This window comes from Euprymna scolopes, chromosome 43 (genome assembly GCF_053919585.1).
Source record: "Euprymna scolopes isolate OS-2025 chromosome 43, ASM5391958v1, whole genome shotgun sequence".
Taxonomy (NCBI): domain Eukaryota; kingdom Metazoa; phylum Mollusca; class Cephalopoda; order Sepiida; family Sepiolidae; genus Euprymna; species Euprymna scolopes.
This window is the reverse complement of record NC_136524.1, coordinates 17,162,551-17,450,908: the sequence shown is the minus strand read 5'-3', so window position 1 is coordinate 17,450,908 and position 288,358 is coordinate 17,162,551. Positions and strand designations below refer to the sequence as shown.

Sequence of the window (288,358 nt, the reverse complement as noted above, 5' to 3'; positions counted from 1 at the left end):
CTTTGGGGAGTGTGAAGCCATCCTTTAATTGCCATTGCTCCCAAGTCCACTCTGACCCGGAGTGGTAGTACCTGTTAGGGTCCCAACTATGGATTAAATAGAAACTGACTTGAAAAAAAATATATATTCTATTAAAAAATTTTTCTTCAAAATAACTGGATTCGGCATTATATAACCTGAAAAGAGTTGATATGCCGTAAAACAAAACCAACCAACCAACATTCCCCCTCCCTCATTCAACTGATTGCAAACTCATAGATTATTATACATGTGAGACACAAAATACACTGCCTATATACAGCATAATCATGTTGACACACAGGTTCTCATTAGATCACCAAAGTTAAGTGACATTGAGTCTGGTCAATACCAGGTGGGAATATTAGGTGCTGCAGGTAAGAGGACATCAACACTTCCCTGCAAGAATTGCAAAAACCTAATGTTGCCATCTCCCTAAAACATGATATACATGCAACTCGGGTCTGCTTGTGAACTTAATTCCCATGAAACTTCCTCCTTCAGAGGAAGCCAGTTCAGCCCACCAAGGAATGCCATGTAACTGATGTGCACCAGATTGAAATACCAGCTGCAGGCCATGTTAGGGGATCGGGACATTTCTCCTTTTTAGTTTCATTCTTTTTCAAAATGTGTTAAATTTGTCTAGGATATTTTGCTATAGATATTTAAAAGTATAGATTCTGCTTGGCTCTACTTTTTTAAGCCACACTAATAATAATAATAATAATAATAATAATAATAAAGCAGTGGTTACAACATTACTCAAATATTGAAAAATTATTGTCTATAATATTTTCATTTTAAAAATTAAAGAAATTAAAATTAAGTTATTGATATTTGTATTTAGATTATTGTAAGAAATTTCAATAATTAAGAATTCTTGCACAATTTGTTAATAACAAAACCATGTATTTTTTTTTTCATTTATATTTAAAGATTACCGAAATTTTAAGAAGTTATAATACAGAAAATGAAATCATTGGAGTCTGTGCTCAAATTTCTGAAGATATTCCAGCCATTTTACTTGGGTGAGACATGTTTTAAAATGTTTTTTGTTAAAATTTACAATCTTTAAAAGAATATGACAGTAATACATATAATGTTTAGTGTAAAAGAAATGCTATGCTAAACATTATGCTTTACACCAAGTAGATTTTTGTGAATAACGTTCACCTTTTTTGTTCACATTTGTTGACAAGTGTTGACAGTTTATTATTTCTCACTAAAATATTGCATTTTTTTTATATATGTTACAGAATATAAGTCAAAACAGTATTATACTGTTAGTTTCAAGTTGATGAGCGTTCAAATTTCACTGATTGCCCTCATTTATAATGTTACATCGCATCATATCAATCCTTTACGATTTTACAAAACAACATGGGGTTATGCATGCATGCATGCATTTATTTGCTTTATAGTCATTGATAGTTACATCCCTCCCCTTCATACTAAAAACAGTCCTAAGATTTTTTTTCACACTGGGTGAAGAAAAGGTCAGACTACATCCACTATAATTTTTCAAATTTGGTCAATCCTTTATTTCATTCAAGTTGGAATTCCTCAATAGCCCTCTCATAGCATTACTCAGGGATGCGAGTCAAACTGTCGCAATTAATGGCAGCTGTTCCAGCCACTCGCTTGCCATTGACAATCAGAGGTAGTTTTTTCATTCAATCATACAATGTTATAAAATATTGTCTGTTATGGATGCCAACAAAGCATAAGCACACTTGTGCACATTTTTCCAAGCACATTGGTTCTACTGATCGCAATAAATCAGCCATTTTCTACATTAGGAGATCAACAGAAAATGCCAACCTATTTTGTCTGAAGTTGTTACACTTTACACAAGGCATCTGTTATAATATGCAGATTCGCTCAGACTCAAAACTCTGGATACTATAGCACTCTCGGCACAGATTCCAAGAAAAATCTACACACCTCTTCTAAACTGCTGAGGGTAGACAAGAATTTGATTAAGCATTGCACTTTTGAGCTCATACCAACAGCACTCCTACAGCTAAACCCTTAACTACAGTATCAATATTTAGAATCCAATCCAGAAAGCATCCCTTGATTACAAAGAGATATATAAATGGGCATATTTTTTTTTTACCCTGCTTCCTTCATGGTGGCCCTCAACTTGAAGACATTGAAATAAAAACCTTTTCAATGTCGATGCATGCGAAGTAACACCAAGAAAATTTCCTTATTTTAGTTTTATTTTTGGATGCATGTCAGGTTGAGTCATAAGCCTCTAGATAAATCTTTGAGGACTCAGTTCTATACATTCCCATTGATTACATTGTTGGAATGTCTCTCCCCTCCCAATTCTTACTCTTTAACTGCTCGATTATCATTACAATATCATTACAACAGCTTTCTTTATTTTTAAAACTTTGATCTCTTCTGAAACTAAACTTTGATGTTTGAAATGAGGCCAAGGTTTGTTATTGTCATTAACTGTTATTGTTTGTAAATTCTTTATCTGTCACATATTTTTCTATTTGTTTCAAAATTCTTTTATTCTAAAATTTCTCAAGTTTAGCTGTATAACTTGCATATTAACTAGTTAACCTACTCAATTCTTGCTACCATAAGGCCCCAATATGTTACAATAGTAGAGAAGTCATGTTTGAAATATTAGATCATGTGGTGTGATAAATGTACACATTATTTATTTTTCTCTTTTAAAGGTATTAGTTTAGCATGTTTTTCAGAAGGTTATGAAACATAGAAATTAAAATAATTTCTTGTAAAAATAAAATAGGAATAACACCAATAATAAAAAAGAATACTAATAATGATATAAAATAGGATAAAGCTCTTATTTTTCCTTTTAATCATGAGAATTAGAGTAATATATTAGATACATCCAAAGAAGGTCAGAGGTTACATCGGTCAAAACATTGTGAAAACAATACTAGATCAGTGCAGTAGTTTGTATGATTCAAATAATATGAATTTAATAATTATTTAATAATGTGTTATAAATTATTTAATAATGTGTTATAAATTATTTAATAATGTGTCATAAATTATTTAATATGTTATAAATTATTTAATATGTTATAAATTATTTAATAATAATTTACGGTGGTATGTGTTATAAATTATTTACGGTGTTATGTGTTATAAATTATTTACTGTGTTATGTGTCATAAATTATTTAATAGTGTGTCATAAATTATTTAATAATGTGTCATAAATTATTTAATAATGTGTCATAAATTATTTAATAATGTGTCATAAATTATTTAATAATGTGTTATAAATTATTTAATAATGTGTCATAAATTATTTAATAATGTGTCATAAATTATTTAATAATGTGTCATAAATTATTTAATGATGTGTCATAAATTATTTAATAATGTGTCATACATTATTTAATAATGTGTTATAAAGTATGTAATGTGTCATAAATTAATAATGTGTTATAAATTATTTAATGTGCCATAAATTAATAATGTGTTATAAATTATTTACGGTGTTATGTGTTATAAATTATTTACGGTGTTATGTGTTATAAATTATTTACTGTGTTATGTGTTATAAATTATTTAATAATGTGTCATAAATTATTTAATGATGTGTCATAAATTATTTAATAATGTGTTATAAAGTATTTAATGTGTCATAAATTAATAATATGTTATAAAGTATTTAATGTGTCATAAATTAATAATGTGTTATAAATTATTTAATAATGTGTCATAAATCATTTAATAATGTGTCATAAATTATTTAATAATGTGTCATAAATTATTTAATAATGTGTCATAAATTATTTAATAATGTGTCATAAATTATTTAATAATGTGTCATAAATTACTTAATAATGTGTCACAAATTAATAATGTGTTATAAATTATTTAATAATGTATCATAAATTAATAATGTGTTATGAATTATTTAATAATGTGTTATAAATTATTTAATGATGTGTCATAAATTATTTAATAATGTGTTATAAATTATTTAATAATGTGTCATAAATTATTTAATGTGTCATAAATTATTTAATGTGTTATAAAGTATTTAATGTGTCATACATTAATAATGTGTTATAAATTATTTAGTAATGTGTTATAAATTGTTTAATAATGTGTTATAAATTGTTTAATAATGTGTCATAAATTATTTAATAATGTGTCATAAATTATTTAATGTGTCATAAATTATTTAATAATTTGTCATAAATTATTTAATAATTTGTCATAAATTATTTATTAATTTGTCATAAATTATTTAATAATTTGTCAGAAATTATTATATAATATTTGTCATAAATTATTATATAATATTTGTCAGAAATTATTTAATAATGTTATATTATGTTTAATAATGTGTTATAAATTCAAAAACAGTGATCTAAATCGTTTGCATCTCTGAAAATTCTAAATTAAAATTAAGAAATTAAAAAATACAAAACAGAACTTATAGAAGCATGTTAAAAGTCCTCAAAATTACTTGAATGTTTTTAAGTCATCCTAAAAATGCTTTTAAGAAATTAAAAAAAAACTTTCCAAAAAGGTTCCTCTTCCATATCTTTATACATTGTTTTTTGTTATACGACTGGTGTCTAAGCATATCGATTACAAACAGCAGAAATTGAACTTAAGACCTGCCCAAGTACATGGATGAGCGTTTTAACTATTTGAATCTTCAAACCCTTTAATTGGGATGGTGGGGGCTTTCAGTCTGGGGAATCAGAATAGGAGGAAGAAAATGGAGAAAAAAAGAAAAACAAAGTCAGTGGAAGGATTAGGATAAGTGATGGTGATTGTCTTAAATTTATTCTATTAATCTTCATTTTATATCTTCATATTTATCTATTACTATTGGTGTTGCCCGGTCATAAGCAAACATTTTGACAATGAGGGTTGGATGGGTGTGGGGCGACATTGCCTGGTCGTAAAAAAATAAAACAGAACTTGGGTGGCATCAGCCAGAAGTAAAAGAAAAATTTTGTAAGCAAGAAAAAAAAATGGTCTGTGCTGAATGCGAACTTGCATAACTTAAGTTAGCAAGCGAATGCTTTTATCGATAGGCCTACGAGGACACAGATGTAATAACGTTGCAATGTTAGCTACTTAAAACAAAAGAACGCAATGGAATTTGTGCATGCATGATTTACAGATCGTGTCGAAAGCAAGGTTTTTATCTGACCCCCACTTCAAAGAAAACGAGAAAATTTTTTAGCGGAGATACAAACACACACACACACACACACACGCACACACACACACACACACACACACACACACACACACACACACACACACACACACACAAACATTTTCCCTTTATATAATAGAAGAAGAAAAAGAAGATAATCCTTAAATCCAGAATTTATATCCCTTTGTTCTTTTATATCAGTTGATTTGACCAATTTTATTAAGAGCCGTCACTTTTTATGAATACATACCTTGAAGACCTTCCTTCTGTTGTTGGTGCAGTTTCTGTTAGGGTCATTTATAGCAAAATTTCTCTGATCTATATGGAACCCAAAAGTTCAAACTTGGGGAATATGCTATTTGCCTATCTAGTAATCTATATTATAATGATGAATAAATTTTAATGTCATGATGTCATATTTAAATGAGCCTAAATATATCTGACTAAAGACGATATAAGCGATTTGTGTACATTATTTGAGAACATAGAGTGCTTGTGTAGATTGGTGATTTCAGGTGAAAACATTCTTACTTTCATGTTGAAAGCAAAATGTTACCTTTCTACTTATAAGTTTTTTTAATATATTTTAAAGTGATTTTTCTTACGTATAAAATTTGTTGCAGTTACCAACAGTAATATAAGTTACTCTTAAATAAGAAAATAAGGTACTTGTACAGAATTCTACCCATATAAAAAAACAAACAAAATCTTATTCATGGTGAAAGGAAAGGCTATACAACAAAAAAATCGTGTAAAATCATTCAGTAGTTTTATTTTTTAATAAGAAATAAGGCACTTGTCTATATTATAATAAAACTCTGTGTCACACCATTTGTTTGTTAGTGCCTCAAACTTTAACATTGTGATGTCATATTTAAATGAGCCTAAATATATCCAACTTAAGACTATATAGATGAGCTGTGTGTCTTATTAAAGGACATATTTCAATATATAATAAAACAAATATGAATCAGTTTTATTAGTGCTCTGGAGGCCTCCTTTTATTTAATGCTTTCAGTAGCCCTCTGGAGTTCCGAGTTTTATATTTTTTAATGTTCACTTAAAAAAATGTTTTTCCTTTTAGGTGGGGAGTAAAAACTTGGTTTTAGTAGTGCTCTGGAGGACTCCTAAGTTTTATTCTTTTTCACTGCTCATATAAAAAATATTCCCTCTTCTAGACACTTGGTTTTAGTAATGTTCTAGAAGACTCTTTACTTTTATTTAGTGCTTTCAATAGGACTCTGAAGGACTCCTGAATGTCACTTTTTTTCACTTCTCACTTATGAAATTGTTTTATCATTATATTTTGCTTTAAAACAAATGCGTTCCAAAATAATGAGAAATAAAGAAATAAGTTTTTAAATAAATATTTTAAGCACACTCTTTTAATAGTTTTATTATTTATAATAAATGGTCAATAATCTGAAACAAACTCTGGAGCAATAAATTATTGATACAGTGGGACACTCAGTAAATAGTATATATCTACTTGAGATAGTGCTCAATTTCCTAGATGTAGCAGGTGTGTGCACTAATGCAGTAGGCCACTTAGAATGTGGTAGATGCTAAATACAAATGTATTTAATAATCTAAATATGGTTGGTACGTGTTATTATATAATTTTACTCTTAAGTCTTATGTTGAATTGAACAGTGATCAATACCTCAGATAGAATATTTATGTAATTAGTAAATTGAAAACTGCTCAATATGTTAGATAGCAAACAAATTATTTGTACAATGATAAAATCAATGTCTGCTTTTGCAATCACGATTTAAAAATTACAAACATTAGATAATCTTTATCCTTCAATTGTCATACTTAGATCATTTGTATTGTATTAGATGTGTGCATATCGTCTTTGCTTAAAGGTACCTTGTGCCATGAATAATAAGTCCGAGAGTAAATGTTCTTTCGGCCAAAATAATGCTAAAATATTTTATAATTAAAATTGATTTTGTTACAAAATTATTTTATGAATTTCTAGCCCCATTAAGTGACATTAAATATTTCCATAACAAGGAAATAATCTACAGCAAATGGTCTTCACTTTTATTTGGATTTATCTTTTCAGTATTCTTCAGGTACCAGCAGCCTTTTATGTCTTTGAACCAAATCCGATTGAATTTCTTTCTCGTGCACTCAAAGAACTTCCAGTTGGTATTTTAATTGTAGATATACATTATATGAAGGTAATATTTGATTTTTAAAGGTTTTATTCGATTAAATAAAGTGAAATAAAATTATTTATAATTTCAAATTAAGTAATTCTGAGAAATCTGGTTTAATAAGTTTCATTACCAATGAACTACGTATTAGAGCTGCTTTTTTTTTATTGGCGTTTTTTTTTTCAGTTAAATAACTTATAAAACAATTAAAACCAATTAGTTATGCTTAAATTTTAGTCTAATTTATGTACAGAAATCCTAAATCATTTATAATTAACAGCACATTTAGTGACAATTTTAATTTTAAAGTGGCAGTTAATCAAGCATATTTAAAGTCTCTATTTACTAGCATCCTCACAAGGGCAGTTAGACACAAGGTCGAAAGAACAGAAAAGATGTAGCATCAGAACAGATACTATACTTTGATCTTAGCCAAAAGACTAATTTTCCCCTCTATTTAAGATGTGCTGTCCGGAATTGATGCTTTATACTGATGATTTATGCCTGTGAAACAAAAGAAGGTTTACTTGTTAATGATTTGAAAGAATACTATAGAAAATAAAGGTCTGAAAGCGATTGTTACCGAGATCAAAATGTGTCTTTAAGGCATGTTGTCAAACGACACTTTTTATGCAATCCTTTTTATTATTATTATTGTATTCTGCAAGATCTTTCAAGCTGCATTGGTCAGGCAAACAAGTCAGTGTTGCATTGTAGGGTGTTCCTCTCATTTGCACATGGTTAGGTCGGTTTTGTATCCCTGCTTATAGTAACTTTTGATTGCTCCATTCCTATTTTTAGGCAGTTGAATCTTTTCCACTAAAACCAGAGTGCTTCTGGGTCAGCAAGTAGAACCTCAAAAGGAGAGATTCTCATTTTAATAGGATGGGACATTTTCTAATCCTCTTGTTTATGGCTAATCTGATATCTTCCTGAGATGTTGATAGTGACTCGATATGCTGAAGAAGCTTCTCCTTGACTTCAGTCATTGAGCAGTTGTTCATCACTTAGCTAGTAATTTCCCATCTCACATCTGCAGAAGCAATACCAATGAGGAGATGCAGGATGTTCAGGCGTGTAAGCTTCAGGTAACCAATGATCAAATGGTAGACATTGTTAAATGCTGAGTCTAATTTACTAGCATGGGTACTTTTCTAAACCGGGCATGCATCTTCTGCAGAGGAATTACACAAGGTCAAAGCAGTACATCTTAGTGTGAGTGCTGTGGCTCCTCACAATTTGTCCCGAGAGCTGACTTTGGTGATTGTAGTGTTGGAAAGCCCTCAGAAAGAGAAAAGTAACCATTACTTCACTATAAATTCCTTGTTGTACAATTATATTTGGAGAGAATGTCCTTTGTTTTTAGAAAAAGAAGGCATCAAAAAAACTTTATAGTTTATTTTATTTCAACATTTATATTAATTTTTGTTTGCTCAGAGTCAAAATTAAAACCAATAGCCTGAAATAAGGTCATTTTATTAAATAAATAATTTCATTTTTTGATTGAAAAATATCTCTATTCATGAAAAAATGGTGAATTGTTTTAGTTTTTTTAAAATTTGTTTTGCATTTGTTCAATTTCTTTCTTTCTTTTTAATAATTTTACTTTTAAATTTCAGGATTTGAAATGTTTACTAGATTCATTAGGAGAAGAAAGATCTTATGAATTACAAGAACTTCAACTCATTATTATAAAATTAAGTAGAATAAATCGACAAAAAAATTCTTCAGAACTTGCTTACTGTATAACAACATCAGGTAGTACTGGAACTCCCAAAATGGTACAAGTCCCCCATAAATGTGTTCTCTCTAATATTACTTATCTCAGGTATGTATATACTATTTTTAGACACTGTGAAGCCATTTAATTTTCTTTTATTTTTTATGTAATTCTTTATGCTAATCTGAACTAAATTTTTATAGCATATTTTATTAGATTTTGACAAAAACAGATGCACACTGACATTGAAAATTTTAGCATTTTCTCTCAAGAATAAAATCTAACATTTATGAAATACCAAATGTATAAATCTAATTAATTGTAACATAGAAAATTTTCCTCTTAATTGTTTTCTTTTTAAGTTAATAACGGATTTGGCATCATTTTGTAATTCAAGAATAACTTCACAGGTTGCTCTTGGATTATATTGGCATTTGTAATTATTGACGTTATTATTTGAGTCTGTGTTTGGTCGTATTGGCATTATTGTTGGATTGTATCAGTGTTGCTACTGGGTTAATGCCAACTAACATTTTGATCCAAGTCAAAAGTTCTCTGGCTTTTATTGACATACAATATTGTCACAATTTACCATTTAAAAATTCAAATATAAAGAGTTAAAACTCAGAATATGATAAACTTCATTTTCAAAATTATAACATTATAACTGCCAAAAACGTTCCGTTTCATCACTTTACCATACTTAAAAATCACTTTCTTTGAATAATTTTAATTAAAGTAAATTAAAATAAATTTTTATTGTCAAAGTCTAGATTTTAAATTTAGTAATTGGATTTATCTCATTTTTGCATTCAAATTCTTTATATATAAAAGTAAGTATGGATATTTTTTCTCTAGAGAAATTCAAATATTTGAAGTTAGAAAAAAATCATAACCAGTTTAAGAAATTTAATGCTATCATTTAGTTTGCAGGTTAGGCAGGTTTTATTTGCAGATATTTATTTTATTAATATGAAATTAATATATATATATATATATATATATATATATATATATATATATATATATACCATCGAAATAGCAGAAGTACCCGTCGTTGACTGGGTTCAAAAACAGCCTACAGAAAATGGACTGTGATTGATGAAAGTATGATAGGTTATGAAAAGGAGGGGGTTGTAAAGAGATAGGTTTTGATACTCAAAAATTTTACCCTAAGCAAAATATGATGAAAGTAAAGATAATTTTTGCGAAAATATATTTTTTTTATATCAACTTTGTTCGTAGCCAAGAGTGACCTTGTTCGTAGCCAAGAGTGACCAACAAAATGATGTTTCCTTACAAAGAGAAAATGTTATATATATAATAATATAAATATACAAGAAATAAATGTTACCATAGTCAATAAAAGTTACTTTTATGGTAGAAAAGTTCATTGGTTTGTATTTTTAAGTAGTTTGTAAAAATTTTTTTTTTTTTAATTCACGAATCCGTTTTAAAAAAATCAAAATGGCAGCGACTTTGAAATGGAGAGCCCCGTTTTCAATTTGAAGGAGGGGCACCTGAGCATTCTGTGTTAACAATTTAAGAAAGTTCCGTCAGCGTAAGGAATATTTATAAACATATTTTAATGTTTTCCGTTATTTTGTGCTTGAGGAATATTCGATTATGGCATGTGTAGTTTATATAAAAATTCATTTAAGTAATTATCGCTTCAAATTTCGTTTTAATTTCGGTTTGCTGAAATTATTTCAATTAAAGAGCATTAAAAACTATTTCAAAACAAAAAAAAAACATGAACTGAACTTTTATTGACTATGGTAACATTTATTTCTTGTATATTTACTTTTTCAGGTAGCCGTTTGTTGGTTTTTCTGCTAAACGCTCTTACTAAATAATATCGATGAAATATCGAAAAACAAAGAAACAAAAACAGTTTTGAAAAATAATGAAGCTTTACTTACTTTAGTAAAATAATCTGAAACAACAAAATGGAATATTAAAAAAGTAAACACGTAATTACTTTAGTTTTTTAAAGCAAAGAATCAATATAAATATGAATAAGAAGAAAATGGCATCTTTTTCAAGCAGAACAGCTTTGTTTCAGTTTTACAGTATTGAACGGTGTAGTATTGTGCCGTCAGATTCAGGGTTGTGCTATTGTAATGTAAACAACATGCAGAAAGGGTTGTAATGAACTAAATTCCTTCTAGTACACTGACAAAAAAAAAGCTTAAACAGATATATAAATAAAAATAAAAAGGTTATGTAAATGTTTTTAAAAAGACACGTAATCATGTGAGCAGGATTTTTTCCTTCTTTGGACAAAATAACAAGTAACGTTCTTATTTTTTATTATTTATCTATTTTCGAAAGAATGCCACGTGCAAATGGAGAAGAAAAAAAACAGTTATGTAAAATTTGTGTTGAGAATTGTCTAAAGTTCCGACTTTTTTTTTTTTTGGCTTTCACTTTAATAAGAACATGAATTTATTAAGTGAATTTATTCGACAAAATATGATTCAACTCAAAAAAATAAATACAAGCTAACGTGAATTAAGATTAAAGTTAAGGTCTTATTGTGGACCCTCACCCATTTTAAAAAATCTTGTTAAACTTTGTGACATATTTACATTCTATCGAGGTCAGGCGCAAACGAACACCCAATAATTTTATTATACCATATTTCTTCAAACTGAAACATAATTATCAAAGTATACTTATGCAAATAGATATGAAAAGTCTTTGTTAAAGTTTGTGCCATATTTCCATGGAGTACAGGTGCAAACGCAGACCCCACAATTTTATTATACCATCCCTATTTAAGTTGAAACATACTTATCAATTATGTACATCTATATCAAAAACCCTTGTAAACGTTTTTTTCTTTTTTTCATTTTTTATTTCCATACTTTGGGGGCCAGGCGCGAACACAGACCCCCAACAATTTTTATGAACCACCGTTCTGTCAGATCAAACATACCCATTCCTGATCCCTGATACATCTATCATTATATGTAATCAGTTTTTTAAAATAGTCAACCATATAGGAGGCTATTCGTAACCACACACCCACACACACAGATGTTCAGCTTTATATTATAGATATATATGGTGGTCCATAAGCCACTTTACATTTTAAAAATTAAATAACTTTTTCTATTAATATATTTTAATTTCTGTTTTCAGAATCATAGAATAGAATTTTTGTATGAATATGTTTACAACAGAATGAGTGAAGATAAATGAATTTTACTTTGAAAATAGATGGTCAGTTGTTGCAACGTAAAGGTCTTATATGCGTCATTTCAATATTTGACATCCTCCTAGTAGGCCTGCAATAATGAACTTAGTGACATGTTTTCAAGAGCAGGGTTTTGTAAATGATTAATCTAGATGTGAACGAGGTTGCTCAGTACATACATTTGAAAATATTGAAGATGTGAGGCATAGCATTGAAGAGATCGGAATCACATCAACTCGAGGGCGTTCTCAAAAACTTGCCATGTCACGGAGTTCTCTATTGGCCTTTTGGTCAAGATCAAAGTGTAGTATCTGTTCTTCAGATGCTGCACTTCTATTTCTTGTTCTCTTTCGGTGGAGGAGAAATCCTTCACGACTGAGAATTTTTATTTTTGTACCTTTTCTCCACGTTAAAAAACGACCCTGGTGTCTAACTCTGTCCCGTGGGGAGGCATAGTAAATAGGTACAGCGTATTCAAAGAAACTTGCACATGTATCCTTACACGGTTCAATTAGTGCAATATTTTCAATCACCAGACTTTCAGAAACAACTAAATTAAGCTGTCAGGTTTCAGGAAACTGCAAGAAATGACAATGAGTTTATTCACGAGTTAATCATGGGAGATGAGGCTCATTTCTATTTAAATGGGTTTTTCAATAAACAGAATACCAGATTCTGGGACATTGAAAAGCCACACCAAGTTCATGTGAGTTCAATGCATCGAGTTAAAATCACAGTATTTCTGAAAGGGTTATTGGGCCCTTCTTCTTTGAAAATACAAATGAAAATGCTGTGACTATAACTGCTGGGAGATATAGAGATATGCTAGTGAATTTTGTCCAACCTCAGTTAGCAAACATGCCAGGCTATTAATGGCAACAATATGGAGTACTGCATATGCAGCTAGAGTCACAATGCAGTTGTTAACTGTGATGTTTCAAGGTCAGAAAATCTCTTGAAATTCCGATTTTGGATGGCCTCCACATTCACCTGATTTGATAGCACCAGACTTTTTGTATTAAAGATATCTTAAAGACAAAGTGTATGCAAATAAGCCTCAAGCCATCCAAGAACTTAAAGCAACCATATGACAGGAATTTTTTTTGCTAGAACCTCCGATGTTAAGAACTGTCTTGGAGAATAGCTTAGAAAGAGCACGACTTTGTGAAGCCCAGAATGGAGGCTACTAAAGAGATATTATGTTTTGTAAATAAGTCAGAATAAATTTTCACACTCTAAACTGTGTAAAAAAAAAAAAAAAAAAAAAAAAAGAATTAATTAAATACAGTATTTTAAGAAAAAGTTGTTTCAAATTGTAAAGTGGCATGGGCCACCCTGTATATATATAATAAATGACAAAAAACTATATTCAAAAATTCATTATGTTGACCATATTATGATTTATTCTTTTAATTCAGTTGACTTTTACAATTCTTGACAATATCTGTTTCGAAACGAGACAGATACTATATATTATTTAATTGGAATTCATTATGGAGATGAGTATTATTTATTAATTTTATTTATTGCGGACGATTATCTTCAATTTTTTTTATTAGTTGTTTCACAACGTTTCGGCCAACTATTCCTCTGGCCATCGTCAGGTGGTAACCGCGATGGCTGGGAACTCTGAATTTCCTGACTGCAATCACTGCCTTCCGTAGTTGTTGTCGTCTCACCACGTTTTTAGCCAAATAAGCCTCTGGCCGGCTTTGGGTAGGATTGGAACTGCTATCTTCAGACAATCATTACCTGGAACCGTAGAGATTCAACGTCTCTATCAACTGCACCACAGCCCCCAAAGGGCGATCAAGGTTGGATTCTTTGATCTTATAAATTCACGTTTTATTTATTATCTGATCTTCAATGGTCGGGTCCGTAACAAATGGTATATTATTATTTAATTGGAATTCATTATTGAGATGAGTATTATTTATATTAATTTTTATTTATTGCGGACGATTATCCTCATCTTTTTTTTATTAGTTGTTTCACGACGTTTCAGCCAACAACAACTATGGAAGGCAGTAATTGCTGAGAATGCAGTCAGGAGATTCAGATTTCCTATCCGTCGCGCTTACCACCTGATGAAGGCCAGAGGAATAGTTGGCCGTTAATAAATTGATTTAATTTATTAATTAATCGTCAGAGCATTCATTTTGATATTAAATGTAGCTTATGAAAGCATTCATAAGCTACATTTAACATCAAAATGAATGCTCTGACGATGATACTTACGATTTTTAAAAAGCGAACCATTATAAGATACATCTACCTTACTTAAAAAATGCTAGGTTTATTTATGGTGTCTTTATAAATAAAAAAAAAACACCCAATATTTTTGCTGATGAGACTTTGTTTCAAAAACTATATGTTAAAATTATTGTCCATGACTTAATGTCTATCTCAATAAAAACATCGTTTCCGAAACGATCATACAATTTATTAACTTTGTTGTATTCCTTCTTATGAAACCGATTTATAATTTTTAATTTTAATTATAAAGTATCAACCATCTTACTATATATATATATATATATATATATATATATATATATATATATATCAGTCCTGGTCAAAATCATAAGACCACTTAAGAAAGTAAGCGTTTACGCATAATATCGAATTTTTAATCAAACAAATAGTTGAAACCATTGCCAAAAGGGAAAATATGATGGAAAAAAATGAAGTCTACTTCATTCGAAACCTTAACCCTGATCTGATAATTATTTTTTAAAAAACAAACATTTTCACCTGATCAAAATGATAAGACCACTTTAATAAAATCGGCTAGTTTTGAAAAAATGAATACGAAAAGCTTTCTATGTTACTAAAAGCAACTTGCTAATGGATACAAAAAAAAACATCTTACTAAATTATAAATGGCAAAAGGGAAACCATTATCAGAGTTTGAAAGAGGAAGGATCTTTGAGCTTAATAGGAGTGGACTCTCCCATAGATCCATTGCAAATGAAGTGAATCATAGCAAAATGGTCATCACAAATATTTTAAGAAATCCAGATCAATATGGGCACAAAAAGTGTCCAGGTCGACCAAAAAAAATAACCCCATCACTGGATCACCGTATCAGAAGTTTAAAAAAAAACTCCAGTATGAGCTCAAGTCGATTGAAAAGCCAAACAGCAGCAGAATGTAGTCCTAAAACCATCAGAAGGCATCTGAAAATCAAGGGTTTCAGTCATTTAAAGCGACTGCAGAAACCACGTCTTCTTGAAAAGCACAAATCTAACTGACTTATTTAAGTCGGTTAGATTAGATGCTGCCAAATACCAGACTTGGAATGAAGAGAAGTGGGAAGATGTAATTTTCTCTGATGAGAAAAAGTTTAATCTAGATGGTCCAGATGGATTTCAACACTATTGGCATGATAAAAATTTGCCCAAAGAGACTTTTTCAACTCGTCATAGTGGAGGAGGGTCTTTAATGATCTGGGGTGCTTTCTCGTCAGCTGGGACCCTAAAGTTGAAAGTAGTGAAGGCCGGCAAACATCATTGAAGTACATTTCAATGCTTGAAAATGCTTCTATCAGGACTGAAGGTCCACGTCTGTGTGGAAGAAATTGGATTTTCCAGCAAGACAGCGCTGCGATACACACTTCTCGACAAGCACGAGAATACTTTTCTTCAAATAATATAGAATTGTTAGATCATCCAGCATGTTCTCCGGACCTCAATCCCATTGAAAATCTTTGGGGATAGATGGCAAAAGAAGTGTTCAAGGATGGAACCCAGTATGATTCGATAAAGGAACTTTCTAATTCAGTTTTCAGTACATGGGATAAAATTCCTTCACAACTGATAAAAACCTTAGTCGCAAGCATGCCGAAGAGAATTTTTGAAGTAATTTGTAATAATGGAGGCTATACTAAATACTGAGACCCTTTTTAGTAATTTATAATTGCCTTTTGTTAGATAAATTATCAGTGGTCTTATCATTTTGACCAGGTGAAAATGTTTGTTTTTTAAAAAATAATTATTAGATCAGGGTTAAGGTTTCGAATGAAGCAGATTTCATTTTTTTCCATCATATTCTCCCTTTTGGCAATGGTTTCAACAATTTGTTTCATTAAAAATTCGATAATATGCGTAAACGCTTACTTTCTTAAGTGGTCTTATGATTTTGACCAGGACTATATATATATATATATATATATATATATAGTGGAACCTCTGGATACGAAAAACCCAATTTATGAAATTTTCAGTTTACAAAATGTGATGTGAAAATTTTTGTATGTAGATGTATGTAGATATGAAAACATTTTCAGGTAATGAAAGAGATGTGAAAATTTTTGTATGTAGATATATGTAGATATGAAAACATTTTCAGGTAATGAAAGAGATGTGAAAATTTTTGTATGTAGATGTATGTAGATATGAAAACATTTTCAGGTAATGAAAGAGATGTGAAAAGTTTTGTATGTAGATATATGTAGATATGAAAACATTTTCAGGTAATGAAAGAGATGAGTGACAGAAAGATCTTGCTCTCCTAGGGTGGCTTACAATTATCGTTATTTCTTAGTCACATAATTCTTTGAAAATCTCTTTAAAATTAGGGTTTCATTCGATTTTTAAAATTTTCTTAATAATTTTGTGGAATTATTTTCTAGTACTTAGATTTATTTTTTCTACTTACTCCCCAATAAATTAAAATTATTTCAAAAATTGAAAAATTAATGTACAATTTACAATTTTTTTACCACATTAGAAGATGATTGAAGAAAGATTTTCTGTTTCAATTTTTATTCAACACTCTAAAACCGTTTTTAAAAGCGGGGAATTTGTTGCTATTTTTTTTTTTTAATTGTAAATTAGCTGTAGCAAAATAAATCAATTTCTGTTTGAATCTTTTTTTCTTCTGCCCTCCTACATACCCATAGATTTGATTGAGGTTGTGACCTTACAAGTAATCAGTTAAATAACAATTAAAAAATTTATGTCATATCTCTCTTGTTTTTTTATTAAATAGAATTTTATATTTGGATGTCACAGAAAATTTTTTAAATACAAGAACAAGTGATTTGAACAATTTTTTTTTTCCAAAATTAAATATAATGTAAATTTTAAAGCAGTTGTAATGATGATTTCCTCTGATCATTTATAAAAATAAAAATTTTCAAATCTGGACAGTTAAAACTATCACTTTTCATTTAATTTTTCTTTTTCCTCTTTGGCCGAATATATTTCCCATCATGCATTGTTTTATTCATCCTCAATTCGGCATTCATTAGTTGTTTCGAGAGAAAATACATAAGAAACGAGTCTTTTGATTAGATAGAATATGTTTAGTTTCAAAATGTTTCAATGAATAAAAACACATTATTGCTAATGCTTATAATAAATTCTATTTTGACTATAAGTAAAATGATTTTTTATTTAATTTTTCTTCCATTTTAAAAATTATTTTGGTTGTATGTTGTCATGTTTATCTCCATTTTGTTTTGTTTCACAGAGATCAATTTGCAGTGACTTCAGATGATGTGCTGTTTTTAGCTGCACCACTGACATTTGACCCAAGCATCATAGATATCTTTTTATCTTTAAGTTCTGCTGCAAAACTTATTATTGTACCACATAAACTCAAAATCCAACCCATGAAACTTTCAAAAATTTTACATGACTTTTATCATGTAACCATCTTGCAAGTAAGCACAAAATTTTCTAAGATTTATATCAAATTCATTAACGTTTTTTATATAATTTGTTTCATAATATTTCTTTTCTTTTCCAAATTTTTTATTATGTCAACCAGAATTTTCTTTGTTGCCGTATCATTTCTCATGAATAGTGATGCATAATATTTTAGTGTTTCTTGAAGTTGTTTCCAAGAAGTTTTCTACTTTATCATTATTTCTGTGGAAAATGCTTGGCTGATGTCTCATCTCTGTTTCTTCTTGCAAGACATTTACAGCAAGAACTCTATCGTCTAACAAGTTCTTGAAAATATTTTTTTCTTTCTTCCTCTATATGTCGGATTTTACATGAACAGAGTTTCTTTCCAAAAACTTTCCATCTGCAGAAAACATTTCCTACAGACTATGACATGGTCATCTTCAAATTTAATGTCAGAAAATTCTTGTTATAAATCCTCCCCATAAATAATGAAACTTCATTCATTTCATTTATCAATTTCAATCTTCTCATAATTCTATTCATCATTCAACTGACAACCCATCCTCAAGTGACTTTTGGTCTTATCATTAGCTATATCAAAAAAAAATAACTCATGATATGACTAATCATTATTTTACAGTTATTTTCGGATTTACTTTTCTGATGATGCTAACAAAACTGTGTCCTTCATTGTTCAAGTTGATGGTTGATCTTACATAGATAGGAGTCAAAATAAATATGTTTCAAAGATTGCAGTTGAGACCATAAATTCAGCTTTGAATCAAATGACAATCAAAATAGCTACCACACAAACTTTTTACCAAAAGTTAAGATAATTTGAAAGTTTAAAATTAAAATTCAAACTTTGTTTTCCCCTCAAACTTGGAATAATAATGATTAGCATAACATGTCTGTTCTAAATTAGATCATCATCATCATCATCATCATCATCATCATCATCATCATCATCAATATTAAATATTTTAGCAGTTCAAAAAGCATGTTTTTTATGTTGCTATTAATGAGTTACATCCTTTGAAAGCATTGTTTTATGTGGTTAAATTTGAAAACACTAGAAAACCAAGTAATGCTAAATAAACTGTCTTATTAAATGAATTTTCTTTTTCTCTTAATGCTTTCAAAGAACGTAGCTAACTTCTGTTCAAATTTATGCTCTAACCACGTGATGCACATCAACGAGATTTGACTTTGATTCAACCGTCAACAAAATCAGATGTTCAGTTTTCTCTTAAAGGCTTTATTACTCCTGAACAAACAGAATGAGAAAATAAAAAAAGAAGGAAAACAAAAAATTACTAACATGATGGTTGGTGAGAAAATATCTTTTTATACAAGACAATGTGGCTTGACTGAAGATGCAAAAGATGTGTTTTATGACAGCAGGTTGATGAGAAGGAAATACTTGTTGTGGCAGGAGATTTGAATGATCATGTTGGAAAGACTTTAATTTTAAGGTTATGCTTGGAGAAAATGAATATGGTGATAGGAATACAGAAGGAGTAGAATTTGGTTTTGCAATAAGCATGTTGGTGGCAAACCCCTTTTTAGGAAAAAGAAAAGCCATCTTGTTAGATATCGATCTGGTGCAATAAAGATTCAAGTAAATTATCTGTTGGTTAGAAGAAACAGAAAGTTTTTAAATGTGTTACAATGTCTTCGCCAAGTATTGCTTTCAAGTAATGGTGAAGACATTGTAGCACAAATACAAACCGGTTATTTGCAATTTTATGCTGATGAAAGCTCATGAGGTTAATAGAAAGTTTACCCACAGGAGAAAGGTGTTTGGGTTAGGGTGTGGAAGTTAAATAAAGAACATGTGGAACCAAGACCAAGTGATGGAGTGTTCAGGCAGAAGATCCATAGGAAGTTGAATAAAGAACGGTGGAAGATGCAAAAGCATGCACTGTTAAAGGTAACAAACCAAACTTGTGGGTGGATGGAAGGGCCTCCAAGGCATAGCATGACATGGTGGTGGAATGAGGAAGTTATGAAGTTTATCAAAGAAAGGCAAAAATAAAGATATAAGTGGATAAAAGGTTTAGTGAAGAAGTGTATCTGGAGGCAAAGAGTGAAACAAAACAAAAGCAAAGTTTCCAAATCTACTATGAAGAGATGACCAAATAAAGAATGAAGTATTCAGAATAGCTAAACAAATGGCAAAGATGAATATTATTAGAGAGAAATGCATTTGAAATGATAATGAAGTGTTAGCAACAAATGAACAGGACAAGAGAAATGCTTGAAAAATGCCACAATGAGAAATTGTTGATTAATAAATGGAAGACCTGTGCATACCTTATACAAAGGACCTTCTCCTCACTTTATATTCTAGAGTGGTATTAGTTTCATTTTAATACTACAATAAAACTATCTGCCAATAAAACCCATTTAATCCAATGTCATTCTCACAATTAATATCTCTTTTCAATACCATATAATTCCTTATTCAAAATGATCATAAATGCAAAAATGATAATTAAATTTTAAATGTTTGTAATTATGCTATTTCAATTTCTTTTCTTTCTTTCTTTTTTTTTTTTTTTTTAGGTGACTCCAAGTTTAATGTTTAGTTTTGGGGCCAAGTTATTAAAAGAAACAATTCTGAGTAATTCTTCCTGCTTGAAAATTCTAGCCATGGGCGGTGAACAATTTCCTCCCCTGAAAGTTATAAAATCATGGAGAGCAAATGAAAACAAAGCAACATTTTATAATTTGTATGGACTTACTGAAGTTTCTTGCTGGTCAAGTTGCTATAAAGTTACTGAAGAAGATTTTTGGTAATTGAACATCTCTAAATCTCTTTTCAACTTCTAAAATGAGTTTTTTTTTAACCTACATATATGCATACATACATTACTATTGTTTTTACTCTAAGTCAATATAAAACAGCCTCAGAAATATGCATGAGAACCTGCTTCAACTTATGGAGGAGTTCACTGAAAATTAATCTTAGAACTTTGCATTTGCTTTATGCCTTTGTTTTGAAGTCTACATAGACAATTATCAATGTACATATAATCTGACATAACATTATCATCAATTCCAGTGATGAATTTCAATATTTTGTTCTAAGGTCTGTCTTGACTTACATTATCATTTTTTTTTTGTGTTGGTAAATGCATGAAAACATGAGGAATAACGTTTTCGATAAACATTATAGTGGACATCAACATTACACTTCTCCCGACAACTTCAACTCACTATGTTCATTACAAAAAAAATTTTAATATAAAATAACAGGTTTATCAAAAGAAATATCAATTGACATCTTTGCAAGATAACTTTTACAACGTTAAACACCTTCAACTTATGGCCAAGATTGAATTATAAAATTGAAGTGGTACAGTATACAAATTACTGACAGATAGTCATGATAAATTCGATAATTTTTAATATTATTGATAGCTTGGGAGCTGAGCACGTAGATAGTACCAAAATATTGGAAGAGGATTCAATAATTCGGAAACATTAGCTGCAGCTCCTTGAATATCTTTTCTAGATCATGAGATCTAAGATGAAGAATCGCAAGAGAGATGTGGAAGCAGTGGCTAGCAGGAAGGATCATAGTAGGTGTACTGAATGTGTCCACACAACAAAATTAGTTGCAAAGCTGTAAATAATAGTGTAGTATGATCTAGGCAAAGGAATACATAACTTGGTGAGAGAGATAGGTCTCTGAGTGATGACTATGAATTAAGTGCTAAATGAGGATTTTTGCTACTCCTCATACAAGAGTATCGAGTATACATATACACTTTCTTTAATTTGAAGTATTTAATAACGGTAAAGTGCAAAATCTGTTTCTGTGTAATATTCTCAATACTGAGAGCTGGATATAGTGGATAAATGAATAGCACCAGAATATTAGGAAAGACTGATTTACATCATAATTTGCGCTGTTGAGTTCCATAAGATTGGAGTTGGAGGTTGTGATGGTGATGTGGAAGCAATGGCTAGCAAGAAGGATCATAGCAAGCTTTCTGAGTGAGTCTGCAGAATGAAATTCATTGTAAAACTCCAAAGTTATAGCGAGAAAGAGGCAATGTGAATCCTAGCTAAAAAATGAGACTCAGACTCAATTCAGATGTACTGAGTCGAGGTCTATCGTTCATAAGCACTGGTTGGAGAGAATAGCTGTTGGTAGACCTTACATATGGCAAAAGGAATGAACTCTGTATCATACTTATGAAGTAGTTGAGAAGTTTATTATGTGTGTGGCACAGTTAAAAAAGACATCAACACATCTGCTTGATTTTGAAATTTAGCGAGAAATCTTTTTTTTCACAGAAGAGACATTGCTAGTCTCTCTCTACTCTATCATTATTTCCATGGAAGTTGTATTACTAAGCATTGATCACTGTACGGTATTCACAGCAAGAACTCAATTTGCCCAGAAAACAGCAATTCTTCCCTATTTGTCAAACATCACTCATGGAATGTGAAGACTAAAGGACAAATTAAGGGAAACAAGAGTCATGGGCTGCCGAAAGTAAAACTATGGTCCAATTCTACTATCCTTGCTCCTACTGATTTCAAAACTGCTTCTCTTTGTTGTTAATGTAATAATAGTAGTAACTATTACGACATCAATTATTGGCCAATGTATGTTTTTTCCTTTCAAAAACCTGTCAAATTTATCTTGAACATTCTTTATCCCAAAGAAAATACAATATTAATATATAGATCAAATTAAAAAAATAACCTTATAATTTCAATATTTTTACATTATTGCTGAATTCATCCAGTTTTTCTTGCAATTATCTGTATTATATTTATTTTTAACCTTTTTAGATAATTTTTTTCTGCAAAATGTATTGCTCTATTAGAAAAAATTCACTTGTATAATGGATTTAATTTTTTATTTACCTTTCTTGTCAATAAATTTTTACTGCAAGAATATATATGTATATATCTATAAAAGTGAAAGTGTCTGTCTGTCTGTGTGTGTGTCTGTGTACATTTCTCTACACAATAACTCTGTCAATTTTCAGTTTACAGACTCGAAATTTGATATACAGGATATTGAGATTTGGGAAAATCTTTGTAATCTGTTTTCGGCCAGAAATTGGGCTATTAAGGGGTCAAAGTTCAACGATTTCACCTTTGAGAGCTCTATCAAACTCCTTCGCCAACTTTGGGTATAAACAATTGAAATTTTAGATATAGGTTCTTTGGACATGGATCTAACTTAATAACTTGATTTGAGCCCAAAATAATAAATTTTAAGGGGCCATAATAGGGGTCAAAGTTTTTTAAAAATTGAACTTTGCGGTCTCTACCAAATTACTCATACAATTTCTGGTCTAAACATTTGAAATTTTGTATAAAGGGTATTCAGAGATAGGGCAAGCTTTTTAATCAGTTTGGGTCGAAAATTTGAGCTACCAATATATAAATGTATGTATGTATGTTTGCATGTCTGCCTAAAACTTTCGACAGAGGCGACGAATTTTCACAAGATTAGTATCGTTTTGAAGCTCGACTCTTCAGACGACAAATACCGAAAAATTGGCTAAAAACATTAATTTCTTCACCTTTAACTGGGCACTTTTCTACAGGGAGTGGTCGCTTTTTTCGACGATATTTTCAAAAGTCATCTCCTCTTTTCAATTGTCTAGCCTTAATTTAAACCTACGTCACTTCCGGTTTGGCGGTGGTCATAAGAGCAAAGACGTCACGTTTCCCCCCCCCCATTCTTTTCCTCCTTTGCACTACGGGTTCGAGCCTGTCTTCCTACTACCACTTTTTTTTTTTTTTGCTCAACATACACCTCCAAACACCCGGGCAATGCCGGGCACGCATGCTAGTATATATATATATATATATATATATATATATATATATATATATATATATACACACTCCTGATAAAAAAATTTAAGTCCACTTGAAAATCTTTAGAAAGAATCCTTTTCTTAAAGATAGATTTTAAACTCCCTCCACAAGGTTACGAGAGGTTATGGGGAAAAAAGCTACATTTCAAACATTTAATTCAGAAATCTAGAAATTTCAATTTATTTATTTAGATATATAATTTAGAAATTTAACCTCAAAAATAAGTTTTTTTTTTTTTTTTTAAAGATTTTCAAGTGGTCTTAAATTTTGGATCAGGATTATATATATTATATATATAAACCTTGAATAAACAGATAAACTGTTTTGGAAACACACATTAAGATGCAAACATTTTCTTTTTTTTTACTTACAAGGAAAAAAAACTAAAAACACTTTAATTTTCTGGTAAAAGATCTGAAATCAATAAGAAATATTTCCATTTCAAAAAAAAAAAAAGAAAATGTTTGAACTTTAACGTGTTTTCCAAAATAGAGTGTTTATTATAAGGTTTTAAATTTTAATTTTAAATATGATTTAAAAGAGCTTACAAATTTCAATTATATATATTGTATATATATATACTTTATATTATATATATATATATACTTTATATTATATATATATATACTTTATATTATATATATATATTTTATATTATATATATATATATATCATATTATATATATATATTTTATATTATATATATATATTTTATATTATATATATATACTTTATATTATATATATATACTTTATATTATATATATATTTTATATTATATATATATATTTTATATTATATATATATACTTTATATTATATATATATACTTTATATTATATATATACTTTATATTATATATATATATATATATACTTTATATTATATATATATATACTTTATATTATATATATACTTTATATTATATATATACTTTATATTATATATATATACTTTATATATATATATACTTTATACTTTATATACTTTATACTTTATATTATATATACTTTATATTATATATATATACTTTATATTATATATATACGTTTATATTATATATATATACTTTATATTATATATATATATATTTTATATTATCTATATATCTATAAAAGTGAACGTGTCTGTCTGTCTGTCTGTCTGTCTACATTTCCCTACGCAATAACTCTGTCAATTTTTAGTCTATAGACTCGAAATTTGAAATACCGGGTACTGAGATTTGGGAAAATCGATGTGACGGGTGTCAGCCAGAAATTTGGCTGTTAAGGGGGTCAAATTTTAACGATTTGACCTTTAAGAACTCTACAAAACTCCTCCGACAATTTTGGGTCTAGACACTTGAAATTTTAGATATAGGTTCCTTGAACCTGGATCTAACTTAATAAAGTGATTTGAGCCCGAAACTATAAATTTTAAGGGGTCATAATAGGGGTCAAAGTTTTAAAAAATTAACCATTTTTTTTGTTTTTTTTGCTTTTTTTGCACAGCATACACCTCCAAACACCCGAGCAACGCCGGGCACCCCTGCTAGTATATATATATATTTTATATTATATATATATATACTTTATATTATATATATATACTTTATATTATATGTATATACTTTATATATATATATATATACTTTATATATATATACTTTATATTATATATATATATACTTTATATTATATATATATATATACTTTATATTATATATATGTATATACTTTATATTGTATATATATATATAGACTTTATATTATATATATACTTTATATTATATATATATACTTTATATTATATATATATACTTTATATTATATATATATACTTTATATTATATATATATACTTTATATTATATATATACTTTATACTTTATATTATATATATATACTTTATATTTTATTTATATATATATATACTTTATATTTTATTTATATATACTTTATATTTTATTTATATATATATACTTTATATTTTATTTATATATATATATACTTTATATTTTATTTATATATATATACTTTATATTTTATTTATATATATATATACTTTATATTTTATTCATATATATATATACTTTATATTTTATTTATATATATATACTTTATATTTTATTCATATATATATATATACTTTATATTTCATTTATATATATATACTTTATATTTTATATATATACTTTATATTTTATGTATATATATATACTTTATATTTTATGTATATATATATATATAATTTATATTTTATATATATATATATATATATATATATATACTTTAAATTTTTTTTACATAAGCAGTAATGTTGCTACACACTTCGGTTAGGTAGAGACTTCTTCAGGCAATACAACTTTACACAAAAGTAAAATTTACAATAAAAAATATCAGGCCATCCACATCACCAGGAGTCAATATGAGGAGGTTCCATAAAATGTTGTTAAAAACAGGAACAAGGAATAAAATTTGGTTGTATGTAAGGAAGATTAAACAGGGATGTGGATTAGCGTGTTGAGATATAGGAATAAAGAGGAAAGGATGGGAGGGGTTAAAAAAACAAGAATGCAAACTTTGCTTTTGTATAAGCTGTTATGCCTGAAGAGGTCTCTAGTTGCTAAAAACTAGCTCACTGAAACATGCTCATGACTGTAACAACATATTACTGCTTACGTAAAAACAAATAAAAAGTATACCTTGCCCTACCTCGGTATTGAGCACTCTTGTATTTATTAACCTCATTAAACTTCATTGGTTACTTTATCTCTGGAAAATAATAATCTAGGATTATATATGTATGTATCTACTGTATAATATTTTGATTGCAGAAATCCCACTCTAGATCAAAGTAGCGTAGGTTTTCAACAATACATACAAATTCAATATATCTATCCTGATACCCACTATCTTAAGTAGCTTACAACCACCATTTCTGCCACATTCAGTCGTACTAATAAAATGTTACATGATATCCACTGAGAATCACCATCACAATCACCATATCTACAGAAGAAGAAGTTCCAATTTTTCTCTCTCATTACTTACTGCTCTCACTGCTACTAGTTGATACAGGGGCCAATTATACACTATCTTACCCTGCTGAGCTTGGACCACTATTAACTGGTTCTTACATACATATGCATAACATAGTCTTTCCTTTACACACACTAGCTATTTAATGAATTCTCCCCAGCGTAATTCCACTTAGTTCGATTGGTTGAACTCTTACTATTCCTATATTCTAGATCAACAATTCTCCTCCTTTATAAATGAATGTTCTGTATAAATGTTAAATGGCATCAGTCTCACACTTAAATTGTTTATGGTATCATATCCAGCCATGGACACTTTCTTGGGGTTCATTGCCTTACTTTATGTAGGTTTGTACACTACTACGACTGCAGGGAAAAGTTCGTCAGATACATAAACAAACTTTGCTGATCGGGATTTTTGTAAGGCATGTGCCCAGTAAATACCTACGATACAAACAAGAAGGCTTTAATATTTGTTTTAGGCTCAAATCTAATTAAAAAGTTTAATCCATGTTCAAGGAACCTACATATAAAATTTCAAGTGTTTAGACCCAAAATTGGTGAAGGAGTTTGTAAAGTTTTCAAAGGGAAAATCGTTGAACTTTGACCCCTTGACAGCCAAATTTCTGTTCGAAAACTGATTAAAAAGATTTTCCCAATATCCCTTATGTAAAATCTCGAGACAATTAAGTCAATTAACAAAAATTGACAGAGTAGTTTGGTAGGGAAATGGACACACAAGCACACACATACACACACACACACACACAATTTCAATTTTATAGATGTATAGATGTCTGAAATAAAGGGCATTAATTAGTATTTCTACAATTACATAGTTCTTTTTCATCAGTATTCTAGCAGATATTCTCCCCAACTTTCTTAATACTTTATTATTAGAACATAACTAGCTAAATTCATAGAGGTTTAAAAAGACAATTTCACTGCGTTTTTGTTTATAAATTTTCCTATGTTTCTATCTGGAGGGAAGTTCTTTTCAAGTATCTGGTAAAATTGTTTCAGTATGCTGGTGTGCACTGTAAGACGGAGCGAACCATATTAAATTTCTATATTCGTTTATCTTCCCATCATTCCTAGTTCTAATATGTTGGCATGGGATCTTCTTACTATTTGGATTGGTTCTATTCGTACTTATTGTATTGCTTTTACCAATTTTTCCTTTAGGATTGCCCATAGCCATATGATATGACATAATGTCTCCATTTTTTAAGTCCTTCCTCTCATATTGTGTATTTTTTTGGAATCAGGTCATTAATGATATAAGTATTAAGTATTTGTCTTTTGGTGATTTTTTAATATGTTTTTTTTTTTTTTTTTTTGTTATTTGAGGATAAAGAACCTAATTTTTTGTATTTTTTATCGAATGCTTTTGATTAATTCATGGTAGATAGATTGCTATATATATGTCATGCTTTCCTCTCTTTTTCATTTTTTATATTTATTTAATTTGGGACGTTTGTTTTTTAGGAATAGCTTAATAAAATCTAGGAGTAGTAGGGTTAGTTATGAAAAATATTTAATATATTAGTATTGGTATTAAATCTAATATTATTACTAAGTATCACTGGCCTGTTTATGCTCCAAAAATAGATAAAAACTGAAATTTCTATAAATTTAAATTACAGTATTTTGGCTATATTCTATGAAATTAGTATGTAAATAAATTTAATCTTTCCTCTTTTTTTCATGTACAATGATTAGTTTGCAAGTTGATTTGAATTATGTAACAATTTGTTAAGTCGTTTTTAATATCTGCGTCATTTACGGTGTTAATTTATCTGTTTTGAAAAACCTTTCAATCTTAGCAAAATGGTGATTCTTCAATTTTGGTAGGTGAAGTATAGAAATTTAAGTTTAGAAGCAATGCAAAGTGTTTGTTATTTTTATCCCTCTCCTCCTCACTTTCTTTGTCTTTACTCTTACTCTTTCTCTCTCTTTTCTTTCACTTGTTTCACTAACTTCACTCTCTTTTTTGTTCTTTCTCTCTCCTGTTTTTCTCTCGGTTCTCTTTTTTGTCTCTTTCTGTCATCTTAATATTGTTCCTTTTCTCTATCCCCCCTCTCTCTCTCTCTCTTTGTACTCTTTCTTTTTCTCTGTTTCTCTCTCTCTCCCTACTCTTTCTTTCTCTATTTTTCCTCTCTGTCTCACTCTCTTCCTCTCTCTGCCCTCTCACTTTGTAAATAAATATTTACAATTTCATGCTAACTTTCTCTGTTTAAAAGAATTTTGTTTTGATTTTTATTTTGAAAAATATTTCTTTAATCGAGGTTCCTATTCTATATTTGATGACTAATAGTTCTTTGAGTCACAGGTCTTCTATGCTCTATTTTAATGGATGACATCATAAAGGATTGTCTCCGTATCTTCAACTAAGTGATGAAAGAATATGACATATCCCTCATATAGAAACATATAACCAAATTAGTTCTGCATAAGATTAAAATTGCCATTAAAATCTTCCATTGTATTATTCAACTAGCAGGACCTGTTAGTCGGCATTGCCCGGTGGAAGCATGACCACTCTTCATAAAAAAAATAAACTACAGTTGTTGTTGTTAGTGGCCAATCCCCAACGTCCTAACCTTATGAACAGGTTGTGGAATAGACACCCCTAATCTCATGTTAAGAACGTTGTATGGAATAGACATGACCAACCTCGCCATGGTAAGAATGGCTTTCGGAATAGACACCCCATTTTATGAGTAAGGAGGGGGACTGTCAAAGTTCAATCCTAATACATGTTGTAAAGAACAAAAAAAAAGTGGGGAAGGGTGTTAGTGTCATGCGGAGAGAAGTACACTTTTTCATTGCACGTGTGTAGAACAGTGAATAATGCATGTCATTATATTTCGAAAACTACTTGTCTCCGCCAAAGTTAAAATAGATTGTCTTATTCAGCATAGTTTAAAACCTATAGTAGTCGTCAGTTTAAAGGAAATGGTGTAGTTGGTGCTAAAGTAAAAAAGTACCTAAAAAAAAAAGTTAATGTCTGAACAGTGTGGGAAATGATTCCTGAAAAGAGAACCAAACAAAAACAACTAAATTAAAAAACAAAAACCAATATATAAATACTAAGTATATTCGTAGGCAATGTAATGAAGGGGAAATTTGTACTTGACATACAAAGAAAGTAAAAAAAAAAACTGGCATAAATGTAGTCAAATACAAACTGAATGAAAAGTAATTCAGACTTAGAGTGTGTAAATGTGTTTGTATAAAAAGAAATAGTTTTTATGATTTCGAAAGTGAAAAATAATTTTTAGTTATTTGCCTAATTACCCCAATGTAGGCTCGGTGCGACTTTGATGTAGGGGGCTACTACAACTCTCTTTTATTAAGAAAATCAACTGACGTTTATGAAGCTTCCCCCCATTCTCTAAATTCTACAATTTACAATTTTTCTTTTTTTACGTTAATCTTGAGTACAAACTTAAGTTTAAGACTAAAAAAAATAAAATTGAAAAAAAAAAAATTTTATGACTTATCGCTGGGGATCATTTTTCAATTATAGGGTTGAGCAAAATATTATCACAATATTTTTCTTGGTAATGGTCACAAAGTATGTGTTCAATTTAGTAGGATGTTATAATTGAAAACTGATCCCCGACAATAAAAGTAATAAGAAATTTTATAATCTGAAAGGTAAGTTTGTAATCAATGAGATTAATGTGAATAAAGTATGAATTGTGGAATTTAGGGGGGGGGGTCAATTTCCTAAATATCTGTCAGAGATTCGGTCATATTATCATCTCATAAGTTTTGACCATCGACCGAAAGATATTTTTTTATTAAATCAAATCATTAAAGGAAGAAAGCTAGGACGATTTTTTTTAAATGTAGAAGACAAATGTTTTAGAAACGTTACCATAACATGTAATGTTATAAAGAAAAAAATGTTTTAGAAACGTAACCATAACATATAATGTTATAAAGAAAAAAATGTTTTAGAAACGTTACCATAACATGTAATGTTATAAAGAAAAAAATGTTTTAGAAACGTTACCATAACATGTAATGTTATAAAGAAAAAAATGTTTTAGAAACGTTACCATAGCATATAATGTTATAAAGAAAAAAATGTTTTAGAAACGTTACCATAACATGTAATGTTATAAAGAAAAAAAAAAACGAAATAGTTGCCGTAGCTTCAATGCATTTTGCGTAAATGTTTTTATGTAATGTAAGTATCGATGGTTCGTTGGTTTTCTGTTAATACTCATTTACAGAGAACAGTTTCTAATCATTTACTAAGAGATCAGTTCATTTTAGCATTGGATAATTTAGGACACCGAAACCAAATATGATAAAAAGGCAGCTGGAACATAATTTTTTTAATGTAAATAATGTTAATCCAAAGCGAAATGGCATAATTTAAGATGTTGAACCAACAAAGACATAGTATTTGCAGCAGATGTAAACATCACCTGAGGTAACTGCACTAACTTTTTATATGAAATTATAACTATTTTGTTTGTGTAACTCTAAGCTAAATGTTATGGTTAATTTTTGTAAACAGTAGTTTGTAAAGTAGAGGAAAAGTGACAATAGTGTAAATAATTTAAAACTAATGCACGGCGACTGAGCAGCCAAAGTGATTAAGGGCTGACATGTTCGTTTTTTTGTATGATTGTGTATAATCCATAATAATAGAATGTCATGTTCACAGCCAATGAGAATAGGCGGAATATTAGTGGAGAGAAATTATTGTTTGCAAATAGTGAGGTATAATGGTAGTTGTATGAGCGTTTAATCCAGTTAATAAGGGTGTCAGGTCAATATAGTTATAATGGTTATATATTTACCCGGTCTTTACTGGGAGAGTGGGAGAACTTTTCAGGTAGGGGGGAAAATATGAACTACTTCATCTGTAGGTCTTGGCAATTATGATGATGTTGCTCATAGGAAATAAGATAAGATTTTATTATAACGAATAAATGTGTTTGTAAATGTGTTCAAAAGTTACATAAGATGATGGGTAAAAGTTTAGACAAAATAAATTTGTATGTGGCATCTGTTATTGCAAACCTGCCATAATTTGGTCCAGAGGGGAATTTCTGCAATCAAAATACAGGAAGGATAAATATATCAATTTTTCTACAATGTTTGATTGGAGTTAATAGTTAAAAGATAAATTAAAATATGTAATCAGTATTTAGTAAATCAATTAATATTATACTAAGAAAGAAGTAATGACATAAAAGCACAGTTCAAAATCTCCTATTTCAAGAAAAATAAGTCAAAAACTATATGGTGCCTCGAGTGATGCCTTACCAAACAAAATTCTGTAAAACTATTTTTATATCCTAGCAAGGATTAAACGTAGGTCTGCAGTCTCTGGTATCCTACTTTTTAATCTCACCGAGTTCAGTCATGTCAATAAGTTTGTATTTGTCTCTCTCTCTCTCTCTCTACATATATGCACATACACATATATATTAGTAATGGGACGATTTCGATATAATTAGCAATTCCAATTCTTTATAAATCTCTAAAAATTTAACTATAAAATTGTTATTTTGCCCCGATTACTGTAAAAACACATCTTAAATGTGCATATATTTTCTCAAATGTAAAAACACATTTGTGATGGGGGATCTAGAGATTTTAATCTGACTGGAAGTTTAAATCAATAAATATTTTATTTTTACTACAAGCAATGGAAGAGGTTTCTTAAATCAAAATCAAATAAAAAGGATAATTTAAGGAATCGGTTTTTGCATCGGAAAATAGTTTCCAATTTTTCTGATACTGATTCCGATATCCCAAAAAGCTCCGATTTTTCCGATTCCCAATTCCAATTAATCATCCCAACACTAATATATATATGTGTGTAAGTTTATATATATATATATATATAAACATAAAAAGTCAGTATCTAAAAATCGAAACCGATCCTATCTAAGACAGCATATCTTGCACGAAGTGTTTAATATGCTTTCTGCCAGATCTTTATAGCAACAATAAATATTTAAAACAGAATTTATGTTAACACTTATAATTATATATCTATGTATAGATGCATTAAATGAAGCTAAAAAAGAATATATCTTTAACAAAGCAAACTTATCAAGATACAAAAAGCTCAACACAGTTAAGAGGAGCTATCAAATATATTAAAATAAGATTACAATAAGAAAAAATAAGGAGAATTTTTCAATCTATTGGAAGTATTTACTGGATCTTCCTATTCATGAATTCTTACCTTGATCCTATTACCGACTCACATTACTCTTTGGACAATTACCTTTTCTCCAAAATATAATTTTAAAGAATTTTTCTGAACTTTTCATAATACTCTAATTAACCTAAACATACTTATATACGTTGAGGAGATCTGACTATCCATTGCAAATGTTTTGCGGATTTTTCTTTGTGGAATTTATTGAATTTCACTATTGACTTACACTTTAGACTTTTTTTTCCTCGAAATATCCTTGTTAAGGATTTTACTGTAGATTTTTTTTCCTAATTAATTTTTTTTTGACATTTTTATGTATCTTACTGTGGACTTTTCATAAAGTTTGGATTTTTCTATTTCTTTTAAAAGTTATTTCTCTCTTTTGTTTTTTATTATGCGTATAATTTTTTTCTTTTGTATGTATTTCCATATTCCTCATCTCCTCTTTCTATCCCCATCCCTATTTTTTTACCATCTCTTCTCTCTTTTTCCATCTTTTCCTTTTTCCATCTTTTCTTATCTAACGATCATCCATTTTATATTTTTGCACTATTATTTACATATTTTTACCTTCGCAGTCATCTATTCCTTTTTTAGATGTTTTTTTGTATCTTTATATTTTTATATCTTTTCTTTTAATACCTTCTTAATCTTTCATTTTTAATGTAAATATTATTAAGCATATTTTATTTATATTTTATATTGTGTAAATGCTGTCCCTTCTCTTCTAATGAGAAGCATTTAGCTTCAAAACGCCAAGGCCTAAAGAGGTTTTTCTCTTTTCATCTTATTTGCTTATTGATCTGATGAAATAGTTATTTGTAACTTTTATCCCTTATCACTTATTTTAATATATCTATTAGAGATGGGACGATTCCAATAGTTTTCCCGATTCTGATACAATTATCGATTCTTTATAAATCTCTAATTATGTAACTATAGAGTTGTTATTTCTCCGATTTCCGTAAAAAAAACACATACACACACACATATGTTAAATATACAGATATTTTCCTAAACGCCAAAATACACTTGTAGCGGATGATCTATCGATTTTAGCTTTACTGGTATTTTAAAATCAATAAATATTTATTATTTTATCATTATTACCAGCAATGGAAGATTTTGCTTTAAACAAAATCGAATAAAAAAAGACAAAAGAATCGTTTTGGCGTTGAAAAATAGGAATCAATTTTTCTGATACCTCCAAATCTTTCGATTTTTCCAATTCCTAATTTCGATTTCAATAATCGTCCCAACACTAATATCTATATATAGTGACAGTTCAAATCATTTCCCAAAGAAAAAGTATGCACAAAAGTATTAAAGTCTGTTTAAAGTTGTTTAACGTCAGATCAAAATATTTATAAGTACCTAAAAAACACGCTGCAAGACTTTGAGGTTGAGAAAAGAACTACTGCTGCTCATGCTACTACTAATGCATTGAAAATAAATTTGTATAAAAACTTTTTTTCAGCTTGGATGTTGATGTTCCAATTGGAAAAGCAATGAAAGATACATCTTTAGTTGTTATTGATGAAAATGGACAAAATATAAATAATGGTTTTGGATGGTTGTACACAGGTAAGTATTTCAAATTTATGATCTATATTTGTTAATTTGACCCATTAAATTAGCTATTTAAACCAAATTTCTATTTTCATTATCCCTAATAACTTTTAATGTAACCACATATATCTTTGTAAAATATGTACGATGATACCAAATTTATTTTGGTAGCTCAATTAACTATGGAATTATGATCGTTCAAATTTTGTCTTTATAAGTTTCTGGGACAATATGTCCAGAAGCCAAATTTAACGATATATGACTTAAAATGCAGGCTTTAAACGAGTGGAAAATCCTTATAAATATAATTTAATCTTGTGGAAAATGAAAATTATTCATAAGTAATGATTATTAGATCAAGTCAGCCTACACATGTGCCAAAATCCCATCATCCCTCAAAAACTTCATTCATATGAGATTCATTTCAACAGCTAACACATTGAATCTTCTTAATGATACATAGCACATTTGAAATCAAGCTTGACTTTTTTCTATTAATAGTGAATCAATAAAAATAACTCATCTTTGGATCATGTAAAAACAGAAACTCAATTTGATAATAGGATAAACATTTCTTTAGTGTTTCATTCATTAAACTTTTCAACTTTAACATTTTTTGTGAAACATAAATTAAACCCTTTTCTCTTCCCTGCAAGCTCTTTCCCACATAAGAAATGTTGCGAGTTTGTCTCTGCTTTATTGTTATTTTCATGGCAAGTGCTTGTCTGAGCTCCAATCTATGGTCCTCCCCCTTGCCTGACTTTCACTTGTCGAGCTGTAACCACTATCAATAATTTTCCCTACTCTTTATATGTGCTTAAACCTAAACATAGATTCCATGAACAAAGTTTCTTTCTTAGAATTATACACCTGTGGAACTCTCTTCCATTTCCCTACTTTAGAACTGACTACAATATGGTTGTCTTCAAGTCCAACGTAAACAGATTCTTGATAAGCCATTCCCTTAAGTAATCCAATTTACCAAATTTTCACTACTAACAATTTTTTTTTTTTACATGGTAGTCACCACTTATAAGGGCCCAGAAGCCACTGGGATAAGGGTTATTGCGTGTACAGTAATCAATGGGATAATATCGTAGTAATCATTAGTAATGGAGATTTGATAAAGTGTCTTACTTTAGGGGGCTGTTTATCAGGAATTTGTTTATGTGGGACTTGAAGACATCCAAGTTGTAGTCAGGTGGGAAACAGGCAAATTACTACGATATTGTCCCATTGACTACTGTACACTCATTAACCATTTTCCTCGAGTGGCTTCCGGGCCTTGATAAGTGGTGACTCTATTTTAAAAAGATTTTTGAAGTTAAACAAAAAAAACATGTTGGTGAATTATCCTTTGTCTTTAAAATGGGACTACATTTATTTAGACATAGATACACAATATCAGATACACCAAGTTTGAAAAACTGATAATGCTTAAAAAATAAATCACTTGTCATTAAAAATAGTAACATAACTAGAACTAGTATGAAAAAAAAATCTATTTATGACACAAGAGAAAGAATTATACATTTATAAAAAAAGATAAAATCTTGCTCACATCCAAATTTTATTAAAATAACATCAGTATAACAGAGATATTACAAGTTTAAATTTAAGGGAATTTTGCTATATTTACCCATTTTTTTTTTTTTTTTCACACCAAAGTAAGTTGGTTTGTGATATTTATTATGATTTAATACAGTTTGATTACTATCATGTATTTTTGATTGTATACAAACAGATCAAACTCTAATGGTGAAAAAATGCTTTAAATTCTGACTGATCATTAATGAGTCATCTCATATGTTTTGATTTGATGATTTTAATTGTGATGATTTTGATTATTTCATGATGTCTAATAAAATTAGAGATGTTGCAAATATATATATTTTTTTCCCCCCAGGTGGGCCTCAGCGTATTTGTAAAATTAATGGTTGTAAACCACTTGATTGCCTACGAAACACAGGTGACTGGGTAAGGGTTGATGACCTGGGACGAATATTTTATTTACATCGAAAAGATGATCAGATCAAAAGGTTTGGAAAAAGATTAAATCTGCAAGAAATTGATTCTGTAAGTAAAATGATTTTATTGAATTGTTTGATTTATGAATTTCATTTCAATCTCATAGTTGCCAAACTTTTGTAGCAATCTCTTTTTCATTTTTAATTTAAATGTGCAGCACAAACTTATACCCCATTTTAGTTTTTTAAAGTGTGGTAATAAGGACACAGGTATTTATATATTCAGTGAAACAAAATAAAATCCTTAATTTATCAACAAAGCATATTTTATTTCCCTATAAATGTTTCTTCTATCAAAATTGAAATTGTAATGTCAATTTACAAACTTGAACATTTGTTTAAGAAGCTTCATCTAGAGAAAAATTAATTCCATTCATTCGAAGATGAAGCATTTTAATAAAGTCACCGAGTCATCTTACAGGAAGTTATTAGTTAGATATGCAGTCTCTAATAATTATCTATCCTGTCACATATGACTAGTAAGCAAATTAAAATATTAAAGGCTATTTTAACGCTCCTCCCCAAACAAGCATGAGGAAAGAGCATGCCATCAAATCTATTTTTAGCTAACAGTGTGTGATAAAAATATTTCATCCGATATATTTTTATCAGACAGTGTGTGAGAAGGTAGTAGTTTTGAGGGGGATCGAAAGACATATCGGTTCCTATGAAGGTCCTTCCGTGACCATTTTTTATTTTACTTGATGAAAGTTGTTCAAGGGAACATGTCGCAAAGGCAAAAGAAGTTGATGAACACAAAGAAACTGTCCTTATTCACCAAAGACAACACTAAGTATAAATTCTGATCATCACAAATTTAGATCCCCCCTGAATAGATTTCTATCAATCACAAACAAACAAATTCATCATTACCCATTCACATGGAAAGAAAAATGTGTTGAGACCACACTAAGTCTGTACAGTGTTGACTCTTTTACTAGAACTCAGACATCACTCCTTATGGAACTGTATTATGGATTATTCCTTGTGCTTTCTTTTATACGCTGTTTTCAGAGATTGTTTTTCTTCCATTGCTCATTTCGATATAATAAGCTCGATCCCCTCCCTGGTTTGTATTTCACTTTACATTTTGTTCTGTATAATATTCCCTTTTAATTGTTTGCAGTAAAATAAATATCTGTATTTAAATTATCCTTCCGTGGTGTTGTGTTGTTTCTTGCATGCTTGTTATGTTTTCTCTTTCTGTACATGGTGTCTTAAACTGGAGAATCCACTTCCTTCATACTCTGTTATTAACATGGTAACCCACGAACCTACAAGCTGATCCTGGACTTTTGGTCAAGATCAAAGTGTAGTATCTGTTCCGGCAGATGCTGCACTTGGGATGATTTGTACCAGTCAATGGAGGGGAGACCCTCTATACTGGGACAATTATTATTTTTGGTAACCAGAGTGACCCCTTTTAGGGGAGCTGGTTTTTACCTCACATTAAAAACGGCCTTGTGCCTAATTTGCTCAGTGGGGGAGCAAATAAATACCATCTGTTCCATCAGATACTGCACTTAAGATAATTTGTACCAGTCAATGGAGGGGAAACCCTCTATACTGGGACAATTATTATTTTTGGTAACCAGAGTGCCCCCTTTTTGCCTACTTTTAGGGGAGCTGGTTTTAACCTCACATTAAAAACGGCCTTGTGCCTAATTTGCTTAGTGGGGGAGCAAAAAATTACCATCTGTTCCGGCAGATACTACACTTAAGATAATTTGTACCAGTCAATGGAGGGGAAACCCTCTATACTGGGACAATTATTATTTTTGGTAACCAGAGTGACCCCTTTTAGGGGAGCTGGTTTTTACCTCACATTAAAAACGGCCTTGTGCCTAATTTGCTCAGTGGGGGAGCAAATAAATACCATCTGTTCCATCAGATACTGCACTTAAGATAATTTGTACCAGTCAATGGAGGGGAAACCCTCTATACTGGGACAATTATTATTTTTGGTAACCAGAGTGACCCCTTTTAGGGGAGCTGGTTTTTACCTCACATTAAAAACGGCCTTGTGCCTAATTTGCTCAGTGGGGGAGCAAATAAATACCATCTGTTCCGGCAGATACTGCAAGCTATGACTAGCTATGACTAGCAAAGACCAGATGTGGGGGCAACCCCACATGCCTGACCTTTAACCAGCTCCCATTTCCCACCTCTCAGGAGCTGGTCCCCTTTTTCCCTTCCCCCTCCCTTCACTCCTCACATTAAAAATTGGCCTTGTGCCTAATTTGCTCGGTGGGGGAGCAAATAAATACCATCTGTTCCGGCAGATACTGCAAGCTATGACTAGCAAAGACCAGCTATGACTAGCAAAGACCAGAATGTGGGGGCAACCCCACATGCCTGACCTTTAACCAGCTCCCATTTCCCACCTCTCGGGAGCTGGTCCCCTTTTTCCCTTCCCCCTCCCTTCACTCCTCACATTAAAAATCGGCCTTGTGCCTAATTTGCTCGGTGGGGGAGCAAATAAATACCATCTGTTCCGGCAGATACTGCAAGCTATGACTAGCTATGACTAGCAAAGACCAGATGTGGGGGCAACCCCACATGCCTGACCTTTAACCAGCTCCCATTTCCCACCTCTCGGGAGCTGGTCCCCTTTTTCCCTTCCCCCTCCCTTCACTCCTCACATTAAAAATTGGCCTTGTGCCTAATTTGCTCGGTGGGGGAGCAAATAAATACCATCTGTTCCGGCAGATACTGCAAGCAAAGACCATATGTGGGGGCGACCCCACATATAAGACCTTGGTCAATGTAGGGGCAACTCTTCATACCAATTGTCACTATCCAGCTCCCCTACTCCCCGAGGAGTTGGTCCCCATTTCCCCTTCACTCCTCACTTTAAAAATCGGCCTTGTGCCTAATTTGCTCGGTGGGGGAGCAAATAAATACCATCTGTTCCGGCAGATACTGCAAGCAAAGACCATATGTGGGGGAAATCCCACATATAAGACCTTGGTCAATGAAGGGGCAACCCTTCATACCAATTGTCACTATCCAGCTCCCATTTCCCACCCATCGGGAGCTGGTCCCCTTTTCCCTCCCCCTCCCTCTCTCTCCACATTAAAAAACGGCCTTGTGCCTAATTTGCTCAGTGGGGAAGCAAATAAATACAATCTGTTCCGGCAGATGCTGCACTTAAGATAATTTGTACCAGTCAATGGAGGGGAAACCCTCTATACTGGGACAATTATTATTTTTGGTAACCAGAGTGCCCCCTTTTTGCCTACTTTTAGGGGAGCTGGTTTTTACCTCACATTAAAAACGGCCTTGTGCCTAATTTGCTCAGTGGGGGAGCAAATAAATACCATCTGTTCCGGCAGATACAGCACTTAAGATAATTTGTACCAGTCAATGGAGGGGAAACCCTCTATACTGGGACAATTATTATTTTTGGTAACCAGAGTGCCCCCTTTTTGCCTACTTTTAGGGGAGCTGGTTTTTACCTCACATTAAAAACGGCCTTGTGCCTAATTTGCTCAGTGGGGGAGCAAATGAATACCATCTGTTCCGGCAGATGCTGCACTTAAGATAATTTGTACCAGTCAATGGAGGGGAAACCCTCTATACTGGGACAATTATTATTTTTGGTAACCAGAGTGCCCCCTTTTTGGGGAGCTGGTTTTTACCTCACATTAAAAACGGCCTTGTGCCTAATTTGCTCAGTGGGGGAGCAAATAAATACCATCTGTTCCGGCAGATACTGCAAGCTATGACTAGCTAAGACTAGCTATGACTAGCAAAGACCAGATGTGGGGGCAACCCCACATGCCTGACCATTAACCAGCTCCCATTTCCCACCTCTCGGGAGCTGGTCCCCTTTTTCCCTTCCCCCTCCCTTCACTCCTCACATTAAAAATCGGCCTTGTGCCTAATTTGCTTGGTGGGGGAGCAAATAAATACCATCTGTTCCGGCAGATACTGCAAGCTATGACTAGCAAAGACCAGATGTGGGGGCAACCCCACATGCCTGACCATTAACCAGCTCCCATTTCCCACCTCTCGGGAGCTGGTCCCCTTTTTCCCTTCCCCCTCCCTTCACTCCTCACATTAAAAATCGGACTTGTGCCTAATTTGCTCAGTGGGGGAGCAAATAAATACCATCTGTTCCGACAGATACTGCAAGCTATGACTAGCTATGACTAGCAAAGACCAGATGTGGGGGCAACCCCACATGCCTGACCATTAACCAGCTCCCATTTCCCACCTCTCGGGAGCTGGTCCCCTTTTTCCCTTCCCCCTCCCTTCACTCCTTACATTAAAAATCGGCCTTGTGCCTAATTTGCTCGGTGGGGGAGCAAATAAACACCATCTGTTCTTCAGATGCTGCAAGCTATGACTAGCAAAGACCAGCTATGACTAGCAAAGACCAGATGTGGGGGCAACCACACATGCCTGACCTTTAACCAGCTCCCATTTCCAACCTCTCGGGAGCTGGTCCGCTTTTTCCCTTCCCCCTCCCTTCACTCCTCACATTAAAAATTGGCCTTGTGCCTAATTTGCTTGGTGGGGGAGCAAATAAATACCATCTGTTCCGGCAGATACTGCAAGCAAAGACCATATGTGGGGGCAACCCCACATATAAGACCTTGGTCAATGTAGGGGCAACCCTTCATACCAATTGTCACTATCCAGCTCCCCTACTCCCCGGGGAGTTGGTCCCCATTTCCCCTTCACCCCTCACATTAAAAATCGGCCTTGTGCCTAATTTGCTCGGTGGGGGAGCAAATAAATACCATCTATTCCGGCAGATACTGCAAGCTAGTACTAGCTAAGACTAGCTATGACTAGCAAAGACCAGATGTGGGGGCAACCCCACATGCCTGACCATTAACCAGCTCCCATTTCCCACCTCTCGGGAGCTGGTCCCCTTTTTCCCTTCCCCCTCCCTTCACTCTTCACATTAAAAATCGGCCTTGTGCCTAATTTGCTCGGTGGGGGAGCAAATAAATACCATCTGTTCCGACAGATACTGCAAGCTATGACTAGCAAAGACCAGATGTGGGGGCAACCCCACATGCCTGACCATTAACCAGCTCCCATTTCCCACCTCTCGGGAGCTGGTCCCCTTTTTCCCTTCCCCCTCCCTTCACTCCTTACATTAAAAATCGGCCTTGTGCCTAATTTGCTCGGTGGGGGAGCAAATAAACACCATCTGTTCTTCATATGCTGCAAGCTATGACTAGCAAAGACCAGCTATGACTAGCAAAGACCAGATGTGGGGGCAACCACACATGCCTGACCTTTAACCAGCTCCCATTTCCCACCTCTCGGGAGCTGGTCCGCTTTTTCCCTTCCCCCTCCCTTCACTCCTCACATTAAAAATTGGCCTTGTGCCTAATTTGCTTGGTGGGGGAGCAAATAAATACCATCTGTTCCGGCAGATACTGCAAGCAAAGACCATATGTGGGGGCAACCCCACATATAAGACCTTGGTCAATGTAGGGGCAACCCTTCATACCAATTGTCACTATCCAGCTCCCCTACTCCCCGGGGAGTTGGTCCCCATTTCCCCTTCACCCCTCACATTAAAAATCGGCCTTGTGCCTAATTTGCTCGGTGGGGGAGCAAATAAATACCATCTGTTCCGGCAGATACTGCAAGCTATGACTAGCTAAGACTAGCTATGACTAGCAAAGACCAGATGTGGGGGCAACCCCACATGCCTGACCATTAACCAGCTCCCATTTCCCACCTCTCGGGAGCTGGTCCCCTTTTTCCCTTCCCCCTCCCTTCACTCTTTACATTAAAAATCGGCCTTGTGCCTAATTTGCTCGGTGGGGGAGCAAATAAATACCATCTGTTCCGACAGATACTGCAAGCTATGACTAGCAAAGACCAGATGTGGGGGCAACCCCACATGCCTGACCATTAACCAGCTCCCATTTCCCACCTCTCGGGAGCTGGTCCCCTTTTTCCCTTCCCCCTCCCTTCACTCTTCACATTAAAAATCGGCCTTGTGCCTAATTTGCTCGGTGTGGGGAGCAAATAAATACTATCTGTTCCGACAGATGCTGCAAGCTATGACTAGCTATGACTAGCAAAGACCGGATGTGGGGGCAACCCCACATGCCTGACCATTAACCAGCTCCCATTTCCCACCTCTCGGGAGCTGGTCCCCTTTTTCCCTTCCCCCTCCCTTCACTCCTCACATTAAAAATCGGCCTTGTGCCTAATTGGCTCAGTGGGGGAGCAAATAAATACCATCTGTTCCGGCAGATACTGCAAGCAAAGACCATATGTGGGGGCAACCCCACATATAAGACCTTGGTCAATGTAGGGGCAACCCTTCATACCAATTGTCACTATCCAGCTTCCCTACTCCCCGGGGAGTTGGTCCCCATTTCCCCTTCACCCCTCACATTAAAAATCGGCCTTGTGCCTAATTTGCTCGGTGGGGGAGCAAATAAATACTATCTGTTCCGGCAGATACTGCAAGCTATGACTAGCAAAGACCAGATGTGGGGGCAGCCCCACATGCCTGACCATTAACCAGCTCCCATTTCCCACCTCTCGGGAGCTGGTCCCCTTTTTCCCTTCCCCCTCCCTTCACTCCTCACATTAAAAATCGGCCTTGTGCCTAATTTGCTCGGTGGGGGAGCAAATAAATACCATCTGTTCCGGCAGATGCTGCACTTAAGATAATTTGTACCAGTCAATGGAGGGGAAACCCTCTATACTGGGACAATTATTATTTTTGGTAACCAGAGTGCCCCCTTTTTGCCTACTTTTAGGGGAGCTGGTTTTTACCTCACATTAAAAACGGCCTTGTGCCTAATTTGCTCAGTGGGGGAGCAAATAAATACCATCTGTTCCGGCAGATGCTGCAGGCTATAACTAGCTATGACTAGCAAAGACCAGATGTGGGGGCAACCCCACATGCCTGACCATTAACCAGCTCCCATTTCCCACCTCTCGGGAGCTGGTCCCCTTTTTCCCTTCCCCCTCCCTTCACTCCTCACATTAAAAATCGGCCTTGTGCCTAATTTGCTCGGTGGGGGAGCAAATAAATACCATCTGTTCCGACAGATGCTGCAAGCTATGACTAGCTATGACTAGCAAAGACCGGATGTGGGGGCAACCCCACATGCCTGACCATTAACCAGCTCCCATTTCCCACCTCTCGGGAGCTGGTCCCCTTTTTCCCTTCCCCCTCCCTTCACTCCTTACATTAAAAATCGGCCTTGTGCCTAATTTGCTCGGTGGGGGAGCAAATAAACACCATCTGTTCTTCAGATGCTGCAAGCTATGACTAGCAAAGACCAGCTATGACTAGCAAAGAACAGATGTGGGGGCAACCTCACATGCCTGACCTTTAACCAGCTCCCATTTCCCACCTCTCGGGAGCTGGTCCCCTTTTTCCCTTCCCCCTCCCTTCACTCCTCACATTAAAAATTGGCCTTGTGCCTAATTTGCTCGGTGGGGGAGCAAATAAATACCATCTGTTCTTCAGATGCTGCATTTCTATTTCTTGTTCTCTTTCGGTGGAGGAGAAATCCTTCACGACTGAGACAATTTTTATTGTTGTACCTTTTCTCCACATTAAAAAACGACCCTGGTGTCTAACTCTGTCCCGTGGGGAGGCATAGTAAATAGGTACAAGCTGATCCTGGATTTTCTTTCTTTTTTTGTATTATCATCGCCACATGCACAGCATGAAAGGTAATAAAATAAAAATAAAAAGCTTATAATTACCTCTACTTTGTTTACTATTTAATGATTATCACATTGAAACATTTTATTGATTCTGACAAGAGGAGATAACTCAAGCAAAATAATCATAACTTTTTTATGTTTTATATATTTTTACTTTTATCTCAGGGTCAAGCTTATTCATATTATATAATTAAAAATCAATTTTATTTTGATTTGAATATATACAAATCTATATAATTGCTACTATTAAAACAATACTAATAATGGAATGTGCTCTGATGAATTCATTGTATTTATGCCACCTTAATATATATACACCCAACTAACCTGACAAATAGCAGAATCCCACCCTTTCACTATCGAGATCTCTAGATGCTAGAATGCCTTATACTCTAATAAATTCTTCTCTGTTTCCTGCTTTCCTGACTGTATTCACCCACTGAAGTTTAAATGTAATATGAACAGACATCTTGTTGCTCAACTTCCCACATTTTTCTGTTAGACACAATCTCAAATAGTAGCTCCTTACATCCAAGTGGCAATATGCCTTAATTGGAGTGAAAAAGAGTAAAAAAAAAAATTTGGCTTTTTTGTGTGTGCTTCATAAAATATGTAAAAATAAATAATAAACTGTTGTTTAATTCAAGCTGCATTTCATGAAGAAAACTCCCGCAAAATGTTTTCCAGTAAAGATATTCCATTTTCCCTTAAAAACATATAAATCCATATGCTTTTTAAAAGAGTTTATTAATGTGGTCGATTCTTCCATAGAAAGAGTATGTGAGAAAGTCTTCCACTGCCAGAACAATTAAAAGATAAACCCGGCAGGAAATATGAATAACTTTACAATCAAATTGTTTTAATTCAAGGTCAATAGATCATATGCAAAAGATTGAGTTGAAAACTCGACTGAAATTCTTTAAATACTAAAATATTTTATTTTAAATATGATCGTATCAATTTGTTAAAAATATTAAAAAAACTAGCAGACCGCCTGGCATTGCCCGGTCATAAAAAATGCATAAATATGATATTTTAATTCATGCAGATTTCGGATTTATTATTATAGAGCCAATTCTCTATTGATTATCATCCAATATATAATAAATAATTTCAAGTTTTTAAAAAAGATGTCTTGGGTATCATCCGCTGAAATTGAAACTAGAACATTTAAGACTCCAGCCTTAGTGGTTATTTATCTCTCCAATGTCGTTATCATCGCTACTGAGAGATGGATATGAAAGGTTAAAAATTAAGTGACTTTGAGCTATGAAAGTTTAATTTTACGCATGAGCAAAAGTAACAGCAGGAGTAATGTTTTATCTGACTTACCTTGCCATGGTCAATATGTTTTTTTTTGTTTTGTTTTCAATTTTGACCCCTTAGCAGCAATTTTTGCCAGCTTAAAATCAAATCAAAAGTGTGCTACAAATCCAAATACCCAATATATCAGATTTCAACTCTATACATCGAATATTTAGAGTTTGATAGAGACTTTTCTTACACACTGGTAAGGTCACTATTATAGATATAGATAAATAAAAAAAACATTTACATGTGATAGAACGTATCATCCTAAATTCTATTCAATTAAGCAGAATGTAGAAATCATGCATGAATGGATTTAATCATAAGAGTGACATGAAACCAATCATCTAATAAGAAGCCATAAAAATGAGTAATTAATGTGAGGTTTTCAAAGGAATATTGTAATTAACTTTTATGTAGTTGTTTACATATCCATGACTGAGTATATTAAGAACGATTTAGTAATTTTTAAATAAAAAAGAAGGCTTTTAATATCAATGTCAGAGTGAGAAAAAACTTAACTTTGTAATCCTTCAACTTTGGCTTAGAACAATAGTGGAGAAGAAAATGTCAAAGAGTGTTTGAGCAAGTATGCACCCCTGTTTCACTCAGCTCTTGATTGAGCAATGGTCTAAGGAAGAGCCGTTATACTGTATGGTGCCCTGCATGTCTTCATAGAAATACATGCTCGTCCTCAGGAGCCTGGTGGGAACTCAATCTATTGCAGCAGAGTGAAAATCCGCTTCCTGCTGTCAAAACCTTTAATTAGATCAACAAATGCAATATACAGTGGTTGCTTTTGTTCATGACACTCTTTTTTATTATGTTTCTCCAATCTTTCTTTTTTTTATTTTTATATTTTCATAAACATATGTATTATGTAAATTCAAATGAAAAACTTATTTTTTAAATTAAATAAACTTCTTTTTTTTATATATTTCATAAACATATATTTCTTATAAAATGAAAACTTTTATTTTTTTAATTTTGTTATTAGAAGTGCAAAAAGAAGGACTAATTGTGTTAATCTTAATTTTTATTGCATACTTTTCAATAATGTTCTTTCCGTATATTTTATTTCAATAAATCGCTTCACAATAAAAATACTGAAGAACAATAAAAGTGAAGGAACTCATTTGCGTTGTCACCACTTCTGGTAGCAGACACACTGGAAGTTAAGAAGTACATTAGTTGACTATAACTAGTGATCGCCTTCTTAGAAGTATTTCTATTGTGACCGTTAAGGACTGCTCATTTGGCATTGATTGCTTAGTTGCTTAGTCTGAGTTTTGATCCCTGCCTCTCTCTTTCCAAAGGTGTTCACTGCAGAGTTGTAGATAGCATCAAAAATGTGACTCAATCTCTCTTTAGCATTACCAGCAGAACAGTTTTGGAAGATGCATTCAATGTTGTTAGTGAAGCATTTGCACAGGTCTTGTCTTGCTGAACACTAGAAGAACCTTTCTTTTGCACAAAATATTAGATGCACCTTCATATTCTTATATTTTAAAATCCTTATTTTTGCTTATTTTTTTAAAATAAAATTGCAAAGTCGAAAGCAGACATTAAATGCAGAATGCGCTTGACAAAAACACATGCATCATTGTTCCATTATATATTCAACAATTTAAAAATGCTTATTTTTATAGAATTATATAACATTTAATATATAATGTGAAACTATCAAAAAGTATTTTTATTTCATACAAAAATAATTTTCATTTATGAAAGTTCAACTTATATAGTTTTTAATCAATAGTAATGTATCTGAAAAATATTGAGTTATCACATATTTTTGTGTATGTATGCATATGCAAAAGCATGCAGATGTGTATGTGTGTGTGTATATAGCTGCATTTCAGTTTATGAACTTTTTTAATTTATAAATTGAATTAACGTCTTTTATATGTGCAGATTATTCTAAAGAAATTGCCATTTATTGATAACTGTAAGGCATTGGTGTCAAATGGAAGACTGATAATTTTCTACAAAATATCAGAAGAGGAAATGTCAATAAACAAGACGTCGGCAGACGTAACAATCAAAGAAACTTTGAAGAGTTTCCTCCCTTCTTATTATCAACCAGATTATCTTGTCAGGGTAGACTTATTTCCATTGGATCATCACGGTAAGTTTAAATTTGTATTAATATGTTGTTGTACTCTCAGGTCAGTGACTAAAAGAAATCTTACTCTTTATATAGACAATATCGACAGTCAAAGAGTATGCTATTCGTATTTTTGTATTATTGCTAATGAGAGTTGGCAATTTGACTTTCTATGAGGGTCATTCCAAAAGTAAAGCCTCCTATTTTTTTTTTGTTTAAAAAGTTGAAGAGCTACAAAGACGCAAGTGGTACCATTAAAACAAGTGATCTTTTGTGCTCCAAAATTTATTTTTCTGCATAGTCCTCACCATCCTCAATGCACTTTTATTAGCAATGAACAATGGCTGTGCATGGGTGTCTGGAGTGTGCTTTGTCATATGAGGGTTGCTCCAAAAGTAAAGCCTCCTATTTTTTTTTTTTACTCAAAAAGTTGAAGAGCTATGAAGGTGGGAGTAATACCATTAAAATGCTCCAGAATTTATATTTCTACGTAGGCCTTGCTATTCTCAATGCACTTCTGTAATTCCAAGATGCAACTCTGCTTCCGATGCATGTCCACAACATAGGTTGGTTTCTTAGAACCTCACATCGTCAATATCTTTAACAGAAACTGTCAGGTCATGAATTCAATCATCATAGCAATGTGATTTGCAATCCCCTCTAATCCATTCAAGCTGAATAAAAAAAAATAGGAGGCATTCCTTTCTGCAATACACCAGCCATGTAGGAGTCATCATATTCGGCTTAATATCTGCTTCCTATGCATATTTATTCATCCCCTTTTTCTCAAATTCATCCTTATTACTTATGTTTTTTCTGACCTTCATTTGCTAACTGACCTTGCTACCTAAACTGTTCTACATCTACTATCCCAACAACTCTTCTCCGTGTGACCAAACCAATAAAGACTGTTCTGCATGCATTTCCCTATATTATGTAAATTTCATCTTCCGCTGAAGTCATCACTTGTCTTTAAAACTCACATTACATATTCATCATATTGTTCTCATATCATTTCTCTCCATGCAATACATATCCTCACTCCTCGTTGGCCAGGTTTAACTTGCATACATCATCACATTGCACATGCCTAATAGACTCTTTGCTTTGTCAACAATAGCAGTAATGCCTGTTAGTAATGGTAGAAGTTCCATGAACTTAATCTACTTCTATTTCTTACATCAACTCCTTCCTGTCTTCAAATGTCTTCACCAAAGTAATAAAAAATCTAGACAACGTTGATGGCCAAAGTATACTTTCCCACATCTGAGTTCTCATCAGTTTCTATTAGATGCAAATTGTTTATCATCTCTCAATCCACCTGTAATGTCAATGAACTTCTTGCACAGCCAATGCTTACAAGTAAACCCCCCCACAATTGAATTGCACTCAACTCTCTTCCCACAAACTAAGTAGAAGAACTTTCTCCATTTGCTTTACTACAATCAGATATAGAAAGTAAAAGTCTGAGAATGGATATTATCAAGTCTTAAATTTAATAAGTAGACGCTCTATTGTTTTTTACTCAATCATTAGCATCAAACATCTCTTCTTGAGAACATGTACAAACTCCTTAAACGCAATGATCACATTACAGATCACTAATGTACTCCTACTGTAACATGAAAGTTTTATTCTAACATGACTCTGAGCATTGCTGTACATTGCTTTCTTCAAATTCACAAAAGCAAAATGAAGGTTCTTCTTACCAAGATACTTCTCTTGCATTTGTCTGAGGATAAATATAGTATCAGTGACCAAGTATGAAAATTTATTTTTTGTTAAATTATTCTTTCAGCAACTTTTAGGACATGATTCATCTGTTCTAATCCTTTGTAATTAACTTTATCCAGAGATTCTCTTTCACCTTTGTAATGGTTTACAATTAAGTTCCCCATCTTTCAGAAAGACCTCTTCTTTTATGATCTGATTTATCGTATCAGTGATTATCTCGTCAGTGATTATCTCAATGCATACTTCACCTTAAACCTTCAACATCTCTGCAACAATGCCTGAGAGTGTTAGAACTTTCTACTTATTTTTCTAATAGATTCCCACATTTCTTCCTTTTTACGGTTGGCTCAGATACTGCTTCTGTAACTTTGAGATTTTCTCAGTTACTTAAGAACTTAGTATTCAATAATCTCTCATAATAACATTTCCTGTTGTCTTGTTCATTCAAACGCACTTCTTTCCAACAATATCTATTTTGGGATGGAGATATACAATCAAATATTGGTTGATAAATACACTTGAGAACAAAAGTTTTATACAAAATACAAACTAAATTTTAATTAGCAAACAAAGTAAATGGTAATAAAGTGCCAGTTACTGTGAGTTATTTCTTACCTTCCACCATTCGAACTCTGATCACCCAATATTAGTTCTTCAATTGATTTCATAGATAAATAGAAGTTGTGATAAATTTTAATTAAACAAAATTATTCTTAATTATAATTTATGAGTAGAAGGTTTGTTAACAGAGAGAAATTACTCCTCAATTTATTCTAAATAGTTTAGTGTTTAAACTTACATATTTTTTTATTTTTATTTTTTTCTTGTTGTTTTAGATGAAATATTTCAAGTAAACTTCCTACTTTGGTAACAACTTCTTTTTATATCTTTTGAAATGTATTTTTTTACAAAAATGTAATTCATCACAGGATTATTTATTTTTTAATCTTTCAAACTATGATTATTTTTACAACAATTGCTTATATGTTTAATATTTATTCATTTTTTTAATTTAATTTTAATATCCTTTTTTATTTTTACAAGGCAAACAGAACATTCCATCTCTTCTTGAAAAGTTAAAAGAAAATATGGTGAATGATCATTCACTAGAAGAAATTTTCAAGAAATCTTGGAAGGTAAGTTGTTTTGTGCTTGTTGCCATAGATTGTTTGTAGATTGCAGTGCCTTCGCAAAGTCTTAAACAACGTTATATACATTTAAAAAAAAAACTTTAAAAAAAAAGCATATAAATTTTTTTTTTAAACTTTGAAACAAAAGTATATATACTAGGGGCGTGCAATAAGTAATGCCCCTAACCCACTTCCCATAGCAGTAGAGCAATGAAACTTGGCACAGTTATTAGTCTTTCTCTGCATAGGAACCACCTAGAGTTATGCATTTCTCCCATCGTTTGATGCAGCTCTGGAGACCGTTTTTGTAGAACACCCCAGGTTGGTCCTCCAACCACGACGTGATTTCAGAAATCAAGGCTGCATCATCTGGGAAACGCTTTCCTTTCAAAAACAACTTCATGGCTGGGAAGAGGTGAAAGTCAGAGGGTGCAAGGTTAGGAGAGTAGGGAGGATGAGGGAGGATTTCATAACCACATGCCCATGCTTCTGATCTGGCGACATGCGAGTTGTGGACCAGAGCGTTGTCCTGCAGGAGGAGGGTACCTTTGCTGATCTTGCCCCGCCTCTTGATTTTGATAGCTTCCCTTAATTTCCTCAAAAGTGAAGCATAATAGGCTCCTGTAATTGTGGTACCCTTTGCCAGGAAATCTGTCATCACTACTCCGTCCTGGTCCCAGAAGACTGTGAGCATGACCTTGCCAGCAGAGGGCTGCATCCTTGCCTTCTTTGGAGGTGGTGAGTCCAAGTGCTTCCACTGCATTGACTGGGCTTTGGTCTCTGGATCATATAGTGATGGACCCAGGTTTCATCCTGTGTAATCAGTCTTTTGAAAAACTTTGACTCATCTTCTTGTCTTTTGAAAAACTTTGACTCATCAACTTGCTTCTGGAATGGTGTGAGCAACCTGGGAATCCATCTGGCAGACACCTTATGCAAATGGTCATGAATGATAGTTTCTACAGCTTGACATCTTGGGCTATTTAGTGAATAGTAATGTGCCGATCTTCCAAAATGGCAGCCTCAACTTGACGGACAGATGCCTCATCAATGGCAGAAGGTGGGGGGTGACTAAGTCTGGAAGCTGTTTCCACCGACTTTCGGCCATGTTTGAATTCACGATGCCAGCGTTTTACAAGGTCATATGATGGGACATTATCACCACAAGTTTCTTTCATTTCATCAAAAGTCTCATGTCCTGTGCTGTGCGTCCTTTCAAATACAAAAACTGGATCACTGCTCGACATTCAACAGGCTCCATTTCACACCTGACTCAGTTCAAATACCTGTAAAACAGAAACCACAATTAGTTCAGAGCTGTAATTTGCCACATAACCCTTAGAGATATAAATCATTGCACATGCAAAATCTCAGCTAGATCAGACAACTGGAAGTGGGTTAGGGGCATTACTTATTGGACGCCCCTCGTATTAAGAACTTAATAATTATTAATTAAAAAAGCGTAAGTGTTAAGAAAAACTTAAAACAAATGTATATACATTAATAAAACTTAAAATAAAAGCATCGATGTTTTAGGTGTGGCAGAGGAAGAAATGTAAATAATAGGTAAATAATAAGAGAAATGTGTTGAGAGGAATGGAATGATGTAAAAGAGAGGAGAAAGATTGGGAATAAAAATTGAGGTAGAGAAGAGAGAAGGGGGATGATTACGATACATTCTGACTTTGTGTAATCCTTTGATTTTGTAATCTTTGTAAAAAATGTGTGTCAATCAATGTCAAAATTGAGAAATTATGAATTTAATATACATATATTGATCTGACAGATCATTAGTTGTTTAATATATCCTGGGCCCAACTCTCTTCGATCTACATCAATGATCTCCCAAATCACATCCTAAGATCATTCGTAGAAATTTATGCTGACGATGGCAACACTTCAAAGGCCATAAACAACCAAGTTCTCTCTGATTCTCTGTCTTTTGATCTTGATCATGTGGGGTGCAATGGGGAAAGAGGTGACTGGTTAATTTTAATGCATCTAAAACCAAGCTTCTATCTTTACATCAACGCTTTGATATCCATCTGGCATCAATTGAAATCAATGGCTCTCATCTTGGAAGGTTCCATGTTTCAACAAGCTTCTGGGCTTGACCTTTACTCCTGATCTGAGATAGAACCTACATCAAATCTGTTGCCAAGGCTGCTGGAAAAATGGTGGGATCGTTTTACTGCTCCAGTAGATATCTCACTGCTGATTCAATTCTCTACCTATATAAGAGCCAGGTACTTCCAAGGATGGAGTACTGTTGCCACATCTGGGAAGGCGCTGCTAGAAAGACCTTATCCTACCTTGATAAAGTTCAAAATAGACTTCATAGCCTCGTAGGGGATGCCCTTTTCTCTTACCTGCAACCTCTTTCCCACAGAAGAGGCATTGCGAGCCTGTCTCTACTTTATTATTTTCATGGCAAGTGCTTGTCTAAGCTCCAATCTATGGTCCCCCCTCGCTAAACTTTCACAAAAAACACTCGTCTAGTTGAAACCACTCTCAATAATTTCACCCACTCTTTATCTGAGCCTAAACCTAAACATAGATTCCATGAACAAAGCTTCTTTCTTAGAACTGCACACCTATGAAACTCTGTTCTGCTTTCCAACTGACTACAATATGGTAATCTTCAAGTCCAATGTGAACAAGTTCTTAAGTAATCCAATTTATCAAATTTCCATTACTAATAATTACTACAACATTTTCCCATTGATTCCTGTATACTTATTAACCCTTATCCTCAAGTGACCTCCAGACCTTAATAAGTGGTGACTCCTTTGAAAAAAAAATTAATTTAATGTGAGAAAGAAATGAAAATAAAAAAAAGGACAAAATGTATGGATCAAATGAACTTGAGGCACCTCAGAATGTACAATTGGCAAAGGACATATTTTGCTTTAACACTGATTTTTAAAATACTTTTAGTTGTTTGAATTGTAAACAAACAATGCATACCTTTATAACTTTGCATTTGCAGATTTTTATTTAAAGATAGTGTTCATTTATAAAACTTTAAAAGGAGAGGATTATTTACAAAAAGTTTTAATAATAGTCTAAATTATTTACAAGCATGTTTGAATGCTTTTTGGAGTAGACTTACTCTTTTAGCCAACCCCAAAATAGCAAATAGTGGAGGTACCTTACTGTAATGTAATGAAGACGCAAATAGAAAGACCATTTTCCAAGGCTTTATTCAACTAAATTTTACAACAAATCCAGCAAGTGGTCAGGAATGCATGTTAATAAAAAACCAAAAAGTATTCAAATAAGAAAATAAAGAAAAAGCAAACGACAAGATCACATGAGAGGAGATATGCAAATAAAGAGAAAGTCACTTTAATAAGAAAGTTATTTTAAGAAAATTATAGCAAGAACATTAGGTTTAAGTGTTAACAATTTATTTGTCCACGTAAGGGACCGGATATATGTTTTCAGAAAAATAAATTCAAGGGTTTAACAACTGTTACATTATCAAATAAAGAGAAAGTCATTTAATAAGAAAGTTATTTTAAGAAAATTATAACACTGTCCCCACTTAAAACAAAGATTATTATTAGAAAGTTTATAAATCCAACTGCTGGACTGGTTTATGAGTATTGCTAGACCAGCGGAGAGGCAGCTCACCACCAGAAAAGTGAGAAGTCTCAGACCTTGAGGAAATATGAATTTTGGGACTTGCACCAGGTGAAGATGGCAGATTTTCGGGGTCTATGGCCCCAGCAGAATTTTGAGGTTGATCTGAGTATGGATTTTCACCAGGATCCCGAGATCGTGGAAAATGGGCCAAATGTCTCAATGCTACCAAATCCTCCCAACCATCACAATGCTGAATTCTCGTGTATGTAGGGTTGGCTTTGAGGAGTTCCACTACTTCAGTAATACTAGAGTCATACTTGCTCTTGCCACCATTCTAATAACACCTTTCCAGGTTTACAGAGCCAAACAGGTGATGCAGTGTCAGTGGAAGAGTGCCTTTCAAAATTGAACACACGATCGTGACGGGTTGCATTAGTGGTTATGCATAGTAGAGAACGAATAGCATGTAAAACATTCTGTAGAACGTCCTGCCAAGTGTTAATGGGTAATCGTTGACATTCCAAAGCTGATAAGATAGTGTTCCATATAATTCCATTATAGCGCTCACATTGGCTGTTAACTTTTGGGTTATAAACAGTAGTTTTACTAGATCCAATCCAAAGTCGTAGCAGAAATTGAAGGAACAATGCAAAACATGGTGTAAGAAATACTGTAGGAAGTTTTGCTTATTTTCCTATCTATATTACTTTGTAATATAGATAGAAGACATATTATTTCTATCTACTCAGCGCTCTCCGGGAGTCTTTGTGTTGCTATTTTTGCTTTGTAAATTTTTAACAACTATGATGTTGTTTGTTTGTTTTGTTTTTTGTTTATTTATCTTTTTTTTACCAAAGTAATTTTTAATTTTTTTTAAATAGGATATTTAGAATTAAATATAATTATCATGGTATTGTTTGACCATAAAAATATGAATTGAACCAAATTATTTTATAATGGAAATGTTTCAATCTAAATCTAATCTTTAAAATAATTTGATGTAACTTGCAATTCTATGATTAAATAATTAGGTTAAAACAACATTTCCATAATAGACTTGCAATATTTTTATCAATTGATGATTTTTTTAGAAGTTTACATTCTTTTAAAAGAAGCTACTTTTTGAGTAATCTTATTATCTCAACCCTATGTAATCACCCAAAGCTAGCCTGTTTTGCCATAACATGACTCTTCAGTGTGGCTAGATAAACAAGTGATGTTTTGTTTTTAGTTATCTACATGTAAAGGAAATATTTTAATATACATTTTTATTTATTTTTTTAGATTTCATTAAATTTACCTGAAGATATTTCCATTGACCCATCTACAACTTTTGTGTCTGCGGGTGGCAATTCTATTATGGCTATGCACTTTATTGGTCAACTTCAGTTGAGCTTAGAAATTGAGCTTACTCCACTTATACACTCAGTTTTTCATAGTTCATATGCTGAAACGTTGCATACACTGAAGAAACTGATTTACAAACAAAACAAAGAAAACCTAAAAGGTGAAATAACAAAAAAAGAAGAAGAATCTTCAACTATGGAGCAATGGAATGATGGAAGTTTAAAGGAAGATTCAATACAGAAAGAGAAATCACATTTTGACAATGAAATATTATTCAATTCTAGTCAGTCTGTAAAAGCAGATTCTTTGAAGAACTCTGAACAAATTCGATTGAACAATAGAAAAGAAGCATCTGTTTCTGGCAAAATGGTTTTCCCAAAATCTACTACACTATGTGACAAAAGAGATATGTTTGAAAATGAGGATCAAATACCTACAAAATTATTCAAAAAGGAAAAACTAAAAGATGAATCTGGAGTATTGGATGCTGATCAGGATTACCACTCGATAGATGACTCACAAGCAACTTGCAATCATAAAAAGAAAATGGTTGAGATTCTCTGGACTTTTAATACTGGAAAATGTGTTGATGCATCTCCAGTAATTAGTTTATCAGGGTAAGTCATATGGATATTTCTTTTTCTGACTTTCATTTAAAATAACAGAAGCTGGGTTTGTTCTTTCTTAGACAGTTGTCTCATTTATTACCATCATTGAATCTATGGTACTTAAAAAACGTCAGAAAACGGGTTCAAAGTACTGTATAATTCTGAGGACCTCATATTTGGTTTTATGTCAGTTGTACATAATGGCATATTTTCAATAGTTTTAAAAAATTGAATACCAAACTAAACTATGTCCAGGTCTTTATTCATCTCTCTTTCAAATCTATCCTTATCACTCCCCCTCATAATTTCTAAGGTTTTCCTTTACCAACTCTGCTATCTTGACTGTTTTATATCTGTTGACTTCAAAATTCTCATCCATCCTTTCAATATGACCTAACTAAAAGTTCTGCACATATCTTCATATACTGTTCACATTTAATCTTCCTCCAAGGTTATTAAACATAAGTCTGTCTTTAACACTCACATTACATACCCATCATATAATTTTGATATCATTTCTTTCCATAGAACGCATTTCCTTAACTCTCATGGGCCAGGTTTCACTTCCATGTATCATCACACTGCATACACATGTCTGCTAGACTATTTCCTTGGTTAATAATGGAATTTTTCTGGGCTTCATAATGTCATAAAAAACTCTAAACAGCATTAATAGTCTTTATCATCCAAATATACTTTCATTATATCTAATTTATAAATCCACAAAAAATTGAATTGCTCCCAACTTTCTTATTATAAACTAAATGAGGGAATTTTCTTTTTCGGGAGGGGAAGGGGATTTCCAATACTATAATCACTGATCATTTTCATCTTGGTAACATTCACTTTCAGACTTCTAATTTTCATAGCATTCCCTCAAGTCTTTAACTTAACAAAATCATCCATTGTTTGCAGGCAAGCACTAAATCATGAACATACAACATCACTTCAGCACAACCCATATGAAACTAATTGGACAATGCTTCTGAAACACAAATGGAAAATAATTAACTCTATACAGATCTGTGATGTACTCCCTCTTTAACATTAAAGCTGTCACTAAATGTGATGTTAATTTTAACATATGTCCACATTAATAACACTAAATGTGTTGCTACTCATAATTTCTTGAACAACGTTCACCAACCACTCAATTTATGCAAAGTCTACCAGACAGCATTATTTGGCACTTTATTAAAAACTGTCTTTAAATCCACAGAAGCAAAATACAGGATACTTCTCGTGCATTTGTCTAGCATCAGTGGTATTTTTCACAAACATAAAACCAAATTGCATTTCATCTATGCTTATCTGATTTTTTATTGATTTTTTATTGATTTTTTATTGATTTTTTATTGATTTTATTATTTATTACTCGATTATTCTCTTAATCACTCTCAGAATATGATCCATCAAATTTACGCGATTTTAGTTATTTCTATTTAGTGCTTCCTCTTTACTGCAGACTTACCATTCTTAATCTTTCTCACAGCTTCCTTATTTATCAGTTCTTGTGGATGATCCAGATACTGATTCTGTAACTTCTAGAGATTTTTTTATCCCATGAAAACTCTGTATTTAACAATCTCTCATTTTTCTGGTCATCCTTGTGTAGTATATTTGTAAACCTAACTTTCTCAGCCTTTTTATTGGCTTTGTAGATCACTCTTCTTGCTATACTCTTTGCCTCTAGATATACTTATCCACTAAACCTTTTCCCCATTCACACTTTTGTTTCCACTTTTATTTGATAACCCTCCTCAATCCACCATATGTCTCATATAAAAGAACAATATGCTCTTTTATATAATATCTCTTTCTCTCTCTTTCTCTCTGATCAGATCACTAAAGTTAAGCAATGTTGAGCCTTGTCAGTACTTAGATGGGTGACCATTTGTGAATACACAGGTGCTGTGAGCAAAAGTTTTACCAATGTTATTGAAAGGTATAATCTGTAACAGATTAGTCCTATTAAACTGGGGATAAGCACTAGATTTGTTCCAGACTGAAAATGGACTACTACTACTATGACTACTACAACCACCATCACCACTACTGCTACTATTATCACTATTATAAATATGTATTCATATTTGCAAATCTAAACATAAAATAATGACTGTAGTCGTTGACATGACAAAATTGCTGCACTCTTTTAAGACAAATTTAAAGACATGTTTAACCAAACTTTCACTTTCAAAGTTAGTTCACATGGAAAAGTCAAGTAAAATATGGAAGAAAGTGATAAGGATTGATTTGAAAGAAAGAAGGACATAGAAAAATTGATGCAATTCTATATCTTTATAAGAGCCAGGTACGTCCAAGGATGGAGTATTGTTGTTATATCTGGCCAGGAGCTGCTAGAAAGGACTTATCCTGCCTTGACAGAGTTAAAAATAGACTTCATAGTCTAGTCGGGGATGCCCTTTTCTTTTCACTGTAGCCTCTTTCTCACAGAAGAGACATTAAAAGCCTGTCTCATTTTTATTGTTATTTTCATAGCAAGTGCTCCTCTGAGCTCCAATCGATGGTCCTCTCTGGCTAAACTTTCATGAAAAACACTCGTCTAGCTGAAACCATATCAGTAATTTCACCCACTCTTTGTCTGTGCCTAAACCTAAACGTAAATTCCATGAACAAACCTTCTTTCTTAGAACTGCATGCTTGTGAAACTCTGTTCTGTTTTCCTACTTTCCAATTGACTACAATATAGTCGTCTTCAAGTCCAATGTAAACAAATTCCTGATAAGCCATTCCCCTTAAATAATCCAATTTACCAAATTTACATTACTAACGATATTGATGATATTGTTCCATTGACTACTGTAACCTCTTTAACCTTTATTTTCGAGTGGCTCTGGGCCTTGATAAGTGGTGACCCCTATACAAAAAAAAAAAAAAAAACTGCATTAAAAAATTATTCATTTAGAATGACATTTACTGGATATTTTTCAAATGTTCCCTATTTTTATATATTTTTAGTTGTGTAGATTTTAATTCTTGAAACTGCATATTAATATATATTATTATATCATAATGAATATTTTCATTATCTTCTGATTTGATTGTACTTTTATATTTTTTGTATAGAAAATTGCATCCTTATTTTTGAAATATCATCTGAAAATATCCCTAATTCATGATTAATGAATTGTTTTTATGCATTTAATTTGTCATAGGAGAGGTTAATTTTGTTCCTTTTTTGAACATTTGATCTGAATTAAATAAGTCAATACCTCTATCTCTTTCCCTACCATTATATGAAAGTAACTGTGTGTGTGCACGTGTGTGAGTTTATTCTTTATGGACTCAAAACAGCTGGCTCGATTTTTATGAAGTTTTGCACAAAGGCATTTTATTCACCTAGCAGTGTTCTTAGATAGGTGTTGCATTGGAATGTCTTCCATAAGTATCGATAATCAAAATAATCTGGTGAAAGAAGGAATAGGAAATTTTAACCAAAGTTAATACCTTACATCACAAATGCATTTGAGAAGTTTTATTACCGCACAAACAGAAAGGCCTAACATCAAAAATCAACCCTAGGTTCTTTTATATGACAGGGACACATTCATAATGAACGTTTCTGCTTAAAACTTGACTTTTTCATTTTAAACTTAAATTCAAGCTATTATCACCACACAAGCAGTAATGCCAGGCATATAAAATCAACAGCAGGTTCTTTGAGGGGCATGAATGCTTCTGTTTAGAGCACAATTCAAGCATGATACTTGACTTTTGCATTTTAAACTTTAATTCAAACCATTATATATACAAAATAATTTTATACAATCAATAGTAGGTTCTCTACAGTGCAATGTATTGTAGACTAAGTCATTGTGAGGAGGCATGTGTAGCTTCCTCCCAGTGCATAACGATGGATCTCCAACTAGAGCAATCAATCGATTTTATTGAAAATTGGCGATTTCACCAATTTTGATGACAATAAAAATATGGAAGTGTAAAACATTCGTTGATCATCATTGAATCCCAGGCAACATCGGATCTCCATAGTAGTTTATAATATGTATAATTGCTGAATATTGATAGATATCACGTTATAAATTAAATTTGCTTCAGTAATTATTTGCTACTAATAATTTTATTCTTCATGTGCCCACTTCAGGTCGTTGACCTCAGTCACATAGTTTCCAATGTACAAATATATAAAATATTCAGCAAGTTTAGTGTTTGGATTTATAGTGTCGCACAGCATGTTTAAAATGAAAACAAACATAAATGAGCACATACATACAGTAGCATGCATATGAAAAGTCCAGCAAGGATAGATACATACAAACATATATATATATATATATATATATATATATATATATATATATATATATATATATATATATATATATATATATATATATATAGCTGTACCTAAAAGATGTTACCTGAGATGCAGTAAAATTATTTTAGTTTTGAATTGTTACTTGTTTGCATATTTTAAAACTTATTATGTTTCAATTTAAAATGAGTTAGCCCTCTTTTTTTAAAATAATCACCTCAAATTTTAAATAAAATTTTAAAATAATCCCCTAAAAATTTTTTTTTTTTTTTTTTTTTTAATTTTAGGTGATTATTTAAAAATCTTTCATATTAGCAGTTGTCAGAGCCTGACAAAGTAATTTTTCTAAATAGTAGAGAAGTACATTATTATACTGCCAATAACATAGTATAACATTATCAAATAAAATTGGCTAGTCAAAAACAAAGTTTGTCAGGGGGTCATACATTTTTTTTTGTACTCTACAAACTCTCTCTACATGATTCAGCTGCTCAACTGTTTCCAAACTTCAATCTATATATTTTTGCCCAGTCAATCATTTACTGACTAACCTTTGTGCAACTCAAGACTGCCATACTTTTACAACCATTTATCCCAGAGCTTGAATGCTCTACATGACGAGCACAACTGATTCGTCTTTAGGATAAGTAAATCTAGTACTTTGAACATTTCCTCTGAGCTGATGTGTTGGCTTTGATCAGATTTCACATTTGTCAGCAGAAATTCAATTTGAGTTTAATTCTGAAACCTCAACAAGATAATTTTATGTTAGATTAATTAAGGCATGTCTATTTGATTTGTTGATCATTTTTACAAAATTCCAACAAATATGTGGAGATTTCTGAATTACATTTTTCCCTCAGTGAATAAACTTTATTCTTTTAGTAAGAATTATTTCCCTTAGCTGAGTTTCCTGTGAAGGTTACTATTAAAGAATTTTCATATATTACAACACTGCCAGACTGTATTAAGTATTCATTTTATCTTTTTATTTTTTATAACATGTAGCTAAGCATGTTGGTCTGTAGGAAATGGCATGATACAACAATAACAAATGAAACTTGGATAGTTGGAATGAAACATTGATTTGGCAGCTAAAATGCTATTTAGGCCCAACTTTCAAGTCTGGCTAGTATAATTTTATAAATTGGAATTAGAAGAAGATATCAGAAGAAAAGATGAGTTAACTCATGCCATGTATGAAAATAAAATTATTTTTACTTTTGTTTCAGAGATGATGAGGATGCTGTTATTTTTATTGGTTCTCATTCTCATCGATTCTATGCTCTTTTGTCAAAGAATGGTAAAATGTTATGGGAAGCAGTTCTTGGAGATCGTATTGAGTCCTCAGCCTGCATTAGTTTATGTCAGAAATATGTAACTGTTGGTGAGTATTTCTTTTTCTCATTAATTTTCTGAATTTGTTCTTAAACCATTTGAACTTATTAGAGAAAGGTGGCAGTGCAAAACTCTTTTCCTCTGCATTTATCACAGGTAAATATCAATTCTATTATTGCTATGGTTATTCATCCATACTTAGGATTTTGACAATTCATACAATAGAGTGAAATATTGGTCATTTATTTTTAGCACTCTTCCCTTGCCCACCCACCATCCACCCAAATTTTTTTTAATCAGATTAGATAAGTTCATAAAATGTTACACTTTTTGTTTGTTCCTGGTTTCAGTAGAAAGTTTTATTTATTGTTTCTAAAATAAACAGATAAGAAAAAAGTTCAATAAAATGCTTAAAAAATAAATTTAACAAAGTCAAAATATTGTTATTGAACTCAAACCAACAAAAATCTCCCTTTGATGATATTTTCACAAACATTTACAGTTCTTTCACAATTATGTGTAGGAAATGATAATCACTGCTGGTCGAGAGATCCAAACCCAATCATAATTTCTTTTAATTCCATTGGTGAGGACGTTACCTCTAGGCCATAAGTAATTTTCACAAGAATCAAGGAAACTTTGGTTAGCCTTTTCTCCTAGCATTTTCCACTAATTGTAAGATTTTGGATATTACCTTAAAGTAGTGAGACCTCAATTTGAGACTTTGAAGAATGTGAAGTCATAATTCCAATGGCATTACTCTTAGATCCAGAAATAGTGGAAGTACTTGTCAGAATCCGTTCTATTCTAGACACAACACTAACCTATCTTGAACATCCTTGAGCAAGGTGTTTGCCTTCAGTCACCTCACCAAAATGAAAATCATCTTTTCCAATTCTTTGTACTCTTTGTTTTTTTTTTGCCTATCCTATTTCTCAACACTAGCCAAACTCTTTCTACTTCCAACTGTCATTGGTATGATACAAAATTCTAACTAATTGTGAAATTCCAATTTAAAAACTTTGGAAAGTATTAAATCACCCCTTATTTACCACTATGCCTAGGTCTACTCTGACCTGGAGTAGTGGTACTAGCTGACAGACAGACAATCTATTATGTAAGGATTTTTTTCTTTTCTTTTTTTACAAATTATAGGCCTGCAGAACAAATAATTCAGCATATCAATTATATACAAAGTATACATTTACAACATCCCAGCAGACTACAACATAATTGTTTTCAAGCCTTATGTAAACAAATTCTTGTTGAGCTGCCCTCTTAAATCTTCAAATGTTACCCAATTTCCACCATCGTGCTGTTGTCTCGCCTGATACTTATTAATGCTTATCCTTGAATGGCCTCCAGGCCTTGATAAGTGATGACTGTAGTAAAAAAATATATGAAGAACTTAAAGCAGAAAAACTTTTACCGAAATTATTTGGCTTAGTATTAAATAATTAAGCAAAGGTCTAATTGTCTAATTTTAAATTGAAATATGTTTGTCAAATGTTTAAAAGCCAAATTACACTGTAAAGACTTTGTAAATTTGATTGTACACCAGCAGTGTCGATATGACAGTTATTTACATGAATTGATTAGTAGACAAACAAATCAATCTAATAATTAGAGCTATGACAACAGCATATTCTTATCATTGTTTTGACTCTCGAGTCTATATCTAACACAGAATCACATCACTCTATATAAAAGCATCAACGGATACACAATCGAGAGTCAAAACAATGAAAAGAATATTTTTTTTTTTTTTTTTTTACACAGAGATCACCACTTATCAAGGCCCGGAAGCCACTCAGGGATAAGGGTTATTGTAAGTACATCACGTTAGTGAGGAGATTTTATGAAGTGTTTAATTAGAGGGGCGGTTCATTAGGAATTTGTTAACATTAGACTTGAAGACATCCAAGTTGTAGTCCGGAGGGAAGCAGGCAGACGGAACAGAGTTCCACAGGCGTGCAGTTCTAAGAAAGAAGCTTTGCTCATGAAATCCGCGTTTTGATTTAGGCACAGATATAGAGTGGGGGAAATTTTTCACAGTGGATTCAGCTAGACGGGTGTTTTTCGTGAAAGATTGGCGAGGGGGGACCAGGGATTGGAGTTCAGACGAGCACCTGCCATGAAAATAAAACAAGGATAGGCTCGCAACGTCTCTTCTGTGGGAGAGGGGTTGCAGGGTAGAGAAAAGGGCATCCCCCACTAAACCACGAAGTCTATTTTGTACTCTGTCAAGGCATGATAGGCTGTTTTTGGCAGCTCCTGCCCAGATATGGCAACAGTATTCCATCTTTGGCCGTACTTGGCTTTTATATAGATAGAGAATTGCATCAGTAGTGAGATATCTTCTGGAGCGGTAGAAGGATCCCACCATCTTTCCTGCGACCTTGGCAACAGACTTGATGTACGTGTTCCATTTCAGATCAGGAGTAAAGGTCAAACCCAGAAGCTTGTCAAAACACGGGGCCTCACCCAGACGAGAGCCATCCATCACAATTGATGCCAGCTGGGGATCAGAGCGTTGATGATGTAAGGATAGGAGTTTGGTTTTAGATGCATTAAAGGTAACTAGCCACATCTTCCCCCACTGAACCACGCGCTCGAGATCAGAAGAGAGAGAATCCGAGAGAACTTCGTCATTTACAGCCTTTGATGTGTTGCCGTAGATGGTCGTGTCATCAGCATAGATGTCAACGAATGATTTAAGTATGTGTTTAGGGAGGTCATTGATGTAGATCAGGAAGAGAGTTGGGCCCAGGATTGACCCCTGAGGGACTCCAGCATTTATATTGCAGGCCTCCAATTTTTGTCCATCTACCACTACTCTTATGAGCCTATCATATGCTGTTGTCCTAGCCCTACTAATAACTATTCTATAAGATCATTTCTGTATTTATTTCTGTATGTATTCCTAAACATAATGAAATGAATATCTTTACAGGTTGCTATGACGCACATGTCTACACCTTGAAAGTAGAAACAGGTGAAATTTATTGGAAATTTAAAACTGGAGATACTGTTAAATCTTCACCCAGAGTTGATCCTTTAACATCTTTTATTTGGGTTGGATCACATGATGAATGTATTTACTGCTTAGATATAAAGGTAAGAATAATAATCTCAAGATTTCATCTTTCTTTAATACTTTTTGACTTTATTTTTGTTTCGTAAAAGTTAATTTTAACTGAAACATTATTTTTGTATCGTTCATGGTCTTGATTTATTTCGATTTTTCTAACTACTTTTCTCATTTTGTTTTTATTTTTATAATTTTTTCAACAATTCCTCAGGTACATTTTTTCCTCTGGAATCTTTGTTAAACTCAGAAATCTATTTGTAATTTTTCAATTTTGACCAAACAAAAAAAAAAAAAAAATAGCAATGGCAATAACCAATATTTTCAATTGAAAAACAAATTTTGTATATGTTATTCGGACTACTATTCTCATCTTAGCTGATGTAACCTACGACCTTCTTTAAGGCCATCTTTTTTAATTGTGGAATCGATACAGAAATTCTTTATTTAAAAAAGTTCTTGTTCCATCACCATGACCGAGAAGAAGAGGTAAGTAATTTTTAGTTTTAGTTATTATCACTACAAACTTGACTCGATCCATTACACAGCAGATATAATCAGTCAGTTTTTTGGGATTGAGGTTTGAATCCTCACTTCAGGAAATAATAATTCAAAATGAAATTAAAAATTGCTTAAGAATTCTACCTAGTTATAACTGATTCAACAATCTGTCCGCATAGATTAGATGAAAATCCTGTGCAGACTCTTAAGACTCGCGCATTTAAAAAATGATGCACCTAAGGAAGGTCAGATTTCATATCATCTGAAACGTTGTGAAAATAAATCTCAAGATGAGAACATTAATCCAATTAATCGAAATAATACAATCAATCATCCCTCATCTAAAAAAAAAAAAAACAATTCAGAAACACAAAAGTTACTCTTTGATTTGACTTATTCAAAAAGTTTCTGTGGCCTAATTGGTTCACCAGATATTCTTAAAACAAGCTATGGAATTCCAAATCTCACCAGAACGCTTCACCTCATTCTTGCTATTTACTAACTGCTGTATAAGTAATTAGCTGTATATACCCGGTATTGCCTGGGAATCATCATTTTGCTTTAAATATTTTTTTGTTTTTTAACTATGTTGTTTTCTTTTCTTTTTTTTAACCAAAATGTTGAGGTGGGGGTAATGAGATTTTTAAAGTTAAATTGAATTATGGTATTCGTTTGGTGATTAAATTATTAGTATAATCAAATTGTTATAAAACTATAACTAATTGTTGTTACAGTAATATTTTTTTAATCTCTATTCATAAGATACTTGGATGTAAATAACTTCCAAAACTTTCTCTTTTAATACCTAAGCATCTGAAGCCAGTTTAAATGACTTGCTATTTAACAGTTCCAAGTTCCTTTAAATTTAAAAGGGTCACAAAGTAATTTTGTTCTTTCAACAAAGATTAAATCGCTGACTTGTTTAAGAAGAATCATAAATGCATGTTGATAAATTTAATGTCATAATAAAATTATTTTTAATAGAATCTTTAAAAATTCCCTTTATGGCATGTTTTTCCATTAAATAATTGATCAATAATAAATGCAAAAATACTAGTTCATAAATAACATGGAGACAAAAACACATAGAGAAATCACATCAGGGACACCAGTATGTTGTTTGGCCTTGGTAGAGGCCATCTTGGAGTATTTTGTGTATAGCCAAGAATTGCACCAACGTTTAATATGAATTGCAGTAAAAAGTTATTGTTTTACCAAAGGAAGAAATTGAAGGATAAATATGGAGCATGCATGTGTTGCAGAAGGGTGAGAATGTAAAAGCGCCAATCAACCGTATGACTAAAGTAGACACAAAGCAAGAACATAATGGCAATAGCAAACACAGATGCTTAGTTAAAGACAATATGTATCGTGTTTTATTTCAACCAAGAAATAAATGGTAAAATGGATTAGGATTTAGGATCAACTGTAGCAAGAATAGACATTTTGCAAGATTGAGATTTTGGGTCCCTGAGGTAGGAACTGATAATTGGGTGTCAGTGGGCACTGAAGTGGGTAGCCAGATGTCGATGGGCATTGGTACAGATAGCTGGACGTCAGTGGGTGCTGATGTGGGTAGCTGGTCGTGAGTGGGCACTGATATTGGTAGCTGGACATCAGTGGGCACTGTTACAGGTAGCTGGATATCAGTGGGCATTACTATGGATAACTGGACACATCAGTAGGTGCTGGATGTCGATAGGCACTGGACGTTAGTGGGCACTGGTACAGATAGCTGGATGTCAGTGGGCACTGGTACGGATAGCTGGACGTCAGTGGGCACCGGTACAGATAGCTGGACGTCAGTGGGCACTGGTACAGATAGCTGGAGTTGCTGGAAGCTGCAGGTGTAAGCTGGAGGCACTGGAAGGTGCAGAAACTTATGTGGAAGACTGTAAGGGAGAGGTCCAGGAGGAAGGCAGCAGTAGAGAGTAGAGTGTGCATTGCATTCTACTACCTCTGGTCCCCGCAGCGATAATGCTGACTTGACAAAAGTTAAGTCAAGATAGGAGTCGTCCTAGCTCTCACTGGACTGGAGATTTGCTATGAAGAGCCCTTGGTGATACAGGCTCTATGAGTAGTGATGGTGTTGCTAACGTTTTGTGTTTTCTCTTGTTTGAAAACAGTCATAACATATTTCCGGGAATGTTGTGTTTCATGTAAAAACAAGTAAATGTTTTTTTCCTATACAAAGAATGCAGTCTTATAAGAGTTGCTAGCTCAAGCAAGCTGCCGGCAACATAACTTTTTCATTTTGTATCTTTTGTTTACTTACTCTTCTTTTCTGTTCTTAATACTTGTTAGGGATTTTTCTATTACTTTTTCTGATAGCCTTGATACTTGGCCTTCAACTGTATATTATACAAAAGTAGAAATATCCTATAATTTAATAAAAATATTTGTTGTGCTTTAATATATTAAATAAAATCTAAATAAATTTATTAAAACAAGTATACAAATTTGTTATTCACAATTTCTTAATCCCTGATTTGATTTTTAATTTTTTTTTTTTTTTAGTCAAAATCCAATAAAGTTAAGAAAAATCTTCAATCTGGAAGCATATTTTCTTCTCCAGCAATTTGCAACAGTCCCCATCAAGTTTATATATCCACATTGGGAGGATATTTATATAGCTTGAATCCTGTAAGTACAAGTTTTCATTGATTTTATGAATTCTTGAAATATTATAATCCCAATCATGCTTTTAAAGCCTTATTTCACCAAGAGACAGATATATCATACTATTGGATCAGAATGATGGTACTATTTGAACTTACCCTCCCAGGCATTACCTTTTTATCATTGGTTACCTGAAGAATGCTGGCGGGTCTAATCATAGCAAATTTTGCTCCTTATTTAGAGGAACTACAATTTTCAATCTCATTAAACTTTGTGCCTAATTTTGCTACTGTGTGAAATGGGTGAATTACCTTGACACATATCCTCATGATCAAGGTGTAGTATTTATTCCTGCCTAGTTCCCTGCTTATATCTCATTACCTAATCTTGTACGATACTGCATTATTGGTTCAACTGCTATCTGACAACAAGACAGTGTTACAGTGTGGCTAACTATACTAGCTAATGTGTCTAGCTGTTGACTTGTGACACTTGGTTCAGCTTTTGACTTGATTAGTTGCTCCTGCACATGTCCAACTGTTGGTCAATAGATCTCTTCTATTGAACTTTTGATTTGACTAGCTGCTCCTACTGAGGTTCTAGGCATTTTTCTATTCACTTTAATTTTTGTATTTGCTATCCTTTTCTGACAATTGCAGCATTGTCTTTGTGTCTCTCAAAAGTTGTAGGGCCAACCACTACAACAGATTAACTCCTCAACCAGTAGCGTGCAGAGGTCTAGTGACATCTAGGGTCAACTCTTTGATTGTATGCCTCAAAGACTAAAGTATAATTTCTAGTCCTGTACTCAGTTTGGTTGTTCTTTTCTGTTCTACACTGTTTGTTTTATTTATTTTAGTTTAACGGAAATACAAAGTGGAAACAAAATTTTGGCAAGCCATTATTTACTTCACCTTGTATAGCAAGTAACGGCGTTGTTGTTGGCTGTGTTGATGGTGGCTTATATTCTTTGAATCATGATGGAAGTCAGGTAAAACATCTTATATTACTGTTATAATAATTCTATAGAGATGGCCATAACTCTTATAAAAAATTAACTACAATTCATCTGTTGAAATAGCATTAATTTTGTCTTCAATGATAGCTCATGTTGATTATCAGGCTTGTTGTAATGAACACGAAATTTTGGGAGTCTTCTCAACCAATATTCTCAAGGATTTCCTCACAAGTTAATTTAAAGAAGTTAGGCAGTCTAACCATAGTTTTCAAGATTGTGATGCCACCTAAAGTTTTGTATTTATTGTCACAATGATGTATCCGATTTACAAGCTCACACTGGTGTACGAAAAAAGAAATCAATGTCATTACAAATGAATTTGCCAAGACTATTCAGGATCAAACTAAATTTGCTGAGTTGGTCTTGCAAAAAAGGTGGGAATATTCAAACATGTTTTGTTATTTTAACATAAATCACCATTTTTTACTATATGTTTAATAAAATTTGAAATTATTATTTTTTTTTAGTTAAGTAATTATTTTGATAAGGTATTCAATTTGCTTAGTTAAAATAAAATTTCAATTAGTCTCTAATAACAAAGTAAATATTTACTGGACTAAAACAAAGTCATAACATAGATTGTTTTGCTGTTAGGATAAAGACATAACATTTAGCAAAAACAAGATTGTTTTTTGATAAAAGATGACATTAAGCAAAGCCATAAAACTAATAAAGATTCATCTAGTTAGAAAGTTGAATGCCAAATCTTATTAAAAATATAAGGAAAATATTAAGATAAATTAAGTAGTTGATGCTAAATAAATAGTAAGAGTAATATTAATCTTTATTGGAAAAAATCAATTTATTCACTAAAATAATGAAGTAGACAGTTTCAGTATGTGCTGATTTTTTAAATCATCATCTGCATAAATATGTTTTAAGTTTACTAGTCTAAGATTAATCAAATATTTAAATTACATAGTTGTTTTTCTATTTTATGGAAAAGTTTATTTCATTCATGATATTTCTTTTGTGATTTAAGAATGAAAAACAAATCTCCCTCAAAAACTAAAGTTGTCTAAATTCAGTTGTACTCTTAATATTTTAATAAAAGTAAACAGCGAATAAATCGATCTTCAATGTCTACATGTAAAGTTAATGGCAAAGTTTATTGGAAACTAACATCTACATGTAAAATTCAAACTGAAGATCTCAAAATTTCAGTTTCGATTTCCGGTCATGACATCTGCTTTATTTGTTTGGAATTAATTATTTACAATTATTCAATATTCTTCATTTCTAAAAGTAGTTTCAAAATTCTGCAATGTATTTGCTAGGTTTAAAGAATTTTTCACTGACCAATGGATGGACAGATAAATAACGTATCTATTTATATAAGACTAGTGGGGGTGCCCAGCATTGCCTCGGTGTTTCAAGGTGTGTGCTGAGCCAAAAAAAAAAGTGTTAGTTGGTAGGTAGGCTCGAACCTGTGATGCAAAAGTGGAAAAGAAAGTGAAAGAAAACCTGACATCTTACTGCTATGCCGTGACGTGACAGGAAGTGAAAAGCGTTCAAATTTAGCGATATCAATCAGAAAGTTGACTTGCAGAAATGAGTCAAGCTTTCCACCATATTTGTTTCCTCATGATGTTGGGGAAAACCAACTCCCCCCAAAAAGGGGGAACTCTGGCGGCGTCTTACTGAATAGCAATTGTCTGATATGAAGGTTTCCCCCACATTGATCAAAGCTAATTGCCTTCAAGATATCCCAGCACGGAAGGCCAGGTGCTGTCCCTTCACTCCAATCAGTTTCGCTTTTATATAAAAAAGACAAACAAACTCTTGAAAGGACAGGAAGGAGGCAATTTTTTAAAAGTAGATCAAAATAAGATAGAGACGACGTCCGTTCGCAAAACCGTAGGTATTATAATCTAGGAAGTATAAGGAAAGTTCTCCATAAAAGTAACCGACGCAAGAAGCCTTTCACGGACATATTTTGCCTTTTATGTAATAGATGTAGCTTTTATTTCTCTTTTCTTAATTTTTCTTAATAAAATGTAAATATTTTAATATTTTTTTCATTTCTTTTTATTCTGTTTAAAATTCTAGGTTTGGAAGCTGGACACCAATGGTCAGATCTTTTCATCACCCATATCTTTATTCAGTAACCAAGACAACGAAATAATTGTCTGTGGTTCATTCAGTCACTTTGTTTTCTGTTGTTTCACTAATGGTTACGTTAAATGGAAGACAAATGTTCATTACAAAATTTATGCTTCACCTTGTAGTAACTTTAAATTCCAAGATAATTTCCAAACTTCGATTTCAAAAGATGAACACAAAAGAGAATTTTCTCATGAGGCAAACCAATCACAAAATAAATGTTATAACAAATTATTTATCGCAGTTTGTGCAACAGACGGAAACCTTCAGATATTGTGTGAAAATTGTGGTTTTGTATTAACAAATTATAAACTGCCTGGCGAGGTTTTTTCTTCTCCAATTCTCTGTGGAAAAAAAATATTTATTGGTTGCAGAGATGACAAGATTTATTGCTTAAAGTTTGAGGATTTATGAATGTATTTACTTGTGTTCTCATTTCTCTACCTTCAGATTGTTTTAAAAATGTTTTTATACTTTGAGTTACTTCTTAAAGGAGGAAAATAAAATTGATTTTGGATTTAAATAACCAAATTGGTTTATGATTTGTACCTTAAAATTAAAATTTTTGACCTCATTGTATGTCAAGAGTTGACTGATTAATTTAAATAAAGTCCACTTAAATTAATTATGCAAATACGTGTCGCAATAAATCACGCTTTTTGCTGTAAATTGTAAAAACAAAATTTCTAATTTTATTTACAATTTTATAATAAATTTGGAAATGTTTTTCCTTTTGATGAAAAATTGTAAATGTGATGATATTTGTAACTATTTTTCATAGAATGAGCAATATATAAGAGTTGTTCCAAAAGTATACCTTCTTAAGATTGCAGTTTCTTTTCATGTCGTACATAAGTCCTTAGTATTTTGTTATTCTCTCTCTCTCTCTCTCTCTCTCTCTCTCTCTCTCTCTCTCTCTCTCTCTCTCTCTCTCTCTTTCTCTCTCTCTCTCTAAGCCTATTTTTTTAACTAAAAAGTTGAAGTCTTACAAGGGCGGTAATGATACCATTAAAATAAGTGACATTTTAATCTCAAATATTTATCTTTCTACATAGGCAATACACTTCTCAATGCACTTGCCAGAAATTCAATGACCATCTCCACGCTTGATATCCGTCCATGACAGAGGTTGCTTATGATTGTTGTCTGCAACAGAGATGAAAATACATAAGTTCAGTCATCATAGCAATTCGCAACCCCCCTTCCCTCTGATCCATTCAGGTAGAATAAAAAAATTGGAGGCATTAGTTTGGAATGACCTCATATCTCCACTTGACAACATTGTGTGAATGTTGTTAATAAAGTATATTTTTTTAAAACATTGTTTTTGTTGTATATAAACATCTATTCCAGTTAGCCTCTCCACAGAACAAGTCAGACACAGCATCAAAGAAAAAGTGTACTCACAGATGAAGGCAACTTCAGTGCCATCTCAAACCATGAAACCAAATGTCCCAATAAATATGAAATTAAACAAAAAGTCAGTGATCTGGTCATATTTTGTTTGTGGCCAATCTTTACAGTCATATATGCTTACATTTGGTCCTATGAAGAATAAAAAGGTTACAAAAGGTGTTTAGAAATTGACGTCTTGATTCTTTACTTTTCGTTATGCAACAAGAATAGATAAGTTAAGAAGAGACCAAAGTTCTAAATGAATAAATTGTTATGTCTGTATGTACTTGAACTTGTTGAATGTTGTGAAACAGACAAGCTGTTGTTATATTCCATGCACACGACTGTGATATGCTATTATGCTGAAATGCTAGTAGAAATGGCCTGTTTGCCTACAAAGAATATATGTACCAGTTAGTAACATATTTTAGATAACATAGGTTCCTGTGACAAGTTGGGATTCTCACTGTATTCCTCTGAGCACACTACACTTTTATAGATAACCCAAACAAGTTCTCAGCTTCAACTACAAACTCTTTCTAGAAGTGTAAGCCATTTTGAGTTTCAGAAACAGTTTCAGATGGTTCGCTGTTACACACAAGTCCTGGGAGGTGACTTGTTTGTAGTAGACAGTTCCACAGAACAAAATATTCTTACCGTGTCGAAACCCGGGAAAAGAACATGTGAAATTGCTCCAGAAAGGGTTTAATATTTATGAAGCAATTCTGGTTTCTGATTGGTTGGTAGCAGAACGTGAATTTATTTGATTTGTCAGTTCTTAGCAGCATCTTTTATAAATAGAATCGTCCAACTGTGTGGGATCATGCCCTATTATAGGAACAAAATATTGCAACATCCTCCCTATTTTTTATAATGGGAAGTCCCTTGTGTTTGTTCTGCTTAAAAATAAATATATATTTTTATATTTACTTAGACATAACAAAAATTAGAAATCACTTGGGTCTTAGAATTTTAGCATTTAAAAAGATGCCAATTTTTAATTGTGTTCAAATGTCAAAAAGGAAAATTACAAAGATTTTTTTTTTTTTTTTTAAGCAAAAGTATTAGTTACGCATTAGTAGGTTAACGTGTTAATACAAATAAAATGGATACAGTTTAACGTCTTGTCCAGGACCATTTTTTTTTTTTTATATATAGAAATCTATATACTCTGAGCATTACCCCTAGGGGTTTCCACTGATATTCATGCAAAAAAGTAAGAGCCTTCTCATAACTGGAACTTCGCTGGTCTGTATTTTTAATATATAGAAATCTATATACATACAGGGCAGTGAAAGAAAAAAAAAAATTATTCAGTCGAATTCACCTACAAGTTTTGAGAAAAAACGTTGTAGCTTTATCCGTGTCGCCGGTTTCGTAAATACATCAGCGATATTTTGTTCTGATGTTATGTAATTCAAAATAATGGATTCCTTTTTTATCTCGTTTTCTATGAAATGGCATTTTATATCCATATGCCTAGATCTTTGGTTGATCACCGTGCTCTGTGCTAAGATTATACTGGCTTGATTATCACAATTAATTACCACGGGGCTTGTAATCAATTCTGGCTCTAAAATAGTCTTCAGGATATTTTTAAGGTAGAGTACTTCCTGGGTTGTGTGTGTGATCGCGATAAATTCTGCTTCACGCGTAGAGAGATACAATCTATTGCTTTTTAGATTTCCATGAAATAATAGGCCCATTTTCTGAGAGTCTGAAACAATATCCAGATACACTCTTGCGATCCTCGTCGCTTGCCCAGTCTGAATCCGAAAAACCTAATTTTAGGGGATTTCTTGATTTTCTAAATACTAACTTCTGTTTTTTAGTTCCTTTTAAATAACGTAGGACTTGTTTAGCTCTGTTTAAATCCTTCATTGTCGGTCGTGATAATTTTTGTGACAGTTTTGTTACTGTATAGCATATGTCGAGCCTGGTTGCAGTCATCAAATATATAAGACTACCTATAATTTTGCGATATTGTGTGTCATTTATTATTTCAGATTTTGTGTGTATATTTTTATTAATATCATTTTCAACCGGTGTAGAGCGTTTCTTGCACTCTCCCATTCCAAATTTTAATAGTATTTTGTCGATGTATCTCGATTGAGTCATCGTAACAAGTCCTTTGCTTTGAGTAAATTCTATCCCCAGAAACCAGGATATTTTGCCAAGATCGGTCATTTTGAATCTTTTACTTAATTTGTTCTTAACATCAGTTAACATTATGTCACAATTTGATGCGATTAAAATATCATCGACCCACAAAACTAAAATCAGTAGTTTATCGTCTTTGTGTTGGGTATATAAACAGAGGTCTACAGCGCATTGTCTAAATCATGGAATACTGTGTTCCAACACTGAGCACTCTGCTTTAGACCATATAATGACTTGTTAAGTCGCCACACGCTATTTTTATTTTTCATTATAAATCCCTCTGGAGGGGTAATATAAATTTCACAGTCTATTGGGGCATTCAAATAAGCATTTTTTACGTCCATTTGATGGATGTTTAGGTCATATTGTGATGCGACTTGCAGTAAAACTCTGATTGTCGTTAGGTTTGTGGTCGGCGAAAACGTAGAAAAGTATTCTTTACCGTAAATCTGAGCGCACCCCTTAGCAACAAATCTTGCTTTGTACTGTTCTACGCCTGATGCTGTACTCTTTTTTGTAAAGACCCATCTGGTAGAAATAACATGTTTATCTCTTGGGAGAGGCACTACCGTATAGGTATCATTTTCGGTTAAGGCATCTATTTCTTTTTTCATGGCAATTTTCCATTCATCACACTGTTCTGAATTAATTGCTTCGTTGAAGCTTTTTGGCGCATTTTCCATTGAACAGCAATAGTCGATTTGATAATCCTTTATATTGTCGACCACAAAAAAATCGGGTCTTCTTCTATTTCTTTCGGGATATCTCGACTTTATCATCATCATCATCATCATCATCATGGACACTCTCGTCTCCGTCATTTTTATTGTTTTTGTTTGTTCTAATTATTTGAGGTAATATAATTCCATCCTCTTCATATGACGGGTTTTCATCTTTACAATTAAATGTGTCTGTGAATTTTACACACCGGATTCTTTTTAATTTATTTTTTTTTCGGGAAAAAATATTAAATTGGCTGGACTGTTTTTATTGTATCCAAGAAATATACCTCTGTCAGCTTTAATATTCAATTTACTCTTTTTCTCTATATATGTGAAGCAAGTTGAACCAAATATATGCATTCTGCTTAAATTTGTTTTTTTTTACTGCAGAAACATTCATATGGAGTTTTAGATAGTGTTTTGTTAAAGCACCTGTTGCGTATATAGGCTGTCGCCATAAGTGCATACGTCCAGAGGTTTTTAGGGAGTTTTGATTCAATGAGTAGGCATCTTACCATTTCAAAAAGTGTCTGCCACGCACATTCAGCAGTCCCGTTTTGGTGTGGCGATCTAGAAGCTGATGTTTCATGCCTAATATGATGATTAATTAGTAAAAGTTCAAAGTCTTTATTGGTGAATTCCGTACCATTGTCAGAGCGAATACACTTGATTTCACTGTAGGGGGCCATGTCGGCTAGATATTTCTTAGTTGCTAGCAGGGTATCAGATTTGGTCTTTAAAAAGTAAACCATTATTAAACCTAAATGGTCATCTACGAAATTCAACACATATCTATAATGCTCTCTGGCCATCAGTTCTACAGGACCGTTCAAGTCACAATGCACCATTGATAGGATTTTTTTTTCTGGTATCTTGCTTTGATAGTTTGTCATTTTCCCTTGCATACAGACGTTGCAGTTGAAGGTTTTTGATGTTTGTATTTGCATTCCATCAACTACAGTCGACAACTTTTTGATATCAGGAATATTGCAGTGTCCAAGAATTTTATGCCATGTCTGTAGATCATGGCAGGCGGTTTTTGATGGGACTATGCTATTTAAATAATATAGTCTTCTATTTTCTTTAATGTCGAATACAGTTCCATTCGGGTATACCAGTTTTGATTTATTAGGGCTAAAGTTTATATTTGCACCTTGTTTTGTGGCAGCTTGTACAGAAAATATATTTTGTTTAAATTTTGGGATTAGAAGAGCGTTTTCTAGAATACAGAAACATAGTTCACCTTTATTGTTCTTTAGCAAGATTTTCGCATTGCCTCTTTTCAAAACGATATCATTGACTCGACTCCCGTCAGCTAGTTCTACAAAATGATTTTGTGGCTTAAAGTTGGGATCAAAATTGATAAAATCAGATTCCTTTGTAATCACATGTGCCGTGGCCCCACAATCGACAAGAAAATTATTATTGTTTGTTGAAGCATTAAACGTACACGAAAATAAAAATGTATGTTCGCTAACAGAGCCCTCTACATTTTTCATGTAGTCGCCATTTTGAGTCCTGTATCTACATTGGAAACTCTTGTGATTAGGTCGTCCACAATTATAACAAATAATTTTTGTACTTTTCTTAGGAAAAAAACCTGCTTTTGGCAAAGTTGCGTTTTTTTATTCCTAGCATGGGTATAATTCGATTTTGGTGTTTTTATGTGTGTATTTTTAAATTTCATGATATTTATGGATTCGTTTTTTTCTGTGATCATTTTTTCAGTTTCTTCATAACTTCTGAGTGCTACCTTGAATTGGCTAAAAGTCATGGGTTTTTCTTTCTGGGTTATCACGGTGGTAAATGGCTTGAAATCACTCGGTAATCCCTTAAGGACCATGGAAATTAACAGACTTCACTTATAACTTCGCCAGACATTTTTAAAGAATTTGCAGTTGTCTCGGCTCTTATAATATAATGAGTAATAGTTTCGGCTTCCATTCGTTTTAAAGAGGTCAGTTCAGTGTATAAAGAAATAATTTTGGGTTTTCGTTTCGATAAATAATGCTCTCTCAATATGTTTAATGCTTTGCAGCCGTCGTCCAGGGCTTCTCTCATTACCAGTGATAGACTTCGGTCATCTAAACACTGTATTAATTCCGCAAAGACAGTTGCGTTCTTTTGAATGAAGTCGGGGTCGTTTCTGTTTTTAGGTTGTGTTTGTAGTACTTTGTGTAGCTTTTGGATTCGTAGATATCCCAGAAATTTAACTTGCCACAATTCGAATTTTGATTCGGATCCATCGAAATAAAGACGCACGCTGGGCCCATAACCTCTAGAAGTGTAAGCCATTTTGAGTTTCAGAAACAGTTTCAGATGGTTCGCTGTTACACACAAGTCCTGGGAGGTGACTTGTTTGTAGTAGACAGTTCCACAGAACAAAATATTCTTACCGTGTCGAAACCCGGGAAAAGAACATGTGAAATTGCTCCAGAAAGGGTTTAATATTTATGAAGCAATTCTGGTTTCTGATTGGTTGGTAGCAGAACGTGAATTTATTTGATTCGTCAGTTCTTAGCAGCATCTTTTATAAATAGAATCGTTCGACTGTGTGGGATCATACCCCATTATAGGAACAAAATATTGCAACACTCTTTTTGACTGGTTGTCTATCTCGGACTTCAACCTGTCAATAGTTTTTGAGCCTACAAGGGCTTATTGCTAGAGTAGGCCAGCTGAGGTAGCATGATTGGTTGACAGAGGAAAGCCAAAGAAAACCTTGAAGGAAATGATATGGATGGATTTTAGAGGAAGGATAAATAAAGACCTGGCCAGAAATATACCAGATTGGAAATGAATTTATAAAAGCAATTTAATACATGCCAGCATGTAAAACAGATTTTAAACTGATGGTGATGGCAGCTAAAATGAGATCATTTTTGTCAAAATGTCTATGACAGTCAATCTTTGAAATTCCCTCCCTGTTTCCTGCTTCCCTGACTGTACTAACCTGCAAAAGTTTAAATGTAATGTGAGCAGACCTCTTGCTACTCAACCCATAATTCCATGTTAGGGTCTACTATTTGGGTGTTATACCATTAAAACGAATGACTTTTTGTGCTCCAGAATTTCTTTTTCTTTGTAGTCACCACCATTCTCAATGCACTTGTACCAGGGATTTAGTGATGCATCTCTGCTTCTGATGCACATCCATGACAGGAGTTGCTTTCTTAGTGTCATATGATTAATATCTGCAACAGAGAAATGAAACTTTCAGGTCAGAAATGTGTAAGTCCAGACATCATAAAAATGCAATCTGCAATCCCCTCTAATCCATTTGTGTAGAATGAAACACAGGAAGCATTGCTTTCAGAATGTTCCTCATAATTTAAAGATTTTAAAAAGACTATGTTATAGTCAGCTAGGAAACAGCTCTGTGGTACTGTATTCCACAGATAGTTCTTAGAAAGAAACTTTGCTCATGGGATTTTCATTAAGTCTTAGGCAAAGAGAGTAAGGGAAATTGTTGACAGTAGTTGTAATTAGTATTTTTTGTGAATGTTTTACAGAGGATGTTAGTTATTGATTAAAATTCAGTAAGTACCTGCCATGAAAATAACTGCATAGCAACTTACACACTCCAGATCTACACTAAGACAACATTTATCCAGAACTAACAATGACCACTCCACACTACCAAACTGTTTCATCAATAACATTAAAGCATGTACTCAGTGTACCAAATACAATGTGCAATAGGCAATGAATTCTACATCAACAGCACATACACATAAAAGAACACACCACAATCAAAGCATCCTCATTCAATAAACACCTATCCAACAATCACAACGGCACTAAAGACATACAAGTAAAAATACTAGCCATAGAAAAAGACCAACATAATCATTAAAGAATCATTACTAATAAAGAAATTCAACCCCAAAGTCAACCCTTGACTGCTTCTAGACGTTATACACAGTGATCATGCACGATTCCACTTAAATGTAGAGGTCCCTAGATGCAGGAAAGCCTTCTACTCTAATAGTTTCTTGCTTTAGACTTTGGAATTCCCTCCCTGCTTCCCTAACTCTACTAGCATCCAGAAGTTTAAACATAAACAAAAGAAAACATTAAAGGAAGTGATATAATGTTAAATCAAATATGTTGTTAAAATGTTAAAAAATAATTAAAAATATTTGAATAACCACATAAAATTTAAAAAAAAAGAAAAAAAATAACAAATAAACTCATAGCTAATATTCTGTCTTTATTTATCAAAATTCTCCTTGGAATAGAAACTGAGATTTAACTTTTATTGCAAAATATAAAACATGTGACATGAGGAGGAAAGTGAGAAATAAAGTTTGATTTGATTGTATTGTGCAGTTTTTCACTTTTTTCGCCTATGTTTTTCAGAATAATATATATATAATCAGCAGGCCCTATGTCCCACTGTTGCCCAAGAATGATTTAACTTCAAAAAAAAAAAAAAAAAATCTGCAACAAAAGGAATTTGATAAAAAATTTTTTTTTTTTTTCCTACAATAAAATAAATTACAGAAACCATATTTAATGTTCTATGATATATCTTTGTTGCCTCTCCGCCTTGAAAACTTAAAATAAAACTTAGTATAGGGTTAAGGTAAAAAAAGCAAACAGTTTAAAAAAAAAAATTTTAATTTTAGGTTTTTGTAAAAATTATCCTGTTTTGCAAACTAATAAAAATCAGCAATAAATAATGATAACACAAATACGTCAGCAATGGTTCTTGATCAATCATACAAAATAGTGGGCGTCATTTTCATAATCATCCCTTACTGAAAAGTATAAACAATATTGGAAAATTGCATACAGTACCTCCCGCCATATTTCTATTTGAATTAGAAAAGAAGATAACCGCGATTTTTTTCCTCAATTTCATTTAATGATTCATAAGTAACGACTTGAAAAAGTTTGTAATCATATAGAAGATTGGATACTAAAAAAAAATGCATTAATTTATTGCAATATTACAAGATTGGTAACTTTTAATTAAAAACAAAAATAGGCAATTATTTATTGAATACTGGAAGATTTATTTATTGCAATATTGTACACCCATACATTTCGGCCGTGAATAGACTGTCATTAAATTGAGAAATTTAAAAAATGTAAATCAAAGGTACAGTCTCTATTTTAAAACACAAGAAAAATAACTCTAATTTTCTAGTTCTAACATTGGTAAAGCCTCTGGTTAATTCATAAATAATGTCAAATTTGCAGAAATACTGACTTAAAAATAAATGTAGCTAATTTTCCATAATAGTTACATTAATTTACATTAAAAAAAAGAAAGTGTTTTTATGATACATTCTTTGGTCAGGAGATAATTTATAATCCTAATTGTATGGAAAACAATAATTGCAATAACATTTCATCTTATTATTTAAAAGTGTTTACGAATCTTTTGTAAAAATAAACTCAATGCTCAAGTACTTTTTCACAAGTATTTTCAAGTATTTTTTGCAACATATCTCAGCCCAACTGCTAGAGCTGGAACTATGTGAACTGAGCTCAACTTGCCTAAACTGTCAAATATATTTCAGATTAACAAGTGTCCCTGTAATTAGATTACAAGATTAGGAGTGTCTATTCTGAAACCTGTTCTTAACATGGGGAGGTTTGTGGTGGCTATTCCGAGACCTGTTTCATTGGAAAAATGATATATATATTCATCATCGTTTAAACTAAGCTGAGCGCCATTTGACAACGAAATAAAAGAATAAAAGCAACATTGGATTTTTAGAAAATAGTTTTTTGTTTTTTTTTTGTTTTGTTTTTCCAGACAAATAAATATTTGGAAACGTTAATTTGAATTAAAGCAACTTTGAAAGGTCAACAAATTAATTTAAATGATTGTTGTTTTCTTTTTTTAACGGGGAAGTGGGTTGTTTTTATTTATTTTTTGTTTTAACAGTAATCCTTCTACAGTTTACATTTAACCAGCATTTGCACAGAAGGTATGTCAAATAAAATGGCGTCTCCAATTTCGGCAATAAAGTGTAGAAGCACCATTATTCTTTGCATTGTACTCGTTGGGGGGGGGCAATTTTAAAAAAAACTTTCCTCTACTTTCACCTTACTATTTACAGTGTTCATATAAAGCATTCATCTTTTCTTTTTATAATAAAAATTCCGTTTGCAAAATTGAAATTTAAAGAAATTCATTTTCAAATTCTTCATTTGCTGGATTATGATTAAATATTAATAATCCTATTTATTCACAAATTTCAATTGATATAAATTTAAAAAAAAATTATTTCAACTAATATTCATTCCATGTAGCATGATTGAAATATAAAATAAGGAATTTTCACCGCATTTTAAAATCGTTTTTGCATCTGCTGGAATTAAAATTATAGAAACGAACTCTGATTATTCTTCCAGCTTGAACAATTTTTTTTTAACTATATATCCTAGCTGCCCCTACCTGGTGTTGCCTGGATGTTGGAATTTGTTATGAAAACGAAATTGCCCTATAACTTTTACTAAAAAGAGGAGAGTGAGGGATTTAATGCCTTGTCAGATTGGAACTGTTAATATTTGAGTGCCAAATGGTCTGAGTGGAAATGATTGAAAAGTGCTCTTGTTCCAAACATCCAAAATATTTCTACAGAATTCTGGGGATGCTCAATGCTTTTTAAGAGAATACATGTTAGTATGACAGAAGATAGATTTCAATCATATAACTGGTTTGTACCCTAAGAAGACATAGTTTATACTGAAATAATATATCGAAACAAATAATATATATAGTAGACTAGACCTTGTGGGCCTAAATGAATATAGACCCCACAATATTATTAGAATGAATAAATTGAAAGCAAAACCTATTTCTTTTTTTATAAATGTCAAGCGTAAACTCAGACCTCACAATATTATTGGTACAAATTTAAAATAAAACACATTTGTCTTTTTATAAAAGTCAAATATGAACATGGACCTCATGATATTATTGGTATGAATAAATTAAAATATATTCCCTTTTCAGTAAAGTTTCATGCTAAAACAATTTATTATTATCAAAACTATATACCTATATATATTATTTGTGGATGTTCTGATGTCGTGAAATATATTCCCTTTGCATAAATGTCAAGTGTGAACGAAGACCCCACAATATAATTGGTATAGATAAATTAAAAGTAAAATGCATTTCCTTTTTATTAATGTCAAAAACAAATGTAGATCCCACTATATTATTGATAATTATTTATTTAAAAAAAAATATATGTTGGTGCACTATATATATTTATAGAATTTTTTCATTCATTTAAAGTGAACATTTTGTAGTTCCATGGCCTTTTGACTAAGATCGAAGTATAGTATCTGTACTCCACAACATCAGCATTGTTTGATGCAGAGTTTTCATGAAAAAAAAAGAGAAAGTGTTGCTTATACACTTTATAAGTGAAAAGAAAATTAAATATTTCTCTCTAGATGTTTAAAAAAATAATTTTAATGTATATTTCTATATAAATAAATGTAAAATTGTCCAGATATTTGTACATCTATATTTTCGAAACAGGATAATGTTAACTAATACTCTATATATCCTAAATAGTATAAATACTATTATTGCCAAAGGAAGAGGAAATGCTATTTTGTATTTGCACAATTTTTGGAAAAATAAACTCAATGCTTAAGTACTCTTTCACAGAGTACTGCAACATATCTCAGCCCAACTGCTAGAGCTGGAACTATGTGAACTGAGCTGAACTTGCTCAAACTGTCAAATATATTTCAGATTAACAAGTGTCCCTATGATATTCATAATGCCTTCATGCTGAGAAATCTGATCAAATGAGATCCCACAGAATTAATGCCTGCTCCAAATAATAAACACTCTAGTAAGTTTTTATTTCCAATGATAAAACATTCCATAAATTTTCAAGTTACCCAAAATTACACCAGTACATATATATTACAGAAAAATAAGCAGAGGTTAGTTCAGTCTCTGTTGGTTAGAGAGACACACATGGAACGCTGGTGTCCAAACTGAAGGACTGTGTTTGATTGAGCTCTGAATACAATTAGGAATTTAAACAGATTGATCTGTTGTTTTGTGTTCAATTAGAAATGACTATCATTGTTACTTGCTTTACACCTTAAAGCTGTAATTTTATTTGGAAAGATAACTTGAGTAACACGATGGCCATTATTGAAATAAGCACCAAATTTGGATGAAAACAAGCAGACAATCATGACCTGTGCAGTAAACACACATGAACACTTTATCCACTACAGCACGGGTCCTTGTGGAAGGACCTGTTGCATAGTGGATAAAGTTGTAAGATACACTCTTCAGGAAGTTAAAGATTCAATCAATCAGTGAACAACACTCAAAATACATTTGCGAATTACTTTGGACTTCTACCTAGTAGATGATGGTACAAAAACATGCTACCCCCATTGATTAAATGAAGGGGTTGGTTTGAAATTCTGCGTAGATTCCTGCATTCCAGACAGATTCTCGAGTTTGGTGAGATACACCTGAAGAAGGTCAGAGGTTACATCAACTGGAAACATTGAGAACAGTAGTTTGAAGAATCCAAATTATACGAATAATCTATTCTTATCTCAAACTTCAGAAACATAAATATTTCTACCTGCATTAACGATGTATTCAATTTTATTTTTTACTTAAGGTGCTTTCTTAAACAACAATTTGATATTTGTGTTCAAAAGAATATTAGGCCTTTTATGCCTAAACAAACAGTTATGTGTATGTACTATGTGTATGTACTCAGTGTCTCAAATCAAAGATATTATCTACCACAATTTGATAAATTGACCATTACAATTTTTGCAAATTCAACTATAATTGATGAGCTGCAGGGTGTTCAGAATAAATTTTACAACTTTCTGATATTCATTTCAAGACCATTTGAAGCATTTAATAGCGCTAACATGCAATGGAGAAGCATTTGAATATTATTGGTTGGTTTCAGAGCTTGAGATTAATAGATGACCGTAAAGTACCAGAATATTGGAAGAGAATGAACTACATCATGATTTGCTCTGGATTAAAAAATTTAGAAATCTTTATAGCTTGGTGCTTCTTGAATATATTGAAGGTTGAGAGATGCAAACTGGAGAATTATAATAGATGTGGAAGTAGTTGACACAATAATCCATAACATGTTTTGACTGCATTAGCACAATTAGATTCATTGAAGCTGAAACAACAGATGCGACAAAATCCATGCAAGAAAGTAGGGACTTTGGTAATATGGAGATGGGTGTTAAAATGGTGATTATGAAAGTGCTGAATGAAGATCTTTGCTCTTCCTCATGACTTATAAGAGCAACTCACACTGCGAAAATCCAATAACACTATGTTGCGAAAACCAAGAATTCCTCTACAAAGTCAAACATTCAGCTGAACTAGGAATGCTCCAGTTATTCTTAGGCAAAGAATTACTTCCGCAAGCTACAACCTGTAGAAATTATGCATATGTTATAAAGACCGCATTCTCTCAAACAATGATAGACTTTAGGTGTTTCCAGTGAAAGCCACATCCTGCTGCCCCACATCTCCGAATCAGGACTACGACTTCATTTAGATGGATATAACGCAGGCCACAGTCATGTGTTGGGTGGAGAGGAAGGTCATACATGTGGCAGGAATCAATTCTGTGTCACACCTCTGAGAAAATATAAAAGTAGCTATTTGAAAACTTCCACAACTTCACCCAAATCTGTACCGCTCCTCTAACTTGCCTCATTGCAATCCCATAGATTATTATGTGTAGAGTATAATCGACAAATCCTAACTTTGCACCATCAAGGATGAGCTGATTTCCAGGATGCTCTCAACCACATTGAATAATTAACTGCTTTATCCCATGTCATTAAACAAAAGAAATAAAAAATCAACTTCTTAAATTCTGAACTGATTCACGACATCAGAACATCCACAAATAATATATATAGGTATATAGTTTTGATAATAATAAATTGTTTTAGCATGAAACTTTGCTGCAATTTCACAGTATATCCATTTCTATGTGTATTCAAATGTATAAAGACTGTATTATGTATTAGTAGACCTGATGATCGGATGTACCATGAATCTGCTGTAAGGTGTTAATATATGCCAAATTTATTACCTATTGCTTGCATATAAGAACAATGTTTTTATATGCTTTGATTTGTTACAAAGATATGCATGAGAACGTGATGAGTCATATATACATATATATAAAACAATTAATTAAATTTGATAGGCCATATATTTTTTAAAATACGGTATGTTTACTGAAAGTATTCTGAAAAGTCATAAAATTATTCGTAACAAACAGTGATGATTTTGACTAGTGAAGATAGATGATTATCCACTGAAAATTAGCAGGAGTTATGAAGTTTCTTTAACAAAGGATATAGCATGGAATCCATGAAATTGATTGGAACTCCTGTTAATTATGTACAGATTAAAAAGAACTCATAAAATTAACAGAAATTCAAATAAAGCCAATGATAGTAAGTACAAAAAAAAATCCATGAATATAATCAAACACTTATCATCATAATAATATTCAGTTTAAAATCAATTTTACATGTTGATATGTGCCGGATAACATTTAGAAATTGACTTCTAAACTAACCCACCTTTGAGCAGTTTATCTCTCATCCATCTTTATAAATTCTCTTTTATAAACCTCTTTTCTTTGGCCTTCATCGATAAGTTGACCTTGTTCTCTTGTTATAACTTATGAACTTCAGTCCATTCTTTCAACGTAGCCAACATTGAAAAACTGTTACCAATGAAGCTTCTTATTCTCAATGTATCTGTTTACACTTTCCAGATTCAATATTCCTCTGAGCTCATCAGATTTAAACCTATCTTTAAAACTTACATATAACACACACGCTATGTATCACTTCCATACATCATCACACTGTGTACACATGCCCCCACACACCCCTAATTGTTATCATACTAGCACCGGTCAACATTGTGCTCCAATGGTATTACCAAGGTAAAAAAAAAAATTCTGACCCTTTTGTCTCCACATCTAAGTCTTCATTGTCTTCTACTTCTGACACACAAACTGATTATCCTCTCTCAATCGTTCAGCAATTCAACTACACTTCTTATCTGCCCAATGACACAGAAAATAGAGTTGCATCTTGAACTTCTTTTGCCACAAACTAAGCTCAGGAGTTCACATCCTTCAAGGGGATTTCCAACAATACAACCATTGATAAACACTTCTTAGTGACATTTACATAAAACCTAATTACATTCCATCTATTTCCATAGCATTCCTCCAAATTTAATTTAACAAGTAGTACATCTGTTTTTTCACAGGCGAGTACTAATTCTTCCACATACAGCATTTCTTCCAGACAACCTGTATGGAATCCCAGTGACAATGTTTCCAAGATGCAAATTAAATACTGAGCCCTGATGTACTCTTATAACTTTCACTAAATGATTATTCTAATACAACTTCAAACTTTTCTATATCTTGCTTGAACAACATTCACTAACAACTCCTTTGCCTCTAGTTTATGCAAAGCCCAGCAGACAACCTCTCTTTACATTGTCAAAAGTTCTCAGTGATAATTTGCCTTGGCATAAAACTACATGCCTCTATGCTTTGGTGATTCTTTTTTTTTTTCTTTTTACATGAGCATCACAACTTATCAAGGCCTAAAGACCACTCGAGGATAAGGGTTAAGAGTGTACAGTAATCAATTGAACAATATAGTAATTGTTAGTGACGGAAATTCAGTAAATTTGTTAACTTATATGGAACGGCTCATCAAGAACGTTTTTACATTGGACTTAAAGACAATCAGATTGTAGTCAGCTGAAAAGCAGGAAAACGGAAGACAGTTCCACAGGCATGCAGTTCTAAGAAAGAAGATTTTTTTTTATGGAATCTACATTTAGGTTTAGGCACAGATAAAGAGTGGGGGGAATTATTGTGATAGTGTTTTCAGGTAGACAAGTGTTTCTTGTAAAAGTTTGGCGAGGGGGGACCATAGATTGAAGCTCAGTCAAGCACTTGCCATAAAAATAATGATAAAGCAGAGATAAACTCGCAACATCTCTTCTGGGAGATAGAGGTTGCAGAGAAAAGAAAAGGACATTCCTACGAGGTTACAAAGTCTATTTTGAACTCTATCAAGGCAGGATAAGTCCTTTCTAGCAGCTCCTGCCCAGATGTGGCAACAGTACTCCATCCTTGGACGTACCTGGCTCTTATATAGATAGAGAATTGCATCACCAGTGAGATATCTACTGGATCCCACCATTTTTCCAGCGGCTTTGGGAACAGATTTAATGTACGTGTTCCATTTAAGATCAGGAGTAAAGGTCAATCCCAGAACCTTGTCGAAACAGGAGGCCTCCCCAAGACGAGAGCCATTCATTTCAATTGATGTCAGATGTGGATCAGAATGTTGATGATGTAAAGATAGAAGCTTGGTTTTAGATGCATTAAAAGTAACCAGCTACCCCTTTCCCCATTGTACCACGTGCTCAATATAAGAGGAGAGAGAATCAGAGAGAACTTGGTCGCTTACTGTCTTAGATGTGCTACTATAGATGGTAGTGTCATCAGCATAAATATCTATAAGTGATGTAAGGATGTGATTTGGAAGATCATTAATGTAGATCAGGAAAAGAGTTGGGCCCAGGATGGAACCCTGAGGGACTCCAGCATTAATACTGTGAGCTTCTGATTTCTGCCCATCAACTACTACTCTTATGAACCTATCAGAAAGAAATGATTTAATAACTGAGAAGACATTTCCAGCTATACCATAGCTGGAGATCTTGTGAAGTAAATCTTTATGCCATACCCTCTCAAAGGCCTTTGATATGTCGAGCAATTGCCCTAGAAAGATTGCCTCTGTCGAGAGATTCGTTAATCCTATGAGATATAACTGTAAGCATATCTGCTGTAGATTTAGCAGAACGGAAACCATATTGTGTGTCACTAAGAAGGTTATTTTTACTGAGATGGTTGATTATTTCTCTATTTATCACAGATTCCAGCAACGTACTCATGACGCACAGGAGACTTATTGGCCTGTACTGAGAGGGAGATGAGCGATCACCTGAATTCTTAAATACAGGGCATACTGATGAGATTTTCCAGGGTGATGGGAAGCAATTCTCCTTAAGATAACGTTTAAACAGTTTTGTAAGTATGGTTGCTAGTTCTGGTTGAAGTTTTTTGAGTATTGTAATTGGAATACGGTCAGGGCTGGTTGCGTTACTGGAATCAACGTTTTTGATTAGCTGGATGTTTAATTATTGGATTTCAGGATTTGATCCATCAAGTCTCTGTAATTACCTCAATTTAGAGTTTTCCCATTAGCTTTATACCAATTGAGAATTGTACTAAGTTTGCAGTCCTTCAGAATAACGTCTTCTAATTTGTCATCACAAACCCACAATTTTCAACATTTCAGCAACAACAACACATGAGGATTCTAACATTTTTATGTAGATTAGGGAAATAAATAACTTTTAAGAATAAAATGGCTCAGATTAAGTTTATTCATGGTTAGATTTAATTGATAAATAACTAAAGTTTAAAAAATACATGGACCAATTTTTATTTGCTTTAGGCAGAAAAAAAGCAAAAACAAAAAACAACAAAAAAAAAATCAATATCAGTTTTTTCTTTTTAGAAATATTAATTTGTAAAAATTCAAAAGTTTATTTGTATTTCTTCTTTTCTATTTTAATTATTATTTTACAGGCCATCAGTAATTGTATGAATTATTCCAAACCAACAGGTTATATTTATTTCTGAAATAAAAAAAGGGGTAGATTATATGTATTGTCCATTAATTGATCAGTCTTATTGAGTGACCCGTGCACAGACACTTCTTGTTGATCAATAACTAGTCACTTAATTTGGCAAGAAAAGGCAAAAACCCACTTTCACTCTTTATATTATATATTATAAAAAAAATACTAGTCGTCTTTGTAATGTGAAAAAAAAAAAAACAAAAAAAAAACAGAACATCATATTTATTTTGTTAAGCCAGAAAACCTTTTTGTTAGCAAGACATTCATTTACGACTTAATTTTCAATACATATGATGTTCGCTTTGACTTTGTTTTTGGCATCTATATATAAATACGCTAAGGCATTTTATGTTTATACAAACGTTATCACTTTTCACGCACATTAAAAAAAAAAATTGATCAGCAAAGATGATGATCAGTGATTAATTAGATGTCGCCATAAGCAATTCCAACTTTACCCGTTTTACAATGAATTGTCTCAAAATCAAATTATGTTGTCCAACTGACTAAAACTGTAAAAAAAAAAAAAAAACTAAAAAAAAAACCCCAAAAAGACTGATATTTGTTTTGAAAAAGAATTTAATTCCTACAATTTTAAATAAAGTTTTTTTTTTTTAAATATTTAGCTAATAATGATAATTATTTTTATGAAAGAAATTTTTTTTTTTAAGTATTAACTCCGACAGACTTCATTTTAAAATAAATATTCAGTGTATTAATTGCTGTAGAAAGCGCTGTGAAATTTTAATTTCATAGTTATTTATAATTTTTATAATGTGCAATTGATTTTAATGTTTTAAATTTGTGAATAAGTTTTAGAAAGCTGCTGCTAATTCCAGCATCAGAGTTCAATTGGTCCAAACAAAAAAACAAAAACTTAATTGACCATTTAATCTTTTACTTTCATTAATTTTTAATCAATTAATTTTATCTCAAAACCTCAAATGCGTTTGGTGCGGATTCATACAAGACAGTGTGATGATAGAAACAACTTTTGCAAGTGGCTATGTTTGCGTTCATTTCTCTAGCTATCATCCAAAGCAACATCATGTCGATTTCAGCATCATCCCAAAAAGTATTGATATAAAAATAAATAAAGTAAGCATTTTTATGTAGATTGTGCTTCAAAATATTAAGGGCTTCTTCATATGTATTGTACGTTAATATATTAAAAAAATTCATTTCATGACCCGTTTCACTTTTATGGATATTTTATTTAAATCAGTTTTTGAAAAAGCCTTTCACGTCATTTGTTTGGTAATATTTTGGACAAGATTGTTTATAGTTGTTGCATGAGAATATGTTTTATATAAGTGGAATTATGATTTTGTAAAAGTTGTGTGTGAATAAAAGTGGGAAAGATGAGTACATTTAATCCTTTAATGCCAAATTGTACTTTCAAGTCGCATTAAAAAAAAAAAAAAACCTGTATAGGAAATATTTCTTGCTCTTATGGCTTGTCAGCTCAACTGATCTTCAAAGTACAGGTCAATGCATGGTTCAACAAGTGAATGAGGGGTTTGTTTATGTTCGTGCGTCACTCGCATGCTAACTTCTGTCACGTGTGGCTTTCGTGATTCAAAAAATTATTTATTGCATAAAAAAATTCTAGTGGTTAATGGCTCTGCCATTTTGTCCAGGATCAAATTGCAGATGCTTGAATAATATTTCAGCCATTTGTATATGCATATTCGTATTTCTATTTATAGGACTTGCGCCTCAACTAATTGATTAGGAATTTCTAACACAGCCATGGGTAATATGGGCTATATTTAGTTTTATATGAAGAGAGGGAAAAGGGACAATGTTTTTGTCAAATTCAAACAATAGATATATTAATCAATAAATATTCTATAAATTTTATTTTATTTTAAGTATTTTAAAATGTAGATATGGAGGAATATAAGAAAACTATAGCAATGCAGGAAACTGGCTGTTGTATTAGCGTGAGGTATGAACACAAATAGACAAACGAAAGAAGGTCGTATTTGTTTTGCTATTTTATTTAACTTTGTATATCCATTTATTTTTCAAGATAATCACAATACAAATCAGTAAATATGAAATTACTGTTTAAATAGAAATCATTAAAAATGAGCTTACTGTTTGATAAATATGAATTTACTGTTTGATAAATATGAATTTACTGTTTGATAAATATGAATTTACTGTTTGATAAATATGAATTTACTGTTTGATAAATATGAATTTACTGTTTGATAAATATGAGCTTACTGTTTGATAAATATGAATTTACTGTTTGATAAATATGAATTTACTGTTTGATAAATATGAATTTACTGTTTGACCTATACTGGCATTGTGGATGTCCTAATATTTCAAGATAACAGCTCTTTTTCAAAAGAAAAGGAACCAAAGAATGCTGCTAAAAAGGAAAAACATTGAAATATCGTAAGGCAGAAATGGATGTGAACGGAACAACTGTAAAGCAGAAAAGGGTTTTTTCTATATTTATATTTTTTATTTATTCATCTGTTTAATCTGATCTATCAAATAAATAATTTTGCTGATTTTTTTTTTTTTTTTTTTTTTAGCGAACGTGACATCGGTTATTTAAATTTTTACAGGAAATAAGTTATGCTGTGAATCCGTAATGGAGACAGCGTGAATGTTAAACCTATTAAGTTTTTGTATTAGGCTTTGTGCACCCTGATCTTATTTTTTAATTTTTATTATATATTCGTTTATTAATATCCTGCTTAAAAAAAATTATAAATAATTGTAATATGTTACTCAATGTTTATAGTATGTGCGTTGTCATGGCAATGCGTTAAGTTAATCTAATAAATTGTAAAGCAGAACGAGTTTACGTATAGGGTTTCTTAATATTGTCGCTGTTAATACAGACATTTTCATTTATATATTGATTTCTATTGTTATCATCTTGAAAAATAAATGGATATACGAAATTAAAAAAGATAACAAAAACAAATAAGACCTTCTTTCGTTTGTCCATTTTTGTTCATACGTCACACCAATACAAAAGCCGGTTTCCTGCATTGCTGTAGTTTTCTTATACTCTTCCATATCTATTTACCAACAATGCTTAAAGCAAACTACCTTTCTCTGTTTTAAAATTTATTTTTTTAGGGTCATGATAATGGTATAATTACTAATTTGAAAATTCAAATATTTTAGTTTTGCAATGAACTTTTTTCGTAGTCATTGGACACTAATGAAGCCCACATACTGAAATTCAATTTCTTAGTTTTTTTGTGTTGAATGCCTTTTTTTATTCTTTACAAACACAAATACAGGTTCTACTCACTTTGAATCCATTAAAAGACATTTGTTTTTACTTAGATATTTTTCAAAATTCAATTCTGTGCAAAGTTTACTGATAAAATTATAAAAAAAACATTATTTTATTACAATTCTTTATAGAATTTGAAGCAAATATTATTCAGCTGAAATCTTAGAATAAAATAAAAAAAGAAAACTCAATCGTGTTGAAATACAAAAGAAAAATATTGGTTTAGAGAAAGAAAATACAAAAATTGTTTATAATTTTGCAACAAGACCAAATACATGGATTTAGAATATGAAAGCTTGTTAGGATTTAAATGAAATAACAAAATAAAATCAAAACTTTGAAGTGGTAAGTCATCACTTATCAAAGTTAAAAGTCACTCAAGAATAACAGTTAGCAGGATGGATGGACTGTCAGTTGAATGATGAAGAATATTATGAGAGGATTGAAAATAAAGAAGCAGTCCAGTTCTACAGGCAGAAAGTTCTTGGAAAGAAACTCTGTTCATGAAAACGCCACTGAATGTTAGACACAGAGAAGATGAAGGAAAAGTTCTTTTTTGATTATGGTATAAAGATAAATTATTGCTAATGTTTTACAAAGAGGAATGAGAGATTGGAACTTCGTTGAACACTTCCCACGAAAATAATGATAGAGAAGAGAAAGGGTTAACAACATCTGTGCGTGAAAAAACCTGTAGAAAAGTTCACTTACTAGATTGTAAAGTCGATTTTTCGTCAAGGCAGGAAAGAATGCTCTAAGCGCCCTCCTCCCAAACGTGCCAGAAGTATTCTGATCACAAAAGGGAAGGATGTATCTGACTTTTATATATGGCATTGGGAATAAAAATACTTTTTATGTACAAATCAAAGTTTTTTTACGATTTGGGTATGCATATATCTTAAATCCATAAAATTTTACCTTGTTACAAATTATGTTAAAAATTGTAATAAAGTTAAGGAACACAAAATATCAAACTATTAAAAACAAGCATCTTATTTTATGAAAAATTGAAATTCTGATCTTGATGTTTTTTTTATTCCTTCGGGAGTACATTTTACAATCTCAGACATTTCAGATTGTCATGTGTTATTTTATTTTTAAAATGATATAAAATGATTTGAAAAAAAAAGTCTTTCAAAATTAAATGCATTGAAAAGTATCTTGCAAAAATTATGTAAAACCGATTACAGTTTCTGTTTAATGTTTGCATATATCTAAAAAAAAAAAAAAAAAAAAAAAAAAATTTTTTTTTTTTAAATATCATAAAAATAAATAAAATTTTACAAACTTGGCAATAAAAAAAAAATCTGTTTGGAGTGGAAAAAAAAATAAAATAAACACATCAGCACACTTGATAAAATTCTAGTCACAAAAAACCTCAAGAGTAAAAAAAGTCTTTTAGTAGTTCCACTCTGGTAACAAACACTAACTGTGGAATGTCTACAAGATACAAATAAAACATCATTTGTCAACCGTTCTATAAGGGTCCCAAATAAAAAAAGTAAAAACTCTTGGCATGCTTACTATTGAGAAACCCAAAATGTTGTAGAAATATAAACTGAACTATTCTGCTTACTTTTTTTGTATAAACATTTATAAATGTATATATCATTTTATTGGGTGAGATTTTATCCTTAAAAAATTTTACACTGAAATACAACAGAATGTTAGAATTAATGCTTTTAGAAGTAAGATCCTTAAAATAGATTTTTGAAATACTTGTTCACTAATTGTCTAAGTTAACATTCAAGTCAAGTTAAACCAAACAAGATTCAAACAAAATTAAATCAGAGAGAGAATAATCTGATATGACACAAGATGAGTTTACAATCTAAAAAACAAAGTTATTGTGTCAGAGTTTCAAAATTAGACTCAAATAAAGATTTAAGCTGATAAAAAAAGTTGCTTCCAACTAGCCAATTTTCATTAGTTATTGTTGTATTTAGCTACAATTTGTTTTAAAAATTATTTAACCTAATCCAGACAATTGTGTTACGAAATATTTTTTAAATAATCACCTAAAAATAAAAGTCAATAAATCTCTGACCAATTTTTTAGCTTAATCTCACACCAGAATTAGTCTTGATTGAAATTAAAATAATATCAGGTTACACTGAACATTAATTGTATAATTTTACTTTTAATTGACTGTTAAAAATAAAACATCAAAAAGTATAAGTAGTGATAGGTTATATGTTAAGCCTATCATTAATAGTAGTATTGTAATAATATTATCTATTTGCAATGTGCTGTCAGGCCAATACAGATCTAATACTACTGCAATAGCATGTCAATATAGAATCAGTAGAGATGTAATAAGTATTCATTAGAAATGTTCAGCTTAAAAGAAAACATTTAAAGAAAAACTACAAAAAAATTTCATGTTAAAATGTTTTCTACACAATTTGGACTCTTGCAACGTTGAAAAGCACCCGTTATCTAAACTAAAACACTGAACAGAAGTCTTAGTGAAAAAAAAAAAAAAATCACGCAACACACGCAAGCTCGTAATGCTTCTAACTTAGCAGTCATGATAATGTTTTTTTATACATGCACTTAATTCCAAATGTGTTTAACGCGCAATATAGAAAGTGGTGGTTTGTTGTAATATCTAATTATTTAGTATGGCTAAATCCATACACAACTTGTTTTTTAAAATTTTTTTTAGGTTGTACTATTTGCCATATAAGCATTTTCTTTTAGTACGAAAAAATGTATTATATATCTCATTAACCTGTTGACTGATGAGAGTACAACATCAAGATTTTTACCCTGTGTGTGTTGTGTTTGACAATGTTAGGCATTATATGGCTATTCACTTTGATTATGTATAATAAATAATTTAAATTAAAAAAAAAATATATACATATATATATATATATATATATATATATATATATAAACTAAAGTAATCGACTATTTTGCATTTTATTAACTACTGTTAGCAAAGCTATAGAAGAAATCATGGTACATAAAGTTAGGATTTTTGTATGCATATGTTGAAATAATACAGAACTATCTCAAGTGTTTGCCCTGTTAACTACTCACAAATTTAAAAGCAACTAAAATTAAACATTAAAATTCTTTTAAAAATATGTTTATTATGTAGATTTAACCTGTAAAAACAGCCAATTTTGTTAACAAAAAAGCATTAATCTATGCATAACAATTTTAAATGCAATGAAATTAATGTGAACAAAAAATCTGATACTAAAATAGATTAAAAGATGTTTTAGCAATAAATTTGGAAAAATAAGATTATTGAATAATCATAGTTTTAATTAAAATTTTTTTTAATTATTCAGTAAATGATCATTTTTTTCTCCACAAAATGGTTAAATAACCTGGACTTATGAAACTCTTGAATAAATGTGATATGTTAAATAAAAAGGAAAGTAAAAATGTGTTGTATGATAAGAATTTAGTTGTTGCATTTTCCTTTAGCAATCATAAACTTGCCCAATAATATGTACACTTTTGTTTAATGAGAAAAATTTCTGAAGATGTTAAAATAAGAACTAATATATATATATATATATATATATATATATATATATATATATATATAAAATAAAATCCAGGAAAACAAGTTTATGTAATCGTCAACAATTTTCTTTTGCTTTTAGTTGCATTATCATTACCCAAGCAAGTTTTCTCAAAAATACTGAATCTTTTTCATGGGACAAGTTAAAATCAAACCATCAAGTCCCTATCACAGTCAATCATAAAATAGTAATCTATATATAAAATATGATGGTTGTCTGTTTTTATATTTCCCTCCATGTTAGATCTTCTCAAAATCATAATTATGAGAAACTCCTCTGTTAAGAAAAACACCCATCATATTTAAGAGCATAAGCATGAATCCCTGACTATCTGTTCAGCATCAATTTGATGCCTATTCTCCGAAGTCATCATGGAACAAACTGACAATCCAAGAAAACTTACAAAGTTTAAGAGAAATAAACTTGCATTCGAGGAGGAAGCATGTTTTCTTTTGAGAACGGCTTGGCTCGCTGTTGCAGTGCAGACCTGGATCATAGCTGGTTATAATGACAACAGAATTCTTTATACTTATGGTGGATTGGTTAAGTGCTGTTTTTTTGTTTTAATCAAGCCATACAAAACTATTCCCAATATTTTTATCATAATTAAAGAATTTTCCTCATCACAGACGAGTGTATCAACTAAAAAAAGGTCTTTATTTTATTTATTGCATGTGAGAATTGTGTATATTTTTTAAGAATCAATACCAATAAATGTTACTTAACTTATACCAACAAAATACAAACCAATTTTTATATTCATTTTCTAAATTTGAATTCAGATATTTAACAAACTTTAAAGTATCCTTTTTTCAACTGTTACTCAAAATTAGGCAAAGAAACGTTAACAAAACTTAGTATTCACTGCTTAACACCAGCTTAAAAATGAATAAATATCTAAAAATTTTCATTAATCTAAAAAAAAATAAATAAATACAAATAAAAGCATCTCAGTTATCAGCACCATTTTCTGCAAAAAAAAAAATATATATATATATAAAATAAAAAATCAATAATAAAAAACAAATTAGTAATATTTTTTAACAAGTTTTAAACCGCCATCATCCAATATTGGCATTTCTGTATTTTTGGACACGAATATATATGGCAGATCATGACCCATAAACAGACCAATGTTTGCCTCCATCACATCAACTGGGAGAAACTTGGGATAAAAGAATAAGTGGAAGTAAGGATTTAAAAAAAAAAAAAAAAGAAAAAAAAAGAAAAAAAGAAAAAAAAGAAAAAAAAAAGAAAAAAAAAGAAAAAAAAAAAAGGTCAACGTTGACCAATTGATTTTTTTTTTTCTATATTTGATTATTTTGGTTTATTTTTCACGTCAAAATCTTTGTCAAAAGATTCTTGTATATTTTAGTTATTTAAAGAAGCTCTGCTCAACCCTCTTTTACGAGAACTTCTTTTGCTAAAAGAGCATGTTCTATATCTCCATTTGTAATATTAGTTGAATTGACATTGTCATTATTAACAATTGATGTGGCATTTTGTTCACCATCCTTTTTTTGAATTGTTGGTTCTGTATTGGTGGTCGTTTGGGTCTGCTGCCTTCGTAACATCTCCAAACGAAAACGTTCAATATCTTCTTGACTGAAAAAAACAAAACAAAAAAAATAAAACTTACTGCTGTTCTCCAATATGAAATTCAAAATATTCAAATATTGTCTATTCGTCTATGTGGAGGTTTATAATTCCTTTTTTAAAAATAAAGTTTAAAAAAATGATTTAGTACAAGATTAGTTTATTTTTTAAAACATGCTCTAATCAAAAATAACATTTATCCCAGCTTTACTATGTATTTCCTTGATATTCAATCAGAATTAATTCAGTAACTCAAGCAAAACCATCTTTAACTAGTAAATATATGCTTCCTCTGGAGAAACTTACTACCTCCCTTCAAAGGAGGAGGTAATGAATGGGAAGATAGTATGACAATAGAATAGCTACTACATTATCCGCCTTTCTGAAGTGATTATCAAAATTAGTACATTAATAGAAGTAATAGTACTGTTTTGGCTTCAGACAACTTTGAACAAATTTATTATTATTATTATTATTATTATTATTATTATTATTTCATTATTTATATCTGTAGGTTCTCCTTCTCAGATAGACAATTATGAACAATTGTGTTGCTTCATTATTTATATCTGTAGGTTCTCCTTGTAAGATAGACAACTATGAACAAATGTGCTGCTTCATTATTTATATCTGTAGGTTCTCCTTCTTAGATAGACAACTATGAACAAATGTGTTGCTTCATTATTTATATCTGTAGGTTCTCCTTCTCAGATAGACAACTATGAACAAATGTGTTGCTTCATTATTTATATCTGTAGGTTCTCCTTCTCAGATAGACAATTATGAACAATTGTGTTGCTTCATTATTTATATCTGTAGGTTCTCCTTCTCAGATAGACAATTATGAACAATTGTGTTGCTTCATTATTTATATCTGTAGGTTCTCCTTCTCAGATAGACAACTATGAACAAATGTGTTGCCTCATTATTTATATCTGTAGGTTCTCCTTCTCAGATAGACAACTATCAACAAATGTGTTGCCTCATTATTTATATCTGTAGGTTCTCCTTCTCAGATAGACAACTATGAACAAATGTGTTGCCTCATTATTTATATCTGTAGGTTCTCCTTCTCAGATAGACAAATATTAACCAATGTGTTGCTTCATTATTTATATCTGTAGGTTCTGCTTCTAAGATAGACAACTATGAACAAATGTGTTGCTTCATTATTTATATCTGTAGGTTCTTCTTCTCAGATAGACAAATATTAACCAATGTGTTGCTTCATTATTTATATCTGTAGGTTCTCCTTCTTAGATAGACAACTATGAACAAATGTGTTGCTTCATTATTTATATCTGTAGGTTCTGCTTCTAAGATAGACAACTATGAACAAATGTGTTGCTTCATTATTTATATCTGTAGGTTCTCCTTCTCAGATAGACAACTATGAACAAATGTGTTGCTTCATTATTTATATCTGTACGTTCTCCTTCTCAGATGGACAAATATGAACAAATGTGTTGCTTCATTATTTATATCTGTAGGTTCTCCTTGTAAGATAGACAACTATGAACAAATGTGCTGCTTCATTATTTATATTTGTAGGTTCTCCTTCTCAGATAGACAACTATGAACAAATGTGTTGCTTCATTATTTATATCTGTAGGTTCTGCTTCTCAGATAGACAAATATGAACAAATGTGTTGCTTCATTATTTATATCTGTAGGTTCTCCTTCTCAGATAGACAAATATGAACAAATGTGTTGCTTCATTATTTATATCTGTAGGATCTCCTTCTCAGATAGACAACTATGAACAAATGTGTTGCTTCATTATTTATATCTGTAGGTTCTCCTCCTCAGATAGACAACTATGAACAAATTTGTTGCTTCATTATTTATATCTGTAGGTTCTCCTTCTCAGATAGACAAATATTAACAAATGTGTTGCTTCATTATTTATATCTGTAGGTTCTCCTTCTTAGATAGACAACTATGAACAAATGTGTTGCTTCATTATTTATATCTGTAGGTTCTCCTTCTCAGATAGACAACTATGAACAAATGTGTTGATTCATTATTTATATCTGTAGGTTCTCCTTCTCAGATAGACAACTATGAACAAATGTGTTGCTTCATTATTTATATCTGTAGGTTCTCCTTCTCAGATAGACAACTATGAACAAATGTGTTGCTTCATTATTTATATCTGTAGGTTCTCCTTTATGCAGTGACAAGATAATCAGAGATCTACTCTCTGCTACATAATGTCTGGATAAGTGCTCTTGTTTTCCAAGACTGGAGACGCAATTCTGATCTCATAATACAAAGGGGAAAGAGTGCAAAGTGATGAGGTATGAACCTTCTCAAAGCAGTGTGAAAAGAGTTTTTAAAGTTTTTGCTTAACTGTTTCACTAGTGAGCACATTTTTCAGTTATGGTATAATAGCTATGCCTTTTTTCTTTTTATACATCTCGTTATGGCACAATATGGTATTATTTTTTACTAGACTACCCGTGACCTGCTGGATGAGTATACGTTATAGCTAGCTATGGAATAGTGAGCATATAGAATTAATGTACAAACGTGCCAGCGAGTAAACAGAATGGAGGTGTAAAAGCGCAAAAATTGAATGCAGGCTTGAAAACATGACCAGTGAAAACAACATGGAATATATTGGATAAGAAAGAAGTTAACATAATTGATGTATAAATTTATTTAAAAATAAATAAAATAAGACTTGTTGAGTAAAAAAGAAAAGTTTTCATGCCTTTGTTTTTATTGAACACGCAAATTGTGAACCGGAAGCAAATGGACGTTTTCAATGCTTAAGCAAGACGATTTGAGTTTTATAATATAACTAGCAGTTCAGCCTGGCTTTGCTCGGGCCCTATGTACTGTTCATAACTTTATGTGCATATGTATATATTAAAAAGTGTGCATATGTATGGTAATGCTTTTCTATATAATAGGCTTCCTTAACTGCCATAGAGAAAAGTTGGTAAGGACTGCAGAAGTCAAAGTTTCTTTTACTTTGACCCTAATTTTGACCCCTTAACATTTATTGTTTCAAGCTCAAATCAAATTATAAAGTTAGATCCATGTCCAAGTAATCCATATCTAAAATTTCAAGTGCTTAGACCCAAAATTAGCAGAGGAGTTTGGTAGAGTTCTCAAAGACCAAATCTTTAAACTTTGACCCCTTAAAAGCAAAATTTCTGGACGAAACCCGATTACAAAGATTTCCCCAAATCTCAATACCCCATATGTCAAATCCCGAGTCTCTAGACCGAAAATTGACAGAGTTATTTGGTAGGGAAATGTACACAGAGACACACACACACACACACACATTTTCACTTTTATAGATATATAGATAATAGATATACTGGATTAGTACCTTTAATTTTAACTGACACAATAAGTTATTTTCTATTGATACCTTGGATTTTCATGGAAACAGCAGAAACTCGGTCACATATTATGGTTAGACTAAAACTGTTTACATTCAAGTCTCACTGTGTAGCTAGTATTAATAGAGAGGTTAAAGAAACATTGGCTATGAAGGAAGCATATGAATAAAAAAAAGTAACATTGCATCATTGAATACTGTAATGATTTTGATTGGTTAGCAAACCAGAAGACAAATCTTATTTTGTATTATTTACTAAGCAGACTTTAGAAGATTTTGAAAACTCAGACCGTCATCCACAGATGAAAAATAAAATTATGTACCATTGTTCTTATCAAGTGTTTAATTCTCAGGATAAACTATATAAAATATTGTTGAACATATTAAATAAAAATATATATGCTCTGGCACAAGTAATTGAACATTCATCATTTTTTTTCATAACACTAAAATACACATAAACACATTTTGGAGGGCAAAAATGGAAGAGATGTTTGGCATTGAAACGCTTACATTATTCTAATTTATTTTTGCATAATTTTTTAACTTTAAAACGTCTTGGTATTATCTTGCCTAACATGTTTGATCAACTTTTCTAAATAGTTTTGTTTTGAGGATCCAATTTCATTGTGCTGCCTCATTATCGAAGTTCCTGCCTCAGTTTTTTTTATTCCATCATTTGTATCTCTTTCCCATCTACAAGTGAAAAAGTGATGCATCAAAGTTATCTAGCTATTGTCCAATTTCTCTGACCTCTTGTCTTGGCAAGGTCATAGACCCATTGTGAACGATGGCCTTACTTCACATTTTATAGAAAATAAGCTCATCCAGCCGTCTCAGTTTGATTTTCTAAAATTGCACTCTGCTGCAGAACAAACCACTTGCCTCTGTTAGCAGTTGGGTTCAGAACACGAGGCTAAGAAATGCACAATTTTAGCATTTTTAGACCTTACCTACACATTTGGAATTGTTCTTCATTTAGCAGAAACTACCCTTATTTGGCATTCAAAACAAGCTCTTCTCTTGGATCTGCAACTATCTGTCTGATCAGCTGCAGACTACTTTGGTCATTGGCTGTTTGTCGAATGAGCTTCCTGTTTCAGCTGAAGTGCCGGAGGGAAGTGTTATTGTGCCAACATTATTTTTACATACATTGCTGACATTAATGGATTGTGCAACATTTCATTTTAACTGCAATGACTGGATTGTGTTTCGAAGCTCTTATGCCGTTAAGACAATTTTCTATATCACACTCAGACGCTTATAAAGTGTCTGTATACCTGCAGCCGCTGCTTGATTTTACATCTGAGTGGTTGGAGGACTGAGACATGGTGTTTTGCCTAAGATAGAATATAGCACTTAGAAGTGGGCAGGGGACTGGGCATGGTGTTCAACCCAGCAAAAACAGTTATGCTATGGTCCTCTAGATATCTCTCTCTCCTGTCCATGGGATTTAGTTCCAAGATACATTTGTACCATTCTCAAAATGTCATAACCATCTGAAAATAATATCTAACACTCTCAGGTTTGACAACCACTTGTTTTATATATTCAATAGGATTAACAGGGAGATTTACATGTTGCATAGCTTGAGCTGCCAAAATTCCTCATGGAATTTGGGTCCCTAGTGTCCGCAAGGTGTTATCTAATTTTCTTCAGCATCTATAGCATTGTGCTATCAGATAAATACTACACATTCCTTGGCATGACTCTGTTCCCTCTGGAATATATGATCTGCTTGGATTAGATTTGCTGTCTACTCGACAGAATGTAACAGTTGCTTCTGTTGCCTACAGATTATTTCATGGCTTTGCCCCACTGCAATATCACCCTATGCTGCAGCTGAACAGACCAAACTTGTGGCGATATACATTCACATTAGATATACTGCACAGTTACATCAGTGTTTGCTCAGAGATGTACCGGTGATGTCCTTTCACATTGTGTTCTGCAGTCCTGAACGTGCTGGCTCAGAATTGTGTGAATGAACATGATATATCACTGTCACATTTTCAGAGTTTTGTATTGTTTTTATGCATTCCCTGATTAGCTTAGTAGTATTTGTTTATTGCTAACGGTTTTTATGACCATGGTTCAATAAAGTAAAAAAAAATTGTTTTCTGTCAGGGTTTATTTTTTTCACTTGTTTGCTAGTGCTGTGGACTTCAAGAAACATGTGTAAATAATTCTGTTCCAAAAATGTCATGAAATGATAGAATAGGACCTTGATTTCATACTTTATTAATAAGCTTTATTGCAATTTTTCATTTTTTTAATATTAAATATTGGGCCTCATCACTGCTTTGGAAATTGATTGCTATTTGAATTGCTCAGAACTGTATGGAGATTGTTTTATATGGCACTGTTTTATATAAAAATTCATTTTGAAATATATATATATACATATATATATATACATATATATATATATATATATAGAGAGAGAGAGAGGTATCAGTGAAGAATGAAATCTTACCTGATTTGCACAAATACAATGCCATTAATGACATTAAGTGTATCTAATACACTTTGTATGGAGGGTGTCTGAATCTGCAATAAAAGAAAAGATAAAATAAAATATGTACAAAATACATTTATAAGCCAGATTACAATGTCAATGCAATATTATGAAAATAAACAAATATTTGTTTAAAATTAATATTTTGGCGATAGGCGCCATCCTCAGAATTTTATATTTTTTTTGTTTTTCTTGCTATGATGGTAAATTGAATAAAAAGTTAGTAAAGAGTTTGCATGTTGCTTGTCTGCAGTGTTATTTTAAAATGCCGGAAGAATATACGTGGCGCATGCGATATGAAAGTCAGTTATGTTTTCTGTGATGTAAGTGCTGTTTAAATTTTAAAATAAAATATGTATAAAATACATTTATAAGCCAAAGTACAATGCAATATTATGAAATTTTTTTTTTTTTATACTTTTTTTAAATGTGCAAAAGGGTGATTAAATTAATGTGATTATAGAGAAAACTGTTTTATATAATTTAATTTTAACACAAAGTTTTACACTAAAAATGTTTTTATTGTTCTAGTAATTTTAAAATAATCGAATAAATCCTGTATCTCCAAGTCAATTTCTTTCACACTCTTTTACTATTTTGATTCAACCATTTTCTATAATTTCTTTATGTTGTTAAACATTTAGAGAAAGAGTAACTGTTAGCAATATCAGCCAATTTACAAACATGACTGTACATACCAAACACATGTAAATTATATGGCAAAATAAGTCTCTTTACTTCCAAATAGAATACTACTATATAATTTATAATAACAATTTATTATAGCTAGCAGGACTCATGTACCGGCGTTGCTTGGTGGAAATATGCCACCCACCCTACATCCGATCCTACAAACAGTATTTTTCTTATAGATAAAGAAGAAAAATTTTAAAAAGAGATTTTTATATGTTACACCAACAAAAATGATAAAGTCACCGCAAATCATTTTTTTTCTGTTGCATATTTTAACACTGAACATCAATCAGAAGTGAATTTGGCAAAACATTCACGTCTTTTGTAGTAATTATAGTCCACTAGGCAAATTATTTGTATTTTGTTTACTTGCCTCCCTGCAAGGGCAGAGTTAGACACAACGTGGGTTTTAAATGTGGGGAAATCAGTTCCTCAAAAAGGGGCATTCTGATTAGTAACAAAAATCAAAACTGTATCAGTCATGAAGGATTTCTCTTACACTAATTGAGACTGAAAAAGCGAAGTGAAAAAAAGTGAAGTTCAGCATCAGAACGTATACTACACTTTGATCTCCGAAGGCCAAGAACCCTTTTTTTTTTTTTTTAATTATGTTTAAGCATATTGTACAACCAGGCAACAATGGGTGTCCAGCTAGTACATAAGTATATATGCAATGTGACTCTTTCAAAAAGCACCAACGTACATGGAATGGTTCTGTTTCACTGTGCAAAGGGAGACAACTCTCTGAGTAAAAGATCCATTTTTTTTCATCTCATAATTTAGGATGCTCGATTTAACTACATATTTGTTATTAAATCAAAACATTTTAAAAAAGAAAGCTGCACCACAATGTTTTTAATGTAACAAAGTTGATAACAATAATAATAAAGAATGTCATGTTTACGTGACTATAGAGAGAAAACAAACAAACCAACAATGCTTTCATTAGGTGTAAAATTACTGAAAGAAGCTGAGGCAACCTTTTATTTTTGTAATTAATAAGTAAATGTTATGGTAAACACAAAGAATGAAAACCTTGGCCCAAAGAAGGATGAAACTCTTAAAGCTGCTTCGTTTGTTGAATGTTTGCATCTAATGAAAATATTGTTAGTTCTGACTACATTTTGTAACAACAATGTAATCAACTTTGTTACAGTGAAAAAAATAAAATCGGCGCAGTGTTCCTGTTTCAATGGTATGCTGTAAAAAAAAAAAAAAAGTCATCGTTGGATTGAGTATCCTAAATTATGATATATAAAAGTGAAAAAATCTCTTAGTAAAAGAGAAATGTCTCCTCCTCCACAGTGAATTATTGTAACATAGTGGACATGTGTTTGTCGTTGTGGCCGTTCATGTTTTCATCTAATAATTTAGGACGCTCGGCCCAACGATATCTAATAGTAAAGCCAAACATTTATAAAATAAAACTGCAACAAATTTGTCGCTGTAGTGAAGTTGATGGCATTAATAATAAATAACGTAGTCTTTACGTGACTATTAATGGAAAACCAACTAAGCCACAATGTTTTCATTAGATGTAAACATTGGCAAAAGAAGTTGCAGCAGCAGTTGAGTTTATTTAATTAAAAAGTAAAACTTATGGTAAGGTTTGTTAAAAAAAAGTCTGTAACTGAAAAACAAAATACAAAGAAAAAGCGTTAGTATAAACTCTTTATTTTTTGTAATATTTTCATGTGCAGCACCGTGTCCATAGCAATCAGAAGGTATAAGCAGCAAATGCTTAGGAGTTAAAATGGGAAGAAAAATGTATATGCGACACGACTGTTAAAGAAGTCATCAAGTTGGTTATAAGTGTAAAGTAGGCACAAACACTTTTCAATATATATATATATATATATATATATATATATATATATATAAGAAAATGCAACAGGAGGAAAATAGGCCAAAACAGTGTATTTTACTTTGTGAACTATTTGCGTTTTCCAATAAAAACAAAACATTTAATAGTTATTATCTGTGCGAGTGATACAAAAAAATAAATAAATAAATGAAGCAAACCCCTTTAAAAGATGTAAATAGCAGCGGCTGCCCGTGTGAGTGCCAAATAAATTTTAAAAAATAGAAAAAAGTTAGCCAGAGAAGCCAGGCGCAAACGTGTAATGCTAATAGGAGGTGAACAAAAAGGAACGCTTCAGTTGAGTGCTCTACGTCAAATTTACGATTGGGCCTTCAAAATAACACCTATATTATATATACGGGTATTGACTGTAGTAATCATGTAAGTGGCTAATTTATTTATATATTTAAATTATATAGAAAAAATTTTAGTCAATTGTATTTGGAAAAAAAAATGTAGAAGTAATGATTATCAGCAAGTGATGATGTGTCTGTAAATTGTATGGACGATGTAGGTAAACACAAAAGCACAGTGAAGTAGCTGTATAAGGAAAGGTAACATGGAAGTATATTTAAGGTAAAACTGTTTTGATGTTGTAATATGTTTGTATTTGGGTATTATATTCTAAACGATGAAGCCATGTTTATTAATGTCTTGAGCATTCATTTTTTGCATGAAGATAGACATTCTGGAATTAAGGAATAGTAAATTCTTAACCAATGAGATTTGGCAAAATGTAAGAAGGGAGAAATCATTTTTGGAATTGGAAAATGGGAAGGTTATGGTGTGCCCAAGTGCCATATGATACAGAGAATAAGGGTGCAACCCCATAATTGTCCATAATGCATAAATCTCGGTGTCGACTGGGAGCGATAGGAGAAATTTTTATTTAGAGGGGAAAATATGAACTACTGCCTATGAAGAAGTTGGCGATTGTGATGATGTTTCTCCTTGGATGAAATGTAAGATTTTATTATAAATAAATGCATCTAAAACAGCATTCTAAAGTTATGTAAGATGGTGGATAATAGTTTAGACATAATAAATTTGTGTGTGGCATCTGTTGGGGAATTTGTTTTCTCGAATTCTAAATGAATTTATTTGTTTTAATTTTAATTTAAGTGTAATGCAAGTGAATTCACGATATCGTTGCGTTGTAATCTTTGTGTAAAAATAAATGTTGAGTTGAAAGTACTAATAAATAAAGGTCATAGTTAGATTTCATGGTTATAGTTGTTAAAACCGGAAGTAAAATCCGGTTAGTCTTGCAGATTGCATCTAACACTAACGAAAAAAAAAGCTAAAAGCAAATAATAGTAATCGCGTTTTCGTGTTCTTTTTTTTATTTCTATTTTATTATGGAAAAAAACAGAAAGCATGAATCGGGGGGGGGGGGAAGAAATGGCATAAGTAACCTTGTATGATTCCAAAAAACCGGTGTGTTTCCTCGTAGTGTTCCTTGTGAATGCATCTGCTGCGGTGTAAATGGGGAGAGAGGAAAGGAGGAATCTAATAGATAGAAAAGATGTCGCAACTTCCATTGAATCTAAGCGATTTTGGCAGTGGACTCCACCAGAAACAATATAGGAATGTACAATTGTCAAGGAACTATAGAGGTAATAGGCCTATAGCAAACCTCAGATAATGTGCTACAGTCTGTACGCATTACATTTGCATGTAATGTCATGATTTTTAAGGTCAAAGTTGGAGGGGAAAAAATGAGTTCATTTTATTTATATAGAGATGATTGAAACAAAATAAAGTTTTGGAGAACCAATTTCACTAAAAAGTAAGGTTAATGATCAAAACGGTATAAAACATGTCCAGGTAAAGTTTTTTTTTAATTTCTTATTTTGGCTCCATGTTGCTCTAAAAATATCAGCAATATGCTCCCCTCCATCCCCAAAATTTGAAGACCTTTTTTTTTAAATTTTTTATTTTATTTTATTTATTTATTTTATTTATTCAATTTTCACCCCAAACAAGGCACATTGCCACTTTGATGTAGGGGGCTACTATCAGGGACATAAGTTGCAGGGGTACTATGTAGGGAGTTTAGCAGCAAGATGTCTGTTCACATTACACTTGAACTTCCGCATGTCAGTACAGTTGAGGAAGCAGGAAACCGGAAAAGAATTCCAAAGTCCTGCAGTTCTGGGGAAGAAGCTATTAGAGTAAAAGGCTTTCTTACATCTAGAGATCTCAACTGTGTAGGGGTGGGACTTTGCTGCTTGTCGAGTTTGTCGGGGGTATTTTCATCGAGGGGGTACAAGGGCTTGTAGTTCGTCAGAGCAGCCACCATTAAAATACTTGTAAATCAGGCAGAGGGATGCAACATTTCGTCAGTGGGATAGGAGCTGAAGTTTAGATGACAGATAACCATTAAAATACTTGTAAATCAGGCAGAGGGATGCAACATTTCGTCAGTGGGATAGGAGCTGAAGTTTAGATGACAGATAACCATTAAAATACTTGTAAATCAGGCAGAGGGAAGCAACATTTCGTCAGTTGGACAGGAGCTGAAGTTTAGATGACAGATAACCATTAAAATACTTGTAAATCAGGCAGAGGGATGCAACATTTCGTCAGTGGGATAGGAGCTGAAGTTTAGATGACAGATAACCATTAAAATACTTGTAAATCAGGCAGAGGGATGCAACATTTCGTCAGTGGGATAGGAGCTGAAGTTTAGATGACAGATAACCATTAAAATACTTGTAAATCAGGCAGAGGGATGCAACATTTCTCCAGTGGGACAGGAGCCGAAGTCTTTAATCTGACCTGCGGAGCTTTTATGGAAAATGTAAAAATATTTAAGAAAAAAGGTTTTTAAATGAAAATGTGTGCAAATAGTGTAGTGGTTTTTCTTTTTAATCATGAAATGATCAAAAAAATAAAGTTTTGGAGAACCAATTTCACTAAAATGAAAATGTGCGCAAATAGTATGGTGATTAATCATAAAATAAAAAAAATAAAGTTTTGGAGAACAAATTTCACTAAAAAGTAAAGTTAATGATCAAAACGGTATAAAACACGACCAGGTAAAAATTTTTTTAATTTCTTATTTTGCCTCCATGTTGCTCTAAAAAAACAAAAAAACAAACCAACAATATGCCCCCCTCCATCCCGAAAATTTGGAGACCCTTGCTCTAATCCATTCTTTTATTGTGACCAAACCAACACATCTCCCTACATTATCATACAGAGAGAAATCAGAAAACTGATATGACCAATATAAATCTAATAAACAAGTTTAGCTCTGATGACATCAGGAGAAAATTAAATAGGGAGATGTGTGTAGAACAGGAGACTTTATTGATTTGGTCACATTGAAAGTAAAAGAGCAATTGGTTAGCATACATAAAAAAATAATTAACAAGGTTAGCTCGCAAAGGAAGGCCAAGGAAAACATAGTAGGAAGTAATAAGGACGGATTTGCGATAAAGATAGATGTAGGACTAAGTTAGTTAGTTTGGAAGTCAATTTCTAAAATCCACGGAAAACATGCAAGAATACGAATGTGATGTGAAACCAAATATGATGGAGATTTTCCTATACATAGAATAGTAATCAAATTGCTATTCTTTGTTAATCTACATAAATATATTTGTTCAAAAATGTAAAGTTGTCCTGAAATAAAAAACCTTACCTGAAGTGGAGCAAAACTAATGCTTTTTTCACCTTTGCATATTTCATTCATTTTTTTCTGGAAGACAACTGCTTGTTGAGTCAAATGGTTCAAACATTCTGAACTCTCTTTTGTTCGTTCATGATCTTCTCCAAGCTGTGAATTAAAACAATATTGTTTAATATCTCACTCATTTTACAAACTTAACTGAATGGAGCAATTTAGATTAGCTATTATTCTTAAACTATTTGTTTCATTCCAAATTTTGATAGATTGCTAGAAGAAAATCATGTTATTATATTCATTTCGATTATGATTAATTTCTTTAACTTTCAAATGGAAGTCATCCACTTTTCTTATAGAAACTCAATTTTTTCAAATTATTAAAAAAAAACTCAAAAGCAGATCTTATTTGAAAATTATAAATAATCATGAAATGGTCGTTGTGATATAATTTTACTACGTTGATAATATACTTTAATCAGTTGTGGTTGTTGTTTGTTTATAAACTCCTTTTGGGGTTTTGGTTATAGACCTTCATAATACTCCATATATTCTTAAATTATAGTATACAGACAACCAGAATTTGCATATTTTACATTATTTCTATCCCGTTGATTGTCAACATCTTTAAATGTCCCCAACATAACCCCTCCTTCTTCAACCACCATCTTTAAATATTGCAGCATGCATAGCCATCAAAAGTCAATCTGAACATTATGCAACACAATTGCATAATTCAGAGGCAATAAATGAGTTGAATCATGTAATTGTGTTGATTAAAGAAAATATGTCAATTTTTGTATTGTCATTTAAATGTACCCTTTCTCCAATTAAATCTATTTAGTCTGAAGAGAAAGGCTGTGGGACCATTTCACTTTTTGCATGTGATGCAACAATATCATTAGAACTCTTCTGCAAATTCCCTAATAGAAAATAACTGTATTTGTATAGTTAAGCGTCTGCAATATAGCTGCCAATAATTTCTACTCTATTTTGTTTCAAAGAAGGCACAATAATATTGCGAGATTTACATTCAGAGTGGATTAATTTACTATTTCTTTTTACAAATGGCTAGTTAAAGCTATAATTAATATGAAATTGTAACAGAAGGAAAATAAAGCAAGTAAAATCATTAAATTTACAAATAAAAGTTTGTATACAAAATTATTTCTTTCCTTTCAACATAGTTAACTTTAAAACTGTCCTCATAAATAATAAAATATTTTTCATTCCATTCATCATTTCCAATCTTCTCATAATATTTGTCATCATTCAACTGAAAATTCATTCATCTCAGTAACCCTTATCCTCAAGCGACATTTGACCCTAACAAATGATGATACTTTAGTAAAAATGTTAATTCAAATATTGAATTACAAGTTGAAACATTATGATATATTTGGTTTGGCAACAATTTTAATACAACTCCGACATCAGTAGGTCATAAAAATCCACCTTGCATATTATTGTAATAATATATTTCATTTTGTCAATGATAATGCTCTTTACTGGAAAACAATGAAACTTATGAGGTTGGTTCTTCAGAAAAACTATTTATAATGATACATGAGGACTAAAAAAATCTGAATGAATATATATATATATATATGTATGTCACGTAGAGGCGAGAAACACACAGACGTACAAAATTCCATTAATATAGAGATGAAATTGTTATATATATATATATATATATATATATATATATATTCATGGATTAAAAAGAAGAAAACCAAAATTATAAGTTCATCAACAGTTCATCTTTATTTTCAGATTTCCTCAGGATGATTAATTTGAAAAAAATAAAATACCAGTGCAGTATTAGAAAATATACTTGTGTTTGTAATGTGAAATGGATATCTGTTCTATTTCAGAATGAAAAAAGCTATTAGCATTCAAAGTGGATATAGCATTGTGGCATGGAAATTCTAGACTGACAAATTATATTTTTGTCATTGGATTAGGACAAAAAAAAAATTTGTCAGTCTGAAAGAATTTCTTCTCATTTTCTTGTTTGATTTTCCCCCATGTTAAAAACAGACCTTGTGTCTAACTTTGCTCTCATGGAGAGTAGAATATATGGACTATGCCAAGAGACATAGCTTAATTGCTAACTTATGAAACTCACTAGAGCTACCTTGCAGAAAGTACTTCAAGCAGTTGATTATTAAAGCAGTGTTTGCTCAATATTGATGATCTGCATTGATGCATTGTTGTAAGATAAAAAAATTAGGCCTTGAGTACTTACTACTTGTTTGTAGATAGCATAGGCTTCCTTCTCACTTTGCAAGGCAGATCTGAAATCACTTCGACAAGAACGGGTTCTTGCCATTAAATGATGTCCCATAGCAACTTTCAAACTTTTAGCACCATAGAATCTATGAAATGAGAAAAAAATAATTGCACATTTCAAATTTCAAACAAAGTAAAAAAAATATTAGGAAACATTTCATTTTTAGCATATTTACATGTTTGAAGATCATTTTTTTTTCTTAGCGATATTTTTTCATAACTGAAGCAGTAGTCTCTCAGAGATATTAATAAAAGTAAACATTTATACAAAACTAGATGTATCTACTCATAATTGACTTTCATTTTGTTTCACTATTTCTTTTTTTAAATTTAAAAGTTAATTTTAATTATTACATTATCATTAAATTATTAATTAAACCAAGTTGTTATAAAACTAACTGTAATTAATCTGTTTCAATCTCTATACATTTATTGTATGTATTATTGGATATAGCTTTCAATCTTATAATGCATGACTATTTGCAAAGAATTTTAAAGGCAGCTAAATGACTGTTTGTTGGTAGCCCAGTGTTCGAAGACTCTTTATTTTCGCTACACATCTGTGTTTTTGGAAGTGGCTGTGCAATCCCAGACTGGAGGCCATTGCTTACAGAAACCATTACTTCATATAAGTTATAGAGTTTTATGCCAAAAACTAATAAATCTGAGTTGATTTTCAAGAGATCAAGAAAATATCTAACAGTATACTGAACGTATAATTTTTATTCTAGTCACCATCCATGCCACAAAGGATCATCTATAGCATCCGACTTTACAGATTGGCTAACTATTATTATACACAGCTATATACCCTCTAAAAATTCTGACTTAAACCAAATAGCTAATGGTGATAAATGCCTGAATGTGCTGCTGCAATTGCATATATAACTATTTTAAATACTTTAACGAAAAGAGATGTTCAGAAACTAAACTAACCCTACAGGTCTGCTAGCAATCACTGCAAAAAGGTTATTGAAAATGCAAGAAAGTCTTCCGCCTAAAATGTCAAGTCTAAAGCAGCTGAGGTTAGGTTCCATGAGTTTTGGCATATATAAAATAGGGTTCCAAACCTGCGTATCTTTTATTTCAACATACCTGAAGTGATTATGTTAGAATCTGACAAAGCCAAAGTCTTTGCTAAAAACTTTATATGAACTCCACCCTGTGTGATAATGGCCGCCTATCCCCTAAATTTCCTACCTGGACTGACAATACTCTGATCGACATCCATAATTCTATCAAGATATTATCAGACTTATCAAGAATCTTGATTCCAGCAAAGCAATTGACTCTTGACAACATTCCAATCATTGCACTCAAAAAAGCTGCAACTGGAACTAGCTCCTATACTAACAAAGTTGTTCAAACAGTGCCTTAAGGAAAGATGCTTCCTAACACCTTGGAAAACCTCAACAGTCTGCCCAGTAACTAAAATTATGGGGATTAGTCTTCTGCATCCGAGTACAGACTTATCAGCTTCCTGTGCATCATGAGCAAGTTGTTTGCGTCTATTATAAATAGAGAAGTTGTCAATCACCTTCGCAAAAACAATCTACTCAGTAGCATACAATATGGTTTCTGTTTTGAGAGATCAACAGGCAATGTGCTGATGGTAATATCACATACAGTATCAGTGAATCTATTGATGGTGGCTTTATTTCTAGACAGGCATTCGATAAGGACAGTCTACTCTATTGTTGATTCCATATAAGGTGTTCAACTGATCAATCTCTGATTCCTGAGATTCACAGCAAGAACTCTTCTCACTGCAAAACGTAAAAAGAACTTTCCCTTCTTCCTCTCCTGTCCAAGCATCAAATAGAATTTCCATAAACAGAGTTTCTTTCCAAGAACTTTGCATCTTTGGAACATATTATTCCCTGCAACATGGTCATCTTCAATTACAATGATGATAAATACTGGTCATAAGCTGTCCCTATGGCCATTAAAATTTGTTCATTGCATTTATCTTTTTTAATCCTGTCATAATATTCATCATTCAACTGACAATCCATTCATCTCACTACTCTTGAAAGGCTTTTGGCTTTTATAGGCAGTGACTCATTTGTAAAAACAAAAAGAGAAATAAAACGAAATTTGTTTTACTTACTTTGTATTTAACTGAAAGGCTTTTTCTAAGAAACGTAAAGAGAGATCATATTCCTCAGCAGCATGAAGGATCAAACCAATATTGCTCTGAAAATAAAAAAAAAATTTTAATTAAAAAATCACTATATGATCACCTACATTGTACATTAGTGTCCACAATTAGTGCCCTTAACTGATAGTGAAGGCGTACTGTAACGGAGCAATGAACTCCCATGTAAGAGAATTCATTCAAGTAAAATTAAGATAGTTTAAAAGTACATCTATTGTTTTTTTATGGAACATCAGAATAAAATAAATTGTAAGACAATTTATAAAAACGTTCCTATTTATTTATTTTGTAGTTTGCTTGAAGCATTGTGTTAAATGTGAAAATATGTTTGAGAGCTATCACAATGTAGCTGTGGAAACAGTCTATGTGGTAAAATAAATAAAAATGTGTGACACACTATGTTCAGAAATAAATATGCACAATTAAAAATTATTGAAGCCCCTTTAATATTGTCATTCATTTTACCACACACCATTTCCATAACTACATTATGATAACTGTCAAACACATCCCTTTCATTCCTATTTCTACATCTTTTAACAAAACTTTATAAATGTAACTTTGTAATAGACCAAACATCCATTTTTTTCTACACAGCCAATTTTCACAAAGTTAAAGTATTTCCAAATGCATTGTGATGTCATAAGGATAGACACCCTTCTCTCTCATTTCTCTAATTATTTATCTCATTCCATGCCTCTGTCTATTTCTCTAATTATTTATCTCATTACATTATTTGTGTTTGTTCCCACCATCATACACCACAGTCATAACATTGTCAATACAATTGACAAAAAACTACTCCAGAGTATATGTCAGACATATACAGAAAGGCATCCATTAACCCAACATTGATACCTTCCCGCCAATATTGTAACATGCCCATGAGCAACACTTTACATAGATAGTAAATGAGGTTAATATAAGGTGACAGTATTAACTCGCCATCTGAAATTGGAGCACCTTATACTGACTGGAGAATGCAAACAGCAGATGAAAGTTCAAGTTTGGGCATTTTACCATTATGTTCTGCAGGAATAACAAGCAGGCAGAAATATTTTGAAGAGTTTAAAATCGTTGTAATCAGCAAGAATGATAGTACTACATCACAACTGATTGATCCATAATTCTTGGTTTAATAGATGTGGAACAGTTGAGATAGCAGGGTTAGGTGACAGGTGAAGGCCAAGGAAAAGATGAGGTAATATTCAAGACTAAAAAAAAAAAAAAAAAAAAATTTGGAAGTTTGGAAGTCAATTTCAAAAATCCGCCATGTTATGCATGTTAAATCGCTAATGATGATGATAGTGATGATGATGCTGTATATTTATTCTATTATATTAAAGCGGAGTTCAAAAACTTATTTACTTAAGATTTTTTTTCCTTACATATTTTAATAACACAAAATACATGCTAATATATAATTCTGGGATTGAGTTATAGAAGAGTTATTTTAATTGTTCTAAGTAATCATACTCAAAAAATAACTGAATAAATCACATTTTTCTTAGTTATGTATTTCTTTTGTTCCCTATCACTGCATTCAACCATTTAAGAGTTTTTGTGTGCTAGTATTTGGAGAAAGAATGACTTTTCAGTTAATTTACATGATTTAAATGTAAATGTGTTATAAATTAGCAAAATAGACTTTTCTATTATCCATAATGAAAATATAGAAAGTGGAATACAATGGTAGTGGCTGAGGTACATTTAGTTATATATAACTTCAAATTGAGGCAAAAAGAAAGTCCGCACAATGGAAAATTATTATTTAAATGTAACTTTAGGACATTAATGCAACACAAATACAAGAGGAACACAAAGAACTAGTTTATATTTAGTAGCATAGCCCTTCTGCAATTTGACAGCCTGCAATCTTTTGGGAATTCCTTGAATTAGACTGCAGTAATACTCCGAGGAAAGAGCATCCCACTTTTCTTTAATTTTTGTCTTCTACCAAATTTGATATTTTATCATCGCGTAGCTGTTGCTTAATGTAATGTGATATGTTTTCGATAGAATTGAGGTCTGGAGATTGTGCAGGCCAATCCAAGCACGGAATATCATGCTCTTCCAGGAACCTCTTGACATTGCCAGCTGTGTGAATGGGAGCATTATCCTGTATGAAGATGAGATTATCATCGAAATTCTGACCAAAGTAGGGTAGAAAATGCTCAGTCAACATAATGTACTTTGGTCGAATTAATTCGACCTTGCAAGCGAACTATAGACCCTGGACCATTGGTACTAATAATGCCCCACACCAACACTGAACCTCCACCACCTTGCAGCGTTGAAACTAAGCACCTAGGATTAAATTCTTTGTCTTTCCTCCGACGGATGTACTGTCTACCATCACTGCCTAGCCTATTAAACTTGCTTTCGTAAAAGCACTTTGAACCAATATGAAGAGTCATGATCTTCATTGCATCTGACGAAGTTCAGACGGCGCTTTCTGTTCTTTCAGAAATCATTGGCTTGCGTCTTGCAACATGTCCTCGCAAATTAAATTTCTTTAATCTGTTCTTGACAGTAGAAAGAAAGCACTTTTTAACAAGATTGCATTGTTGTTGGATTTGGGGAACCATTTCAAATCTGTTTCTTAGGCTGCGGATATTGATAGCATTGTCTTCCCTGTTAGAAGCAACTCTAGTACGACCAGATTTAGGGGCATCACGAACACTGCCAGTGTTTTGGTGCTTTGAACAGTTTTTTGTACTGCTTTCTCATCACATTTCATCTGCGGCCAATTTCTCAATTGGTTAAACCAGAAAGGTAAAGATTAATGAGCTCCTGACGATCACTAAGAGAAAGTCGGGCATATGGACTAAATGTTACGTTGTATAATCTGGAAAAACAACAATTACGATTAGAAATGCTTTGTTGCCTGTTGGTGGATATTTTAAACTGATTTAGGGGCGATAATTTAAACTGGTTTTAAGCAAATTTGTTGCTGCGGATTTTCTTTTTGCCTCCTCAATTTGAAGTTATTTTTTTTAAATTGACATGAACACTAGAATATTTCAATTAAAAATCAAATATGAACAGGTAAAATTATAGAGGAATCAAATGAGGTATAGTTTGTTTAAACAGTTACATTAAATTTAGCTTAAATTTGCAGTTTTTGAAAGAATTACAAGTGCGGACTTTATTTTTGCCAGCACTATATATAAATATATATATATATATAAATATATATATATATATATATATTTATGAGCAAACCACCCGGTATTGGCCGATCATAAAATATTCTTAAATGATATTGATTCATACAGATTTTGTATTTATTATTATAGAGCAAATTCTTTATTGAATATTATATTGTACCTAATATATAGTAATGATTTCAAAAGTTAAAAAAAATGACTTGGGTCCTATCAGCTAGTATCAGAACAAAAACACAACCTTATTCGTTACCGTCTGATCTTAGTCTATACATTTATATTATATATATATATATATATATATATATATATATATATGTGTATAAAAACTTTAAAAAACGTTGTTTAAAGATATAAATGTATGTTTGCGCATGCATAGAAATAATACGTTTAGTTCACCTCTTAGTAGCTATTTTTATTGACTAAAAAACAAATTGAATTTGTTCCATAGGTTCAAGGTTCCTATATATGAAGTTTCAAGTCTGTAGACCAAAATTAGATAGAGTAGGTGGATAGAGACCGTTTCTCACACAGACAAGGTCACTTAAAGAAAGTGTACTTACATCAAATAAGGCTACTTCTGGGTGATTCTCTCCATGGCAAAGAATTGCCAAATATCTGGCTCTGTACATAAGACGCAAGGCATTTGAGATTTGATTATTTGCAAAACAATACAAAGCTAAATGTGCCTGGAAGTAAAAAGAAAAAAAATAAAGTAAAAAAAATTCTTATTCCATTAAATTATTTTATCAGATTTTTATCTCAATTTGTTTTGCTTAATCTAAAAACAAAAAAGCATGAAAAAAAAACCCCCCCAAAAAACCCGAAATATTTTACCACTTCCAAACTTAATGTGGTGCGTTTGGTTTCATATGTATAAATACTAAGGGATGTAATTCAATATATTACCAAGGGAAATAATCTTTAATAATCCTGCATAAAAATATTGTAATTTCATCATTTAACAGTCAAATTAGAGTTTTTATAATTTAAACTATATAAGTGCATCATTCATTGAAAAGAAAGAAAGAAAAAACAGCACTTTTTTTTTAATTATTATTTTTTTTTACACATTTTAAGTGTAAAGAAATGTTCAGACGGACAATATTTTGTCTGACTATTATATAAACAGATATTGATATATATAAACAGATATTGATATATATATATATATATATATATACTAGCATGGATACCTAAAAAAATGAAGATCTACTGCCCCACCTCTAAATTCCACAATTTACACCTTTTTTTTTCTTTCTTCGCATTGATTTCATTGATTACAAACTTAATTTTCTAATTAAATAGGTAACTTTATACGACGCAACCCAGTGGTGTCTAACGGTTAAATGCCACTGGGTCACGATCTCCATTTTTTTAGGGGTTAAACTTTATCCTTTAAAAAAAAAAATGGAAATCTACTTTTTTTTTTTCAGCTTAATACATTTAAATAGCCTTTATAAATATTATGAGGGAAGAAATTTTGAAAAAATAAAATCACATGTTAGAGTGGGGGATCACTTTTCTATATAAATTTAATGTAAAATGAGCACCCACTTTTTGGCCACCGAGTATTCAGAGACATGTCACCTCTAGCATTTTTTCAAGTTTGGCGATTGAGAGGGGAGGGAAAAATCTGACAAATATATTTTTTTTTTTTTAAGGAATAAAATAAAACAAATGAAATCTTTTCAATTTTTTCCGTAAGTGTTTTTTTTTGAATATTTAAAAAAACAAAACAAAATAAAAGCCAAACAATTCCAAAATAAATTAAATTAAATATATTATCAATATAATTGTTGTTTAAAATTTATTAAATAACAATTTTAAATAGAATACTTAAAATAATTCTCTCACTAAAAACATTAACTAAAATACCGCTATTTAGTAAAATCGATTTTTCTTAATGTCATATGCAAATAAGGTGATCTCTTAATTGTATCTTTTCCCAAGTATCATACTATATATAGAAATAAACGAAAGATTAAAGTAAGACACATTTTGTATATATTAATCAAATTGTGAATAGACAGACAGGAATACAAATTTATATATATAGATAGTGAACTTACATATTCTGTTATTGTATTTGGATGATCAATACCCAAGACCCTTTCACTCATAAGAACTGCTCTTTGTTGATAGGAAAGTGCCTGAAAAAATAAAATAAAAATTAATTTCAACTCTTTATGGTTTTTTAAATTTAAAACCTTTTTAAAAATCTCTGTTGGAAACACATGAGATACATTTTTTTAAATTATTAAAAATATTATCAATATATTACACAACACAAAAAAACAATATTTTCTTTGTTTTTTTAGTAAATCTGTAGCAGTAGTAGTCCTTACAACAACAAAGAGAAGCGATTTTAAAATCATTAGCAGAAGTAGTAGTAATAGCTGCAACAACAATCTCAGAATAACAATATAGAAAATTATTTAATATTTGCTTAACTTAATTAAATGATTGATACTGATTGAAGCAAATACTTAAAATTCAATTAGTTCCCTATATCAGACTTTAGCCAATCAGAAATAATATCTCCAGGAGGAGGAGGAGGAGCAGTTTGGCATAATAGCCAATCAACCGCAGTGGGCCATTTTATGCCAGATATGGTTTGTGTGTGTACAATCTAAAAGTGATTAGTTTGTCAGGAGAAAGTTTAGGTCAGTAGTAGTTTGCTTAATTGCTGTCAAACTAATTTCTATTATATATTTTTTTTTATTATGGAGTTGCCACCAATAGGTCAGTTGTCTCTTGATTTGTTTGTTTGGTTATGTGTTGTATCCTTTAATAGTGATGTTATGTTTCTTTGAGTTGAATTTCTTGCAAGCATATTATGTTGGGTTGTCATCATTATGCATTTCATTTCTTCGTAGTTAGGTTTCATATCCCTGTAGTTCCATTGTATTATGTTTAGTTTTTTTTCATTGCCATGTGACCAATCTTTAGATTTGGATGAGGACTGTCTATACTGGGATTTATCTTTGTATATTTGTGTGGTTTCTGTACAGCAAGATTGTTTTCTAAAGATTTTGTTGGTCTTGAAGGATTTGGCATTTTGTGCTGATTTATCTTGCTGTGATTCTTGTGATGCACTGAGAAATTGATGAGGACATGCTTTTATTTTTATGTTGTGTAGTATGGTAGTTCTTAGCAATATTTCTGCATACTTCTTGTTTTTAACTTCTACTATCAAGGTATTGTTATAAGTTGTTTTGATTGATTTTGGAGCCATGTTCACTGTGAGATATTTTTCTATTATGAAGGGTGAGAGTTTGGTTGGTTGTTTTTTTTTTACGGTATATCAACCTTTTTCAGGTTATTTAATGCTGAATCTAGTGATTTTGAGGAACAATTTTTTTAATGGAGTATATTTGTCTTTAAGTCGGATTCTATTTAACCAATAGTTTGGACCCTAACAGGTACTACCACTCTGGGTCAGAGTGAACCTGGGAGCAATGGCAATTAAAAGGTGGCTCCACACTCCCCAAGGTCCGCAAGCTGAGGCCTCACCATCAGATATAGTTTTAGGTCATATCCAGGACCGTTGTATAAAGGGTTCTTTTTAAAAAATTTTATAAAGGCCAATTTTTTTAAGATATGAGAGTATGGTGTGGAGATTGTTTTTATCAAATAACTCTTTAATATTGTTTTCTTTGTAGAATTGATTTCTTACTGTTACAAAATCAGTACATTCAATTAATATGTGTTTGATTGTGAGTGGTTTTGACAAGGTATACAGATGGGTTGGCTTTCTTTTTTTAGGAGATATGAGTGGGTTAAGTGAGTATTACCTATTTTTATTCTTGTTAGTTTGACTTCTTTTCTGTTTAGTTTCGTATTTTGTTCTTGCTTTTTTATTTTTGGCATGATTTCGTGAAGTTTGTTGTTAAGGTGTTCATTCCAGTAAGTTTGCCATTTCTCTATTGTATATGCGTTGATACATCTTTTTAGATCTATGTATGGAATTTTAAAATTTGCATCGATTGGGAGATTTAAGGCTTTTTTGCTGCTGAATCTGCTAATTCATTACTTTTAATACCGGAATGGCTCGGTATCCAGCAGAAAATGATTTCTTTTTTATTGTTTAATTCAGTTAATTTTTTAAGTAATTTTGCAATTAGGGGGTTCTCCATCTTTTTATTTTTAAATCACTTTTAGAGTAGATTGGGAGTCTGAAAGGATTATAAATTTGTTTTTTTTTGTTATTGGAGGCAAGTTTGAGAGCTAGGATTAGAGCATGTATTTCATCACTGAAGATTGAGGTTTCTTTTGGGAGGTTTGATTGTTTTTTGATCGATTTATTGAGTATTGCTGCACTGGCTGTTGCGTTGTTTTGTTTAGACCCATCTGTATAGATGTGTGTGTGTGTGGTCTGGATACTTTTCTTTGATTTTATCGAGATCATCATGATAATTATTAGATGAGTATGTTTCTTTTCATATTTACTTAAACTTAGGTCGATGTTAGAGGATACGATTTTCCAGGGAGGGGTTTTGAGTAGGACAGTTTCGTGAATTTTCGTTATGGGTAGATTTGCTTCTTTGGAAATCGATTTTATTCTAAGTCCAAAGGTTTTGATTGCATTTTCTTTTTGGTCGAAGAGGTGTTTATGCTTTGGATTTAAAGTGCTATTGTATGCTGGGTTTGTGGGGTTGGCTGTAAGTTTTGTGTAGTACTTTAGACCAAGGTTCTGATTTCTAAGCATTGGAGGAGTTTCATGTGCTTCTGCATACAGGCTTTCTACAGGGGAGGTTGGAAATGCTCCTAGTGCTAGTCTTAGTCCGGAGTGGCATATTGTGTTGAGTGTTTTTAGATATGACTTTCTGGTGGATTGATATATGAAGCTACCATAATCTATTTTTGATCTAATGCTTTATATAGTTTGAGTAGTGTGTTCTTGTCAGCTCCCCAATCTGTATGGGCAATGACTCGTAGGAGTTGTAATGCTTTATTACATTTGGTTTTGATGTGATTGATGTGTGGAATGAAATTTAGTTTTTTGTCAAAAATGATTCCCAGGTGCTTGTGTTCATTTACGAATGGAATTTTTTCGCCTTCAATCTGTAAGGTTGGGTCAGGGTGGAGTTTGCGTTGGTTACAGAAATGGATGCATTTTGTTTTAGTTTTGGAGAATTTGAAACCATTTTTCGTTGCTCATTTATTAATTTTATTTATGTTATGTTGTAGTTTTCTTTCAATAGTGTGAATGTATTTAGATCTGTAGCTGATTGAGCAGTCATCTACATATAAGGAGCTATGTATATCAGGAGAGAGTTCTTTTATAATGTTATTGATTTTTATGTTAAACATAGTTGTTGATAATATGCTGCCCTGGGGCACTCCTTGATTTTGTGGGTCTGATAAAGTCGAGTCTATGCGAACTTGGAAAGATCTGTCTGTTAGTTTTTTATGAATTCAGGTAGTCTGCCTCTTAGTCCAATGTCATGGAGATCTTTTATGATACCGTGTTTCCAGGTAGTTTCATATGCTTTCTCAAGATCGAAAAAAAAAAAAACAGATATCCTTATTGATAAAAGCTTCTAATGTAATTTTCGAGGTTAGTGATGTGGTCTATACATTCGATTTTTTTGGTATCCACACTGGATTTTAGAAATTATTTTGTTGTCATCTAGATACCATATAAGACGGTAGTTAATCATTCTTTCGAACGTTTTGCATAGGCAGCTTGTGAGAGCTATTGGTCTGGGTTTTCTGGGTTTAATGTATCTTTTCCCAATTTGGGTATCGGTATTATTGTTGCGTTTTTCCATGAAGTTGGGAAATCTTTTGTTTCCCATATTTTATTATAAATTTTGAGAAGGAGCTTTAATGATTCTGGTGGAATTTCTTTAAGGAAGCTGTAGTGCACTTCATTTGGTCCTACAGCTGAGTTATGGGATTTTTCTATGGCGGTTTCTAGTTCATTGAGTGAGAAGATTTCATTGTAAGGTTCTTGGTTTTTGGAGTTAAAGTTTATTTTGTACTTTTCTTCATGTTTCTTAAGTATTTGGAATTGTCTATTGTAGTGTTTTGATGATGAGTTTCCGGCAAAGGTTTTAGCAATATCTTTTTTATCAGTTATTTTCTGTTTATTTGTGAGGTGTTTGATTGGATTCAGATTATATTTTCCAGTTATTTTCCTAATCATTTCCCAGATGGTTTTGGGTTTAGTGGTGATGTTGATTTTGTTGACAAATTGTTGCCAGCAGGATCTTTTGGATTCTTTAATTGTTTTTTGAGTTTTAGCTCTTTGGTGTTTATATTTTATTAAGTTGTTCGTTGTGGGTTGTTTTTTAAATTTTCTTAAGGCTGCTTTTCTCTGTCTAATAGCCGTTTTACATTCTGGATCGAACCAGGGTTTGTTTTTTTTTCCAGGAGGAGAATTTTTGGGTATGCATTTTTTGGCTATTGTTATGAGTACTTCCGTGAATTCTTCTATTGTTTGGATTTGACATTCTGTTAATTTTAGTGAACAAAGTTCTTTAAATTCGGCCCAGTTGGCTTTTGGATGGAGTTACTGTAATTGATTATAATAGGGAAGTGATCACTTCCACAGGATTCTTCGTAAGTGCTCCATGTATAATCCAAGAAGCTTGATGGATCACACATGGTAAGATCAATGGCACTAGTTGATCTGTTTGTTGGATTTAAGTATGTGGGATTTTTTTGATTGAGAAGGCCTAAGTTATTTTTGTTAACTAATTGTTCAATTTTGTTTCCTTTTGAGTTTGTGACTTCGCATCCCCATAACGTACTGTGGCAGTTAAAGTCTCCTAGAAGAATGAATGGTGGAGGTAGTTGTTTTATTAAATTTTCTAGTTCATTTTCATTTATTGGTTCATGAGGAGGGAGGTATATTGAGCAGATTGTGATTGTTTTGTGTAATGTGACTTGAGTTGTAATTGCTTGGAGATTTGTTTTGACAGAGAAATTGCTTTGAGGTATGTTATTCCTTACAAGAATTGAGGTGCCTCCATTAGCACAAAGGCCTGTGTTATGGAAATAGTTGTATTGTTCATAGTTTGGTGTTTTGAAATGGTTATTGTTTTGTAGGAAGGTTTCTTGTAAGCAGACAATGGCTGGGTGTAAGAGTGAGATAAGTTCATTATAGCTAGATCCTATTCCACGACAATTCCATTGGATAATTTGTTGTGTTTTATTTCCATGAGGTTGTTTAGTTTTCCTCTATTTCCATCTCGTTAGAAGTAGAGGATTTATCTTTTGTTGGAGTTTGTGTCTTTGGTGAAGTGTTTTGCTGAGTTTTTTTCTTTTTTTTGTTTGGATCTGGACGTCGATCTGGATCTTGCTTGAGATGTTGCTGTTTTGGCTTCTTGTTCATTTTTTCCCTCTTGATTACTTGTGTTTGGTTTCTTTTTTTTTTATCTAGGGTGTTTTCGGTTTCCATTTTTTCTAGAATTTGGAATCTATTTTCAGTATCTATTGTTTGGTTTTCTTCTTTTCTGAAACGTTCTTTATTTGCTGTTTTATCATTGCTTATGTTTTTATTAATTTCTGGTGGTTGTTTTCTTGGTTCCTGTGATTTTTTTTTAATGGTTCTGTTGTGGATGGAATATTATTTTCTTTGTTTGGATTTGTTATTTCTATTTTGTTTCCCAGATTTGAGTATTTTTCTTTTAGGCTATTTTGAAATTCTGGCCATTCTTTAATGTTTAATGTAATCAGTTTGTTTATCAGTTTCCTATATTGATCATGTATTTCATTATGTTGGTATGGTTTAGTTGTCTTTTTTGTTGTCTCAGCATATGTGTTGTCTTTCATGTACGTCTCAACTATTTTTCTGGCTTCTGGAACGGTTGTGTTTTTTTTTGTACTTTACTTATGCATATTTTTATTCTTTTACAGGCTTCTTTATGATGTCCATATTTTTGGCAATGGAAACATCTTAATGGAGCTGTGATATATTGGTCTACTTTTACATTTAAGTAGCCAATTTTTATTTCTTTAGGTATTGTTGCTTTGTTAAACGTTAATATGTATGTGTTGGTGGTTATTTTTTTATTGTTTCTTTTTATGTTTATGCGGATGTGGTTGATTACTCCTTGTTTTTCTAATTCAGTTTTTATTTCTTCTTCAGTTGCTAGCAAGAGTTCATAACTTCGAACTATTCCTTTTTTCGAAGTGTTTAGTGTTTTATGGGGAAAGACTTTGCACTTGTACTCATGGAAGTTCTTCATTTTGAGTAGAGATTGAGCATCTCTAAGATTGGTAGTAGATTTCCATCTTGTTTTTTTTTATCATTTTTGGTTTACTTTTTGTGGATAATGTCTTTTCTATTAGAAAAGGTGATAAATTTCCAATTTTTTTTATTGTTGATTAATTCAATAACCAAGAATCGTGGGAAGTTTCCTTTGTCTATAGTTGGAACGGTTTTTCTAGTTTTTAATTTTTGTTCTTCATCTGAGCTTGAGAGGTCAGAGTCAGAGGAATGGTTTCTTTTAAGGGTTTTGAGGGGGATGCATTTGTTTTTATCAGCCATGGATTTTGGGATTTATTTTTCATCAACCACCTCGGAGTCCAAAATTGGGGCATAGTAAGGAGGAAACCCATTCACCTTGACCATGTTGGGCTACGTGAAGGATATACTCTTTTGGTAAGAAATTCTTAAGCACTATATTTTCTGTTCAATATGTCCTCAAAAATACATTTGTTCAGATGGAGTGTTGAGTTCTGGTCTTTCCAATTGATTGACCCTTGCCACCGCCTTCTTGCACTTACTTGGTTTGCTTATTTTTTGTAGTGGAGGAAGAAAAATTAAAAAAAAAAAAAGAAAAATAAAAAAAAAAAGATGGGAGTACCTTTAAGTTTCGTTCTTTGTTGTGGTAGTTGGTACTTTGGGTGTAAGTGCTAGGGCTTGGCGTGACTGGCCGATTGGTCGGATCGGGCCTCTCCGACCGCCCGTCTAGCCAAAGTAAGGGCCGAAGTACTGTGTTGCAGTGCCTAGACTTTTATGCACCCATGTCTAGGTTAGCTCAATCACCAGGATCACATCCTAAGGCATTACGGGTAGCAACCCACGGCTAACTGGTTGCCCCATTGAGGGACTTTTACCCTCTGCAGGGGGGAAGTCGGCTTATTCTAGTGCCCTACTAACAGGGCAAAAAAAAAAAAAAAAAAAAAAAAAAAAGAGGGGGTTGGGAAGTAGGGAAGGAAAAGGAAAGGAGAGGGGAAGGGGGTTGTTGTTTTTGTTTTGCAGAACATAATTAAATTTTACAAAAGAGAATAGAAAACAAAAACAGAAATCGATGTAGGTGCATTTCGTCTCAGGAAGCCAATAGACAGCCTGATCTGGTAGCACCAGGAGAGTTTGGTGATAGGTTTGTCATCCACCAACTCAAGAACTATCTTTGTTGGATAGTAAGTGGTTATTTACTCCGTTTTGCTATCTGTGCCTGTATACATATCAGAAGTCATATCCAGGGCCAAGAATATCTGTTCTCAGATCTTATTTAAAAGATTTCCTTTGCAATTACTAAGCAGATAACTGGTATGAAGGTAAAGTTGCCAACAAATCTTTATCTTTCCAGACAACCAAACTTATTTGATGTGCAAATAATACTTGTCATAGCTCCCAGTTATTGGCATACTTTTAACATACCCTTTTGATGTCAAAACCTTTTCTTTACTAAAGTATTGTCGAATGAAGATGAGAAATAAAGATAATATATTATGTATGGTTTAGTTTGTCTCATTACCAGGCATCTGTTTTCAGATCTAATTTGTGCTTTCTGGGCTAATAGCTGGCAAGAGGGAAAGTTCTCTTAATATTTGTCTAGAGGACAATTACCAACTCAAAAATGAACAAACCTTTAGACTGGCTATTCGCATTGGCATATGAACTTAACTTTCTAAAATGGCAACATCTCTGAACATGTACATATTTCCTAATAATGATACAAACTGTCAGCTTCACAAATTAACACAATACTGCTACCCAAGTACTTGCGGTTAAAATATTTTCTTACTATAGACTAATAACATTTTCCTCATCTTAACCTTATTTCTTTATCCGAACAAATTTAACATCTTTACAAACTGCTACTTTTTACTTGTTGAAAATGTGAAATAAACTTGATACAATGTTAGAATGAGTCATTTACTTTTGATGTCCTATTGTATCACAAACTTTTCAAGACTGTCAATGCTCAATTTTGCTGTAACTATTTTTTTTTTTTAATCAGATTTAGTGAAGATTAAGTTTTCTTTTTGGAAATATCAGTCAATATACACACACACATACATATATATATATATATATATATATATATATATATATATATATATATATATATATAAAATATATTTTAGTCATCGACATACAGACCTGTTTCGTTGTTTCACAACTCATCATTCCCGCTAGACTAACACCTATCCCAAGCCAAGGATCGAACCTAGAACCGTCGTGATGACAGTCGGCAGCTCTACCCTCTGACTACGGAATCGGTAGCCGAAATTAATCTGTCCGAATGTCTATTTAAATAAACATCCGTCCGCCACTCGTAGAGGGCTCAAACGTTTGTTTGTAAACAAACCGTGAGCTTCGCATTTTTTCAGCTAAATTAAGTAGCGAGTAAGATAATGTACGATAGTGCTCTACCCAAGAGGGGGGGGCTTTATAAAATATATTTTAGTCATCGACATACAGACCTGTTTCGTTGTTTCACAACTCATCAGTGCCGCTAGACTAACACCTATCCCAAGCCGAGGATCGAACCTAGAACCATCGTGATGACAGTCGGCAGTTCTACCCTCTGACTACGGAATCGGTGGCTGAAATTAATCTGTCCGAATGTCTATTTAAATAAACATCCGTCCGCCACTCGTAGAGGGCTCAAAGCGAGTAAGATAATTTACGATAGTGTTCTACCCAAGAGGGGGGGCTTTATAAAATATATTTTAGTCATCGACATACAGACCTGTTTCGTTGTTTCACAACTCATCAGTGCCGCTAGACTAACACCTATCCCAAGCCGAGGATCGAACCTAGAACTGTCGTGATGACAGTCGGCAGCTCTACCCTCTGACTACGGAATCGGTGGCCGAAATTAATCTGTCCGAATGTCTATTTAAATAAACATCTGTCCGCCACTCGTAGAGGGCTCAAACGTTTGTTTGTAAACAAACCGCGAGCTTCGCATTTTTTCAGCTAAATTAAGTAGCGAGTAAGATAATTTACGATAGTGCTCTACCCAAGAGGGGGGGGGCTTTATAAAATATATTTTAGTCATCGACATACAGACCTGTTTCGTTGTTTCACAACTCATCAGTGCCACTAGACTAACACCTATCCCAAGCCGAGGATCGAACCTAGAACCGTCGTGATGACAGTCGGCAGCTCTACCCTCTGACTACGGAATCGGTGGCTGAAATTAATCTGTCCGAATGTCTATTTAAATAAACGTCCGCCATTCGTAGAGGGCTCAAACGTTTGTTTGTAAACAAACCGCGAGCTTCGCATTTTTTCAGCTAAATTAAGTAGCGAGTAAGATAATTTACGATAGTGCTATAGTCTTGGAAGTTTTTAACCTTTAAAACTATACAAAAAAATATTTTTTATCATTCGTTAGAAAACCATCTAGTCAGTAAGTTATTTAATCACCTGCAATCACTGCATTAACTCGCTCTCGAATTTACTATAATACCAATAATTTATTTTTCAAGGAATCATCAGTTGTTTACCATGAAACACTGTTTCGGGGATTTAAAAACAAAACAGTATATTACATCATGGCTCCCCAGCAGTGTTGATCAAACACCACCACCCTTAATCTTAGGAAGAAGACATGTTTCAAACATTTGATCCAGTTTTCTATTCTTAATTGCAATTACTAACCTTTTCATACTATAAAAATGAATTTCTTACCTGTGCGATTCATCAATTTCCACATTTAAAATGGATACATTTTTTAATTTTTTTAATTTATCAGATTTATAAGATTAGGATTAATCCATTTAACTACTTATCACCCCCACTATGATTAGTATTTAGTATATTTATATTCTTATTTAAAATTAGATATATAAAGGTTAAAAATATTTTTACATATATACATTTTTTTTTTTTTTATTATATGTAATTATAAATACATTTTATACATTGCTAATATAGTTTTGGATTTCCTTTATTAATATAGTCTGGTTTATCTTAAACGATTCAAAAGCATCAGGATAACAAACAAATGCTTTATTTAACTGTTTTAATATTTTATTTTTATCCCCACCTTGTTTTATCATCCTTATTACTAAACTAGAAACTGGTGGTATAAAGTCTGTTAGTTTTAAAGTAACGCGAGCTATTCTCAAAAACTCTGACATAATGGTTCCATAAAACATAAAAACAGGGCAGGTGCTATCTTTATGGGGCATACGTACTATTTTAAAGGGGAAAGTGTTTCTTTTATCAAATATTTTATAAAGAAAAATCCCATCCTCAATTTTTATATCTAAATCCAGAAATCTAGCCTGTTGTCCTCTATGTTCACAATTCAATTTTAATTCGTTTGCATATATAAGATGTTTATTTTTTTCGAATTCATCATTATCGTTTATACATATAAGGTCATCTATAAATCTCCTACATCCATGAAAGTTATATGTTTTAGATATATCTGTTTTTAATAGTGATGACATATATATATATACTCGAGTCTATGTAAATACAAATTTGCCCAAAATGGTGCAGGATCCAATCCCATTGGGATACCTATCATTTGGAGTAATATTTTATTTCCTATTTGAAAATAGCATTCTTTAATAAGATGACTTACAAGTATTTTTAAAATACCTTTAGAAACACTAGTTTTGATATTTTTATTTTTACACCAGAAAGCTTTAGAGTTTGAAAAGTCTATATATTTACCTTTTCCACCTTCAAAAGCCAAATCTACAGTATCATTTTATTCTTTTATAAGTTTTTCATGTGGAATTTTAGTATATAGCGTACTAAAATCATAAGTAGCTATAGATTTTGCTTTTATTCTGGAATTTATTTTATCAAATTTTTCTTTCACTGGTTGGGAATTATTTACTACCCAAAATAGATTTATATTACTATAGAATTTACTTGTCAGATGAAAATTATTTATTTGATTTATAATTAATTTAAATATTTTAGATATAGCTTTACTTAACGGTTTAGTGATGCACGTCTTTGAACCTACAATAAATCTAGCACTAACTGGATTTTTATGCATTTTAGGTATCCAATACATACATGGAAGATTTTTGTGTTTGTCTTTTAACTTTAATCCTACTTTTTCACTAATAATACTATTATTCAAAATAATATATATATATATATATATATACACACACATATATATATATATATATATATTTGTTCGTAGTACAAAATGTTCTATTTTATTTACTAGTTATGTCATCAATCTAACCAACGAGCAAGACAACAAAAAAAAATCACAAGTTTAAAAAATGTAGATGCATATTTGTGTTACAAAATTACTCTCCTGCTGGAATTTTGTTGATTATCAATCCGACTACTTTTTCTGGTAGAGATTTTATTTCACAACAAGGATAAAGTACAAAGTAAAAATTCAGTTCTAAATGACACTCTTCTGAAGGTTGAAAGTTCACTCCTCAGTGTGAACAATACTAATACAATTATGAATTACTTAAGACTTCTACCTTGTCATAGCTGATGGATGTAGCATGCTCTCTTAATCGAAATGTTGTGCAAATAAAACTCAAGGTGAGAAAAGTTGTCTGAATATTCCAAATAATACACAAAATAGGCAATCGCTAATTCCTATTTCGCAGATGATGACATACAAATTCAAATTTACTAAAATTCAAATGACATACAAATTCAAATTTACTAAAATTCAAATGAAATACAAATTCAAATTTACTAAAATTCAAATGACATACAAATTCAAATTTACTAAAAATAGGCACTAACCCGACGTTTTCAACAAAGAAAACATTTTAATGAATTATTTTATTTTTGAATGAAAATTGATTCATGCCTTGTTGCAGTAGTCTTTACAACAATGCAGAGAATTGAAAAAAAAAAAAACATACTTAAGAAAATGTACATAATGAAAGACCTATTTCCACAACCTCACTCTTCCAGTCGACTAGTATTTAGGTTACCAGTAAGTGGTCAATCCTATACATGCATTACTTTCAGTTTAAATTTTCTTAAAGTTTTTTTATTTTCTTGATTTGAATTTTCTTAAAGTTTTGTAAAAATTGTCTAGCAATTATTCATCGTATTTTCTTTGGAACAACAAAAAAATGTTTTCATTTTTTCAATTAATTTTTCGTTGAACTAGATTTGTAATAACAAAAATAATATAGTTTTTGGTGAAAAAATTGACCAGTGTTTGCGTACCCCCCCCCCCAAAAAAAACAAGCAAACAAAAAATGAAACTTCCATTTGGAATCTTCCAACAGTTTATGCAAATTGCCTAGAAAATTTTGATGATAGCATGGTCTTCATTCTGCATAAGTATCCACTAGTATATTTAAAAAAATAAAAATGTCCTTACCTCTGCATATTCTCCCATGATATAGTTGAGCCGGGCAAGTAGGCGCAAACATGCAGCAATATCTGGATGCATGGCGCCATAGACATTATTCAAGAGATTCAATGCTTCACTGATCAAGTCATAGCCTTCCCTTAGCAAACCTTGTTGAATCTTATTTTGACCACTTGAGAAGAAATTATAAGCATCAGATGCCTGGAAGAAAAAGGCTTCAGAATTTTATTTAAAGTAAAAACAATAGTGATATTATTTTTGTAAGTCGCATTGTATGAAAACAAATTTATTTTCATATTTTCAGCAATTCTGTATTATTCTGGGAATTAAGTTTAAAGTTCACACTAAAAATAACACAGGCTCTAATAATTTATCTTTAACTAATATATAACATAAGATACATCACTATTAATTCACCTGGGTCTATCAAATTTGTATCACATCAAAAATAATAGTGAGTTTTATGAATTGCCATTATTCAAAAGAATGATTTCAGACTGCTCTTGGCCTGGCAAGCCAACAGAACATCTCAAACTGTTCCAGGTATACGACAGAGGGGATGGCAAAGAGACAGACATATTGATGGGGTTTTCTTTCTCAAACAGCAAGTCGGTAATATGAGATATGACTTTTGTTGATAGTTTTGAACCCACATCAATAAATCGTGGATAGATGGCAATATCAGCAGAGCACCACAAACGATCAAAATATGCTAGTCTTCTCAGCAGATTCATGTTCCAACCAATCGCCATCGAGCAATTGGTTCCACCATGGAACATCCTCAACTACCTAAATCAATCACTGTAAGCTGATTTGGTTCTATGAATGTCTATCGCCATTATCCGAGGAACAGTCTGCACTTAGCCTACTAAGCCAGCAGTACATCTAATGAAAATTCCTGTTTCAGATACATCAACATGAGCTTTTTACAATTTGGCAGTTAAAACAGATTATTTATATTAGGACAGTAACAAAGTAAATGCTTGCATTAAATATTTTTGTATAAAATTGAACTTTTTTGAACAACAAAATAGCCATGATAAAAAAATATATCTTTCCAAACAACTGCTGCATTCTGGTCCTTGTGAATTTTAGAATGACAGTATTCTTGATTATTTCTCGTGAAATAATAATATGCCTTTTGCATGTTATAATTCATCTTTATATAAAAGAGAAAGTTTATGATAGAAAATTCAAATCAGTTTCAATAAGGATTAAAATTTTAAAGGAATTACATGACGCCATTTAAATTTTCCTCCAATTTTATTTGTAGTCATAAAGTAGGAGATGGGTGGAGAGTAAAAATTTGTATAAAGTATTGTATTTTGAAAAACATGCATATGTTATAAACATCAAAGACAACATTTTATTCCATCTCATTTTTAACAAAGCCCTGTAATAAGATTAAACCACTCTTAAACTAGAATAAGATATTATTAGGAATCTACCAATGGCAATTATGAATAAACCAAAATGCTTAAGTTTTTTTTTTTAGGAATTTGCAATAAAATCTAATCTAAGAATGAGTGCCAAGATTAATGAAGTAAAAAATGCTTTCAACTTTTTCACTAGAATAACATTTACACTCAACATTTGTTTTTTGCTTTTAATTTACTACTTTCATTTTCAGGCAAGGCCAAGTACCTCTGCTAATCCACTAGTGGACTCCACTGTCCATAAAAAAATTCTGTTTCTAATTTTTTTTCTTTTTTTTGCATTAAGGAGATAACAGAGGGTCTGTGTTTAAAGAGAACTAAAATGTAATATGCAATTAGCAATTAAATCACATTTAGATTAAATTTAGTTTTAAAATAAAAGTGAAATGAAAGTTAAAAAACTCAATGCTGGATAGGCACAGCTAGTTATTTATACATTAAAATCCTGTATATTTTGTAAAAAAAAAAAAAAAAAAAAGACTACAAACCCTTGGATGAACATTCTTCACAACCGGAGAAACATTGATAATATCATCCTCAAAAAATGGCTGCTTATTTTTGGATTCCATATTGTAATCTCGCAACAAGATCTGAATTCCACACTTTTTGCAGATAGATCTCAAAAGAGAAACTTTCTGGATTCCATATTTTTCAACAAGAGAATCCACACTGTCACTAAGTAAAAAAAAAAAAAAAAAAACAAAAACAGAAAATATTAGCTAATCCACAATTAAACATTTACTCAAGTTTTATAGATTCTGGTTGTCAAATAAACTTTCTTTACTGGCTTTTGTTTTGCACATTTATTTGCTTCTGAGATTGAATTTATATTAACATATAATTGAAATGTATGCATATATTAGTTGGATTATTTCGAACAACTGTTCTCATCTTAGAAGCACAACACCTCAAACAGCCTAAACTTTTCAGTCTATACAAAATTACCATACAAAAATGATTTTATACATTTCTACTCCCTGAGGCTTGTTCCTCAGAGCTCTTAGAATTTGCAGCCCTGTTTATCTCTGCAAAGAAGAAATCAGTTTTCACTTTTTTATCCACAATGCTAAGTACAAAGCCTTTAATATTCACAAAACAAAAGAAAAAACTATTACATTTTCTCTCACAATTACATCACCAGTACAAATAACACCAACAAGTTTAATAGAAAAAAAGCCTTATATAGTTCTACCCACAAATTTCATATTTACCTTGTGACAAAAACACTTCTTTATTAGTTAAACAGCAATTGTTCATACCTAAAGATTGTGACATCAACTTCTGAAACAAGTAAGGATTCACTCAACACCAAACCCAGTCTTCATCTATCCTCTAAAGACATTTCTTCCCTAGCAAACATTTATGAAATTTACTATGCACTGTATTTGCCTTCGACAACATATTTCATATCATATACACTACACACTAGGATGTAAATTCTATCCCCAGCTAATTCTCAATATAAATCAAGGCATAAGTGAACTTTGTGACTACTCTGCTCACCCACTGAATCAATGACGTTAAGAAACTGACTCTCGACATTGGTTTAGAATCGCTTGTTGAAAATTGCCCAGACTTAACGCTGTCCACACACGAATATCAAAAGCTTAAGTCAGAGACTTGCAAAGTAAATTTCCTTCAAAACTCAGGGCAAAGTATTTTGCGTGTGTGTGTTCATTGCTATCTTGCACAACCGTGAGGCATAAGCCCCAAAGTAAAAGATCCGGCTCAAGTGCATAAGAAATGACTATAAGCAAAGTTTACTCTATAGATCAGAATGCATGGAGAGCATTGCCTGGCGTTGCTCATCCAGTAGTCTGGGACACTCACGGCACCCTAAATAGCAAAACAGATTTCTAAATTAAACCTTCAGTTGATTTTATCACCACAAATACCAAAAATTTGAAATTCTAAAAACCCTATACTAATTTAAAGCAAATGATTAAGTTTATTTATAAATACCTTTCTAAAGTAAAGTGATAATATTCGTGAATATCATCAACAATTCTTTTCCACAAACTCCTTGGACTTTCACATAACCATTCAGTATTATCTTAAAAAAAAAAAAAAAAAAAAAAAGGAAATTAAATGTAAGACATTTAACAGATTTATTTTGAAAACAGCCGATTTAAATGTAAAATCTTTTTAGAAAATATGTGCAAGTTGGGTTGTTAAATGAATGTAAAATTAATAATTTTTTTTCACATATAACATTATTTTTTATATTAACAAACAAAGAAAATGTTTTGTTACAGTCAATTGAAATTAACAAAATTATCACATTATATCAATTCCAGGAAATTGGCAGTAACAATATTTTTGGTGTATAATTGTTTCTTAGACAAACAGATTTTAATAAAATCCCATTTGTCAGTATTATCTATGTATTTCCTTACATATACTTTCCTCATATATTAGACCCTTTTCTTTTTACTATCACATATTTATAATTTGTTTTTTTATATATAATTGTCATTTTATTATTTAACCAGCATAGTTACCCAGCATTGCCAGGTGGTGGAGAGATGGTATGTTAAGGCTATTGAACCCTAAAACAAAAATGTTTCAATCAAAATAGCAGTGAGTGCCGATGCAAAAAAATAAAATTAGCTGCAGTAAGCAGGATCAAATGTGTAAAACGAAAGGTGAAAAAAGCTAATACCTGTAACGTCACTGGGCTTCAAAATAACATCTTTTAAACGTATGTTAAGATCACTAGGTGTAAATAATTTGCAAAAACTGACCCCCTCCTTGCAAAAACGGCCCAATTGCCAGTCAAAGAATTAATGTTTTTGGCCAATTTTTGGATATTTTTCATCCAAGACATTGATCTTTCTAATGATACCCATTTTGTCAGTGTTTGTTGTGTGTGTTGAAAGTTTTTGGGAGACACACAGACATACACACTAACACACATTTTGCCTTTTATATAAAAAAACTAGCGGGGGTATTCGGCATTGCCCGGGTGGTTTTGGAGGCGTGTTTTGAGGGGGGGGGGATCAAAACATGGCCAGGTGTTTGGAGGTGTAAAAGAAAAAAAGATTTTAGTAGGAAGGTAGGCTTGAACCTCGAAGCCTTGATGCGAAGGCGGAAACGAAAGGGGGGAAAAAACAGACACCTAACCATCTCAGCCATGAGGGGAGAGGAATTGATAAGTGTGTTAAGTTAACGTTTATAAAGTGAAATTGATACGTGCAAGGAAGTTAAGTCGCGTGATGTTTAATCTTGAAACATGACGTAAGCAATGGCTGTTCAGCAGTTAAGATTTTGTGCGGGACAGCTTTTACCAAACTTTGGGGAACGAAAAGCATCTCCCCCGTTTATTAAGGGAGTGTCTCGAAATGAAAGCAACTGTCTGATATGACGGTGAAAAGCCGACATTGACCAAACGTTACATCGCTTTCTGGAGACCACTGGCCATGGGCCAGGGAGCTGGATATTCAAATCGAGTTTCGCTTTTTTTATATTGAAAAACGAAAACAACATGCAGCGATCCAAAAATGTGGAATATCTAACGTTTCAAAGTCAAGCAAATTAAATAGACAGGCGACCCCCCCCCCCCGTTGTTAACTCAGAGATATTATGATTTAGATGTGATATAAAAAGTTTTAAAAATGAGGGAGCCGAGTGAGCAGGCCCTGGAAAAAAGCCTTTTGTGGACATACACAAAGTGTACATACATGCATGCATACACACACACACATTTCCGCTTTTATATTTATAGACTAGCGGGAGTATCCAGCATTGCCCGGGTGTTTAGAGGTGTGTGTGTGTTGGGGGGGGGGGATTAAAATCAAAACAAAAGAATAAGTGAAGTAATAACCCTATTTAAATATTAAAAAAAAGAAAAAACAGTAAACGAACGTGATGCAAACATTAAAAATTGTGTTAAAATTTCTTAAAATTGGAATAACAAAAACTTAAAAAGAAAATGTGAACGTGATTAAAAAAAAAAAAAAGTGATACAAAATGAACAAGCTTGAATTATTTTTACTCTATGATGCACCAAAACAGTTTGTCTATGGATATTCAACTTTGACAAAACCCCAAAATCCAAAATTTTGACTGCTGCACAAGTACACACAGACATTTGTGAATGTACATACATGTCTTACAGTCATCCTTTCCTTCATATATAAACTTTTCTCTCATTCCATCTAACGAAACATTTAAACTAACATCGTCTCTATAACCTTTTATCTTCATCCAAACTCATGACAGTATTGCTTTACTAACCTGACTTCTTTTTTTTCTCTTGTAATATTTTTATGTCAACAAAGAAGACTCAATAAAGTTTCTTTTTTTTTAATGTTAAAATTAGACCAACTTCTAATTCTACAGATGAAATTTTTGGCCCATTATTCTACTGGTTCTTTGGATTAGTTGTGGGTTTGTTTAAAAAAAAAACAACATAACAGATACTATTTGATAGAATCTTGATTATATTATATGTAAATAGAACACATACAGTTTTTTTTATTACAATTAAGCACTTATATATATAAATATATATTATATATATATATATAAATTAATCATTCCAACGCACACACACACACAATATATGTGTGTGTGTGTGTGTGTGTGTGTGTGTGTGTGTGTGTGTGTGTTGGAATTATTAATTGGAATCGGAAACTGAAAAAAATCAGAACTTTTGAGGGTATCCTAATTGGTATTGGAAAAATTTGTGCCTATTTTCTGATGCCAAAAAATTATTCTTTTTCATTGTTCTATTTGTTTTTGGTTAAAACTGAATGTTTCATGTCTCATATTAAATGATGAAATGATAAATATTTATTGATTTAAAACTACTAGTAAAACTAAAACCTATATAGATCATCTCCATAAGTGTATTTCTACATTTAAGAAATTAAATGTATATATATATATATATATATATATATATATGTACATATTTAGAAATTTTAAAGTGTTGGAAGTAGTAATTGTATCAGAATCAGAAAAAATATTGGAATCATCCCATCACTAACATATATATATATATATATATATATATATACATACACACATTTTTATTACCATTTTTTTTTTAGTTTGCTTTGTTACATATGTTTCTACTACCAGAATCGAATTAACAATCCGATAGTTTCTTCAAACTTGGCAGACTAGAGAAATATTAAAGCAAACCAAAATTGATGATAAAAACATATTTTGCTCTACAGTAGAGAGAAAGAGAGAGAGGAGGGATTAGACTTAGGGTTTATAATTTATACATTTCACAATGAATTTATATATCAAGGAAATTATTTTCACTGCATTTTTGTCAAGAATAAATTCAAGATAAATTCATAAAGACTGAATTATTAAACAAAATATAACAGGTTTAACCACCTACAAACAAATAACCATTTTAATGATTATGAAAAACAAGAATTAAAAAAACAAAAAATACCTGGGACATAAAGAATTCCTTTGTTTTTTCTTTTGTTTCGTTTTTTGGTATTTCTTTGAAGCTATAAAGAAATGAGTAAAAATTGAATATTAAAACGAAATAATTTAGAAATCATTTTAAAATTAAATTTAATTCCCTCAAAATCTATTCAGAAAGAATTAATATTGTTGTCCTAAAACTATCAATGCTGTTAAAGTAAAAAAAAAGTTTGAGGATGTGATTAGCATAATGGATATCCAGACAACTTATGCAATCAGTTTTGGCAAGTTTATATCTTATATGAATTATTAAATACTCCAGTGTTAATTTTCCATAAACAGAGAAAGTAAAGTTCCTAAAATTGTACACAACCATGTGCATAATGCAACCATGTTCTGGCAGTAGAAAAATAATACCTTATCGAAAGAGAATTGCATTTTATAAAAGAGTGCATATTAATTCTTTTTCATAATTAAATGTAGCTTCACGATATTTTAGTTTCTGAACATTTATATCAATGACAAAGTAATCGTTCATGGATGATTCAAGATGGCTATCTTACTCTGAATTTAGGCTTTGACTTCATCTACCATCATGAATATAAAATGTTCATAAATTTAATCAAATAAATGACTAGAAAAGCACATTTTTATTGGTTTATTTGCTCATGTAAAATTAATGCTATTTTGAATGTATCACTAGTAACAAACAGTGAATCTAAGTTTCTGTTACTGGAAAATTATTTGGGTTTGATAAAATATGTAATCAATGAAAGCCATTGGAATTTCTTGTTTTAAAAATCTAAACAAAGACCAAAAATTTCCATAAATCAATCAAGCCAGAATCAAATATCTATTTCTGAGATGCCTTGCTTTTTATGCTTAATTTGGAAAATCCAACATATTTAATTTATTAGATACGATAAATGATAAATCAATAAAATGGGTTTAGTTTAAGACTTTACTGCAGTTTTACAGTAGGTTTAATCATAAGTATACCAATAATGTCCTTAGAAACCTGAATAAAAATTCATACAGAGTAAAAAAATTAATTATAGCAGTATTTTCCAAATGTATGGGAGAAGAAACTATCACACACACTCAGTGAAAATGTTCTTGAATATGTGATTTATTTTCCTATTCAAATGAATTTTAATACTTCAGATTAAGGACAAAGATCAATTTAAATTTGTTTTAAATGTGAAATATTATGAATACACATTTTTCTTTACTTTTAAATTATGCGACAACTTATAGAATAAGAATAGTATTTATATAAATTTATTGTTCAATTATTAATTGCTTTATCAGTATTTAAATAACAAAGTAGATATTAATTGTTGTGTCTACATATACAGATGTGTATGGGTGTGTGTGTAAACTATCTGCAAGCAAATGTTTTTGAATGATGAGAAATAAAAAAGTTTTCTTTATTTACTTACATCTTCAATAGCAACTTGAGCACTGGGTGATTGGAACGATCCCAAAAAGCAATTCAGAAAATGACTAATGGCAGATGTTAAATGCATCTGGGCAACACCTTGCATGTACATCTTGTAACTATGTTTGGCAGCCAGACATACAAGTTCTGTTACAGCTATTGTCTGTAATAAATAACATCATTTTTAATTACAAAATCTTAGCAATATATATATATAAGAAAATTAAAACTAAGTTGAACTTTACAATCAAAATTTATTGTTCGACTGAATGCTCCAAAAAACAATTTACAAAGTCCTTATTCCGCGGAGTTTCAAAGAATGCTATTCTTGTTATTCTTCTCATCAGAGATAAGCTTTACTCTCTATTGCATATTGAGCTTTTTTATTCGGTTGGGATTAAATTATCTATATATAAATACTGGTATTTATATTAGATTGAAGTTTACCATTGCATATATATAAGGTAAACACTACATACTTTTGATTTCATTACTTAAATAAAAATTATATTTTTTTAACTCTTTAAGAGGAGATTAAACACAAGGTCAAATGTGATTGTGAGATACCATTACACAAAAGCTAACTCCGGCCTTAAAAAATTAGAAGCAATCCTGCCTTTATTTCCTGGTATAGACACCGAAGCAATCTCTTCTCAGAAAAAATATATATATATATACACAGAATATAAATAAAAAATATATATAAATAAAATACATATACAAACAGTATATAAATAAATAAATAAATAAATAAACAGAATATGCATGAATAAAAAAATTATGTGAAGATATATTCAGTATATCTTCTAAAAAATAGCATCAAGAGATGAGCTTCACAACCAAAGCTCAATGTGTAGTATCTATTTTGTCTTTATTTCAAGAAGAAATCTTTTGGGGTAATTTTTTTTTGTCTCAATCCAAAGTGGGTCCTTTTTGTGAGCTGAATTTTTCCTACCTTATAAAACAACCACAAAGAGGCAGTAAATACAGACCCTCAACATAACCAGCATACTAACTGATGGTTGGGTGAAATTAATTTCACATACAATAGCAAATATTTTTTTAATTTGTTATGATCTATCAAAAGAGTAGAACAATGCAAATTAATGTTTTTTTTTAACTGTTACAGCACTAACCGAGTATGTCAGTTCCAACTTTAACCTCACTTTTACCGCTTTATAGCTAGTAGGAAGAAAAATATTTGGAATTTTCTGGAAAAAAAACCCCAACTTAGTATTTGCATGAAAGAGTAAGTAACTATGATGAATTTATGTATGATTTTACTAACATTAGAAATTATTTTTTAAGCAAAAATTCACTTAAACTTATACTCTTTATATCTTTCTTGCTGCAGATAATCAATAAAATTGGTCACTTAACTAAAAATAATTTATGTTAAAAATATTTTAGTGTTTAAGGTTAGCATGTTATAATTAATTTGTTTTAAATCTATAAAAACACATATTCAGTTAAGAAATCATTTAGACTTATGAGATTTGAATGTGTTTTGCTTTTTTTAAAAACTTATACCTTAATGTTTACTTTAAAAACTACTGTTTTAATAATTTGTACTTATTTATCAACTAATTATGTTTTTTTTTGCACAGTTACAAAATGGCAGAACATTTAAATAATATGTAAAGATATTAAATATACTTACATAAAGATAGGAAATTTGTGGATACTTAGAAAACATGTCGGCTACAAAACCCAAATATCGGATATTTATTCCACTGAAATAGGAAAAAAATTAGATTAAAAGAAATCATTTTCCAAATACAAAGAAGATTAAAAATGTTAGTTCCTACATCATTTAGGATATTTGGAGGAGGAGTATATTTCATTTTGATAAAAAAGTATATTATTATGGAGTCGGCATTTATGCTGAACATAAAAAATACATCTTACTTTATTTATAACTTAAAAGTCATAATTTTTTTTTAAAAGTAACAAAAATATAAGCAAGAAATTTCAAACTTTGAGGAGTGTACAAGGATCCTCAGTGATTCCCGGGATATGTTGGGTGTCCCATCAAGTAGGTTAAATACTATAAATTTATTTCATTTAATCTCACTTTATTGGCACCCAATTAAAGATTGATTATAAAAAATATTTTTTAAAAATGTATTATGGTATTATGAGTTGGAGGCTGGAGATCAAATGGTTCATTATTTAATTAATAAAATTGTTTACCGAACATGCATTGCATCTGTCAAAGATTGACCATCAATCACAGAAGAACTGTGGTCTAAGCAGTCATTAACCTGAAAATAAATATTTCAATTCATTAAATAAACTCTTTAATAAAAAATAGTAGCATACACAATTTAGTTATTCATGTTCAGTTTTAAGCATGAACAACCATTCTCTTTTTTATGTTTACAATTAAATATTAATACTTTGTAATGAGAATATTAATAATATAAAGAAACTGAGCACAAATTCAGAATGATTATATTAACAATAATTATTTTACTTGTTATTTTTAGACTGTTTTAGATGGTAAAGGATGATAATGAGAGAAGAAATGGCAAGAAAAGGAATAGTAGTAGTAGTAGTAGTAGCAGCAGTGTAAGTGAACAAGAGAATGGTGTAAAATAAATGACAAATAAAGAAAACGAAGGAGAGAATAAAAAAAGAGAAAAAAAAATGTCAACAATATCAATGGTAATCCAACATGTCAAGAATTATTTGGTACATTTTAAAATGTTTTATTTTTGGCATAAAAGAAGCAAACAGCAGGATTCATTTTGGAATTGTATATCAAAATGCCCTTTTGGATATGTTTTTTTTTTATTTAGATGGTGAAAGGAAGAGAAAATAAAATGTAAATTGTGAGAGAAGGGGAATAGATAATAGTATTAGCAGCATAATAGAAAGAGTAAAGGATGACATTAATAAATAAATGATGTAAATAAAGATGAAAAGGAAAAGAAAAAAGCGCCAAAATTAAAGAAGGAATAAAAAAGAAGAAAAGATGTACAATGCACGAACATTGACACAAAAAAATCCAATTCATTACTGAAAGTTTATATAAATATAAATTCACATTTATATTGCACAAGATTAAATTGCATTTATGCCCATTTTATGAATACTTTTATATCTGAATGAGTAAAGATATCCAGGGTTGCACACCATGATGTCTTATTGTACTATTTCTATTGAAACGTATCCCCTCATCACTTAAAAAGAAGGCAGGGAATTACATTTTAAGATATTTTTTATTATTTCACACTAATACATTTGTGATTTAAATTAATAGAAAATGAATATTCAATTTTAAAAAATTCATTGTAATCATAAAACATGCACAAAAGAAAAAAAAAAGACCTGTTAAATTGATTGATAATGTTAATATTATATATTATAAATGGATACAGAATGTTTTAGATAGGAGGAAGAGCTAATGAGATGAGAAGTAACATAAGGAAGGAAGAGTAAAAGGATGACATAAAAAAAAAAAATGGGAAATGAAAATTTGAAGATTACAGAACAGTATAAAAATGGTAATATATGGTTAAGAGCTGGAAGTACAAAGGGATTTCCCATTCACACAGAGCAATAGCAAGAGATGATATACATGTAATGCATATATATCTCATGCTTAAAAATATCTTGCATATAATATTTTGTGAGGTATTTAAATTTAGGTAGCATTTAAGTCGACATATCAAACTTTGGTTATAATCAAATTTTTATTTGATACTTCTTACATCATGTTTTTGGTACTAAAATAATATCTCACTGCAATTTACTTTTTAAATTATGTAGTCCTGTTCAGATATTTAACTGAACGAAAAAAAGCAGCAAGGGAAATAACTCCAATTTAAAACTGAAGAGTATAAAAAGAGTTGTCTACCTTAAAATTATTTATTTGCCTGTACAAATTGAAAAAAATTGCAAACAAATAATAAAAATGAATTTATTCGATCCCAGGTAAGGCTGGGTTAAAGTTACAATATTTTAAAGAACATTGGATGATATATTTGAATGAAATACTTACAAATGTTGGTATTTGGTGAAGTACAAGGAACTCAGCTGCATCTTTCACTAATTGCTTTTCTTTCTGAAACTGTTCACTCTGAAAAAAAATAAAAAATTGTTTGAAGAACTTTCTAATTAAGTTCCTCTTAAATGAAAAATATAAGAATTAAAAATGCAACTAATTCTCATTTTCTACATACTTTTTTCGAAAACTTCCCATCTGTGTAACATTACTATAGGACTGCTTTCCTAATCCAATATTAACTAATACTTACCATAAGCCTTAAGAGTTAAAATTTTGGTACTTTTTCAGAATTTGAACCAGACATAACTAACCGTTCACTCCACTTTGCTAGGAATATGACGTCATGCACTCAGGTTTGACAGTAATCTGACTTAAGACTCCAATCAATGTGCGGCAAATGAGCAGACGATCTTTGGGAAAAATTTTGGAAGGAATAAAAAAAAAAAAACTAAAAAAAAACTCGACACCAGCTTCCCAACAGTTATCTTTTCGAGTTTAGGTGTGGGGACACACACACACACACAAATTTGGTAATGATCTTTTTCTCTCCATCATCTTGAACCATATATCAGAAAGCTACCCAGTTGGGTTGGCAAAGTTTTTTCCATATCCACTATTTCTTTTCACTTCATTTTAACATCATCTGATGCAACCGTAGAAAAGTCTACTTAATCCTAAGGGGACATCCCGACTGTCTTAATTTAATCTAATTTTTTTTTTAAATCGGCTACTCACAGGGGGGGGAAAATGCTTATGAAAAGAAAAAAAACAAGAAAAAAGTTTGCATTAATTACAAGAACAAAGAAAAAAATGAAAAAAAAAAAAATAATAATACTTAAAAAACACATAAAAAAGTCCTTTGTAAAAACTTTATGAAAAACACACAAAAAATGGTTTTCTTATTAGTTTTGTTTGACAAAAAAAAAATTTGGTTAAAAAAAGAATATATATATATATATATATTTGTAGCAGCGGGAGGAGGACTGGCTTTGCCTGGTCATAAAATATGCTTAAATATGATATTCTAGTTTGTCCAAATTTTGTAATTATTATTATAATGTCGTGATTTCAAAAGTAAAAATAAGTATTTAGGTGCCATCAGCTAAAATCAAAACCAAAAGCAAAACTGTAGCATTCAAAGCTAGCGATGTTACCACAAATGAACAGTCGGTAAAAAATCCAATCTTTTGAGGCCGCTAGTGCCACTTTACAACTTTTAGTTTCAGAGGAGATTGTCTGTCTCTATATTTTCAAGCAGACATATATAACTTTTATATATCAGATATATAACTTTTTTATTTTTTTCACTTGAAATAAATTTGTTACAAGAATAAAACAGAAATTGTTTTCTGGTGATTTTATTATATTTAAATGTTTTCTCCAGTATTTTCATCGAGTAGCGTTGTTTTGCTTTAATAAAGGCAGTTGATGCCATGTTCCAAGCAAAGCCAAGTGGCCAGTTAGTTACACCTAGTTCAAATTCTGCACAAGTAACCAAAATTTTGTCCATTCTATTCATCATCAGAATATTTTTTATCTTTTAACTGACAATTAATCTCATTAAGATTTACCCATGAATGGTTTTCGGCCTTGATAAGTGGTGACTCATTAACTTAAGAAAACTTAATTATGGAAAAGACAAAGCTATAAAGGTTAAAAATATTATTTAAAATCATATCCACGAGTTAAACAAGAATATAAAGTAAAAGAAATTCATATAAATAATTTCAAGAATGTTGACCAAGAGATGAATCAGATGAAAAATGTATGAAACTGAAACCAGGACAGCTAGGATTGAGGACATGTGTTGCATGAAGAGAAATAATATATAATGGATGTGCAATGTGTGAGCAGTATAGGGAGAGGTGTATAGAACAGAAGACCTAAAAAAAAAATGGATCAGAGTTTTTGAGTTGGTAGATGTAAAACAGTTGAGGTATCAGGGTCAATCGGCAAGGAAATGCCAATCAGAACATAGAAGGAAGTGATAAGGATGAATTTTAGACATCAAGACTTGGCCTAAGATACATTTCTTGGTAATTTATAAAAGTCATCCAACAAATGCCAACATATAAAACAAACATTAAAGCGAATGTAGCAGATTTTTATTTTAAATTTACGAACCTCAGGATTAGCATGTTTTACATGTGGTTGGTAGACATCAGGATTAAAGGCAATCAGGAACTCTATAACAAAAGACATGAAGTCAGATTTTTTTTTAAATACATTATTCAAAAATATGCTTAAAACCAAATTCAATACTAGAAGACTTTTTCATTAATGAAAATAATATAAATTAAATAATTCAGTGATCATATTATATATATATTATATATATATATATATATATATATATATTATATATATATATATATATATATATATACATATACATATACACATACATATATATATAAAGAAAGAACATTACATATTCTACTGACAAAGAATTGTTAGTAAAATCATAAACAAAGATTAACCAAAGTTTACCAAATGAGTTATTTTTAATAAAATTATCTAAACACATTCCATTTTTAAATCATATCCAGTATGTTTAACTTAATGTTAAAAAATACATAAATATCTATATCCACCTGTGTCAGCAAGGGACCCAACAGATGTAGCAGCTTTCTTCATTATTTCTTTACCATTTTCAGCTACTGTATAAAAGAATTAAATTAAAAACAGAAAGAATAACCATGTTCATTTATAAATGAAAAAACAAAAATTAAATACAGACTTAATTCATTCTTTGACTTATTCAAGAGTTTAAAAAAAAATGAAAAAAATTATCTACTTCTAATGCTAAAACTTTTGCTTAATTATTATTAATGCTAGAAAAACACGTAAAAAGTGAAATATTTTTTAAATTTAAATTATATCTCAGTTATTTTTTGAGGTTTTATCTATGAAATTAGTATATAAACAAATTTAATCTTTCCTCAAGGGATCTAGTTTTCATAATTGATATCTTAAAGAGATTATGAATTCAGTAAATATAAGAGCATTGAAGGAAAGTGTATCTATGATGAGAAATTTTCTAACAAGAATTTCAAAATAAAAGATGCCAAGCTGGATCATGGCTTATGTTTGTCCCAGCACCAACAGATATTTCAATTCTTTGCCACTGCTACGATAATCTGGTTTGATTGTAGATGTTTTTGACAAATTTCAAGAAGGCATAGATATTGTTAAAAAAGTGGAAAGGTTAAATTTCCAAACTGGCAAAATTAACGTTATACTTAAATGAAACTTTTGATATATCACAAACAAAAACTGCCCGCATTGATGGCTGCAACTCTAAAATTTGCAGATTTGTACTTTTATCATTTAATGACTAAATTGAACTTTCTATCCTATCAGGTTACTTATCAAAAATCAATATTTTATAAGCATAAATATCTAGCAAAGTTATCTTCTCATATTTTTAAAGTCAAACCCAAACAGTACTTAAGCTGACAAATCTTTGCTTTTCATTTGTAATTGTTGTACTGTTATTGAAATAAAACCTGAGCTAGAATTTATTTTTTAAAACTACTTAGTTCAGCCATAATGACTGTTAATAAAAGAACATTTTTAGATAATTACCTAAAAATAAATTTTTGGAAATCAATGAAGTTGTCTGTCTTAAGATGTGCAAAAAAAATTAAAAAATGACTTAACTGCATCACAGTCAATGCCAGGCAGGTAGAGTTAATTAAGTTATAAACTATTATAGATTGATTATAATGTGTGGAAGAATAAAAAATAGAGACTTACATGTTTCACTGTCTGTTCCTGTTAGTGCTTCAACAATTTTTTTGGCTTCATCAGTGGCAATGTCCTCAGGTTTAACAACAGTTGAAATATCAGAGTTTGTAAATCCATTCGTCTAAAAATTGAAGAATTTTGAATAAATAGATAAAAAGAATTGAAAAGATGTCTAATTAGCATTTCATATTCACTTTATAAAGAAAAGGTTACATATTTTCACTGAAAATTTTTCAAACCGTGATGAGTCCATAAAGTGAAAAAAAAAAAAAAGAAAAAAGTTGAAGGTGAAATGAAAAAGTCACAATTCTCAACTAAAAACAAGTGTACTCAGTGACTCATATTTGCGTCTTCAAATGAAACAATGTAAAATTCTGTAAATAGGCTGCAAGTTTTATTTTTTGTGTACAAAATAAGATTTAAAAAGTTAAATTTAATTATCACGGTATTGTTTGGTTATTAAATTATTAATTCAATCAATTTATTATAAAACTAATTTTCTTAAGGTAATGTTGGACATAATTTTTATTTTTTAATAAAATGTCATTTGATTCACATGTTTTCACCTTCATTCATGAAGGTGAAAACATGTGAATCAAATGATTGCCATAAAATACTTTAATCACAAAACTGACAATATTTTATCAACACTAAAAGACTAGAAGCAAATAATGACAAAAAAATGTCTTGTCTGGTGGCCAAAGCTTTTGGAGGTATCAAAAGTGATAGTATTGCCTTAGTCACCGACAATAAGTTGCACTGTTAGTTTGCGACTAATGAGAACAACAAAGCTCATGAAATTGCATTTTGTATAAAAAAGTAATAGTTTCCAAAACTTTTGATCTTGGAGATCTTAAAGCCAGTTTAAATGACTTTCTATTTGGAAGTTTAAATGCTTTCAAATTTAAAATGATTATCAAGTAATAAATTAATTTTTTTTAAACTATAAAAAGATTCAAGAAGTGCATTCTGACGGATTTAATTTCCTAATTGATTTTTATTTAAATAGGATTCAAAAATTAATTTTATGCTTTTGCCTTTAATTTAAATATGTAATAATTAGGAAATAAAATATGGAAGATATGAAAGACAGTCAATTTTATTAATATAACGATAAGTATATAACCTATATATCTATAAAAGTGAAATCGTCTGTGTGTGTACATTTCCCTACCAAACTACTATGTCAATTTTCAGTCTACAGACTCGAGATTTGACATAAGGGGTATTGAGATTTGGGAAAATCTTTTTAATCAGTTTTTGGTCAGAAATTTGGCTGTCAAGGGGTCAAAGTTCAACAATTTGAACTTTGAAAACTTTACCAAACTCCTCCGCTAATTTTGGGTCTAAACACTTGAAATTTTAGATGTAGGTTACTTGGACATGGATCAAACTTTTTAATTTGATTTGAGCCCAAAACAATAAATATTAAGCAGTTAAAATTGGAGTCAACGTTTTTAAAAATTTGACCTCTGCAGTCTCTACCAAATTAATTGGCCAATTTTTGGTTGAAACATTTGAATTTTTACATAAAGTGTATTCAGATAGGGCAAGCTTTTTAATCAGTTTTTGGCCGAAAATTTGGCTGCCAAGGAGTCAAAGTTCAAAAGACCTGACTGTTACAGTCTCTAGCAAAACTATTCAGCCAATTTTGGGTCTAAACATTTGAAATTTTACATAAAGGGTATTCAGACATGCAGCAAGCTTTTTAATCAGTTTTTGGGCAAAATTTTGGCTGCTAAGAGTTGTCAATTTTTGGTCTAAACACTTGAAATTTTAAATTTAGGTTACCTGGACCTGAGTCAAACTTTTTTAATATATAAATATACATATGCACATAAAGTTATGACCAGTACATAGGGCCAAGCAAAGCTGGGCTGAACTGCTAGTTACCAATAAAAAATAAAGAAAAAGTATTTTTCGTGGTGTCTAATTTATAATATTGAATATCATTTGCTGGAAAGTGAATCATACCTGATCTAATATGGGCAGAACAGTCTATCAAGCATGGTGTGAAGATGTATAGTAGTGAAACCTAGTTAGTGAGGGTTGAGGATATGTATGGCATTGAGAAAAACGATATGATGACTGTGCAATGTGAATCTACAGGCTTAGATCTTATGACTTCAGAGGAAGATTAAATCTGGAGAATATAGAGAGATGTGTCGAAAACAAGAGACTGTTGGTTTTTGTCACATTAAAAGAATGGACAAGAATGTTTGTGGTAGCAGATGTAAAATAGTGTAGTTGAATAACTCTAATAATAATTTGGTTTCAAACTTCCATAAAGATTCAAGAATCCAACATAAGGCATCTGAAGAAGGACAAATGAAAACTGAGGAAATGAGTTGTGAAATTATGAATACAACTGATTTTCTTTTTTTTGGTGTTCAATTTCAAGATGGACTCACTTGTTTATCTTCTGTTTTTTCTTTTTTGTCTTTCGGTTGTGTCTTCAGTCGAAGTGATTGGAATTGGAGGGCCGCACTTCGTACATACATCATATATCGGTTTCTAAACAGAATAAACAAAGAAGTTCACATTCAATTTACAATTTGATATGTTATGAAGATATTCCTAACATCTAGTTAATATTCTCCAAAGAAGACAAACAATCTCGATTTACTTACCTCCTCATGAGAGGAGTGCTAGACAGAAGGTTTGTTTTTAATCTGAGAAAAACCCTGTTCCCAAAAGAGACACCCTGGATTGAAACAAAAAAATTTTTTTGCTCTAGAAGGATTTTTCCTTTAATAACTGAGGAACAGATACTATATTTTCCTCTTAGCCAAGAACAATCATTGAAGTAGTTTTGCATGGTTAAAAGCTTGTTACCATTTACAATAAAAATAAGGAAAGAATGGAAACAATTCTAGTACATGTTATTTGGAGAGATGATCAGTTGTAAGGTTAAATATCAATAAATTTGCTTCTTTGAATTTTGGAGAATTTAACAAGAAACACACATTATTAGATCAGCTATTTAAAGCCATTTCAAAAAGAAAGTTATAATTATAAGATTTAAAAAAAAATTTAATCGATAATTGCAATGTTAATTAAAAAATGTAAATGATACTCACTCTGTGAAAGCTTCAATTAGTTCTTGACGTAAACAAGCTAATTTATGTCTATGACTGCGAGGGAAATCAAAACTTCTCACTTCCTTTCCTAATTCATTCTCAGCAACTTTGAAAATAAAGCATAAGATATACAATAAATACTAGTCATTTTTCAATCATAAAGAATTATTTTGAAGTATGTATGTGTGTGTGTGTGAAAAAAAAAGGGCAAGTATACACAAGGGTGCCCATACGTGATATAAGGATAGTGTTAGAAAGTGCCCAATATACAGAATAAAAAAGTATAACATCTTTGATAGTTTCAGAAGTATTGACATGTTTTCTGTACATAGGGATGTAGCATATAAATATGTTCATAATCACCAAAATTTTTAGCATGACATCAACTTCAGATCTACAATGAAACAAGTGTATACAAACCCAGCTAACCTCTCACCTGCACAATAAAAATAACTAGTGTATAAGGCCTCCTTTCAGTTACAAGAGACAATGGGTATCAACTCTAAGGTTGCCTGCATTAGGAAGTCATGAAAGCTCACAAATTGGGGTCTCACCAGATATAGTTTATGATTAAACTGTAGACAAGTTTCAAAAAAAGTCTATAATATTATTTAAGTTGCTTGTTATTGATCGATTTCTTGTATTTTATTATTCGTGTTAATAAAATTCAGTATTTTTTCCTCACACTCCAAGCTTGTATCTCGATGGATTCTTTTAATGATTTTATTGGGAGGTATGAATTTTGGGTTTTAATTTTACCATTCACCATTTCTGTTCCCTACCCACCACAACGTCAACTTCAACAATCTATGAAAACTGCGAAAGGAGAAACCCAATTGTCTTGGCAAGACAGAAGTACAGGAATGGTCTACTTAACCCAATTGTTTTGAAATATAAAAAATATCTCACCTGGCAGGAAGTTAACATCTGGAGGGAATGTCCGCAAAAGGTCAAGCACATAATGACGTTGATCATTACCCACAATTCCCTGCAATATAAATTCATTTTTAAAAAAAGATCTTTAAAATACAAGTATATATTCATTATTTAATTTAAATAATATTTTTACTAAATTGTTCATGAGCCACTACTACAAGTCACTTCATAGAGTAGCTGAGAAACACGACTGGATGCCTATTAACAAATGTTTGATTTTCAGTTATTTTTTCTAAGGAAATTAAGTTAATTATATTTAAAAATACTTGCAATAGCATTCTGATGCAGACCTGAAGATAAGACGTGTTGAAAAGATAAATAAATGAAAATATGTGGATTACATGTTTTAACATGCATTTCAATGAACTCTGTTGCCTGGGTGGAGGATATTGGCACAAGGACGAAGCGATATTAAGAATGGCTTCCACGTGGTTAAAATAAAAAAAAAAAAGAGAGAGAGGTGGGTAATTAGTTTTCCACACTAACCATTAGGCCAAAGAGGATAGTGAATTCAATGAGTTGGTAATTAACTTTTGCCCTGGTGGAAAATATTGGCCCAGGGACAAAAAGAGAGAGAGAGAGAGAGAGAGAGAGAGAGAGAGAGAGAGAGATGTGATCGAACTTGAAAATGTAGTGTAATTAGTCTTCCTCACTAACCATTAAAGCAAAGAAGATAGTGAATTCAATGAGTTGGCAATTTACTTAAGCCTCATAGGAGTCACTACACATGTGCAGAAATGAACATTGCTTTTAAACCCATCTGGACCAGTATTTATTGTTTTATTCTATGTATTTTCAAATATAATTGACTATGTCTTTAAAAAAAAAAAAAAAAATTGTGACGCGCAAACATTTAATATACTTCCAATTGTATTTCTAGAAGTTCTAAGAAGTAGCTTACTTTAAAAAAAAGTAGGCACTTATCAGTTTAGCAAAGATATTAAAAGTAGGATAAAGAAAAATCTCTGATGTATGGAATGAAGTTATAAAAAAAACGAAAAAAAATTTTATTTGATCAATTAGTTTTTTTTTTAAAAGGAGAGTGCCAGGGGAGATAACTATCTAATTCTTGAAGTTTGCCAACATTTGATGAGATTATTTTTATATTTTGAATAATTTTAGATATTCCTTCCTGTGTTTTTAATTCTTTCAAAAAATCGTTCTAGAATTAATTAATAAAATTACTAGAACTTCATGTGCAGTTTGACAAACTTGAAGAATTAGATGGATTTATTTCCCCTGCCCCTCCCCCTTCATAGCTGAATTTACCAGGATGTCTGCCACGTGAAGAATTTTGCTAAAATCTGACTTTCCTCTATAAAAAATACTTGATCAAATTAAGCGATTTTTCTTTTAATGGGAACTTCATTCCATAACAGGAACATACATAGAGATTTTTTTTATATTTGTTTTTTAATATTTTGCTAAATATACAAAAAATATATAATTTTTTTAAGCAACAGAATAATTAAAAAGATTTTAATTTTGTATACCATGAAAGATGAAACAATTTAAAATATGAAGTGTTTAATAATTTTGTTTATGTAAAAATGTCTAAACTGTAAAATTTACCAAATCATCAGACATTAACATCTTACCTTACATTCCACAGAAGAGTACAGTTCTATTTCTTCATCTTTTGAATTTATTACTCTGTTAAAAAAAATATACAGATAGATAAATAACTAATAAGAAAGCATTGTTTTTAAATAAAAAAATAAATAATTTGTATTATTCAAACTATTCAAATGTTTTCACTGATGTAACCCCTGGCCACATTCAACTCTAGATTAGTTTAGTTTAGTTGCCATGAGAACTTAATTGGAATTTAAAATTGGAGTATTTATTTAATACATGGCAGTAGATTGTTCTTGTTCTCTCAGTCATGACCTAGTACAAATGTTTAATTTTATTGCCGGGTCATGGCTAATGGAATTAGCATCCCTTCCCTGCCCCCATTGAATAAAGTAAAGGTTTTCAAGTTTGACTAGATTTCCAAGCTTTAAAAAATACACAAGAAGACGGTCGTAGATTAAATCATCCAAAAAATTGTGAAAATCACAAAAAAGATAAAAATCCAAATTACTTATTTAAAAAATTTCAGAAACATAAAAACATTTGAATATAGAATCAAATAAAAATGAATATTTGATTAGTTGAAATGAAAAGTAGACTTTATTTGGAAACCAGTTTTTATAGAGATTTAGAGAAATTCTGTTAGTCAAGAATTTGAAAATATAAAATTATATATAAAAATATTAAATTTGAGAAAAAGATAAGATGAGGCAGAAATAAAATAATATCTTACTTGTGAGGTTGAACTTTAAGTGAAGCAGCAGTTTTTTTTAGCTGGAAAAAATAAAATAAATAGGTTTTAAAATTCACTAACATACCAATAATTAGAGTATCAATTTATGCTTTGAGAGGCTTAGCAATGGTAATTTAAAAATACAATAACTTGGATGTTAACAGTTATTAATATTAATATATTTCGAAAGACACGTATCTCAAGATCATATACAGTACAAATTCTGTATATGAATAACATTTGAATAACTATTGCACATGCACTGCTAAGGCTTGTCCTGAACTGATTACATGCTATGTTAACACACTTGATAGTTAAACTGATGATGAACTTCACCTTCAATTCCTGGGAAGCCATTCTCATTGATCTGTCTGTTTTCAAATAAAATCAATGATGAGTCAACAGTGTATCAAACCAGGGTTTATTTTTCTGTTCACTTGTTGCCAATTTTATTTGAAAGTAAGCACACTAATGAGAATGATTAACCATGAATCAAAAAGTGAAAGTTACCATCATTTTTTTTACTAAGGAGAAGTGGATTGCAAAAAGCATAAGACAAGCTTAAAATATTAATTATTGTCTCATTTCTTCCATTGAAAAATAACATTTTACTTATAAATTTATTGAGTTTTTCCTTCCTTTTTTTTTTTTTTTACATAGGCATCACTACATATCAAGACCAAGAGGCCACTCAAGGATAAGGGTTAAAGAGTGTGCAGTAGACATTGGACAATATAGTAATCATTAGTAATGAAAATTTGGTAAATTTGATAACTTATATAGAACGGCTCATCAAGAACTTATTTACGTTAGACTTGAACACAACCATATTGTAGTCAGCCGGAAAGCAGGAAAACGGAAGATAATTCCACAGGCGTGCAGTTCTAAGAAAGAAGCTTTGTTCATGGAATCTACGTTTAGAAAGAACATTTTTTTTACTCTTCTTATAAGATCTACATTTTTGGTACAACTGTCTTCATGCATTTTATTATCAGCAATTATGACAATCTACTAATAGACAAAAGATCACAACTTTACAAAATGTGATAGAAAACACAAGTCCTCACTTCAATCTATGAAACCTGTTATATAACATAGAAAGTCAAAAAAATATTATCTGGGGAGGTTTTATCAAATAAGAGTACATTTCTAGTAATTTTTGTACTGAATAATTGAGAAAAGGTTTTGTACATTTTCATAATAAAAATAAAAAAAGGATATTTTACAAAAGAAATTACATTTTTATTTGATACAAAATGTTTTATCATTTTTGTAGCAAATCTTAATCTAAAACCAAAATAAATCTAAAAGTTTTTTTCTTTTAATTCATGTGTACAACATCTCTTACACATCTCACACACACCAAATAAATATGTTCAACCATGATTTAACTTCAGAAGATTTTTGTCTTTCAGCTTATCTCCTCATCTACTACTAATTTATCACTTGCATTTACTCATTGGAAGAATGTTTATCAAATAATTGCAGATTTCTAGTATTTCATGCATAAAACAGGAACTTGTTTTTCCTATAATTGCTGGAAAGGGAAAAAAAATCATACATTTTCTGTGAGTTATTGCTTTTAAACAGTTTTATAATCGAGGTATCTTTCTCTTAGTTCTCCAAATTCAGAAGGGGATAATTATAGAATTATAGAACATATGCAAAGGAGTCAGTTTTCTAGGCAAAGACAATTGTTGCCTTTGTTCTCAATCTAAAGTGTTCCCTTCTAATGGAGCCAGATTTTCTACACATTAAACAATGACTCTATGCCTAATTTTGCACTAATGTTGGCAAGTAAATACTGACTTAATCAAACACCTTAATTAGAAGAAAACTATAATTTGACAAAAACCACTAACTTTCTAATTTTGAGAAGATAAAACTAATAAAAATTCTTACAAAAAATATAAACAAATAAAAATGGCAGCATTATCAAATTAATTTAATCAGAAATTACTAAAAATATTCAAGATTCTTGAGAAAGGTTTCTTTGTTTTTTAAGGATTAAACAAATCCAATACTGTTTCTGAGTTTATTATTATATCAGCAATTATGACATCCAATACGTGCCAAAGTGTAAAACTGATGATGATGATGACTTTTCCACATAAGTGGAAAAGTCATCATCATCATCAGTTTTACACTTTGGCACGTATTGGATGACCTTTAGAAGTTGACTTCCAAACTAACATATTTTTGACTAGGTTTTTATTCATTCTCTCAAGTCCATCCTTATCACAGATTTTCTATATCTTCTGCCACATTAACTATTCTACATTTACACTCATTAATTCTGTCAATATGACCAAACCAACAAAGTCTCTTAATTCATGAGAATTTAAAATGAAAAAAAAAAAAAAACTTACCAGTTCCTCATATTTAGGATTACTGACCACAGACTTTCCAAAATCAACAGATCCATATACCACAGACTGCTCTTGATCTCTCTCCAAGATACCTGTCAACAATCAAAATCAAAGGAAGATTAAGATTTAAATCAAATAAAATTAGTGTAAATATAAAAAAAAATTTTTTTAAATTATATAATTTAAGTTCTTATGACGTTACCAAAATGAAAAATAAGAGAAAAAAAATGTTTTAATGACAGTTATACTAACACAATTTTGTACAAATTTAGTTTTCACTAACCATTAAGTTAAGATGACACCCATGACAAGCGGGCTCTTTTTAAGGCACAGGATTGAATCCTGTATAATTATTTTTTTTTTTGATTTTCTGTACTTATTCTGAACTCTGTAAACTAAAGCAAAAGGACAGTTATGCAAAGGATAAACAGAAGACACTTCAGTTGAATGTAAATATAACTAATATATGCATACACATGATAACAAAACTTATTTAAGTTGGTTTGTGTAATGTAATATTTATTGTATTTGTATACTTCATAAATATGAAGTATACAAATAAAATTGTTATCTTATTAAATTACTCTCATTTTGGTTTGGTTTGATAGAACCAGCTGTTTTTTGTTGATTTTACCAAATTAAGTTTTTAAGATTTGGAAATTTAAATATTACGGTTTCATTTGGTAACTGAATGAAATTGTTAAAACTAATTGTTGTTAATGCAATGTTTACAATGTCTTTATTAAATTATTGCATGTAAATAATTGAAAATTTTTGATATTGGCTAAGGATTTCAAAGCTAGTTTAAACGACTTCCTATTAAACAGCTCATATGCTTCCAAATTCATTTTAAATTTCCAAGCTAAAAGTAATTAATTGTTTATTTCCAAATATTAAAAGATTAAAATGGCTAACTTTTAAGGATTTAATTTTGTACTACTTTTTAAATAAAATTTTTATAATTCTATTTTATGCTATTACATTTTTTATTTAAATAAATGATTGATTAGTAATAAATAAAAATTAATTCAATGTTTAATAATCAAAGTTATATTGATATGAGAAATGCATAAATAATGCATATGAAATTGGATTGTATTTCATCTGTGATCATTAGATACTAATTTAACAAGATTCCCTTCTTAAAATTCCTTAAATGTTCAGTTTTAAATTCGAGATATTTTCTAGAATCAAAATCATGTAATGAATTTTGATAAAAAAAAACAAACGTGGTGCAAAACTTATTTTTGGAATTCACTTTATTCATCTTCAGATAATTTCCATCCTCAGATGGTTACTGCTCCAGTTTCAGGAGTCACAATTTTTTCCTACCTGGAATAATAGATTGTCCAGTAACTCTGTAGCCGCGGTAATCAACTACAACAGTTCCAAGCATATAGAGACCTTCAGGATCAACACCAAAGTAAGCCTTCACACCTTGTAAATCATTACCCTGAAATGAGATGAACAGTCATTTAAAATATATTGTGTAAACTACACAATTTTTTTTTTTTTTTTTTTTTTTTAAACAAAGACAAGAGTATTTATGTTATTGGTTTTTTGTTAATTGGATTAATCTTTATGGATCTGAGTAAATTATGCAGCATTTGAAATTAGTAATTAAAAAAACAACTTCTTAGTGAAATCAGACTGACAATCTAAATATTCAGGATTTTCCAATGTTACAATAATTTCATAATCTGATGTTAATCTCTCTCATTAATGATTTTTTTGTTAAATGTAAAAAAGTCTTTATAAACATTTAGTAAACTGATGACTTTGCATGTTTTAAAGGTTACAACAAAGAAAACTATTTGTTCTAATTTTTTATATTCTTGTTCACCCTAAACAAGGTACACTGTCACTTTTCTGTTCACTGTTTGCATTAAATTTAAATTTCTGTATGTTAGTACAGTCAAGAAAGCAGGAAAGAGGGAAGAAATTCCAAAGTTAAACAAGTTGAGAAAAGAAACTAATAGCATAGAAAACTTTCCAGCATCTAGTGATTTCTACAGTGAAGATGTGTGATTTTGCTGCTTGCCAGGTTAGTTGGTGATATTTACATTGAAAAGGTACAAGTGCATTAAGTCCATTAGAACACATTCCATTAAAGTACTTGTAAACAAGCACAGGATGTAGCATTGTAGTGATGAGACAGGGGTTGAAACTTGGTTTGACAGTGCAGGATAGATTAGATTGGACACTTTTTAGACCCTGCCTTGTTAATATGAATAAAATTGCTTATATGAATAAAATTGCTTATATGAATAAAATTGCTAATATGAATAAAATTGCTTATATGAATAAAATTGCTTATATGAATAAAATTGCTTATATGAATAAAATTGCTTATATGAATAAAATTGCTTATATGAATAAAATTGCTTATATGAATAAAATTGCTTATATGAATAAAATTGCTTATATGAATAAAATTGCTTATATGAATAAAATTGCTTATATGAATAAAATTGCTTATATGAATAAAATTGCTAATATGAATAAAATTGCTAATATGAATAAAATTACTTATATGAATAAAATTGCTAATATGAATAAAATTGCTAATATGAATAAAATTGCTAATATGAATAAAATTACTTATATGAATAAAATTGCTTATATGAATAAAATTGCTTATATGAATAAAATTGCTTATATGAATAAAATTACTTATATGAATAAAATTGCTTATATGAATAAAATTGCTAATATGAATAAAATTACTTATATGAATAAAATTGCTTATATGAATAAAATTGCTAATATGAATAAAATTGCTAATATGAATAAAATTACTTATATGAATAAAATTACTTATATGAATAAAATTGCTTATATGAATAAAATTGCTTATATGAATAAAATTGCTAATATGAATAAAATTGCTAATATGAATAAAATTACTTATATGAATAAAATTGCTTATATGAATAAAATTGCTAATATGAATAAAATTGCTTATATGAATAAAATTGCTTATATGAATAAAATTGCTAATATGAATAAAATTGCTAATATGAATAAAATTACTTATATGATTAAAATTGCTAATATGAATAAAATTGCTTATATGAATAAAATTGCTTATATGAGCATGTGTTTATTTTACTACACTTTCTCTCATTTCCTCTCCTTTGTAGAAAATATCCTACCACTGCTATCAATAAAACCATGGCATAAGAAAAGAAAAGAACATACTATTAGAATTAGTTTTCACTGTTACAAGTAGAAAGAGATTTTAATGTAGTCATTAGTTCTTGTCTAGATTTCCCTCTATATTAATAAAAACAAAAAAATTGTATTATGTATGTACCTGTGACAAAATAAAAATATCATATTCCAAAATTCACATAAATTAATCAGTAGTTTTATTTTAATAGAGATCATTTTAAAGTGATTAATGGGAATTCATAGGCATTACAAGATGAATCTAGTTAGTATGAAATATTGAGTTATCTCCCTTTGTTTCTTAAAATATTTTTCAAACTGGCAGGCAAAACAATCACTTTTCACATTCTCATAAAATTTGATTTTCTTTATAAAAAATAAAACTACTTGATCAAATTTATATGATTTTTGGAATATGATATTTTTGTTTTGTCGTTAGGTATGAACATCAGAGATATTTCTTTATTGTTGTTCTTTAATATCAAAAGAATTCTGGACAAGAACCTAATGTCACTATTTGGATCGAATTAAAGGTTATTTTATTGATTTGTTAAAAAGTATAGATTTTTTAAGGTAGCAACAAAAGTATGAACAAATGTTGCGGATCAAATGTTATGTTTGGTTGAGCTGACACTTTGGTCAGAATGTTATGCAAATAGTTGAGAAATCAATGAAAATTTCAATTGATTGCAACAATTGTTACAAAGACAGAATGTAAAGAAAAAAGGGCAAATACTTTTTTTTTTTTTTTGAATATTTATGACTTCTACCGAGATACTTCTTACTTTTAACATTTACAATACATCTTTTGCGAAAGCTGTAACAATGAGAATCATATTATTCTCTTTTGAATATTCATGTAAAAGACATTATATATATATATGAAATTATAATATTTTTCAAATAAATATAAATAATTATTTTAATACCTACAGACACTAGTGTTCCATGCTTATGCAATCATCAGTGTAGGAAGTGATAATTACTGTTGGTCAGGATATTCAAACCCAATCACAAAGCCACCCTTGACTTCATAGGTTAGCATTTCATCTTCAGGCCACCAGCAATTAACACAAGAATTGAGAGAAATTAAGTACCTATAAATGCTAAGTTAGCAAGCATACATAGTAAACAGAGAGCATTCAATGACTGGAAGTCAGAATGTTGCATTTGCGCTAAAGTTGGCCATTTATTTAAAATTCCCTTAAGAGGGTTCAACTTTAATTTCTTAAAGGGGCTTTATTACTATAATATTCTAAAAATAAATATTAACAATTAAAACAATGTTTATGTGTATGTGTGTCCCCTATAGAAAAAAGCATTAAAGAATCGACATAAAATCTAAAAGTGTATTCTTAGTTAAAATTGACCAAAATAATGGCAGTGTTCCCAAATCTCTTAGTGAACCCCCAAGAGAGTTATGGAGCACATTTCATCAGAGGCTCAGGTTTTTCAGCCATAATTTGAAAAACAAAAAAAAACTCTGTAATTTCAACGTATTCCTTTCACTCAGATTTTTTTCAAAATTATTTAACACTTCTTGCACTTCTCTTCAGATTAAGGAGGAGGTGGCAAGGTACTCAAAAAGGGTGGTTATAGTAGTCCTCTGGAGGCACTCTTCATCTTATTTGTGTGGTTTTAGTAGCAATAAACATAAGATTACAGTATTATATTTGGTAAGTGATATATAGTTGTCAAAAATTGCTCAACGCCCTAGATAGAGTAGTAGTGTTTAAACGTAGTGTTGTCAGAGAGAAGAAGGTTCTGTCTTTTCTTAATTTGGCACTGCCCAGGGGCCATAAATAATAATACAGTATTATATTTAGTATTTGGCGCTGACTGGGAACCATAAATATATGTGATTAAGCAATCCCACACAAAGCAAGTGTTTTAAAACACAGTGTTGTCTGGTAGAAAAATTTTCCACTGTATTTTGTCACTATACGCCAGAAAATATACTCTGCATTACTTAGGAATCAGTGTTCAATAACCTAGTCAGAACAGTAGTACATTTTCATTGTGGCATATGCTTTATGGATAAGGGGAAAACAACAAACTCAGCATTAGTTGAGAATACACTAGAATAAATATAGGATTAAGATAGATGAAAAACTGAGCATTAGTAATAAATTAAAATAAATTATAATTTTGAGGAAATAGATAGGCAAGAAACTGTGTTCCACGGGAGTAATAACTTTAAAACTGAAAGTTCAGGTGAATTTTTTACATTATTTTTTTCAATACATTAAAACAAATTAAAAACAAATGAGAGAAATGTTTGGATAAGGTAACTAAATGAGAGATGGAGGAAAGAGATACGTAAAAAAAAAATAAAAAGGAGAAAGATACATTGAATCTAAGGATTCTAACAATTTGATGCTTTTTTGTAAATAAATTTGTATTTGCTGTTATCATATGAGTCAATTTCTAATATCACTGCTTTGTTAGAACCAATTCTCTTTCTCTGGAAATTTTTTTTCAGGTTTGCAAATAGTCAGAAATCACTAGGGGCTTGATCTTAAGAATATGGTTAGTATAGGAGCAATATGAAGTGCAATTCATGTAGTTTTGTCATTGTGATTATCGTGTGTACAGTGGATTGTCTGGTTGAAAGAGCACTTTTTCTTGTTCATTTTTTTGACAGCTTTAGACAATTTCTTTCTTTAAACGCACCAATAATGCTATATGATATTTGCTATTGAAATTTCTTCATTTCTCAAGGTAATTGATGAACAAAATAATTTACGTAAAATACAGAAGCCAAAACTTTGTCTGCTGATGTTTTGTCTTTGTTATTTTGATTGCCTTTCACCTGCTGCTATCCATTTTATAGTGAAGTGGTAGATCCAAGTTTTATCCATCGTTACACAGATACACAAAAAATTTTCTTTTTTGTTGAAACAGTTACAAACAATATTTTGAATCATCAACACATTCTATTTTTAATCGACGGTGATCAAATATAGCACCCACTATGAACACAACTTAATGCAAAATACACTGCCTTCTGATATCGTCAACTGCTCTACTAACTTTAATTTATGATTAGCTAAAATGAGTTTATGGACTGTGATGTTTTCTGGCACACTGCCAATTTTAGGCAACATGAACATTTAGCGTAATTTGTGTAAAACTGTTTGAAATTAGAATATCACTTCTAAACCATTATTTTCAATTAAGTCAGAATAACATTTATCAAGCCAGTGGTTTACATGACTAATATATTTCTATTCAGAAGGTAATGCTTTATCAAATATACAAAATTCAGATTTCTTAATTGTTTTGAAAATTGCAACTGCAGTTTTACTTAAATAACTATAATTGGACTCACATTTTTACATGCTCTATTTGAAGGTTAATATTTTATAAAAAATACATATTTTTTATTAGTGGCAGCATTTTTATGCCAGGTCTAGCTGAATCCACTGTAAAAAATTTCCCCCACTCTATATCTGTGCCTAAATCAAAACGCGGATTTCATGAGCAAAGCTTCTTTCTTAGAACTGCACGCCTGTGGAACTCTGTTCCGTCTGCTTGCTTCCCTCCGGACTACAACTTGGATGTCTTCAAGTCTAATGTTAACAAATTCCTAATGAACCGCCCCCCTAATTAAACACTTCATAAAATCTCCTCACTAACGTGATGTACTTGCAATAACCCTTATCCCTGAGTGGCTTCCGGGCCTTGATAAGTGGTGATCACTGTGTAAAAAAAAAAAAAAAAAAAAAAAAAAGGTCTGAGACTTATTGAGTGATGTGTTAGCAAGAATACTCAGCATTGCCTGGAGACATGAAAAATAAAATGGAAAGTGAACAAAGTATGCATACCAGATTTTTTTACCTTCTATCTATCCACCTTGTGTCTTCTAGCAACTGGTTCAATATAATAGAAAGAAAGCAAAAAACGATGATTGCTTAATGTAGTTTCAGTATAGTTTACTTTTGTGCACCAAAAATGATTTTGATATGCAGATGCAATTGTACACACATCACATGACCACTATTTTTGTTTCCTTATCAATACAGCGTCTCTTTTTGCACAAAAATGTAATTGCTTTGTTTAGAGCGTTTTTAAGACATGGCTTGTGTTATCGCAGTTGGTCACTTAATAGGATTGGGATACATGTCAACTATATATAGTTATAGACTAATTGTATTGATGAGTATTCATTGCAAGCTTTTTGTCATGTGACCTGAATCAACATAGTAATTTAACAAGTTTCATGCATTATCTATTGTTTTGCATTTCATATTTTATTGAAATAAAAATACATTTTTGTAGTTATTTCTGAATAATGAACAAAAAATGCATTATGATTATTTAGAATGAAAACAATTTTCTACCAATTAAAAAAAAAAAAAAAAAAAAATGGGATTCCATTTAATTTATATTTGTTACCAAAAAGGAGAATGATGAATGGTACTTACAGGAGCAGCATAAGCTGCAGCATCACCACCAAAGTCCTTGTAATGATCACGGACATCAAATCCAAGTGAAAAGAATATATTGTTCCAAATAAACATTTGCATTCTAAAAAAAGATGTAAAATCGGTTTTGGCATTACTCCCATATAATTTTTGTTTTATTTTTTATATTTTTATTTTTCTGGAAAGTACTCCAGACAGTGTATGAAGCCACTTAATTATTGAAAAGACAAGAGAGACTTATTGGCCTTACTCTTGTAAAGACAAAGGTTATAGGTAAAAGGAAAACAGTCATTAGGGAGAGAGTTCCACAAGGCTGTAATTCTTGGAAAGTTATGCTATATTGGGGTATCAAAACAGCAAACTTGTAAAGACCACTAGACCACCGAGTCAAACTGGAATAAAGAAAGCAGAGAATAGATTGGAAAATTCTGAGAAACACATACCATAATAGTATTTACGAAAAAGACAGACTAACAACATCATGTCTATGAGAAAGGATGCAGAGAAGAAAAGATAAGACTAACTAAATATAGATACACATCTGCAACTTATCAGGAACCCTCAAATGAGACAGAGATTCACATGCCCAAATATGAGCGCAGTACTACATACACGGTCTGTATTTTTATAAAGATGTATGAAAGTATTTTCAGCAACAGAGAGAACTGACTTTATAAGAGTAACAGGTTTAATGTATGAACTTTAGAAACAATCTGATGAAAAAGAAGTTTTGGAGTGGATTTCTCTTTAAGAATAGAGAATTTAAGAAAGCAGCATCAGAATAGAGAGTGGCATCATCAGCATAGATGTTAATCTGAATAATAGTCTCTGGAATATCATTGATATAGAGAAGAAACAGTGTTGGGCCTAGAGGAATACTAATATTGATAGGGAAGAGCATGAGGAGACACCATTCAGAATTTCTCGCTTTGACCAGAAATAAAACATCTAATAATTCCAAGAACCTTACCACCAGTACCATAACTTCAAAGTTTATGTAGAAGAATGGCATACACTGTCAAACGCCTTTAAAATGTCAAGTGCAATGACCCTAGTTTCTCCTGAATTATCCAAAGACTAACAGATCTGCTCAGTTACAATGATTACAAGGTCAAAAGTTGAACAAAAACCACAGAAACCATAATGAAAATCACTAAAGTGGGCCAAACTTTCCGGAAAATAAACATGCTTGTTGTTGACCCACCTTTCACAAACCTTAACAGGATTATATTTAGTTGGGTCAAAACAATCACTAGTATTTTTTAAAGATAACAGATAAGAAACAGGATTAAAATAAACAGAGATTGATTAATTTTGAAAGGATAGAAGAAAGTTCCAGAATTGAATTGTACCAAAAAATTTTAACTAGTCAAAATAAGAAAAAACCTATCAACAATCTTCGTAGTGATGATGACAGTCAAAAGCGTGGGCAGTTTTTCAAGGAAAATGAAGAAAAGCACCAGAAGCATCAAGAAAGCTCCTGGAGGGGCTTAAAAGGCCATCCACAACTTTGTAGATGCTTTTGTAGCAAGGAGTCCTTTTTTTCAGGGTGAAGGTGCTGGCCCCATGCCCAACCGTCCCAGAAAGTACATCCAGTGCCTAGCCTTCTCAAATAGTCACCCGTCTGGTACTGGCAAGGGTCAAAATTGCTTAACTTCAGTGATTTGGCAAAATGATTGTGCTGTACCACAATCAATAACACTATTGTAGATTTTCCAAAAATTATGAGAGGCAATCTTTTGAGATCAGATAGGGTTCCAAATCCTTTAAGCCATAATTAATCTCAGAGATTGCTATTTTAATTAAGATAGTTAAGGTATCAATTAGTACATGCGAAAGCAAGGTTAAAAACTGGTCACATTTGAAAATGAATTATGAATTTAGTCATTCAAGTTCCAATTTTCATTGAGGTGACCATGGTTACAGTTACAAGGAAGAAAAGGAATTTTAGAATGTTTATCCCTTTTTTAATAAATGAAGGGTGATAGACAAAAATATAAATGCATATTATAAATTAAAATCAATCTGAATAATTCTTACTTGGCATCTTCTCCTGGGTTGATTGCCATAACATTTCCATCAATTACTGCCATCGCACCTCGTGTAGCAGCCGCAACAAAGTCACTATTTACCTGTTTTATAAAGAAAAAAAGATTCCAATAAAGGAAAGCAATTCATTTGATATAGTTAGATAAATATTACATAAATGTAATATTTATCCACTTGTGTATTTAAATTTTCTTACAAACCTTTGTTTATCTAACAAGTACTAATTTTGAATCACCACCAACAATAGAGATTTTCAGATAATTTAAAGATTGAAATTTATTGATGTATCTAGGTGTTATATCTCTTTGAGCAACTTTGATTTTACATAAATATTTTACCGAAAATGTAAAGAAATACATACAAATACACATCTCTACCCCCTCCTCTCGTCTTAACAAGAGTTAAGAAAAAAAAAAAAAAAATGAAGGATGTAGTTACTATAATTTAATATGGATTCATCGAAATTAACATATATTTCTGGTCCAGGAATTATGTATTACATATTTGAATGGTATTATTTTAGAAAACCAATCCAGCCTCTCATTAAAAAATCAATTTAAATTAGTTATGTTAGATCTTATATGATCATACCATGTTGGAATTTGAGAATGGGTTTTAAAAAATACTCGTTGAAAGAAAAAGGAAAAAATTGGTTATAATTTATTTATTTTTTTAATCTATATTATTTGTAAAGAATCTGTGGAAATCTGATTTATTCAATATTCTTTTTAAAATTATTCTTTAAAGATCTACGCTATGTCAACATAACATCGTCTGTGTTTTAAATTGATAAATTGCGTAGTGTTTGTGTGTTCCCTATAAAAAAGAAGTTCAGAAAATCTATATAAAATATTATGTGACATTTACAGGGGAAGACAATGGAAATGTTCCCAAATGTTTAAATGCACCCCTAAAGGAGTTATGAGGGCAAAGCCTCCTTACAACTTCCAATATACCCTATTTTTATGAAATTATGATTTAATATATATATAAAATTTTCTAGAGAAGACAATGAAAGTAGTTCCAAAGTTTTAAGTATAAAAACCAAAGAGAACTATGGAAACTGAACCTCCTTCAAAACTTTAAATATATCCTATTATAATGGAATTTATATCATAGGAATAGAATTCTATAGGGAAAACAATGAAAGCCGTTCAAAATCTCTATGAGCCTCCATCTTTAAGTGACCCATGGAAACAGAAACCCCATGAAACTTTGATTAAATTTTTATTTATTTAAGTCGACTCAGATGTTTGAATTGTTTAGTTGGGAAAGTTAGACTGAATATATTGAGTGTGAAAACATTGATTCTACACCACAGTATGATATAACTGATCTGTAATCTTATTTATAGATTGACTGCAATTTCTGAAATAACTTTTTAAAGGTTTAAATATTGAACTTTATTTTGTTTGGAAATTGATTAAAAATAATTGATCTAAACTATATAAAATAAATTTTTCTATATTATCACACGCACACACACACACACTGAATGTCTAATATTGCTTACTGTCAAACATATGAGATGAAATGGTTTTATAATTATCTACTAGGATTAGGATCACAGAAAATTCAGAGAGAAAAATAAGATACAACAGGGACAAACCCGTGACTAGAAAGCAACATCACTTAAATCTGTTGTTTGCTCATGCATTAGATTTTACTGTTAATCAAAAGTCTGATTTGTAAATTTGGTACAACAAATCTCCTGTTTGGTAAAACTAGTTATTTTTTATGAAAAAGGGAAAAAAGGAGAAAAAAGGCAAACAAACAAAATATTACCTTGAATATGGCTCTTTCACGAATTAGTCTATCAGGCAAAGTTTTCCGAGGTAATTCTCGAATAGTCTGAATTTCTTCATTCCAGTCTCTTGTCTGACCAGGAATGTGTTCTTCATAACCAAGTCGAGTAGAAAATGCTAAAAGACAAAACCATTACAGTATTTAATAAAATAAAATAAAATGGGCTTTCATTAATTGATATTTATGTGAAGGTCATCAAGTGTCCATTTTCCATTTAAAGTCATCTTTAAACTAAAATTTATATTTTTAAAATAAAATTTTCTTTATGGTTTCATAAAATATATTCAAATAAGCATTTTTATAACAAACATGAGTGCATTCATTCAGAGAAGTGAATGGGAACAATGGGTGGCAGCCACGGAAAACCATTGGATGCAAATCGAAATATAAGATAATAAGGTTTAAATTTCAGTAATGATAAATCAAGTTTGGAAGAATAACTGCACGGTCAACAATTTATCATTTCCTATATTCCAGCAATTACTTTCTCTTTCTAATATATACATATATATATACACACATTATATATATATATATATATATATATATATATATATATATATTACATTTTGTTAGTAGAAAACTAAAATAGAAATAAAAACTGTCCTTAATTTCTATGTAATTCTATTCTACAAACTTTCAAGCAAAAGCTACAAAAATACAAAACACTTTATTCGCAGCCCTACAATACATATGGTATAATCACATTTACATACTGATTCTCATTATATCACTGAAGTTAAGCAATGATGAGCTGGGCCAGTACCAGATGGATGACCATTTGGGAATACTAAGTGCTGTATGTAGGACAACAAGACGCAATGATTCCAAAAAGTGTAGATGGGCCTACACAAAGTCTTCACCACTATAAACAAATCACCTGTGTGGATTTCAGACAACTTAATTGCCTGAATTTGATGGAAGAGTTTGTTTTGTAAATAAATAAATAATACGTCCAAATAAAAATGGGCGACTTTCTAAGAAAACACCGGTTCTCAGAGGCAGAGACATAAACATTACTATCGTTTAAAAAAATCAAAACAAAAACCACTATATATATATATACATATATATTAGTATTTTTGGAAAGGAAAATAAATAGAGTGCTCAATTAAATATGTAAAAGCATAAATATATTAATGAGTCATATTTGCAGTTTTATAGGGACATTAGAAATTCCATTGGTTGGACTAACAAATACTGAAAAGACTTTTCAGAACATCGAATAAAGAATGGATACATTTGGTATTCTTTAGCTGAATAGGTGAAATTTCCAGTATCTCAGAGAAAAAAAGAAAAAAGATTAAGGTTAGCCTTATTTATTTATGGTTAAGCAATTTATAAGAACTTGCAAATAAAATGGGATGAATTTATTTTTCATGCTTAATCTAAAACTGTACATAATATACTAACCATCTTCTGCTCTGATATAATCAATTGTATGATCAAGTTGAGGAGCCACCCAACTGTATACTTGATAAGGTGTAGGGACACGTTCAAAGGGATGCTTTTGAGCTCGTTTCTTTAATAGGATGGAGAAATTCCTTTTGAAGGCAGGACTTATCTGCAAAAGAACAAATTAAAAAAAAAGGGTTATATTAAAGATTGGATACTTCAACTAGTTTGATTGCAACTTCTGAAAGTCGTTTAGTGTAATTTTTTGAAGCATTCAAATACAATAGAGGAGAAACACATGCAATTTAAAAATAAGTGAAGTTAGAGAAAGTGGAGATAGATTGTTTTTGTGGAGGTTCATAATACTGAATGCTACTTCTTAGTATGTTAGCTTCATCTAATTCCGGTCAAACACTTGTCCTACTGAAGGATAGTTTTTTTCCAAACTCAGTTACCAATATTCAAAGATAAACTTTTAAATATGAATTAGATTTTTTTAATTCTGTAAAATTTTAAAAGTACACCAGTTAGTTTAATTGTTGTAAATATTTGACAGATATCTAATAAAATCAATTTAAAAAGTATTAAAATAATTTTTTCATTAAATTCATTGCTAATTTTGCTTTTATTTGCATAAAATTTTATTTTAATTTTATGATTCAATTAAAAAAAATAAATAAATAAATAAATCCTGCTGTATGGAAATTTCTGCGAATATAAAATAATTATTTTCTGTTTAACGTTTTGAGAAGCATTCAAGGAGAGTTAGGATAAAAAACTTGTCTGATAAGGTCAAAAGGTTTGACAAGTGAAATGCGGGCGAAAAATGAGTGAATTATGCGTCGAGTAACACAATTGAAAGATTTTCCTATTGAAAGTAATTAGAAAGCAAGCCCGAGTAGACATAAAAAAGAAGTCTTAAAAATGAAAAATAAAATTTAAAACAATGTATAATGTAAACCTAAACCAACCTAAACTCAAATAAAAGAACAGTCAATTAAAAAACCATGTTAGAATTTCTTCTAAATTTGAATTAACATTGGTTGAGCTTGCATCATTTCTTTAGTATTTCAGTGCTAACAAATTCTATGTGAACAAACCTTATCTCAGGATCAAAAGGTTTTAATCCCACATTCACTAGATAATTGATCAGGACAATAAAAATGAACAACAGAAATAAATGAGGTAATTGTTCATGGATTAAATTTTTATAATTTTTTTAATAACTATTTTATCAGCCCTATGTTAACCATTTTGGATTCTATAGATAAACAGTATCTCTACATTGATAAAATCATCTTACTACTTCGGGTGTGTTTGTGTTTCTCACATAATATATGAATTACATATAATTATTTTTTATATTATTACTTGATTATTCATTAAAATAAAAAATGCAGTAGCATAAAACATTTTTTTTAATCTTATTAAAACAAATCATTTAATTATATTAAATATAATACATTTATTTTTATATTTTTATTATTTTTTTATTACACTTTAGCAAGTGTAATATTTTCTCAATAGTTGAAAAAAAAAATTACTTTGTGAACCTTTCAAATTTAAAAGTAATTTACAAGCACTTAAAATGTTATAGAAAGAAAATAATGTTTGGCTTTAATATTTTTATAAAATATTCATTTAATTGAAATCCTATTAAAAGTTTTGGAAACCATTTATATCCAATAATTTTATAAAGAAAGAATGTTAAAATTTATAAAATTAAGTTAAAATTAATTTAGTTAAAATTTTATAATAACTTGGTTCAATCAATAACCTAATGACTAAACAATGTCACTAAATTCAACTGACACTAATTCAACTGTCAATATTTTATTAAGAAAAACATATATATATTTTAGTACAAGTTCAATGCCATATGTAAAATAAAATAAAAAAAAAACTCCCAAGAAATGGGCAATGCATACAGCTATTTATAAGGTTTTACTTTTATGTAACAAAAGTGAGTCACTGCGTAATCTAGTTGTTAGTGACTAACATATGCGAAAATAATTCATGTGAAGAAACTAGTTTTATGAAAAGTTACTGAACAATAGACTGTATACAAAAAGTAAATCATCTGAAAATAAATTATACTTTATACATGTTCTTTGTTGATGCAAATAGTTATTTTACTCATTTTTAAACAAACAAACAAGGTATTAACAAACGATTATGTGAAATTGTTGAAGATACATAATACGCACACACACACACACACACACACACACACACACACACACACACACACACACACACACACACGATGTTTGAAATAAATTTGATACTATTTTGGGAAGGGCTAATAATTGATCTTTTTTTCAAATTTCAAAAGGATCTTTTACTGAATATAGTTCATTCAAAAAAGTTGCCCTGAACTTTTAACACAGGACCTGAAACTGACTTTTGAAAGTGGCCTCAAAAATGTGTTTTAGTATCATGACACCATCCTGGAGTGGTTACTGCAGCTAGTAACTGATCAACCAAAGAAATATTTTTGTTAGTTTATTTAAATGCTGATTTTTCCAATTACGAAAGTTTCTAGTTGATATATGCTATCCTCCCCAAGGAGGAGGTAATACCTAGGGGGATGGTCTCATAACAGAAGATACATTACCCTAAAGAAATTACATGAGAAATTACCCTAAATACATGAGAGGATTGTCTTATAGGAACAGATACTACACTACCACCTGCCCAGAACTGAATATTGAAAAGTAGTACATTAGTACATTGGGCATAAAAAATATTGCAATTAATAGAAACAGCGAAATATGAAATCTGTGTTAGTAATCAACGTAAGTTCCAAGTCTTACCTGATTTAACAACTCAATAAGTGAGTGAGATAAGTGCTTTTGGGTGGCCGGTCTTGGGTTGAATTCATCTTCTGTGGACCTTTAAAAAGGGATAAAAATAAACTTAGATTAAGAAAGTGTCAATGCGGCATAAAACAGAGGTGGGGGTGCAACTTTTTGTACTGTATGTACCATTATTTTTTTACTTTTAATTTAGATATACCACAAAAACTTGCACCTGAACAACTTTAGTTTCTTAAAGTATTGTATTATGGACAAATCTGGCATTTACACACAACAATTGAGGCATTATGAGCATCATATTTTTGCAGATCATCCCTACATAATTGCAATGGCCATTTAAAACATGGACAGACGATTCAGCAGACTAGCTTTATTTATACAAGTCTTGCTGTATATGGCACACTCGGGCAGGTCGATTTGCAACTTTTTTGAGAAAATCAACATGGCACTGGTGATGATAGTTGGGATTTGATGTGATAAGAACAGATACCAAAAATTAGATTCCTATCTTGAACAGAAAATTGAGCATTTAATTTTAAAAATCGTGTAGTAAAATGATGAGAAATCCTCCATTTTCATAGCATTTTACACAACACTGAAATTTCACTATTTTTATAAAAAATCCAAATAAAATTGATATATTTATATGAAATACATTGAAAGAAAAATAAATACATGAATTATAATTTTAATTATGAATCACAACTAGCAAAATATCTCACATTTTACTACATTAAACAAAAATTGTAAAAAAAACTAATTAGCAACTAAGTTTTAAATTTCACAAACTAAAAAGATATGTGGAGATGTATTAAACAATATTGTAATTCTGTAACTTGATACAAGTTACAGAACCATGTATTTTAATTTTCTTTTATTAAACACAATAATATAAACTGTCATAATAGAACTAAATTGTTCTGTATAAGTTCTTTTCAAGAAAAATGAAGATCTAATTTGCTGGCACAATAACTTTATAATAATGTATCTATGTCTTGCTTCCTGCCCATATACAATTTTTTTTAGAAAAATCAATCAAATTTGACCAATGTTTGGCTGCAAAATTGCTGGGCACAGTTATGACAAAACCTGCACATGCAAAGTGGACAATGATGGAAGATATTTGTTAATTACATTGAGTAAGACTAACATCAATCTAGTGATGGAAGATATTTGTTAGTTACATTGAATAAGACTAACATCAATCTGGTGATAGAAGATATTTGTTAGTTACATTGAGTAAGACTAACATCAATCTAGTTATGAAAGATATTTGTTAGTTACATTGAATAAGACTAACATCAATCTAGTGATGGAAGATATTTGTTAGTTACATTGAGTAAGACTAACATCAATCTAGTTATGAAAGATATTTGTTAGTTACATTGAGTAACACTAACATCAATCTAATGATAGAAGATATTTGTTAGTTACATTGAGTAAGACTAACATCAATCTAGTTATGAAAGATATTTGTTAGTTACATTGAGTAAGACTAACATCAATCTAATGATAGAAGATATTTGTTAGTTACATTGAGTAAGACTAACATCAATCTAATGATAGAAGATATTTGTTAGTTACATTGAGTAAGACTAACATCAATCTAGTGATGGAAGATATTTGTTAGTTACATTGAGTAAGACTAACATCAATCTAGTGATGGAAGATATTTGTTAGTTACATTGAGTAAGACTAACATCAATCTAGTTATGAAAGATATTTGTTAGTTACATTGAGTAAGACTAACATCAATCTAATGATAGAAGATATTTGTTAGTTACATTGAGTAAGACTAACATCAATCTAGTGATGGAAGATATTTGTTAGTTACATTGAGTAAGACTAACATCAATCTGGTGATAGAAGATATTTGTTAGTTACATTGAGTAAGACTAACATCAATCTAGTTATGAAAGATATTTGTTAGTTACATTGAATAAGACTAACATCAATCTAATGATAGAAGATATTTGTTAGTTACATTGAGTAAGACTAACATCAATCTAATGATAGAAGATATTTGTTAGTTACATTGAGTAAGACTAACATCAATCTAGTGATGGAAGATATTTGTTAGTTACATTGAGTAAGACTAACATCAATCTAGTGATGGAAGATATTTGTTAGTTACATTGAGTAAGACTAACATCAATCTAGTTATGAAAGATATTTGTTAGTTACATTGAGTAAGACTAACATCAATCTAATGATAGAAGATATTTGTTAGTTACATTGAGTAAGACTAACATCAATCTAGTTATGAAAGATATTTGTTAGTTACATTGAATAAGACTAACATCAATCTAGTGATAGAAGATATTTGTTAATTATATTGAGTAAGACTAACATCAATCTAGTGATGGAAGATATTTGTTAGTTACATTGAGTAAGACCAACATCAATCTAATGATGGGAGATATTTGTTAGTTACATTGAATAAGACCAACATCAATCTAATGATGGGAGATATTTGTTAGTAGTGATTCTATGATCTAACAGGATTATGGGCAGTGAGTGGGAGGTAAATTATGCCAATTGTTTTTTTTTTTTGTTTTTTTGTTTTTTTTTACTAAGGTCAATCAAATAATTTTGTTATAATATTAATGATTTATTTGCAATAAAATAGTGTTAATACATACTGATTCAAGTAAAACCCTCTTGTTGATGCGGTTATATGGAATCTTTTTTCCTCAAGAGATACAATATACAAATACAACAGATCACCTACAAAAGAAAAAAAGAAACATTTTTAATGTTTATTTTTTTTTAAAATTTAAATGGTTGAAGACACGACATAAAAAATATTTTTCTATTATTCTAATAAACTTTTTTCTATTAATTCAAGTTTACACTTACTGATATCTTTATTTTATAAAAATGAAACTTAATTTTAACATATCTGTCATTATACTAAATACGAGTCAATCAAGTTAGTTATCAATACATTTATCATTATTATTAATGTTATAATATCAATACATTTATCTTATTATGATATTGAATCTTTAATTAATATCTTTATATCAATCATTTTGAGAAAGAATGACTCTTTTCTTGAGGTTATCATGCAATTTACATATGTCTGTAAATTAAATTGCAAAATAAATCCTCATTTCTATGTAATAGTAATACTGCAAAGTAATAATATAGATAATAATGAATATAATATAAAATTTAAAAATGTCTCAACAGACAAGTCACAGTTGATGAGTGGTAATGGTTGTGTTAATTTATCGTTACATGTTAACACTGGCCTACATGTTGCAACCAGAGAAAGTGGTTTCGTGGCTGGGTTTGAACCTATCGACTGGCAGGAATCGTTATACTACACTGATGATTGTGTAACCACAAAACACTAGTGTCTATAGGTATAAAAGAATAATTATTATTTAATTATAAGTATATAAAATTATATTGTAATGAATCTACGTGGATCGATCAACATTTCAATGTCATGTCAGGATTCCAAATATATATATCCTCTTAGGTTCTGTCAAGGACATCTTTTCCAGGTCATCTGGTACTGGAACATTCCAAGTTTCTTTTTTTGTCTAAGAATCCATTGTAAACACTTACCATGCATCCTACGATTTCCAGGAGGGGGATTCCAGCCACTGTATGTGATAACTTTCAAACATTGAGGACTCTAAAAGAATATAAAAATATTTTATTTTATATTGAATAAAGACATTTAGATCTCCATAAAACGTTTTAAAATTGTTTTAAGTGTGTGTGTGTGTGTGTGTGTGTTTAGAATAAAAATCTTGATATTGAAAATTTATTCAAATTTTTAAAAGCGTTATAAACCTATAAAGAAGGTATACAAAATTTTAATTATTCAACAAGGAGTACAAATAAAACAAGAAAAACCTTATTCCCTGGAGTTTCGAAGAATGCAATTCTCATCAGAGGAAAGAGGTTTGCAAAATATACAACAAATTTTGCAGGTTAATGCATCACAGTGACAATGCATCAATATGAAATTTATCATATTTGCATAAAAAAGGTCATTTACAGTTTTTAGAAAAACACTGCTGAAAAATAAATCTTTGGTTTACAGTCTTTGTTTATGCTTATGAGTATGGCTAAAACAACAGCATATTTTTTTCCTTGTTTTGACTCTCAGGTATATATCCCTTGATATCTTATGTTTTTCTGTGGTGATGTGGTTCTTGGTTGATTAATTGTCTGTGTCGGATATATACTCCAAAGTAAAAACAATGAAAAGAATATGCTGTTGTCACAACCCTACTTATGAGATTTGCACACACAAACACACAAGATGGCATCTCTATAAGTGATTTGAATTCAATTGTTCTTTTGGAGGGGGGGGTACCTATAGACACTGCAATAAGTAGGCATTTCTTTACCATATTTTTGCAAACTTTAAATATCTCCATTTCCTTTTATCAACATTTTTTTTTTCTTCACAAAATCCTTTTTCATTTCAAGGTAAAAAAAAAAATTTCCAACTGTTTTCCAAGGAACACTGATTTGTCTCATGAGTTGTTTAGTGGGTTTCTGCTATTCAATAAAAAACTTGTAAGATGCATTTCATAAAAATATGATAAAATATTATGTGTGTGAATTAAATACATCTTCTGGTTTTGGAATGATAACAAATGATAATATATGTATATACACACATTTTGTATAAGTTACTGAACCTAGAGTTAAGCATATAAAGATGATAGTTATGAGAAATGTAAAACAGAAAAAATAAAACAAAATCATAAAAAAACTAAGAAAAATTTAGGTCTTAAACTTGAAATTACAGGAGTAATTAAAATCACCAATTTCTTAGATGTAAAACATAAATCATATATCAAAGAAAATGATGGACCAATATATTTTAATCCTGACGTAAATAGCCCCCCCCCTTTGATTATTAAACAAATCCAAATATTGATTGGCTATAGATTAGTATGTTTTAAATGGACAAATTTTATACATACAGCAATGCTTTGCAAAATAGTGATTATATTAACATTAAGATTAAATACAATAAACAAGAATCAAAACATTAGAGGAAAAAAATACAAATGGGAAAATTATTTAATTTTCTAGTTAAATCCAAAATTAAAATTAGTAAAATTTTTAATGATTCAAATTCTTTATATCTTCAGATATTTATTTATGGTGTTTAGTTTGATTGTCTTGTAGAGGAAAATTTTGTGTTTTAGTATTACAAAACATGATTGAGTTTTGCAAAGGGTAAAAACCATCATTTGAGTAAGTAAAAAACATCATTTAGGTAAGGAAGTTCATGCCTTCAAGCAGCCTGATCTAGATGCACCATAATAACAATACTCAAGACAGAAATAATGGTAATAATGAGGACAATTCTCGACATATTGTCTGCTATAAGAAATAAGCATAATTTATTTAGGAATTATATTCCTAGAAGATACCCAAAATCTAAAATCTTTTTTTATATAATTGCTACAAGTACCAATATTAAGGCTAGATATAGAAATCATAACTTATCTTTCTATAATCTGGATAAGAAAGGTGACACTTTATATCCAAATATGTATAATAATTAAAGAAAAACAATAGGGTATCTGAATTGAAACAGAGCATTTTGAAAGTTTCAACTCCTACACTACACAATCCCACTTGTTTTTACTGTAATTATGAAAAATTAGCTTGACAGAGATAAATTATTGAATCAAAGAGATGGAAATAGGTATTAGCATTAGACAGTTATACTTTCTAACTTCTGGCATGTGTGTGTGTATATATATATATATATATATATATATATATATATATATATATGATGAAAATAATAGAAATAGTATTCCAACAAAATAGAAAAATAAAAAGGAACAAACCGTATTATGTGTTCCTCAACGTTTCGTCCTTATTTTTTTTATTTCATCTCGAAATAAAGACGAAACGTTGATGAACACATAATACAGTTTGTTTCTTTTTATATATATATATATATATATATATATATATATATACACACACACACACACACACACTAGCCTTTCAAAATCTCACCTGACCTTGTGTCTAATTTCCTGGAGAGGAGGTAAATAAACACGAGATCAAGTTTGGGACACATTCATACTACCTTTTTACATGAGCAATGTGTGCAAATGCATTATATATATTCAGTCTTGTATCATCGTGTGTCTTTTATAATTTGTCAAAAAAAAATTATTAAAACATGAAATGTAGATATCAGATTAAGATATCTATCAATGAAGTTGTTCACAAAAAGAGATTAATGAGATTGAACATATTTTCTAGCTACCAAACTCCAGCTATGTAAAGAAATCTATATATATAAAAGGCAATGTATGTCTAGCAAAGGTTTTTTTTTTGGGGGGGGGGGGTACTATGTTTTATAAACCATACTCCAGATACGTACAGATATCATATATAAAAGAAAATTTAATTGAAGAAAGATCATCAAGAGGTTGACCACCAAAGAAACAGGTCAAACAAATAAGGATTGATACATTCCTAACAGCTGAAAAACTGGATTAAGATCATAGTAAATGATAGAAATTTGTTCTCAAGCATATGGAGATGCTGTCTGAAGTATGCAAGTAAATTAAAACTTTTAGTTTAATATTCCAGTAGTACTGAATATAAAGAAAATGCGGCAATATTAGAATTCCTTACTTTTTGCTCTTTAACACAAGGATGGAGAGGTAGAAGAGGAGGTTCTTTCGAATTAGGTAAAATGTACTCTGGTGGAGAATAATCTACAGAATCAAGGCGGCCTCTGGTTTTGCGCTCTGAAAAAAGAAGAAAAAAGAAATAATTGTATTATTCTGTTAAGACCCCCCCCAAAAAAAAAACTAAGGTAAATTAAATTCTATATGTAAAATTATCTTATTAAATTTTCAAAATCAGAATCAAATACCTTAAAGCTGACAACGCACATTTTAATTCTAACTAACCAATTTTTATTTGCTATTGTTGTACTATGTTCTTGACTATATAAAAAACATATCCCACAACAATTTATTTCAGAAATTAGTTGGACCCAACAAGGGGGATTAATTTAATTCAAAATAAGAAATAAAATTGTCTCCCTTACAACTAAAATTACATTTCTTTTTCTGTATAAAATGTCCTATCATCAAGAAAAGATCATAAGATAAACTCAATATACTAAGGGATATTGATTTAAAAAAATTAAAAATTCGAAAATAATATTACTATATATTAATATTCCCTAGAGAATATTAGTAATATTTAATATCTATTAACAAGGAGAAAGATATAATAATAATAACCAGTGGAACAAAAAGGTGGAAAAAAAGGTGTCAAGGAGGAAAAGACCAACTATCGATTGATAAATGTATTTTAAAGAGCTGCAAAAGGAGAAAAACAAACTTGAATGTAGCTCGGATAGATTACAAGAACGCTTATGATACGGTGTTGCATTTGTGGGTACCCAGGACGTTTAAAATAATAGGGGTGACAGAAAACATAATTGAGTTCATAGGGAAAAGTATGAGCAGTTGGAAAACCAACTTTTTTTTTAGAAACTATTAGGAACAGTTAATACCAGATACAGTATTTTCCAAGGAGATTCTTTTTTGCCACTTCTATTCATAATAGCACTCATACCATTGACACATGTACTAAGAAAGATGGGATACCAACTGGAAAAGAATGGATAAATAAAGATAGCCACATGTTATTAATGGACGATCTGAAATTGTTTGGCAAAAGAGAAAAGGAAAATGATTTTTTGGTTCAAACTGTACAGCATTGGAGTGAAAACATAAATGAGGAATTTGGAATTTCAAAATGTGTAATAGTTGTTTAGTCTTAAACGAGGAGACATGAAAGGCATCATTTTGCAAAATGGTAAAAGATTAAGAGATCCTGATGCAAAAGGCTACACATATTTGGGGGTGCTTGAACTTGATGCTTTGCAATAAAATAAAAAAGACGAAAGAGGTGTATACTGCTCCCAAAATCTAGACTGAATGGTAGGAATCTGTTCTCAGCCATCAATTCATGGGCTGTTGCTGTAATTTGATACAGTGCAGCTTTTATAGAATGGACACCACTACTTGCTAACAGTCATGAAGTGTTACTCGCAGCAGTGGTAAAAGATAAAGTGGTGGAAGATAGACAAAAGTACAAGGAAAGAATCAAAGCAGAAAAGTTGGTAAAAATGAAACTTTATGGTTAGTTTGAGCGAGATACTAAGACACAAAAATGTCAGAACACGTGCAATTTTCTGTCTAAAGGTAACTTGAAAAGAGAAACAGAAAATCTTATATTTGCTGCTCAGGAACAGGCACTACATACACAAATACAATAAATAAACACATCTTTGGGAAGAACTTTTCTGATAAGTGCAGGTTTTGTGGTATATCTCTTGAAACAGTGTCACGTATTGTTAGTGCATGTTCTATACTTGCTGAAAAAGAATACAAATGTCACCATGACAAAATTTGTACAAATCTGCACCGGAGTTTGTGTCAAAAGTTTGGAATCCAAGTGACAGACAAATAGTACCAACATCACCCAGTAGAAAATGAGGACGTTAAGATTCTCTGAGATTTCATACATCAGTGTGACCGAGAGATAACTCACAGGAAACCGGATATTGTAGTTGTGAAGAAAAAGACTAATGAATGCCAATTACTGATGTGGCTTGTCCAAACGAAATCAACTTAGAATGAGAAACTACGGAACTATCAGAAACTGGTCAGAGATTGCTAGATTGTGGAATAAGAAAACTTCCATCATGCCAATAATCATAGGTGCATTTGGCTCAGTTCCCAATGATGTTATGAAACAGTTGAACTCCTCGGGAATCAGATACAACATCACCGTACTCCAGAAGTCAGTTCTGCTTGGCTCAGCAAACATCCTATGCCTGATGTTTTCCATCTAATTAACTCTTTGACTATCCTCACTAGCGTTGGTGTAAGAGCACGCTCTTGGTGGTGGTGGTGGGGGAGGAAACAGTGTAAAACATCACAACGTTTGAAGTTAATAATGAAGTTAATAATTATAGTAATAATAGTCAGAGCACTAGGAACAATAACGAAAAACTTTGAAAAAAGAATAAAAGAGATTGGAATCAGAGGGATGGCTGGGAAGATACAACGGATAACAATGATGAAAATGGCTGAAATATTAAGGAAAACCCTTGAATGCAGAGACTAACACCACACATGAACTACAGACACAAACTAGACATACAGAAATGGCTACAAATATAAAACACAAAGAAACATCACATTGAATCATGAAAACTGAAACTGTAAATTGTAAGTTAGCCGACCCACCTCCTCCCTTTTTTTGTGTGTCTGGCACCATAACAAATAAGTGAGGAGGGTCAAGGAGGATGGAAAGACAGGACAGAAAGCACTAGCCAGACCTCCACTGGAAAGATTGCAAAGAGAACTGGAACCTTCAGTAGGCTTATTGCCATCCGAATTCCAGGGAAGAACAATGGTGAGCGGCTATTGCAATAATGCAAATTCATCTGCAAATGCTATTGAAAGAGGTAGAGAGTACTGGAAATCTGGGGAGACTTGTTGTCAGTCAGACATAAGAGAATGCCACAAGGTGTTCTTAAAGAGAAATCTTTGAAATATTTATTTGTACAAACTATAAAAATATTAAGTTGAGAAAAAAGTTTTTGAAATTTTGATTTCAAATGATGTATTTTCAAGTAAGTTTTCATTATAATACCTGTACTTTATATATCATTTTAAAGAGTGTTTTTTGCTCTATCTAATCATTTAAATTACAATCGTTTTAAAACATTTTTTCAGAACGTTGAATACAAGATAGAAAAAAAAGCAAATTCGCACAATTTTACTATTTCAATTAAAGCTAGGCCAAAAAGCTAGCAATATCAACAAAGCATTTGGCCCAGGAACCACTACTGAACACACAGCACAAGGGTAGTTTAAGAAGTTTTGTGGTGGCGATCAGAGTCGTGAAGATGAACATAGTGGTTGGCTATCAGATGTTGATAACGATCAATTAAGAACCAATCCATGCACAACTATTTGAGAGCTTGCTTCTGAATTAGAAATAACGTATATAATGATTTCCAACAAGTTGAAGGAGATTGGAAAGACCAAAAAACTTGATAAATGGGTGCCCCTCGACAGATTTACAATGAAAAGTGGGTTCTTTACGACAACCAATAACACTCAGCTCAGTGGTTGGATGCCAATGAAGCTCCATGACACTTCCCAAAGCCAGAGTTGCACCAAAAGAAGGTCATGTTGATTGTTTGATGTTTAGCAACTGGTCTCATTCATTACAGGGTTTTTTTAATGCAGGCAAAACCATTATGGCAGAAAAGTACTATCAACAAAATGGATGAAATGCATCAGAAACTTCGACAACAACACTCAGCATTAGTCAACACAAAAGGCCCAATTCTCATCCACGACAATGCCCAACTGCACGTTGATAAATCTAACCTGCAAAAGTTGAATGACTTGGACTATGTAACTGCTTCATCTGCCATACTCTTACAGACTACTCACTTTTTTAAGCATTTCAACAACTTTCTGCATAAGAAATGTTTAAAAAACCTAAGCAATATCAAAAATGCCTTCAGCAACTTCATCGCCACCAGAATGCAAGATTTTTATATGGCATAAATACACGTGTTTTGCGTTGGCAAAAGTGTGTGGATTCTGATGGTGCTTATTTCGATCAATAAATTTTTTCATGAGATGTGATATGTTCATCTTAGTTTAATAGTTAAAAACAGCAAAAACTTTCTTGTCAACCTGATAAATAATGAACAAATTAGGCACAAGGCCAATCAAGGAGAATTTTTTGATGATGGTATGTGTGACTACTCCTAGTGAGTATAAAAAAAAATAATAATAATAATAATAATATCAGCCTCAAAGGAGACGTCTAATTATTTTAAAGCAAACTACTGATTTTTTTTTAAAGTTTCGACTTGTGAATATGATGTAAACATATGTGAGTAAGTTCAAAATGATTGCAAATATTTACCATAGCTTTCATTGCTATTCCACACAGCATTGAGACATGACAAAGAACTGCATTCAATTCCACTGTATGCATCAATTTGGTCGACAGATTTTAGAAGATCCCTTACATGACGAACATGAATACGAGCTTCTCTTACTGTATATGGTTCTGTAATAAAGACAAAAAATAAAAAATTATGTGCAATTCTATAAAATCAGAAAATGTTATTTCAAGTCATTGGATTTTTAGATAATTTTTACAAATATGGAAAGTAGGATATAATTACATAGTACATCAAATTCATCCATTTTTTACAATTTGCAAGAATTTAAGCGTATATATGTATTAACAAAACCAACTGATCATAAAACACTTTGGATAATTCATAAAATAGTCATGTTTCAAAAACCAAAACACTTTTAAGTCCTCAAAATGTCCCCATTTTGTTTAGAAATGAATATCTTTTCAAATGCTTTAATAAATAATAATCTACAGGATATGTTTGAGGAGGTTTTAGGATATCAAATCATAAAAAACTTAATGACAAATTTTGTTGCTGACAAGACTTAAACTTTCATCTGTTATTTTTCATAGTATACATTACATTTCAACATAAACAATTGAACACCATAAATAAAAAAGGAGTACAGAATTAAATCAAACATAAAAAGGCACAAATAAAGGTATAAATAAAAAGGCACAAATAAGTCTTTCTATTTTTTCATATTACAATATTAACAAATAAGTCTTTCTATTTTTTCATATTACAATATTAACAAATAAGTCTTTCTATTTTTTCATATTACAATATTAACAAATAAGTCTTTCTATTTTTTCATATTACAATATTAACAAATAAGTCTTTCTATTTTTTCATATTACAATATTAACAAATAAGTCTTTCTATTTTTCATATTACAATATTAACAAATAAGTCTTTCTATTTTTTCATATTACAATATTAACAAATAAGTCTTTCTATTTTTTCATATTACAATATTAACAAATAAGTCTTTCTATTTTTTCATATTACAATATTAACAAATAAGGCTTTCTATTTTTTCATATTACAATATTAACAAATAAGGCTTTCTATTTTTTCATATTACAATATTAACAAATAAGTCTTTCTATTTTTTCATATTACAATATTAACAAAAGGGTAATCTTGAAATATTATATTTTATTTTACAAATGAAATTGGAAAAGGTTTATTCAGAAGAAAATCAGAGCGAAAATTATGCTCCAAAGTTCAACCTATGCAAGCTGATTGATCCAAAAAGACAAGTACAAAATGGTGACACTATTAAATATATAAACCAGACTTTTTGTTTCTTTAGGGTCAAATGATATCAAATAGTAAATTCTGCCCAACAATTTCTTCCTATATATCCTTGGAGCATGTTCTTTACCATAATCTCTCTCTTTCTCACACAGACACACACTTATTGAAATCAATACAAATTCAGTATTATGAACTTAATTCATTTGCAAACCCACAAATTTCTTTTGAAGTGACTAAACAATTTTAAACTTGCATTGAATATCCCAACATTTTGGACTACAACTAAAATAAATCTTTTGTATTTATGCTCACTCCTTACATGACCACCACACAGAAAAAAAACCCAGACGACAGCCATCTTAAAATCTAGAACCAAAGACTTTTACAACCTGCCTATTTGCAGCCATCCAGAATTAGAGCTCCAGAACATTCTCCTTAGTCATATTGGGATTATATCTCTCCAGATTATTATATTCATAATGACTGCACCTAAAATACACTTTAGCAACAGCCTTTTTAATTTTCAGATTGAATGAACTTCAAGGATACATTATCCTAAATTCATGTATAAATCATCTAACCCACATTTGATTATACTAGATATGACTAAATAATATCATGTACCAAGTCTTCTCAAATTAATATCCTGTAACATTTCTTTATTTTTCATATATTCCTGTAATTAGACATTACATTTTTTTTAGTTTCTGATCTTTTTTTAATTTCTGATCTATAGTAAATCAAAACAGACATTTCCAATGCAGTCATTTATATTTCCCTTTGTTGTAGCAATAATAGATTTGAGGTATTCCTGCATGTTCTAATTCTAGGGAGAGAGATCCAGACTTCAATGATAATTATACGAAGGATCGAGGCCAAGTTGTTCAGAGAATGCTATAAATCTCCACTGCAATCTTGTTTTTCAACATTTATAGTTGGTTGGTCAAACATTTGTATTTATCAACAAGGTTGGCCAGTGTCTGAGAGAGAAAAAGGAAGTACACGCTGATAATTGTTTGAGAGAAATGATAGATAACCTGTTGCAGATGTTTTAAAAAATCATGTTTGTCAAATATTATTTTCCTAAAACCTACATTAGCCCTATGCTTGACCATCAACAGACGATGCACACTCCATGGCTTCTGCAAAGTAGTAGAAATTATGCAGATTATCATCAGAACAACTACAGGAATTTTGTGCAGAAAAGTTCTACTGAATACATTTTATATTTGATGATTAAAATGAGAATTACTTGTAATAATTATGGTAATCAGAGGTATTATTCATGCAAGTGACCACACCTGTTTGGCCTATCAGGTGATGAGATTGAGGAGGGAAGAAAGAGAAAAGAGTCATATAATTTTGTAGATGGATCTTTTTTAAAATAGTTACACATGTACCATTATAATTTGCATATAAGGCAACGAATTCGCAAGAAAAAGAATAGGAGTTAGAGACAGCTAAGAGAGTGCAGAGACGGAAAGTTGTGATTTACGTTGGAAAGGGTTAGTACTGAATTTTGAGATTTTTGTGCCTGTTCACTTTTGGACGTTGTTTCATGTTGGGACTGAAAGAGAGAAAGACAAGAAAGACTGCTGCTGCTTAGGGGAATAAGCAAACGTTTTGTCATGGGAGAAACACAAACAAAACTGTAACATCGTTTGTTCTCAACTCGAAAGACTGCATTAACCAGAAGCAAAACTTTTGTAAGCAAAGAAAAAAAGGTAAAAAAGAATAAAGAATTGACGCATGCCAGGTGCGAACTCAAGTTAATAAGTGAACGCTTTTACTGATGGACCCACGCAAACACAAACATCATAATGTCCAAAATTTAGCCTTTTAAAACAGAAAAACATACATGTATGGTTTGCAAACTACGGCGAAAGTAAGGTTTTTATCTGATTTCCCCTTCAAACATAACGATATTCCTACATGAAATAATATACGATTTTTTCCAATTTTTTATCTGAAAGATTGCTCTTTTAACAATGCTACGTTCGTGCATGTACGATGCACAAAAGTACAAACACACACACAAACACGCAGACGTTTGAGATTTATTCAATAGAAGGGCAAATGTCTGGGTTTGTGTGTCTGCTAAAAACTTGTCATCCACATTGAAGTGGCATGAAATTAGAAAGAGCAATCTCTTAGACATATGATATTGAAAAATGAGAAAAAAATTGTCAATTATTTCATGTAGAAATCTTGTTTTGTTTGAAGTGAGGGTCAAGTAAAACTCTTGCTTTCAACGCTGTTTGTAAATCCCACATGTGCAAACAATCAGTTTGTTGTTTTGTTTTAAAAAGCTAAATTTGCAACGTCATAACATCCATGTCATTGTAGTTCAGTCAATAACGAACTTAAGTTCACGCCCAGTACGCAACATTTTTTTTCTTTATTTTTGCTTACAAAATTTTGCTTTTGTTTTCGCTTCTGGCTCATGGCACCCAGGTCCCTTTTCTTTTTCCGTGTGTGTGGGTGTGTTTGTATGTCCACTAAAAACTTTTGTCAGTCACATCGTTACAGTATGGACAAGGTATTATTGGAAAGAGCGATCTCTCAGACAAGTAATATCAAAAAATTAGAAAAAAATCCTTGATTATTTTGTGAAGAAATGTTTGGTTTTATGTAAAAATCTCACGGTTTTAAATAGATAAATTTGCAGCGTGATAATATTTTTTTTTTTTTTTTTTTTTTTTTTTTACAAAGGCATCACCACATTATCAAGGCCCAGAGGCCACTCAAGGATAAGGGTTAAAAATATTGATGGCGTCTTGTTTTTTTTTTTTTAATAACACAATAAGTAAGTTTTTTTCTAGGTTATCTTAATACAACAGGCATAAAAATTTTTAAACTGCCCAACAATTGTTTTTTTTTTTCATCCATTTTACACCGTGACGCAGCATTTTTGTGTTTTAAACCATATCTTTTGCTGTTAAAGTACACTTACCCCCCCCTCCATTTCTTCTATTTATTATTTCATGACTGCATGTCTCCATTCATTGCTTACAAATTTTGCTTTTGGTTTCCATTCTGGTTGATGACACACAAGTCATAATTTTTTATAATAAATTAAAATATCATATTTAAGCAGATTTTATGATCAGGTAACGACTCCCCCCCCCCAACCCCACTCCCGTCACAATTTTTAAGTGGATTTTACAACTAGGCTGTCACTATTTTCTTTTTTTTTTTAACGATCAGGCAACGCTGGGAACCCCCATCCTGCTAGTCTATTATGTAAAAATTTTATAAGTTAGACCATAACAGCATTTAAGATGATAAATCAACTTTTGCTTTGTATCAGTCATTTTTGTTTGTTATTTCAGCTCTGCTGACTGATAATAGAAAGCATTTACCTACAAATAAAAACTAGCAAAAGAAATAAACCATTTTTAATTGAGAGTTGTCTAACAAATATTTTTTCTTTCTTTTTTTGTACAATTTATAAAAATGTACAAGCAAATACAAATTAAACACTGCATCTTGGGCAATGTTGGCTGCAAACAGATAGTTATAATAGAGACAAAACCTGTATAAATCTGAAGAATCTCTCTTGCGCACATCTGCTAATATATGCAGACATGTGTATAATCACACACTAACGCATTTCTTCTTAAGCAACTGCTTAATCTTCTTGGAAAATGATTACCAGCAGTAAGAGGATTAAGATTATATCCATAGATTTGGTAATTATGGCCATTTTAATTGTTTCTAGATTTTTTGAAAGCTAAATTGAGAAAAGGCTTAACTCAGTTTCCATGACATTATAAAAATTACACTCTTTATTTTTTTAAGATTATTGTAAGAGTTTAAAATGAAGAACAAACAATTTGTAAGCGTGTATAAGTGATAAGCATTTTTTTCCAGGCAGTAACAGACTATGGAATCGGCTAAATCCAGTCAGATCTATTGCTTTACTTAGAATCTTTGTCAAGGCAAAGGATATATTTTCACATCCACATGACTAATCGCCGTCTAACCTGGTCAAAATATTTATAATGTTTTCAAGTTTTCAACTTGGACCTTATTTAATTTTGGGGCGTCAAAATTAAAAGCACAGAAAATTATCAAAGTCAGAATTTTGATAATAATTTTGTTTCTATTAATTGTGGAGATTTACTAATTGGATTATATTGCTGCAAATGAAGTTCTGCGTCTTATACGAACGTGACAGGTTCAGTCATAGGTGAAAATTTGATGGAATTGTAACTCCAGTTTTTTTTTCACATTTGATCTATCAAATCCAGTATGCTCTGATAACAATAATCACCATGAAAAATTTCAAACTGATCAAATAATTTTTATTTATTTATCAACATTTTTATGGGATAATTTCAGTATTCTTCATACAATATACAGATAAAACTGGTCATTTTTATATTGGCAAGCAGATCTATAGTGTCATGATTGCCTTATGTCCTTATAAAGGTATGACAAGAGTTGATGTGTCAGTAGACAAACCAACAATCTTCAACAAGATTCTTCAAATTGAGAAAGTCAATTTATTTTTCCAACCAAGTAGTATTAAGAAAATTGTTGTAAAATTTTGGCCTTCTAAGTTTCAAATTGCTACTATTATTATTTCAACCAACAATTTATACATGACCCAAACCCTGATTTAAAAACATAGAAGTTAAAGTAAAATCTTTAGGGAAAAGATTAAAATAGTAAACCTGAAAGTCAGAGAGGAGGAAAAAAATCAATAAGACAAAAGAAGAGAACACCTGAGTGTAAATTATGAAATATGCATACATATATGAAAAGACAAACTTACTAAATATATGCAGGGGCATCACATGTTACAGAACTGGTTCTGGACGAAATCAAAGCGGTGAATAACGATGTCACTTTGTAGATTAAATTGAAAATGGAAAAAAAAAAGAGAGAATATATTGCTACCTCTATGGACAGACAAAAAAGGGGGTGGATTTCTGGGTTATGCCTTTTATATAGATGATAACATGACTAAATCAACCAATGCTTGATTGCTGCGCACTGTCACAATACTCCAAGCTATGTATTAGGAAGCCACTTCAGATATATCAATAAACCTAATCATTATTTTATCATGACTTAATTTTGCAACAGTATTTTTTCATAGAAAATAAAAACATCTCACCTTCAACAACTTTAATTACAGTATTATCTTTCAAAGATTCAATGGTTTTTAATTCTGCAAAATTATCCAATGTCATTCCATCTACTTGCAAAGAAAAGCAAGTTCTGTGGCAGGTGTCTTCACGGTCCATTAAAACTTGATGAATCTCTTGGACAAGCTCCATGCAGCTGACCTGCAGAAAATACAAAGTGTCAACATTTTACTATATTTATCAAAAAGTACTGGCATACTTGGAGGTGGTGGTGGTGGTGGGGGGGAGATCAGCAGATAATTGAACACAACCCATAAAAATAAAAATAAGTGTTAAAAAGGGGACAATAAATGGATCCACATTATAAAATTTTTGTTTCCAATCAACACTAGATTTCTTTGTCCTTACTGAATAGCAACATGTCAAAATCAGAAATAAAATAACAATTAAATTCATTTAATGAATTATCTTCTCGCTAGAAAAATATTGCAAAACAGTTTTCATCAACAATTAGAACTTGCTTTTCAATATCTTTGCATTCATAACATTTAAGAAAATATTTCTAGAAACAAAAAGAGAAAAAGAAAATACAAGTAATTGGACAATAGTCTTTTGTTTTTAGTGACAATTAAATTATTTATTCTTACATAATATGATAATGAGGTAAGAAAAAATGGTCTCTCACTTATATTGCACTTTTTTTAATGTTATAATTTGACTAGAAATTTTATTTAACTAAGTAAAATAATTCAAATAAAATCGCCCCTCCTATTATCTTTAATACTGATTTATTTTCTAATAAATTGCATAGATATATTTAAAAGATTTTGTGGCTAAAATTAATCAGGAGAACTATTAAAATGTTTGTTAAGAATAAATGATTTAAGTGCTAGATGTTACAGTATGTGATTGCGCCACCTGTATAGTTGTAAATTAACAAGACATGATTATAACCACTTTGATTCTTAGTACAATTTACAAACCCTAACAAGTTCTGTCTGTTAGAGTTACTTTTCTGATTAAGTCAAAATGGTTCTTTGACACGAGTAAAGAATCAAGTAAAAAGTTGCTAAGATTTTCCTCTATTGACATATCAGTAGAATTGAGACTATGTAAGTTTACATTTATGCTCATTCACACTTTTAGTTTATCTCTTTAGTTTGTTTTTAAGTTTAGATTCTTTGTTTGCTTTTCTGTTTTACTGTTATTTTACTCCAAACAATGCCACTTGGACATAAGAGGCTACTATTTGGGATCATATCTACAGGGACACTATGTGGAGAGTTGAGCAGCGAGATGTGTCTACAGTTAAACTTGTATATGTCAGTATAGCCAGTATAGTCAGTATAGTCAGGAAAGCAGGAGACCAAGAGGAAATTCCAAAGTCTGTTCAGAAGAAACTATTAGAATAGAAGGCATTCTGGCATCTAGGAATCTCGCAAGTGAAGGAGCGGAATTTTGCTGGTTGTCGGGTTAGAAGAGGCACAAATGCTATGAATTTATCAAAGCATATTCTATTAAAATGCTTGTTAAAACACGCATAAGGAAGCAAAATTGCAAAGATGGAACAGAGGTGGAAGTTTGCTTGATAGTGTAGAACCTATTAGGTTATAGATTTTTTTTTTACCCTACCAAAAAGGGAGAGACTAATGGTAGATGCATCAGCCCAGATGTGGCAACAATACTCCATGCATGGATGAATTGTGGCTTTGTAAAAAGATATCAGATACTCTCTGGTGCGAGTCATCTTCTAGCACGGTAAAGAAAACCCACCTTTTTTTGCAGCAGCCTTGGCAATGTCTTCAATATATTTGTTCCAATTCATGTTGCCTGTGAATGTTAAGCCTAGGAGTTTGAATGAAGAGCTCTTAACAGCTTATTATTAATTATGGTATTTGGTGGCTTCATGTCAACTTTTTAGTGACATGCATTTAATGGCTCATCAGCATTACTATTATAATGCTTGCACACACACACACACACACACACACACAATGTAATTGTTAGCTAACGGTTTCCTTTCATCTTCGACACATATTGTAATATCAATATACTAACACACACAAACAATGATTGTCATATAAGAAAAAAATAAAATATTCCCAACACATGTGTAGCTATTTATGAAATGAATATCAAATATTCAACTTTAATATCAAAAAAGACTCAATGCCGACTTTAATAAATGTAGAAAGACTGAAAGCAACTTCTTTTAAACAATTTTCTCTGTATCACCATTTTGCAATACTAATAATAGCTGTAGTATTTGTAAAGCACATGATACAATGAAAAATAAGTAAACATTGTGTAAAAATGTTGATTCTTGGATAATAATATAAAAATAAGTAAATATTGTGTAAAAATGTTGACTCTTGGATAATAATATAAAATAAATATTGTGTAAAAATGTTGACTCTTGGATAATAATATAAAAATAAGTAAATATTGTGTAAAAATGTTGACTCTTGGATAATAATATAAAAATAAGTAAATATTGTGTAAAAATGTTGACTCATGGATAATAATATAAAAATAAGTAAATATTGTGTAAAAATGTTGACTCTTGGATAATAATATAAAAATAAGTAAATATTGTGTAAAAATGTTGACTCTTGGATAATAATATAAAATAAGTAAATATTGTGTAAAAATGTTGACTCTTGGATAAGGATCAATAATATAAAAATCTTATTTTAGCCAATCAGAAATGCAGAAAATATGCCTCCATTATTATAACACATAAGAAAAATCATTCAAGCATTTCACATTTAGTGAAATTTGCAAGTTGATCAAATTCTTATATGAACTAAAAAAACAAAAAAAGTTCCAGGTCTTCTTCTTTCAAATCTGCCACAACAGGGTATATGATTAACTCTCCTACCAGCGAGAGTTTGTGCATAATATGCAACAGGAAACTTTCTGAACTACTTGTGAACAGATACATCAGACTTCTACAGAACACAAACATCTTTAAAAAACTTCCACCACACACATCTGTTTCAACAAGACTGATACTTAATACTTATTACAAACCTCAATACAAGTTATTAAAAAGAAAAGTTATTAAATTCTGTATTTTACATATTTTTCCAACTTTCAAATTTGTGTGAAGATATCTAAATCGCTAAAAGACAGACAAATGCTAAGTAAAAAAATAATTATACAGGAGGATAACAAATATATTTATCATCCTTATATATTAATGATGTCACTTTACTGCTAGCCAGATGTGAGGTCATATCAATAGGGCAAAATAAATCATCCACTCAGCCAGTAAAATAATAATGATAGAAACTCATATGATAAAATAATGTAAACTTGTAATTTGCAGCATGTTTTGTTGATGCATATGAGTGGCAGACATTGTGAGTGATAGATGCTTCGTCAAAGAATAAGGGGGAGGGAGGCACAGAGAACTAAAAGTATCTCTGGCTAGAGTCTGACCACTAAAAAGATATTTTCTTTGTTTGAAACAATACCTTGTTGAATGAAAGTCATATGGAGATCAGCTTTTGTGAGAAGAGCCATGTATCAAGGTCCCTCATGAATAGAAACTGTCTGGATGTTATCTTCAGAGGATCTCTCGACTAGTCAACTTTTGAGTGATCGAATGATGATCAAAGTCCAGAATCACTCATGACTCAAAAAAATTCCAAGAGATGGGAAGGGGAGGCAGTCAGAGCCGGCTTTCTAGAGGAAGAGAACAATGAGCAGTTGGCGTTGAATGTTCAAGAAAGGTAGTTGATTTTCCTGAAAGCTGCTGAGTGGTTGAGCTGGCATGCCTCTCTGGGCAGGTTCTGGGTCTTTGAGACTCTAATAGATTGCGTTAATGAGACTTATGTGTTTCAATCTGGTTAGGTAAAACTCATTCTACAAGTTTGCCATTCAACCTTGGGAAAAGCGAGTACCACTTTCAATATCCAAGAAATAAACATTTGTTTATAAACTAGGTTCGATATTTTTGTTCCAGAGGAACAATTCCTTTGTTGCAGCACCGAGTTGATTGGACAACAATCTTGGACCAGCACAACAAACAAGATGATCATGGACGATGCAGTGAAAAATAGATGGTTTTCAAAGAAAACACATTTCAAAAGATTGCTACATTTTGTGGAAATTATAAAGTTTGTCTGACACCTTTGCTATAGGATATGTAGATGGTTTAAAAAGTCACCTATGAATTCATGGACAGAAGAGATGACAGTGGAAAAGACCACACCCATCTGTGAAGATGCAGCAAATATATAGATAATAATTAAATATTATTAAATGATCATCTATAGTCCTCTTTCAGATGAGCTCTTTAACCTAAGCTAAAACGTAAAGTTTCTGTCTATGCAAACACTATATGGCTGACAATATTGTCCACTTCATAATACAATAGTATTTATTTTTCAGCTTGTCACATAGCTGTTGAATTGGCCATTTGGTTTAAGTACGAGAAAATGAGTCAAAGGAGATTTATGTCCAGAGTTTGAATCATGTGACCAGCTGTTATCTCCATACTGATGATTCCACTAGCAAAAGAATGTACACGCATGTAGGTAATCAAATATTTATAACCCTCTTTTGGACAGGCTTTCAAGAAAAATGTCATTTGCCTGAACTAAGTCAAATGCATGTTGCTGTCCACGTGATTTGTTGAACATCATGAAAGGTTGTTTATTATGTTGTCTGCTTGAAATGGCATAAATATGGTTTAATTCTCTTACACTTAGCTGTTAAAACTAGTTTTATCAGAGCATTTGGATTTGAGTTCATAGAGACTATATATATATATATATATATATATATATATATATACACACACACACACACACACACACACACACAGAGTAAAGAAACATCACAGCTCACAAGAGCCATGACAGCCAACAGACTATGAGGCCAAGAATCAAGTTTTGCCTTCATTTGGGCTCATCATGATCCCGAGTTCAGATGTTCCCCTAATGAGCCCAAATAAGGGCAAAACTTGACTTCTGGTTTGTTTGCTGTCATGACTTGTGAGCTGCAACATTGCTTGCTGTGGAAATAATTATATCTCTTACATTCTGCAAATTATATATATAAAAAAAAAAAAATGACTTTGGTGCTATCAGCTACAAGCAAAACTAAAGCATAGTGCTCCAGCCTATTGGTAGATGGATAAGAAATAGTTAAAAGTGAACCAACTATAATGTATAAATATGTATTTGTACATATGTACAGGAGCAATTTAAGTTAATTTACGTTTGCCAAGTTCCAATTTTTAAAAAAAATTTGGACCCCTTAGCAGCTGTTTTTACCAGCTAAAACACCTTAAAAATATGGTACATAAAAAATGCAATCATTTTTACCATGCGCTGCACTACAACCTGGCATCTCAAAGGAGATGTAGTTTAAAAAAAAAAAAAGGAAACTGATACAGTGAGTTTTATAAATTAAATATTTTATGTATCTACATAAACTTTTATGTATCTATTTTCAGTATTTACTTCAGTGCTCGATACATCAGGAGAGCTAGCTAGTAAGTTTTGAAAATATTATTTACAAGCAGATATTATGACCACAGTACATTCAAAAACAAAAAAATCCAAATAAAAACAGCATCAGCCAACAATTACTGGAAGCTCAAGGAAAGTGGATGATCACTGACAATAGAATGGAAAATAGTACATCAAGCCAGCACATGTAGAAACTTAGACGCCTCATGTATAGACAACTGTTTGAATGAAAAATTAGCTAACCTAAACTTTAAAGAATTGCAAAATTTAATTAACTGCAAGAGTGAAATAGAAAACATGTATATACACAAAATAAACTTTACCTTCGAATAACAACACAAAATACAGGAAAAAATAAAATGATATTATGTATTATGATAATTATTAATAAATAAACATTATGATAATTATTAATAAATAAACAGATAAACAACTGTAAAATAAACTGTAAGTGAAAAACAGGTAGATTAAAACTAGGTCAATTCCCAACAAAAAACAAAGAATTCCTTATAAGTTTCCTTTAATAATCGATAGTAAAAAAGAATGCTCTTTCATGAATTAATAGCACTTAAAAATTGACCAAGAAAATCATTGGGGAAAGAAGTTATGGTTGACTTTAAAAAATTGCTTTTTAGGGCTATTTAAGTTTTATTAACACATACACTATCCAATGTTTGTAACGATGGTAAATTCTTTTTTATTTGTATTAAGTTGGAAAAGAATGGACTTTTTAATTTGAAAAGAAAATATTGTGCTTCTGCATTTATCAACCTGCAATTTCTACAAAGTTACTTAGGTATGCCCAGCAGATGATACGAAGAACCAGAAGCAGATAAGCAAGCCTTATTACAAGAAAGCACAAATTGTTACAACACCCCCACCTCCTCATGTTAAGAATGGCGACAACCACTGAAATTTATTAAGTAATACAAAGTAAGTCTTCTGGTGGTCAACCAACACATTTTCACCAAAGTTATTGCTGACACCGAAGCTTTGGTGTCAGCAATATTTCAATTTTCTTATATATATATATATATATATCAAAGCTAAAATGTTTGACTATTGTTGAAGAGTCTAATCTTTGTCTATTTTATCTTTCCCTGAAATCAGCATGTCAATTTTCTGTTATTCTTATTATGAAGAGGAAAAGAGGAAAACATAGAATGTAGTGGAATCCCACCAAATAAAACTATCAAAACTATTTTCTAGTCAGCTGTATTAACTGCTTTTTCTACATAAAAACAGATTCCAGTTCCAAGAGTAATTCAGCACAGCTTTTAATTATGGCTATTACAGAGCCTGGCAAATCACCTACAGAATGGTTGCAAACACTTATAATTCCACAAAATTGAATTTTTTACAGGCAATTTTTCATAATTTCAGAAGAAACTTTCATGTCATGTGAAATATATGTGAAACCATACATAACCAGAAATAGATATATCTTCACCTCTGCCCCACACACTTCGGATGCCCCCTATTAATCTGGGCTCTAATCCACAATAGCACCCTTACATCCCAATGACAATGTGCCTTGTTTGGAGTAAAAAAATTATTGTTTTTAACATGCATCAATCGTCAACATTATAGTCTCACTTTTCATATTTTATACAAATCATTAGTCTTGCTTGAACAATTCTACTATATAAAAAAATGTCTGATGAAATAGTATAGTCAACAGGACAGCTACTAAAAGACAAATTTGCATTTCAAAGAGCTTAGATCAAAGTGAAATCACCTTGTAAATATTTGAAATGTTTTTCTATTCTTCCCACTATGACTTGGGAAATTTAATGCTAATAGATGGTATTGTACAAAGAAAATTAATAAATGGACAAAAAATATACTTATATACTTTTCAATTTATATAAGTAAAAAAATGTATCAAAACTAAAAGTTCTAGAAATTTCGTAGCAATTATATGAGAACCCATTAAAAATACAATTATATAAAAACCCATTAAAAAACAAAATAAGAAAAAATATAAAATAATTTCAAAATATTTTATTAGAGATCAAAGTATATAATAATAATAAAAAATGAGATTTGAGAATCTTCAGCAGGATGACATCTGGAATGAATGCAGTATTATGGTGATTGAAGATTCTAGCCAGGAAAATGATAAACATATATAAAAGTACAGTGAGAAGGGTGACCATAGACACTTTTGAATGACTTAATGCCTAATTTATTTTTGTATTTCCAAGAAAAAATCAATTTTTGAAAGTTTTAAAAGTTTTTTTCAATAAATGGTAAATATATGTATCTACACTGTTTTAGTGTGATGAGCGATGTTTCTTGAAGATCGGAGATCGTCATTTTGTTGCAATATTTCAAGAAGAATCTCATCAGACTAACTCATCACTGCTCTGCAAACTTTGGTAAATAAGCACTAATTTTTTTAAAGAAAAACTACCCTTTGTTGTTAGAGCGGTCATTCTATGTATGTAATTAAATATATATATATATATATATATATATATATATATATATTACCACACAAAAAAATATGTGACTCCATAGAATCAGGAGAAAGTGAGTTAGTAAAGTTAATTTTTTAAAAGAAAAAAAAACTTATGCTTTTTGTTAACAAAAATAGATTTAAATAAAAAGCTGACTAAATTAGCACATTTCTTATTGTCTGATGTAACAAAACAAAAAATAACAAAATAAAAACTTACAGGAAGATCAATGGGATCCATTCCAGGAATTACAATTTTGACTGTAAATCCAGTGTCTTGGATCAAGACAAATTCCTGATCATCATTTTCTTTTTCTCCTTTACTTTCTTTCTTCTCACTGTTGACCACCCCATTTTCAGTGGTATGCTCCTTAAAACCATTCACCTGAACAGCAGTCTGGTTATCTTCAGTAGACTGTACACCATTATCCCATTTCACGGCCACATCATTAGCCATGTCTACCACTAGAAAAATAAAAAATTAGAAATCTTTAGTTAAAACAGATTAATTTTAAATTCATCATAAGATGGAACATAATATAGAGGAGAAAAAAGGAAACTGAAATTATGTGCAAATATGATTTTATCAATTTTAGAATGTGAGCATAGTAGTTTATACCACAGGCCACTTCATATCTGTACATAAGGTGTTAAAAGATAAATAAAAATATACATTTTTGTTGTGAAAACAAAGATGCAATTAAAACGTCTGGTAAAAGATATAATCCACATACATATTTCCATTTATTTATCTTTCAACACGTCTTATCCTCAGATGCATGTTAGAATGTTATTGTACAGGTTTTCAAAAATAGGTAACCTAATTTCCCTAAAAAAAAAATCTCTGAAAATCAAAAATTTGTATTCAGTTATGCTTGTTAATTGAAATGAAATGTTAGAATAAAATGCCATGGATGCTAAGGTTAAACATTTTCATATAAAGAGTTAGTAAAGAATCTGTACGCGAAGATTTGGTTAAACAGTCTGAATATAAGGAGTTATATCAAAAACAACATGGAAATGAATTTCTAAATGTGTTTGCAGTAAACAAACCAACTAATGTTTACCATGATAACATGTAACCAAAGAACGCAATATAAATTGCAATTGTATATTGCTAATAATAAAAAAAATTATTTTATACAAAATCTAACTACCCATTCTTGTTCAAATGTAAAAAGAAAAATGTCTGAGCTAAGAAAAATCAGCTCATGACATTGATAAAAACTTTCACCATTCTTATCAAATAAACAATTCTATGTGTTTAAAGTAAATATTATAGCTACTTGCATAATTGATAAACTAATTTTATTTCAACAAACTATTTAAAATGATAGCATAATTAAATTGCACAAATTTGAGGCTCATTACAGGACAGTTTCCCCATGACTAGAATCAGATGACCAGCCCTTCATGTGCTTTAAACTAACTTTACAACATAGCGTTAATTACCTATATTTTCTTTATCGCTCTCCCTCAACCAAGTACTGTACTATAATCAATCATGCCTCTGACAGCATAGATGTAGCACTCTCCCTTGACACTAGTACCCAAATACATGTATTTGGTGACTTAATGCCCACCACAATAATTGGCTTGGCTTCTCTAACTACACAGACACAGCTGGTAGCACCATCCAGAACTTCTCTGTATCCCATTTCTTGACATAAACAGTAAAATTCCCGACCTGTCTCCCAGATCGTCAAGACTAGCAAGCCTCACTTCTGGATCTATTTCTGACAACAGTTCCAGAAGATTGTGTAGCAAATGCTCATTGCCCACTCAGGGATGCTGATCATGCTGTGAAATTATAGATATCATTCTAAACTCTCAACCCCAAGTTGAAGAGTCATTGCTGAAAACGACAAGATACTACAATAAGGCTGATTGCGATGCCATTAGGGATCACATCAGAGATGTCCCATAAGGAAATGTATTTTCCTGTGGAACAGTGCGCAAATGAGACCACTGTATGGTTCAAAGCAGCAATTGAAGCACATGTTCTATAGCAAACCCCACTCTCCCCAATGCTTTACTACTACTTGTGCAGTTGCTGTTGCTGAGAAGCAACATGCATATTGAATATTTATCTGACATAAGACCCGTATAAACAAAAGTTTATAGAAGCTAGAAGTAATTGAAAGGAAGAAGTAGCAAGAGCTAAGAGAGAATATACCGAAACCACCAGAAAACACATTCAGGCAAAGAAATTAGGAACTTGTGATTTCTGGAAAATCTACAAAAGTGTAGTAAAAGTGCTGCAACTCCTTAAAAATGCCATGTATCCATTAAAAGAATAAAAAGTTAGAACTCAAAAGCTGAATTGTAATGCACTTTATGCACAAAAAACTGAAATCTAAATCTAGGACTGTTTAAAAATAAATATATTGCAATATTTCTTTGGTATTATTGTAGATTGTCACCCCTCTTCACTTGACCACCTCTCCAAAATATGTGATTCTACCTTTATAGACAATTGCATGTGTGAAAAACTTGAAAGATAGAAAATTATTTTAGAATTTAATGTAAAATGATTTTGAGCCATTCCAGCAGCAGTTAACCCATTTTTTTTTTTTTTTTCTATGGTAGATAAATCCTGGGCACTTTTTAGTTTTGTAAAAGGCAATTACGGGTGATTTTAAGAGGGTCTTTATGCAATTATGAGAGGGGGGGGGACTCTAACTTTGGGTTAATGATAGGGCTAAGGGAAATTATGTGTGAACATTCTGAAGACTTGATAAAAACAAAACAAAAACAATTTTAGAATTTAGAGTGGGGGTTGGTTTCACATAAATTTACCATTTCGAGACCATTCTAGCGTTTTAGGACAGTTGACCAATTCATTTTTATGAGGCATTAATCATATGCACTTTTCTTTAAGGAAAGGTTGTTGTTGTTTTTCACACTTATATGTAGCTTACCAAGGAATTTTGTTTGGTGGGAAACACTGCCACTTGAACTTAGCGTTATTGTTAGGGCACTGGTTTTAGGAGGTTTGCCACTCATACCTAGGATTAGACGTAAGATTAAGCGAGTTTGTTTTTTGTTAAGAGTGTGTTTGACACTCATTGTGAAACTTTACAAGAATTACAATAAACAGATAAAAATAATGTTATTTAAAACAAGTGATATCACTCTAACAGAAATCATGACCTTTGAAAAAGTATCAAGTATTTTTTGTCCCACCTATTTACATATAAAAAAGGAACAACTTTTTTACTAAAGCTGACAAATTGTTCAAATTTTGAATGAATTCGATTTTGATTTTTAATTACATTCCATGTCTTTTTCTTAATTGAGCACCTCCTACAAATATGTAAATATTTTGCATGTATTTATTGATAATCAGGTAGATTAGTTCCCATTCGATAATAATCCATTAAAAAGTTTAAGATGAAAATTAAAAAAGAAAAACAGAAATTTGTACCACTCGTACATGTGAACCAAAAAAAACATTTCATGTTTTCGGTTGTTCAAAGCAAAACACGATATTTGACCACTATCTAAATTGTTTAAATATTTATGATTGATAACAAAATAGATCTAACTAAACATGTAAGAAATTTTTTTGTAACCAGATTTTCAATTGAAAAAAAGAAAAAAATAGATCTGGGTAGAAGTTCTAAATAATTCACGATTGTATTTTGAGTATTACCACACTAAGGATTGAACTTTCAACCTCCAGAAGAATATACTTACATCTAAATTTTACCAAGTACTTTAGTTACTTGTGGATTACATAGGAGTTCTACCCAGTCATGGCTGATGGAATAAGAGCATGCTATCTCCATGGATTAAATAAAGATATTGACAATTGAATGATGATGAATATTATGAGAGGATTGAAAATCGCCATATATTACCCAATTAAAAATAGCAATCCTGCCTATTTGTCAGAAGCATTGCTCTGAGAATATGAAAGGAAAAATAACATGGAAATGAGCCACGTGAACAATAAATAAATAAATAAATAAATAAAAGATCCACCTACTCTCTACAAATGCATATTTAAAATCACAAATAAATTATGAATTCATATAAAAATATATAAACTTACAAATAGATTACAGTTCTATTTTTCCAACTGATTACACACACACACACACACACACACACACACAGTTATTACCAAATAAGAAAAGAAAGGAAAAAAATAGTCCAATATATAAAATAACCTTAGCTGACCTTGAAATAGATAACCTTGAAAAACAAAAAAGAAAGGAAAAGAAAAGACACAAACCAGCTGCCTTTTAGCACTGCACTGCACTGCCAAACAAGACAAAGGGCGTTCAGTTACAACTAAAGGCAAAAATGGAAAATTCCAATAATAATTGTACAAATGGAATTTCCTGTGTTTCTATAGATTCTTTCTTGGAGATAAGACTCATTTTATTAATATAAAACTTTCATGTTTGTAAAAGTATTCAAAATTTTAAAAATTAAGCATAAATATTAAATAGATAAAAAGTAAAATGTAAAAATACATCAATGTTGAGCACTAAGCACTTGTGCTTAATAATAAGTAGTAAAAAAGAATAGCTGAAAAAAGGAAGGGAAAGAATCTTAAATTAAAAAGGAAAGAAAAGGTAGACTTAACTGTTACGGGGGGGGGGAGGTAAAAATCGACGCGACACAAATATAAAATGTAAATAAGCATTTATTGAACACAAAGTCTCAATGAACTATCTTTTCAGCTGAATTGCACAAAATGCTGTAGAAAAGAGAAATAATTAACTTCAAAACCAACATACAAACCAATGACCTTTTTTACAATTGTTAGAATATTTACTCAAAATTTAAAAAGAAAAATGTTTAAGTGACTCTTAAAGTACAATTGACAACTATGACCTTGAATAAAAAAACTAAAAGATAACTTGTTGGCCTTTTGGCTAGGAACAGTATCTGATGGCCTTGTGCCCAATTCCTAAGTTGCATTTTCTACCTCATAGCAAATAAATAATACAAAGCGGAGTATCTGTTCTTTTCTGCCCTAGGTAAATGCAGAAAAATCCTTCTAGACTAAGGCAATTTTAATTTTTATCCCAATTCAGAGTATCCTTTTTTATCAAACTTGATTTTCTCCACATAAAAAAACTAATCTTGTGTCTAACTTTGCCCTTGTGGGGAGGAAAATACACCTATAATATAAATCTCACCTATCTGTTTAAATGTATGTATGTATATATGTATGTGTGTATGTGTGGGCATGTATGTATGTGTGTATGAGTGCATATTTACCTACATGTATGTATATGTAGGTAAGTGTGTGTATATATGTATGTGCGTATTTGTACGTATGAATGGATGTATGTATGCATATGTGTGTATGTATTTGTAGGTGTGTATGTATGTATATCTGTATGTATCAGTGCATATTTACATACGTGTATGTATATGTAGGTAAGTGTGTGTATATATGTATGTGCTATGTGTACGTATGGATGTATGTAGATATATGTGTATGTATGTATATCTGTATGTATGCATGTGTGTCTGTATACGTATGTATGTGTATTCATGGTGTATGTACATATATGTGTATGTTTACAGATGTGTGTATCTGTATATATGTATATTTGCGTTTAAATATATATATGTGTGCGTATGCATGCCAATGACCGTCTTGTGTATGTTTATGTATAAGTATGTCTATGTATGCATATATGTAATCTGTATGTATGTATGCATATATGTGGGTTATTTGTATGTGTGTATGTGCATATGTGTATGCATGCGTGCATGTATATATACCAGTGACCGTCCAGTGTCATGTTTGCTTGTGCGTGTGAATTTTTTTTTTTTTTTTTCGGCAGGACTAAAGTTAAGGTTATCTTCGGGCTCATGGACTTTCAGTACCTCAAGAAGTGGCACTCGTCTGACAAGACGTTGCAATCATCATCATCATGTCTGGCTAAAACTTTTGACAGAGGCGACAGATTTTCACGAGATCAGTACCACTTTGAAGCTCGACCCTTTGGACAACAAATATCAAAATATCAGCTAAAAGCACCTTCATCCTAAAACGGGCACATTTCTACAGGGAAGGGTCGCTTTTTTGCCAATATTTTCGAAAGTCATCCCCTCTTTTTGATTGACTAGCCTTAATTTAAACCTTCACCATTTCCGGTTTGGCGATGGATGAAACACTAAAGACGTCACATTTTTTTTTTAACATTCTTTTCCTCCTTTGTGGTACGGCTTCGAGCTTGCCTACTTAGCTTTTATTTTATTATATTTTTTTTTTTGCTCAACACACATCTCCTAACACCGGGCAACGCCGGGCACCCAAGCTAGTAGAGACTAAAAGATAAATAAGCAAATTTTTTCATACAGAATTTCACACTATTTCTCTTGCTTAAACTTAAAAGAACAAAATCTAGATTCAAAGAGTGGTGTAATTTGCTTGAAACATTATGTGCATTATATAAAGTACTAGGGGGGGGGGGGAGTATCCGGCGTTGCCCAAGTGTTTGTAGGTGTGTGTGGTCGATCAGGGTTGGGGGTGTTAATGAAAACCTAAGAATAAGCAAAGTAAAAAAAAAAACAAAAAAGAAAACAGAAAAACGAACGCGAGGAGGGTACCCAGGCGGTAGGGTGGGGTGGGGGGGATCAAAACAAGAATAAAACGCAAAAAAAAAAAATGAAGGCAAACGAACGATGTTAAATGTAAAAATCGAAAAACAAAAAAGACAACAGAAAAATGAACGTTAAAACTGCTTTAAAAAATGTGAAAAAAAAAAAAAAAAAAGAAAAAAAAATGTGAAAAATGGCTTAAATAAGCCTGTTTCAATATTAAAATTTTTAAAATCGGTGGGTACCCGGGTGTTTTTGGGTGTATGTGGTCGGTCGGGATTGGGGGGGGGGAGGGGTTAATGAAAACCTAAGAATAAGCGAAGTAAAAAAAAAAACAGAAAAAACGAACGTTACGTGAAAAATGGCTTAAATAACCCTGCTTCAATATTAAAATCGAAAAAAAAAAAAAAGAAGACATCTCACACCACGATTCGAACCAAAAACGTTTAGATAATGACCCAACGCTCTAACCAACTGAGCTAACACGCCGTACATGAAATTAGGTCAGTTTTTCAAATATTTAAACTAAATCAGGTTATGACATCGTTTGACACATGCGTAGAATCGATCTCGTTATGAGAGGACGGTCTTTGCTGACCCCCCCCCCTCCCCTGTAGAAAAGTGCTGATTTTAGGGTGAAAAAATTAACGTTTTTGGCCAATTTTTTTATATTTATCGGGCGAAGGATGGGGCTTTCATATGATACCAAGTTTGTGAATTTTTGTTCTGTCTGTCGAAAGTTTTTAGCAGACACACAAACATACATACATACATTTTCACTTTTACTCATAGTTTTAGATACATTTATGACTAGAGTTATCAAAAGTATTGGTAATTTGAGGTACATTATATGGAAATTAGTTTTTCAAAGTAAGGACAGATGAAAGTTTACAAGAAATCAACTAATTCCACATTTACTGGCTTGGAATAGAAATAGCTAGAAACGTTTATTGAACTTAATGAAGCAAAAATGGCTTTTTAATACAGATATCTATTTTTTTTAAATAACATTTATTTTATTTATCTTAATCCCTTCTAATGCACCCAGCCTTTTGATGCAACATTAACAGGACGATCTGTTCAGATCTTTTCTTTGCTGACTGGTTGTAACAAATGTAACACGTGTTTACACCTTTAGTCAAAAATTATGCTTCGCTAATGTTCACACTAAGGTTCATATAAAATAACATCACAATTAGTGCAGTGAAAAAGAAAGAAAATGTCTCAAACTGGAAAGTTTAAAAAAAGAAAAATAGAAAATATTTCATTACGGAAAGAGAGTGAAGAATTTCTTTCCAAATTCATTTAAAATTGTAAAGGTTTGTCAGACTTGCTATCTGCTTTATCTTTTCTTTCAAACTTTTGAAATGGTTTTGTCTGGCAATTTTTTTTACTTGTTTTTTTTTTCAACTTTTGTACAACAGAATGGACATCTATTATACAAATCTCACTTGTCTGTTTGAATGTATGTATGTTTGTATGCCTGCCTAAAACTTTTCTCAGCGGGATCAAACTGAGTCGAAACCGGTACCATCTGAAAGGGCGATGTCTCAGTTGAATAATATGTGAAAATTAGAAAAAAGCGGTCAATTATTTCCTATAGAAATAAAGGTTTGCAATGAGGGAGGGTAGCAAAAAAAAAAAATTATTCCTTCATGACAATTTAGCAAAACACGCATGCACAAAAACCTTCTTTCTTGAATTAGTTTAAATATTAAAAAAAAAAAAAAGAAAAGAAAACGACGTTACTTCGCTGACGTGATTGTAGAGCAGTGGTTATAGTGGCAGTGTCATTATCTTAAGGATGCACTTCGTACCGACATATCGGACATTTTTGAAGTTTTAATATTTAAACATGGTTATTTATGCCATTTTTTGGTTGTATTCTTTATTTTCCCTTTTTATATTTTTCCATCATCATTTTTTTGTTTTTCTGATTTTTTTAAAAAGTTTTAATATTAAACAGGGTTATTTATGCCATATTTTTCATTTGCTTATTTTCCCCCTTTATTATTGTTACCCCGCCCCCACATACACACACAAACCTCACCACAGCTGGGCAACGCCGGTTACCCCACAATTCTCGAGGGAGTTACTTTATATACCGTCTAAATCATGATATTGAGGATTTGCGAAAGCACATCGCGTCTAGATTTATTTACATCGACTTTTATAAAAATCGCGTTATTTTGCTGTCGCCTGTTTGTTCGACTTTTAAGCATAAAGTGAAACTAATTAAAATGTTGCGTGTTCACGGCTTTCGCGTCGGAACGTCCAAAAAGCAATCAGCTTTTGATCAATGTGGAGTTTCTCCTTATATCAGATGACTGCTATTCCATTTGGACAATCCCCTTAAATGGGGAGCTGCTTCCCCCCACCATCATCTTGGGGAAGCGAAAACTGCCCCGCATTGAAACAAAGTAAACAAACCCAAAAAAGCTATCCCGCAGTAAATAAAATACTGCCACGTCATCGTAACACTTCTGCGGCTACCTGTCAATCAAACCTCTTTGACTCACTTTATAACCTTAACTTAAAATGCTAACTAATTTCTCTCACTCATGGCCGAGATGGTTAAGTGGTTGACTTTTGTTTCCACCTCTGCGTCAAGGCTTTGAGGTTCAGGCCTACCTTTCTAAAACTTTTTATTTTATTTTATTTTTTTTTTTAACACACACACCTCCAAACACCCGGGCAATGCCGGGTGCCCCCCCCCCAGTCTATAATATAAAAGGCAAAATGTGTGTGTGTGTGTGTGGTTTTGTATGTCTCACAAAAACTTTCAATACACACGAATCCTGACGAGATCGGTATCGTTTTGAAGCTGGACGTCTTGGACGACAAATATCGAAAAATTAGCCTTTACCCTAAACTTGGCTTTTTTGTACAAAGAGGGGTCGATTTTTGTGTCGCCATTTTAGCAAGTCATCGTCTTCTTTTCAATTGACTACAGTTAATTTTAACGTTCTCCACATTTGGTCGGGCCATGGAGACATTGGCTAATATCCCCCTCTCAGTACAGGCCAATAAGTCTCCTGTGCGTCATGAGTAAGTTGCTGGAATCTGTGTTAAATACAGAAGTAATCAACCATCTCAACAAAAATAACCTTCTTAGTGACACAATATGGTTTCCGTTCTGCTAGATCTACAGCAGATGTGCTTACAGTTATATCTCATAGGATTAGCAAATCTCTCGACGGAGGCAACCTTTCTAGGGCAATTGCTCTTGACATATCTAAGGCCTTTGATAGGGTATGGCATAAAGGTTTACTTCATAAGATCTCTAGCTATGGTATTGCTGGAAATGTCTTCTCAATTATTAAATCATTTCTTTCTGATAGGTTCATAAGAGTAGTAGTTGAGGGGAAAAAATCAGAAGCTCACAGTATTAATGCCGGTGTCACTCAGGGGTCCATCTTGGGCCCAACTCTTTTCCTGATCTACATTAATGATCTTCCAAATCACATCCTTACATCATTTGTAGACATTTATGCTGACGACACTACCATTTATGGTACCACATCTAAGACAGTAAACGACCAAGTTCTCTCCAATTCTCTCTCCTCTGATCTTGAGTACGTAGTACAATGGGGTAAGGAGTGGCTGGTTACTTTTAATGCATCTAAAACCAAGCTTCTCTCTTTACATCATCTACATTCTGTTCCACATCTGGCATCAATTGAAATGAATGGCTCTCGTCTTCAGGAGGCCTCAAGTTTTGACAAGCTTCTTGGCTTGACCATTACTCCTGATCTTAAATGGAACACGTACATCAAATCTGTTGCCAAGGCCGCTGGAAAAATGGTGGGATCTTTCTATCGATCCGGTAGATATCTCACTGCTGATGCTATTCTCTATCTATATAAGAGCCAGGTACGTCCAAGGATGGAATACTGTTGCCACATCTGGGCAGGAGTTGCTAGAAAGGACTTGGCCTGTCTTGATAGAGTTCAAAATAGACTTCGTAGCCTCGTAGGAGATGTCCTTTTCTCCTCCTTGCAACCTCTATCTCACAGAAGAGATGTTGCGAGTTTGTCTCTGATGTATCGTTATTTTCATGGAAAGTGTTCGACTGAGCTTCAATCTATGGCCCCCCCCTCGCCAAACTTTCACAAGAAACACTCGTCTAGCTGTAAACACTATCAATAATTTCCCCCACTCTTTATCTGTGCCTAAACCTAAACGTAGATTCCATGAACAAAGCTTCTTTCTTAGAACTGCACGCCTGTGGAATTGTCTTCCATTTTCCTGCTTTCTGGCTGACTACAATATGGTTGTCTTCAAGTCTAACGTAAATAAGTTCTTGATGAGCCGTTCCATATAAGTTATCAAATTTACCAAATTTTCATTACTAATGATCACTATATTGTCCAATTTCTACTGTACACTCTTTAACCCTTATCCTTGAGTGGCCTCTTGGCCTTGATAATGTGGTGATGCCTATGTAAAAAAAAAAAAAAAAAAAAAGTCAGGTTTTTTTTTTTTTTTTTAAACTTTTTCTTTCTCCTTCATGCTACAGGTTCAAGCCTGTCTGCCTACTACCACTTTTTCTTTTTAACAGATGCTTCAGAATGTGACTAAACTGGTATCATTTTGAACCTTGATCCTTCACACGACAAATATCGAAAAATTGTCAAAAAACATTCATTTCTACACCCTCAACTGAGCAGTTTTGTACAAGGAGGGGTCACTTTTCTCGCCCATATTTTAGCAAGTTATTGTCTTCTTTTCGATTGACTATGCTTAATTTCAATGTTCCAAACTTCCGATCAGACCATGGAGACATCAGCTAAGACGTCACATTTTTTAAACCTTTTTTCTTCCTTGCGTTATGGATTTGAGCCTGCTTGCCTACTACCACTTTTTTTTTTTTTAAACACCTCCACCTACTGTTATTTTGATCCCCACCCCTGCTACTACCACTTTTGTTGCTTTTTTACTTTTACACCCTCCCCAGGGTACCTTACTACACTACCTACACACACCCAAGCACTCTCGCTGCTGTTGTTTTGACCCCCCCCCCCAAGGGGGGTCTTTACTACGCCACTCAAACAACCGGGCAACGCCAGGCACCCCCGCTAATCTATATATATAAAAGCCAAAATGTGTGTTAGTGTGTGTGTGCATTTTTTGTGCATGTCTGGCAAAGGCTTTTTTGGAGGGAGTTCTCCGAGAGGTGATTATGTCTTAGAACTTTATATACTCCTTAGATTATAATATGTACGATTTATGAAACAACGTCATAAATATCTTTTATTTCAGCGAATCTTACAAAATTCACGCTGTGAATTTGCTTTCTCTACCACTACTACGACGGCATGATATTTGACCTAGAAAACCATACGTTGACATTCAACCACCTGCATTTTTAAACATTTATTTTCAACCGTTCTCAAGTCCCTACCTTCGTGGCATCATGCTAAGTCATCAGACTATTAACTTCAAGGCTTCGGATTCGAGCCTACCTCCCTCCCAAAACTTTTTTGTTGTTTTGTTTTTTCAATTGTTTTCAACAAGTTTAACATTGTTTTTTTTAAATATTTAAACAGAGTTATTACTTATTATTACTTATTTAGTTTCCATTTTGTGTTGATCTACCCCCCCCAAGTACACCTCCAAACACCCAGACAACGCAGAGTAACCCGCCAGTCTATAGTATGAAAGCGAAAATTTATGTTATTGTGTGCGCTTTTTTGAGGGGGGGGGGTACCATTTCTTAGAACTTTTTATATTCTCCCTAGATTATAATATCTATGATTTACGAATGGACGTCACGTCTATCTTTTATTCGCGTAATTTATTTTATAAAATTCCTGCTATTCTGTCTTCTCACATGTTTGTGTTTTGCGTATGAAAAAAACGAAATTAAAAATCGAAAACATCTCCGCCTTTTTTCACACACCTACAAAACACCCAGGCAATGCCTGGCACCCACGCTAGTCTATAAATATAAAAGCAAAAATGTGTGCATGTATGTATGTATGTTCGCTTTTTGTGTATGTCAGAGGAAGGCTTTTTGCAGAGAAACGATCGGTGGACTCACTTCTTAAAACTTTTTATATCACGTCTAAATCATAATATCTACGAGTTAACGGGGCTTACCTGTCTATTTAATTTGCTTAATTTTGAAAAGATAAATATTCAACATTTCTCGATTGCTGCATGTGCATTAAGCTTTTTCGTATAATAAAAGTGAAACTAATTCTGGTGTCAATTTTGCGGAAATGTCCGAAAGCAATCAGCTTTGATCAATGTGGAGCTTCTCCTTATATCAGACAATTGCTATTCAATTTGAACAATCCCCCTTTAAATAGGGAGCTGCTTCTCCTCCACCATCATCTAGGGGTGCCTCGCATGGAAACAAAGTAAACAAACCCCAATAAGCAAAACTAATACGAAGGTTGTTGCATCGTTCCCAGCGTCACAAAAGCAATCAGCTTTGATTAATGTGGTTTTTTCCTTATATCAGACAATTGCTATTCAATTTGGATAATCCCCTTTCAATGGGGAGCTGGTTTCACCCCCCCCCTCCCATTATCTTAGGGAAGCCCCAAACTGCCCCGCAGTAAATGAAAAAACGGTCCCATAGTGAAATATCGTAACGCTTCCGCGATGATCTCATTAAACGGCCACCTGCCAATCAAACCTCCTTGACTTGACTCACTTTAATCGCTCTTACATTAACATTGTCGCCATAGCACAGGTGTTCAGGCTCAGTTTATAGGTCTACAGGTTCCGGGTTCGAGCCCACATACCCCCCCCCCATCTTTTTTTTTTTTTTAAATCGGTATCGTTAAAATTTCCTTTTTGTTCTGATTTAACCCCCCCCCCAAAAAAAAACACACACACACACCTACAAAAACCTGGGCAATGCTGGGTACCCCTCACTAGTCTATATATATAAAAGCGAAAAATGTATGTATGTATGTATGCATGTACGCTTTTCCTCGATGTCCAAAAAAGGCTTCTTTCAGAGAAGCGCTCACTCAGTTCACAACTTCTTAAAACTTTTTATATCATCTATAAATTGTAATATCTCACACTTAACCATGGAGCTCGCCTGTCTATTTAATTTTATTGACTTTCAAACATTAATTATTCGACATTTCCTGCATCGGCACGAGTTACATTCGGGTGACAAGATCAAAGTGTAGTATCTGTTCTTCAGATGCTGCACTTAAGATAATTTGTACCAGTCAATGGAGGGGAAACCCTCTATACTGGGACAATTATTATTTTTGGTAACCAGAGTGCCCCCTTTTTGCCTACTTTTAGGGGAGCTGGTTTTTACCTCACATTAAAAACGGCCTTGTGCCTAATTTGCTCAGTGGGGGAGCAAATAAATACCATCAAAGTGTAGTATCTGTTCCGACAGATACTGCAAGCAAAGACCAGATGTGGGGGCAACCCCACATACCTGACCTTTAACCAACTCCCATTTCCCACCTCTCGGGAGCTGGTCCCCTTTTTCCCTTCCCCCTCCCTTCACTCCTCACATTAAAAATTGGCCTTGTACCTAATTTACTCGAGGGGGAGCAAATAAATACACACACTGGTTGAAAGCCAGTGGTCTCTAGAGAGCTAAGTAACGTTTGGTCAATGTCGACTTCGTCATATCAGACGGTAGCTTTCATTTCGAGACAAGGCGCCCCCCCCCTAATAAACAGGAAGCGGGTTTTTAAAAACAAACAAACCGATTTATTGACCTCATTAAAAACTGTCCCGCAGAAAATGCTAACTGCTGAATAGCTATCGCTGTCAATCAAAAACGTGCACCTGTTTTTTTTTTCACACTTTACTATTTTCCAACTGCGCGTCGTCAAGGCTTTGGTTTTTTTTTCACGGGCACCTGTTTTTTTTCACACACACCTACAAACACCCGGGCAACGCCGGGTACCCCTCGCCAGTCTATTATATAAAAGACAAAATGTGTGGGTGTGTGTGTATTTGTATGTCTACCAAAAATTTTAGACACATGTGACGAATTCTGACGAGATCGGTATTGTTTTGAAGCTCTATGTCTTGGACAACAAATATCAAAAAATTTGCCAAAAACATTAATTCCTTCACCCTTAACTCGGCCGTTTTTTTATAAGGAGGTGTCACTTTATCATCAACATTTTTGCCTCCTTTCAATTGACTACACTTAAATTCAATGCTCGCCTCGCCACTTCCGGTTGCATGATGGAGGCATCGGACAGTATGTATTTTTTTTTGCTTTCGTTTGAGTCTGCGTACTTAATACCACATTTTTTTTAACATCTCTTCACCCTTGAAGTTTCTTACTACACTACCTCCCCACACCCATGCAACACCGAGTACCCTCACTAGTCTATTATATAAATGGGAAATTGTGTTTGTGTGTGTGTGTGTGTGTGTCTGCCAAAACCTTTTGACACATACATTGGACAGTGGCAAAATTGGTATCACTAGAATGAAAAATATGTAAAAATTGGCCAAAAACATTAATTCTGTGCTGGTCAACTGGGCCGTTTCTTGCAAGGTCACTTTTTGCGTCAACATTTTTGAAAGTCATACGCCTACCAATCTCAAAATACGTTTATAAAAACTTTATTTTGAAGGCCTGTGATGTCATAAGTCGCCGTGGCTGAGACAGCTAGCGTGTTAGTTTTTTTCACCTCTTCATCTTTCGTGTTGGTTCAAGCCTACCTGCGGCTAACTTTTTTCTTTTTTTTTGCAGTTGCACAGACACACACTGCTATTTTGATTGAAACAAAAGTTTTTTTAAGGGTCTTTTTCGGGGGGGGGGGTGCTCAATATCCTTAGTGTACCAGCTCTCTCTACTCGAACAATGCCAGGTAGCCATACTCATCTATTATATAAAGGAAACATGTCTGATGTGTTAGTGTGTGTGTACTAAAATCTTTTGTCAGCAATATTATACTGGGTTGAAACTGGTACCATCTGAAAAAGCAATTCCTCGGATGTATATGTAAAAATTAGAAAAATTATTAATTCTGTGGTGGAAGGGAGGGGGGGGTCCATTTTCAAGTCATGCATGTTTAATTCACTAAAACTATGTTTAAAAACCTTATTTTGAAATGTCATGATGTCATAAGCACTCATGGCCGTAACAGCAAACACGTTTGCCAGCAACTTTTTTCCCTCCTTCGTGTTAGAGTGCCAACCACGGCTCTTTTTTTTTTTTTTTTTTTTGCAGTCTCACAGGCACTCCTTGCTATTTTGATTGAAAGAAAAGTTGTTTTAATTCATATGTTAATTTTTTTGTGTGGGAGGGGTTGGGGATTCCAACACAAGGGCAACAAAAAGTGCTCAATATCTGGAGAATAGCTTCTTCTCTTCGTATCTCTTTTGCCGAAATATCTGGTGAGGAAGTTGTCACTCCTTTCTTTGGGCGATTACATTCTTTTATTTTTTAAACTGTTATGGGAGTATCGATGAAAGTGCTCAATATTCTTAGTATAACAGCTGTGTCCAAACTGAACTTCATGTTGACCTGGGCAATGACAGGTATCCATGTTAGTCTAGTATTTAAAGGAAAGTAGTGTGAGTGTGTGTGTGTGTGTGTGTGTGTGTGTGTGTGTGTGTGTGTGTGTGCGTGCATGCGCTTGCTTGCTTGCATGCCTGCTAAAAACTTGTCAACCAAACCAGGTCGAAACTGGTACCATCTGAAAGAGCAATGTCTCAGATACATACGTGCTAATTAGAAAAAAAGATTCTGCGGTGATTAACTGGACCACTTTTTGGAAGGGGGGGGGGGTCCCAACGTGACATGAATTTTATCAAACTAAAACTATATTTAAAATGCTTATTTTGCAACGCAGTGACGTCATAAGCACTCGTGATCATGTGAGCAAACAGATGTAACTTTTTGCCTTTTTCCCTTCTTTCTCATGTTCAAATTCTATATTTTTTGTGGAGGAAGATGGGGGGGGGTCCAGTGCACAGGCGACAAAAAAAAGTGCTCAATGTCCGGAGAAAAGCCTCTTTTTTTTATCTCTTCTGCTGAAATATCCGATGGGGAGGTTGTCACATATTGGGGTCGGGGGGGGGGGGGTAAAGGATTACATTTTCATGTTTTTATCCATTCTTTTATTTTTTAAATTGTTGTGGGGGTAACGATGGAGTTGACAGATAATAATGAAAAACTGCTCAATATCCTTAGTATAGCAGGTGTGTCCAAACCAAACTTCATGTCGACCCGGGCAATGCAAGGTTCCATGTTAGTATATGATAAACAGAGAAATACAAATTGATTTTTTTAATCTACTTACTATAAAAATATGTCAACTAAATACCTTTTAAATAAACAAAAGAAAAAACGTTTTAATTTTATTTATTGTAACAATCTGAATCTTAAAAAAGTCTCTTTAAATATCTTTTCACTAGAAACAAATGTCACTGAACTGAACCAGACTCATAATATTATTCATTTGCTTTTGAAAGGATTCATTTTAATTTTGACATTGGTAAGATCTAAATTTTTCACACAGATTATAGATAAGCAACAGTTACTGTTTAGCATTTCATCTTTGGTGATTGGATTATTTCTTTCTTTTCTTCTTTTTAATAGGAATGGGAAATGATAATGTCCATACAATTATATTAACCAAATTATATTTGTTTGACATCAACTTTCCCTTGTCCAGAGGGTCAGATGTTTTTTTAATATTTTGCAAGTTCATTCTCCAGTCATCAGATCAACTGTTTTTAAATTCCACTCTTTATGAGCATGTCCAATCACTTGCTTCCAAGCTTTACCTAACCGGCCAACCTCACTGCAAATCAATACATAATGTGTGCTTGCGTGCATGTGTGTGATCTATTAACCTGCCTTTTTTTTACTATTTTTATTACTAGCATGGATGTCCAGCGTTGCCCTGGTGTTTGGAGGTGTGTGTTGAGCAAAAAAAAAAATAAATAAAGTAGTAGTACGAAGGTAGGCTCGAACCCGTACCGTGAAGGAGGAAAAGAACGGGGAAAAATGTGTTCTCTTTGCTGTTACGACCACTGCCAAACTGTAAGTGAGCTAGGTTTAAATTAAAGCTAGACAATCAAAAAGAGGGAAAGACTTTCGAAAATATCGGCGAAAAAAGCGATCCCTCCCTGTAGAAAAGTGCACAGTTGAGAATGAAGAAATTAATGTTTTTAGCCAATTTTTCGGTATTTGTCATCTGAAGGGTCTCGCTTCAAAATGATACTGATCTTGTGAAAATCCGTCGCCTCTGTCAAAGGTTTTAGGCAGATATACAAACATACATTTATATATTGATAGCTCAAATTTTCGACCCAAACCGATTAAAAAGCTTGCCCTATCTCTGAATACCCTTTATGTAAAATTTCAAATGTTTAGACTGAGTAATTTGGTAGAGACCGCAAAGGTCAAATTTTTTAACTTTGACCCCTATTATGACCCCTTAACATTTATTGATTTGGGCTCAAATTAAGTTATTAAGATTCATGTCCAAGGAACCTATATCTAAAATTTCAATTGTTTATACCCAAAAATGGCGGAGGAGATTAGTAAAGTTGTCAAAGGTCAAATCATTGAACTTTGACCCCTTAATAGCCAAATTTATGTCCGAAAACTGATTTTCCCAAATCTCCATACCCTGTATATCAAATTTCGAGTCTGTAGACTTAAAATGGACAGTAATTGTGACGGGAAATGTGTGCGTGCGTGCGTGCGCGTACACACACACACACACACACACAATTATTGTTGTTTGCATGGATAACAAAAGCAAGCAATTCTTTATCCTGCTGGGTTGGATATGAATAAAGACTATCAAAAAGTAAAATGTGAGATTCATACAAGACAGAGGAATTAGTGTTATCTTGCACCATTTAACTAATAAGCTGAACATCCAAAGAAAACTGAAATTATTCAACTCATTTGGCAAGTTTTGCAGTTAATCTTTTTTACAGTTTTACTAACAATCAATTTACATCCACAATGAAATACGATGTGTTTATTAATGGTCATTCATTTCTAACATCATACACTATGTTATGTATTAATCTGCTTATTTTTGTTGTGGTTAATGCAATTATATTAGTAAAGAAAATATTTAGTCTGTGGGGCTGGAAATAAACAAAGAATAACACAAAATAAATAAATTATTTCTAAGAGTACACAGCATTTTGTGCAAATAATATTAATGAAGCTATTATTTACTTTATGAGGTTGAAAATAATCCTGTACAGTCACATTTTTCACTTTGTGATATTCTTTGTTTATTTCCAGCCCTGAAGACTAAATAATCACTAGTTTCAATAATAATATCCATACAAATAATAGCACGAAAAACAGCTTAATGCATAACAAACGTACTGTATATTCTTAGAAATAAAATTTCCAATATATATATATATATATATATATATATATATATATATATGTGTTTGTGTGTGTGTGTATTTCCCCCAAACCTCTGGCCTCGATGGAGGGCAGACTAAAACCCGTTCCTATGGTTTCAAATAATCTGAAATAACAGCAAGCGGAGACTTGATTCCAAATAGTTCTAATGTGTATATCTACCCTCTTTGGGAATTAGGGTACGATTATGAATATCTCCAGTATCAAATAATCCTTATACACTGAAATTTAATTCATGTATGAAAACAAAAGAGGAGAGATAGAACATATAAGAAATGTTTGGAATCAAGTCTCCCCATGCTGTTATTTCAGATCATTTAAAACTATAGCAGTGGGTTTTTGTCTCCCCTCCATCAAGGCCAGATGTTTTGGGGAAATATCAGATATTTTGTAATTCATATACAAAACTAAGAAAACTATGACTGAAACATTTTATGGCTGTAAAAAAAAGTGCCAAAAATAGGCTGTGGATGATCTCCTTAATGTATGATCTTAAGGGAAAATGTCACATAGACCACTACACAATTCAGGTCATTAGCTTTACAACAAACCTTCATTTGTTATAATAAAGCTGGTAGCAGTACATAGAATTTCTGGTTTGGTTTGGTCCATTTTATTTAATGATACAGAGTTTTATTTATACTAGAGTTTCAGGATGTAGTGAAGACATTTTAGTTTTTAATCTTTTGCACATTTAACTTGTACAGGAAATGAAATAAAATTTTAGTTGTAAGGCAGACAACTCTTATATTCTTTGATTAAAATATGGATTATTCTTCTTCATGTTTGTTTGTTTTTTTTTTCAAATCTTTCATATTATCAGATTGCCGGAGTAATTTATTAAATAAATTGTAGCAAGAATATTATATTGCCAATAACATGGTACAACAATAACAAATAAAAATGAAGTAACATTGTCAGCTTGGGTCTGACTTTAGAACTTTGACAAGATAATTTTATGTTAAACTAGCAGAGGCATCCAGCCTTGCCCGATTGCAAAATATGTTTAAATATAATATTTTAATTTATGTAGATAACATGTATATCATTTCAAAAGTAAAAAAAAAAAAAAATGACTTGAGTGCCATCAGTTAGAATTAAAACCAAAACTTAAAGAATTCTTAGTAAAAATTATTTATTACAAGATTCAAAGTCTGGCATAAAGGGCAACTAATGAAAATTAAATCATGCGGTATAACTGGATGTATACTAAAAATAATTATATCCTTCTTAGACAATAAGACCATACATTGATGGATGTACATTAATGCAGAAGTACCGCAGAGGTCGACCTTTGAACCACTATTATTCTTGATGTCTATTAACAACCCCCCTAACAATATTGTGTCTGAGATGAGTATATTTGCTGATGATACGACGCTCTATAACATGCATGAAGGAAGAGCAGATGTACACAAATCTAAGACAATGGCAGAATCGTTAGAAAATGACCTCCAGACTAGTTGAATGGGATCGCAAATGGATTGTAACATTTAATGCTATTAAGACTAAGCTGCTTTCCTTTAACAATTATAAGAAACCTCTTCAACCACCAATATCCACAAAAAATAACACCCTACCTGAGAATTTTTCCTTCAACCTCCTTAGCTTTATATTCACAGGTAATATGAACATTGAGGACATTGCAAAGAAGATGGGTTCCTTCTATCATACTAGAAAACTACTCACATCTGAGAGTATCCTGTATGTCTACAAAGCTACCATTAACCCATGCATGGCGTTATTGCCACACCTGGACTGGAGTATCTACTACTAGTCTCTCTCTCTTGGATAGGGTCCAAAAATCTTCAATCTAATAGGTCTCAATTAACTAAGCTCCAATCCTTGTCCAATTGCCTGTTTTATAAGTATTTTAATGGAATGTGTTCTGAAGAACTCGTTGACTTGTACCCCCTCTCAATGTATATATTCCTGACAAACCCGCTTAGCAACAAAATCACACCCCTTCACTGTTGAAGTTCTTAAATGCCAGAAAGTAGTCTAAGTTTCTTCCCTCAAACAGCTAGAATTTGGAATTTTCTGCTACTTGCTTCCTGTACTGTACTTATATACAAAAGTTTAAATGTAACAAATCAACATTTTATTTTCCTAGGCATGGTCCCAAATAGTAGCACCTCATGCCTTGTTAGGGGTGAAATGCATCGTCCCCCATAAGTGCACAGTGAACAAGGCATAAAAAAAGTATTAAGTTCAGCATTTGCTTTCCCACCCACCCCATTTAGCCCCAAAAGTCCCCAGGAGACGTCAAATCCTGGTGAAAATGAACAAACGGGGAATTGTAGGCCTTAACATATGTATATTAGAGTTCTGCATCATGTAAAAAAATCATCCCCCCCCCATTTAGCCCTAAAAGTCCCCAAGGCCTTAAAATATTTAAATTTGAGTTCAGCACCATGCAAAACTGCTAAATAGACATACACAGAAAATTTTGGAGAAATATAAAATAGTCCCAAAAAATGGAGTCCCTGGGGCACACCCAAGAGTTATCATGAAGTATATAGGCAAACAAAATTATATAGAAATCAATTAGTTACAACTTTTCAGAAAGTTTTATACAAAATTCAAGGCATCAATTTTTTTAAGCACCATAGTGCCAATTTTAGCCATTTTAACCCAAAAGGCACCTCCAGGGGCGGGGGGCAAACTGGAATTTTCCCGGGAAATCCTTTCTGTTACTTTTTTACTCATATCATGAACAGACAAGGTCCACCCTTTTTACACATATCATGACCAGACAAGGTCCACCCTCCTTTTTTCAGGGAATAAAAAAAAAAAAAAAGCAAGCAAAGACACCCGAATGGTGTAAAGAGTTTTATAGTTATTAAAACAGTTTTAGCTGCACCTCCATGTGACAAACCATTTTTACTGCTAAACACGTAGATTAGATTGACACATTGTAAGAATAGATGGACGTTTGATTTAATCTAAAATGGGTCAGCGATGAAATATCAAATCTGCCACAAGTCAATCATTTTAATTTCAATTAAATTTAAATTACCAAAATGGACATATTTTCAAGTGTCATTTTTATATCTTATTCACTTAATGTCAATCTTTTTCCTAGATAAATTTAAATATATTTTCAGTTATTGTTATAGAATCCTATGTTTCATTACTTTAAAATATTTTAATGTCTGATCCCATGAAATAAAATGTTATTTAATTTATTGTCTACGATATTTGAAAAATATAAACCTAGATTAGGAATATAATTTTGTTGATTTACTAGCTGCAGCCGCTTGGCACTGTCTGGAATGCATCGATATTAGTTTTTTAAGTTTTATTTATATTCACTTTTCAAACTTACACAGGAAAAGAATCCAAATTATAATTGTAGACACCTTTTATTATTTCTTTCAATTTAAAATAGGAGTTATTCTTGTTGATTTTGATTTTTAGGTCAGTATTTAAAAATGTGTCATTATCGGATTGTCTGGCCAAGTCATCTTTGAAAATAAATTATAACTATGTTATTATATTGCCAATACAAAAAAAAATAACAAATTAAAATTTGATTTTTCAGATGATTATAAAAATCGACAAGTTTATTATTTTTCAGATGGGGATTAATTATTTATATTATTTGGGTTCTTCTGACTACTGTTCTCATCTTGAGTGTTATTCTTTAAAACGTTTCAGATGTGTAACCTCTGACCTTCTTCAGGTGTATCTTGACCAACTCGGGAATCTCTGTCAAACTTGCAGATCTCTTGCAAGGAGCCGTGGCATAGTGGATAATGGATTTGGCAAAATTCAGTTGTTAGTTACACACTTCTGAAGGTTGAAGTTTCAATCCTCATTGTGAGCAACACTCAAAATTCAATTGCAAATTTCTTAGGATTTCTACCTAGTCATGACTGACAGAATGACAGCATGCTATCCCCATGGATTAAATCAAAGGTTTTGTTCAAAACTCCATGCAGATTGCCAAATTCTATGATACAACTGAAGAAGATCGGTTAAATTAACTAAAACGTTATGAAAATAATATTTAAAATCAGATTAATAGTCTGAATAATACAAATAATATGCAAATTAGTTTTATATGATAAAGATAAGCAGAAATACAATGTTCTGATATAAATCACATGTAAAAATAATACAAAATCTAGCACTTTATAAACATAAGAAATAATTGTAAATATGTATATAATGAATCTAGTTATATATATATATATATATATAATCAGAGAAAAGAAATTAAAACTAAGTTAAAATTGCCCTTTATATATATATATATATATATATATATATATATATATATATATATATATTAGTAACCTACTTGTTTCAAGTGTAAGGAAAATTTTTCATGGATAAGTATCAAGTTTCTGTTGAATGTAACCTTCTACTTCTTGAACCAATGCTAAAGATATTCCTGTAAGGGTTGTAGACATTAACAGTCATCTTAAGGCTACTTTAAACTCTTCACATACCCTATCTTCAACAATGCCTAGCCGGGGGAAAAAATGCAAAATAACTTTCATCATGCTGGTAAAACAATATAGCTACCTCTATTAACTAACCAATCCTCATTATATACTTCCCATCAATTGAGAGTGTCAGTGAAAATAACTTAGAAAATCAAGTATTTCTCTACCCATTTCAACCAGTTCTTATGGACTCACATTTCTAGCTGGCTTTATTCTGGTAGATTTTAAAACTAGGTTTGCTTATCCTTTCTGGGTACACTGTTTTGAGTAAGGTGTACTTAGGATTTGGTGATTAATCTCATCATACATATATCATCATTCGATTATCCATATTCTCATTAACTTTTAACCTCAACCATTTTTTTTTAAATCTTAATAAATGGCGACTCATCAGTATATAAAAATCATTTGAAAATTTCACTAACAAAGTTCGTTTTTTTTTCCAGTTTTATGCATGTCTTAAGAGAAGGTACAATTTTGATATAAGTTGAAAAATAAGTGACAAATAATTTGATACACAGTATGATGTGAAATAATTTAACACTAGTTTTAAAGACACTCTAAAGAAAAATATATAAATAAATAAATAAATAAAATGCATCTTTTTAAGATTATTGGTATTACTTTAGCTGGTGTAGGGTAAGTTAAAATTCAGAATTTCTGAAAATTAAATTTGATGCAGATAATTGTGTATTTGTCAAGGGTGAGTACTCGCACCCAAAATTTCCAACCTGCACCAAAATTTGAGTTTCAAAATCATCTAAGAAGCACTGGAACAATAATGAAAAAAAAAAAAAAAAAATTATAGCTTAAACATTTTGGAGGTAGATGGTATCAAAATGTTAGGCACTATTAAACCATAATTGACAACTTTCCTATAAAAGATTTTGAAATCAACTAAAATTTTAGATAGATGACCCAATTTACACAAGCTATAGTTTAAAATAAATTTAACATCCATACAAAATTGCTTCAAAAATGAGTATGCTCAGATGAGTGTTAAAATTTTGAGTTTGAGTTAATTTTGTGCAAATTAGAAATCTTGCTTTTGACATCAGCATTTAGCATTGATCGATGCTAAATTTTTTTTGCATGGAAATATTTGATATTCAAAAAAATTTAAAAGCTAAATTACATTAATGTAAACATTTTTTATGCACTTTCAAAGTCTAACAAGACACATTGTCTTTTTTAAAATCACAAAGAATTAAAATATGTTAACTTTCACATAAAATTTAAAAAAAAAAAATAAAATTAAAAGAATAAAACTAAATCCATTGGATAATTAGACCTACATAGCAATTAATTTGAGAAATCAATATTTGTTCCTGACTAGAAAAACTTTATCAACATAAAGTGGAATAGAATAGCTTTGGATACAGAAGACAAATGTAATTGAAGAATCATGTTTATAAATGTTCAAATTAATGATTATTATTGTGCAGACAATGTTGATAAAAGCTGAAGTACGAGTACATTTTTGAAGGACAGAAGTCATTTTTTTTTCTATCCAGCAATTCATACACAAAAAAGCAGGCATATCAATTTCTAGTTGGTTTGACCTTAATGCTTCCTCATCTAAAATGAACTATTTCTCAATCTGAGTGATGACAATTTTCTGATTGTGAAGGACAATTTTTTTTTTTTTTTTTTGAGGAGGGAGGCCCATAAATACAGAATAGAAAGTTTTATCTATATACATCATTGAAATGACAAAATTTTCTTTTTCTAATAAAATTTTAATAGGCAGACCCGGCCTTGTGTAGGATTAAACAAGGAACCTTCTGCCCTTCTGCCATAAACCTATATTACTTTTTCTTTCTACATTTTTATAATATTCAATTTTTGATGTTAGGCCAAGGACATATTCAACATTGAATCAATCAGTGTAATGATATTTTAACACCTTTGTGACACACCTGACATTTCCAAGAATTAATGAAGATCCCTGTGTATTTTAGAATCCCATATTATTATTTCTATTATTTTTTTTTAATACTATAATTTATGTTATTAAAAATAAAGTTGTTTAAAGCATACAGAAATTTGTATTCTGTTGATCACACTTTGCCCTGGCTTATTTATGTCTTCTGGGTTTAAACTGTGTTTTTTTTTATTTTTTAAAAGTATGTGTTGTTGACGAGATACCAAATATGATCACATGTCAGGTGCATGACTAATTAAAATTTACAGTATTTATAATGATTAAATATTGTAAATTATAGTGTAAATTTTATGCAGTCACATAATCACATCCCAAATACGTCTTATCATGCAAGTATGTTTAAAAAACTAGTTTTAAAATTAAATTTAATTCACACACAATCATTAAATTATAAGCATGCAATTATCAATGAACCGATTTACTATAAAACTAACAAATTTTAGTATTATTTTAATCTATTTCTATCCTACTTTCAAAGAAAACTATTCTCCTGGAAAAATCTTTCTTACCGGCATTTCATTACAAAGAAAATGTATCTACTTTAAATGTTTTCTTAAAAGTTTTTCCTTTCTTTCCCTAAAAAGAAAGGAAGTCAAAATATATTCCTACTAATGAAATAGTAGAAAGAAGAAACGAAAAAAATAGGACAGCTCGAATCAGATATGTCAGATGGATTGCTGGGTCTGACCTTGAAAAAGTCTACAAAATAAATTGATGTGCTAGATTATGTCTAGTAAAAAAAAAAACAAAAAAAAACTAAAACTTATTGTCACTGTGTTTTTGGATTGGACACACAACCTCAACACAATGTGCGGAGATTGTTTTATTTCTATTGAAAAGCAATGGACCTTTAGAATATTTAACATTGTATTATAGTAGATAATTGCTTTAGTTTGTATATTATTATTATATATGTTACTGGTGACATGAAAAGGTGGTGTAATTTACACATTTTAGTTTTTGATTCTTCATTATTTCAAGTTACTATTTATACTTTAACTCTTTCCAAGCAAAGCAGAGTTAACAAATTCAAAAGAATTTCAAAACAGTTACAGTCAAGTCTATATAAATTCTTAGCATTTCTCAACTCATCTCAGCTAGAAATAGGCATACATGCTGACTCATACATCTCTTATCTTTAAAATAAGATTACAAGTATAATTCAAGGCACAAATTCATGAAAACTGCAGAAACAACAGTTTTTCAGAAGCTCAGCTCTTGTTTTGTAAATTACATTTATTTGATATATGCAAAATAAAATGGAATTGAAACAGGACAGGAAGATGACAATACTAAGTCCTGAAAACTTCAACATTCTGGGGTATTTTAAATATAAATTTTAGTCACAAATCCAGTAAAACAGCAGCATACTGATTTTTAGGACATCAACTCCTAGTTTCAAAAATATTTTTGTCAATACAAAGTATACAAAAACGAAATTGAAAATAATCTAAAACACAAAAACTTAAAATAGCAACAAAATGTATACTTGTCAATTCTCAACATTTATTTGCATTTTACATACAACAACAACTTATACATTTGGTAATACTTCTGTCTCAGGCATTTAAAACAAAAGATTCAGACACCTTTTTGGGCACAGTCAGTAGTTGTTTCTTTTAATATTGCCAGAACGTTTACAAAAAATAATAAAAACATGCCAATTTACTGTACATATTTTTTAGAAAAAGAATTGCACAAAATAAAGGAAGCTGAATTGTTGATGATGAAAGAAGAATGGACCATTTTCGTGCTTGTGAAATAGATTCAAAGTATAAATTTCTCTTATAAGAAATAAAAGTATTCAAGAGGACCTTTGGATGATGAGGCTGCTGAGTTTGTCCAGAAGATTTCTTATTTATGATAACATCGGAGTAGAGGAAGGTGCTGGCATGATTACAATATGTAGGAGTGGATGGAGTAAATTCAAGGAACTGCTTCCATTACAGAAAAGTGTTACCATTATCAAACAACAAAGAGAAGAGTCTATTAGGCATGGTTTACAGTAGGCACAGCCAAAACGGAATGAGGGAATAAGTATTTTTTGACCAAGTTTCTCTTTAAAAATCTACCAAAAGTCAATATGAAATTTTCACTGTTCATTAAGTGAAGAATAAACTTTATAATGGTGTACTTTTTTTTATAATCGATATATATATATATATATATATATATATATATCCTACAAAACTCGTTTATTTGTGGATACAAATATGCTTAAAATAATTAGCCGAAACTGGACAAAATATATTGTATTGTGGGGAGGGTGAGTATTGTACATTTAAAAAAAAAATCTGATATGTGCACAGTTGTTATGGTTGAAAATCCGAAATTTGAATGAGTTTTATTTTTTATCTTTTGTGTTTTGAAGTGTGAAATTTGTTGAATATGTTAATAATAATTATTATCTTTAAAATTAGAAAAAAAAATTTACATATTTTCAATAAAAAAATATGCATCAGGTGTGCTTGAAAGCTAAATCACAAGGCAATATTATGAAAATAAACAAATATTTTACTTGTTTGAAATTTATGATTTAAACATATTTCAGAGTCAAACTCCATCCTCAGTATTTTGTACATCTTTTTTCTCCTTTTGTTTTTTCTTCTTTCTTGCCATGTTGTATAAAGTTGGAGAAAGAAAAGTCAGTTAAGATCTGCGCATTGTCTCTCATTGATTGCATTTTGAAATGCTGAAATGGTGCATTGCCTACGCGAAATTAAGTCACACCCCTGACATATATATTTTCATTATTTTTGTGAAAAACACTACTTTTAAATGTTTGAAAAATAAATTATTTTCTTTTAGTGAATCCAATATTGTTAATATACAATTAAATAGGAAATGCTTTGAAGAAGCGATACCAAAAAAAGTTTTAAAAAATCAATAAATAACTGCGCATTTTGCTGAAAATACAATAATTTTTTTCGGCAATTTCTTGTTAACTCACCTATGGTGAACCAAGTGTGATATTAGATGCAGGAGTTGTTTTCAACACATATGATGCCTAATATTCCCAAAATGGTCACCCATCTGGTACTGGCCAGCCTCATCATTGCTTAACTTCGGGGGTTATGTTTTTTTGTTTTTTTTTTTTACATGGGGATCACCACTTATCAAGGCCCGGGAGCCACTCTGGGATAAGGGTTATTTTGTGTACAATAATCAATGGGATAATATGGTAGTAATAGTTGGTATTGGAGATTTGATAAAGTGTCTTACTTAACGGGGCGATTAATCAGGAATTTGTTTATGTTGGACTTGAAGACATCCAAGTTGTAGTCAGGTGGGAAACAGGCAAACGGAAGAGAATTCCACAGGCATGCACTTCTCAGAAAAAAGCTATGTTCATGGAATCTACATTTTGATTTAGGCACAGATAAAGAGTGGGAGAAATTACTGACAGTGGTTTTAGCTAGATGGGGGTTTATCATGAAGGATTGGCGAGGGGGGCCAGGGATTGGAGCTTGGATGAGCACTTGCCATGAAAATAACGATAAAACAAAGACAGGCTCACAACGTCTCTTCTGTGGGAGAGAGGTTGCAGGGAAGAGAAGAGAGCATCCCCCACTAAGCCACAAAGTCTATTTTGTACTTTGTCAAGGCAGGATAGGCTGTTTTTTGAAGCTCCAGCCCAGATGTGGCAGCAGTACTCCATCTTTGGACGTACTTGGCTTTTATAGAGATAGAGAGTGAGATATCTCCTGGAGTGGTAGAAGAATCCCACCATTTCATAGCGGCCCGGGCAACAGACTTGATATATGTGTTCCATTTCAGATCAGGAGTAAAGGTCAAACCCAGGAGCTTGTCAAAACATGAAGCCTTCCCAAGACGAGAGCCATCCATTTCAATCCATGTAGGCAACAAATAATATATATATATATACATATATATATATATATATATATATCGCTTATGAAAAAAACAATTAGATTCTTCACTTAATCATCAAAATACATCACTAAATGTAGTTTATTTAGTCCCATCCAAGCCTCCATAGTTTGTTTTAAACTATCATTAAATTTTAGTGTTTTTTAAATTTTGTTATTCATATCCATAGAGTGATATAAAAAGTTGGAATTATTTGAAATTTAGGTGTATATTATATTTTTGAATATTCTTATAGCAAATCATCCTAAATCTTATTTAGACAAAAAAAAATTAATTGATTCAAAAACTTTAAAAAAAATATTTAAATGTTTTATCAATCAAGAAAAAAAATGGCAGTGAATGTAATTTTGGAAAATTTTAAATTTAAATTTCTATTAAAAATAGTAGAAAAAGTTTTATATTATTCTGCTTTTCACATGATAAAAACCAGGCTTTTATCTTTCTGGAAAAAAATAAGTTGTTCAAGAATGGATTTTAATTTGCTTGAAAAAAATCAACTACTTGTTTATTTTTCAATTTTTTGGCCATGCCTACTTTACATGAGGATTTGTAGAAGTGAAACTTCTTCATGGACATGAGCTGTATGTAAAGAAATTATACATGAATAGCATGTGAATATGAGTATTTAAAAAATGGGCTTATATCTGATCTCAAAAGAAGATTAAATCTGGACAGTACAGAGAGATATATGCAGAACAGGAGACTTTGTTAGTTCGGTCACATGAGAATGATATCTACAGATTAATTTGGAAGTTGAGTTCTAAAAGCCATCTAACACATAAACTCCTAGAACTGACTTTCATTTCAAATCTAAAACAGAAAATATATATCCAGTTTATTAAAATGACTAAAAATCGTAAGAATATAAAAAATGGTTTGAAATCTAGTCAGGGTGATCTTTTCTTACAGAAGAGACACAGTTAATCTCTCTATAATAATTTCCATGGAACGTACTCAACCGAGATCCAATCTCTGGTTCCTCTTGTAATGCATTCAGAGCAAGAACTTGTCTTGCTATCACAATCAAAAATTACTTTCCTTTCTTCTTCTAAGATGTACATAGCATCAGTGAAATTTCCATAAACAGTTTATTTGCGAGAAACTCCCATCTGCGAAACACATTACCACGGAGACTGCCTCTGTATACTACAAGATGTTAGTCAACAAATACTCGTATTCAAATGTAGTTCATTCCTTTCATCATTTTTAATCTTCTCATAATATTCTTTACCTTTCAACTGATATCATTAAACCTATCTCAACTGTTGTATATCTACAAACCTAAGAACTTATTCTTTCAATGTGGCCTAAACAACAAAGTCTTCTTCACACACCTCCCTAAACTATTTAATCTTCCACTGGTCATCAGATTTAGACCAATCTTTAGGACTTGTGTCACAAAGCCATCATATCATTCTCATATCCATTTTTCCATGCAACACATATCTTCAACCCTCACTGACTTCCATGCATCATCACACTGCCCATCTTTGACCAAGTAGATAATTATTAATGCTAACTGCAGATATGGAATAAAAACTAATAAGAGATATTTGTGAAATACTGTAATGTTAGCCAATTTGGAGAGGAGGGATATGTTTATCTCCCTGAATAGGGTGGAGGAGGAGTGGATTTTCCCCATGATTTTTTGTCTTTTGGTCATGTGACATGCGTATTAATCACACATTTTGGTAACAATTATCCTTTTTTCTAGATATTTGCAAAGCTTTCGGCAAATCCATAGTTTTCCAGTTGCAACCAATCTGTAAATTATTGATCTCATTGTGTCAGGCATGAATGTATTCTTAAATATTAGTAAGATTGAATTTTTCTCATTTATAGGAATAATATGGGAATTATGGAAGCATAAATAGCACATAATCACAGTTGATTTTGATCCCAAATTGAAGCGTTGGTATCCTCAATAGCAACATACGGAGCAGAATGTGGAGTATTAAAGAAAGTCGACAGGAGGAAAATTGCTGCTTTTGAATTGTGGTGCTACTGTATGTGTAAGATGAGTGAACAAATGTACAAACAAAATAGGTTCTGGAGAAGATTGGACCATGCTGAAGACTGCGGGACAATTAACATCAGGAAATTGTGATTTTTGGGACACGTGAACAGAACAGACAGCCTAATAAAAGATCTGCTCTTTGATACAACCCCTGGCAAAAGAGGGCATGGAAGACCAAAAATAAGAATGGCAAACAATGTAAAGTACATTGTAGACATTCATGGTTGAGTTGCTCAGAATGGCGCAGAACCGGAGTCAATGGCGACGATTCATGAAGACTGCCACGGCTGGTCAGTAATGACCATTCCATCAAAGAGAGAGAGAGATTGAGTGTTATATTTGGTTCACGCATATTTGCAATATTTTTTTATTTGCTAGAAAGTTTCAGTAAAGGTTTCTTTGAAGTCAAAATTCAATCCGATGAAGAACTACATTCTGATAGGTTAATGGAATTTTAATTTCAAAAAAATTGCAAAGGTTACCGATTTAGTGGCAAGTATGGAGGGAGGAGAGGCAAAACATCATCTTGTATTTGAATCATTTAAACTATTAATCAAAACTTTTATTGGGTAGCAAAAGGAAAAAAATTCTCTTAGCACCCATAGTCCAAGCAATAAAACCAAATTGCATTTTATCCATGTTTATTTGTTGCTTATTATTTCAAAAGTTTCATAAAATAGTTTTATAGAATTTATAAATTTTCCATGTATACCCATTGAGATTACAGAATCAGACTTATAATCTGACTCTGATATACCTATTGAATATTGAAAGATTTTAAAATAAGGAGTCAGAGTGGGATATTTGTGAATTTTAGGAATCAGAATTAATATCTTCAGATTCCGTAACTCTGAATTGAGGTTGTCGTGGTTTGCCAGCTAACCACCTCCATGTTGTAAACAAAATCATGTCCCCACCTGAAACTTGATACTATGCCACAACCACAGGAGCTAAACAATAGCAATGACTGTTTTCAAACAATAAAGAAAAAACTCAAAAGGTCCATCTTTCATTAACTAAACAAAAACAAATGACTTATTTCAAACCTAGATTAAAATAAATACAGTTAATAAACACCGGACACTTAACTGTAAGTGATATGGTGCGAAATTAATTATAGTCATTTGTTGTCTAGCGACATCATCACTAGCTGTAGAGCCTAGACCACACACAGTTCTCTATAAAGCTAGCAGCTTCCACAGCAAATCAGTTTAGCTCAGGAGCTAGGAGTATTCCCATCTTTACTTGATTTGAGTCAAGTTGGCGGACCCAGTCGCTGAGGAGATCAGGGGTGGCAGAACACAATGCACAATCCACTCCCTATTGCTATCTGGCCGCTGGTGATTCCCCTTCACAGCCTGCCACTCCAGCTCACTCCTGCATCTTCTAGCAACTCCAGCTACCCATTTCAGTGCCCACTAACTTCCGGCTACCCATTCCTACTTTAAGGACACAAATATCTCAACCTCGCAAGACACCCGTACTCACTCCAGTGGATTCTAAATCCATTTGGCATATATTTTACCTATTTTCCTGGTAAAAATAACATACAATACACATCGTCTTTAACTGAACATCTGTGTCATCCTTTGTGTGTGTGTGTCTGTTACCTCTTTGCCTTGTGTCTATCTTTATTATTAGTTGCATAATTGATTGGCATGTTCATACCGCCTTTCGCCTCTCTGCACCAAGGTAATCACTTGTAAATGATTTCATTTTTATTTTTTAATTAATAGCAGGATCATTAGTTTAGTTTTGCCATCAATCTTTTATAAAATGTGGTTTTAAATTCAATCCTATTTCAGTCATCCAAATTATTTAGAGTGAAATGGATTTATCTGAAATTATTTCTATTTAAAACATGTAAAGAAGAATAACATTGTCATATCAAGTTTCATGAGATGTGAAACGCCAAAATGAAAACTAGGCTGGAAAAATATAGTTGTCAATTTTATAAACAAGTTAAAGAACAGTGGCTCGACTTCAGTTCATAATTTATTGTTTAATTGATGAGAAACCAGTTTGTTTTATTTTTTAATAATACAAAAATAAAATTAAATTATTCAATTTTAACTAAGATGAAAAAGTTTAGTTTGTCACATAACCAAAATAGAATTCCTGAAATTGCAAGAATTTTCTGAGTCTTTAGTGTAAGATATTTTATCTCACCTGTTTTTTTTGCTCCAAGATAGTGGCAAAAAATTAACAAAACAATTACAACAAAGCATATCTTTGATATTCGATTCAAAGTTTTTGTATTCTTCGTTGCAAAAAGGAAACACCCATTTTGCCTGTAAATAAAGCTTGTAACAATGTTAAAAGGTAATAGCTCTTATTTTCATCGGGAATTGGTATCCAGGTACCACACTGTTTGAAGATTGGATTAATTGCAGCCGTTTGAAGAGGGTTGGTATGATGCCATCTGATGAAAAGATTCAATTTCTGACTCGAGTCGATATTACAGAAGTTCATAATTAATGTTCATTTGTAGGAAAAGTCATTCATGACAAGTCGATAATTCTGACTATAAAAATATTTCTGGGAGACCTATATAATAATAACTTAGCCTTATCATTTAGGCTTTAAAATAAAGTCTCAAGGAGACAAAAAGTTAGGTGTCCAAATTGCCTGATATCCAGACAGAGTTGAGTTCCATTCCATCCTTCTTTCTTGTTCGACTGTTTGTCTGGAACTCCATGAAAGGCAATCAAAAAGATCCACCAAGCACATCACTGGCGGTTAAAAACATTGACCAATTTGATTGGTCTAAACATAGACAGTGGGTAGCCAAATCAGCCAATGAAGGGCTTGCTTATAATTTGTAGAATTTCTCACATTAGCAAAATTTAACATTTTCTCCTATTGACAGAGGACGGAAATAGGACACTTGAATCTCAGCCCAAAAGACGGGAATATTTTCATTCAGTTTGGGAATAAAAATACCTGAATAATTCCATTGGCCCTCCTTCACAAAATGGTAAATCTCAGGCAACAGGGGTTTACAAAAGGGAACAACAGAACAGATACTACAAATTAATCCCAGTGTGAAGACTAGAAAAGCATCGTTTGTTTTTTATCAGAGTGCAAAATTAGACACAAGATTGGGGCAGCTGAACTTTTTTTGCATCTAAGAGGAGCTTTGAAAAAAAAATCAAGCTGATGAGAGCACCTCAGACAATTCCTTTATTAGACTGAGGCAGCATCTAAAATTGACCCTAGGTTTTAACTTTACTCACATCGGTACGTTTTTAGTACTTGAAATAATTTTCTCTCACAGACAGCGGTAAGTTAGACACAAAATCATTTTTATAGTGGGAATTCAGTTACATAAAAAAAGAGAAAGGAGGGGTATTCTGGATGTGTACAAAAATAATCGTGTTGTTATTCATCAGTAAGGGTATCTCAAGCGACAAACTATTTCTTTTTCAAAGAGTATGGCCTTCCTGATCGAGGAAAACATACAGAGATTCATTTGGGTCAGAATCAATGATACCATACCTCCTGGACCCAACTACTAGTACAGGTAATATAGCAGGTACTGTCTTATACATAAATGATAATTTGATTAGCTATATCGATACCGTCGGGTTTTAAAAGGTGTTGAAAATCCGGTTGACATTTCAACTTCATCCTTATATATACAATACCACTTCCTCTGTTTGTTCATGAACTCCTAGAGTCTTGGAAACAGTGTACAGAAGTCCTTACGTATATTTCATTTTTATATTAAAAAAAAAAGATGCAACATTATCCTAGGGTCATTACATTCGCAATTGACATCCATAAAAGAAGGAATACGTTTTAGTTCAATTAAAAAAAAAAATACGAATAGAAATGTTAAGCGATTCATGGCATGGAGCAAGAATTCACAATGAAAGGGCTTATATTGATTCATACGAAATGCTAGCGTGTCTTGAGGGGTGGAGGTAAAACTATAAATTTATAGAAAATTATTTCAATAAATGTCACATTACCGAAACCCACTAGCACACGTTTAGAACTTCCAGTCCTAAATTGAATTTTTTTTTTTTTTTTTTTAAGCCGATATGGCGTTATATGCTGGAATACGACCTAGCGTAGGTTGTGGCTAGGATCAAAAGGACATTTGGTTCCTCCTTTATTCAATCCCGGAGCTTGCTGCTAGTATATATATTTAGGTTAGTTAATTTTTTTTTTTTTAAATCCCTACAAATGAATAAAATAAAGAAGTAGACTATTTTTGAATGGCTCTGAACAACATTTGATGTAGTGTTATAGTGTACATTATTATATTGTCAGCTGTACAGCTTTTTTTTTTCTTTTTCTTTTTTTTAAGAAACGACTGCCGTATTTTTGGCTAAGAAGAGCAAAGTGTATCATCAGATCAGATACTGTTCTGTTCTGATGCTATTGCTACGCTTCATGTTTTCTGTCAGTGGAGAAATTATTCTAGACTGAGGCAATTTTATTTTTGTGTGCCCATTTTCGAGGAGCAGAATAATCACATATTAAGAACACACCGTCGTGGGCCTAAATTTGCCCTCGTGGCGGGGAGGGGGGTAAATAAAGACTTTACTGTAAATAACCTATTGAAAACAGTCCCAAAATAAAAGCAAAATAAAATATATTTTTGCAAAATTCTAAATTTTTACTTAATATTTAAGATAAAGAAAAAGTTAAAGGGGGGGGGGCGATTGTTCGTTACCTAGCATGTATCACCTTGATTGACCCGATATGCGAATTTAGATATCAGCCGGTTGACCTCTACACATTTCGAAAATTAGGGTTCATGAAATGATACTAACAATCATAATAATGAAATTGCTTTATACTTTTTTAATCAAAATGTTTTAAGGTAGATTAGTTTAGAGTGTATGTTATTACATTTATGGGAATAGACACTTAAACCTTTAGTGCTTCTTCTCTGTCCAGTCAAGAAATAAAATCCGAAAGTACCTGCTTATTAAAGAGTGCCCCCAAAATAGTTTTTTTTTGTTTTTTTTGACCTTGTGTTCAACCTTGACACACCTTTTCATATGAACTTTTTACCTGGAAATTAATTTGTTAAGATATGGAATTAATTGGGTACGATAGGGGATTGTGTGTGTGTGTGTGTGTGTGTGTGTGTGTGTGTGTGTGTGTGTGTGTGTGTTTTATCCGCACCTTTAAACCAGTGCGGAGTGTGCTAGGGCGGAAACCAAAGTCCCCCAAAATATACAAAATAGTTTAAGTACATTCTCAAAAAGTGAAACGTTTGTGAACGACTAAAATAGTCGAATAAACTGGAAAATAGTTTCAAACAGGGTTATATAATCAGGGTTATATAATCAAGTAACTAGAAAACTGTTAAAAAAATAAATAATAATTAAAAAAAAAAAAAAAAAAAAAAAACAATGTTCAATACACTTTCTTTGAATTTATCCGATGGAACAAACCAAACGTATATTCATTCGTAGCTCAACTGCATAGATAACTATTTTTTTTTTTAATGTAGAATTCTAACTTTGTAATGTCTTAATCAAATAAAGTCAAATGTACGCGTTAAAGGTGCCCAAATGTTCCAGAAATTAACCCGAAAGTTGATTACGTAAGTAAACAACAAAAATCAGGTAAGAGTAATTGGATGTATTCGGTGCGGCTTAATATCGTATTTCATTAATGTAAGTATAGTTAGTATAAAAACGTAATTACATATCTTCGAAAAGCACACAAGAAAGACACAAGAAACAATAAAACAAAACTAATGATGAACTTAGAATGGGTTATCATTATTGTTAATACATTTCATTGCGGAAGATGTATTTATGGCAAATTAAACTGTTACTTTACAATAAGATAAAAGAAAAACACTATATGCAATAGGAGAGGCACAATCATCATAGGTAATCAGACGAATTCATTACAATTATTTTTTTCTTTTTCATGAAACATTTATAGTCTGAACAGTGAACATTCTGAAATATCAATTTAAATAATTTGGACATAAAAAAATAGTATTCCTAAAATATATAGGCGAAGGCAGGGTTAGACAGAGGGTTAGTTCCCAAAAAGAGGCACTCTGGATAGGAACAAAAATAAAAATTGTTTCAGTCGCGAAGGATTTCTCCTTCACTGACCGAGGACAGAAAAGGTGAAGTGTAGCATCAGAACAGATACTACACTGTGAATCTTGACCCGAAGTCATAGAAATGTTTACTCACAATACTTATAAACGCTCCCATCCTCACAAGGGTAAAGTTAGACACGAGGTTTAGCTTTAATGTGGGGGAGGAGAGCAAACGCCATAAAAAAAGAACAGTTAACATGGAGAAATTCCGTATTTACTTGTCTCCCTATGAAGGCAAAGTTAGACTGAAGATTTTTTTTTTAATCGTGGCGATAAAAATGACGCATTCAGGATCGAGAACAAAAAGAAAGACTTCTTCAGTCTAGAAGGATTTCTCCTCTTCTGACAAAGAGGACAGACACTACACTTTATTCCCAACTAAAGCCATCTCTCGCCGTCCCTATTGTTTCTTCCTTCCTATGAGGGCAAAGTCAAACACAATGTCGATGTTTAATGTGAATGTGGGGTAGCCCACCCGGGCCACCCCAGCTTAGCGAGAAAATTAAAAAAAAAAAAAAAAAAAAAAATGACTCAGTCTAGGAGTACCTCCTCTCCTATCGATAGAACAGATAATACACTTCGGTCCTGGATTGGCCAGATAGTCTCTGAACAATTCAAATAAATATCTGCGAAATAAGGAATATTATATAACGTGATGAGATTTTCTTTAAAGTTAGAAATAATTTCTCTCTGTGGAATAATGAAGGTTTTGCGTTTTGGGACCAAAGTCCAAGAAGGAAAAGAATACAAATAAGTTGTGTTCTTAGAATATTGCGTACAACCGGCCCTTAGCGGTGCCGGGTTTTATTTTATTCATCGGAAAGAGAGAAGAGATTACACGAGGAAGAATATATATATATATATATATATATATATATATATATATATATATAGCAATGGAACCTTACTACTAATTTAAAACGGGATCCAATATATTCGCCTACCTTCTTTTTGTGGTATATCAACGTTCACGGAGTTTTCTTTGTCATTGACTGAGTTATTTTCCTGTTGGTTCGTGCGTTCTTTCTTAACACTGTCGTCAGCATTCATAGCAGAAATTCCGGCCATGAGTTTAGGTCGTTTGCGAGTTGTTTCATCAAACTAGCACGTGTGAGGCTTAACAATATCGAAATACTCTCGAACCCGGTACTCTCAATGACCGGTTTACAAAATTTAATTAGAGATTCAAATTAAATATACAAGATTTTTAATTATCGAATATAAAAGTGTGTTAAATTGCATTTATCTATTTGGTTTTTGGCGTTCTACTGTGTAAATACGGATTTCGCTCTCTGCTTAGAGAATACGGCATGACCTAATGAAGGTCATCTTCAGGACATGATCAGGTTATTTACATAATATCACAGGAAAATGTAAATCGTTATCAGTTCCCACCCCCTTAAAAATACTGTTTGTTTTTGCTAGGAATATAGTATTACTGAGAAATCAAATACGTATGAAAATAAAAGTTATAGTCTCTTTATAGCAATTTATGTGGCTAAATATATTCTAAAATATCTATCTATCTCTTTCTCTCTCTCTCTCTCTATCTATTTATCTATCTATCTATATATATATAGATAGATAGATCTATCTATCTATATATATATATATATATATATATATATATATATATATATAGATAGATAGATAGACAGATAGATAGATAGACAGAGAGATAATTATTACATAGCTAGATAGATCAATTACTTTCATAACTTTCTCTCTCTCTCTCTCTCTCTCTCTCTCTCTCTCTATATATATATATATATATATATATATATATATATATATATATATATATATATAATAAAGCTAAACGCGTGCGCGCGCGTGTGTGTTTCTGTACACGAATAGGCTCCTCTATGGTTGTGTATTATAGAAAACTGACCACGTACGATAATAGAAGAGGTATTAAGGATCAAAAACGCGTATGTTTCATTTTGAACAGCAGTGGTTTATTAAAATTGTGGGGTCTGTGTATGCGCTTGGCCCCCAAAGTATGGAAATAAAAAAATTAAAAATAAAACTTTTACAAGGGTTTTTGACATAAGAATACTTTGATAAGTATGTTTCAGCTTGAACAGAGATAGTATAATAAAATTGTGGGGTCTACATTTGCGCCTAGCCTCCATAGAATGAAAATATCACAAAATTTAATAAGGTTTTTTAATATAGATCCACAGAAGAATATTGTGATTAGCGTGTTTCAGTTGGAACAGGTGTGGTAAAATAACATTATGAAGTCTATCTGGCTTTCATGGAAGGGTTTTAAATTTTTTTTACTAAAATATAGTTTAAGAAAAATAAGTTTTTGTATATATATATATGAGCAAATAGTTTGTAGTGGACTGGTGGATATATTATACATATCCCCCCCCCCAGTCGTACAAAATAGGAAAAAATGAATTGAATTGAGAAAGGAACGAACAACGCGTTTATTGAAATAAACAAACTAGAATTTATTTTGTGAAGAAACAAATGAAAGAAAAGTGTACGTGTTTAGTTTGGCGCGCATCTCTCACTGTTAGCTGGTGAGAGGGAAAGTCTATTGTTGTAGAGAGAGAGAGAGAGAGAGTGAGAAAGTCAATCCAGGCCATGGAAAGACAAAGTGTGTATGTACTATCTGTTGGCTCTTGCCCCACACATGGTAGCAGTGGACGTGAGGCACGCGGGCACATGCCCCGGAGGAAGCAGTTGGTCTGTCGACCTCCTAGGTCAGGAGCTGAATCAAAAAGAAGAAAACAGCTCAGGTCTCTTGCTTTTGTAGTTGTTTCCGGTGGTCATTTGCGCATATGTGGATTCCCTTTGAAAGGGGAAGTGAGTTGTCCATGTGTGCGTACGTGTGCGCGTACACGTGTGTATGTTAGCATGTGTGTATGCACGTGAATGTGAGTGTATGTACGTGAACGTGAATATATTCGTGGGTGTATGTGCACGCGTATGTTTGTGTGCGCGTGTGTGTATGACAAGAAAAAGTGGCTTGAGATGTGAACGTGTGTTTTGTGTGAGACTAGAAAGGGCTCGCACAATAAGTTAATAAAAAATGTTAAAAACCACTTTGAAAAAGAGTTAAAAACAAATTTATAAAAAAATTTGAAAATGTATTTAGTGTTTCCTTTTCAAATTAAATATGTTTTTAACTCTATTTCAAAGGGTTTTTTAACATGTTTTATTAACTATTTGCTCTTATTATAATTATATTATTATAATATATTATTATATATTTTCTCTACCGCTCTCCCTCGACTCAGGACTGCTCCATAATAAACAAAGTATCTGACAGCATAGACACGGCACTGTCCCTCGACACTAGCGCACAAATACATGTATTTGGTGACTTTAATGTCCACCACAAAAACTGGCTTGGATTCTCTACTCACACAGATGCAGCGGGCAGCACAACCCATAGCTTCGCTATATCTCACTCCCTATCACAAATTGTTACGTTTCCAACCCGTTTCCCTAACCAGGAAGAACAACACGCATCACTTCTAGATCTGTTTTTGACCACAGTTCCCGATGACTGCATAACGAAGGCCCACAGCCCACTCGGGAACGCTGATCATGCAGTGATAATGGTTGAAATCGCCCTAAACTCTAGACCCAAAACTGAAGAGCCAGTGCTCAAAACAACAAGATATTATAATAAGGCTGACTGGGAAGCCATCAGGGAACTAATTAGAGATGCTCCATGGAAAAATATTTTCTCTCTCCCTGCTGAACAATGTGCAAATGAGACCACTGACTGGTTCAAAACTGCAATCGAAGCGCATGTTCCCATGTGGAAATTTTATAGTAAGCTCCACTCTCCCCAATGGTTTACGTCGACTTGTACAACTGCCATTGCTCAAAAGCAGCATGCATACCGTAGGTTTAACCGACATCAGTCCAGTTCAAGCAGACTGAAGTATATAGAAGCTAGAAATAACGTTAAGAAAGAAATAGCGACAGCTAAGAGAGAATTTACGGAAACCACTAAAAAGCGCATCGAAGCACAAAAACTAGGAACTCGAGACTTCTGGAAAATCTACAACAGTGTAGTAAATAATGGGCAATCAACAATTCCCCCACTAACCAACAATCACGAGGTTGTCTCCTCAGCAACCGACAAGGCTAACATGCTTGCCAGTCGGTTTGCCTCAAACTCCACACTGGACCCTTCCAACCACCCCCTACCTGACTTTCCTATGCGGACACACGCCACACTAGACGATCTGAAAACCACCCCTTCTCAGGTGCATGCTATCATAAAAAACCTTGATACCTCAAAAGCATGTGGACCTGATCTCATCTCAGCTGTGCTATTAAAAAAGTGCTCAGCCGAAGTAGCTCCAGTTCTCTCCAAACTCTACAACAAATGCCTTAATGAAGCTTGCTTTCCGGGCTGCTGGAAAACTGCTTCTGTTGTACCAGTATTCAAGAATTCTGGCGAAAGGACAGACCCATCAAATTATCGCCCCATTAGCCTCCTCCCACTTTTTGCCAAAATATTTGAGACCATAATTAACCATGCTCTAGTCCATCATCTTACAATTGCTAAACTACTGACTGACAAACAATATGGATTTAGACAAGCCCGTTCCACAGCAGACATCCTAACTGTGATCTCTGAACGTATATACCATTCACTGGACAAAGCGGGGGAGGGCAGAGCGGTAGCTCTAGATATATCTAAGGCTTTTGACAGGGTATGGCATGAGGGTCTCCTCAGTAAAATCAGATCATACGGTATCACTGGTAGAATACTTAACATAATTAAATACTTCTTAGATAAGAGATAAATCCAGGTTGTCCTCGACGGTCGTACATCTAAACAATATGATATAAATGCGGGGGTGCCCCAGGGTTCTATCCTTGGACCTCTATTGTTCCTGATATTCATAAATGACCTCCCCGACAACATTGCCTCTGAGATGGGTATATATGCTGATGACACTACACTCTATGGCAGGCACGACAGGAAGACGAATGAACACATTTCTAAAGAAATGGCAGAAACACTAGAGGAAGACCTCCAATCTGTAGTGGAATGGGGACATAAATGGATGGTCATGTTCAATGCTGCCAAGACTAAACTAGTTTCATTCAATAATTACAAGAAACCCTCTCTACCACCCATAGCAATGGCCAACGACTATTTATCTGAGAGTCCATCTTTCAAACTCCTTGGCCTAACGTTCACAGGAAACATGAGTTGGAACAATTACATTGAAGGCATTGCCAGTGCCGCTGCAAGAAAGGTGGGCTCTCTCTACCGTGCTAGAAAACTACTAACACCCGAAAGTATCCTGTACCTCTATAAGGCCACCATTCGCCCATGTATGGAGTATTGCTGCCACATCTGGGCTGGTGCATCTGCTACTAGTCTCTCGCTCCTTGACAAGGTTCAAAAGAGAGTCGCAAACCTGATAGGCCCTGAACTGACATCTAAGCTTCAGCCTCTGTCCCATCGACGAAATGTTGCATCCCTCTGCCTTTTCTACAAGTATTTTAGTGGTGAATGCTCTGACGAACTGCAATCACTTGTGCCCCCACGACGTGAGCACCCTCGACAAACCCGACAGGCTGCTAAATCCCACCCCCACACTGTAGAGATCCCTAGATGTAAAAGATCTTTTTACTCCAATAGTTTCTTCCCCAGAACCGCCAGACTCTGGAATTCCATTCCAGGTCCCTGCTTCCCCAACAGTACTGACGTGCAGAAGTTCAAGTGTAACGTGAACCGACACCTTGCTGCCCAAATCCCTACATAGTACCCCAGTAGTTGTTGCCCCTGATAGTAGCCCCCTACACCAAAGTGGCAATTTGCCTTGTTTGGGGTGAAAATGTAATAAAAAAAAAAAGAAAAAAAAAGCTCTATCTCCTATTTGGTTTTATCAAGCTTTTACATCTGGCTTAGATAACTTTATAAATATTAATTCTTTAATATTTATAATATAGTTTAGTTTTACCATCTTGGATCATTTTGGTAAATTTAATTGTAATTTTTTATTATATATATATATATATATATATATATATATATATATATATATATATATTATATATATATATAATAATTTATAAAATATATATGGCGACTAAGCTACACTGAATATTCTGCGTTTCATCCACTGTAGGATTCGTCAGGCTTTCGTCAACCACCCACCATCAATTATAAAACACATTCCTAACTCGATCGTAAGTAGACTCAGTAATGACTCAAGCGATGAAAATGCATTTAACAGGTCAACCAATATCTACAAAGCAGCCCTAAAAAATAGTGGATACAAAAGTATCGATATCAAATATAAGCAACAAAACACCAACAACTATAATAAAATTAAAAATAGAAGAAAAAGAACTATAATTTGGTATACGGCCCCATACAATCAAATGTTAAAAACAAAACTTGGCAAGAAATTTCTAGATCTTATTCAAAAACACTTTCCCGCAACCAACTCCTTACACAAAATCTTCAATAAAAATACCTTGAAGTTTTCTTACAGTTGTTGCGAAAATTTAGAGATGATAATTAAAGCACATAATAACAAAATACTAAATGAAAACAATGTAAACAACAACAAAATAAACAATAAAAAAAATAGACACCATGACAGAAATAAAACCAACACTAGCAGAAATAATAATAATAATAATAATAATAATAATAATAATAATAATAATAATAACAAACCAACCCCGGACAAGAACAACCATACTATAAATAATAATAATAATAACGAACAAGATAAATGCAATTGTAGACACCGCACAATTTGCCTAGTCCAAAATAAATGCCTAACAAAAAGTGTAGTTTATCAAGCAACAATATTTGCGAAAGAAAACCCGAATAACAAGAAATATTACATAGGCATGACTTCCTTAGATTTTAAAACCCGACACTATGACCACAAAAGTACCTTCAAAAATAAAAAACACTGTATAAAAACAACACTAGCGAATAAATACTGGGAACTCAAAGAAAGCGGACATTCGCCGGTAGTCGAATGGAAAATAATGAGACAAGCTACCACGTGCAGACATTTAGACGACCCATGTAAATTATGCCTCCATGAAAAATTTGCTATCCTGTACTTTAAAGAACCTCAAAATATATTAAACTGTAGACGTGAAATAGCAAACAACTGTATTCACAAAATAAAACTCACTCTAGGATAGCGATACAAAATAGCTTTAAAACTAACAATAACAATAGAAAACAAACAAATAAATAAATTAAATAAACATGAATATACATAAACGATCACACATATATGTATATATATATATATATGTATATGTGTGTGCACATGTGTGTGTGTACACATAGGTATATTCATATATATACATAAAAAAATAAAAAAATAAAATAAAAAAAAAGGAGGGAAAAGATCTACCTTAAACCACTAACCTAGTTCTAAAACAGATCCTGTGTTCAATAAAATGCATGCCCATTGGCTGATAGGAGGAGGCGCGGTGGATACTAGAAAGCTGATTGGCTAACTAGAAATCCTCAACATATATAAAAACAAGAAGCAACCACAAAATTCGCGCATAAGCCTGACGAATCCTACAGTGGATGAAACGCAGAATATTTAGTGTAGCTTAGTCGCCATATATATTTTATAAATTACTAACTAGCTCTACCTACGTATTGAGCACTTTTGAAGTAAATACTTAAAGTTTACGCATAAATCTATACTTTCGTATATTAAATTTATGTGAGTAAATGAAGTAGTTATATATATATAGATAGATAGATAGATAGATAGATATATAGATATATATATTTATATATAGATAGATAGATAGATAGATATATAGATATATATATTTATATATATATTTACATATATATATAAATGGCAATTACTCTAGACAAGGCATGAAGTCACTTAATGTAAGGAGCTAACAAAAATAGAAGCTGATTATAGCAAAGAGAAGAGATACCTATTGATCTTAGTCTTGAAAAGACCAAGATTAAAAGTAGGAGAGAAACAGGCAGCAGGAAAAGAATTCCACAAGCCTTCAATGCTTGAGAAAGAGGCTACTAGAATAACAAGCTGAATTACAATGAGGTATAAAAACAGTTGATGGAGACCACTAATGTTTTTTATCATAATTATCTATCATAAATTATTTATCATAAATTATTACAATATTGGTCAAATCCTATTTCAATGACCTAAATTGGTTTCATATACTCCCAAACAAATTATTTTACTTAAAGTATATTTGAGGAAAAAAAAATGAAAGCTATAGATAAAATGGCTCCTTCAGTTTTTGACAAACTATGGATATCCACCATAAGGGTACTTGCGCGTGAAATTTTTGTGGCAGGAGATGCACAATCTCCAACCATACCTCTCCTGATTCGACATTGTTAAATACCAGTGGTAAGTGAAGTGTATTTTCAGGATAACTGGAAACAAATGCTGAGGTAAGCGGAGAGCACATAGAGTGCCCAGAATTGCCAAATGGTCACCCATCTGGTACTAACCAGGCTCAATATTGCTTAACTTTAGTGATCTGATGAGAACCGGTGTGTCAACGCGATTATTATGCCGTATATACAAAAAACTGTACATAATGCGACAGTAAAACAAAGAGTCGATTTTATAAATGAAGATTGTGAGAGGCAAGAATTACCTCAGTCAAAAAGGATTTGTTCTCCTCTCACTGACGAGGAAAGAGCAGATACTGAATTTTTAATTATTCATTCGACATTAAAATAAAAATTCTTTTTTTCATGATAGCTTTGGACTCCAATTCATGGATGACACTGGAGGAATCCTGTCTTATTAATGGCTGCCAGATCGCGAACCTCGTCAGTCCACAATCAATCAGGATGAGGAAGTTCTGGCTACCGTAATGGGTTATGTTCTTACCCAGTTGGCTCCAAGTCGTGTCTACTTCCAGCCAACTTTTCCGCCATCTAGCCAGGGTGGGGTCCTTTGACTGGCATATTTGGCATTCCTTGACAGCACGATTGAAAAACTCCAATTAAAGGAAGAACCTGTAAAAGACAAAGGCAGTATAAAGACAGTACAGCGAGAATAATGTTCTGCAACTTTTGCCCGATTCCTGGAAGGGGATTGAGGACAGGGTCTGATCATTTTGTACTTAAAGCAACATTGTCTCATGAAACTCAAAAAAGGACATGATAAGCTACTAAAGAAATTGAACATTCTGGCAACCTCCATCTGCCAGAAAAGCTTTGTCATGTGTCACATTCTGCTCTTCTCAAGGGATGAAGCAGAAATTTAACAAGGGATGAAGCAGAACTCTTTAAAGGAAATGAAGAGCAGGAAAATGAAACTACAGCCTGAATTCTGAAAAGAATCTCAGTCCACATTATAATGTTGCAACTGAGCTGTGCATGAATTATGTGGGCACATATTTCAGCCAGTTTGGGATGTGGAGCAAGTGGACATGGTATGATCCTGGAGTGGAGTCTACATAGTCAATTATATGGTTGCCATGAAGTCAACATAATGCTAGCAGTGCTGATGCACAAAAATTGGAATATTATGGGTCTTATGAAAGACCTTCATCCTCACTGGTGACTTTACCAGAAGTAAGGTCACATGACAAAGGACTTCTAACTTCTGCTCCAACACTAAACCCAAGATCAGTAGAGGCTTGGGAAGAGTGGAGAAGGAATGAAAGTCAGGGTTAAGCAGAAGGCAAAAGAATGCAACTGCTTCTGCCATGGTACTGCCACTCATCCAATGACAGGAATAGCAAGAGCCACAGAAACAGCATCTGGTGCTGAAACATCTGATGCTGAAAGAGCAGCCACAGCAGAAACAGCAACAACAACCACAGCAGCAGTAAAATCAGAATATCTCCATGCTGCAAAAGAGGACAAAAAGGAAAACAAAAGACACGTCTGACGAGGGGAATGGAACCAGTGATAAAGAGGCTGAGGGAAGATACTGTAAGCCTAGAACTAGCTAAGCAAGACCTATGCCCTCTAGCTTGGTGAGATCTATGCCATTAATGCACGGGTCTGTTGTTTCTTTTAACTTAGTATTTCAACTCAGAAATGTAAAAATTGATAAAGAAAGTAATGGAACCAGAAATAAAAAGAAAAGAAAAGTGTGAATGATTCATATGAATGACAAGAGAAGAGACTCACAAAAAAAGATATGATTAAGAAAAGGACTTTTGAAAAGAGATATGGAATTACTACTGAAGCCACACAGAGCAATGCAATACGAACTAACTACATGAAAGCTAAAATAGATAAAATCTAGAGTAAATGTAAACTCTGTAGATAAAGAGACAAAATAGTGAATCACATGATAAGTGAATGCTGCAAACTATCCCAAAAAGAATACAAACATGACTGTGTAAAGCAATACACTAGGATCTATACAATCGATTGCACTTTGTTGCACATGTACACAAATAGTACAGACGGAAACCAGAGACAGTACTGGGAAATAAAAGTCACAACATTTTCAGGAACATGGAGGTACAAACAAATAAGCTCATCCATGCAAGGAGATGAGACATCTTAATAGTCAATAAAAAAAAAAACTGCCACTTTTTAGATTTTGCCGTATTTGCAAACTAGAGAGTAAATATAAAAACAACTGGGAAAAGGAGCAAATGTACAGAACTTTCCAGAGAACTGGAAAGAATAGGAAACATGAAGAAAGCTAATATAATCTTAGGAGTACTAGGATTACTCCCGGAAAACCTGGAAAATAGATTAAGAGTAAGACTGAAATTATACAACACACAGCAATGATGAAAGAGCTGAAAATCCCTAAATGCAGAAACCAATCCACATATGAACTATGTACACCAGCAAACCACTCGAATTGCAAAAGAAATAAAACAGAAACATGGAAGGAAATCTTTTTGTTGTAGCCTTGTAGGCCGATAATAATAAAGACAAACACAGTAATATAGTTAAAAAAATGTATTAGCAAAAGTATGTTACAGAAGTATACATCATGATTTGGGGGCCATAGCTACAACAAATCACTACATGTTAAATGTAACTATATTTATAGTCTTTGGGTAAGTACATACCCCATCACCAGTACTGTAACCGGGCAGGTCAGTAATAATCAACGCAAACACAGTACTATAGTTAACAAAAAAAGTGTATTTGCAAAAGTGTATTACAAAAGTACAATCATTCTGCTGGCCACAACTGATACAAATCGCTACATTGATATTCAGATGTAATTATATTTACAGTCTCTGGGTAAGTTCATTATTCCTAAAATATGTAGATCAACTTACCTCATGACACCTTATTTTTAAGCCCATACACTGTAAGGAGTCAATATCTTTTCCTCTTTGGGTTGACGTTTAGGAAGTTGGTATATTTTTTTTCCTTTTCGCCATTTGTCTTATTCCTAATTCTGTTATCTACAATCCCTATTACTCAAGATAAATTGTTATTTTTAAATACTAAGATAAAACAAAACAAAAAAAAACACTTCCCTCTGATTTCAAAACGTCTTTTGTTTATTTTACACTTTTTATCCGTTTCAAGTCAGTAAGAGACTGTTGAAAATCGTCTTGATTTTACTTGCAAACATAGCTTCTGCTGGTGGCATGCAAAATAGAACATTATCATTAGAGATCATTCTGTACACTTGCAGAAAATCTCATATGGATTTCTTCGTGTGAGTGTTCCATTGATACATTTCATTGATACATTAAAAATGCTTTCTTACAAGTATCAACAAGACGCTCTGCCTGACAGTTGCTTCTTCGATGATATGGCATGGTACGGTACGATTGTGAGGTGTCCCACTAGAAACGACTGACAAAACCGTTTTTCATTCACTGTTATGCAATATACTTCACAATCCATAATGCAAACAATTATTATAGAAACCCAATTGTTGACTATTTCGTTTTATTTATTTATTTTTGCACTCAAGTATCTCTGGCTATCTACTACAACCAGACAATAAGACACCTCCAATAGTCTAGTAAAGTCAACCATGGTTGATTCGTTTTAGATTAGGGTTTGAATTTTATGGAAGATGTTTTAGCTGCTAACGCACACTCTTTAAACAACTTTACTGTATTCTTCATATCACGATCTGTCTTCATCTAGTAGACATAGCTCCACATACGACTCCTCATTTGTGATATTCCTGAATGCATAACATGAAACTCTCACGACGATATACAAATATACACTGATTGCGTAGTCATTTCAGTGACATTATGTAAACGTATTGCTCGCAAGAAAAATCAAGACAATTTTTGACAACATAAAACTCTTGTAGAATACATTTATATAATGACCATGCGATCACTGTATATTCGCCGTAGATTGAATATGCTTGCAGTATTTCTTTTAACTATGTTTTATACAATCATTATTCATTGTCTTTGCTTTGTCATTAGAAGTCATCATATTGTAGCACACAATGTTTTTTTTTTAACCACAATTTCTATTTGTGGAACTACTATTACCGTCTCCTTAATCAGTCTGTGCACATGACCATTTTTTAAACATGGGATAAACTCCATAATATAGTTTAGGAAAATGATTCACCATATTTGTAATCTGTTAGAGCGCAAACCTTTTTTTCAAAACATAAATTGTTAATTTGTTACCACAAAATTTATACTCAGCACCTCTTTTGCTATTTTTTCTATCTTCGCCTTTTCTAATTGCCAGAAGCTCTTCTTCATTTGGGAAGAGTGTGTGAAAAGTATGTGCTATTGACTTCAATAAACCGTGCAAACTACATGCTCATGCCAAATGAACTTGCATCAGAAGCTACGACAATCTCACGTTCTAGGTCATAATGAGTTAAAAAAAAATTATTTGTTAGAATGGTTTTTATTTCCTCAAATAACTTTTATTGATCTGATGTTCAAATGCTGTTTTTACCTTCAATAGTTCAGTTAAAGGCGCTCATAGTTCATGTATATTTAGGATAAATAGATTATAGTAATTCACTAACCCATGGAAACTCTACAAATACAATGTATTTTCTGGTGCTGGCATATTGTTTATTGCATTTGCTCTCTCTCACTCCCTCCCTCTCTCTCTCTCTCTCTCTCTCTCTCTCTCTCTCTCTCTCTCTCTCTCTCTCTCTTTCATACCTTATCCTCAGGATTGTGGAATGTAGATTTTGAATACTTGCTTCTAGTGTGTGTGTAGAAATCTTGAGTCCTTCATCGTAAAGTTATGGCAGTGTAAGTTTCAAATTTCTCATTACCAGTGTTGTAGTCTTATCAGCTGGTAATAATCAATACATATACAGTGATATAATTAACAAAAAGGTGTCTTAACAAAAGTATGTACACAGATGTACACGGCATGATTCTTAGGGCAAAACTGCCACAAGTCATTACATCAACCTTTAGATGCAACTATATGTAAATATCTAGTTATATAAATACGAGGGGCGTGCAATAAGTAATGCCCCTGACCCACTTCCAGTTGTCTGATCTACCTGAAATTTTGCATGTGCAATGATTTATATCTCTACGGGTTATGTGGCAAATTACAGCTCTGAACTAATTCTGGTTTCTGTTTTACAGGTGTTTGAACTGAATCAGGTGTGAAATGGAGCCTGTTGAATGTCGAGCAGTGATCCGGTTTTTGTATTTGAAAGGATGCACACCACAGGAGACTTTTGATGAAATGAAAGAAACTTATGGTGATAATGCCCCATCATATGACCTTGTAAAACGCTGGCATCGTGAATTCAAACATGGCCAGAAGTCTGTGGAAATAGCTTCCAGACCTGGTCGACTCCCCCCTTCTGCTATTGATGAGGCATCTGTCTGTCAAGTTGAGGCTGCCATTTTGGAAGGTTGGCGCATTACTATTCACCAAATAGCTCAAGATGTCAAGATTAGTACAGGGTCTGTAGAAACTATCATTCATGACCATTTGCATATGCATAAGGTGTCTGCCAGATGGATTCCCAGGTTGCTCACACCATTCCAGAAGCAAGAACGCGTGCGTCGAGTGCTCGAGGATGAATTTGGAGATGTGCCAAGAAGATGAGTCAAAGTTTTTCAAAAGACTGATTAACAGGATGAAACCGAGGTCCATCACTATGATCCAGAGACCAAAGCCCATCAATGCAGTGGAAGCACTTGGACTCACCACGTACAAAGAAGGCAAGGGTGCAGCCCTCCGCTGGCAAGATCATGCTCACAGTCTTCTGGGACCAGGACGGAGTAGTGATGACAGATTTCCTGGCAAAGAGTACCACAATTACAGGAGCTCATTATGTTTCACTTTTGAGGAAATTAAGGGAAGCTATCAAAATCAAGAGGCGGGGCAAGATCAGCAAAGGTACCCTCCTCCTGCAGGACAATGCTCCGGTCCACAACTCACATGTCGCCAGATCAGAAGCACGGGCGTGTGGTTATGAAATCCTACCCCATCCTCTCTACTCTCCTGACCTTGCACCCTCTGACTTTCACCTCTTCCCAGCTATAAAGTTGTTTTTGAAAGGAAAGCGTGGTTGGAGGTCCAACTTGGGGTGTTCTACAAAAACGGTCTCTAGAGCTGCATCAAACGATCAGAGAAATGCATAACTCTGGATGGTTCCTATGTAGGGAAAGACTAATAACTGTGTCAAGTTTCGTTGCTCTACTGCTATGGGAAGTGAGTCAAGGGCATTACTTATTGCACGCCCCTCGTATATATATAAATAATTTTCTGGGTTAGTTCATTATTCTTAAAATGGGTAAACCAGTTTACCTCATAATATTTATAAACTGCCCACTTCTCACCAAAAAAAGGAAAAAGATTGCATCAGCCTGTGTTAATATTATATAAAATAGTTGTGAAAGGTCAAGAAGGATGTAAATGTAGAAAGGGGAGAGCACTAATCAGACCTCTACTGGAAAAGTGTGGAGAATACTGGGATCTTTGGGAGGCTTATTTTCACCCAAATCCCAGAATAGACCAATGGTCTTTACCAACGGGAACTCAAAGATAAGCGGCTGTTATGATAATGCAAAGTCATTTGTAATGGTTGTTGAAAGAGGTGGAGAGTACTGGGAATCTAAGGAGAGTTCTTATCACTCAGACTCCAGTGAACACTACTTCTCAGTGAGCTATTAATAATGATGAACTATTTGTATCGTTTTCATTGTTCAGACAATCATTCTCATCTTGGGTGTTATTGGCACAACGTTTCGGTCACTGAAACCTACGACCTTCTTCGGGTATAAATTCCATGTTTTTTTTTTCAACTAAGGAAACTGGATTAGCTTTGTATTGTAAGAAATCAGACCGTGGGTTTGGTGGTGTGTCCGTAAATGATGAACTATATCAGTAAACCATCTAATCAGCATAGATGAAAAAGATGATCAGTAAAGAATACCAAACGCTCTTTGATCTAAGTTATATAGTCGAAGCATAATAAAATGAAAATATACCTGGGCATTATCTCTACTAAGATACATTACATTCTTCGTCAGTTGTACAACAATATTGATAATAATAATAATAATAATAATAATAATAATAATAATAATAATAATGATAATAATAATAATAATAATAATAATAATAATAATAATAATAATAATAATAATAATAATAATAAATGTAGCACCCTACAAAATACAGCACTAAAAAAGCAATTTAAATATGAAGGAAAGTCTTTGAGTGCAGAAACCCACACGACTATGTAACATCAATTTAACACAAGTTGCAATGGAAATAGAAAAAACATATAGAAAGAATATTACCCGAATCCAAGGGAACTGACAGAAAATACATAATTTTAAAGAAAGCCATGGTATCAATCTCGGCTGGCACAATTCAAAATGGTCGCAAAAGATCAAGGATGAAGGAAAGGTTGAGGAGAGAAATCACTATCTAGACCTCCCTTATAGAGCTCCAGAGAATACTTAAATCAGAGATAGACTTATTACTACTAAAATTCTAGAGAAGCTCAAACACTGTAGATGAGAAATCAATGGTAAATGACTGTTGCCAGAATGCAAAATTGTGGCTATGATTGTTTCCACTCTTCCTTTCTCATTTCATTGGAATTCACTTTCGTCCTCACTTGCCAAAGATAATAACTTTCACCATGAAGGTGTTAAAGCAAATAATTTTCAACCAATGGAAATATTTCCAAACTCCAAAAAGTAACTCCTATATGCGAAAGTAATAAGCCAGTGTGAAGTTTGGAACTCCTATAAAGCGAGGAGGCAGGTAGCTGAAACTATTCAGACTTTACCAGCCACAACTGCATAAACTTGCTTTTGGGTTTGATGGCAAGATAAAAGAACTCCATAACTCATATATCCAACTTTATCAGTTTGTGCACATACACTACAAGAACAAAAGGAACTTACACAATGCCACGCTGCCAAATGTGCACATATTCACACGTTTTGAACATTTTGATTTGTAACCACTATTCACTTAGCTTATTTTCCTTAGCATGTGTTGAACTAGTACATGTTCATTACTGAAAAAATAACTTTTATATTCGCTTGTTTTAAAAATGTTTTATAATAAATTTCTCCAATTTCTCTTTTCCTTATTCTATGGAACTTCGAAGAATGGCTCTTATCCTCAGAAGAAAGTAGTTAAAAAATGATATTCACAGGTGGGCTATAAATTTCGCTGGTTAGCACATAAAGTGAAAACTATCAATTATATAAATTATGCAAAAAGTCATATTTGTATGAAATTTTATAATAGTGCAAAAAAGTTTTTGTTATATATATATATATATATATATATATATATATATATATATATATATATATATATATATATATATATATATATATATATATATATAACATTTTACCCCAGTTTCAGTCTGGGAACAACACCACATAGTCATTTACAATATTTACAGAAAGAAGTAAAGAGTGATGGAAATCTGGAGAGACATGCTGTTACTCAGATTCCAGGAAACACTACCTATTGTTGTCTGTGAGCAGTCGCTAATAATGACTCGTGTGAGAATTTCTAGTCAGTAAATTATTATTAATAATAAAAGCATCATCAAAAAAATCATCATTAAAAAATCAATTAAATTATATTGTAACCTTTTATTTTTTTTTATATATGTCCTGCCAATCATCATAATAAACAGAATATGCGGCCAATAACAAGATTATCCTGCACTATTTATCTATTCAATTTCTAGATAATTGTTCTGTTCAAACAAAAATATTTGGGTTGTTTTAATCTCAAATGAAATCTCAAAAGTAGTTTTCAAGTTTCAGTAACTGTAGCAACAGAAATTGATTTTTTTTTTTTTTAATCACACTAACAATAAAACCTTGATCTTTTTAGCAAGTTTATTGAATCTGGGGCAGGCGATGGTGGTGAATTTGATCAAAGGTCAAGCATTCTGATTTTCTCTAAATAAGCTTCATTTCAAAATGTAAGATAGACACATTTATGTGCCTAATCTTTAAAGCAACACAGGAAAAAATAGCTTAATCAAAGAAAGACTCTATAAATTACAAGCCAAAATCTACCCCAGTTATTAATCTAATATTTTTAATGTATAAAACTTTACATCTCTTTAATAAAATATGTCATGATTTTATAAAACTTGAAAAATTGCTAAACATAATATTTCATGAAAAGTTTTGGTAACTTACCTTCTTTTATTAAATCACTTTAATTAATTATTGTCAATAACGACACAACTATTGCACTTATATGTAGAAAAATAGAATAACAAGATTACAAAGAATAGCACGAAACATTAATTTATTATAAACTATTTAATAAATAATTATGCAAGTTAGACATGCAACTGTGTTTGTGTTTTTGTTCTCTGCTATATATAAAATATTTCAAAAGTTATTGCATAATTAATTTAAATAATAGTAAGTGAACTTCATATTAAAGAACTTAAAAACTTTTGCATTTATTTATTTAGGCAAGAAAATATTCATCCAAGGACTGGCAAAATGAATTACTCAAACAGAAAAGTTTGCAGTTTTTTTTCTGTTTTTTTTTCTTTGAAGTTTGTAATGCTGGGTATGGGGCAGCCAAACCAGCTGCCAACATTGCCCTGCTTTTTATTGAAACCAACCGAGAACTCTTTTTAGTATCCTTGCTGTTCCCTTAAATGCAATTGTCTGGATCTCTTTTGCACTTGGTTCACCAGGAATATTAGTTAGGTAGGACTTCAGGTTCTTCTTCATAAGCCCTGTAGCACCTATAATACCTGGTATGATTGATATCTCCCTAAGATTCCAATTTCTTTTCATTTTATGTCTTCTTATGAATATTAAAATCAAAATATAATTCCACTAAACCTCACATCTAGAATCCTTATTCTAATTTTGATAAAAATCCATTATGATATTTTAATTATAGAAAATGTCTAACATTTAAGACTTAAAGTGTTTTAAGAAGAAATTGAAATTCATGGATCCAATTTAATGCAAATCGGAAATATTTTAATTTTTAAATGAGAAGTTATGCTTATATTACACCTCCTAAAATTTTTTAAAATTCATCAAAGAAACTGAAATTTGGGAAATATTTATTAATTAATGTTTAATAACTATGTTTAAAAAGGATTTGTCCTATATAGTATCAGACCTGACCGAATAGTTAATTGTAGATATAGACCGATTCATACCATCCAAAAAATTCCAACAAAAACCTAACAGCTAGCCATGATTCTCCCCAGAATGTGCTGCTGCCATCGCACACAGAAATCACTTTTTCTATAGCTACCAACGTAAGAGATGTACTGAAACTAAAGCTGCTTTCAGGACTGCCAGCAACCACTGTAAAAGGGAAATCAAAAATGCAAGAGATCTATATGCTCAGTCCATTGAATCCAAAGTAGCTGAGCAGCGGCTTGGTTCTCACCAGTTTTAGCAAATAGCAAACAGGATCCTGAACAGAAGCGTGCGTTCTATCCCAACCATTATCAATGGACTATGGTCAGCATCAGACAAAGCCAAACTATTTGCCAAGAACTTTGCAGCTAATTCTACTCTATGCGATGCAGGCCATCAACTCCCCGTATTTCCTCCTATAACAAACAACACACTATACAACATACAAATATCTGTGCATGATGTCTCCAAGCTAATCAAGAACCTTGATTCCAGTAAAGCAACTGGCTCTGACTGCATTCCAATTATAGTGTTGAAAAAGCTTCAACCAGAACATGCCCCCATACTTACAAAACTGTTTAAGCATTGTCTTAAGGAGAATTGCTTTCCAACACCCTGGAAAACCTCATCAATATGCCCTGTATTTAAGAATTCAGGTGATCGATCATCTCCCTCACAGTACAGGCCAATAAGTCTCCTGTGTGTCATGAGTAAGTTGCTGGAATCCATATTAAATAAAGAAGTAGTCAACCACCTCAGCAGAAATAACCTTCTTACATAACATGGTTTCCATTCTGCTAGATCTACAACAAATGTGCTAACGGTTATATCTCATAGGATTAGTGAATCTCTCGACAAAGGCAATTACTCTAGGGCAATTGCTCTTGACATATCAAAAGCCTTAGATAAGGTATGGCATAAAGGCCTACTTCACAAGATTTCCAGCTACGGTATAACTGGAAATGTTTTCTCAATTATTAAATCATTTCTCTCTGATAGGCTCATAAGAGTAGTGATTGATGGGCAGAAATCAGAAGCCCACAGTATTAATGCTGGTGTCTCTCAAGGGTTCATCCTGGGCCCAACTTTCTTCCTGATCTACATCAATGATATCCCAAAACACATACTTAAATCATTCGTTGACATCTATGCTGATGACACGACCATCTATGGCAACACATCAAAGGCTATAAATGACAAAGTTCTCTCTGATTCTCTCTCCTCTGATCTTGAGCGCGTGGTACAATGGGGGAAGAGGTAACTGGTTACTTTTAATGTATTTAAAACCAAGCTCCTATCTTTACAACATCGACGCTCTGATCCCCATCTAGCATCAACTGAAATGGATGGCTCTCATCTTGGGGAGGCTCTATATTTTGACAAGCTTCTGGGATTGACCTGAAATGGAACACATACATCAAATCTGTTGCCAAGGTCACTGGAAAAACGGTGGGATCCTTCTACCGCTCCAGTAGATATCTCACTGCTAATGCAATTCTCTATCTATATAAAAGCCAAGTATGTCCAAGGATGGAGTACTGCTGCCATATCTGGACAGGAGCTGCTAAAAACAGCCTATCCTGCCTTGACAGAATACAAAATAGACTTTGTAGCCTAGTGGGAGATGCTCTTTTCTCTTCCCTGCAACCTCTCTCCCACAGAAGAGACGTTGCAAGCCTGTCTCTGCTTTATCATTATTTCTATGGGAAGTGCTCGTCTGAGCTCCAATCTCTGGTCCCCCTTCGCCAATCTTTCACGAAAAGCATCCATCTAGCTGAAACTACTGTCAATAATTTTCGCCACTCTTTATCTGTGCTTAAATCAAAACATAGATTCCATGAACAAAGCTTCTTTCTTAGAACTGCACGCCTGTGGAACTCTGTTCCGTCTGCCTGCTTCCCACCTGACTACAGCTTAAATGTCTTCAAATCCAACATAAACAAGTTCCTGATGAACCGCCCCCTTAAGTAAGACACTTTATCAGATCTCCATTACTAACAATTACTACGATATTGTCCCATTGATTACTGTACACGTAATAACCCTTATCCCCAAATAGCCTCTGGGCCTTGATAAGCGGTGACTTCCATGTAAAAAAAAAAATCTAAGTGCTTCTTCCTTACGAAGTTATAATTGGCTGATTAAGATATAAATACCGACTGGTAGAACCACCTAGGACAGACGTTGAAGGTATGCCAAAAGCCTCACACATTAAGGATATTACCAGCTTTGACCACAAACACTCGTTCAGTAAGATGTGATTACTCAAAACCGTAGGAAGGCCCACTCAGCTATTTCAACAATATATATCCCTTTCGTGGGATCGTGTCCATATTGTCACAAAGGGCTTTCACCTCTTTCTACTCTCTTCGCAACAAACTAAATTAAGCTAAATTTAGTCCATATGACACACTCTTACGCTTATCAGCTGTGCTCCAAAATTGATAATGATCGGTTAATTAGTTTAGAAGCGAATCCTGTACATACAAATGTATATAAACATATGTACAAAACTTTATATGAACAGATACTAGCTAAAGTACCCATCTGTACTAGGTAAAAAGTCATGAGAATTTCAGAACTTCTCCCTTGCATCAGAATAGAATATATTTCTAATAGATTTTTAAGTATATGATTTATTAAAAATAAGAGGTTACTTAATAATCAATTTAGTGAATCAGTGTAATTTATTTATCCATATATGTTTGTTATATCTACTGTTATACAGTGTAGATGTTCCACAATCTTTTATAATGATCAGATAATTTTCGAGAATATTTATGTTGTTTCGCAAATTCCCAATTGATTTAATTCTAATATATTTTTTAATCTAATAAGAAACCATAAAAATGAATAGGTAGTTAATTAAGGCTAGTTTTTCAAAGGAATATGCAAATTAATTAACCTTCATGTAGTCGCTCGCATATCCATGACTGAGTATATTAAGAAGATCGTTAAACATATTTTCTTAGTAGGCGTTTAATGTCAAAATGAGAAAATAACCCAACTTTATAGATGTATGGATTTGCTATTGGTGTAATGTGAGAGGGATGGTGTAGTGGGAGAGATATAGGTGTTGTTTTTTTTTTAAACTATTCTGTGTTTGACTTTATTTATTCTGTTCGTGTAAAATACAACATTAAATAGCACTAATTATTTAATGTTCCAAGCACTCAATTTCTACCAGGGTGAGTGTTAGTAAATGAATAAGTCAATGATGTTACATTCATGCATTAGTATAGAAATATGGACGAGTGTAACAGCAACTTTATTGAGTGCCCATCTTACAATAAATAATTCTCCTCTTTCTGGGAGAGTTATCCAGAAAGGGGAGAGAATTAGCGAGCAGTCGTCAAAGTTTGATTACATGTAACAGCAAAACCCCAATTTCTACAGGGGCAGAAATTTTTACAAGCACAAAAGACAACTTCCTTCAGTTATAAAAATGACAAAAAATATGACTTCTAGTGGGAGTACAATTTGAAAATAAGTTCAAAAATGACTATAGTTATGCATTGTATTTGCTATTGTTGTAATGTGAAAGCGGTAGAATAAAAGAGATATGGTGTATTTCCTTTTTGTGTTCGAGTGTATTTCTTTTATTAATATGTATGATGGCGACCAGCAGAGATTTGTATTATTGATCTATGCAGTATTAACAAAATTGTGAACTAGACAAAATTCATCAATTTAAAAAAAAAAAAAAGAATGGAAGGTTTAGCAAATGTTATGCTGGAATTTGTACATCAACAAGAAATATATTGTAGTCAAGACATGGAACTAAAAACAAAAACAACGCATCCAATATATTACCCAAAGATAATAACCTAATCCGTTTTCTCAGTATTCAACGCAATTGGGGGATTTAGATACACAGACTAGAAGAAGAAGCAATTACATTTATAATATGTTTTCATAGATACGAAGAAATCTTTAAAAGAAATGTTTGACACCATCAAACAGTTAAACTTTTGCTTGGAATATTCGGAGCTATTCCATCCGAACAGTTTACTAATTGCACACTATCCAAACTAGAGCAAGATTCTGAATCAGCATTATAAAATATATCAGCATTATAAAATATATCACCATTATAAAATATGTCACCATTATAAAATATATCAGCATTATAAAATATATCAACATTATAAAATATATCAGCATTATAAAATATATCAGCATTATAAAATAAATCAACATTATAAAATATATCAACATTATAAAATATATCAGCATTATAAAATATATCAGAGGAATGTAAACGAATACTAAATGTACAATATGATACTGCAAAATTGAGGAACGAGATATTTAACACATATACTCAATCAAACGAAACAATCAAGGTAAAAAGGATTTTCTTTCAAAATTAATTCTGGTTATGAATGCGGTCAAACACACATAAAAGTAAGGAGTGCCAGTCGTAATTGTGACAACAAGCGACATAAGTTGTAGAAAAAGATTGTACAAAGAAGAGAACTCTACAAAAACAACAATAGCATTAACTGTGATAAAATGAAAATTTGTAAATATAAATATGGAAGCACAAATATTACATTTCAATTAGACACATAGCCTGATAGTACTAGCGGCGGAGGAGGGGGGGCCCGGTCGTAAAAATACGCTTTAATATGATATTTTAATTTGTCCAGATTCAGTATATATTATTACAGTCATGATTTCAAAGTAAAAAAAATGTATTTAGGTGCCATCAGCTAGAATCGAAACTGAAACTGTAGCATTCAAAACTAGTGACGTTACCACTGTACTGACGTGATACGTATATAAACTGATTAAAAATAAACTAAGATGAATGTACAAAATCTATAACGATTTTTCCCAATTTTGACCCCTTTTTGACCACTTAAAAACTGGCTAAAGACCTGTAAAAAAAACAGTCCATAAAAAAATTCAATCATTTGAAGCCCCTAGCACCGCTCTGCGACTATTAAGAGAGTATACCTTGGCATCCTGAGTTATGCCCCTTTGGTTTGAGAACTCTCCCCTTAAGGAGTCATGTTTCTTTCTTTCCCGTACTAACTTTCTTAAGATAAAGACTTTGATAACCCGTCTCCACATGTGGACCTCCCTTTTTTTACTGATATCGACCACCACATACATTTAATATGTCTTATTTAACAGGTTATGGGCCCAGCCGACTAATGTTTCATGGTGATGAAAATAATTATGAGATGTTCGAAATTAAATTTATGGGACACCTTCACAGGCTAAAATTAAAGGCCGAGTTAATAAAGGAAGATGATGAAATTGACCCACAGAGAAACGAGGATATATTCATGGAACTTATCCAAGTTCTAGATGATAGAAGTTTGGTATTAATTATGCAAGATGCGAAAGGTGATGGAAGGAAAGCTTTAAAAATTTTAAGAGAACATTATTTGTCCCAAGGCAAACCAAAAATCATTGCCTTGTATACCGAACTGTCTACCCTCCAAAAACACAAGGACGAAGATGTTACCAGCTACATCATACGTGCTGAAAAAGCTATAGCTGCTTTACAAAATAGTGGACAATTTCAGACACATTGGCAACAACTCAAACTACTCAAGGGGCTGCCATCTATCCTCAACACCTTAAAAGCCATAGTTACCTAAAGAGATACACCACAAACTTTGATGGAATTCAAGGCATCACTACAATCATATGAGGAAAACCCAAAACCCAAAATGGAAGACGCCATCATGAAGACATCAAATAAAAAAAGAACCTCCCACGTGTTTTCGGTGCAACAAATATGGCCACTTTGCAAAAAACTGTAATAAAAACAGGTGGTGTAAATTTTGTGAAGTAAGAACTCATGGTACAAATTCTGCAGAAAAAGACAAACTGAAGGAAACAGCCATTCAAACTACAATACTTTTGAACATGACTTTAACCCAGAGGAACATTATATTGAGCTTGCTGATGGATCCAAAAAAAAAATAATATAGCGTTAAAGAAAGGAACGGCAAAAATAATGTTACACAATATTTATAAAAAAAGACATAATATTTATTTTTAAAAATGTTTTATTCGTACCAACATTTACACAAAACATATTGTTAGTACAAGCCGCCATAGGGAAAGGCTGCAGCATGGAATTTGCACAAAAACATGCTATGCTAATCACCAGCGTTAAATTTAAAATAGTATTAATAACACGAGGCGCGACTTGAACACGTGGCATAAAATTTTCGGCCATTGTAATATTTCTGATATTTTGAAAATGCTGACTATTGTTGAGGGAATAACCCTTATTGAAAAAGGCAATACCATACCACCGTGTGAAACTTGTACTCTTGGAAAAATGCAAAATTTGCAATCAAGAAAACCAGACAAAAGGGCCACATTTTCATTAGAACTAGTGCATTGTGACTTGGCTGGGAAAATAGAACCTGTTCGTATGAATGGTTACAAGTATGCCATAACATTTACTGACGACTATTCAGGCTATGTGATGGCATATTTCTTCAAGAACAAAAGCCACACAGTTGACGCTACAAATTCTTGGCTGATAGTGCTTCTTATGGAAGGGTTAAGAGATTAAGAAGTGATAACGGTTCTGAATTCACATCAAAAGAATTCAAATCACTTCTCGTTCAACATAAAATCCAATATGAGACCTCAGCCCCTACTCACCATACCAAAATGGAACCACAAAACGAGGGTGGAGAACATTATTTGAAATGTCGAGATGCATGCTAATAGTCTCATGTAACTCACGAGTTGTGGCCATATGCTTTTCTGTGTACCATTTATATCCGAAATAGGTGCTATAATCACCAAATAAAACTGGCACCTTATGAGGCACTAAAGGGAAGAAAAACAAATGTTAAAAATATGCACATTTTTGGTACAACAGTTACACCTATGTACAAAAAAAAAAAAAGAAAAATTAAATCCTCGGTCAGAAAAAGGAATTTTTGTAGGATACGACAAAGACAGTCCAGTCTATTTTGTATATTTCAATAAAGAAAAATCTGTAAAAAATTACGGTTAGCGACTTTTACAAATGAATTTAACGATGCAAGGGAGACCACTCAGGATATTATAAACCAAAATAAATATATTAATCCAACTTTAATCCCATCAATAAATCCTAACCATTTCAGTGAACACATAGTTGATGAGAATAGAACAAACGAACTTCTACCTGACCCCTATGAGGGAGATATAGATAATAGCAACAGTCAAGCTAGCGAACAGACAAGTAACAGAACAAATGACAGTTCTGAAAACAGAAATCCCAGGTAACCACTGAGACAGAGAAAACCACCTACTTATTGAAAAGATTACGTCACTAGCAGTAATTTAAGTGATGAAGATGAAGAATGTATAAATTCTTGTGAAAATAAAACTATCTATGGATCATATCATGAAGCCATAAATTCACCAGAGGCTGACAAATGGAAATTGGCAATGAAGAAGGAGATGAATTCCTTAAAGGAAAACAATACAGTCACTCTGACAACCCTCCCTAAAAACAAAAATTTAGTTGGGGGGAAATGGGTGTATAATATAAAAAAAGGCGACAAAAATAACAAAGAATACAAAGCTAGATATGTTGCTAAGGGGTACAGTCAGATAAAGGACATAGACTACCTCATGGTAGTATATGTCGATATGTACCCACCACAAAAATGACCACTATCCGAATTCTAATGCAATTTGCTGTGCAGTATGATTTGATAATTCACCAGATGGATGTCAAATCAGCATACCTAAATGCTAAAATAGACTGTGATATTTTCACCCAACAACCCGAAGGATTCATTGCTCCAGGCAATGATGGGCTTGTTTGGAAATTAAACAAATCACTCTATGGTCTAAAACAGAGCGGTAAAAATTGGAATGATCTACTGAGTAAAGAACTTCTACAAGAAAAATTTAATAAAAGCATTATCGAGCCATGCATGTTTGAAAAAGTTGATGAAAATAAAATAATTATTATTCTCGTATGCATTGATGATATTTTGATTGCCGCAAATAAATTAGACACAGTAACGGAAGTGAAGACCCTACTCAAACAAAAGTTTGGCATGAAAGATTTAGGTCAAATCTCAAGATTTCTTGGTGTGGACTTCATAGTCAAACCAAACGAAATAGAAATGAACCAACGGACATATACTGAGAAAGTATTAGCAAATTTTAATATGCTAGACAAGACTGCAAACTCAGACTAACATCCTGTGAACAAAAATGAACTTTCTCTAAAGAAGCAAAGTCCTTTGATTCCACACGGTACAGAAAGGCTATAGGAAGCTTGGTTTACTTATCTACTTGCACCAGACCCGATATTTCATGGGTTGTAAATAAATTACAGTACAACCAAACCCCCACAATTGAACACTGGAATGCAGTGAAGCATGTATTCAGGTATCTGAAAGGGACTTTAAATTTTTGTTTATCTTTCAGGAAATGTGAAGTTAACAGGATTTACCGATGCTGATTGGGGAAGCTCTAAAGACAGAAAAAGTATGTCGGGTATTGTTTTTCCCTAAATGAAGAAGGACCTGTTATTGCCTGGAAAAGTAAAAAGCAGCCTACTGCAGCTCTATCTACATGTGAGGCTGAATATACGACAATGTCACCAGCCGTACAGGAAGCACAATATCTACTGCAATTGATAAACGATATGAACAATACAAAAGAACGGAAGCAACAATATATTCTGACAACCAGAGCGCAATCTGCATTGCAAAAAACTCTATCAGCGGGTAAAACACATAGACATAGCATATCACTACATACAGGACAAAATAAACAATGGTACAATCGAACTGAACTATGTGCCTACCGACAAAACTACAGCAGACTGCTCCACAAAACCCCTGGCGAGGACCTCTACATGGACTGTGTAAAATTAAAATTATCAGGATGTAAAGTTCAAGCAGGGGTATTAAGAGAGTAAACCTTAGCATCCTGAGTTATGCTCCTTTGGTTTGAGAACTTTTCCCTTAACGAGTCATGTTTCTTTCTTTTTAAGATAAAGATGTTGATAATCCGTCTCCATGTGTGGACCTTCTTTTTTTTACTGCTATCAACCGCCACATACATTTAACAGCAACTTTTAGTTTCGGGAGGGATAGAGTTTGAAAATATGGGGAGACAGATAGACAGACAGACAAACAGGCAGACAGACAGACATATAGCCTTTTATATAATAGCTGAAAATATGCCTATGGTAATTAAGCTGCACAAAAACGTTCAGGTTTCATTTCCAGATAGAAATCATCAGGGAAAATAAAGCCCGGTTATTTCCTAAGCTAACGGATTACAATGAGAACGGAGGGATAAGTGTTTAGGAATGGACAATACCAAGAATGGAGGAATCAGTGTTTAGGAACGGACAATACCGAGAATGGAGGAATCAGTGTTTAGGAACGGACAATACCGAGAATAGAGGAATCAGGGTTTAGGAACGGACAATACCGAGAATGGAGGAATCAGTGTTTAGGAACGGACAATACCGAGAACGGAGGAATCAGTGTTTAGGAATTGACGATACTAAGAATAGAGGAATCCGTGTTTAGGAACGGACGACACTGAGAACGTAGGGTCAATGTTAAGGAACGGACGACACTGAGAATGGAGGGATCAGTGTTTAGAAATGGACAAAACTGAGAATGGAGGGATCTGTGTTTAGGAATGGACGACACTGAGAATGGAGGTATCAGTGTTAAGGAACAGACAACACTGAGAATGGAGGGGTTAGTGTTTATGACTGGACAACACAGAGAACGGAGGAATCAGTTTTAAGGAATGGACAACACTGAAAACGGGAGAATCAGTATTTAGGAATGGACATCACTGATAACGGAGGGACCAGTGTTTAGGAATAAACAACACTGAGAATGGAGGGATAAGTGTTAAGGAATGGGCGACACTGAGAACGGAGGGACTAGTATTAAGGAACGAGTGACAATGAGAACGTAGGCTCAGTGTTTAGGAATGGACAACAGAAAGAACGGATGGATCAGTGTTAAAGAACGGGTGACACTGAGAACGGAGGTATCAGTGTTTAGGAATGGACCACACTGAGAATGGAGGTATCAGTGTTTAGGAATGGACAATATTGAGAACGGAGGGATCAGTGTTTAGGAACGGACGACAATGAGAATTAAGTGATCAGTATTAAGGAATGGACAACATTGAGAACGGAGCAATCGGTGTTTAGGAACGGACAACACTGAGAATGGAGGGACGAGTGTTAAAGAACAGACAAACGAGAACGGTGGTGTAGTGTTTAGGACTGGACAACACTGAGAACGGAGCGATCAGTGTTTAGGAAAAGACAGCTCCAAGAACGGAGGGATCAGTATTAAGGAACGGGGGACACTGAGAACGTAGGCTCAATGTTTAGGAACGGACAAGACAGAGACCTGATGAATCAGTGTTGCGAAACGGATGACACTGAGAACGGAGGGATCAGTGCTTAGGAATGGATAACACTGAGAATGGCGGGGTCAGTGTTTAGGAATGGACGACACTGAGAATGGAGGGATCAGTGTTTAAGAATGGACACTACTGAGAATGGAGGGATCAGTGTTTAGGAACGGACGACAATGAGAATGAAGGGATCAGTATTAAGGAATGGACAACACTGAGAATGGAGAGATCAGTGTTTAGGAATGGACAACACTGAGAATTGAGGGTCTGTGTTTAGGAATGGACAACACTGATAACGGAGGGGCCAGTGTTTAGGAATGAACAACACTGAGAACGGAGGTATCAGTGTTTAGGAATGGACAACATTGAAAATGGAGGGATAAGTGTTTAGGAACGGGCGACACTGAGAATGGAGGCATCAGTGTTTAGGAACGGGCGACACTGAGAACGGAGGGATCAGTGTTTAGGAACAGACGACACTGAGAACAGAGAGATCAGTGTTAAGGGACGGGTGACACTGACAATGGAGGGATCAGTGTTACGGAATGGACGACTCTGAGAATGGAGGGATCAGTGTTTAGGAACGGACGACAATGAGAATGAAGTGATCAGTACTAAGGAATGGACAATACTGAGAATGGAGAGACCAGTGTTTAGGAATGGACAACTCTGAGAATGGAGAGATCAGTATTTAGGAACGGACAACACTGAAAATTGAGGAATCAGTGTTTAGGAACGGACAACGCTGAGAACGGGGGCGTCAGTGTTTAGGACTGGACAACACCGAGAACGGAGGCTCAGTATTAAGGAACGGGCGACACTGAGAATGTAGGGTCAGTTATAAGGAACAGACAACACCAAGAACGGAATAATCAGTGTTTAGGAACGGACAACACTGAGAACGGAAGGTTCAGTGTTTAGGAATGGACCACACTGAGAATGGAGGCATCAGTGTTTAGGAATGGACAATACTGAGGATGGAGGGATCAGTGTTTAGGAATGGACAATACTGAGAACAGAGGGATCAGTGTTTACGAACGGGCGACACTGAGAACGGAGGGGTCAGTGTTTAGGAACAGACGACACTGAGAATAGAGGGATCAGTGTTAAGGAACGGGTGACACTGACAATGGAGGCATCAGTGTTACGGAATGGACGACACTGAGAACGAAGGCTCAGTGTTAAGGAATGGACGACACTGAGAATGGAGGGATCAGTGTTTAGGAACGGACGACAATGAGAATGGAGCAATCAGTGTTTAGGAACGGACAACACTGAGAATGGAGGGACGAGTGTTAAGGAACGTACAAACGAGAACGGTGGTGTAGTGTTTAGGACTGGACAACACTGAGAACGGAGCGATCATTGTTTAGGAAAAGACAGCACCGAGAACAGAGGGATCAGTATTAAGGAACGGGTGACACTGAGAACGTAGGCTCAGTGTTTAGGGACGGACAACACAGAGAACTGGTGGATCAGTGTTAAGGAACGGATGACACTGAAAACGGAGGGATCAGTGCTTAGGAATGGATAACACTGAGAATGGAGGGATCAGTGTTAAAAAATGGACAATACTGAGAACGGAGGGATGAGTGTAAAGGAACAGGCGACACTGAGAATGTAGGGTCAGTGTTAAGGAACGTACGACACTGAGAACGAAGGGATCAGTTTTAAGGAACGGACAACACTGAAAATGGCGAGTTCAGTCTTTAGGAACAGCCGACACTGAGAACGTAGGGTCAGTGTTAAGGAATAGACAGCACTAAAAACGGAGGGATCAGTGTTTAGGAATTGACAACACTGAGAACTGAGGGATCAGTGTTTAGGAATAGACAACACTAAGAATGGAGGGATTAGTGTTAAGGAACGGACAACACTGAGAACAAAGGGATCAGTGTTTAGGAATGGACAGCACTGGGAGCGGTGGGATCAGTGTTAAGGAATGGGCGACACTGCGAACCTTGGGTCAGAATTAATGAACGGACGACGCTGAGAATGGTGGGGTCAGTGTTAAGGAGCGGAAAACACTGAGAACGAAGGGATCAGTTTTTAGGAACGGACGACACTGAGAACGTAGTGTCAGTGTTTAGGAACGGACGACACTGAGATTGGAGGGATCAGTATTAATGAGCAGATGAAACTGAAAACGGAGGGATCAGTGTTAAGGAACAGACGACACTGGGAACGTAGGTCTTTGGTAAGGGACAGACGACACTGAGAACGGAGGGATTAGTGTTTAGGAACGGGTGACACTGAGAATGTTGTGTCAGTGTTAAGGAACGGACAACACTGAGAACGGAGGGATCAGTATTAAGGAATGGGTGACACTGAGAACGGAGGGATCAGTGTTAAGCAACGGACGATACTGAGAACAGAGGGTTCAGTGTTTAGGAATGGATGACACTGAGAACGGACTACCGGCAGGGAGCCAACTGCGAGCAAGGTGGCAGGTGAGGCTGCAGGAGACACCAAAGTCGGGAAGGCTGCAGGACTGAGCAGGAGGCGCTGGAAGGCACCAAGGGCTGGAAAGCTGCAGGAGTGAGCTGGAGACTGGAAATGAAGTTCGCTGCTGGTGGGTATCAGAAAGCAAGCAGTAGTTAATCGCATTTGTGGAAAAACTTATTAGGCCTGATAAGGGCTGTTTGAACTGCTGCTAAGAATGGCTGCTGCTGCTGCTGCGCTGCTGCTGCTGCTGCTGCTGCTGGAATCATTCGGTGCTTGTGGATTCGGACAACGTAACTGGTAGCGTCAGTCGTTTGTCCCTGAGCGAGATGCCCCGACTTGGCCAAAATAAGGTGTATTCATTTTGCCGGCGTAATATTAGTGAAGTTGGTTCCCATGAAAACAAACAAACGACTGTATTTAATTCTTGAACGAAATTTATGCAATCAAAAGTAGATTGGGAGTTTGTTGATTCCATCTAAATTAATTTCGTCTAAAGGGAAAAAATTTAAATGCCTGTTTTGTTGGTGTTTTGTTGATATATGTTCATGTGTTTCACTTGTGCTTAGCCGTATGTTTCACTCGTGTTTGGCGAACGTTTCACTCGTGTTTAACCGATAAGAGAAGGAGCGGGGGTGAAGAAAGAAAGAAGGAAAAACATGGAGACGGTGGTTTTTGAAACTGCGACATATGTATAACTTATTTTTAATGGTAATATTTCTCTTGAAATAATAAATACCTAGCAGAGTTAATAATAAAAGCAAACTAATGTAAGTTTTTAAACTGACCCAATTATCGGCAGAATTCTATTTATGGCGTTATATTTTATCAATTCTTTTCATACTATGGTGTTATTTTTAGTGAATTGTCTCCTCAGAATATCTAATAGATAAAAGAGAGGGTTCACCATTAGTAAGAATAATTGATTAGGTGTCCATTCTGTAAGCCTTGTTTAGTTAAAAAAGGAGATTACTATTGTGTTGCCGATGGTCGAAGGTTAGGGTTACAAAGATAAAGATTTTAGACATATTTTAAATCAAGGGTATTTATACATCGCCTCATCAACAAACAGTAAGGGATCATGAATCAGATATGTAACTCTGGATCATTGGTCAACAATAAATTTGCTGTCTGCGTTTTTTTTTTGAGCTGGTTTAGGACGAATCTGATGCATTGAATCCAAAAATCACATTGGTTTCGCTCAGGTCAAATTTTTGAGCTATGGCCACATGTCGATTTTTTTTTTGATGTTTATGTTCACATGTATGGAGCATTTTAGAAGTTGATGGGAGTAAAATGCCATGGAAATAATTATTTTACTGACAAAATGTATTCTGGGTGATTATGCTAAAAAGGGATTAATTTAAAGTTATAAAACATCAAAATCTTCCAAAAATTAGTGCTCAGCATACTTGAAGAAGGACGTGCGGGAGAAATGTGTGCCGTGCATAGAAAGGAACATCATCAACGACCCTCTAGTGGACAGAAACGGAATACTTCCTAATACTGTACATCAAGCTCGGCTTAATCAAACAGTTCACTAAGGCTCTGGACAAGAATGATGACTTTCACTTACTTGTGCTAGGCTTTTCCAAGATTGACCATGAAGAAGTTTAAAGCTGGCATCTTTGATGGTCCTGAGATCTGGCAGCTCATCAGAGATCCAATGTTCAAAACTCAATGAATGAAGTGGAACTGGAAGTGTAGAAGTGACGAACTTTCATGGTAAGGCCAAAAACTACACAGAACTTGTAAACAACATGCTGACTGCTTCCAAAAACAATATGAGCGTCAAGATACACTACCTATTTCATATATAAACCGGTTTTGTGAGAACCTGGGTTAAATGAATAACAAGCAGGGAGAGGAGATTACACCAGCACCAAAAAGAGATGGAGACCATGTATCAGGGTCGCTACAATGCAGTAATGATGGCTTAATACTATTGGAATGTGAAGAGAAACCTCACTACCGCTGAGCATTCCAAGAGTTCAAAGAAACAGAATTTCAAACCGTGAAGTTTGAACAATGGTGAAGCAACATGCAATTTACATGTACTTATATTTTATCAATACTCACTATTCAGTTTATAGTAATCGATGTTTCTATCAGGTAATCAATAGATGTTGTTGGTAAAACATTTCTTTTTTCTATTAAAAACATATTTAGAATTTGTGGTGACAAAAATAACCTGGTAATGCCACAAAAATGTACTCGATTTTCTCACAAGATCTCATTTTTGTTTAAATCAACTTAGCACAAAAAACTTGACTTGATAAGGAGAAATGGATGCTATTTCCTGATTCAGCAATGCAAACATATAAATCAGTTGTAGAAATCGAGACAATATTCACAAAGTAAAAAAAAAATGTTGCCTCAGCACAGAAAAAAAATCTACTCAAAAGAAAATTGTTTGTAAACATAACCTTTAAAATTCATTTTTTATTTTATTTTTTTAATTATACTTCTTGCTTATTGTTTTATTTTATTTTTTATTGATGTATTCAGTATGTAATCTTTTCATTTAATGATTTTAAGTCATTGTAGAAATTAACAAAAGATTTAACATCGTTGAAATGTAGATTAATAATATAGGGTTTTATTTTATGCTTATATAATTTCATTTAGAGTAGCTCTACGTATGTATTGAGCACTTTTGAAAAATATATGTTTTAGTTAAATACATTTTAATTCATTTAATTATATATAATAATAATAATAATAATAATAATAATAATAATAATAATAATAATAAGAAGAAGAAGAAGAAGAAGAAGAAGAAGAAGAACAACAACAACAACAACAACAACAACAGATTTGCAAAGTGGAGTTATACAAACCGTTTTTATTGTTCGGTGGAATAGTTCAAAGATGGGTGCTCCTTAATCCATGGAGTTTCAAAGAATGTTATTTCTTCTCATCAGAAGAAATTATTAGCGAAATATCTTTATGTATTTGGTAGCTACATAGGTTGAAACATAAAGTTTTATGATTTGTAGTCACAAAACTTAAAAACATAAATTGTAAATATGTGAAACTGTTCATGTGGAAAGTTCATTCAGGTTTTAAAGTTACAAAAAGGTGACTAACTGTATTTAAAGATGTCCGATGTAGAAAAGGGTAAAGATTTGCTGGTAAGTTAAGCGGCATGTGTCCGTTTCAATGGTTGAAAAATGAAAAGTAAATCGTTAGAGAATTAGGATTCCAAAGTGTTGAAGCCAAAACTGCTTCCATTTGGCTAGGTGGAAAGTTGAGACTGAATTAAACAGACGAAAAGCAGAAAGTTGGGAGGAGGAGGGGAAATAAAAGTGAAGGAAGGGAAGTGCAGGGTAAAATCTAATGAATAACTTATTATTTCCACAGCATAAGCGGTTTTTTAAGATCTATAAGCTCTTTTTGTTATTCATATATATATATATATATATATATATATATATATATATATATATAATTATTTTTTTTACTATAATAATTAAATACCTACAGACACTAGTGTTTCATCCTTTCGGGATTCTTCAGTACAGGGTGTCACAATTACTACCAGTCGAACGATTCGAACCCCGCGACACGAGACATCTCTGGCTCGATTAGCGGAGGCCGTATCCATTCGGCTACCATTAATCGTGTGAAAATAGCGTTGAATTTTAAACATTTTAATTTAAATGTTCATTACGTCAGACAGACAGTGATCAAATCGTTATACGACGATCTACGCATAAGAGCTAAATTGACCGACTTTTATTCAACAGAAAGTGCTCAACGATAAGAAACGTATTTCTTAAAGGGGCTGTCATAATTATTTTTTTTACTATAATAATTAAATACCTACAGACACTAGTGTTTCATCCTTTCGGGATTCTTCAGTGCAGGGTGTCACAATTACTACCAGTCGAACGATTCGAACCCCGCGACACGAGACATCTCTGGCTCGATTAGCGGAGGCCGTATCCATTCGGCTACCATTAATCGTGTGAAAATAGCGTTGAATTTTAAACATTTTAATTTAAATGTTCATTACGTCAGACAGACAGTGATCAAATCGTTATACGACGATCTACGCATAAGAGCTAAATTGACCGACTTTTATTCAACAGAAAGTGCTCAACGATAAGAAACGTATTTCTTAAAGGGGCTGTCATAATTATTTTTTTTACTATAATAATTAAATACCTACAGACACTAGTGTTTCATCCTTTTGGGATTCTTCAGTGCAGGGTGTCACAATTACTACCAGTCGAACGATTCGAACCCCGCGACACGAGACATCTCTGGCTCGATTAGCGGAGGCCGTATCCATTCGGCTACCATTAATCGTGTGAAAATAGCGTTGAATTTTAAACATTTTAATTTAAATGTTCATTACGTCAGACAGACAGTGATCAAATCGTTATACGACGATCTACGCATAAGAGCTAAATTGGTTTTTTAAGATCTATAAGCTCTTTTTACTATTCATATATATATATATATATATATATATATATATATATATATATATGAATAGTAAAAAGAGCTTATAGATCTTAAAAAACCGCTTATATATATATATATATATATATATATATATATATATATATATATATATATATATGAATAACAAAAAGAGCTTATAGATCTTAAAAAAACCGCTTATGCAGTGGAAATCTATTAATATTGGGTATTATTAATCTTATGCAGTGGAAATCTATAATATTAGGTATTATTAATAGATCGCCCTTATATTTTACGGGACATATTTATTTATTTTTATCATTAAATATTATTTTTTTGTGCATAAAATGTATACCTATGGACATGCATGTTTCTGGCCCTTAGCCGTCGTCAGCATAGGTTAGGATCCAACTCATGACACCAGTATCTGCATTATATATATAATTAAATAGATTCAAATGCATTTAACTAAAACATATTGGTGGATAATGCTGCTGACTATCAACGCAATGGTTGTAGGTTCAATCCTTGGCTAGGGAAAGGTGCTAGTCTCACTGCACTGATGAGTTGTGATACAACGAAACAGTACTGTATGTGGATGACTATATATAATAAGCCCCCCTCTTTGTGTAGAGCACTGTCATAAATATATCTCACATGCTACATAGATAGCTTTAAACGAGGCTCACTGTTTGTTTATTTACAAGCAGCTCAAGCACTGTAAAAGCAACAAACATTTGTTTATTTAAATGAACATTTGTTGAGATCATTTGCGAGCACCACTCCCATGGGCCAGCAGTGGGTAAAACTACTGACTATCAAAATGTGATAGTTGTAGATTAAATCTTTAGCTAGGGAAAGGTATTTTCCTTAGCCGAAGCAAGGTCCTTGGATCATAGGTTTCATGTCAGACTATCCTTGTCCGAGCCCCTGGCTCAAAAACCTTCCTCGGGGGGAAGAGGAACATATTGGCTCGTCATGGAACCCTTTCACCATGGCCGGTGACCCTGGTTGAAGTTTGTATGCCCAGTAGTGCAATGTTAAACATCACCCCCTCATATGGTTTAGCCCGCTAGCTGAAGCAGTTTACTGGGACATGACGCTTGGAGTCAACATGTGAGAGATTTAGAGATGAGTGGGTACCAGTGATGCCTGTCCACCCTACTAGACAGACTACAAAGGTACTAACCCTCCTCAGAGCTCCTAATCAGCCAATATATATATATATATATATATATATATATATACAGCCCCTTTAAGAAATACGTTTCTTATCGTTGAGCACTTTCTGTTGAATTAAAAAGTCGGTCAATTTAGCTCTTATGCGTAGATCATCGTATAACGATTTGATCACTGTCTGTCTGACGTAATGAACATTTAAATTAAAATGTTTAAAATTCAACGCTATTTCACATGATTAATGGTAGCCGAATGGATACGGCCTCCGCTAATCGAGCCAGAGATGTCTCGTGTCGCGGGGTTTGAATCGTTCGACTGGTAGTAATCGTGACACCCTGCACTGAAGAATCCCGAAAGGATGAAACACTAGTGTCTGTAGGTATTTAATTATTATAGTAAAAAAATAAATATATATATATATATATATATATATATATTTATTTTATTACCGTTTTATCTGTTTAGTTACACATGTTTCTGCTACTGAATCGTATCAACGATCCAGTAACTTCGTCAGACTTGGACAAAAGTGGTTATTATGATTTGAAAGACGATATTAGAAGAAGACGATTAAAAAAAGGAAGGGGATCTCCATTTAGATTCGACAGCATTTGATTTTTAAGATTTAACAACTAAAGAAGAGAAAAGAAAAAAGAGAAAAAAGATAAAAAGGGGGTGAGGTTGAATTACAGAAAACTTTAACCAAACATAACACGGATTTCAGTATATGTAGAGAGAGAGAGAGAGAGAGAGAGAGAGAGAGAGAGAGAGAGAGAGAGAGAGAGAGAGAGAGGGGGGGGGAGTGGGTAAATGAAGAGAGGAAGAGGGGTAGCTAACAGTTTAATAAGAGAAAGGGAGATACCTTTGAAACAGATAGGTAGTTCTAAGGATTTATTCGGATAGGTGTGGGGGGGTAACTAAGATGCGTCTTCTTAAAGTAAGCAAAAGTTACGTCCAATTTAGGTGAATTACCCATTTAAATGCATTTGCTATAAGAGAAAATTAAGTTAAATATGGGCATGGGTTTGATAGTTATAAAATATGCAAAGAAATTCAGTTCATGTGTATAGGTGATAGTAGAAGTATTAAGAAAAAAATTATTAAGTATAATAATAAAGATTATAATAATAACAGAGAGCGATACTAATAATAGGATAATAAAAATAGAAATAATAGTAAAAATGAAAGTAAGGGAAAATATGGTAAATAAATACATATATATACATACATATATACATACATATATACGTACATATACCTGTTATATACACGTACACACACATGCACATACATACACATACAAACACATACGTATACATAGAAATAGAGGTGGGATAAAAATTGATATAAGTATAATTAATTGGGCGGGTATAATGCCAAATGTAACACAGGTGCATACATTGTACACAGAAGTAAACGAAATTTCATATAAACAAACATATACATAAATATCCACAGCATCCTAAGAATCGAAGAATTAATTAGAAGAATGTGATGGAAGGCATATTTTTTCCTAAAGGATAGAGACACAAAAGACAACCACACGGATTACCATGGATTCGTCAATCAAAATACAGCCCCAACTGTTGACCAACTCCACGATTTTGAAACAGACCTCATGGAACTTACAAACAAAATATCCTTTAACCACAGAAAAAACTCATTTCAACACCACCTAGACAAACTAGTCAAAAACATTAACACCTCCAAATCACTGTACATCAAAGCTGATAAAACACAAAACTTTTACAAGATCTCAAAATTAGCAACAGAGTTGGAAAACTTTAAAAAAAAAAGAAGCATACATTTTGATTAAGGACCATAAACCCAGTTTTGAAACAAAGCCCCAAACTAGATTTATAAACCCCACAAAGCCCGAAATAGGAAGTGAAAAAAAAAAAAAATACTAGAAAGAATAAATCTACAAATTAAAACCAAATACGAATTAAATCAATGGGTTAACACCAATGACACCATTAAATGGTTCAATAATATCCAAAATAAAAAAGGCTGCCCAAGTCTGACGAATCGTTAATATGATTTGGTAGCGGAAAAATGTGTAACTAAACAGATAAAACGGTAATAAAATAAAAAAATATATATTTGCTCTGCAATAGTATTGAGCACTTTCTTCAAGTTTTCACTATTTACCAGTTTTGATATATATATATATATATATATATATATATATCCATGGTCAATGAGCATCTTCCAATGTGGTTGAAATACAGCAAAGGAAGGAAGGTACGCACCTAACTGTAAGAGTGCAAAAGCATTGAAGCTGGCATGTTGGAACATCAGATCACAGCAACAGACTGAGCGTTACTCTGCTTTGATTGCACTTGAACTGTCCAGGCTGGATGTCAACATCGCCACTCTTAGTAAGGTTCTGGGGTTAATTTTGTTTTGTATTTTGAGATTTTTTCATTTTTGAGTATGGAGATCTGTGAGAGAGGTCAGCAGTGTTGTTAGAGGGGGAAAAAAAGAATGAAGAATGATTTTTGCAGACCATGTAGAGGAAAAGCAGTAGCATTATCACTAATATGGCATTGAGAGAAGCTACTGGATAGTTCAGAATCCATTCACCAAATGGCAATACAGCAGCCCCAGTACTTTGCACCTGCTGATAGGCCGGCCTCCTTAGGGATTAATCCAAAGTTTGGGTCCTTGACTATCGGCGGATAACGTCAGCCCAGGTAAAATGTTTACCTCTAACACCGTTACTTATGACATGATCGCAATGATAGAAATATGAAGAGAAGTTAAGGACATCTCAAGTGACTGCTCTGGAGAAAGACTGCCTACTTTTTCTTCTCCTTTTCTCAGAAACATCATTCATTGTAAATAAGGTCGAAGGATCTAAGAAGTAAGAATTATGGGGCTGCTGAAAATGCGTCCACAATGCATTTTCTACCCCCCTTTAAAAGGAAAATATAAAACAAATATAAGCATTGTAGTTATTGACAATTTTAAGCGAAAATTTTTTTAATTAGATTATCTTTTTACTAAAACACCCAGAAATACCTCCAATGTATAACTCAGAAATACCTCCAATATATAACCCAGAAATACCTCTAATATATAACCCAGAAATACCTCCAATATATAACCCAGATATACCTCCAATATATAACCCAGAAATACCTCCAATATATAACCCAGAAATACCTCCAATATATAACCCAGATATACCTCCAATATATAACCCAGAAATACCTCTAATATATAACCCAGAAATACCTCCAATATATAACCCAGATATACCTCCAATATATAACCCAGAAATACCTCCAATATATAACCCAGAAATACCTCCAATATATAACCTAGATATACCTCCAATATATAACCCAGAAATACCTCTAATATATAACCCAGAAATACCTCCAATATATAACCCAGAAATACCTCCAATATATAACCCAGAAATACCTCCAATATATAACCCAGAAATACCTCCAATATATAACCCAGAAATACCTCCAATATATAACCCAGAAATACCTCCAATATATAACCCAGAAATACCTCTAATATATAACCCAGAAATACCTCTAATATATAACCCAGAAATACCTCTAATATATAACCCAGAAATACCTCCAATATATAACCCAGATATACCTCCAATATATAACCCAGAAATACCTCCAATATATAACCCAGAAATACCTCCAATATATAACCCAGAAATACATCCAATATATAACCCAGAAATACCTCTAATATATAACCCAGAAATACCTCCAATATATAACCCAGAAATACCTCCAATATATAACCCAGAAATACCTCTAATATATAACCCAGAAATACCTCCAATATATAACCCAGAAATACCTCAATATATAACCCAGAAATACCTCCAATATATAACCCAGAAATACCTCTAATATATAACCCAGAAATACCTCCAATATATAACCCATGAAAAACCTAAGCCTAAAACAACACTCAGAATTTTCATTGATTTCTAATCCCATTACGTATTATTTATAAGAACAATTAGGTACTTGAGAAATTGGAAACAAATTCGCTACTACACTTTGCTCCTGACCAATAGGCCAAGATAGACTCCAATCCGTTCAGAAACAATTAAGACCACTGTGAACTCCTGCTTCAAGCTCTACGAGGGGCGTGCAATAAGTAATGCCCCTGACCCACTTCCAGTTGTCTGATCTAGCTGAAATTTTGCATGTGCACTGATTTATATCTCTACGGGTTATGTGGCAAATTACAGCTCTGAACTAATTGTAGTTTCTGTTTTACAGGTGTTTGAACTGAGTCAGGTGTGAAATGGAGCCTGTTGAATGTCGAGCAGTGATCCGGTTTTTGTATTTGAAAGGATGCACACCACAGGAAACTTTTGATGAAATGAAAGAAACTTATGGTGATAATGCCCCATCATATGACCTTGTAAAATGATTGCATCGTGAATTCAAACATGGCCGAAGTCTGTGGAAACAGCTCCCAGACCAGCCCCCCTCCCTTCTGCCATTTATGAGGCATCTGTCCATCAAGTTGAGGCTGCCATTTTGGAAGATCGGTGCATTACTATTTACCAAATAGCCCAAGATGTCAAGATTAGTACAGGGTCTGTAGAAACTATCATTCATGACCATTTGCATATGCATAAGGTGTCTGCCAGATGGATTCCCAGGTTGCTCACACCATTCCAGAAGGAAGAACGCCTGCGTCGAGTGCTCGAGGATGAATTTGGAGATGTGCCAAGAAGATGAGTTAAAGTTTTTCAAAAAACTGATTACACAGGCTGAAACCTGGGTCCATCACTATGATCCAGAGACCAAAGCCCAGTCAATGCAGTGGAAGCACTTGAACTCACCACTTCCAAAGAAGGCAAGGGTGCAGCCCTCCGCTGGCAAGGTCATGCTCACAGTCTTCTGGGACCAAGACGGAGTAGTGCTGACAGATTTCCTGGCAAAGGATAAGACAATTACAAGAGCCTATTATGCTTCACTTTTGAGGAAATTAAGGGAAGCTATCAAAATCAAGAGGCGGGGCAAGATCAGCAAAGGTACCCTCCTCCTGCAGGACAATGCTCCGGTCCATAACTCACATGTCGCCAGATCAGAAGCATGGGCGTGTGGTTATGAAATCCTCCTCCATCCTCCCTACTCTCCTGACGTTGCACCCTCTGACTTTCACCTCTTCCCAGCCATGAAGTTGTTTTTGAAAGGAAAGCGTTTCCAAGATGATGCAGCCTTGATTTCTGAAGTCATGTCGTAGTTGGAGGACCAACTTGGGGTGTTCTACAAAAACGGTCTCCAGAGCTGCATCAAACGATGGGAGAAATGCATAACTCTGGGTGGTTCCTATGTAGAGAAAGACTAATAACTGTGCCAAGTTTCATTGCTCTACTGCTATGGGAAGTGAGTCAGGGGCATTACTTATTGCACGCCCCTGGTAAACCCCTTATTATAATGCTCATTCTTATTTTCTATATTTTTCAAGTTATCAACATAATAAAATTATGTTATATGTCAAGTTTATGTATGTTAAGTGCAAATACAAACCCCATGATATTATTCTGCCCATTTTGATCAAAATAAAATGTACTTACCTAAGTAATTGCCGTAGCATTAAAAAAAATGGTCAAAAAGAAGATGCAAACAGGCTTTGGTAAATATTGTACAAGAAAACGATACAAAGAAAGGTTGTCAATATTTCCAACTGTTAAGTCAGACAGTTTGTAATCTTGCGTTATGTTGTGATAGTTTCTTACAAGAGTATTAACTCTCTGGTTATTTATAATGGTTACAAGAGTCCATTATGAGAGAATGAGTAAGTCCCCACTACAGTAATATACTCCATTCAAGGGGTATCCAATGTTTACTGGAAATAAATGAGGACTCAGTACATTGAACCTCTCATTAATAATATTTCTATTCTTATTTTTTATCTGGTTGTTACTTTTTAATTGCACATTCATAGATTAATGGATCATATTGTTGTATTTCTGTTAATTAAAGATCTTTTTGCAAAGACATTTCACAAAGCTGAATCTTTTCACATTAGATACATTTCATTAAAAATGGCAGCCTTCTCTTCACTGTTCACTTGGTATTAGTCACATTTATTCTGCTGCCATTTTTTTTTTTTTTTACACAGTGATCACCACTTATCAAGGCCCGGAAGCCACTCAGGGATAAGGGTTATTGCAAGTACATTAAGTTAGTGAGAAGACTTGCTGAAGTGTTTACTTAAGGGGGCGGTTCATTAGGAATTTGTTAACATTGGACTTGAAGACATCCAAGTTGTAGTCCGGAGGGAAGCAGACAGACGGAACAGAGTTCCACAGGCGGGCAGTTCTAAGAAAGAAGCTTTGTTCATGGAATCCGCGTTTATATTTATTTATATGAAGAATGTTCTTGTTACGTTCTGTAAAATAACTACAGTGAGAGTGATTGCAACAGCAGCAGCTGCTGTTGATGTTGCTGCTGCTGATGATGATGCAGATTTGTTTTTAGATTACCACACCTTGGCATAATGACCAAATTTATCACATGACCTGCATTAGAGCTTCATGCTAAAATATATGTGCTAATTTGTAATCACACCCCCTGAAAAATATCTGCATTTAAAAAAAAAAATTGTTTAATTTTTAGAGTGAGTAAAGCCAGTAGCCATTTTTTTTTTTTCAGTTTATCTGCATGTTTTTGTAGAATATTGTTTTCGTTTTTCAATTAATTTTTCATTGATTTTTTTTGTGGAAAAAACTGGCCAACATTTGAACCCCCCCCCCAAAAAAAAAAATCACCAAACTTTCGTTCTGCACCTTCTGTGATTTTACATTACCTGGAAGTTTAAGCTTATGAGTCTGTGAATCCATCACATGTCTACATTATTGCCAAGGCTTCTTTTTCAGTCTGTGCGTAGTGTCTTTTGGTCCTTGACATGGCCCATGATGCAATGGGGTGCATTTTGTTGTTATCCTGCATTTGTAAATGTAGAGCTCAGACCATGAAAAGATGTGTTCACTGATTCTGTGGTTCTTCTTTCCAGTTGTAAAATGGCAACATGAGGGCTGCACACAATTGCTTTGTGTTGCTTCCCAGATGAAGACATTTCATTTTTTGGCTCTCTAGATTGCGTAAGGATTCGCCATCTCTGCCAAGTTTGGGAAGTTTGCCACACTATTGACTCTTTCTGGATCTTGTCATAGACCGTAAATGCTGAAGAGATATCCCAGGAATTTCACTGATGATTTTGATATCTCACATTTTTTGTGGTTACAAGTTTAGGCCTACTGTCTTGATTCTCTTGCATTAGGTATTGTGTTCACATCAGTTGCTGCCATACACAAATGCATTATCCATCATGCATATGATGTCATCTATGTTTGCTGGTATCTGTTGCATGCATTTTTGGTAGACCTAACTGGCTGATGAGATCCCCAAGGGGAAGCAATCGAATGGGTATCACCCAAACGGACTGATAAAGGTCATCAGTGTGTGTCTTTTGTAAGTGTGGTTCGCCAATACCCACTGTTAGCATCCAATTTTATATTTTACACTTTTGTTCGGTTTAGTGAAGTCAAAACATATTCGGAACTTCCCATTTGGTTTATGGACCACAACCATAGGCGAGCACCATTCAATGTGCTTCTTTTCTTTACTGATGACCCCCATTTCCTCCATTTTCTGTAATTCTACCTGTGTTTCTTTTATTAGAGATAGTGATATATGACATGGCGTTGGGATGGAACAAGGTTCTGTGTCTGGTTTTAGAGGGATATTGTATTCACTTCTAAATTTGCGTAGGCCAAATTTGCTAGGGGGGGTAGGATACATATTACCTGTTCTGCATTTTTGTTGTGGTCAGCAATTGTTACGGTTGTTTTCCATGTAACATGCAGTCATATGTGTCATGGGCTGTGAAGGGATTTATTGGCAGTTTCAAGGCATGGTATGCCTTTCATTTCCCTATAGTCGTGTTCAGGGGTTGCTGTAATGTCAGTACTGGAATTAAACTTGAATTTTAGAGGGTTCCAATTAATGTTTAGAATGACTTTCCAGAGTGTGTTGTTAGTCATCTGATCTATTTACATAGATTTAAGAAGGCATTCTGTTTGCTGCTTGGTGTCGTATGGATCATATTGTTGTACTTCTGTGCATAATTTGCAGCTGAAGTGGCCCATGGTTTAACAGTAGTAACATGTCGCTGTTGTGGCAGGACATGTTACCTACCTTGGTGGTGTTTCTTGTTCCCACATCTTTGGCATCTTGTTCCTTCCTACCTCTAGTTGTTGCACTCATGAGAAATATTTTTGTTTGGCGTCTTGATATGGAATACCATATTCATAGTATTCTTGCTGCAATTGCAGGAACAGGAGGGATCTCTCTTAGAGCTTAAGGTACACTTTTTTTGTTTCCAGTTCTTTTTATTGCTGCTACCTAGTGGACGTATGCATCATTTTCAGCCAGGTGCTCTTTCGATAAGCTTTCCAGTTACCTCAATAAATATTTTGTTTCTTCACCGCTTCATCTTGGCATATGCTCGTTATGACACCTTCTATGGTAAGGTCCGATATCATTGGTAAGATTACTGATAACTGGTATTTGAACATCCGATAATTATGCGATCTTTAATGAGGCTATCACAGTTTTTGCAAGGATTTTTAGTTCTATTATAAATGAATCAATCGACTCATTTTCTTGTTGGAATCAGCTGTTAGATTTAGCTCTTTCATACAATGCACTTTTGATAGCTGTGAAATGTTTGTTGAACCTATTTTAGACCATGTTAAATGTTTGTAATTCCTCTGGTGATAGGTTGAAAGTATCTCGTATATTCGCTTCATGCAGTAGATTAACAAGTCTATTTGTTTGCTTTCTGGTTGTTTGTCTAATCCAGACATTTTTATCCATTTCACCATTGTTCGGGTTGGTCAAAGTTAAATTCTTCCAACTGTGTGATTCTGTTGCTATTCATTCTGTATTACTTGTTTTATTTGTTGTTTTTTTTTTATGATGCTAATGCTTTCAAACGTATTGGCTGCAGTGTCTCATCTTGTTTTTTTTTTTAATTTATCCTGCTTTTGATACGATTTTGTGTTAGTAAGCTCAAAGAACAAGACACGTGAGTCTCCATAGGTTACAATCTAAATGATGACTGGCACCTCCTTTATTATAAAGAAAAAAGTGACATCATTCAGGGAACGTCACTCTGAGTGAATTCTCCGTTGGATACAACACGTTGCCATATTGCTATTTTTTTTTATCCAAGGATGTTATTACATATTGAGGGGCGACGAAAGGGAAAACTCATGCCATTATTGATAAAGCAAGCTTTGAATCTCTTTCCGATCATACTTCAACCTAATCCAATGTGTTTTATAGATGCTAGAAAAACCCCATGTCTAGAATGAAGTGGTTCCAAACGGTTAAATGGCGTATTAGTGTCATGGTTCACACAAAGTTTGTCGACTCGGAAAAATAATAAAATAATTGAAGCATGAGAATGTGTTGAGTGATCTTAATAACTGCGATATGACAGAATGAATGAAAAGGACTTTTGACAGGTGACGAAAACAAAGTAGCAACCGATCAAATAATGTCAATATTTCTTTAAAAGCATTCACAAAGGCATTCATCTTTATTTTTCAATGAATGTTGACAGTTTGATTATGAGAAACGCCATCTGTTTCAACAGGGAAAATGAAACTGGTGATATTCCGCGTTAAGACAGCAAACTATTTGGTGGCAGGAGGAGATAATCTATAAATATAAAAGCGAAAATGTATTATGTATGTATGTATGTATGTATGTATGTATGTATGTATGTATGTATGTATGTATGCATGTGTGTTCGCTTTTTCTGTGTCTCTACAAAAGGCTTTTTTCAGAGAAGCGGTCGCTCGCTTCACAACTTTTTAAAACTTTTTATATCACATATAAATCATAATATCTCAGAGTTAACAACGAAACTCGCCTGTCTATTTAATTTGCTCGATTTCGGGAAGATAAATATTCAACATTTGTCACTCGCCGCATGTGGGTTAGTCTTTTTCCTATAACATTTTGGGAAAAAATAAAAATCCCGCAGTCAAACTTGACCTCATTAACTCATTAAAACGGGCACCTGCCAAATCCAAGTAATTAAATAAATTCAAATGTGTTTCCGTTAGCATCTTGCGGTGGGGCAATCGTTAACGTCGGACGTTTTTTTTTTTTTCACACTTTAATTTACAACTTTGCCTCAAGGGTTCGGGTTCGATCCTCATACTTACATTTTTTAACCCCACCCCACCCCCGGAGTTTCCCCACACACCTCCAAACACCCGGGCAACGCCGGGTACCCCTCGCTAGTGAATTATAAAGCTGATTTTAAAATGGCATCGTTTTTGTATATTTTATAATCAATAACAAACGTGTCTATATATATATAATATAATAATAGACACATTTGTTATTGTCATTGGCTATGATGAGGTTATCACAACGACATAGAATATAACGGATATATTTGGTCTACATAGAAGTACATAGCCCCAAACAATGAAAATAATGTCTAGAGGTGTATACAGGGTGACCAAAAAAACAAAAACAAAAGCTAAATTGGGGCCATCTAGAACATATGCAGTAGAACAGAGAAAAAAAGGCCAAAGACCCTAGTGTTTTGATGTGATGTTTTGAATATAGTTTCATTTTATTCGGACAAAACACTAAGAAACAGGGCCTAATTAGAGTTGGCGCCTGTTTTTTGGGGGTCACCCTGTATAAATGCCGACCCCCCATATACATGTTCTTGACAGAAAGTAACAGAATCTTTTTCGATTCCTCCTTCTTTGACTGCTTCTATGTTGGATTGGTGATCATTTAGAAATACCAAGTATTGTATGTGAAACGCTGTCTCAAAAATTTTACAAGGCGTTAAGCAGTACCTTATCAAGGCCAAAAGCCATTCAAGGATAAGATTTGATGAGATGCATGGATTATCGGTTTAATGATGAAGAATTTTATGAGAATAATGAAGAATGTTTAATTTATATAGGGGCGATTCATAAGTGTCATATCGCATATCCCTCCATATTTACATGCATAAATTAGAAACCAGTAGCAGCAGCTGTGTCAGCGACAATAATGGCGACGCTAAGACAAATCCGTTCGTCGATGCAATGCAAATGAACACACTAAATACACACGACAACTTCAAAGCTCATTTTTTTCATGTACACATATCAATAGAATAGCTCGCATATCACTTCAACCAAGAAAACCGCCAGAGAAGGCCGCACAGCAAAAGAAAAAACAAAATACAAAACATAAACATTGCAGTAAACAGTGCAGCAATGCAGCATATAAACACGAATATTTATTCCACAAAACACTGCAACAATATAACACCGACTAGATTACATTCACATCTTTCTCAGCTTTACATACACCAAGCAGATGATTCCCTACAACGCATTAAAACACATAAAATAAACACATTTAAAAAGCAAAACTCAAGCCAACGATTAAAACTCTTTTTCTTTCACCTACGTTCGTGACAAACGAGTCAGTCGAGCCCAGAGACAGTCAGTAAACCAGCATGGGGTAATCATCGGCTCCGTTGGACTTCTTTTTCCAGACGTTAAACAATCACTTCCGTATGCATCATTCATCCACTTCTCCACATGGAAGCACCAACAGCGAGAATTAACATTTACATTTCTTATTTCATCACAATTCCTATTAGCGCCCGACTTTTCTCTCCTAAGAAGTTACAAACATTAACTTTACGATAAAAATCTTCTTTCCTGAACATTCTCACATCCTTACGAACTTTGAACACTTTGTTTGGTTTTGATTTTGTTGAGTTTATTTTTTTAAATAAACGATTGAAAAATCAATCATTTAAATTTTAAACCTATATTGTTTGTCTGGTTCCTTCTCGCCACCATACGCTTATTCCTAATATAACATAAGCATTTTTTTATATTGGATTTGGATACAGCCACGTTGTAATCTAAAGGGAATCAGTCCCATTGTAATTTTCTTAAAATGCTATTTGCTTTGGAATTGCTGGCCTGGAAATCGGTGATTGGTTTATGTTTAATTTTTAGTAGAAACTGATACACTACTTTAAATTCTAAAAATTCTTTTTGTTTTGTTTAGTTTTACTGTGACAATTTTCAAATTATTCTAACATATAATTGAATAAAAAAGTAGAATCATTTTTTATTTTTGGGTGAATGGTGTTCTTTTACAAATTTCCTAATGTCTCTCCCTCGCCACCTACCAAGGATGCTGATATTTTTTCAGTTTTGTCTTAATTTAGCTGCTGACTTGAAGAATTTTGCCTCTGATAGGGTTAGAGAAATTAGTACTTTATAAACGGATGTATTTTTTAAAGAATGAGGCTGTTCATGGAGTATAATTGTATGGTCCACTGCAAGTTGGATATAGCATTACGGATTGATAATTCTGGTAATAGATTCATCTATTTAGTTCGTGTACTTTTATATATATATATATATATATATATATATATATATATATATATATATACTTATATGTACTTATATATATACTTATATATACATACTTATATATACTTATATGTATACTTATATGTGTACTTATCACATATATGCTTATATGTATACTCATATATATTTATATGTATACTTATATTTACTTATATATATACTTGTATATATACTTAATATATGCTTATATATACTTATATGTACTTATATATATATATATATATTCACATATATACTGATGCAAGAAGTACTTATATGTACTTAAATATATATACTTATATGTATTTATGCATACTTATATATATACTCATATATATACTTATATAGAGAAATAAAAAGGAAAAAAAACGTATTATGTGTTCATCAACGTTTCGTCTTTATTTCGAGACATCCAGAGAAAGTATCGAAATAAAGACGAAACGTTGATGAATACATAATACGGTTTTTTCCTTTTTATTTCTCTATTTTGTCGGAATACTATTTCCATTATTTTCATCATATACTTATATGTAGTTATATCTAAGTTATGAGGGTTTTTGAAGCATGAAAACGATGTTATTTTTGTATTTAATATTTTTTTTTTTTTTATATTTCAAGCGGTCCTCTACTCTTGGTTACAAAAAGTATCGGAATGAAAATGAGAGACGTTAAAAAAAAAAAAAATGGAAATTTGTAGTTTGGACAGCGTTTCATTCCTTGCAACAATGTCCGAAAGAGTTCACGTGAATTATTGTTGCCCTTTGTGGAAAAAAAAATGCTGTATTTTTAAAAATTTTATTCTAAAAAACTTTTGCAACGTCAAAGGGCAAAAAGAGATGTAATTGATTTCAATATGTATAATAAATGGTTGGAAATTGAAACAAATTTGTTTGTTATTCATAGTTCTCATAATGATAATAGTAATAGTTGAAAAAAAATATTAATAGATAAATATAGCAAAGGATTAATAACAATGGTGATAGTTTTAAATAATAATGATAAACCTCCACACAAGGGCAGAGTTAGAGACAATGTCGGTTTTTAATGTGGAGTAAATTTCGATTCCCCCCCCCTCTTACAAAAATGGCACACTGAATAGGGACAAAAATAAATCTAAAAATAAAAATTAATATTAATTAATATAAAAATAAGAATAAAAATTGTCTTTGTCCTGAAGGAATTCTCATTCACTAACCGTAGACAAAAAATGTGAAATGCAGTATCAGAACAGATACTTAAAAGTAATCTTGGTCAGAAGTGTATTAATAATAATGACAAATTACGTATTTTAACATGCTTTTTTCATTTGTTTGTGTATTTTAACATGCTTTTTTATTTGTTTGTGTATTTTAACATGCTTTTTTCATTTGTTTGTGTATTTTAACATGTTTTTTTCATTTGTTTGTGTATTTTAACATGCTTTTTTCATTTGTTTGTGTATTTTAACTTGCTTTTTTCATTTGTTTGTGTATTTTAACATGCTTTTTTTATTTGTTTGTGTATTTTAACATGCTTTTTTCATTTGTTTGTGTATTTTAACATGCTTTTTTCATTTGTTTGTGTATTTTAACATGCTTTTTTCATTTGTTTGTGTATTTTAACTTGCTTTTTTCATTTGTTTGTGTATTTTAACATGCTTTTTTCATTTGTTTGTGTATTTTAACATGATTTTTTCATTTGTTTGTGTATTTTAACTTGCTTTTTTCATTTGTTTGTGTATTGTAACATGCTTTTTTCATTTGTTTGTGTATTTTAACATGCTTTTTTCATTTGTTTGTGTATTTTAACATGCTTTTTTCATTTGTTTGTGTATTTTAACTTGCTTTTTTCATTTGTTTGTGTATTTTAACATGCTTTTTCATTTGTTTGTGTATTTTAACATGCTTTTTTCATTTGTTTGTGTATTTTAACTTGCTTTTTTCATTTGTTTGTGTATTTTAACATGCTTTTTTCATTTGTTTGTGTATTTTAACTTGCTTTTTTCATTTGTTTGTGTATTTTAACATGCTTTTTTCATTTGTTTGTGTATTTTAACATGCTTTTTTCATTTGTTTGTGTATTTTAACTTGCTTTTTTCATTTGTTTGTGTATTTTAACTTGCTTTTTTCATTTGTTTGTGTAGTTTAACATGCTTTTTTCATTTGTTTGTGTATTTTAACATGCTTTTTTCATTTGTTTGTGTATTTTAACTTGCTTTTTTCATTTGTTTGTGTATTTTAACATGCTTTTTTCATTTGTTTGTGTATTTTAACATGCTTTTTTCATTTGTTTGTGTATTTTAACTTGCTTTTTTCATTTGTTTGTGTATTTTAACTTGCTTTTTCATTTGTTTGTGTATTTTAACTTGCTTTTTTCATTTGTTTGTGTATTTTAACATGCTTTTTTCATTTGTTTGTGTATTTTAACTTGCTTTTTCATTTGTTTGTGTATTTTAACATGCTTTTTTCATTTGTTTGTGTATTTTAACATGCTTTTTTCATTTGTTTGTGTATTTTAACTTGCTTTTTTCATTTGTTTGTGTATTTTAACATGCTTTTTTCATTTGTTTGTGTATTTTAACTTGCTTTTTTCATTTGTTTGTGTATTTTAACTTGCTTTTTCATTTGTTTGTGTATTTTAACTTGCTTTTTTCATTTGTTTGTGTATTTTAACTTGCTTTTTTCATTTGTTTGTGTATTTTAACTTGCTTTTTCATTTGTTTGTGTATTTTAACTTGCTTTTTTCATTTGTTTGTGTATTTTAACATGCTTTTTTCATTTGTTTGTGTATTTTAACTTGCTTTTTTCATTTGTTTGTGTATTTTAACTTGCTTTTTTCATTTGTTTGTGTATTTTAACATGCTTTTTTCATTTGTTTGTGTATTTTAACTTGCTTTTTTCATTTGTTTGTGTATTTTAACTTGCTTTTTTCATTTGTTTGTGTATTTTAACATGCTTTTTTCATTTATTTGTGTATTTTAACATGCTTTTTTCATTTGTTTGTGTATTTTAACATGCTTTTTTTATTTGTTTGTGTATTTTAACATGCTTTTTTCATTTGTTTGTGTATTTTAACATGCTTTTTTCATTTGTTTGTGTATTTTAACATGCTTTTTTCATTTGTTTGTGTATTTTAACTTGCTTTTTTCATTTGTTTGTGTATTTTAACATGCTTTTTTCATTTGTTTGTGTATTTTAACATGCTTTTTTCATTTGTTTGTGTATTTTAACTTGCTTTTTTCATTTGTTTGTGTATTTTAACATGCTTTTTTCATTTGTTTGTGTATTTTAACATGCTTTTTTCATTTGTTTGTGTATTTTAACATGCTTTTTTCATTTGTTTGTGTATTTTAACTTGCTTTTTTCATTTGTTTGTGTATTTTAACACGCTTTTTTCATTTGTTTGTGTATTTTAACATGCTTTTTTCATTTGTTTGTGTATTTTAACTTGCTTTTTTCATTTGTTTGTGTATTTTAACATGCTTTTTTCATTTGTTTGTGTATTTTAACTTGCTTTTTTCATTTGTTTGTGTATTTTAACATGCTTTTTTCATTTGTTTGTGTATTTTAACATGCTTTTTTCATTTGTTTGTGTATTTTAACTTGCTTTTTTCATTTGTTTGTGTATTTTAACTTGCTTTTTTCATTTGTTTGTGTATTTTAACATGCTTTTTTCATTTGTTTGTGTATTTTAACATGCTTTTTTCATTTGTTTGTGTATTTTAACTTGCTTTTTTCATTTGTTTGTGTATTTTAACTTGCTTTTTTCATTTGTTTGTGTATTTTAACATGCTTTTTTCATTTGTTTGTGTATTTTAACTTGCTTTTTTCATTTGTTTGTGTATTTTAACTTGCTTTTTCATTTGTTTGTGTATTTTAACTTGCTTTTTTCATTTGTTTGTGTATTTTAACATGCTTTTTTCATTTGTTTGTGTATTTTAACTTGCTTTTTCATTTGTTTGTGTATTTTAACATGCTTTTTTCATTTGTTTGTGTATTTTAACATTCTTTTTTCATTTGTTTGTGTATTTGAACTTGCTTTTTTCATTTGTTTGTGTATTTTAACTTGCTTTTTTCATTTGTTTGTGTATTTTAACATGCTTTTTTCATTTGTTTGTGTATTTTAACTTGCTTTTTTCATTTGTTTGTGTATTTTAACTTGCTTTTTCATTTGTTTGTGTATTT

The 288,358-nt window shown here is 32.2% G+C and overlaps 2 protein-coding genes across 3 annotated transcripts in view; one reads left to right on the top strand and one right to left on the bottom strand.

Annotated features, from left to right (window-relative positions):
* Window positions 1-72,368, top strand: part of LOC145268218 (beta-alanine-activating enzyme-like) — a 130,553-nt gene extending 58,185 nt beyond the window's left edge. For both annotated transcript variants that reach the window (XM_080123519.1, XM_080123520.1), the window contains exons 3-17: window positions 955-1,046; window positions 7,277-7,394; window positions 8,990-9,198; window positions 17,768-17,960; window positions 20,497-20,726; window positions 34,477-34,583; window positions 36,475-36,644; window positions 47,486-47,699; window positions 50,457-50,548; window positions 55,415-56,094; window positions 61,615-61,769; window positions 64,674-64,837; window positions 67,827-67,952; window positions 68,788-68,919; window positions 70,996-72,368. In XM_080123519.1, coding sequence (XP_079979645.1) covers window positions 955-1,046; window positions 7,277-7,394; window positions 8,990-9,198; window positions 17,768-17,960; window positions 20,497-20,726; window positions 34,477-34,583; window positions 36,475-36,644; window positions 47,486-47,699; window positions 50,457-50,548; window positions 55,415-56,094; window positions 61,615-61,769; window positions 64,674-64,837; window positions 67,827-67,952; window positions 68,788-68,919; window positions 70,996-71,463 — 3,150 coding nt within the window. In that variant the 3' untranslated portion in view covers window positions 71,464-72,368. The remainder of the gene's footprint in view (window positions 1-954; window positions 1,047-7,276; window positions 7,395-8,989; window positions 9,199-17,767; window positions 17,961-20,496; window positions 20,727-34,476; window positions 34,584-36,474; window positions 36,645-47,485; window positions 47,700-50,456; window positions 50,549-55,414; window positions 56,095-61,614; window positions 61,770-64,673; window positions 64,838-67,826; window positions 67,953-68,787; window positions 68,920-70,995) is intronic.
* Window positions 72,369-97,203: 24,835 nt separating this feature from the next.
* On the bottom strand, window positions 97,204-236,088 carry LOC145268216 (clustered mitochondria protein homolog). Its single transcript, XM_080123518.1, has 37 exons — window positions 235,660-236,088; window positions 197,610-197,854; window positions 189,475-189,646; window positions 183,086-183,232; window positions 178,742-178,857; window positions 175,676-175,745; window positions 174,739-174,823; window positions 172,094-172,172; window positions 169,296-169,446; window positions 167,862-167,998; window positions 166,068-166,159; window positions 164,028-164,130; window positions 157,762-157,882; window positions 156,430-156,521; window positions 154,061-154,101; window positions 153,351-153,405; window positions 151,726-151,804; window positions 150,817-150,922; window positions 150,148-150,250; window positions 147,746-147,857; window positions 146,581-146,646; window positions 146,111-146,172; window positions 143,981-144,058; window positions 142,168-142,238; window positions 141,635-141,707; window positions 139,976-140,137; window positions 138,556-138,616; window positions 135,105-135,195; window positions 133,631-133,817; window positions 131,716-131,907; window positions 119,254-119,334; window positions 117,745-117,870; window positions 113,967-114,052; window positions 111,813-111,942; window positions 109,583-109,717; window positions 103,338-103,411; window positions 97,204-97,512 (listed from the first exon to the last, which is right to left on the bottom strand). The coding sequence occupies exons 1-37, from the start codon at window positions 235,781-235,783 to the stop codon at window positions 97,302-97,304; spliced, it is 4,116 nt and encodes a 1,371-aa protein (XP_079979644.1). The 5' UTR covers window positions 235,784-236,088; the 3' UTR covers window positions 97,204-97,301.
* Between the last annotated feature and the right edge of the window lie 52,270 nt (window positions 236,089-288,358).

Bases quoted from the DNA above. Each gene is read 5' to 3' on its own strand.
- LOC145268216 (XM_080123518.1), bottom strand. From the start codon at position 235,783: ATGGCCGGAATTTCTGCTATGAATGCTGACGACAGTGTTAAGAAAGAA. The intron at 147,858-150,147 runs GTGAGTCCATCT...TTCAATTTTTAG, and splicing joins AAAAAACAGAAGATAAACAA to ACGAATGGATTTACAAACTC. The intron at 109,718-111,812 runs GTAAGTACTCAA...TTTAATTCACAG, and splicing joins ATGCTATCTACAAACAAGTA to CTTGGAGAAGATCATGAACG.